The 288,358-nt window shown below is 43.1% G+C and overlaps 4 protein-coding genes and 2 pseudogenes across 8 annotated transcripts; 3 read left to right on the top strand and 3 right to left on the bottom strand.

Annotated features, from left to right (window-relative positions):
* Window positions 1–31,727: 31,727 nt before the first annotated feature.
* LOC147430773 (uncharacterized) lies at window positions 31,728–33,158 on the bottom strand. The gene is made up of 3 exons (XM_086493584.1): window positions 33,045–33,158; window positions 32,115–32,203; window positions 31,728–32,008 (listed from the first exon to the last, which is right to left on the bottom strand). The coding sequence occupies exons 1-3, from the start codon at window positions 33,156–33,158 to the stop codon at window positions 31,774–31,776; spliced, it is 438 nt and encodes a 145-aa protein (XP_086349710.1). The 3' UTR covers window positions 31,728–31,773.
* On the bottom strand, window positions 32,726–39,580 carry LOC147430772 (Nucleic acid-binding, OB-fold-like protein). 2 transcript variants are annotated; one of them, XM_086493333.1, is made up of 4 exons: window positions 39,336–39,577; window positions 34,469–34,544; window positions 33,498–33,624; window positions 32,726–33,387 (listed from the first exon to the last, which is right to left on the bottom strand). In XM_086493333.1, the coding sequence occupies exons 1-4, from the start codon at window positions 39,450–39,452 to the stop codon at window positions 33,183–33,185; spliced, it is 525 nt and encodes a 174-aa protein (XP_086349459.1). In that variant the 5' UTR covers window positions 39,453–39,577; the 3' UTR covers window positions 32,726–33,182. The 2 variants fall into 2 exon arrangements, with proteins under 2 accessions (XP_086349459.1, XP_086349460.1); XM_086493334.1 differs by having other exon boundaries at window positions 33,234–33,387; window positions 33,566–33,624; window positions 39,336–39,580.
* Window positions 39,581–95,569: 55,989 nt separating this feature from the next.
* On the top strand, window positions 95,570–218,884 carry LOC147430769 (NAD-dependent protein deacylase SRT2-like). 4 transcript variants are annotated; one of them, XM_086493331.1, is made up of 11 exons: window positions 95,573–95,717; window positions 114,581–114,644; window positions 115,759–115,930; window positions 138,062–138,127; window positions 138,764–138,809; window positions 140,202–140,362; window positions 140,449–140,534; window positions 143,432–143,577; window positions 189,012–189,139; window positions 214,664–214,763; window positions 218,399–218,884. In XM_086493331.1, exons 1-11 carry the CDS (start codon window positions 95,667–95,669, stop codon window positions 218,447–218,449), a joined length of 1,071 nt encoding a protein of 356 aa, XP_086349457.1. In that variant the 5' UTR covers window positions 95,573–95,666; the 3' UTR covers window positions 218,450–218,884. The 4 variants fall into 4 exon arrangements, with proteins under 4 accessions (XP_086349458.1, XP_086349457.1, XP_086349455.1 ...); XM_086493329.1 differs by having other exon boundaries at window positions 95,574–95,717; window positions 140,449–140,578; window positions 143,419–143,577; XM_086493330.1 differs by having other exon boundaries at window positions 95,645–95,717; window positions 114,590–114,644; window positions 140,449–140,578; window positions 143,419–143,577.
* LOC147430771 (diacylglycerol O-acyltransferase 2D pseudogene) lies at window positions 160,923–161,591 on the top strand (annotated as a pseudogene).
* On the top strand, window positions 183,228–183,776 carry LOC147430770 (uncharacterized; annotated as a pseudogene).
* A 23,875-nt stretch (window positions 218,885–242,759) lies between the features above and the next one.
* On the bottom strand, window positions 242,760–244,743 carry LOC147430768 (nuclear transport factor 2-like). Its single transcript, XM_086494462.1, has 4 exons — window positions 244,509–244,743; window positions 244,277–244,420; window positions 243,576–243,870; window positions 242,760–242,881 (listed from the first exon to the last, which is right to left on the bottom strand). The coding sequence occupies exons 1-4, from the start codon at window positions 244,560–244,562 to the stop codon at window positions 242,760–242,762; spliced, it is 615 nt and encodes a 204-aa protein (XP_086350588.1). The 5' UTR covers window positions 244,563–244,743.
* Between the last annotated feature and the right edge of the window lie 43,615 nt (window positions 244,744–288,358).

Here is a 288,358-nt window from a genome sequence, read left to right as displayed (position 1 = left end):
AAAAACTTTGACGCTCAACCACTCTCAAAAAATAGCCTCCTATGACAACAAAAACAATGAATTATGTCATACAATCTATCTCCATGACTCAATTGTTTAAAAAGTTGGCAATCAAATGCACTCACCAGTCAGAGGAATGTCCAAACTCTTAATATTTCCCTGATTAGTAGAGGCCATCGCACGTAGAATGAATGTTTTTTTGTCAAAGGGACGAGCTGCACATGCCAACCCATACAATCTTTCCTGTGTTATCCACTTTGGTTGACTAGTCCAATCAATTATGTGCAATGTCCTACACACAGGTTCAAAGGGATCAAATGAGATGCACTCTAAACATTTGTTCTAGTTCCAAAAGAGATCCAATATCAACCCACCTCCACCATTCATTTCCCAATGCAGGGTCAACAATCACCATGCATATCTTGTCATTTTTTCAGATTGTACGTCCACCTCAAAGAATTATTTTTTGTATTGGGCTTGAAACTCAGTTGGAAGTATTCTATTTTTCTATGCCACAAATTTCTTTAGGGCAAGCATATATTTTTCATGCACACATGGCACTAATGATCAAACAAATCTATGATCCTAACACTTTATGTCAATCAACAATTGAACAGTCCAAAAACTTGTACTAGATGAAGAAGCCGAGACATCAGTGCGACGAGCACATTGTACCACAACTTCTTTCCCACCCTTTTGTCTATGTCTGCTTGCATCCGGTTGTACACCACATATGGTAGTTTCTCCATAATTTCTTCCTTCAAAGCAAGACTTATTGCCCACACCATCCATAGCATGTCTGTGTATGATGTGTACATGTATCTTGTCTCGTTCAACCTGCGACAAATTGAAACAATGTAACCCAAAAGACAAACTTACACTAATGTAGCGTGCTAAGTTTCCAAAGGATGGGTCAGTTCGTGCTACATGCAGATTGCAACTTGTGCATAGTGATGTTTGTGAGCCTATCCAAACTCCATCCTTGGGAAATTACTTCTACTTCGTGACTTTCATTGATGACTACTCCAGGCATGCATGCGTATATCCATTGAAACCTAGGTCCGAAGTGTTCATGTGCTTCAAGAAATTTCTTGCTATGGCTGAAAATGTCTCGAAATGTACTATGGGCACCCTCTGTTCCGATCAAGGGGGGAGTATATGTCTCATGAATTTAATGCATTTTTGGATTCGTGGGATAAAACACCAATGTAAGTGTCGTATACACCTCAGCAAAATGGTGTTGCTGAGAGGAAAAACAAGTCTCTTACAAGAATGTCAAGATGTATGGTCAAGAGTCAAGCTTTACCACATTCATTTTGGTTTGAGGCTGTCATGTGTGCCACTTATGTACTCAACAGGTGTCCTATGAAAGCGTTGCAACCTATGATCTCATATGAAGCATGGCATGATAGAAATCCATCTATTGAGCACATGCGTGTTTTTGGTTGTTTGGCTTATGGTTTAGTGCCACAAGCGCAGTGCAGAAAATTAGATGATAAGGCTGTCAAATGTATTTTTTTTGTTATAGTGCTGAAAGCAAAGGTTACAGGTTGTACCATCCACAAACAAAGCGTATTTTGGTCTCACATGATATTGTGTTTGTGGAAGATTTTGTTCAGCCTTTGCTGTCATGTACTAGAGACAGTAATGTAAGCTCACATGACATTTATGACACTTTGTTGCCTCTTTTCAATGGTGTAAGTACGAGTGTAAATTCCAATGAGGCAAATGTATAGCCTATGGGGATTTTTGAAAATGTTATAGATCAGCCTATTACTGGTGCAGATGTACACGATGTACTTGATGAGGAAAGGGCTAAAAATGAGCAGGCTAGAGGTATGCCAAAATGGTTGGTGCACACTTTGCGTGAAAATAAATTGGATGCACCTCTGTCTAGTGGTACTTGTTCAGGTTCTTTCCATGCCTCTTATGTATCAGATTGTTATGCTTTGGCTATGTCTAGCTTACATGATGTTGAGGAACCTCTGTCTTTTGATGAAGCATAGAATTCCAAAAACTGGATGACTGCCATGCAATCAGAATATGATGCACTTATAGAAAATGACACATGGACTTTATGTGATTTGCCTCCTTGAAAAAAGGCCACTGGTACAAAGTGGGTTTACAAGTTGAAACGCAAGCCAGATGGTGAGATTGAATTGCCATAAGTCTCAACTTGTTGCAAAAGGCTATGCGTAGCAAAAAGGCATAGATTATGAAAAAACTTTTGCTCCCACTTGTGGTATGACTACTGTTTGTTTTCTATTGGCATTGGTAGCTCATTTTGGTTGGGATGTACATCAATCATACATTGTTATTGCTTTCTTGAATGGTGACATATTTGAGGAAGTTTATGTAGCGCAGCCTCGCGGTTTTGTCAAGAAAGGACAAGAGGACAAAGTGTGCAGATGTAAGAAGGCTTTGTATGGTTTGAAGCAATCTCCTCGTGCTTGATATGAGAAAGCTGACAATCATTTGGCCAAACAAGGCTTTTCTAACAGTCCAACAGAAATCACATTGTATGTCAAGCGGGTGATGTACTTATCATTGTTGTTCTTTATGTGGATGATTTGCTGATCACTGGTTCCAATGAGGCACATATTGTTGAATTTTAAGGCTGTTTTGAATGGAACTTTCAAGATGAAAGAAATTTGGGGTTGTTGCATCATTACTTGGACATAGAGTTTAAGCAGTGTGATGGTGGTATTGCCTTGTGTTAGAAAAGCTACATAGAGACATTGCTATGTAAGTTTGGACTTGAGGATTGCAAACCCTTTGCCACTCCCATAGAAACGGGTTTGAAGTTAAGTCTACATGATGTTGGTGATCTTGCTGATGTCACTCTTTACCAAACTGCTATTGGCTGCATCATTTATGTATGCAACACGAGGCCGGATATTTAGTTTGCAATCTCACAGGTCACCAGATTTATGCATAGCCCAGGGTCTAAGCATTGGCAGGCTGTCAAGAGGATTTTCCGCTACTTGAGTGGCACTTTACATCTTGGCTTGTTTTATCCTCGTTTTATCCTAAGGGGGATCATTGCCGCCAGACTTATATCCTTTTTTAGACTCGATGGGGCTGGTTGTTTTAACACGCGAGTATCCACAAGTGGTTTTTGTTTCATGCTTAGCAGTTCATGTATATCATGGTTGAGTAAGAAGCAACCTATTGTGGCCACTTCGAGTTGTGAGGCTGAGTACAGGGCAATCTTCACAGCTACGGTTGAGTGTGTATGGCTCAAACGATTATGGCTCATTTGGGTGTGGGATAGGACACTGCCAACACTATCTACACTAATAGTCAGAGCGCATTGGTAGTTGCGAGGAACCCAATTTTTATGCTCGCACAAATCACGACGGAGGTATGGAGGGAGAGTCGTGGAATCAGCAGAGAGAGGTCTAAAGATTACATAATCTCACCTTAAACCAAAAACCAAATCAGATGAGTGAATTTAAGTGGATCATTTTTCTACAAGTATAGACGTTGGTGTCAGCAAAAATATATCTTGATAATCGATAAGCTCTAGAAGAAGCACGGAGTAATGGATTCCTCCTCGACATGCAAGATTAGTTTGTTCTTGAATACTCTTAGCAATGACCTTGTGATGATGACTTGTCCGACAAGATTTGTTGTGGTGAATCCTGGGGATTATGGGGGTAGTAGAAACAGAAAAATGTTTTCCATCATCTCTACACCAAATGGAAACATTCAAACTGAGGTTAAAAATGGTGTGACATTAAGTCATCATTTTCAATATGTGTTGGGTTCTACCTTATCTACAAAGTTCTTTCTGGTCACAAACATGGATATGGATATATCAGCTAGATCAAGTCCAGCAATAGTGGAATTATCTAACAACTCCCTAGATGAAAATGAAGGATTTGTTGCTAGAAACCCAGACAAAAGAAATAAAGATCGTTTCCTACTAGCTCGCAATCAGCGGAAGGTGCTTGTTGGGATGAAAAAAGGGAAAACAAAGAAAAGCCTTCACGCTCTTACCAGGTGGAGAAAACCCAGAGTACACTGGAGTACATTGCACTCAATACCCACAAGTACCCCAAGTTAAACCAAATGATTTCTAGGTGCTTGGTTAAGAAAAAGGTGGACAAAGTTCCGTAAGTATACAATGGGGGCTGCGTTTATGAGCTTGACGTTCTACTAGATGGGGTCCCTAAGATGTTGTGGATGGATCAAAAGTACAATGGCCATTGTTGGGTTAAGCTTGCTCATTCTAGAATGAGGTATCCAGCTTTGATCAAGAGAAGTAAATTTGTCGAACGTTTCATCTACAAAAATAGATCTTGCTTGATCAATGCCCTGAGCTTAAGGCCAAATGAGAGTGCTTGGATAGGGAAGTTGCTTACTCCAATTACATCAATTGGTATGCTCAGCTTTGGCAATGGAACACTACAATGCATCCACTTTGGTCAAAGTTTGGTCTTGATTCAAGACTATTCCTATGTTGTTTATTACTTGCTGGCCAAATATAATTGGACCAGGTTGTTATCCACATTGGAAGCCATAATCATCACATCGCAAAGGGAGTTTTATGGTCTGAAATTCAACATATGAGAGAACTTGTGTCTCGTGTGGTGTCTGAATCAACAACAACTGGGCCATGGCATTTGCAGTTGAGTCTTTTCAAGCAGATGGTAATAGAAGCAGTGGTTTGAGATAGCAGAGAGCAACTTAATAGCAAAGAGCTCCTCTTCATACTAGAAGAGATGCCACCATTGATCCATACACAAAGATGTAGCCTTAATGCCTTCTCTTTGAGTTTGTTGTCTCTCCCACATGATCAATATGCATGTATGTAATATTCATCTCAAGTTTAAGCACTGGAAGAGAGAGGCAACTACTACATGGATTGGAGTCGGTGTGGACTCCAAATTGATTTGGTTGAAGAACAGCTTTGGCTTTAGGTTTTTCCACGGTATTCTATTTCCAGGGCAATCAACAAATTGCAAAAAATGCTGCCATGTGTTCAAGATGTCAATCGATGGCCCTGGATCTGGTGTCAATTTGGTAAATAGAATGCGCCAAGATGGAAATGGAGACTTGCAAAAAAGCTAGGTTTTCTTTGATCATGTGCGTAGGGTGGTAGGGTGGACAACAATGGCAACACATGTCTACGATCTTACGTAAGGCATGCTAAGGAAAACTTACTACTACTTTATTCTTTCATAGTGTTGAAAGATCATTTTTATGTTCAAGATTCAAGAAATGCAAACAATTCCGATTTGCAAAATGAAAGAAGAAGACGCTCAAGTGCATATCTTGTTCTGGGAAATGATGAATTTGGTGCTATTGGAGAATTGACACCGTCCAGTCGATTTCAAAGGATTCATTTCATGGCAGGTGAGGCTGGAGAAAACTGTTTGAGCTGTATTCAATGGAGGACCTGACAATGTTGTGGAAGGAAGGGAACACTCCCATTTGTTTCATTGGGAGCAAAGCTTGCACATTCACACCATGCAATACGTTCATAAAAGTTTAGGGGAAGAAAGAAAAGATTTTTCTCGATTTTGTTGGGTAAGCAATGTCGAGCCATACGATAGTTAGAGCAAGCCTAGGTGGATTATTCTGGGGTATTAAGTGTAATTCTTCTAAATTTCTTTAAAATTAATTAAACAAGCACAATTACTGCTAACTACCATAAGTTGTGATGTTTTCAACAGCAACTCTGTAATGACTGTGAGTGATAAAAGCTTGATCTTGGTTTATAGGTATCCCAGTAGAGAGTTGGCTTTTGTACTAGGTTAAATACTAGTTGTATAAGTACTTAGGAGGGTTTGTGTGTGTGTGTGTGTGTGTGTGTGTGTGTGTGTGTGTGTGTGTGTGTGTGTGTGTGTGTGTGTGTGTGTGTGTGTGTGTGTGTGTGTGTGTGTGTGTGTGTGTGTGTGGGTGTGTGTGTGTGTGTGTGTGTGTGTGCGCTCGCGCTCGCCTTGTCCCATGCACTATAGACAATGGATCGATAGCAGGCCCATTGTGAATTGGCCTACTACCTAATTAGAGAAATGAGGTTAGTGTCGTTGAAATGTAAGCCATGCCAGTCACTTTGAGAAAGAGATTTTGTGCTTTTGTTAATTATGTCACTTCTCTTGAATCCATTAAGGTAAAATTTGTGGATAAGTATCTTGATATCTTCCCATGCTAAGAAGCAGTTAGAAGAGGAGTATACTATCAAGTATAGGAGGCTGATGCAAGTACTAAGAGCAAGTTTATGCAGTCAATTACTGCTCTTTTTTTATGAATTCAATGGGTGGGATATCTAATAGTTCTCTCTTCCAAGTAAACCGTTGGTCATAGCCTCCTACACATGGGTTATGAAGTGTAATTGTAAAGTTAAAGAGTTGTACCGAAGTAGAAAAGAAGCCGGTTAATGTAGTAAATCCTTGCCCATAGGTTAATTCAATTTTTAGGTAGCTAGGGAAAATATGATTAATTTCTTTTGAGAATGTTTTATTGTTGAGGCTTTAATATGTCATCCATATATGTATAAGTATGTTTGAATAGTAAAAGTTTATGATAGTTTCTTTTGTCACCCATGTTTTTGAGAAACCATTTGTATTCAAAGAAGGCCAAGTATAAATTACACATAAGAGGTGAGAAGGAAAAACCCATTGGAATGCCCAAGCTTTGGTTAAAGCATTGTCCTCCAAAGAGAATAGTGTAATTATCAGGGACCCAAGATATAGTTTTAAATAGTTTTTCCTCATCGGAGTGTAAGGGATGAGAGGATTGTGTTTTTTTAATCCATCTAGGTTTTTTGGAGAGAGAAATGTAGAAGAAACCATTCTTACTAGCATGTTTAAAGGCAAGCTTAATCATCTGTAATAGAACATCTTTCAATCCTAATTCTCCTTCTAGGGGTATATTCTCATAGCATTGAGTAATATCGGTTCTGATGAGATGGAAAATCTAAAGAATAACTTCTATGGAGTTTTTTACTAGCCAAAAAGGGTTATGATGTATTTGGAGAAAGTTAGAGTAGATTTTTTGTTTGGCACAGACAAATTCATTTAAAAGTATTAGGTCAAGGCAAAGGGTGGTATCTTTGGTAATGTTAGTAAAAATACCATTTGAGACATCAAATATCCATCTGAATTTATGCTTATGTAGTTTATAGGTGGGAAAAAGTACTAGAAGTTTGGTATCTTGAAGAAAATAGCCCAATTTATCTAGATGTTTTGAATTATATTAGTGACCTCACACAGAGATGTGTTAAGTGGTGTGATTCCTTCCCAGAAACCCGAGAGTGAGTTGCTTTTCGAGCCAAGTTTTTGCATAAAAGAGTGGAATAGTTGGAGCTTTTATCGAGCCCTACTATAAACCAGTCCAATGAAATCTTTTGAAATTCAACAACCAATTGTGGTCTAATCCATGAGCTTTCAATAGACAACCATTATATGGTAGGAGTGAGATTTTTTGAAAAAAAACATTGTTCAACCAATTTTGCTAAGTCCAGTAGGACTGTTTTCTCTAGTCGGAGTACTGACAAGGTCAGTTAAACAGCTAAGTAAAGCTGATAAAGCGAGATATGGGTTTTTAGGAAAAATGGGTATGTGATTAAGTCCTTTAGCTAGGATTTTCCGGATTGTGGTATTTTTAATTAGATCAAGATTACAAGTGCATACATGCATGCCATAAAAATCAAAATCTTTACAAGGGGGATATATTTATCACAAGCACAATCAGGAACAGTGTTGTGTCGTAAAAAATCATTATTATAGACTAGATTCTTAATAGGTTGTTGATACTTCCAACCAATAAGTACATTATCAAGTATTTCATGGTTTCCAAAAAGTAAGTCAAAACGGTCACAAAAAAGTATCATTAGGTGAATCCAATCCAAAAGTTCATTTTGAAAAGACAATGTTCATAAACATACTCTTTGCAAGAAGTCTTTTTGGTAAGATGCATTCTTCCACATGTGCCAACATCAACTTTTAACAAACTCCATGTTCCCTTTTGTCCGAATGTATAGACCTGTATTGGAAGAGCATTTGGAATGGTCAATAAGGTTAAGGTTGAAGGGGCTTTAATGACTTCTCCTTTGTCTAAGAACTATCCTCCTTTCAGAATCTTGAGTCTACAATCCTCAACTGTGGAAGCAGGAAGATTAACCAAATAAACCCAGGTTTCATTGAGAATTGGTGCGAGAAAGGCTTTGTTAGGTAAAATCCAGAGCTGATGGTCCACACCAAAAGATTCAATTCCAATTTGTCTAACTTGTAGGAAAGGAAAAACCTTGGACACTTTGGGTACCATTTCCAAGAGATTAGATTCACTAAGGGAGCAAAGATTGTTTTGAAATTCCTTGCCAGCTTCAAGTGCCGCGTTATCTTTGCAAAAGATACCACCAGTTTGAGGGACATTTGGAGTAGCAGGGGTACTAATAAAAGATGGATTGAGGTCACATAATTTTTTCAAAAAGTTAGATAATTCAGTCCTAGAAGAAGAAAATAGGGCTAGCTCTTGCTGATATTGTACAAAAAGTAAACGTAATTGGGCTATGTAATAATAAATCATATTAACCCCATCTTTGGAGTCCTTGTCTAGGGTAGCCAAAATCTTGACCCAATCATTGAAAGATAGCATGCGTAAGATAGATAACTTTTTATTTGAGGTAAGAGCCGAATCGTATATTAATTGAGAAGCATCCATACTGTCAATACATATGAGGCCAAGAGAGGTTGCCACAGAGAGGGGCTCAGAAGATAGTTCTAGGCCTTGTGAGAGAGCAAGGGTCTGTAATACACAAAATTATTAGTAAGCCATGGATTAGTTATGGTAATATGTAACACAGCATTTGGCCCGTCAAGCCAGAAAAGGTCTAGTTTTAGTAGGCAAGGCTTTTTTTGGAGAATGGTCTTTTAGGTAAAACCTAATTTGTTCTAAAATCCTTGTATGCTTCTCCGGGTTGTAGTTTACTCTTATGCGAGCTGTCAATTTAAAATGTTTGTGATCCTGAAAGAAAATATATATAATTAGTCCTATAGGTTGGGTCTACAATGCTTAAACCGGCAAAGTCAGAGACTATAACAGCCGTGAGCAGGTATCTAGAACATTAGCCTATGAAGGACCACCTAACACCAGTCAACCAAAAAACGAATTATAGGCATTGGGTCCAACTTAGAACTAAGATTCAAACTACTTTCCAAAGCCAGCATCCTGGTTTTCCAAAAAGAATGGAAAAACCTTATGTATAGGACGTGTGTATAGCTGATTTTACTTAAATAATAAGACATAAATGAACTTTAACATTCAAAAGATTGTTGGATTTAGAGAAAAGGCAATGATTAGTACAGAAACAACTCAGTCTTAGAATTATTTTTGTACATGGCTTATGAGAATGAGGCCTCATTCTAGTATACAATGATAATGACTCATTAAAAAATTACTTCCCAAGTAGTAGGAGCAAGTGTAATCATGGATAGACATTTGCTTCAAGCCAAAAAAATTCCAAGAAAGGATAGAGTCCTCACTTGCATCCATTCAGACAAGACAACAGATACGTAATGTGTTTTACATGTGTCGATGGACTATATCAGTTGTTATCCATGTCCAACTTACAACTTTTTTAACTAAAAAAAAATGTCCAAAATAGCTCATGTAATCCAGATTCTTTAGAGTATTTTTAGATTTTAAGGAGATAATTATACATATGGTTTCTGAATAGCCCCAATTTTTTTAATATGCCTTAATAGATATTATTATACATATCATTTTGATCAGAAGGCCACCACCCCTTCTTATCCAAGTGTCTTAATAGCCAAATCGGTAGAAGAGATCCAACCCTTCAATAACCTTGCAGAGAGTATCCAATCCACCACCCCTTCTCATCCAAGTGTCTTAATACCCAAATCGGCACAAGAGATCCAACCCTCCAATAACCTTACAAAGAGTTTCCAATCCAACCTTATAATTTGCACGATTTAAGACCAGTAAGACATCACGGTGGAGTGTAGTTTTCCCAGGAGCAGAGATAGCCAAAGCTAGGTCAACAAGATATAGCATCCAAGGTACCGGTGTATCCGGCAAAAAAGACCTCCAAGTTTTTAGGGCTAAGAGGAAGGAAGTGATGCTAAACCCTCCAAATAACAACCAGTTTAAGCTTGATAATCAGATCAGTACTACATTTCTTTCTTAAGCTACAACATACTTTTGTAAAGTAGAAAGTTTTACACTGCTTACTCCTCATCGCATCATGGATACTCAGTCAAAAAAAAGTGAAAACCATTCATATAAACAAAAAAACCATAACCCATGTTAAAAAATCCATCTTAGATGATAGCCCTAATGAGCTCGTCATGGGAAAAAACCAATCACAATTGATAGTTTATAAAAACAAAAAACCCTTATCATTGACAATCAAATACGATGAAAATAGATTTTTTGTATCACCTTATTATCTTCACCTATTTCAAAGAGGTAAATAGGATGCGATATGTAAAAAATTATGAACAGTATGCGTTTGAGGCAGGACACCCCATCAGTTTATGATGTTCCTAAGTCATGCTTAACAAACTGGCGGTAACCTCTTTATTGTGAGGACTGTTGTGAAGCAAACCAATCAACTAATGTCCATACTCACAATAACTCTGTCTCTTTATGCAGTGATATGCTTATACAAAGCTCACAGACCAAAAACAAAAACAGACAAATTAAGTAGATCATTAAATCATGGGCTATGTACCAAAAAAACCCATAGTATATCAACCAGATTTTATCAAAAGGTAAGCACCGACCTGAGAGGGTTGTTCAGAAACCTCCATAACTGCACAGTATGTAGCTACCCACTCACTCCTCTCTTTTAAAAACACGTGCAAAAATAAATGCACCACAGGCTAAGTGAGGGTCCAAAGCACCCTCACCTCTTATATAGTGCTGCAAGGTTTGGTTGTTCAGACTTGCCCAAGGTGGTAAAAGAACCCACGATCCATGTACTCAGTAGATGCAGGTTTCCAAGAAGCAAATACGGCCACCCCTACTCATATAGTGTGGGTTGAGAGGGAGAGAGAAGGTAAGATTTAGCACGGGGTTTCTCTGAGCACGAGGTGTGCTGCAGTAGGGACAAGGTGGAGAGGGGCATGAAAGGTCGGGCCAATTTTAAGAGGCATGAATACCATGTTCCTTATGCTCTGTATTCGGGTGGATACCCATAAGGGGAAGAAAGAAAGAATTTTCCTAGTTTTATTTGGTAAGCAATGCCAAGCCATACGATAGTTAGAGCAAGCATAGGGGGATTTTTTGGGGTATTAAGTGTAATTCTTATGGGTTCTTTAAAAACTAATTAAACAAGCACAATTACTACTAACTATCATAAGTTGTGATGTTTTCAACAGCAACTCTGTAATGCCTGTAAACTCGTTAGTGATGAAAGCTTGATCTTGGTTTATAGGTATCCCCAAAAAGAGTTGGCTTTGGTACTAGGTTAAATACTAGTTGTATAAGTACTTAGGTGTGTCTGTGTGTGTGCGTGTGCGCGCGCGCACGCGCACGCACGTGTGTGTGTGCGTGTGCGTGTGCGTGTGTGTGTGTGTGTAGCTGTTTTATCATAATTAATGAGACATAATTGAAATTTTACATTCAAAAGACAGCTGGCTTCAGAGAAAGGAAACTGATAAATACAAAAACAACCAGTCTTAGAATTATCTTTGTACAATGTTTGTATGAATGAAGCCTCGTTCCAGTATACACATCTCAGAAGTACTTCCCTTGCAATAGGTGTATGTATAATCCTGTATTGGACAATTGCTAAAAGCCAAAAAAAACTTCCAAGATAAGATAGAGTCCTTACTTGGATCCATCCAAACAAGACAACGGACATGTTAGCCTTGGATGTGTTTTACAGGTATCAATGGACTATACCAGTTGTTATCCATGTCCATCTTTTAACACGTTTTTAAAAACATTCTAGCTTAGTCCAAAGTAATTATGTTCTTTTTATACAAGGTTTTATTAACCCAAAGTTTTTAGTATTTTAGTCTTAGCATAGAGGGCCATACCCCCTAAATTTCCCAACACAAAACTTCTTTGAGTAAATTAATGGAGCTATGTCTGTAAAGAAGTTTAAACATATTGTAAATGAGTATAGGCCCGTTGTAGAATAAATTTAGAACTGATACAGTTAAAGTGGAATCCGATCCTTCCTACTTTCTACAAGTCACAAACTCCCAGTAAGTCAAGTGGTGAATGCAAATAGAGTTTTGCATTATCCCGTCTTATCAAAAATAGGTGCCAATATAAAGTGTAACTGGGAAAAAACCCCATAGGGTTGCCCAAATATGCAACAACATTGTGTTTTAGCAGGCAGTGTATGACAAAAAGGATTCCCAAAGTACACTTAACCAATGGAGTTTTTACCAGTTTCCACAAGCGACAGTTTTATCATGTCAAAAAATATACAACGATAGTACCAAGCATAGAAGCCAATAGTCAACCAGGGAACACCCCCATCCCAAAGCATCTTACAGTAACGATAGTGACACATCCATATGCAAGAATAAAAACCCCTTTGGGGTCCAATGTGTGTAGACGGGATACTTACCTTCCCAGCTGAGGGGTTTAGCCAAAAAAAACCTTAGTTAGTGCCATTAATCGTCAAAGTAAAGCAACCATAAAGTGGTTTTTATCAGAAAAAGCAGCAGGTTATGCCCCCCATATTTTAAGCAGTGTTTCCAAGCATTGTCCTATAACCGAAACCAGTTTAATCACCGGGTTAGGCCCCTCCTTTTTTATAGATTTTTACCGTACAATCTATTGATGATGCATAAAAATATATACCACATGGTCCAGTCAGGTGGTAGTACCCCAGTATTACAAGCAAATGAACAGTTTTCTCAGTGTAGCCAAAAAAACAGTAAGTTAAGCCCTAAGAATCAATCGTTAACCATATGATGATATGCACAGCCAGCAAAAAATGGGGCTATAACAGTTATAGGTATTCGAGGAACAATACTCCTTAGTGGTGTTACCAAAGCAATGCCATCCCACACCGTGGTCCTTACCAATCAACCAACTCATAGCATGCTCTACCAAGCCGAGTCAAACCACCCACACACTGAGCAATACCATAACAATATCTCAAAAAAATATGACTGTAACGAAATCCGTGAGACCAAACATGGTAATCAACCTGTGTTGTAGCTATTGCAAGCTCCATTTTAGGTGCAGTAAAGAAAAATAAACAGTCCTCACACTTTACGCAAGAAAAACTCACACAAGGCTAAGTGAGGGGCAAAGTGCACCCTCACCTCTTAAATAGAAGAAGGAGGAAGGCCGCCATCCTTGAATATGTGTAGCATGTAGGGAGTATTGAGTGGAGCGAGCCCCTCCTGGGGATCTGAGCAAGCACGGCCGCCTGTGATGCGGTTTGTTATGGCAGATACCACCATAGCGCCTTCACAACAGGGTTTAGAAAGGGCAATAAACCACTTTATTTGCAAGCTAAAGGTTTTTAATGCCTTTTATACTTATAAGGGCAATATCCCACGTTGGATACCTATATAGGTAAACTAGGAAGCTTGTTTATATGAATCAAAATTGTTATTTATACTACAGAATCCCAAAGGTAAGTACCACAATGTGTGTGTGTGTGTGTGTGTGTGTGTGTGTGTGTGTACCCGCCATGTCCCAGGCACCATACACAATGGGTCGATAGTAGGCCCATTGTGAATGGGCCTACTACCTTATTAGAGAGATGAGAATAATATGGTAAAATTGTAACCCAGGCCAGTTATGTTGGGTAAGAGTTTGTAGAATTTTATTAACTATGTTGTTTCTATTAAAGCCATTAAGGCAATACTTTTTTATTAGTACTTTAATATCCTCCCAAGCAAGGAGGTAATTGGAGGAAGAGTAGATAATTAAGTATAGCAAGCTGATACAAGTGCTAAGAGCCGCTTTGTGGGGCCTATTACTATTCCTTTAATGAACTCAAAAGGAGGCAGCTTTAGAAGATCTCGTTTCCAAAAAAATCTCCGGTCATACTCTTCGACACAGGGTATATGAAGAGAAATACAAAAGTTAAGGAATTGGACTGAAGTGCAAAAAACTCCATCAGGTGTTACGAACTCTTGTAGAGAAGTTGGTTCAATTTTTAGGTAGTTAGGATATATATGGTAGATTTCATCTAAAAATGCCTTATTGTTGATGCTACGTAAGTCATCCATATATCTGTAAGTGTGTCCAAATAGTGAAAGTTTGCTACTTTTATATTCCGTGGCTTTGAGAAACCATTTGTATTCAAAGAAGGCAAGGTATATATTATACATAAGTGGAGAACAGGAGAACCCCATGATGGGGATGCCTAGACTTTGGTTGTAACAAAGTCCTTCAGATAGGATAGTACAATTATCAAGTAACCATGATATGTAAAGACATAGCTTCTCTTCATTAAAATGTAAGGGATGTACTGAGTATGTCTTTTTAATCCATCTAGGTTTTTTGTACATGGATATGTAAAAGAGACTCTTCTTTCTAGAATTAGTAAAAGTTATTTTGATAGCCTTTGATAGTACATTTTCAAGGCCAAGAACACCCTCTAAGGGAATATTCTCATAACACTAAGTAATATCTACTATAAAAAGATGGAAGATCCGTTTAGGGAGGTTAAGAGAAACCTCAGTAGAGTTTTTTGTTATCTAGAAGGGGTTGTATTGTATTTGTAGAAAGTTGTGGCAAATTTTTTGTTTTGAGGCACAGATAAGTTCAAACTCTGCTAATATAAGGTCAAGACAAAGAGTGATATCTTTCGTGAAATCTATAAAGATGCTATTGGAGGCATCTGATATCCATTAGAATTTATGTTTATGAATTTTATAGGTGGGAAAAAGTACTGGTAGTTTAGAGTCCTGTAGAACATAACCTAAACTTTCTAAGTATCTCAAGATGTTATTGGTAACAGTTTGTAGGGATGTGTTAATTCTATAGAATTCCTTTTCGAAAACCCAAAAATGAGCAGCTTTCCAAGCTAGGTTTTTGCAAATAAGAGTGGGACAATTAAAGCTTTTATCCAGTCCGACTATGAACCAATTCTTAGCTAATTTTTGAAATTCATGAGCAAGTTGTCGTGTTATCCAAGAATTATCACTAGATAACCATTTTCTAGGTATTGGTGAGATTTTAAAAAAAAAACTTTATTCCACCACTTTTGTTAAGTCCAGTAGGACTGTCTTCTTCAATTGGAGAGAATTGACAAGGTCAATTAAGCAGCTAAGTAAAGCTGATAGAGCGAGATATGGGTTTTTGGAAAAGTTAGGTATGTGATTAAGCCCATTGGCCAAGATTCTTCTTATTTTTCTATTTCCAATGATGCTAAGATCGCAAGTACAAACATGCATCCCATATGTATCAAAGTTTTTGCAAAATGTGATAAATTGGTTGCAGATACATGTGGGAACGGATTCCTACCGAAGAAAATCATTATTGTAGACCAAGTTTTTAATGGTTTGTTGATACTTCCAACCAATAAGTACATTGTCTAGTAGTTTATGACAGCCAAAAAGTAGGTCAAAGCACTCACAAAAAATTGTTTTAGGTTGTATCCAGTCGAGAAGTACAATATGGAATAGACAGTGCACGTAAATAGAGTCTTGTCCTGGAGCTTTTTTGTTGAGAAACATCCTTCCACATGGGCTCGCAGTAACTTGCATGTTTATCAAGTATTACATTTCAAGAAATTTCCTGATTGGGAGTTTCTACCTCTTCCCCTAGTGTAGCTACGAGACTTCCCTCGATAAGAGGAAGAACTAGGTGTCAAAAAATAAGTAAAAGAGTTGGGAGTAGCAAGAGAATTGGGTCTTTTCAGAGAAGGGGAATCATCTTCTCATCAATGCATGGTTTGAGTAAGCTAGTGATGATCTTTACTCCTTTGTAATTAGCATAAGTGGTTAGATAGATCCCGGGTTCATCAAATTTTAATTCCTTCAAGATATCCAGCATTAGTCCACAAAAAAATGTTAAAGGCAATCTAAGCAATTAGTATCTGTTTTGCTTGGCTGCCCAACCAAGAACAAATAAGGGAGAGGTGAAAGTTCACGGGTTTTTCAGGGAAAAGTAGGTCAAGATGGTTGAGAATAAACCAAATGGCATGATAAAACCACATGATGCTGGATTTGAAAGAGGCTTTAGGGTCAAGAAATTTGCAGGCACATTTAACATAGGGTCAAAAAACATTCCAAATGAATTATGTGTAGAAATCTAGGTTGCTTTTGGAAAACTCCATGTTACCCTTTGTAGTACGGATGTGGAGGCCAATATTGGAGGGGCATTTCGAATGGTCAATGAGATTGAGGTTGAAGGGGGGCTTTTATGAGTTCCCCTTTGTCGAGGAACTATCCTCCTTTCAAGATCTTAAGTCTGCAGCCTTCTACAGTAGAGGCGGGGAGATTAGCAAGGTAAACCTAGGCTTCACTTAGAATTGGTGCTAAAAACGCTTTGTTAGGTAAGACCAAAAGTTGATGGTCTACCCCAAAAGACTCAATTTCAATCTGCCTAACAGGTAGGAAAGCAGAAATTATAGAGATTTTTTGGTACCATTTCTAAGAGGTTAGAGTCACTGAGGGAGCAAAGGTTACTCTGAAATTCTTTGACGGCTTCAAGTGTTACACTATCCCTACAAAAGATGCCATGAGTCTGAGGGATAGAAGGGGTGGCAGGGGTACTAATAAAAGATAGATTGAGGCCACATCGTTTCTTCAAAAAGTTAGACAGGTCCGCCCCTGAAGAAGAGAATAGGGTAAGCTCCTGTTGGTATTGTATAGAGAGAATGGGAAGCTGAGCTATGTATTGGGAAATCAAATTCACACCCTCCTTGGAATCTTTGTCTAGGGTAGCCAAAACTTTGACCCAATCATTAAAAGATAACATGTGTAAGATAGTCATTTTTTTGTCTAGGTAAGAGCCGAGTCATAGATTAGTTGAGATGCATCCAAGCTGCTAATACATCTGAGGGCAAGAGAAGTTTCCACAAAGAGGGGTTCATAGGTTAATTCCAATCCTTGCAAGAGAGCAAGGGTCTGCAATATACCAAAAAAGTTAGTGAGATTAAGACTACTTTTTGTAGTAAGTAATACAATATTTGGCTTTCCTATGCAAGAAAGGTCGGGTTCTGACTGCCAAGGTATTTTTAGGGTTATGGTCATTAAGGTACAACTTAGTCTGTTCTACAATCTTTGTATGATTCATAGGGTTGTGTTTTACTCTCATGCGGGCTGTCATTCTAGAGTGTTTGTGGTCTTGTAAGGAAATATATAAACATAAATAGGATTAGTTACACTAGATTGGGCATGCAATCCTTAAACCGGCAAAGTCAAAGTATAATAGCCATGAGCAGGAGACCAAAAAAATAGTCTTTGAAGGACCACCTAAGACCAGTCAACCAAACAAGGGATTACAGACTGTGGGTCCATCTTAGAACCAAGTTTCACAATTAGTTTTTAAAGCGAGATTCCTGGTTTCTCCATAAGAATGGAAAAACCTTATGTTTAGGATGTGTGTGTAGCTATTTTATCATAAATAATAAGACATAATTGAACTTTTACATTCAAAAGACAGTTGGCTCAGAGAAAGGAAAATGATAAGTACAAAAACAACTCAGTCTTAGAATTATCTTTGTACAATGTTTGTATGAATGAAGCCTCATTCCAATATAGATATAACGAAGTACTTCCCTTGAAATAGATGTATGTATAATCCTGTATTGCACAATTGCTAAAATCCAAGAAAACCTTCCAGATAAGATAGGGTCCTTACCTGCATCCATCCAAACAATAAAACAGATATGTTAGCTTTGGATGTGTTTTACAAGTATCAATGGACTATACCAGTTGTTATCCATGTCCATCTTTTAACACTTTTTTAAAAACATTCTAGATTAATCCAAAGTAATTAAGTTTTTTTATATAAGGTTTTATTAACCCAAAGTTTTTGATATTTTAGTCTTAGCATAGATGACCATACCCCCTACTACTTCAAATGGTAAGTTTCCCAACACAAAACTTCTTTGAGTAAATTAATGGAGCTCCGTCTGTAAAGAAGTTTAAACATACTATAAATGAGTATAGGCCCATTGTAGAATAAATTCAAAACTGATATAGTTAAAGCAAAATTGATCCTTCCTACTTTCTACAAGTCACAAACTCCCAGTAAGTCAAGTGGTGAATGCAAATAGAGTTTTGCACTATCCCGTCTTATCAAAAACAGGTGCCGATATGCAGTGTAACTGTGAATGCACAACGGTGTGTTTTAGCAGGCATTGTATGGCAAAAAGGATTCCCAAAGTACACCCAACCAGAGGTGTTTGTACCAGTTTCCACAAGCGATAATTTTATCATGTCGATGAATTACAGTGACAGTACCAAGCATAGAAGCCAATAGTCATCCAGGGAACACCCCCATCCCAAAGCATCTTACAATAACGATAGCGACACATCCATATGCAAGAAAAAAACCCCTTTGGGGTGTACCCAAAGCTCCAATGTGTATAAACAAGATACTTACCTTCACAGTGGGCAAAGCTCTTACCAAACCAGTGAGCCAGTTATCACAGAGTACCAGAATAGCTTTAAGTGTAAAGTGGTACCAATTACCAGCCAAACCATCATTGTTAAGTACAACCTTGCCAGAAAATCATTGTTAAGTACATCCTTACTTAGGCTAATGTGTGTTTATCTGTAAAAACCAAAACCCAGCTGAGGGGTTTAGCCAAAAAAACCTTAGTTAGGGCCATTAATTGTCAAAGTAAAGCAACCATAAAATGGTTTTTATCAAAAAAAGTAGTAGGTTATGCCCCCCATATTTTAAGCAGTGTTTCCAAGCATTATCTTGTAACCGAAACCCATAATCACCTGGTTAGTCCCCTCCTTTTTTATAGATTTTTATTGTATAGTCTGTTGATGATGCATAAAAATACATACTGCATGGTCCAACCAGGTGGTAGTACCCCAGTATTACAAGCAAATGAACAGTTTTCTCAGTGTAGCCAAAAAAACAGTAAGTTAAGCCCTAAGAATCAATCATTAACCATATGATGATATGCACAGCCAGCAAAAAATGGGGCTATAACAGTTATAGGTATTCGAGGAACAATACTCCTTAGTGGTGTTACCAAAGCAATGCCATCCCACACCGTGGTCCTTACCAATCAACCAACTCATAGCATGCTCTACCAAGCCGAGTCAAACCACCCACACACTGAGCAATACCATAACAATATCTCAAAAAAATATGACTGTAACGAAATCCGTGAGACCAAACATGGTAATCAACCTGTGTTGTAGCTATTGCAAGCTCCATTTTAGGTGCAGTAAAGAAAAATAAACAGTCCTCACACTTTACGCAAGAAAAACTCACACAAGGCTAAGTGAGGGGCAAAGTGCACCCTCACCTCTTAAATAGAAGAAGGAGGAAGGCCGCCATCCTTGAATATGTGTAGCATGTAGGGAGTATTGAGTGGAGCGAGCCCCTCCTGGGGATCTGAGCAAGCACGGCCGCCTGTGATGCGGTTTGTTATGGCAGATACCACCATAGCGCCTTCACAACAGGGTTTAGAAAGGGCAATAAACCACTTTATTTGCAAGCTAAAGGTTTTTAATGCCTTTTATACTTATAAGGGAAATATCCCACGGTGGATACCTATATAGGTAAACTAGGAAGCTTGTTTATATGAATCAAAATTGTTATTTATACTACAGAATCCCAAAGGTAAGTACCACAGTGTGTGTGTGTGTTCCCAACTAAGAATATGTGTGTGTCCACTCTGTGTGGAGGAGTATTTTTTGGCTTTTTCTTTCAAGCACATGGAAGGGCCCAATTTTAAGGGTTTTGTTTTTAACTTTTTGAAGGGCAGGGCAGGCCTATCTGGATGCAAGAGGCTCCAAAATAGCGTGTGCCGTCGTGCCTCGGCTACCTAATGTCGCCAAACTGCTACCCTACTTTGTAGCTCTATATCATGATCTCATCAACAACACCGTCCAAGCCTATACGTGCTACCTTTCAGTTGGCCAGCAACTACACCCACATCTGCTATTGATTGCCCCACATTATCAACTTTTGCACCCTATCTTCATAGCATTGCAACTCATCTATGCTTGCAAACTTTTGCAAGTTGATTTGAACCTCCCTCCAGTGTTCTCTGCTCATCTTTATTAAGCTAGCCATATTCTACCAAGGTGCCCCATCATCAACGAAGCTCCCAAGTCATCATCGGGTGCTACTTGCTTGCCTTGCCTCATCTTTTCCACCTGTTGCACACCCAACTCATCATTGCTTTATGGAACCCTCATGCTGCTCATTGGATACCCCTCATTGCACTGAGTCTCACCTTCACCCCATTGCACTGCCCCACTTGCTTGCACCTCAAAAAACTCGTCATCATCAACATTTTCCAGAGGTCCCGTGTGACCCTGTTTTGTCTGCCTCGTCATCACATTGTTTCATGTGAGCACACATTAAGCTCTTATTTTTTGGAATTAATTGGCCATATCTTTAATTTAAAGTTTATCCCCCTCAAGCCAAAGTTCCCACAACAAATACTCTTTCGCCGAGCTTTCTTAAGTTTTTTCATTGTAATGAACTACAAGAGGCACTTCTCACGAAAACACAACAAAGCCAAAACATTTAAGGCTACAAACATTCAAAGCATTTTTTAAGGCATTCAAGGATGAGCGACAAGAAGCATTTCAAAGCACATAAAGCATTCAATTTGAGCTTCATATTCAAAGGCCTAATTCTTTCCAATGGCTTTAGATACTTTTGTTTACAGCTTGAGATATGTATGGAATGTATGCAAATATTTTAGCCATCAAAGCTCCCACACCACACCCTTGAGCACTCGCACACACTTTACACCACACCCTTGAGCACTTGCACACACTTTCATGTGGTTTCTAGACACTGCCTATGCAATGCATGTACGGTAAGACCTCCCATTGTTATGAACACACAGACAAGCACCACACTTAATATGTATGTGTACTTTGCACCATTAACCATGAGACTCTATCCTCAACAAGCCGGACCGATGAAGAAGAACGACATGACTACATGAAGATGCTGACATTGACACGCGACAAAGCTCATGACATGAAGACAAAGATCTATGGTGAAGGGGGAAACAACGACAACCCTTCTCCAATCAATGAAAAAATACCCATGAATGACGTATTACCCTAGGTTATTAAAGAATCTATCTTAAGTCTCACTTGTGAACCATAGTAATGTATCCCATAGAGAACTGCTATGATGAACCGTGGGGCATTGAACCATGATGATGAATCATGTTGAACCATCATGTTTAATCAGGGTAACCGAATCTTATAAACCTAGGAGTATCTTATGACATTACAAAATATTTGTATTTTGTCCCAAGCTTGGCTTAAGGGGGCGATTGTTAGGGTAAGCCCACACTTGTGGCACCACATGGGAAAATTCCCTTCTCTACTAGGATGGATGATGACAAGATGACATGGTCCAATAGGAAAATAATGCAGCCTCTCTAGCCAATGGATGTAAAGCACTAAGCCTATATAGAGGCGATTTTCTAATGAATCGTTGCACTTTGAGTTTACCATCATTGTATCTATATTCTTTTTATGCTCTTGCACTTGGAATAGCCTAACCCTAACCTCCACATCTCTAACCCTAACCCTAACACCATGGTTAAGCTAAGGTTTCACCCTCCATAACTTAACGTTAAACCATCGATGATTAGGGAGCACGCTTCCATCACTAACCCATCACTAACACCCGAGGATCTACTTCAAGTGTTCATTGTCCTTGTACCACTTAAACAAAGAGGTCAAGTGTACTTATTTGTATCCCAAGAATCTCCTAGCCCTTTGAACCTCATTTGTATTTTAATTACTATTTGAGAAAATCAAAATTATTTTTTTTATTATGTTGTTGGTTGCCTATATGTGTATAATTTTCATATAAATGGTATTGTCTATAGAAAATCTATTTCTTTCGATAAAGGGTGTAATGTAGAGAGCTTATGGACAAAACAGTCAAAAAAACTTTCGGATATAGAGTCACAATAATCAGGTTGACATTGTGTTATGTGATAATCAGGTTAACATATGGGTTTGAAGAGAGGTGATTTGTTGCTTTGTGATATAGGAAAAAGGAGGGGGGAGAGAGAGAGAGAGAGAGAGAGTGTGGAGGATATATATATATATATATATATATATATATATATATATATAGAGAGAGAGAGAGAGAGAGAGAGAGAGAAAGAGAGAGAGAGAGAGCATTTCGCTCTTTACGCTAAAATATTTAGTACATTGTTTGAGGCTCTCTCAAAATGAAATAATAACAAAAATATCCCCCCAAAAATCTCTCTTTGGTACTCTCTTAAGGAAGCATTTTCAAAAAAAAAACAGGTTTAAGGAAAGGCTTAAAAAGTTCTATGGGTACAAAAGAAAGTGTGTGGACTATCGAGAGCTTAATAGGACAACCATAAAGAGTAAATTTTCTATTTGTAGGATAGAGGATCTATTCAATAAGCTATAGGGGTCTACATACTTTAGTAGAATGGATAAAGATGTTCATCAAATAAGGATTGTGCCTAAAGATATATATAAGATGGAATTTCGTACAACATTTGGCCTATATAAATTCCTAGTACTCCCTTTTGGGCTTACCAATGCATCGGCCACCTTTAATCATATGCTGGAGAGGCTCTTTAGACCTTATCAAAGTTATACGGGAGTTTTCTTTCATGACATTATCATCTACATGGAGTCTATTTCGGAACACAAGCAACATCTTCAAATAATATTTCAAGTTTTGAGAGATAATAAGCTTTATAATAATCAAAAGAAAAGTTTTTTTTTCTTATAAGAGATTTAATATCTAGGTCATATTATCTTAAGCAGGGATCGAATGGACCTTAAAAAGTTGGGAGGTAATAAAAATGGCATATACCAATGAATCTACATGAATTGAGAAGCTTTATAGGAATGTGTGCATACTATAGATGCTTCATAGAAAAATTCTCATACATAGTAGGGCCATTACATGAATTAACTAAAACTAATGTTAAATATGTATGGCCAGCAAAAGAGAACGAATCTTTTGAAAATCTCAAAGAAAATTTAATCTCTCAATTAGTGATAATATTACCGAACCTCTCAAAACCTTTTGAAGTCCAATGTGATACTTGTGGACATTGCCTTGGGGCTATGTTGCTTCGACAAGGGCGTGCCATAGCATACAAAAGTAGAACATTAAATGACCAAGAACAAAATCTAGGCATATATGAAAAAGAGTTACTCGCTATTTTACATGCCTTAGAAGCATTATCTTTTGGGCAATCCATTTATCTTGTGCATAGATCACGAAAGTCTTTACTTTTTAATGCAAACTAAATTGAGTGATAAGCAAATGAGGTGGGCAAACATTCTTTCACATTTTTTGTTTCATATTGATCACATAGCTAGTAAGCACAACAAATTGGTCAATGCTCTTTCACAAACACCAACAATGAATGCTTTATCGATAGTTACTCACAATGATCTATCTTCTATGATAGATGAGTATGCTACAGATCCAAACTTCAAAGATATAATGTCAGCTATTGCATTAGGAAAGAAAGAGTAACCATACAATGTGCAAGATGGTTATCTTCTCTATGGCAATAGGTTATGTGTTACACATAGCTTACGTGAAAAAGCTATGTGAATCTCATGCTCCCCCTTATGCAAGACATAGAGGGATTCAAGCTACTCTTAAGGGACTAGAAATCTACTTTTGTTAGCCAACAATGAAGGCAGACATACCGGATTATGTTGCCAAATGCATTGGATGTCAAAAGACAAAGTATGATAGAGGGAAGCAACATGGCTTCCTTCAGCCATTGCCTACACCTGAATCCCTACATTTTTACTCCAATTAGTGGGGTTTTTATTTCTTCTCCCACTCCCCTTGAGTGCAACCCAATGCTAGTAACCAATGAGAATTCACAAGGGCGATTCACTTTTCCTAGTTTTTAGGTTGTAAATTTGACTCACTTTTGGTTTACTAAATGAAGGGTTTCCTTAAGGCCCACGACCAGCTTGTGTACAACTTACGGATAAACCAATAGAGCATCCCTCTCTCCTCTACTTTAGTGTGACAATGAGTTTACCATTTATATCTTTTTTTTTGCCACTCATAAATTTGAGTGGAAAAATTACATTAGCATAACAAAAGAGTTATTACAAGCTCCTCACAACCACTTTGCAAGAGCATCCAAATTCACCAAAAAAAAATACAAGGTAACACAGGGAAGTCACCAAGGACATCTAAAGATGTGCTCACCGAAATGCATGTACAATGCGCATCAAGCATGCACCATAGCCATATGTAAATCCATTTGCAAAAGACCATGAACCAAAGCATGAAATCGTTGCCAAAGTATCCTGTGAAAGAAGCTTGACTATGTGCTTTAAAAAAAATGCGTCTCTCAAGAGATCGCTTTGATTGTGTGTAAATACCTCCGTGATTCTTTACCCAAATCTACCAATAAACCTCAAACCTAAAGCTTTGCACAAGCTAAAATTGCATCTTCAACTTAGAATTTATGCACCTAACTTCGAGCACCTGTCGTGCTTTGAAAAGTGCATCAAACTCGTACAATGAGCAGAAACAAAAAATCTAAAAAAATTTGCAAAGAGTCACTTTGAGCTAAATATCAGCAAATCCGTGAGGAATTTGCAAAAAATTTCTTTTGCAAAGTTGTAGACCACATCAAATGGAGAGGCATGACTGCCAAAAATTTCAGATCTCCTTTCTACAAGAAGAAAAACAAAAACGAATTTGAAAAAAATGTTGTTGTGCACATAGTATTTAGGGCAACACCTTCACCTACACACTATCTTCCACACTCTCTTCTAAGCTTCTACAAGAGCATACATCACTCTTAGTTGGACTCACAAGATTCCATTGTATTCTCACAAAGCTTCCAAGCTTTCTTGATCTCTCCACCCCTAACAGCGAGCAAGCTATCATCTTCGAGCTCTTAACGCCACCGTGCTCTCCACCATCGCCAATCCCTAGCTCTGAAACCAATTGAAGAGTGCATAAATGTGGTGCGTGTTTTGGAGGGGAGGGGGGGGGGGAAGAGAGAGAGAGCATAGGATGTGGGTGGAGTAGCTCACCACAATGTGTGTGAGAGAGTAGCCTCTTATTTTTCTATCTAGTAAAGAATAAGGTGTGTACAAGTGATGGGTGGTCAGACGCCTCTGCCAAGTTTGATTGGGATAAGAGACACACTGCCTTACCCAAACACAAGAAATATACCAAATCCCTATGGGTATGCTCTCAAAAGAACTCGATGCTCTAAGTGCTAAAAAAAGCATCTATCAATGCATAACATCCTGTAGAGAAATTACCGCAAAAAAGCACTACCAAAAGTGCCTGTGAAAACTAAGTACCTGCACCCAGCAAACTATAATCCATGTGTCCAAAGTGGTTGAGAATCTAGCAAAAATCAAAATCTATGATCTCTCAATGAGAACCCTCAAGTGTATACATGAGTGCTAACAAACGCATATGGAAATATAAACCCCTCTCAACATGCATAAAGAGCACAATACACGTGTACATAGAAATAGTTGTCTTTGACAAGTAAAATCCACCTGTAAAGCCATCATTGAAATCTACGCCTTAATCGGGAGGGAGACCTCGGTCGAAACTACAAGGCTAACACCACTTGTGATTGGAATGGAGACCTCGGGCAGAACTCCAAGGCCAACACCACTTTGTGATGCCGATGCAAAAACTCCACCTTTGAGCAATGTGCTTGGAAAAATAGTCTTTTGGGAGACTCTATGAGAGAAAAAAGTGCAGTCCCACTCAAAACTACACCGTGGTAATGCTCAAATACACATTGGCACTCTCTCTTGATGTCAGAGAATGTGTATGTATGCCAAAACAAAAAAATAGAGGTGTCGATACAAAAAACATGTGCATGTGTGATGTCGATGTATAACGAACGTGTTTGTATGCCGAAACAAAAAATAGGGGTGTGGATACAAAAGACATGTGCAAGTGTGATGTCGATGTATGATGATTGTAGGAGGTAGATAGTCAATGGCAAGGACACTATGAATGTCGAAGGTCAACAAGATACAAACATGTCGATTGTCAAAATCCAAATCGATGTCGTAAGGCAAAAATTGTTTAAAGTCGAATCTGATGCCATAAACATCGGCTAAAAACAACCTTTTATTGTGCTACTCAAACAGAGATTTTGAGGGCAGAAACAACTTTGGAAGGAGGATAAAACACCAAGACACTTGCTGGGAATACTCTCGGCAGGCTGAGGAAGTTACAACAACAGTAGGAGCCAAAATTCAGCATGAAATTGCATGTGTGATACGGACAAGAATTTCATCTTTCTCTCTCTCTCTCTCTCTCTCTCTCTCTCTCTCTCTCTCTCTCTCTCTCTCTCTCTCTCTCTCTCTCTCTCTCTCTCTCTCTCTCAACTCTCCACGAGCTCTTTTCTTTGAGCTCTGATACCACGTGTAAGTGTTGTGCGGAGCATGTGCACGATGAGTGTGGGAAGGAGAAGACACACACATCATGTGGTGGAGTGCAGGATGAGAAGAAGGCTCATCCACTCCTTGGAAATTTGAAAGGGTGTCGAATCCAATCTAGAGGTGGATTAAGCAATTTGAGTTAATGAGATGAAATTCAAGTGGTGGTCACAATAAGATTTAGAAATTTTCTCATCTAGGAAAATAGAGTCTTTTTCAGTGTTTTTCATACAATGTACAACATCATGAGCTTTTGCTCGAGAGGCACCGTATACCTAGCTAGGTATACGGTGCCTCCCTCACATAAGCTCATGATGTTGAGTTAAGTCACAATGTGGGAATTATTGTGAGAATTTATCCAAAACTTCTTGTGGGTGAGTGAAAGGAAAAAAAGCACGCATTGGGCGAGGATCATGAAGACAAATACGAGCGAGGATCACAAGGACAAATGCGGGTGGCGAGAAGACATGGCATGCTAGTGCGGGCTGTGGTAGAGAGATTCTTTTTAAATACTTTGGAGAGCATTACAGGGGCAGCAAACACTACCACACGATTGGGCCACACCTGTGAAGATAGTGCACATCTCCTCTATGCCTGTGATCTAGCCCTATAGCTATGGTTTTACATCACCTAACAACTTGTTCTTTGGGTTGGCAAGCGAGAAATAGAGGGGTATATGTGAAGATTCCCCGAGAAAGAATTTGCTAACAAATTAGGTGACGTGCGATGGTTGCATTGAAAAACTAAGGAAACAAGGTATCAAATGGATGAATGTAAGGGAATCTCGGTGTTTAATAGTTGGGGAGTCAGTATAGCCACTCTCATCATGAATTTGTTTACCCCATTCAATGTCTTGCATGATACTAGATGCCTTCAAAATGTTATCTTAGCTGGTGTGAGGCCAAGGGCCGGGCACGGTCCAATGGTATCCAGTGTTGCGAGGGCTCTTCTATAAAAATAGAAGGGGACAATTGGGTGGGGGCACCAAACATCAATTTCTTTTGGGCCTTTGGAGACCAAGGGTGGTTTCCCCCATCAAGGTGTTGAAGGCAATCTCGGGAGTTGCTTCAACCCTCATGCAAAGTTTGGAGGGCGGATTTAGACACTCCAAATCTTCAAGCCCTCATAGTTTGGCAAGCAAATTGATGTTCGCCAATAGAAGTTGAATCTCAAAGCAATTTATTTTGGAAATCAATTGAGTTCGGCAACAAAAATTGTACTGCAAGGCTTTGGCATCAGAATTCGGCAAGGGCAATTGAGTTCCATAGCTTGCCCTCACCACATCAGCAATCACTCCAAAGGCTCGACATGGCTTCAAAACCCTCAAAATTCTATGTTGAAGCTTCAAAGTATCAAGGACCTCCAAGCTCACAAAATTGGAAGCATGCTATTTGTAACAACGATTCTCAAGCTTTTAAATGAAAATTATGATTTTGCAAGTTGTCTTTTTTATGATATAGTTTTTTCCATTAACATTCTCACTACTTCATGAATTCAGACATTAACATGCGTAATAGTTTTGTTTTTGAGCATCCATCGCCCGTGCCGTTAGGCCTACCATTGCCCCACGACAAGATACTCTTATGGAGAATACCCACATGGAAACTAGCATGGATGATCAGATAGAGCTACTTGACTTTCACGAATTTAGAGCACTGCAATCACACATGTCTATGTTAGAAGAAACTTTGCACATCTAAATGAGAATGTCACTAAATTGTTTGATCTAATAGTGCAATTCATGAATCAATAGGCCAAGGGCACTGCAAAGTGAGCCACCTATGAATTTTTCCAGCTCAAGGCTTGAAAATTCTACCCGTGGCTCACCAAAGCAAAGCTCCAATCCGGATCCGTTACAAAAATCTTACTGAGAAAGAGGTGGATGAGCTGTTGAAAAACATGAACCACCAGTCTTTCGAGGGGAGGAGAAAGAACGCAACAAAGATACGGTAAATATGTTTCTTAGTAAATGGGACGGTATTCACGAGCTTTTGTCGGACTTCTTGGTCAAGGCACCGCAAACTAGCTTGACACTAGAAGGCAAAGCCTATAAATAGTGAAAGTCACTAAAGGAGAAGGGCATTATACCCTGCACATGGGTTTCTTTCAAGAATTTGTTTAGAAAATAATTTCTTCCTCCTAATGAGAAGGATACAAACTAGATAGCACGGGATATGTGTTCTATGAATGAATATATAGAGATGATATTCTCAAACTGGAGGGTTTAGATGACTTCCAGGAGGTACAAGGGTTTATTCATGGATTAACTCATGAGCTTAGGAAGTATCTTAAATCCTAAGACAACAAAACTCTTGAGAGAGCTATAGGTGATCCCAATGATAAATCATTACATATGCCTGATAGTTTGCATGCACGTTCATCTCATATAGTAACAATCAAAAGCACATAAGAAAAGAAAAAATTTTGTAGCCTTATTTGATGCATCCAAGAAGTCCAAGGGACCTAGATGCCATCTTTCAACTAAGGAATTTGAAAAGGCAAAGAAAGAGATGTTATGTTTTACTTGCATGGGAAGTGGTCATGGCAAAAAATATTGTCTCAAGGAAAAATCCGTTGTTGAAGGTAAGGAAAAAGTAGTGCCCATGGTCCAATTTCTTTCCCTAGAATCCTCTTCTTGTTATTCCAATGTGGAGGTAACACATATAGAAGTGGTTCATGAGTGTTGTATCACTGCCTCAATGTGGCAATCGACGCTTGGACCACATGAGCTTGTGAGAATATATAGCTACACTCAAGGTCATAAAGGTGAGAATCTTGGTAGATGATGAAGCTTCTCATAATTTAACCTCTAAGATAGTGAAATTTTCCACCACTACAAGGTAACTATGATAAATGGCCATGATGCTGAACTGTGGGATACCCAAGTCAAAGGTGTACCTCTTGATGTCCAAGGGGATCATACAAGCTTAGATTTTCAGGTGATGAACATGGATAGACAAGAGGTGTTTATTTGGGAGTGGTTGCATGGATTAGGCTCATCATTACATCATAGAGCTAGGGACATAATAGTCTTATGTTTTAATCCAATGTTATGCATGTGCTATTGTTTGAAAAAAAGATGTACCTTCCTCACAAGTGGTCACCACTCAATTGTACAACAGAGCTTATGAAGCTCTCTTCCAATAATGAATTAGAGTAACTCCTTTTGTGTTACTCTTTGTGTCATTTGTTATTAAATATTGGTAATGAATTTATTATGTCTAAAACTTCCTCAATGCTGCATGCTATTCTTTCCTCTTCTAATTCTCTTACTACTTCTCAATCATCACAACAAGTAATGTTGTCAATAAATTGAAGGAACTCTTAACGAAATACATTGTTGTTTTTCCACAAGATTTACCACATGGGTTACCACCACCGATACATTTTGCGCAACAAGACATAGATGTGGTTATAGGTAGTAAGCGTGTTAGTAAACTGCCTTATAGATAAGACATTTTGAGGTTATTGAGGTGGAATATTAGCATGTTGACTACCTTAGTCTAGGGCTTAATTAACATAATTCTTCACCATGGGCTTCCCCCATTATGTTGGTGAAGAAAAAAGACGATAGTATGCATATGTACATAGGCTATCATGGTCTTAAGGCGGTTATTATTAAGAATAAGCATCCATTGCCCAGTGTCAATGAGTTGTTTTAATAAACTCGCACATGCATATATTTTTACAAAAATAGATTTGTGGTTAGGATACCATCAAGTAAAAATTGAACTTGTTGATATACCTAAAACTACTTCCCAAACAAGGTTTGAACATTATGAATTTTTTGTTATACCTTTTGGTTTAATCAATAATCCAGTTACTTTCATGACACTAATGGATAGTATTTTGAAACCATAATTGGGCAAGTTTGTCATTGTTTTCCTTGATGATAGTGCATTTGAGAAAGAGCACTTACAACATCTGAAGAGGTGTTTGATCTTCTTAAGCAACATGCTAAAGAGCCCAAGTGTGATTTTTTGAAGATCGAGATTCCCTATTGGGATATATAATTTTTGATGTTAGCCTTCATATGGATCAATCCAAAGTCAACACCAACCGTAAATATCCTCCTAAAATTTGAAAGAGCTACAAGTTTTATTGTTGATTTATTAAGAACTATGCAAAAAAATATGTTCCTATGATAAACCAAGTGAAAGCAAGGGGCAAAGCATTTCATTGGGAAGAGAATCAATAACATTTTGAAGCTCCTAAAGTTGCTCTAGCTACTACATCTATACCAACTATTGTGGATTGAATAAAACCTTTTGTGCTTGATACAGATGCCATCAATCAAGCTATTGGAGCAATTCTTCTTCAGAGAAAAAATCAATTCCTTTGAAAGAAAGAAAGTCGATTCTGCACAGTAGAAGTATTTTGCTTATAAAAGGGAGCTATATGCGATAGTGTACACTTCAAAAAGTGGAAACATATTTGTATGGTGAATACTGTTTGACCACAAAAGTATCAAATGGAATTCACACAACGTTTTGATTTGAAAGGTCAAAAGGCCAGGTGGGTTGAGATTCTTCAAGACTATGATACACAATTTTGATATCGTAAAGGACGATACAATGTGATAGCTGACACTTGTAGTCATATGCATGAGATCAACACTTTTCTATTCACAAAACTTAAAAGTGAGTTTTTGGAGTCTCTAAGGGAAAATGTGAGCATGATGTAGCATACTCCAAGGTGTCGAGTCATGTCAAAAAGAGGAATCCTTCTCACTCCAATGATGGTAGTGTGTCTATTTCCTCTATACCCCGTTCTCCTCGATCGAGTAATGGGAGAACTTCCAAGACCTAAGAAGAGTGTCCTTGTCTATCTAAGTACCCACAAACATTATCTATCCATTCTTTCTTGCTTACTAATGCATTATTGTATTTGTGCATGTCATCTGCTAAATATTCACATCCATAACATCTTCCCTTGTCTTAAAAGACATCAGGCAAGCCTAGAAGTTGCCACCGCAAAAATTGCGAACCGAGATGAGATTCAAGCTGAAACGCAATTATAAACATGACGAAGATGCAAAATAAAGAAGGTTACTACCAAATGACTGTCGAATACAATTATATGCAACATTTTTTTTTTTTAACAATTTTTCTCTTATTGTTGATGTTATAATCCTCCATCTTCATGTATAACTGCCATTTGGAATTCAAATTTCTTTTGATATACAACATGTACACGATAAACTTGAATAGAAGCTTCATTTCTTCATGTTAGCACAGTACATAATCTACTTTTGATATTGACGCATGTTCCCCAATATTTGTAAACAAATGTCGAAGTGGTTTTGAGGCATAGGCACAATAAAATGAGAGTGATGGGGTAGGGAATGGCCCTGGAGTGGCCTTTCCCCGTAATGTAACGTCGGGGGGAGGGGGGCCAGCAAGTGTCCTCTGACATGCAAGGACATTCGGTGGAGATTCCACATTCCGAGAGCTGAGGTGGCAGGTTGCGAGCATCTCGGGCTGCAGAAATTCCGCCAGCTGAGGTGTCAACAGTTGATCGTGCTTTCCTTGCGCTGACATGCCAGCTCCTCAATTGGATACATGGGAGTAGGTTCCGGGTGCTGACCTGGCAATCATCAGACGACTGCAGCTGATATTCCGGCCAGTAATGGCGAGTAGGTAGACGGCCATGATCTCCTGCTCGCGACCGCCGACCTTGACGGAGTAAGACACCAAATCACACCTTAAGCAAAGGCCAAGAATTCAAGTAGCACACATGATCTATGTAATGAATTCATTTTACATGCTTGGAGTTGGAAGCTTGGATGTAGCACAACCAAGGGAACTCAAAATTGAATCTCTAATTGCGCGTTTTAGGTGGTTCGAACCCAACATAACTAGCATCTTGATTACCATGCACTTCACTTGGCCAATCAAGAGGGACAATAGACGAGGGAGAGAGTTGAGAAGGACGATGAAAACAAGATAGTCATGGTTCAGAACATTTCTTGCTTTCATTATGTAAATCATGCTTTTGAAGTACTTTTCAGTCGTAGACACTCAAATAAGGGAAAAAAGAATTTTACCATCATTAGCCTGCCATGTGGCATAAATCAACAAGCTTTATCCAATGGTCCACGCTTGATCCCACGAGTTTCATGCTTTACTAAGGCCTTAGGTAGGGCAAAAATGAAGTTGTGGTAAGAACTTTCATAAGACCATTGAAAGTACAAGATGTGCACCCAAACATTTTGCATTAAGGCAAGGTACACAATGTTAGAAAAATACATGTATCAGAAGCTTGCGTAAGAGGAATATTTAGCATGGTTACAAAATTGTTGCCAAGGCCTGTATAACCGAACCATCCTCTACAACAGAATCTATGCAAGGCAAATCAAAAGCATCTTATGGAAATCAAGCTTGAAACTTTGTTGAAGGTGCTTTACCCATTCAATATACCAAGAGCAAAAATGGCGGCTAAGGGTACTCACTGCAATTTTGCACTGACCCCTTCAGGTGAATAATAATGGAGCCAAACAAATCTGCAGACGCTTACCTTTCCCGCCGTTGGAATTTCCCAACTGAGGCTCTGCCTACAAAATGAAGATAACCACTGGTTTTCTGTTGTGTTGGCAATCAAAGCAAAGCTTCTCTCTCCAATCTGCTCCATGACTTTGCAACTTGTTCATCACTGTCAATCCTCTTCATCACTTGAAGACTCCTCCAAGTCGAATTGCATTGCACGCCTGTTTTGGTTGGATTCCAAGGGCGGTAGATTATCGTTGTCAACATCACAACAACTCTCATCATTGTTTGAAGCTTTTTCCACGTTGTCCTTGCTGTTGTTACCTTCTCTTTGTGAGTGAGGCCTTGTTTTCGAATCTTCAAAGCAAGTCGGCCTGCAATTCATGTGCCATGATTAGCAAGAGTTTTCACGTGCGCACACAGTGGCAGTGCACAGAGAGAGAGAGAGAGAGAGAGAGAGAGAGAGAGAGAGAGAGAGAGAGACCAAGTAAGGCTCTTTTTCAATGATCGTATTTGCTCTTCAAAAAGGACTTGACATATTATTCCTGTCACCTTATTTCCAGACTCCAAAGCCCTCTCACGATCGCCCTCCTCCACCACTACGAAGCTACCTGCAAATATAGCAATCAAGTATCAATGACCAGCAATCGATGGAAGCATAAGACCAAGACCCCGTCAACATTACTTGGGATATGTACATATACATTAAAGCTAGATGTCCTGAGGGAAAATCCAGCTGCGAAAAGAATGGTTTCCTTATTCTTGGAAGGGTTCATAAGCAAATCTTGCATGCTACTTTGTATAGCATGGAACAGATAACTTTAGAACATTGCATATCAGATGCAATTGATCTAGGGGATAACTGCAAAACCTACAGTGAGGAAGAGGATAACAATGAGGCAAAAAGTACTAGGACAGTAGCTGCTTTACCAACACAAGTAGGGTAACCGTATCAGAAATTATTACTAAATTCCATAAATAGCTCACACAGGAATTTTTTTGCGTTCATTCAGATATACTTGTCGTACTCTACTTTGCTTGTCCATGAGTTTGCACCCAAGTTATACCCAAGACAATCAAGCAATTAACTCAAACATCTAGGATGCATGCAGCATTTATAACGAGAAAATTGGAACGCTTAAAGAACCACAAGGAAATGTTGAGGATAGGCTTAATTCTACAAAGAACACACACATATAGAAAATTACCACACAATGGATACAAAAGGCTGATAACATATAATAAAAGCATGTAACAAATTGGATCAATCATCCATGGACCCAAGCTCATTATGAAACATGGAATCACATGGCAAATAGACGTTCATAAAGGCTTCATTTCAATATATGAAAAGAAGGGCTTCCTGCAATAAAAACAAAAGGTGCAGCACTAGATTAAAGATATAAACCTTCTCTGCACCGGAAAATACAAAAACACGAAGCTACCATGGCATACCTTTTCTTATCCAAAGAATTTTGTTGAATTTTGCTGGAAGCAAACAAAGCGTTGTTGCATTCCCTTCATCTTCAACCTGTAAAGAGGAAAATAAACCAATTAGCAAAGAGATTAACCTATTTATTTGTAAGCACGAATTATTTCAACTTGCAAAGTTGTTTTTGCAACATGCTAAGGCCAAGATTCAGAAATTGGTACGAGGAAAGCAAGAACGAGATATCCCCTTAAGCAGCTGTCAGTGCCCTCGAAGATTAAAGGAAGCTCCTTAATAAGTGCCCTCAAAGATCTAAAGAACTATCTTACATAAATGACCAGACACAAGCCAGACAATCACATAGAACGAGACTAAGCAGCCAATGAGAAGCTTACTCCCTCGCCATCGAGCCCCCGAAGATTAGTGGCAACAACAAGCCTAGGCCCGCCGACCAGGAGTGGCATCCCACCCACATAAACAAAAGCATGGATGACCTCACCGTTTGTCTCTCAGAAACTGAGAACTTCATCAAGACAACGGTAGTATACACTCAATGCCAACCTCTCAGGTTTGCCTGTCTTACAGGTTGCACAAAATATAAGGCCCCCATAGCAGTTTGTTTGTGTAAGTTCAAAGTAAACCCTAGATGGTTTAATGGTGATGTGATAATACTTTTGGAACATTGCCAATTAGAATTTGGGTAACCTTGGAGTTCAGACACTCCTTCGACTTGCAGGTGCACTTGAGAGGACAAAAAATCTTGAGAGGTGATTATTCACGTGAACACGGTTTGAAAATAGGGGTGGTGCATAAAGTCAACTCTATTTGCACACACAAGCATTAGCCACATTCAACACGCTTTGAATGCAACAAGGATGCAATCCGAGCCGCCCATGCATGTGCACACTACTTGCAACACTACAAGCCATCATCCATTAATCAAATAATGTTTGTGCATTATCACTGTTTGTCTCCTCCATCTAGAGTTGTCTAGATCGACATCTGAGCTCTACATTGAGAGCACACGGGTGGACAACACCATCCTCTTGTACCTTTCTCCTTACCACCTAGATCCTACTCTCTCTATTCTTATCTCTTATATACACATTACATATACCATCCTTCCGATGCCTTGAATATTGCTTTCAAACTCGTAACTAGTCTTGTATTTACTTATTTTGCATCACATGCACACTCTTAACTCTCTGTGCCATGTGGACATAATATACCTACTTCGGAGCCAAAGTAAAGGGAAGCCTCCTCTTGTTGACATATTCTAGATTTTGAATACCATCCTGGACAATCTCCTTGTTTCTAAACGTGTAACCAATTCTTGCTTTACCTTTTTGATTTGATGACACATGCAAAGTAGGCTCTTTCTGCCATGTCAACATCTTGTACATGAGGAACAGTGTCACGATGGCAAGAGTTAGGGACCAAGAATGGTACCAAAAAGGCCAAAGCCTAGAGAGGGAGGCGAGATAAAGCACTCCTCTTGATAAACCTCCCAGCCAATATCATAAGCAATCTGTTTATGCCTTTGAAACACGAATGCAAAACCACCACCCAAGGATATGTAGAAAACCGGGAAAAGATGACAAGTTCCCAAAAAATTCAGCACATCAACGCCTCTTGCCAAGGGATACACCCCTGAAGCCTAAAACCAATAGGCCATATAAAGCTTGATAGGACACGTCTCATCATCGCCCAGAGAGAATAGGTACAAGGATTAATATTTGAGACCACACCTGACCATCTCTTGCCATACATCCTTCTGTACGAATCTTGCAATCACAATGCAAGATGAAATCACCAAGTCTTTGTTAGTGCAACAAGGCGCAAACTCTCTAATATCCTCTGACATATCAAGACTATGCAAAGTCAAGAGAAAACATCCACTGTAGATACTGTATGACCACGATCACTTCTGAAAATCACAACAAAGAAACTTCCAAAAAGCAGTCGCTACAAGTAAAAGAAGGTACCGGCTGAAAATAAACACCATACAACCTTCTTTGAGTAGTAGAAAATGAGTGTAAACATGACTGCCCAAGGCTGAAAAACACAGCCAAACAAGTCGCCTTTGGGTGGAGTTTGACAAACACAGACTCGGCTCCTCTTTGTGGGCTGAAAACACAGCCATAATGCCACCTCTCGTGATCCCAACAGTGCAAATGCAAGGGAGCTGCGTAAGGTAGAAAACACAACCACAAAGCTGTTCCTCTGCAGGGAAAACGCAGCAGCCACACTATTAAGGCTAAAATACATAGATACAAGGCCTCCATGTGGCTCATAGATGCAACCTCAGGTGTCACATGCACATGGCTCTCTATGCCACAAGGACATGCTACTACTGTGCCACCAAGCATAAGGCGTGGGAATCCCACCAAGGATCTCTGCACGAGTTTCGCAGCGAATTAGGGACCTCTGCACGAAGATATTGGTCCTCTCTTCTGGTGCAGCTCGGCATCTCCTCTTCACTTCGGATCAGGTCATGCCACATCATCCAATTGTTACACTTTCCTCGCAAAATCTTGGGTCCAATTAACTACCCATTGTATGAAGAGCATGGTCATTGCATTTTTTTCATTTCCCAACAATTAGAAACCCGAGAGTGAATTGGAGAACACTACGCATTCCAGACCTCTTAAAGGAGGACTTTAGCCCCTATTCAAAGGACACCAATCACCTACAATTATCCTTGCCAATATGTAACTAATTTTACTCAATTCCTTCCTTTTTCATTGTTGTGGATTCAAATTCTCGAGTCAATTGAACTCTTTGATAACTCCAATTTCTTATCAATCTATCACTTACCCCATCTATCCATAGATATGTATGTTCTTAACCTGTCTTATGGAGATGATCCCCTTGTGCTTGTCTTGTGAAAGAGCTAGACACTGCCTAATTCTCCCTTCCAGTGTTGCAAGATCTCTTCTCACTCCATTTTTACATGCACACATAGGAAAGGATACAATAGACAAGTTTTAACGCCTATGGCTCTCACACATGGCAAGTCAAAGATATAGGATACTTGCTATGGGGCATCATAGCATTATTAGGCTAACACCACTAGAGTGAAGGGGCTGGTTTGGGAGATCGAAATTCTTGAATGATGGCTTTTCCGCCTTGATAGACCACCCATTTCCTTCTTTACGAGCATCGTGCATCTTCTTGAATTCGCTTGCCTTAGCCTTGAGCTAATTTACAGTCAGTTCTTCAGCTATCCAAAGCTTTCTTCCTTTGAGAAGGCGGGATTGGCGTAATAGCTTCGTTTGCTCCTCTTTGTCCTTGAATGTGAGGATGCACTGCTTGGGTGGAGCACGTCTATGTGTGTCGTTTATCCAAGAAATGGTTTCGGGCTTGATGTGGATGGGTTGAAGAATGTCGTTGAGCTTGGTGATTGCGTCTTCAAGTGTGTCCTCATCCGTGCACCATGGTGTGTGGACTCTGGAGCCCCCCGATTCTAACTTTAAGACCTAGAGATTCTTGTTTTCTAAATTCTTGTAAGGCCGCGTGTATCGTGGTGTCGATCTTTGTATGTGTCACCTTGTGAACTTCCTTGAATTTCTCTGTGAGGGAGGCTTCTACAACGTTTGTTTTTGCAAGTAGAGCTTGGCTCTCTACTGTCTGTTTCAAGCCACTGAAGAACGGAGCCAACCGTTAGTCAAAAGGGGATATGCTCTCTCTCAACAACAGTATGTAGAAGAGTTCTTAAAGACCTTCACCTACTCCCACCTCAATTTTTCGTTGGGACTTCTCAACTGCTTCGTGCAAAAGCCCACAAAGTCACATTGGCAACAAGCGCTCTAGATCTTGCAGCTCTTCAGCAATCGAAGACATAGGAATCCGCTATACCATGGAGGTATCGACTACGAGGTTAATCTTCAAGGACACAAGGATCCGCATTGCAACGATGATCCAATATGGATACTCTGCATCCGACTACAGGTTACACCTTAACACTTGATATAAGAGCAATTTCAAGGATCATTAAGAAGCAACCCCCTATAACGTTATATTCCACAGTGGTGAAGTACCGTGCTGCTTACAGTTCCACAGGCAAGTCTTATTTGATTAAGCAATTATTTTTTAACATGGGGTTTTTATTGCAAACGGACATAAAATTACTTGAACAAGCATAATTGCAAGACATCCAGTGTTTCATGCCAATACGAGCCAATACGAAGCACATAGAGAAAAAGTATCATTTTGTTCAAGAAAAGATGTTGTATAGTACTATTCGGTTTGTGCACTCTGCATAAACTCAAAAAGCGTACAATAATGTGCCAGAACCTGACAAAATCCATATATTCCTCCCATCATCATGTTGTTCTTATACTTTGAAAATATTTCTTCTGTCAGAAACGGCACTTAAGCCAGCTAATGGCTCATCTCGTTCAAACTCATCTAGCTAACGAGAAAAACGACCACCGCATACTTGAACAGATTTGCAGATAAGCATGCATTGGAGCAGGGCAGTAGAAAAAACCATCCAAAACACTGCCATATAGACGGCAACGTGTGTGTGTGTGTATGGTCCTTGTGGCACCGCCGCAATCTCCGCATGTTTCACCAGCACGATGCAGATCCTTTCCCATCATTCAAGTTTTCGCTGAGGCAATCGTTACATTTTGCCTTTGACATTGGGGACATGTCCCTGGAAATCTTGCAGCTCTTCTATGTTTGCTTTTAGCGCTTTTGTATTGCAGAACACTTCAGTAGTGTTCTTCCCTTTGTATATGATCTTTTGGGTGGGTTTTCCTCGCATTGAGGTTTCCCACAGGTAAATTAATCAAAACAGATTTACAAAAAAAAGTGTGTGTGTGTGTGTGTGTGTGTGTGTGTGAGAGAGAGAGAGAGAGAGAGAGAGAGAGAGAGAGAGAGAGAGACCTCGATAATGTTCGACCCACGCAAGGAGATCACTCTTCTAATTGTTTGGCCAGGCTGAAGTTCGGAACCTCCATTGAGCGCTCCCTGTTTCAACTTCTTCCTGCCTCCTCCTCTCATGATTGCTGCAAAACTCAATTCGTATAGGCCTAGGCTACTTGTTCCCGACTGAATGAGTTCGCAAGGTGCAGGAAAACGAAAGTGTGAACTCAATCCAAGGCACACGCAAGAGGATGTCCCCTAAGCGGCAAACTAAAAAAGATCATAATTTAGCATGGAATGTGAGCAAATGGGCATTTTCCTAAATTTGTATGGGCCACTACTCCATAATAAATCTAGTAAAAATTGTATAAAAGTAATTATAATACATAGCCAAGTTGCAACCTGAGCGTGCATTACCAAAGCTACATTGCTCCGTCTACATGTGCAATCGTCTCACTCGCTCCATGTAATTATCTGTATGTTTTGATGCATACATAAAACTATGAATCTACATTAGATAGTTTTGTAGCATATACTCCGTATTATGGCTTACTTTTGTAAGTTCTAAATCTTGATTATTGGAAGTTGGAACGGCTAGAAAATGTGGACATTGTATTTGGAATGGCTATGTGAAATTTTGCCATTCCATGTGGATTGGCAATCCTCGAATATGAGTGTCCATTGAAATGTACCATGGTTTCTATTATATAGATGGTTGAGGAGGGTTTGCAAGTCAGGTTTAACTTTAATGGTCTCTATGTCATAGAGTATAAGAAGAATGGAAGGTTAGTTGCACAAGGAAAGAAAATGGGCACAATGTTTACTATGGATGTAAATATGCCTAAGGTGAATACCATCATGTTTCCAAAAGGTGCAGGGGTTGTAGCAGATATAAAAATCTAGCATAAGCATATTTGTTCATGTGAATCTACAACGCCCAAAGACAATACAATTTGCTAGCATTTGAAGTTATTGAAATGCAAAAAAATTGTGAATCTTGTTAGATTGGAAAGCAGGGAAAAGAATCATTTCTTCATGATAAGCATGCAAGCAGGCATGTATTAGAATTAGTACATATAGATGCATGGTTGTGGGTGAAGTGTGAGCTTTTATTGATGACCATACAAAGAAGGTATGGGTCTAGTTCATGAAGCACAAAAGTGAGGTGTTTATGGATATGGTTGAAACTCAGGCTAGGAAACATGTAACATGCCTAATTTTCAGATGGAGGGGGAGAATACTTCTCAATCCTTGTCTGCACAAGACTCAACACAAAACTAAAGTGTTGGGGTTGAGTTAAGTCAGGTTAGTAGTTGAGTTATACACACTTTTTGCATGTAATACACCTTATGCACTAATTTTTCTTGATCCAAAGAGCTACTTATGCTACATAGAGCTTGAGTCATTGCTTGGAATCAAAGTTTGTCAAAAATGTGTGCTCCTTACTCTCTGTAGAAAAAAAACATGTTTTTTTCCATGTCTACTAGCTTATGACCTAATTTTCACTTCAGCTCTTTCACAAGCATGCAACACACTTCCATGAATGCATTCATGCACCAATCCCAAAATTTTAGCTTTATGATGGTCTTTGGTGGTCATTATCCATTTTCCATCAACTTTTCGACTAGGATTTGTTTTAGCTTGATGTAAAAATTCCCAAATTCAATTTTTCCTTGATAAGTATGATCCTTGCATCAAGGTTCCCCTTTGGTCCAAATCTTGGCCAAAATTTCTCTCTCCATCAGAAATCCAAGAAAAAAACACATTTTTTTCCCTCACCCCTATTTTTGGCACTTTCTTGCAACTTTTCTCAACTCCAAAGTGTTTTGCCCTCTTCCAAGAGTGCACTCACCAAGTTTCACAATGTTTTGGGTATCTAGTTTGAGTTGAACTCCAATTTTAGCAATTTTCTTAGTCTAAGAGCTGGGATTTGACCCCACACTTGCATTGTGTGCCTAGACTCACTTTTGATTTGATGGCTTGTTTTCTTGGATTAAGAAGAACCTTTGTCCCAAATTTTGCCAAGTTTTGACTCCTGCAACCAACAGGTTTTTTCTCCACCCCTTTGCTCGAGTCCAATCAAGTTTTTGACAATTGTACTATTCTTAACACTCTCAAAAACATACTATACACCCAGTTTTGGTCAAGTTTGATTTTCACTTCTTCCGATTAAGCTTTTGTCTAGCTTTGCTACACCTCAAATCTCTATGTGTGTGAGTGTCCACAAACAAGCATGCAATTTCTCAACACAAACTAGCTTGCAAACATCCAATAAACACGTGTCCAAGAAAAATTCAAAAGTTAAACTTATGGAGTTGTCTTGGAAAAGAAACGTGTTTTTTCCTATAATAGACCAAGAAAGCTCTTTTTCCTTTTTTATTGATCTAGTGCTTCTTTCACATGCTATTAGGCTGCATTCCATTTTGTTCTTACCAATTAGAGTCAACAAGCATATGACGTGACACTATGCTTCCATTTGCACTCAACTCTCACACAGGTGCTCAAAAACACTAGCCAAACACTCTTGTCAAGTCGGAATGTGCAAATTTTCTTCATATCAACTTGATGGGGAAAAAACGTGTTTGTTTTTACAAAGATTGATCATCAATTTTTTGAACATTTTGCTTGATGATGTGCACTGACACACTCCTCTACATGCAATCTATGCTCTCAAATCATAACTTGCTTTAATGTGTTTCACTTTTTAGACATTCACCACACTTTAGCTTCAAAACCACAATGATGGTCTTTTGACTCAATCCAAATCCAAGATTATGAGAGTACTTGTCTCAATCTTCTACAAATAACCTAAAAACAACTCAAATCTACAAGCTCCTACACTTACTATGAAATTTTACGTTTTCATGCGTTTTTTTGGCCTAGTGCAAGTTTATTTGTTCTTACAACCAACAAAACTAGTAACCAAACTTTCACACTTACAACACTCTACCCTATCTCTTTATAGTTTTTGCGATAAGAAACCTCACCTTACAAAACACAAAGATCAAGGATACCTCGATCTCCATTCCTAATCTACTCTACTTGACTAGTCTTACCCAGGCACTGTACCAATTTTGAATGTGTTCACACTAGTCTAGGTACTCGTTCCCCGGCATCAATGCTAATGTCTCATGACCACACAATCATCACCTCTCTCATCTCTCAAAGAGACAGATCCAAGACTATAATGTCAATCTCGGGAAACAAGTGACTTGATTAGGACATGGAGGCATGCCAAGAGGTTGCCATCTCTTGTATGAACATAATACGCTCCGATGAAACTGTCTATGTACACTCTAACTATGGAAAATTTGGTTTTTACTTCTCTGATCAATCACACATCCACATGCAAAACCAAGAGCAAATCAACTCCAAACATCATCAAACTTAATAGGCATCATCCATGATGATCAGAAACACTCCTCGGTCATGAAACCTAAAATTTGCAGACCCAAAAAAATACTCCTTTTTTTTTTAGTAGTAGAATTGTAGGTCATCAAAGTTGATGTCGGACATGCCTAGCTCCAAAGTGCTAGGAATCTGATGCAATTGAATCTCAAAACAACACTTGGATAGTGAGATATGTCATCCGGAATGTTGTGGGACTCGATGCTTGGATCTTGAAAAACGCTTGCAATGTAGATATCCATGCATAGAGCTCAATGGGAGTAACACAACGGTGCTCTCAAAATTTCGATATGATATGCGGTGCAAAGAGATAACGATAGAGTATAAAGAGATGACACATGACGTATAGAGAAAACCTTATCTATTCACTTTTATTAATGATAATGCTTTTTGAAACTGTACAAAAGCTACCTTTTATACCCTTGCTCCAAGTTTCATGTACAAGGGCTGGATTTGCTTTGAAAATGGCATAAATTACAAATTGAGAGCTCATAATCCCAAATTCTTCATAATTATAGAGTGATCAAAGAACTAAAGGTTTTCTAGCAAGATAATTATAAGCAATTTTTGTTATAAAGGCTAAAGAGTCTCTTTGAGTACCTCTTATTCAGGAGCCGATATCTGTTGTTGTTGGATTCTTCCAACATGGGTCTTGTTCATTATGTAAACATATGTAGCAACAACCTCAGCCCAATAACAATGAGGCTTGAATCAGGCATGTTCTTGCCATTCATCATTGCTCTAGTAACTTGTGCTATGTGCTTGTTGTTTTGCTCAGCAATACCTTTTGCTGTGGAATTTACCTGCATGAAAACTGCCTCTAAATTCCATGTTTTTTTGAAAAATTATTAAATTTGTGACTATAAGAGAAGTAGCGAGAGTTATACCTAGAGCACCAGCACCTACAACGTATTGGGAAGTTTTCCTAGGAGCTCCAAGAGTGATGAGATATGTCGATGAGCCAAGGCCCATGCATCCTTCTCAAGTCACAAAATGCATGGCATCATTCCTTCCTTTCACTTTTCCCTCCTAAAAGCTCTGCAACAGAAGTTTGAACCTCCTTTCCATCCTCAAGCTTACTGCATTCTCCTTTCTCCATTTCTCCATGAGCCTCAATAAACACCTCTACCTAAAGCTGAGATCTGCATCATATCCTTCTACTAGATCATCCCTCTTTCTTTCCTCAACAGGTTTCTTGCTCCTTCTCCATTAATCTCTCTAAAGAGTATCTACTTCCCTCTCAAGCTTTGCAACATTATCTTCCCCATTAAGACAACAAGCAAGTGGAGCAGTATACTAGTAAGTGTCATCAATCGTCTTTGTGTACCATCAAGAATCTTGCTCTTTATATAGCTGAGAACATGGATGTGCACTGTCTAATCATAAGTGTTTCCCATGGCATCATCCGGTACGCAACGACCTAGGAGTGTCATTGACTCCATTTCATGCAGTAATGTATAAGACGACAGTGAATGTTGGGTGATGATGGAGTTCAAACAAATGAGCCTAGCTCAAGAGGTGCACACAAGTTCTCAAGGAAACACATGGCTTCTCAAGCACACCATTGGAAGGGAAGAATCATGGAGTTCAAGCAAACACAAGACGGAAAGAGGCTTTCAAAGGTGTAGCATGTGTATGTTGATTCACAAATGAAGCTAGAGAGAGCATTGGCTCTATCAAGGTTTTTTGCAATCTATAATTTTACTCCATTGTCAACTTTTTAGATTGTCTATTTAGTATTTCTTCCGTGTACGTTGCTTTTGATGATTGTAAGATTTCCATTCCTTGTTCATGTTTGCAGATGTTTTTCCATCCAATTTTGTAGAGTGGGAGCCAATAGAGTCTTTCACAGGAACTTTTGAGGCCATCCACACTGGCCTCGGCAAGTTTCTCTATGCTGGTTGTCCATCCTCTAAGCTTGCCTCACATAACATATTTTTTTTATAATCATACTTATGTCACGCCTAGAAAAAATGGATATGGTAATCTTTCTCCGGTTCACTCGCCAACCTTGGAGAGTTTGGAATGGCCTAAGCCAGACAATGCCTTGATCGCAGCAATCAAAAGGATAACTGAAGCGGATGTGCAAGCAGCAATGAAGTGCACCTATGGTTCCCACAAAGCCACGGTAACATGGTTTAAGTCTCTTCATGTGTTTGTGTTTATCTTTTGACTTCAGAGTGTTCACAGGAGGACCAACAATGTAGACTTGCAAAGGGGGAAGTGTTATCAATGGATTCCTTGTAGCTGGATGGGAGACTAAGGTGGTCAACCACCAGGGAGATAGAATCAAGTGCTTTGTAGTTGTTGAGAATGTGGTGTTCAGATACCATATTGCAAAGCAAAGCTTGTCAATGGTCTTTCCCTAAAAAAGATGGAAACTGACGATGGGAGAATGGGAGGCACTAGACTATGATGTTGCTACTAGAGAATCAGCTGACCTACAAATATGCCTCCACAATGATGTAGTGCACGAAATTGCAGCGAATAACGACTTGCACCTCAGTCACCTTCAAGAGTATCTTAATCTCTAATATACCTTACCCAAGAAATATCTCTTTGTAATCAATGAAAAGGTTGTTCGCTCTAGAAAAGAGAAGATCTTTCTATGTGAGAACGTTCCTTTTTCGCGATGTATTTTTGTGAAAGCTTGTAAGTGACACGAATTTCACTCGTGATGTTTTGAATCTCATTTCTACGCATACTTGTTTATTCCCAACTTGTTCAAGTTTTCCATTGAAATGTGCAATTTCTTTGATGTGGAGCACAAATGTTGGTGTCGTTCAATGTTTTGTCACGTGATTTTGTTTTAAATTATAGTTTTAAGTTATTTTGATGTTAAAAAAAACACAAGGGCATGAGTGGAGGCGAGGAGTTCAAATCACCTTGGTTGTTAACAACCTTGCACAACATTTGAGGATGCTTTTGTAAGTGTTACAACATTATTTTAATAGTGAAAGGTTTATCAATTTGTAATTGCTTGTTCTTATCTTTTTTTTGTTTATTACTTTCACACAATTAATCATCACACTAGAAGCAAGCTCAGCATGCTTGATGTTGGGGATAGGCCCAACTCATGCGGTCATCATATGAGAATGCATGTGAACATATTGTAAAGATCTATTCATTGGTCTAATAAGTCTAATGCAATCTCTCTTTTTGTGATGTTGCTTGTTCACCTTATCTCAAATCCTAAGTGACTTTCTAGGTTTTAAACTTCATTTTTCACATTCACAAAACTCTAGCTCTAAGCTCTCTTCACATCTTCTTTGCTAACAAACCCATGGAAACGTCTTCTGATGCACTTCTCACACAACTAGAAAAGGTAGGACTTGCGGATTGAGCACATGAAATACGTTGTGTGTTTGAGGGGACAATTGACATGCAGGCCATTGCCAACCTTCATGCAGAGGCATTCCAAAGCTTTCTTGACTACATGGCACAACACATGGAAGAATATGCCATAGTCTTTGAGGGATCCGACACAGTGTGGCTATGAGTGTATTTCCTCAAACATTTCTATGCGGCCGACAAAAACTTTTGATTTTGCTTCTTGAGGTTTATTAAAGGCCTCATGGAACGGGACTACATGACAGAGGATGAGGATGATCTCATAGTCTTAGGCATGGGGTGCATAGGCACTCAATTCATTTCTTAGGACATGGTTCTGGCCTTACTTGTGTTTGAGGGCATGGATAAGAGAAAATCAAAGGAAAAGGCCAACCAAAGATTGCTTGTGAGCATTGTGGAGGAATCAAATGAAGTTATCGAAGAGGTTGATGAGCAGACTGAAGCATCTGTGGCACTCATCCTCTTGCAAGAGCCTAACTCCACTGAGGAGGAAGATTAGATGATAGAGGGAGATGAGGTGCCGGAGGAAGTCCCATACCTCCAAATTCTCACTTTGCATCCAGTGGTGGTGGATGATGGTCACTTTTTGTTCCTTGACGACATTGCCAATACACTAGGACTCATAGAAGATGAGTCGCTCATAGTGCTTGCTTTTTATGCCGGCATGAAGGATCCCAATGGAAAAGAAGAGAAAGTCAAATTTCAAATTGACGTTGAAGACCAAGGTCTCCTAGCAAGCCTCTCTTTCCTCCCCAATGAAAACGAACAAAAGTTGGTGCAAGCGGTGGCAAGTACACTTGTGGAAATTAAATCATGTGCCTCATTTTATGAAAGCGTCCCGGAAAGTGCTTTCCATCCACACAAACCATTGAACGCTATGGGTGGAGATGATCGCACTAGCATCGATCTTACAAAGAAAAATCTTGAAGAGATGGATGAAGAAATTGAGGTAAACATTTATTAACATGGTCGATTTTCTATTGTTCCTTACAACAAGTGTTAAAGTCGTTTAAAATGCTTTGCAGACGGCATATCATGTCGATAAGTTCACAATGCGTTCTGGAGGTTCATGCAACATGCCCATCGGTAGAAATAGCTCGCTTTGGCACTACCTGAGCCACCTGGGGCCATCGATTCTTCGAGTTGCTCACACAGAGTTCTCCAAGAATGGTTTTGCGGAGCTGCTCAAGTGCAAAGCATTAAGTGCCATACTCGTTGAAGATTCCTTTAACCTAAATGCTCACAGATGTATATTCGTGGACTGAGAGGCGGCATTCTATGCCTTTACAGGCAAGCACCTTGGATTAGTCCTCTCCCATTGTGCCTTAAGCTTAGGTCAAGGGGTGACAAACACAAAGGAAATTGTAAAATCCTTTGGCGTCAAGTCAGCCATTTGCCCCATATCCACAAATATAACTCGTAGAAAAACTAATCGACCATGATGTAATAGCTAAATCAATATAGAATAATTGTTTTTTTAATCGATTTATATCAACATTTTGTACTTGTTTTTTTTCTGATTCATCTTGTCCAATAAATTTGATTTTCGTAACATGTGCACAAAACCTTGACCATGCAAGCGCCCGTTGTCCTAGGGGCACCTCTCGACGATTTTTTTACAAAACCGGGGGGGGGGGTGGGCGTACGGAGGCAACGGGACCACCATAACAATCTGTCCCATGCGCCCCGTGGTGCACTAGGATTTGTTTGCGATGTTCGATCCCGTGGGGCGCCGTCTACACCATGGTGGCCCCGTTGCCTCCATACCCCCCCCCCCCCCCCCGCCCCGCCCCTTCGCCCGGTTTCGTAAAAAATCCCCAAGAGGTGCCCCCTGGCCGACAGAGGTGCTTGCATGGTCGAGGTTGGTTTAAATAACAACTTGAACAATTCAAATGCTTAAAAAACACAATGTACAAAATCAAGTTATACAATTGTACGGAATGGTAGAAATTCGACTTTTTGATATTATATGAAAAGATTACAGACCTCATCAAGAGATCAAGAGAGAGTACATGGGATAAACTAATTCTTATGAAGGCATCCTTCATTTTGCAAATTGATTGCTAGAGCTAAATCCGTATTTTTCAAGGTTACACGCTTAGCATGCACCATACAGGAAACGTCATCCTAAAACAACTACACCAAATGTCTTCGACGCCATCCTGTAGAGCCAGTAAAGTTGTGCGTTGTATGCGTGTAACAAAATCAATGTATTTATCCATTATCTCTCTCACCACCAGAGAAAAGGCCGCTTTGGGTATGATTGGCTCACTGCTCTTCTGATACTTTTGCATCCCCCGCAAAGCAATTGTGCATGGCTTCCATCTCCGTTTTTTCTGTGTTGTTGGTGGTGGTGGACGAGTCACCTGCCTGACCATTGAGGAGGATCATTTTTGTACTTTTTTCTCCTCTCCTCTTGGGCATGTTGTTCTTCGGGTGTCACCTTGTCCTTCTTCTTCTTTGCACATTGCTTGGCTCTTTGAGGAATTTTTGAAGGCCGTGAGCTCCCAGCCTTTGCTTGTTAAGTGGCTTGAGCTCTATCCTCTGCCACATTCCTCTCTGCCTCTGCTTGTGCTTGTAAGTTTTCCAAGTGAGCTCTCTTGGCCTCGTCTCTCTGCCATTTTGTCTTCTCTATTCTTCTTGCATTTGTTTGTGCTTCCTTCTCAGTTGCATGTTTCTTTTCCATCTCTTTCATTTTCTTCTTTCTCTTGGCCTCTCGTGCTTTAGAAATTAGGTCGCATGATATTACTTTGATAACCTTTTGTTTGTATCACATACCAAATCTTTACAGCGTGGTTTTCACGGTTGCCTGAGCACCAGGTGTTGTGACAGCACCTGGTGGTGTGACAACAGGCGAGGGCTCCGGATTTTGCAACGCACCTCAATATTCCTCTTCAATTGCTCTTGTTTCTTGTGTGGCTCTGTGTAGAGATGAAATTGGTGGGGGATCTGGCAGAGGTGTGCGTTGACATGATTTAGTGGTCCGATATCACCAAAAACCTGTTGCATGGTGGTTTGATCATCTGGATTTGATCGTTGGGGAGGCTACTGGGCGTCTCGAGCAGGTTGCAGCGTTGGGTTATCCACTGGTGGTTGAGGATGTGGATTTGAATCCGTAGATTCTGCATGGGGTGCTAGCTGCGGATTTTCAGTGGTGTGAGTAGATGTGGTGGTATCGATGTGCGTAGTGGTATGCTTGTGTGAATCGTCCATGTGGTGCAAGATATGAGTGTGTGCTAGTTTGTGCTCAAGAGGATCTTCTAGAATGTGCAAACAAGAAATGAACTTCAAGTTGTAAGTTTTGACTTATATAGTACTTTTTTTAAAAAAAAACTAAAAAACTCCAAAATAGATGAAACTTGACTCACGGGACCACTGATTGGGGCGTCAACAAATCACTTGGCATTACAATGCATGTTCACAATTGAAGTGGTTAGTGTCAAAAATTGATTGGTTTTCCACGTAACGCCTGCCATTTCGCCGCCTTGTCTCCAACCATAGTCGGGATTGATCTTTTGCACTTGAAGCATGATATGATTGTGATCACCTCACGCTAACCACTTTCTCTATTCTGCATTTCAAAATTCTTTGCACTCTAGTCTTCTTCCTCTCTCTCCCCGCTAAAACTCTGTAGAACCAATTGAATATCTTGTGTAGGGTATTGCTCTTTTTCCTTCCATCTCCATGCCGTGTATTTTTGAAATACACTACTTTTGCTTGATTGCGTTGTGAGCGGGATGGAAACACACATAATGCCTCTATAACAACCCGACACACACTCTTGGGAAGATACACACACACACTATGGGGCACCACTCGGCTTACACAACCCACCTGGCCGAGACAGGGAACACACCTATGGAGTGAGAGGAGAGAGACTACCCATTTACCCACTCCACACAGAGAGACACACACACACACACATACCCAAAAAACTCAGCTCAAAAGAGGAGAATTTCTGATGTTTAGATACAAATGATCTTGGGACAACACCAATGGGGCAAATAGCTCACACAAAATGGGTAAAATATACCAGATACAATCACAAATTGGAGTAGAAGTTTCGATCATAGGAGAAACTTACACAGCCAAAACAACAGAAAAAGAGTGAGTAATTTGGAAAAAGGGACAGCGCCATCATGTCCGGAACGGCCCAAAACCCCAGTCTACAATGTCAAAGTGCTCAAATCCGACCTCGGATGAGCAGTTTACGGCCAAAACAGGCTCCAAAAACCCCAAAAACACACCTGTGGCTGTTCCTTCTCTCTTCTCCACGTTTTTCCTGGTCTTCTCTCTATTTTTTTAGTTCCCACACTTAGATTTTTTACTTGGGCACCCTTGGCCTTTTAGATGACCTCAAACGGACCCCGAACAGCAGGCCAAAAACTGACCTCGCAGTGCATAGCTGTCACCCTGTTGCATCCATGCGCACACCTGGCACTCAAATTTTTCCAATAATGCATCCCGCCACCACGTGAAGTGGCCCCAAAATATGGTCCTCATGATGACCTTTCTACATAATTATCACAAGAAAACACCCACGTTGTGTCCATACTTCTCCGCGTGCAAGTATTGACCCCATTCGACCTCCTGACGCCACTAGATGCCATCTAACGCACCTGCTTACCTCATGTCGTCGGCCCGCGGATAGCTTCCTCGAGAAGTTTTACGCGCTACCAACTCCTCATTATTATAGAAAAAACACACTGGTACTGGTGATAGTGAAAATCGATGCACTATGTACATGATGTCCTACCTGTACACATGTGGGCCCCACGTAACCACCTGGCTAAGGAAAATGGGCAATCCTTTATTTGATGCACCATGCATGTGTATGTACATATGCGCAATCCCTTTCTCCAAAAAACTCCTGACATAATTTTCCCATCCCCTAGCTTGCTAGATCATTCATGATCAGTAGCAACAAAAAGCGATATGAGACTCGCAGTGTCACAAGTCTCCTCATCTTTCACCAACACTGCTTGATCCACAGACAGCTCATCTTGCTCCACCATCATTAACCTAGCATGATACAATTTAAGACGCAATCCATTTACCCTTGACTTATGTAGAACCTCATCCAGGTTAGCCAACTGATATGTACCATTTGGAAAACACTCCACTACCTTGAAAGGGCCTTCCCACTTAATTTGAAACTTCTTTTGGAAGGTGTTGTCCAGCTTACTATTGTAGCGCAAAACCAAGTCATGCTTCTTGATACCCTTACTTTTGACCTTTTCATTTATCTTTGCCAAAGCCTTATCCTGCATCTGTCCATAATGCTCCAATGCGCTCATCCTATCCAACTGAACCTCTTGTAACTGCAAAAGCCTCTCTTTGAATGCATCACTAGGCGGCCCAAGCAACTTCTCTAACATCTTGACAGCAGGCAACTCTACTTCCACAGGCAATAGTGCTTCCTTTCCATACACCAAATGAAATGACGTAAACCCTGTACCTGTCTTCACCGAAGTACGGTAAGCCCATAATGCACTAGGCAGTTCCAAATCCCAATTCTTTCCTTGGTGCTCTGTCACTTTCGAAATAATTTGTACCAACTCACCATTGAATCTTTCATTTAAGCCATTACACTGCGGATAATAAGGAGTGGTATGCTAGTGCCTAATCTTCATCTTCGCGCATAAAAAGTCTAGCAGTTTAGCTCTAAATCCTGGCCCCTTATCCGAAAGTAGCTCCAATGGCACCCCAAACTTGCAACATATTTCATCGTACACAAATTTTGCCACATCCTTTGCAATGATCTGTTTTACTGCTATAGCCTCTGCCCATCTAGAGAGATAGTCCACTGCAGTCAAAATATAGCTTTTGCCCTTGCTTGTGATAGGTAATGGGCCTATTGCATCAATCCCCCACTTTTCAAACACATCAAACGCCATAATGGTTTTTCATAGCTCTGGCTTCAACACTCTCTTCCCAAATGCTTGACACCTATTGCAAGACCTACACCAATGGTGAACATCCTTGTGCAAACTAGGCCAGACATACCCCTCTTGCAAGATCTTATGCAAAGTGATCTTAGAGCAAAATGGCCGCCACATGCGCCTTCATGATTCTCTTCCAACACTCTGTAAAGCTCCTCCCTCCAAGGTACACGTCTCAACACGAGATCAGCCCCTTTCATGTATAAGACATCACCAATCAATTTGTACCTGTATTCTCTATGCACAAAACCATACTTCTTAGACTTCTGAATCTCCTTTGGAATGATTCCTGTTAGCAAAAACTCCTCTTCTTGAGCCAAACTTTCCCGGCCATGATAAAGAGGTAAAGTGGTCCTCAACACAAATAGCTCCCCAATCATGCTTTGAGTTTCTTCATGTGCCTCTCCATTTAGAGCACGTTCAATGTGTCTGATGCTCCATGCTTCGAACTTTTTTAACAGGCCTTTAATTCTAAAGCACATTTTCTTCAATGAGGTGTTCTTGCTCTTCCACACACCCAGCACTTGCTTCACAACTAACAAGGCATCACCTTTTATGCTCAACCTTCGAACCCCATGCTTCAAACAAATGTGTAATCTGGCTTCCAACGTTGCATATTCAGCCTCATTATTACTATGCACATCCAACTTGAACCCTCTCTTGCATACTAGCTTCCCCTCTGGATCATAAAGTGTTATACCCCCTGAAGCTGCATCATGGCTCTTTCTGTATGAGCCATCAAAGAACAACACATGTGCATTGCTGATCTGTGGCACTTCTTCAACTACCTTTCTCACCACCTCTTCCTTAACAATAAGGGGATTCTCCTTGTAGGTCAACAAATCAGTTAGGGTAGCTCTTGTACTGTCTTCCACTAAAAAAGAGAACTCGAACTCTTACAGCTCAATTACCCATTTCTTCACCACATTTGACATGTTAGTGCCATTAATTAACTGTGGCAAAAAGGCGTAACTCGTCAAGAAAACAAAAGTTCATGGTAGCAAGTAATGACGAAATCGTCGACAAGCAAATATTACACTGGCCATCACTAGCTCAACTTCCGAGAACTTTCTCTCTGCTACCAACTTCACTCGACTTGCACAATACACTGGCCTCATATAATGGCTGCCCTTCCCCTTTTGCAATAGCATGGCTCCAATGGCATCATCCCCTACTGATGGATTTACATAAAACACTTGCTCCCAATTAGGAGCCTCCATGGCTGACAACCCCCCTAACACCTCTTGAAACACTTCTTCACACTTGTCATCCCATTGCAATGGATCATGCTTTGCCACTTGCTGTAATGGATAGAGAAGCTGCGAAGACAATGGAATAAACCGTGCCATGTACTTCACTTTGTGTATAAAGGTTTCCAATTGCTTCATACTCGTAGGTGATGGAAGAAGAATAATAGACTTAACCTTATCTGGATCAGCCTCAATGAAATTTTCTGACACCATATGGCCCAATAACTTCACCCTTGGCTGTGCTAGATGACATTTCTTGGGATTTAGTTGTCCTCCACATTCATCATATCAAGCCAATACCATTTGCAGCTTCTCATGGTGCTCAGCCCTACTGCTGTATACACAGAAGTCATCCATAAAAGCTTTAACACAACTACCAATGAAAGGTTCCAATACCCAATTTGCTCTCTCTTGATAGAAAGATGGTCCATTTGACAACCCAAATGGCAATACCGTGTAGAAATAGCAGCCCCATGGCGTAATAAAAGTTGTCTTTGTTCGGTCTTTAAGAGCAATCTTCAATTGAAAATAGCCTGAAAAACCATCACATACACTGTACCTCTCATAACCTGCCATAGAATCCAAGATCTGATCGATGAATGGAAGAGGATATGGGTTCTTCTTAGTGGCTGCGTTTAAGGGTTACACAAATCCTCCACTTCCCATCCTTCTTTGGACTCACTACTACTAGACTCACCCATTTTGTGGTCTCCACTGGGACTATGAACCCTGCCTTCAATAGCTTGTCCACCTCTTCCCGCAAGGCTTCCATCTGCTCTTGGCCCATCCTTTTTAGCCTTTGCCACACTGGCTTAGCACCTTCTTTCAGCTCTATATGCATCTCTTCACCCTTGAACCCTCTGATCTCTTCATATGAAGTAATGAACAGATCAGGAAAACTAGCTAGCATGTGCAAATATATCTCCTTCTCCATAGCTGAGAGGTCTCCACTGATCATCTGTGTCATCAATTCTTGCTTCGACGATTCAACCTTGGTCTGCATTAGCCCTTCAATCACTTCATGAGGCCCTTCATTTTCATCTTCAACCTCATTCGCAAATGCGACTACACCAGACTCCTGGATTCCTTTGTCCATCAAAAGAAATGCAACATCAGCATCCTCATCACTGCTAGTAGTACTATCACTGTCCTCGTCAGACACTGTGGAATAGTCTTCATTACTCGACTCATCTTCATCCTCATAAAGCTCCTCCAATCGTTTCCTTGTGTCCATATTATAAAGCTTCTTGGCACCTGTCTTTCCATAGAGGCTAATTGTACCACGTCTCCAATCTTGAACAGCTCCCACTGCACGTAACCATGGTCTGCCCAGTATAATAGGATATGCTCCCAACCCTGCTGGCATCACATGAAAATCAACCACTGCCTTTGCATCATATGCCTCCACTTCTAAGCTTTTTACAACACCCAAACATTTTACTTTCTGATGGTTGGCCAATCTAATCTGAAAGCCTGACACCCCAGTCACTGTAAGACCCATCTTCTCAACGCATGACTGTGTTATGACGCATATTTGGGCTCCACCATCAACATAACCTTGTCCCAAATTTTTTATTTTGTGCCACACATCTACTATTGGGCAAATGTCTGGTAGCTCATCCATCGCCAACACCTTCACTGAACCTCTCTCTGGTTCTTTCTCCATTGGGTTAACCATCCTCTTCCACTGCCGCTTTAGCTTAGGCACCATCTCTATGAGCTGCCCAAAAGTAACATCTACCTTCCTGCTTGTCAGATCGTCCTTCAAGTCATAGCTTAATTGCCCATCCCCTAGTGGAAAATCTGAAACATGAAACTTGCGACGAGCTCTCCTTTTCCTCTTGGCCTTGACATCCTCGCCTTCATGGCTCTTTCCTTTCTTCTTACTAGGACCTGGAGCACTTCTTCCTTCCTTGTCCTCTGTGGTACTCTTCCCAATAGGCATCACTAATGTATCCTCTAGCTTTGATGCCTTCTCCAAAGTGACTACACTTAGCACTTTTGTCTTTCCCTTTTCCTCCTGGGTTAATCCACTGGTTCCTTCATCTCCTTTAATTTCGATGCCATAATCATTTGACCTAGTTAGCACCCATCTTTGGTGGCTTATCACATTGTGGGCTGATGTGGCCCAACTCTCCGCAATTATAACATGTGGGCGTCTGCCTCCAGAACCTACCATTGCTTTGTCCAGCACCATTCCTGGGTCTTTCTTCACCTCCTAGCTGATTTGCAAACCTCCCTCGACCTCGATTGTTTCCCACTTGACCTAACAAGTTTAGACTGAGATTCTTCATTAAATCTACCACTTGCCTCATGTCTTGCCTTAACCCATCATCTTGCACTGCTGTGGTGACCACTACTGGCATAACCTGAGGAGTAACAAAAACCATTGGTTCATGATGAACCCCTGGCATACAACCTTGTGAATAATCCATAGGCTAAAATTCAGACCTCATGGGCAAAGACTCCACCCCTAACTGGCTCATTTTTCTCAGCTTCCACTCTTTGTTCCTTGCCACCTCCAATGCATCTTCATATGTCCTACGCTTCTTTAGCTCCACTCTCCAACGTATATTCTCCCAAAGACCAGCCAAGAACCTGTCCTTCTTCATCATGTCACGTGGGGGTACCTGTGGTGCTAAGGCCTAGCACATCCACTCCCATGCCAATGAGAACTTACGTATGTACGTATCTACTGGCTCACCTTCCTTCTGCACCAAACCTTGTACTTCTTTCCACACTTTGTCAGGATCTTCTATCTTCACAAACTCCACTTCCAATCCATGCCTTAGATTGTCCCAACTCAATCTTACAGGTGGATCAGCCACACGCAACTCCTCTTCAAATGCTTTGGACCAAACTCGTGCATCACTCTTCAAACAAATTTGGAGAAGACGTAACATCTGCGCCGGGTCATGAATCTCGTTGCTAATACATGCAACCTCCATCTTTTCCAAAAAGTCTTCCACATCTTCATCACTTCTTCCATGAAACTCCGGATAAGAGAAAGCCATGGCTACCCAAATTACGATGCTTTGAGAACCCCTTCGAACACACGTGCAAGAACCCAAAACTTTTGACTAACTCAATTCCCAGAAACTTCAATAGAGCTCAACTTCAGATAAGGACAAACACATGCACATCAAATGAGTTTTCATAGTTGATCATTGGAATTACAACAGGTAAAGGACATTCCAGTATCTCCCTTAATCTTCTTAGCCTGAACATAAAGACTATGCGCTGCTGGAAAAAAATCTTTCTGGACACATGAACATTTATCTGGATTCTTTGAGTTAAATGAAAAGGAGTGAATTGAGGGTCATTTTGATCATCCATTAACGCCAACCATGCAGCTCCCAAGAAGGCACACCTGACTTATCCTCTGATTTTGCCAAAATTTCAGCAGCATAACAGCATAAATGGCTCAAAAGACCAAAAAACCAGCCATCATAACTTGGAAAAATTTTGACAGAGTTTTCCCTGAAGTAGAGCAGTAGGAACCCAAAATATAGACTGTATATGTATGCATAAACTGTCAACAATAGAACCCGAGCATCAAATAGGACTCACTAGTACATAGCCTATGGCGAGGTCATGAAAAGGGTGCTCCAGCTACCTGTATCACCGAAAGGATCTCCACATTTGAGAATCCCCCAGCTCAATAAAACCTCACGCTATCGACCCTCACACGAAGGCTAATGCAAATCGCGTATAGTCAAGTCTCAGAAATGACTATCTTCCAAACCAAGTCTCAGAAATGGCTGGGACTGCCAAATAAAACCAAATATGGCTCCACAAAGGCGTACAATGGCAGTTTCCACAAGTAACGTACAATCCAGCAGACAATGAGCTCAAACAGGCGCCAAATGATGCATACCCACAACAACTGCAAGTGACACCACTGCTAGTATATCATTGTACTCCAGCTGTGTGAATCACCTGTACCGTACCTGTAACCCGTAACTTGTAATCCCGAATCGCGAAGCTTGAAGCTCGCAGCAGAAGATACTCGAAGAAGATCCTCCGTGGGGGCACCAAAAGAATGTGAGCGGGATGGAAACACACAGAATGCCTCTATAACAACCCGACACACACTCTTGGGAAGATACACACACACACACACTATGGGGCACCACTCGGCTTACACAACCCACCTGGTCGAGACAGGGAACACACCTATGGAGTGAGAGGAGAGAGACTACCCATTTACCCACTCCACACAGAGAGACACACACACACACATACCCAAAAAACTCAGCTCAAAAGAGGATAATTTCTGATGTTTAGATACAAATGATCTTGGGACAACACCAATGGGGCAAATAGCTCACACAAAATGGGTAAAATATACCAGATACAATCACAAATTGGAGTAGAAGCTTCGCTCATAGGAGAAACTTACACAGCCAAAACAACAGAAAAAGAGTGAGGAATTTGGCAAAATGGACAGCGCCATCGTGTCCGGAACGGCCCAAAACCCCAGTCTACAATGTCAAAGTGCTCAAATCCGACCTTGGATGAGCAGTTTACGGCCAAAACAGGCTCCAAAAACCCCAAAAACACACATGTGGCTGTTCCTCCTCTCTTCTCCACGTTTTTTCTGGTCTTCTCTCTGTTGTTTTAGTTCCCACACTTATCTTTTTTACTTGGGCACCCTTGGCGTCTTAGATGACCTCAAACGGACCCCGAACATGCCAAAAACTGACCTCGCAGTGCATAGCTGTCACCCTGCTGCATCCATGCGCACACCTGGCAGTTAAATTTTTCCAATAATGCATCCCACCACCACGTGAAGTGGCCCCAAAATATGATCCTCATGATGACCTTTCTGCATAATTATCACAAGAAAACACCCACGTTGTGTCCGTACTTCTCCGCGTGCAAGTATTGACCCCATTCGACCTCCTGACGCCACTAGATGCCATCTAACGCACCTGCTTACCTCATGTCGTCGGCCCGCGGACAGCTTCCTCGAGAAGTTTTACGCACTACCAACTCCTCATTATTATAGAAAAAACACACTGGTACTGGTGATAGTGAAAATCGATGCACTATGTACATGTTGTCCAACCTGTACACATGTGGGCCCCACGTAACCACCTGGCTAAGGAAAATGGGCAGTCCTTTATTCGATGCACCATGCATGTGTATGTACATATGTGCAATCCCTTGCTCCAAAAAACTCCTGACAGCGTGAGCTCTCCATTCTTTGGCTACTCCAGATGCCCAATGAACAGTATGTGTCGAGAAAAAATGAGCTATGTGCAAAAAGAATGTGCTGAAAAACAATTAAACTTTAGTTAAAACACTGATGTTTTTTTACTGCAAAGACAAAGTGTTCAACCAACCATGTAATCTGTTATGTGTGTCTCCTCCCAAGCATCCACCACTTGCGCTGAGAAAATATTGATTACAAACTTTAAGGTAGATATTTCAGCACACGTTAGCTTTGCCTTTTCAAGCAGATAAAAAATATCATCTACAAATTGCCACACACGAGCACGCTTAATTTCTAGGGTTGCTTTGTTACCTCTGTAGGTGGTAATGTCACATACCTTTTTCCACAAGTGAAACTCATTGGAACTTTGGGAGTCAGAACAGTCTGAAAGCAAATGCCTAGCTTTACTACTATTAACCCTCATGCACATTCCTATCACCTAAGACGGATGTCGTATTATTTATTTGGTAGAGTCAGGTACCACGCTTATGGGTCCAATAGGAAAAGGGTAAGAGTGATCGCCGATGAGAGGTGCACTCTAACTGGAACATTCAAGGGATTAGTTGGCTAAGTATGGGCACCAAAGTGTGAATGGGGCGAGCTCATATAAAAGTCAACTAAACCTAAAATTCACTCACTCTCTCATTTGTGCAATTGAAGAGTGCTCTTGCTCCATCTCCATCTTCTTCTTCTTCATCTCCTTGTGTGTGTGTGTATGCGTGTGTGTGTGTGTGTGTGTGAGAGAGAGAGAGAGAGAGTGTGTGTGTGCGCTCTTCACCTCTTGTGTGTGTGTGTGTGTGTGTGTGTGTGTGTATGCGTGAGAGAGAGAGAGAGTGTGTGTGTGTGCTATCGAGCATTGCGACGATGGCACGGTGGCGGCGAAGCGGTTGAGCGCGACGCAACGACGGCTCCTTCTTCTTCACGGCAAGGAATCCTTCATGACAGCAAGCACAAAGCGGTGAGTGACACATCATTTCCATCTTTGAGCTTACTAGTTTAGGCTAGTTGCGTGCTTGGAGCCATTTGTGGCTCACACACAGTGTATCGGCAAGTTCCTTGCATTGACACGTGCAACATACGCGCATATTTTTTTGGTGCAATTTCAATTGTAGGAAAGGTAGGGAAGGAAGGTGTGTGTGTTGAGAAGAAGGATTTTGTTTTTGCTCCTGTTAATGAAGTTTTGAAAGGTACTGTGTTTTGTTTTCTCTGTGATAAGGTGTTAGTATTAAGGTTGTTAGTTCTGTGTAATATAAAGTACAGTAAGTAGGAAGTAGATCTGTGAGAGCTAATGAAGTTTGTTAGTGTGCAACAGTAGGTGTATTAGTTGTAAGTACGTAGGTAGAGTGTGTGTGTGTGCGCTCGCGCGCAGGCCGCAGCGACCTTATCCCAAAAAAAAATTTAAAGGTAGGACCGGGATTGGGAATATCTCCCAGACCCAAGCCCAAGCTCACGCTCAGGCTCAGGCTATCACACACTTTAATAAAAAAAACGATCATTAAAAAACATAAAAAACGAGTGAAAATGGACGCCTAAAAAAGTAAGCGATTCACCTTAGAGGTTATTCGCCGATGCTTGTAGGGTGCCAAAGGCACATGCATCTGCGCTCTGGTCGTGTGCTAGAGACGGAGCAACTAGAGAGAATTTTGACTTACGTGAGTTCTCAATATCCACCTACCTTAGGTTCCGGGCTCTCAGCGGGGACCCAAGGTAGTACAAACCAAGACCCGAACATAGCAGCTAGTGACTCTTCGTCTAACTACGACATCATGGAGGGTTTCCCAATGCCTAATCCCGATAGCTTAAGCCAAGACATGCATGCCATGGGCCCACGGTCCGGGCCGAGTGTGCTTAGCCGCTTGAAGGAAACCTTTAGTAGAGCCACTCGCTCTAAACATGGAGCTAATGATGTAAATGAGGGGGGTGGGGAAGTAAATTCTCCATTCATGACCAACGTAGACCCTATGCCCTTAGAGAATGTGCACGTGAATACTCCATTCACTGCACCCCCTGACTCTTTAGAACAATTCCCCTCAGAGGTTATATTACCTGATGGTAGAAGCCTTGCCAAAGTGCAAGAGGTTGAGCGGTATATCCTTGCAGCAAGGGACAAGGAAATTGAGAGCTTACGCAAGGCGGAGCAACGAAGAGAGTTAAAATCGAAAGCTCCTATGTCAATATCTGTGCTAGGAGAGCAATCGAGTGCTCCTGACTTAGCAACTGCTAAGGGCCAACCCCTAGAAAGCAACATTGCATCTAGCTCAAAGGACACCCCTAGCACCTCAATTCTAGATGGAGCGTTCTTAAATGAGGACTGGGAGTATGAACTACAAACGGAAACTCTAACTAACCTATACACAGGTCACACCTATCACGTGGGTTGGTTAGATGTCCTACAATCCACAACGGGTGCTACTAGTGTGGAGGATCAACAACAAAGAGTTTGTGAGGTCATCCATAGGGTCATTGAGTTAGAGAGACAGAACAAGGGGATCCACATGCCTTCAACGGGTCTCATGAGATTCTTGGATACAGTGAAGGCTAAACAACCAACCTTATCGAAAATGGAGACTCCATTGGTAAGTCCAATGGATCCTCCATATGTTGTTTCTCCAGGGGTGTCAGTGCAATCTAAGCCCACAAGTGATATTACCTTTCCAAGTCTAGCTCATCTTTCCCTTGATGACACACGGCTACCATGCCTACCCCAATGATGGGCATGCCAAGAAACACGCCATGGACCTCATTTGTTAGTAAAGCACCGCTACATGGTAGCTCAATGCCTGCAATAGTACCTACAAGTGTGTACCAATCGTATACACCCATAGGTCCTCGTACTCATGTAGTTCCTACCCCTCCCACTGTTTCAACTACCTATGCTCCAAAACCACAACACCCAAGCTCTTATTTCCATGGGACGATACCAGCTAGCATTAACATGTCATATCCGACGTTTGCTATGCCCACGGCCACACATATGAACTTTGGACCGCCACATGGCACAACATCGTACCAAACGTGGAACCCAAGGGCTTCCTATGCGCCAAGCCCAATGCCAATACCTACTCCACATGTAGTCTCTGGAGCGCCTTCACCCACGGTGCCTGCTCACTTAGGTGACTTGGAAACATTTGCTCAAGCTATTGGTCGATCTATTGCTGAGAATATGCACAACACGCCTGATAGAGAGCCTAGAAGTAAGGCAGTACAAATAGCCAAGCTCACACAAAAATTTAGTGGAGACGGGGATGTGAGAAAGCATATTGAAGTGTTTGAACAAATATGCGATTCTCTAGGAGAACACAATGACCTACATAAGAGTAATGCTTTAAGCCTAACCTTAAGTGGGAAGGCTGGGGATTGGTATAGAACCCTAAGGGTGGAAGAAAAAACAATTTACCCTACTCTTAGGAGACTGTTCTTGAAAGAATACATACGAGAGGGAGTACTTTGGGGTGTAGCCTCTCAGCTCCAGAAAGCCCAACGAGAGGAAGGAGAGTCAGTGTGAGAGACTTTATTAGTCACTTGAAGCATTTGAATTCTCGTTGTAATCCAAATGAGCCCTTCAATAATCATCAATTGCTTGATAGATTCATTAGGGGATTACGACATGAGGATATCTACAATGGCCTACTCATTAGAGGTATCACCACTTGGGAAGCAGTCATCACCACCAATGCGATCCAATTGGAGGATCATTTAATGCTTCAAGGAGAAAGAGTGTCTGTTGAACCTAAATCTATTAGCTCGCAAGCATCAGGGCATCAGCCAATGACCCTAAGCCTATTGCTAAGGAGCCAAAGATATCTGAGATGACTTTAGCAGATATCACCAAGGCCATTCAAGAGAGTCTTAGAGATAATCGTGCTCCGCAAAACAATCATATGTATCCAAGAAGGGAGCAACAATGGTGCTCAACATGCTATGGACCGCATAATACCAGTGAATGCCCTACTTTTAGAGTAAAATTCAATGGGAACTGCAATGCCTGTGGGAGGTATGGTCATCAAGCTAAGGATTGCATAGTATTTAAGTGTGTGATGGCCAATAGACTAACCTTAGCATGGACAGACACACCTTGAGTGCCTGCATTGACGCCGGCCCCACCTCTTGAACAAACGTCACAACACATGGTCCCTAGGGCCCAAAATGTTGTTCAAACAACACCCTTACCACCTCCAGTGCTAGGACTGCAACCACCACATCCCAAAATCACTTCTGTGAATCAAGTGGATTGTGAGTCATCTATTGCTTGTTTGGAAGGCTATGAGGAAGATATAAATCCTAATATTGCCTATGGGATGGATGTACTTGAAGAAAGTCCACAATACTACATGGAGGACTATTGGGGACAAGTCAAACCTGTCTATCAAGTAGCTGCTCTTGCGGCAAGAGGCCAAAATATCAATTACACTGCTAAGAGACCACCTCTTCAATGCTATGAGTGTGGAGGTCCCATCGTGTAGCCGAGTGTCCTATTAGGCTACAAAAGAACGCCACACTAATACAAACCAATCAAGCGAGCACGTCTACAATGCCGATACTCATGTGTAATCGATGTGGCATAGATCATTTGATTGCCCAATGTCCAAATAATCCAAATGCACTGAAGATCACGCCATTAAACTTGATTGAAGTTACCGAGGAGCCATCACAAAGTACACCAATGGTACCAATAAACATACTCACACGATCGATGCTCCAAAAACAAAACTATATTCTTGAGGAAAGAGACACGTCATCAATTTCCCAATCTCAGAAGAAGAAGAAAACTCAAAGGAAGAGATCGCAAAAGGCAGCGAAGTCAGACCCCAGTTCAAAGACCAACACAGGGACTGGTGAGACGACCACGTTTATATGAACGACGCTGAAAAGGATTCGGATTCAAGTGAAACCATGGAGACCAAAACGACCACTAAGATAGGAACCAACAAGGAAGATCTTCATGAGCCACAATGGCCAAGATCCAAGAAGAAGATAGGAACTTATCCAAACCCTACAAAGGAGATTGATCAAGTCAAGCAATTACGGAGTTTGGTAGAAGATACCCAAAGGGATCTAGAACCAGCACCTAGGCAGATCCAGATTACAGACACCGTGTTCCCTACGCAACAACAACCCCACCAAGTCCATAGACCCTTAGCCATACCTAGTGTCATCCAAGAAGAAAGTGACTTAAAGTCATGGGAAAGTGGGCGTACTCACTTCTTGATGGAAAGAATGTTTACAGAGGGACTACCTGATCCTATCGAAGAAATGGAGATCCCATCTTCCCCACGTCAAGGGACTGAAGTCCAAAAGGTGCCGTTAAACATTGCCAAATTGATGGATTTCATGTCTTCAGAAGTCAGAACCACAATCATGTCCAAACTATATAAAGACCCTGAGCTAGTCTTAGCTCTTCGAGCCTTCCTCAATGGAGAACTAAAGTTTGGGCTACCACAATTTGCACAGATGGATGGAGCTGGGGAGATACCAATAGAGGAGGAACACTTAGATCCACAACCCAACCTAGATGAGAACCTTGTTATAGAAATACGTGTTAACAAGTTGGGACAATACTTTGAGGGTGATGAATCCAATGCGACCATATCAATCACTACTAAGGGATTAACTGTGAAGGGAATCCTTGATGGTGGCGCTGGGGTTAGCATTGTGATGAAAAATTGCTGGGAAACTATGGGAAGACCTCACCTTGCAACCACAACCATAGTAGTGAAGATGGCCAATGGGTCTATTGTTAAACCTATTGGGATGCTGGGAAACTATGGGAAGACCTCACCTTGCAACCACAACCATAGTAGTGAAGATGGCCAATGGGTCTATTGTTAAACCTATTGGGATGCTAGAAGATCTCAAGATCAAGGTCTTTGGACATTAAATAAGAATTACCTTCATTGTTATGGATTTCTCCAAGCACACTATGGCATCGGAGATGATCTTAGGACGTCCTTTCATGAGGGAAGCAAAAATGGTGCATGACTGGTCTAAAAACCATGTCTACCTGCAGTTCCAAGATTCTGTCATTTGAGTGGATCTTGTAATTGGTCGAGCACATCCTCTAGGGAATAGGTTTATAATTGATCATAGATCTGACACCACAGTTCACTCGGCCCCATTGCAGTATTGTTACACGTGTAAAGCGGACATTGATGTTAAGAAAGATTCTCCTTATATGGATGTACTACCTAGGATGACTGAGTCGGACAATGTGGATTGGGTCCACCTAGCAGCAACCATAGACACTTGGGGAAACAGGGGGACGACCTGGGTAACACTTGAGGGGGATGATGTAAGGTCTTCGACCCCGAGCTAAAAGAGCACCATTGTACCATAAAATGAACATAATGGAAAAAGTTACTATTTTTAGCATTTTTCTAAATTCTGTCAGTGCCATGATGTTTAGAATGTTATAAAGCTTCAAAATGTGAATTAAAATAATTTTTGTGAAAAATTTCCAAAAATAGTAAGTTTTTGGTCACCCGACCCGTCCAGTTTTGATCGTCTCGAAAAACTACACCTGTACCCCGAATTTGAAAAAATGCATTTTCGAACCCCAAGGGCTGCTAAATATGGCAGGTACTCGGACCAGTACGCCTTAGTTAGAGCTCAGTATAGCAATTTACAGCATTAAATTCCTACTCGTATGAGCCGGTTTAGCCTAAAACCAATTTCTTCCTAAAGTTGTGCGGGGAGGCACCGGGGCTCGAGGCTGTGTGGGAACAGATCCCAGGCCACTCAAAGCCTGCTTTAGCAGTTAGGGGGCGTCCTCTTGTCTTGTGGGAGAGTTTCCAAGCTTGAGAGTGAGTGTGAGAGCCAGTTAGACTAGCTAACTGGACACTTGGTGGGTAGGTAACTAGACTTGCCATGCATGATGTGAGTGCTCACTCAGATGCAAATAGCAAGCCTGATCGATTTTCAGCTTGCACGAGCCTATTTAAGGGTGTGCTCACACACACACACACCCACTCAGTACACACACACCTTTGGGAGGTGCTGCCGGCACACACAGTTTTTGGAGGAGAAGCAAAGGAGGGAAGTGCTTCCGGATTCTCGTCTTGAGAACTCATTTGGATCAGAAAATCAAGAGGATTTTAGCCCCTAATCACGGTAATCATGATTTAATTTATGCTCGTTTGTAAACCTCTTCATCATTCTCTCAATTCTTCATCTACTATGCTTAATTCTAGCTATAATTCTCAATAGCTTCTCTCTAATTTCACCATATCAATATTCTATTACATAATCATCATACAATAGCTAATTATGCAGCCATTCATCACTCTTAATCAATGATTAATACATGATTAGAAGAGAATTCTCTCTCTAGGCAGCATAGTAATTAATTGTCAAGCCTGTAATAATGTAGATTTGATGAAATTCATTCTTTTACCACACAATATTGGTATAACTAAGTTAGATTCAATTTTCTCATACATTAAGATGTGATTAAGGCAAAAATTAATCCATCATTAAGCAACTAAGAAGAGGATTTTCTCTCCCCTATGCATGCGATGATTCTACATCTTTCTAATTGCATTAGGAAAGTGATTGAGTTGGCTTAATTCATCTCTCTTGTAACTTAATTAGTAAAATTCTGATATTCTTAATCATCTAAGCCAAGTGATTAACTTTAGAGCCGGTTCCCATAGGACAAGTAAAGTATTATCCATAAAATTACTATGTCTTGAAGGAAAAATCTAACCCTCTCGTATAAGGGGGACTGTTCAATGATTCTAATCTATCATTTGGATTGTTACGATGCTCTCGGACATTAGCTCTTTTCTTCAAGTTTATCATTTTAAAGTAGTGAGTATAAAATGGCCCCGATTAAGAGAACTCGCTTCGGTGGTGCCCACGACCGCGAGGTGGGAACGAGCAATGTGAATGGAAAAGGAAAAGCTCCCATGGACGAACAAGCACCGGCCATCTCACGGGCCATTGACGAAGAATTGGAAGAGGTAGGTCACATTTTATTCAATTTGTTTAAGTAACATTGCATACGATTAGCTAGGAATGAACACACCCCTAAACATGTTGGAGAAATCCGACGGAAACTTCGGCATTTGAATTCAATTGTATATTAATGTCTAAGTAGGAAAGAATGGTTGATGGATATACTGTTTGAAATAGGAAAGAATGTCTGCTAGGGAAAATTTAGCTCGGCACGTTCATTCTATTTCCAATGTTGAATTAGTCCTGAACCCCCTCTTGATCACAGGGGGCAAAGTTCCTGGTTAAGGGCTCTTGAATCCACGTCTGCTGGTTAAGCGGTGGATACCCACGTCTGCTGGTTAAGCGGTGGGAACCCACGTCTGCTGGTTAAGCGGTGGGAATGTCCATGTCGTGCTTTCTATGCGGTGGACATACCTAGTTGTATGGGCAGCTAGGCGACAACGGGAGGGGTAAACTCTCACTGGAGGGGGATGTTGTACCTCCAGAACATTGGAATTTTAATGAATAAGTTTGAGTAGAATTTTTACTAGAGTTATTGTCTTGGTGCCGCTTTGCAATACTGATTGAAGGGCTGTCTTAACGAACATTGTGAATCGGAATCTAATCAAGGAACTTTTATGTTGAACAACTTTTGTGATAGTAATTAGGACACACAAGGAAGTGTGAGTGTGGGGGTGGAAAGTGGGGGCTTGGCTCAGGTTGCCAATGCCTATGAGAAGGGTGGTCCCGATTAGTCGGGAACTCTCTGTCCCCATAGTGTTTAAATCGATACTAGTAATACTCATTGCCCCTAGAGCGGCGAAGTCTCAAGTGTACGTGCCTCTGAAACATGGAGAAAAAGGCACTCGAGGTTTCTCTCCTCTTGGAAGGTGGGTCTTAGGATCGCTAGATAGGTTAAGTACGCTTCCCCTACGAGGTGGAGCTAGATCTTATTACTAGTAGGCTCGAACTCGACTCACTTTGTGATGAGAGATCGTCCGCTAGTTGAACCCTGAACCACTTTGTTTGCTTCCACTATAGATCTAGTGGCCACCAGGTTCACCATCAGATCCGCCGTTTGATACGACGGGGTGGGGACGTCCCAGATGAAATGGCCGTACCCTTAAATATGCTACAAGCAATGCATATAGCTTCTGACAAGACTCAACCTCATATAACAAAAAGAACATACAATTGGATCCCTAAATCTTCTTTAGTGACCATAGCTAGTGCTAAAAAACAGAGGTCTTGTAAGAAACGTCCTACTTGCCCCAAGAAATGTAAAGAAACGTTGCGTTGGATTCCTAAAAAACTATTGGAAGCCCAAGGCTACTATCAAGGAAATGATCAAATCTGGGTGCCAAAATGTAGATTGTGTTCTTACCTGTCACCTGACCCACGTGAGCTCAATCCCGTAGCTCCAAAATGAATCGATAATCATGGAAATAAAAAAATCACAGAATGCTACACACCGGCTTCAGAGCTAGTTTGGGTACTGAAGAAAGAACAAGTTGTTCCACCTCGCTCAGGAATGGGGGAGTCCCATGAAGCTTCTAGCTCCTCATGTAATGCATCCATAGAGGTAAAAGCTTCTTCACAGCCTCCACCTACAATAGTGGACCTCCATAAAGCTAGAAAGGAATCCACACCTCCCAGTGTTCAAGAATCACCTGATGAACCACTTCAAGTTCGATCCTGGGAGAGTACCTTACCACCCTTGCAACTCAACGAGGCACCTAAGGTAATAGAAAACTACTGGCAAAAATCCTCACCTATTAACAACTGGAACAATTGGTTTCAATGGGTGACGAGCACATTTCAAATGGTATGATCTACCGAAGGAAGGGGGGAGTGTTTGCTGACAGTCATCATTCACTCACTCCCCTTTCAACCTTCCTTCCTGAGCTCTCAATCTCCCAATCTTAGGGAATGTATATATTAAGCCTTATACTCACAAAAACCAAAAATAATAAAGAGCAAGAGCAATTAGCAAACGAGTATGCATAATAAAAGTCAAAACATTGACCAGACCTACACATTCACATCCGATACACTGAAACAGAAACCTATGTCATCAAACACCTTTAATCCTCATCACTTGAGTGATGGAGGGTAGGTAGGATTAGTACGATAGGAGTGTTTCTGTTTTAGAGTTGAGTGATTAGCAAAGTTCTTTTTTCCCACTGATGTGCCTCCTAGAGGTATTCTTTGTGTTTCCTGTGTGTACAGGAACGTGTTGCTGTGGTTAGGATTTGGACCTTCATGGAATCTTTCTCTCATCCACTTTTCAAATCAAGCGCGATCATCAACACAAGCAGGTGTTTCTTGTCCATTAACATTGCTCCTTATCTTTTTGCATCCATGTTTGTCTGCTTTTATTGTGATTGGTAGCATAATATCCAGCTCATTTGCTTAGTATCAAACGTTAAATTCAATGTAATTTTTTGTCATAATCACTTGTCTAGGTTTAAAAATCAAGCAGTCCGACTAAGCTAGTTTGACCAAGCTAGGCGTTAAAGATCTTCTCTTAATACCATGGGGAATGTCTTCCTAATTATCAATGGTTACTTAGGTTCTTAATCCGATTTAGGCAGCATTGTGTGAAATGTACTAGGGCTATCTAGTGGGCTTAGTCCCTATTGACCTTTAGCTTAAGTATTATAAAGGGAGTTTACTAATGTGATGAGCCTGGGAAGGGCAACAGTGTTATATGGCCCCCCAAAGTTACAAAATTAAAATACTGAAAACGTACAAAAAATAATAATCAAAGTGCCATAATGTAAAATCTTTCGCTAGAAGAGAAATCTCAGCTTGATTTGGTACTTCACTCACATGTATCACCTATGGTACTAGAGCCCTAGAGGTTCCCAGTGTGGGCGCTTTTCTTTGAAAAGCAAAAAACCCAAGGCATACAAAATAAGCACATACATCAAAATTGAATCACTGTGAAAAGACTTTGGGGGGTTCAAAGATAAGGTAATCAGTCATGCGATGATTTCATGAGAAATTCTATTTATCGTAGCTTAACTACAAGGTCTTCTAGGTATAGCCTCTAGTCAACCCTCGAACATGAAATAGTTGGCTCTCGCGATTAAACAACTTAATTGACCAAAGAAAATTGAGAAGCTTGCCCGTGGTATTAATAGTCGATCTTTAGTGCCTTTTGACTGTTAAATTAGCGACCCCATACTTGTTTAATTTTTTACCTTTACAACTGTTTATGCGTTTGATTATATTGCAATTTAATGTTTATTGCTGACAAATGGTTTCGAATTCTGCTACCAACCAATTTGTCTGCCTAAAACTGCATATGCTTTTCAATTGTATATGAGAATGCAATTACTGTGCCAATGTTGTTTGATTTTGCAATGACTAAAGAAGGCTAAGGACATTCATCTCAAATGCTCTTCCACCTCGATGAATGAGCTTCAACTCAATAGCTTCCGATGAAGAAATCTACATCAAGAAGGGGGACATGTTAACCCTCACGCACATTCCTATCACCTAAGACAGATGCCATATTATTTATTTGGTAGAGTCAGTTACCGGGCTTGTCGGTCCAATAGGAAAAGGGTAAGAGTGATCGCCAATGAGAGACGCACTCTAACTAGAACATTTAAGGGATTAGTTGGCTAAGTATGGGCACCCAAGTGTGAATGGGCCGAGCTCATATAAAAGTCAACTAAACCTAAAATCCACTCATTCTCTCATTTGTGCAATTGAAGAGTGCTCTTGCTCCATCTCCATCTTCTTCTTCTTCACCTCTTGTGTATGTGTGTGTGTATGCGTGAGAGAGAGAGAGAGAGTGTGTGATCGAGCATTGTGACGACGGCACGGCGGCGAAGCGGTTGAGCGCGGCGCAGTGGCGGCTCCTTCTTCTTCACGGCGAGGAATCCTCCACGACAATAAGCGTATAGCGGTGAGTGACACACCATCGCCATCTTTGAGCTTACTACTTTAGGATAGTTGCGTGCTTGGAGCCATTTGTGGCTTGCACACAGTGTATCGGGAAGTTCCTTGCATTGACACGTGCGACATATGCGCACAACTACCACCCATACATATTTGATTAGGACGATCATGTGTACTTCCAGATGCCTTCTTGTACTTTGATAACTCAATTGCACCCCCATGTAGACCAACACTTGATAGAATAGAGTCGAGTTCTCTTATACACTCTTCTCTTCTTTCTACATGCTCCATATTCCAAGCATAATTGATATGGAACATAAGCAGCTTGTCAAGAATTCATAGACGGGCATGAAGGGTGCACACATGCATATTTATTAGTGGAATCAATAGAATAGGATCCCAATTTTGATCGTCCATGTCTTGATTAGGGGGGTACACTCTGGTCACAACTAAGGATACCTTGAAACCATTGTTGTAGTGCTTTACCCATTGTTTGTGTAGTGGACACACCTTTCGCAAAGTTGATTGCAGCTTTGCCACCCTTACCCTTTACCGCCCTTTGACTTACTGGCCTTTGCACCCTTGCCCTCAGTTCCCAAGGAGACTTTATTGTGGAAGCAATAAATGCATGGAAAGAGGGTCATGACACCTTGCTTGCACCCTACCATACACTAACTCCTGCCTTTAGGCGCTCTGCTTTATTTACTTGACATTTGTGGCAATGTAAGATATGAACATAGCCGTGTAAACCTAGCCAGTAAAACTCTCATCTTACAAGAGCATAAGTTTTGTTTATGCCTGGGTGCCGCGCACTTATACTATCATGACATTCATAAAGAATTTGTCGTCGAATGTCCACATCAATCGGTACATAAACTCTCCCCTTGTGGAGTAGGTATCCATCATCTATAGAAAAATTATTCTATCTCTGTCGCTCATCACTTGAAAGAGGAGAACTGGGTGTGGAGGTTAAAGACACACTATCAACATTAGAGTGAGAAGGATCCCTCATTTTCACATGGCTCCAGACTTTGGAGTATGCACCGTCATGCTCATATTTGCCCTTGCAAAACTCGATGAAAAGAAGAGAGTTGATCTCAATCATACGAATAAGATGAAGTGCACGTGCGAGAACGTGTGTGTATGGGCAGCAATGGAGAAGAGAGAAGAAGAGAGGAGACATGGGTTTGGGTGGACTCCAAACACAATAGTATTAGGGTTATGAGTCCTTATTTTTTTATGTAGAATGAATGGTCAATGTTAGTCCCCGGTTAGAATCCGGCCACCCAACACTTAGGCACGGCACATTGGGCTTTACCACCCCAACAACCCCCACTTAAAGGACAATGTGCCTTTAAGCTGGGGTGACAATGTATATATACATACAATACAGGTAGACAATGACCATGATCATCTACCCAATGCCCATGAGTGCCTGACATCTACCCAATGATCATCTACCCAATGTCCATGCGTGCCCAACAATGTGCAAACCTCTCTGAAGGTAAGCCCTTTGTTAGAAGATCAGTGGGATTCTCAGTGGTGTGAATCTTGGCAAGCTGCAATGGCTTGTCCTCAAGCACCTCACGAATGAAGTGATACTTCACATCCACATGCTTTGTCTTTGCATGAAACACTGGATTCTTTGCCAATTGTATAGCACTTTGGCTATCACAATGTAACACAGGCATCTCAACATTGATTCCCAAGGCTCCCACCAGCCGACCAAGCCATATAGCTTCCTTGCAAGCTTCTGAAGCTGCAACATATTCAGCCTCTGTACAAGACAAGGTAACACAATCTTGTATGGTACGGCTCATCCTCTCACCAACACCATTTTGTGGAGGGTTATATGGAGCACTCAATTCTATTTTAATGCCTTTGAAATCAAAAAATATATGAAAGGCTTTAGTGACATACTCACCACCATTGTCTGACCTTAAGCACTTGACTTTCTTGCCAGACTGATTCTCCACTAATGCCACAAAATTCTAAAATTTTGAAAGAACTTCATCCTTCTTCCTGAGAGGACATACCCATACTTTCCTTGAGAAGTCATCAATGAATGTAACAATGTACAATGAACCTCCCATGGATACGTTAGGCATAGGTCCACACACATCACTATGTACTAACTCTAATGGCTCACTTTTCCGAGTGCTTCCCCTTTTGTGCGGTGACGGTGTTTGTTTACCATAAAGACAATGCTCACAAACTGAAAAGTCTGAGAAAGTGAAGCCAGGAACATCACCAAAACGAGACAAGATTTTCATTCCCTTTTGAGACATATGTCCTAACCGGCGATGCCACATAGAAACACTTGGCTGCTCGGTTACACAAATTACATGGTTTTTAACATTAGATACATGTAGCATGTACAAAGTCCCAGACTTTGAACCATGTGCTACCACTAAAGAACCTTTGGTGATCTTCCACGAACTATCACCAAATGTGGAGTAATATCCTACGTCATCCAATTGTCCTATACTAATCAAGATTTTGGTAAGCTTTGACACATGTCTCACATTCTTGAGCATGAATGAAGAACTATTCTGAAATTTCAGCTACACATCACCAACATCAACTATGTCGCAAGCAAAATCATTGCTAAGACAAACACGACCTTTACGGGCTGCATCGTATGTACTGAACCACTCTCTATGAGGAGTCACATGAAACGATGCACCTGAGTCAAAAACCCAATCCTGTAAAGCATAGTCATCAATGGCAACCAAAAATGTTGAATCCATGGCAGATGTGAGATAAATGTATCCATCAAAATCTTCAACAAAAACATTGTTGATCTCTTCAATCTTTATATAGCTTTCCTTAGTCTTGTCTTCTTCATGCTTCTTGTCTTTACCTTTCTCTTGTTTCCACTTTTGACAGTCTTTCTTCATATGACTATTTTTGTGACAATGATAGCACTCAATGTCTTTTCGGCCACGAGATTTGCTACACAATTTTCCTCTCTGATTCTGTTTGCCCTTTTCTTGTGATCGACCACGAACAATGAGAGCATTGCTAGTACCACGAGAAGCATCAAGATTCTTCTTGTTAACCTCTTTAGTAAGCAAACTACCATCAATATCAGCACATGTTAAACCATCAGGAGGTGTTGAATTACTTATGGCTGTGCGAAAAGTGTCCCAACTTTCTGGCAATGTAACTAACAAGAACATTGCTTTGATCGAATCGTCAAAATTGACTCCCTGCGCAAAAAGCTGACTAAAAATTGTGTTGAACTCATTGAGATGGTTGCACATGGGTGTGCCCTCATCCATCTTCAAATCAACTAACTTTTTCAGCCAATGAACCTGTGATGCTACACTTTGCTTCTCATACAGATCACATAACTTCTTCCATAGCTCATAGCTAGTCTTTTCCATGTTCACGTTGAAGTACAGATTCTTTGACAAAGTCAGCATGATGGTGGACTGGGAAGCTCATCCAAATCCTCCCAATCATACTCATCCATATCCTCAGGCTTTATCTCGTTCATCTTTATCGGCCGGATCTGCTTCTTCTGAACTAAGACATTGTAAATTTGTTTCTTCCAAAATGGGAAGTTAGTGCCATCTAACTTCTCAATGTTGAACAAAGAGTTCTTCGATGATGAAGCCATCACTCGACAAGGAACAAAAGTGATAGATCTGCTACACTAAAGAAGATGATAGAAAACCTGAAAATTTTCGGCAGAGTCCCCCCTGCAAAACTGACTTATGAAACCAAAACAAATGTGTACAATGACTCAAACACTGATCAAAGTGGCTAAATTGGCAAGATAGAATCTCAAAGAACTGTCACTATCAGTGTCTCCAACTCTAGAAGAGTGTCTTTGACCAATTGAACACTGTCAAACGCATGCGCATAAAGATGACAGCAATGCCGACAACAACGGGTCAATAGATGCACACCAATACTGCACTAACCGCATAAACATACATCTTATGTTGATGCCGAAACTATGCGGATGTCGGGGGCTTGCTCAAAAACCTGTATCATCGAAAGGATCTCCACATTTGAGAATCCCCCAGCTCAATAAAACTTTACCACGACCCTCAACAATAGGCTTTGCATATTCCCATCACAATACATAAACCGCATAGGATCTTACATCAACCAGAGAAACCCTTTTCTGTAACCGCTACGGTGTTTTGTGTGATTTAACAGACCCTCAAGATCTTACATCAAATATGCATCTGACAAAGATTGCAGAAAGAGTCTGCAATGAAAACCTATACGCAAAAGAACTGACGAAGGTAGACCACCCTGCTGTCTGAACTGAATATCTCTCTGAACTGACGAAGGTAGACCACCCTGCTGGCTGAACTGAATATCTCTCAAACCATGGAAAATTTGCAAAAACTTCTTTCTGCAAAGTTGTAGACCACGCAAAAACGGTTGAGAATTGCAAGAATGGACAAGAAATAAGCTGTTTTTACAAGTCAAAACAGATCTATAAAAATTTGTAGCTTGTACTTCACAACCTACAAGCAGTCTGAGTGACATATCTCAAAATTGGTGAAGATTTTGAGAAAACTTTCTTCTGCAAAGTTGAAGAGGACCAAAAATCGATCAGCGTAGCTGGAAATTGGCATGAATGAAGATGTTTTGATAGGTCAAAACAGATCTGCAAAAACGTGCTGCAGTTTTTGTTGCTTCTCTGCCTGCTTCCCCGCTGAGCTCCAATGGTGTTCCCAATCCTTGAGCTCTGTGTGAGCTCCTTGCCGCACTGTCGAAGCAAGGGCCTTGTCTAACACTGTGTGTGAGCCACAGACGGCTCCAAGCACATAACTATCTTAACTAGTAAGCTCAAAAGAGGGCAATGGTGTGTCACTCACCACTCTATGCTCCTGCCGTGGAGGATTCCTCGCCGCGAAGAAGAAGGAGACGCCGCTACGTCGCGCTCAACCGCTTCACCGCCGTCGTGCCGCCACAATGCTCGATCGCACTCTCTCTCTCTCTCTCTCTCTCTCTCTCACACACACACACACACACACACACACACACACACACACACACACACAAGGAGGTGAAGAAGGAGAAGATGGAGATGGAGATGGAGCAAGAGCACTCTTCTATTGCACAAATGAGAGAATGAGTGAATTTTAGGTTTAGTTGGCTTTTATATGAGCTCACCCCATTCACACTTGGGCGCCCATGCTTAGCCAACTAATCCCTTGAATGTCCCAGTTAGAGTGCGCGTCTCATCGGCGATCACTCTTACCCTTTTCCTATTGGTCCGACAAGCCCGGTACCTGACTCTACCAAATACATAATACACGTCCGTCGTAGGTGATGGGGTGTCCGTGAGCCGTGAGGGTTAACATGCCCCCCTTCCTGATGTAGATTTCGTCCTCGGAAGCTATTGCGTTGAAGCTCGTTCGTCGAGGTGGAAGAGCATTTGAGATGAATGTCCTTAGCCTTCTTCAGTCACTGCAAAATCAAACAACATTGGCACAGTAATTGCATTCTCATAAGTGATTAAAAATCATATGCAGTTTTAGGTAGACAAATTGATTGGTAAAAGAATTTCAAACAATTTGTCAGCAATGAACATTAAATTCCAATGTAATCAAATGCATAAACATATGTAAAGGTTAAAAATTAAACAAGTCTGGGGTCGCTAATTTGACGATCGAAAGGCACTAGAGATCGAATATTAATACCATGGGTAAGCTTCTTAATTTTCTGTGGTCAATTAAGTTGTTTAATCGCGAGAGCCAAGGATTCATGTTCGAGGGCTGACTAGAGGCTATATCTAGAAGACCTTGTAGTTAAGCTACCATAAAAGGAATTTCTCATGAAATCATCGCCTGACTGATTACTTTTTCTTTGACCCCCCAAAGTGTTTTCACAGTGATTCAATTTGATGTGTGTGCTTATTTTGTATGCCTTGGGTTTTTTGCTTTTCAAGGAAAAGCACCCACACTGGGAACCTCTAGGGCTCTAGTACCATAGGCAATACATGTGAGTGAAGTACCAAATCAAGCTGAGATTTCTCTTCCAGCTTAAGATTTTACAGTGTGGCACTTTATTTTTTGTTTGTTCATTTTCAGTATTTTAATTTTGTAACTTTGGGGGGTCATATAACACTGATACACCTCCCCAGGCTCATCACACTAGTAAACTCCCTTTATAATACTTAAGCGAAAGGTCAATAGGGTCAAGCCCACTAGAAAGCCCTAGTACATTTCCCACAATGCTGCCTAAATCGGATTAAGAACCTAAGTAACCATTGATTATTAGGAAGGCATTCCCCATGGTATTAAGAGAAGATCTCTAACACCTAACTTGGTCAAACTAGCTTAGTCGGACTGCTTGATTTTTAAACCTAGATAAGTGATTATGACAAAAAATTACATTGAATTAAATGTTTGATACTAAGCAAATGCGGTGAATATTAGGCTACCAATCACAATTAAAGCAGACAATCATAGATGCAAAAAGATAAGGGGCAATGCTAATGGACAAGAAACACCTGTTTGTGTCGATGGTCGCGCTTGATTTGAAGAGTGAGTCGAGATAAAGATTCCATGAAGGTCCAAATCCTATCAATAGCAACACGCTCCTGTACACACTAGGAAACAAAAGGAATACCTCCAGGAGGCACATTAGTGGGAAAAGGTACCAACACTTATTGAACACAACAAAAAACATAAGGAACCCTAACCTAATTATTTGCACTCCCCCTAGAGAGTCAAGGGAATAGGATATTGTAGAGGTTGGGGGGAAACCCTAAGGCTAAACCCCTATCCTCGTCGTCGAGATAAACAAAGTCATCATCCATGAGACCATATGTGCCATCCGTGTAGTCCTGTAAATTTTCTTCTTCATCATAGGTGCCCATGTTTACTAAGAAGGTCACTAGACGCCTATAGTCATCCTGGTCAAAAGGGTAGGCTTGTGCAATGGGAGAAACGCTCTTTACTAAGTATGGATCAGACGTGGTCAAGAGACGTACCAGCCATTCTAAATCCTCAAAATTCCTCTCACATGCAAGCACTGGAAAGACCATGTGAAATATTTGTGAAAAGTAACGAGGGTACCTCTCACCCAAGGCAAGAGTGGATGACTCTAGCGTACTAGCCATATCTGTACACGCAAATAGATGATGGTTAGAGTGCAAATATGACAAGGGTCGTGTTCTTGTGCATAATTTGTTTTTATGATTTGTGTTATGGCTCTTGCTCTTTTACTTTTTTAACTTGTTTTTGTGAGTATAAGGCTTTATATATACATTCCCTAAGATTGGAGATTAAGAGGTCAGGGAGAAAGGTTCAGAGGGAAGCAAGTGAATAATGGATGTCCACAAACACTCCCCCCTTCCTTGGGTAGATCGTACCGTTTGAAATGATGTCGTCACCCTTTGAAACCAATTGTTCCAGTTGGTAATAGGTGAGGATTTTTGCCATTAGTTTTCTATTACCCTAGGTGCCTCGTCAAGTTGCAAGGGTGGTAAGATACTCTCCCAGGATCGAACTTGAAGTGGTTCATCAGGTGATTCTTGAACACTGGGAGGTGTGGATTCTTTTGTAGCTTCATGGAGGTCCTCTACTATAGATGGAGGTTGTGTAGAAGCTTTTACCTCTATGGATGTATTACATGAGGAGCTAGAACCTTCATGGAACTCCCCCCTTCCTGAGCTATGTGGAATAAATTGGTTTTGCCTTGGAGCCCAAACTAGCTCTGGACTAGGTGTGTAGCATTCTGTGATCTTTCCCTTCCCAAAGTCTGCCATTGGCTTTAGCGTTACACTGTTTGACTCATATGGGTTTGTTGTCGATAGGGAAGGACACATTTTACGTTTAGGTACCCAGATTTGCTCATTTCCATCATAGTAGCCTTGGGCTTCTAATAGTCGTTTTGGAATCCATCGTGATTTGGTCTTGGCTCTCCTATAACACGCTCTTGGTTTTCCAGGGGAATTTTTTCTTGGAATGGATGGGAGGGTTGAGGTAGTTGGAAGTAAGGCCTTGGGGACCCATTGATATGTACTCTTAGGTCATGCAGGTTGAGTACTTGCAATATTAATGCTTGCTGCAACTACAAGTGTTGACGTGCTAGGTGTTGGAATTAGGGTTGCAGAGAAACACACACAGCTTGGAGAAGACGAAGGAAGCTCAAGGCACACAATAGAGAGTATGTTACTTAGTGTGCAATGGAAAGATAGATAGCCCTAGAGTGATGGGCGTATATACAATGCACGAGGGAAAAAACCTCCTAAAGAGGGAAAAAATGCCCCGGCGGTCCTAGTGTGTTCACACACATCACTACCACACATATATGGTAACAAATCCCCCCTAGAGTGATGCGGTGAACGAGAGCTGGCACATGAGTAAAGGGAAGTGCCATGCCCTGAGGACAGGATCAGTCCACAAAGGGGAGTAAGCCCAAAGCTTTGCGGAAAGCTTCAAGCTTCTCACGAGACAATGCCTTTGTGAAAAGATCTGCAAGGTTGTCCTGTGTTGGCACATAAGCCAAGATGATCTCTTCTGCTGAGAGCCTCTCCCTGACATAGTGGTAATGCACCTCAATGTGCTTTGTGCGAGCATGAAAAACTGGGTTCCTCGCAACTGCCAATGCGCTCTGACTGTCAGTGTAGATAGTGTTGGCAGTGTCCTGTCCAACACCCAAGTCAGCCATAAGGCGTCTGAGCCATACACACTCAACCGTAGCTGTGAAGACTGCCCTGTACTCAGCCTCACAACTCGAAGTGGCAACAGTAGGTTGCTTCTTGCTCAACCATGATATACATGAACTGCCAAGCATGAAACAAAAACCACTTGTGGACACTCGCGTGTCAAAACAACCAGCCCAATCTGAGTCCGAAAAAGCATGTAAGTCTGGCGGCAATGATCCCCCCTTGGGATAAAACAAGCCAAGATGTAAAGTGCCACTAAGGTAGCGGAAAATCCTCTTGACAGCCTGCCAATGCTTAGACCCTGGGCTATGCATAAATCTGCTGACCTGCGAGACTACAAACTGAATATCTGGCCTCGTGTTGCATACATAAATGAGGCAGCCAACAGCAGTTTGGTAAAGAGTGACATCAGCAGGATCGCCAGCATCATGTAGACTCAACTTCAAACCTGTTTCCATGGGAGTGGCAATAGGTTTGCAATCCTCAAGTCCAAACTTACATAGCAATGTCTCTATGTAACTTTTCTGACACAAGGCAATACCACCATCACACTGCTTAAACTGTATACCCAAGTAATGATGCAACAGCCCCAAATCTTTCATCTTGAAAGTAGCATTCAAATCAGCCTTAAATTTAGCAATATGTCTCTCATTTGGTCGAGTGATCAGCAAATCATCAACATAAAGAACCACAATGAGAAATACATCATCCTCACGCTTTACATACAATGTGCTTTCTGTTGGACTGTTACGAAAGCCTCGTTTAACCAAATGAGTGTCAGCTTTCTGATACCAAGCACGAGGAGATTGCTTCAACCCATACAAAGCCTTCTTACATTTGCACACTTTGTCCTCTTGTCCTTTTATGACAAAACCGCGAGGCTGCGTTACATAAACTTCCTCAAATATGTCACCATTCAAGAAAGCAGTAACAATGTCTGATTGATGTACATCCCAACCAAAATGAGCTGCCAATGCACATAGAAAACGCACAGTAGTCATACGACAAGTGGGAGCAAAAGTCTCTTCATAATCTATGCCTTTTTGTTGTGCATAACCCTTTGCAACAAGTCGAGCCTTATGGCGATCGATCTCACCATCCGGCTTGCGTTTCAACTTGTAAACCCACTTCGTACCAATGGCCTTTTTGCCAGGAGGCAAATCACATAAAGTCCATGTGTCATTCTCTATAAGTGCATCATATTCTGATTTCATGGCAGCAATCCAATTTTCTGAATTCTGTGCTTCATCAAAAGACAGAGGCTCCTCAACATCATGTAAACTAGACACAGCCAAAGCATAACAATCTGATGCATAAGATGCATGGCGAGAGCCTGAACGAGTACGACTAGATAAAGGTGCATCCAATTTACTGTCACGCAAAGTGTGCACCAGCCATTTTGGCATACCTCTAGCCTGCTCATTTTCAGCCCTTTCCTCATCAAGTACATCATGTACATCTGCATCAGTAATAGGCTGTTCTAAAACATTTTCAGAAACCCCCATAGGCTGTACATTTGCCTCATTGGAACTTACATTCGTATTTCCACTACTGAAAAGAGGCAACAAAGTGTCATAAATGTCCTGTGAGCTTACATTACTGGCTCTAGTACATGACAGCAAGGATTGAACAGAATCTTCCACAAACACTACATCCCGTGAAACCAGAATACGTTTTGTTTGCGGATGATACAACCTGTAACCTTTGCTTTCAGCACTATAACCAACAAAAATACATTTGACAGCCTTATCATCCAATTTTCTGCGCTGCACTTGTGGCACCAAAGCATATGCCAAACAGCCAAAAACACGCATGTGCTCAATAGAAGGCTTTCTATCATGCCATGCTTCATATGGAGTAATAGACTGCAAAGCTTTCGTAGGACACCTGTTAAGTACATAAGTGGCACACATGATGGCCTCAAGCCAAAAAGAATGCGGCAAAGCTTGAATTTTGACCATACATCGTGCCATTTCCGTTAGTGACCTATTTTTCCTCTCAGCAACACCATTTTGCTGAGGTGTATAAGGCACTGTACATTGGTGTTTTATCCCACGACTAGCCAGAAATGCATTAAATTCATGAGACATATACTCCCCCCCTCGATCGGAACGGAGGGTGCCCATAGTACATTTTAAGACATTTTCAGCCATAGCCAAAAATTGTTTGAAGCACATAAAAACTTCGGACTTCGCTTTAAGCGGAAATACCCATGCATGCCTGGAGTAATCATCAATGAAAGTCACGAAGTACAGGTAATTGCCCAAGGACGGAGTTTGCATGGGCCCACAAACATCACTATGCACAAGCTACAACCTGCATGTGGCCCTAACTGAACCATCCTTTGGAAACTTAGAACGCTACATTTTACCCAGAATACAGCCTTCACAAACATGTTTGACAGGTGCTTCAAGAGGCGGCAAAGAAGCAACCATATCAGATTTCTGCAAACGCAGCAAACTGGCAAAATTCAGATGACCAAAACGTGCATGCCAAAGTTTTGCATCTGAAATAGCCCTTGAATCTGCAACAGCATTTGCAAAATTTTGTCCACACTTGTCATACAAAGTGAGCTTATACAGCCCACGGCACAAAAGCCCAGATGCAACAATTTCATCACCAAAACTGAGATCATGAACTGTACATCTGTCATCCACAAATTTGACTACAAGTCCAAGTCTAGCAAGTGCGGATACAGACAAGAGATTCTTCTTGATCCCAGGTACATAAAGTGCATCAACAAGTGTGAAGGAACTGCCATTAGCAGCAGTGAGCACAATCTTTCCAACTCCCTGAACTGGATAAGAGGCGTTGTTGGCACAAGTGACTGAATTCCCATGAGGGACAGACTCGAGAGAGGTAAACAATTCACGATGTGAGGTAATGTGCTTTGTAGCACCACTGTGGAAATACCACACATGTGAATCTGCAGCAACTGACAAGCATGCATCATGGACAGCAGGATTGTAAGTGCACTCTGCGCTAAAAGCCCATTCTGCATCAACATCAGCATCACAATCTCCTTTCACAGAAGACTCAACAATGGCTGCATTTGTAGTGGAACCAGCATTTGCAGTGGAACCACCCTCTTTCTTCTTAGCCTCTTTGGCCTTCAACTTAGGACACGACTTGATCAAGTGATCATTGGCTTTACAATAATGGCAACGCATCTTCTTTTTGCCCTTATCACCAGAATTGCCAGACGAAGTGCTGCCAGCAGAAGCATTAGGAACAGAAATTTTGCCACTCGCAGCAGAACCATAAGAAGTGGCTGCATTACTGTTACCACCCTTTCTTTGAGAAGCAATAAAAGCCTGTTCAACTGCACGCTGCCTAGTCCTGTTTTTTCTAGAAAGTGACTCTTGCAACAGCAATGCGCATAATGCATCAAACTTGACAACTTCAGGATTTCCTTGGGTCATTAGTCTCCAAGTACTAGCAAAAGTCTGGTAGGAATCTGGTAAGGCATCAAGAACAGTCTGCACAAGGGAACTGTCCGAAATGACTTCACCTGCAGAAATGAGTTGCTCATTGATATCCTTGACACTAGCAAGGAAAGTTTCCATATCATCTTCCTCATGCATAATCTTCGACTCTAGCTCTTTACGCAGCAAAGCAATTTTAGCCTCATTGCGGCTTGCATAAAGACCTGCTAGAATATCCCAAGCCTATTTTGCAGATTTTGCTGAACGGATGTGAGGAATAATGGTGCGCTTCACAGACAACGCAATCAATGCATGAGCCTGCGCATCCTTAACATCCCAACGAGCTTGTTCTGCCGTAGGCAAAACAACTCTAACAGCTGCAATCCTTGCAGCAAGACCTGCAACATCCTCAACATCGCCTACATCTTCAGAACCAGGACGTACATCAATGCCCTGCACAATGTTCCAGACACCTTTTGACACAAGAACATGTTGCATCATATAAGCCCACATAGGGTAGTTGTCCCCATCCAACCTGTCCTCAGCAGCAAACATCTTGAACACATCTGTGTTGTTGTTGTCAGCCATGGTAAATGCTGCACCTGATGTGAAAACTGCCCGAAAACAGGAGAAATGGAGCGGGAACAACTTGTGCTATATAGCACAAACCGTAGAAGACTATAAGGCACCTGTTATGCAGAAAACGGTACTGACAGAAAATCTGCACAAAATGACGAAATAGCCTATGCAGTACTGCCCGTAGTGGAAACGGAGGCCGAAATGAGCCCAAATCAAAGTTCTGAGCAAACCAAGCTCTTCGAGCAATCCCAAAATATTTTTCGACCTACGAACGCTCGCCAAGGCTCATTGAAATCGGAGAAAGTGAGCAGACGTGTGCTGGAGCAGCTGGCGACTAAGCCCGGGAGGACGTGACCTACTCTGATACCAATTGTTGGAATTAGGGTTGCAGAGAAACACACACAGCTTGGAGAAGATGAAGGAAGCTCAAGGCACACAATAGAGAGTATGTTACTTAGTGTGCAATGGAAAGATAGATAGCCCTAGAGTGATGGGCGTATATACAATGCACGGGGGAAAAAACCTCCTAAAGAGGGAAAAAATGCCCCGGCGGTCCTAGTGTGTTCACACACATCACTACCACACGTATATGGTAACACTAGGTTCATGGGTAGCCGGCAAAGACGAGTTAACCACCTTGGCTTGTGAATGTTGTCCATCCTTCAACTTTGCTAGAGTTTGCAATGTAGGTGACTTTGCTTGAATGATAGGGGTAAGAGTCGGTGGTCGCGTTGTGAAACTACCAGTATCCCAATCAATAGTGCATTTGGTTCCCAACATCCACGTGCGTCCCAGGTTTACGTTGCCTTCCATGGCTCCCGCGGGCATGACTAGAAACCTCTGCACTATGCTTCCATTGTCATAGACAATAGGGGTCTGAAGGACTCCAAGAATAGCAGTTTTCTTTTTATTAATGCCCTTGACTTGCATCGTACTCGGGGATAGGGTCGGTTTCCCTAATTGACACCAAACTCCATAGGATAACAAATTGTGTTTAGCTCCCGTATCTAATAAGGCATTGTATAGTACTTTCCCATAGGGGCTATTTAGCTCAATTGGGTATCGTAGGGGTGGCTCAAATTCTAATGAGTCGTCATCTGTGTCCTCGAAAAATGCTTGTGTGATTCCCAGATTAGCCTCTCGTTGGCGTCTAAGATGTTGTTGTCGTTCTCGAGCCTCAACTCTTGCTTGGAGTTTTTTAAGCTCTGCTTGTTCCTTGGCAGCCTTCTTTTGATGGATGGCTTGCAACTCTTCCTGGCTTAGAGGATCATAATATCTTTTGAATTTACTCCCATTAAGGAATCCAATGGTTTCAACTCCATCTAGAGTCTCCACACGAATGGTACCTTGCGGGGTAATTTCACACACTCGATATGGTCCCTTACCAGCGTATTTCAATTTCTTCTTTTCATTACGTACCCCGTACATAAGAACTTTATCACCAACCTTGATGTCTTTATCCTTTAAATGGCTATCAAACCACTTCTTTCTCCTATCCTTCTCCACTAGAGCATTTCGCACAGCTAATTGCCTCTCTTCATCTAGCCTTTCCAGGATATATAATCGCTCAACTAAGGGGTTACCATCCCAACCTTCTGGAGAAGCTACTCGAAGACTAGGAATGACAAACTCCCATGGCATAACTGCTTCTTGACCATACACCATCTTAAACGGTGTGCAATTAATAGCAACTTTATACGCAGTACGATAAGCCCATAAAGTTGATGTAAGCTTTAGGTCCCAATCAGTGCGATGAGCCTCGATTGTCTTTGTCAAAATGGAGATGAGAGTTTTGTTGGTACTCTCAGCTTGGCCATTTGCTTGGGGATAATAGGGTGTAGACTTGTGGTGAGATATCATGAAGTTTGATGTGAGTTCTTTTATTACTTCATTTATAAAATGAGTTCCATTGTCACTCACAAGTACAAAGGGGCATCCAAAACGTGTGATAATGTTCTCAAAGAGAAACTTAGCTGTTGTTTTTGCATCCGCCTTTCGTGTTGCTTTTGCTTCAGCCCATTTAGTTACATAGTCGGTAGCCACAATGATATATCGTGATTGTGTGTTACGTGCAGCCGGACTAATCGGTCCTACAAAGTCTAAGCCCCACTTTTCAAATGGTTGGGTTACCTTGATGGGATGTAGAGGCATCCTATCACTTCTTTGTGGCTTCTTGAAGCGTTGGCATTCATCACATCCCTTTGCAAAAAGTGATGCATCCTTAAACAGAGTGGGCCAGCAATAGCCTGACTGTAAGATCTTTCGGGCAGTCAACTTTCCTGAAAAGTGACCACCAGCTACGCCCATGTGTGCCTCTTGTAGAATATATAAATACTCATCTTCACGGGCACAACGTCTAAGAACATCATCTTTTCCTCTCTTATAGAGAGTTCCAGCCAGTAAGCAATAGGGTTCGCATTCCTTGATTAATTTTCGAGCTATATCTTTTCGCAGCTCTTTGGGTGGAAAACCATTAACTAAGAAGTTAACAATCTTTTCACTCCATTCAGGCATTGTCTCAACAATGAACAAAGGAGTATCAGGCAATTCATCATCAACCCCCGTAGGAGCTTCGCCATTAGGGATACGAGATAAATGATCTGCCATGACATGTTTCCTCCCAGGCCTCACAACAATGGTGAAGTCAAACTCAAGAAGAATTAACAACCATCGTGTAATTCGACCTGTGGAACACGGCTTGTTTACCAAATATAGCAATGCTTGATGATCAACATAAAACACAAAGTTGGTAGCAAGAAGGTAATAGCAAAATTTCTTTACTACGTAAATCATAGCTAGACCTTCGCGCTCTGTAGTAGTGTAGTTCATCTCGGCATCATTTAATTGGTGACTTGCAAAGCTAATAGGGTAGTCCAATTTATGTTCTCCTGGTTGAGTTATAACACACCCAATAGCAAAATTTGATGCATCGATATGCACATGAAAAGGTACATTCCAATCAGGTGTTCGTAGGATTGGAGCACTTGTTAGGGCCTTCTTTAGTAACTCATAAGATTGATGACATTCTTCCGTCCAGTGAAACTCGATAAGAAGCTTGTACAATGGACGCGCTATCTCGGCAAAGTTTAAAATAAACCTTCGATAATAACCAACATGGCCCATAAATCTTTGAACTCCTTTATAGTTAGTAGGTGGTGGCAAATCGGCAATGGCTTTAATCTTACTCTCATCTGTGGATATCCCGTTCTTGGACACTATATGCCCTAGAATGACTCCATGGTTAACCCAAAATTGGCATTTGAAAGGGTTCAATGAGATGCGATAAAATCTGCACCTTTCAAATATTTTTCGTAGATATAACAAATGCTTCTCCCATGAAGAATAAACACAAAAGTTGTCTAGGAAAGCTTCACAAAACTCCCTTAGAAATTCTTTAAACGCAGTGTTTATTAATCGTTGGAATGTAGCAGGGGCATTTGTTAAGCCAAAAGCCATAACACGAAATGCAAACACTCCAAACTCTGTGATAAAAGCAGTTTTAGCTTGGTCCTCTAATGCAATTGTGATTTGATTGTAACCAGAGTACCCATCTAAAAAGTTATAAGCTTCCTTGCCCGCAACTCTTTCAAGCACATGTTCTGAATATGGCAAGGGATAATGATCTCTCCTAGTAGCTGCATTAACTTTCTTGAGGTCCACGCACACTCTTAGTTTCCCATTCTTTTTTGGCACAATGACTATTGGAGAAACCCATTGTGAGTGCTCAATAGGGTATATGAATCCACATTGGATAAGTTTTTCAATCTCCTCTTGTACAATTTTGGTGTACTTAGGATTCATTGGATAGGATCGTTGCTGGACGGGTTTAGCAGTGTTGATCATGGGAATTGTATGTTGTACCACAGAAGGTGGAACGCCCTTCATGTCATGATATGTCCAAGCAAAGATATCCTTGTATTCCTTGAGGAGCTCCTTAAGTATAGCCTCTTCACTTTCGGTAAGGTCTTGAGCAATAAAGACTGGTTTAGACTCCTCACCTGGTTCTGCTAATTCTATCTCTTTAACTACTGCTGGACCATCATAGACTCCACTGCTTCCATTGGTAGGTATTCGTTGGGCTTTGGCATACACAACCTTTCTCTCCCCCGTGGTATAAGATTTAAAATGTTCAGGAGCCGTATGTAAGTCAGCAGGCTCTTGTCCTGACGGAGACCTTTCTTTTAGTTCTGCCTCCTTTTGTTGTTGTGCTAACTCTCGGTTTTGACGTCTTCTTATAGTTCGACTCAATTTCGGCTTTGTAACCTCCAATTGAGCGAGGTCAATGGGTCGCGGGCTACACCACATGACACTCTGGAGATGTTCACCCCAATTGTCTACTAGCTTTCGATGAGCATCACATGCCCCTAGATAGCTTAGCCATTCTGCAGTAGATCTTTCCTTGTTTATCCTAGCTCTCACATTTGCTCGATATCGTCGTCTCTTATATGACCTTTGTTTCTTGTTAAGGTTTTGATTTTGGTAAATGTTTGAACTCAACTCGCTTGATAGGTCTTCGCTTGTATCTTCTTCACTCTCATATAAATTACCATAGATGGTCGTACTAGGCCTTGAGTGTTCAGTTTCTATACTTGGCTCACTCGATGTTTCCTCAGGTTCTGAATCCATTTCTCCCTGAGATTCTGTTTCTAATGTGTATTGGCTTGAAGCCTTTGAGGAATCATCGGTTTCACTCTCAGGTAGGTGTGCCTCTTTCTTATCATCGGATGTTACATGCGCTACACCTAACATGTTTACTGGTGCAATGTGTGGTATCTCTTCCCCATCTGGTGTTACCCAGGTTGTTCCTCTAACTCCCCATGTATCTATAGTTGCCGCTAGGTGCACCCAATCGACATTGTCTGACTCAGCCATTCCGGATAGGATATCCATATAAGGAGAGTTCTCCCCAATATCCGTGTCTTCGTTACACGTGTAACAATACTGTAATGGAGCTGAGTGAATTGTTGTGTCTGATCGATTATCAATGATGAATTTATTTCCTAGAGGATGCGTTCGACCACTTAAAAGATCAACTCGAATGACAGAGTCTTGGAACTGTAAGTAGACGTGGTTTTTGGACCAGTCATGCACCATTTTTGTTTCCCTCATGAATGGACGCCCTAAGATCATCTCAAATGACATAGGATGCTTGGAAAAATCCATAACAATGAAAGTATGCCTTACCTTGTGTCCCAAGACCTTGATTCTGAGATCCTTTAGCATTCCAATAGGCGTAACAATAGATCCATTAGCCATTTTTACCACTACGCTTGTGGCTTCAAGGTGAGGTCGCGCCATAGACTCCCAACAACTCTTTGTCACCATGCTGACTCCCGCACCACCGTCAAGGACCCCCTTTATAGTTAATCCTTTAGTAGTGATTGGTAGAGTAGCATTAGATTCATCACCTTCAAAGTATTGCCCCAACTTGTTAACGGGTACTTCAATTACAGATTCATGTCCCGCTAGGTCAGATGGTGGTGCTAAATGTTCCTCATCATTCATTATCGAGTCAGGTTTGTTCATATGTGCAAACTGTGGTAATTAGGCCTGTAATTCTCCATTGAGGAAGGCTTGAAGAGCTGAGACTAGCTCGGGGTCTTTATATAGTTTGGACATGATGGTGGTTCTAACTTCTGAAGACATGAAATCCATCAATTTGGCAACATTTAATGGCATCTTGTGGGACGTAGGACCCTGACAAGAGAATGGTGAAGATGGAATCTCCACTTCCTCAAGGGGGTCGGGCATTCCCTCACCAAACATTCTCTCTAGTAGGAAAGGTGTGTGTCCACTTACAGATGTCCTACCCTCACTCTCTTCCCGAATGATACTGGGTATAGCTAACGGCCTGTAGTTCTTGTGAGGTTGAACTTGTGTGGGGAACACTGTGTCCGACATCTGGATATGTTTGGGCTCACGTTCTAATGTTCGTTGAGTTTCTTCCACCAAAACCCTCAGTTGTTGGATTCGTTCAATTTCCACTGTTGGGTTTGGATAGGTTCCAATCTTTCTCTTGCAATCCTCATTTTTTGTCTCTCGTGGTTATCTTGGGGGTTCTCAACTGGGTAGTTTAACTTTGAATACTCTTTTGGTGTTCGTCGTAATTCCCTCTCGTGATCCTCCTCACTGGCTTTTTCCTTTGTAGTAATAGTTTTGGTCTCTGTGGTCTTTATCGAATCTGAGTCATCCTCAGGGTCATTCATATACACGGGATCCTCTCCTGTCCCTATGTTAGTCTTTGAACTAGGTTTTGAGCTAGAAGCATTAAGGGATTTCTTTCTTCGTGTTTTCTTCTTTCTCGCTCGGCTAATGGATGCAGCATCTCTCTCTTCGAGGATGTAATTTTGCTTTTGGAGCATCGACCGTGTGAGTGCATTCACTGGTGCTATGTTTATAGTTGGTGGTGTCCCATCAACAATCTCTATTATGTTCAATGGTGTGATTTTCGGTGCGTTTGGATTGTTAGGACACTGTGCGATCAAATGATCTATGCCACAATGATTACAAGTGAGTATTGGCATTGCCAATGCACCCCCTTGACTTGTTTGCATTAGTGCAACATTCTTTTGCATTTTAATGGGGCACTCAGCTACTCGATGTGGTCCACCACATTCGTAGCACTGAAGAGGTGGTCTCCTGGCAAAACTATTAATGTTTTGGCCTCTTGCTGCTAGCGCAGTAGCTTGATATACTGGTTTGATTTGTCCCCAATGGTCTTCCATATAGTACATGGGACACTCCTCAAGCATGTCGACTCCATAGGTGATACTAGAGTCTATGTCCTCTTCGCAATCTACATAAGCACTAGATGACTCGCAACCTATTTGGTTCATAGGTGTAACTCTTGGATGAGGGGGTTGCGGTCCTAGCACTGGAGGTGGCAACGGTGTGGTTTGGACCACATTTTGGGTTCTAGGGGTGCTGTAATGGCAACTGTTGCTCCATGGGTGGGGTAGGCATCAATGCAGGAACTCGAGGTGAGTCTGCCCAAGCTATAGGCGGTCTATTTTCCATGATGCGTTTAAGCATTAGGCAATCCTTCGCTTGATGGCCATACCTACCACACGCGTTACAAGTCCCGTTAAACTTTACTCTGAAAGTAGGGCATTCACTCGTAGTATGTGGGCCCAAGCAAATTGAGCACCATTGTTGCTCCCTTCTTGGATACATATGAGTGTTTTGTGGAGCACGATTGGCCTTGGTGAGATCTGCCAAAGTCATCTCAGATATCGTTTGCTCTTTCACGATTGGCTTTATCTTCATTGGCTCATGCCCTAACGCTTGCGAGCTACTAGACTTCGGCTCGGCGGACACTCTTTCTCCTGCAATCATTAAATTATCCTCCAATTGGATTGCATTCATGGTGACTGCTTCCCAAGTAGTGATACCTCTAATGACTAGTCCATTATAGATACTTTCATGTCGTAGTCCCCTAATGAATCTATCGAGCAATTGGTTGTTGTTGAATCGCTCATTTGGATTGCATCAAGAATTCAAATTCTTTAGGCGACTAATGAAGTCTCTCACGGATTCACCTTCTTCTCGTTGGGCTTTCTGGAGCTGAGAGGCTACACCCCAAAGTACTCCCTCTCGTATGTATTCTTTTAAGAACAGTCTCCTAAGAGTAGAGTAGATCGTTTTCTCTTCTACTCTTCAGGTTCTATACCAATCTCCAGCCTTTCCGCTTAGGGTCAAACTCAAAGCCTTACACTTATGTAGCTCATTGTGCTCTTCCAAGGAATCGCACACATGTTCAAAGACTTCCATATGCTTTCTAGCATCTCCGTCTCCACTGAATTTATGTGTGAGCTTAGCTACTTGAACTGCCTTGCTCCAAGGCTCTCTATCAGGTGCACTACGCATGTTTTCAGCAATAGAGCGACCGATAGTTTGAGCAAATGTTGCCAAATCACCTATTTGAGCAGGTATAATGGGTGTATGTGCTCCTGGAACCACATGTGAGATGGGAGTTGGCCTTGGCCTTGGCATACGCGCGGCTCTTGGGTCCCATATTTCGTATGGTGGTGTACCAGACGGTGGTCCAAAGTTTACAGGCGTGGCCCTAGGCATAGGGGGTGCCTGATATGGCATCTTATTATTAAATGGCATGGCTCCACTTGTATAAGAGCTTGGATAATTCCATTGTGGATTGTAAGCTCTTGGAATAATCGGAGGTGTAGGAGCTACATGAGGCTGAGGTACGACAGGTGCACATGATTGATACATACATGTAGGTATAGTTGGGGGCACTGTGCTACTAGGCATCGGCGCAGTGTTAACAAATGAACTCCATGGTGTACTTCTTGTCATGCTCACCACTGGGATATGCATGGTAGCCGTAGTATCATTAAGAGAAAGATGAGCTAGATCTGGGAAGGTAAAGCTGCCACTTGTGGGCTCAGATTGTACTGAGGCTCCTGGCGAAACAACATATGGAGGATCAATGGGGCTCACTGAGGGAGTCTCCATTTGTGATAGGGTTGGTTGGTTGGCCTTTCCCGTATCCAAGAATCTCATTAGGCCTGTTGAAGGCATGTTGATCCCTGTGTTCTGTCTTTCTAACTCGACAATCCTATGAAGGACATCACAGACTTTCTGTTGTTGCTCATCTATGCTAGTAGCACCCGATGTGGATTGTAGAACATCTAACCAACCCACATGATAGGTGTGTCCTGTGCAACGATCAGTTAAAGCTTCTGCTTGTAGGTCATACTCCCAATTTTCGTTTAGGAATATCCCATCTAGGCCCCCAACCAAAGCCTCATTCATTCGTGTACTTGTACGTTCTGATCCTGTAACAACAGCACGATACTACGTTCATAGATTTCAAGCAATGAAAATGGAATTGAAGCGCAACAATGCCATCCTTGGTGAATTGATGGATTACTTTTTTGTGACCGAGTTTCAAAATAGAGGAAGTCACCATGATCATGGATTGCTTTGGGTAAAAGATGCACCTCTCTTTGGTGTAGTGCCAGATAATGATACAATACATTTTATCAACACACATATTGCTACCGACACGAATTTGTTAGATGAGTCTCTCAGAGGCGTGCAAACCCACTATCATCATAAAACATGTAAAAAATGCAAAAGTTTTTGCCGATTTGGTTTCCCGTGTCCACCCTCTCAAGAAACTGTGGTTCTATATCCAATCACAATGACACAGACAAAGAAAGAAGCACTGTTAGCCTATAAAAAGTGCATTGACGATCGATTGCTTGCTCTTGGACATGACTCAAAAGCGTCATATGATGAATGGTTGACCTCTTTGGGAACGACTGAAGAAGTGTACATTAAGTCCCTTTCGGTGACCATCACGGAGCCAACACTACTCTTGAAAAGACATCCAAAGGACATTTACACAAACAATTTCAACAAAGAGTTATGTAGTCTATGGGATGCGAACATTGACATTCAATTTTTATTCAATGGCCATGGTGCTGCTGCATCTTGCACATCATACATGACTAAAAACGATTCAACCGCAAGCAGAACAATCAAGCACATAATGCAAGATTGCAAGAAAACACGTGCCAACGTTGGATCGATTGAAAAAAATTGGCAATGCTTTGATCAATACACAAGAGATGACATCATTGCAAGCCACATACATTTCTCTTTCATTGCCCTTACATAGTGCGAGTAGACAATTTGTGTTCATAAATGCAGATTTCGAAAGCCACTGCACATTGTTGTTGAAAAGAAGTGCTACATTGAATACTTTGAATCCTGATGATACTAACATTTTCTTTGACGATGTTGTCACCAAGTACACCCATCGTCTAGATAACCTTGCACACATATGTTTGGCTGATTACGCAAGCAACTACCAATGTGTGCGTGGCTCTACTCACAAGTCTAAGAAACCTCGAGTCATTCGATATGCTAACTTCATTCTAGAGAAAGATACAGAGAAACATTTTCATGAGCTTTGCTTATTATTCCTTCCATTATACTGGCGATGGGAAAACCTTTGAGACAAGTGTTGATTGTTGGAGAGACAAATATACCACAAACTATGCAATTATAGATGAGAATCGTCAAAAATATTGTAAGCTAGAACTTGGTGCACCAAGCTCAAAAACACTCTCATTGCCCTCATCCTCAAGATTTGAGTATGACGAGTCATTCAAATATGAGTTGGCCCTTGATATTCAACTAAGCAAGCCCACCACAAGATCCTTACCAACATTTCGAAAATTGGCATTATGCAACGAGGAGTATTACTCACTTGTGTCCAAGTTGAACATCGAGCAACGTTCCCTTTTTTTACGACATTATGATTAGAAAGTGCTTGCAGCCAACTCAACCAATCCATCTCTTTTTGACTGGTGGTGCGGGAATGGGAAAAACTTTCACTTTGCAAGCAATCATGCAAGGCTTGGCTCGTCACTACAATGCCTCTCTTGAATTAGATGTTGATCTTCCCTCGACATTGTTAATGGCATATACAGGAAAAACAGCTTTCAACCTTGGAGGCACAACGATTCACTCAACATTGTGCTCGCCCCTTGTCTTCCAACCAAATGTTTCGCTTTCTTCTGAGAGCCTTGCTAAGCTCTCACAACTGTATAAAAACCTCAAGCTTGTTGTGTTTGATGAGGCATCTTTGATTGGAAATAGACTCTTGCGTATCATAGACACAAGATTGCGATCAATTAAGCACAATCACATAGAACCATTCGGTGGTCTAGATGTCATCTTTTGCGATGACTTATGTCAAGCAAGATCAGTTCGAGATCGTTGGAATTTTAACGAGCCACAAGATTCTCTGCAATTGCTCTCGCCTTCATTCTGGCTCACCCATATAAAATGCCACGAGCTCACAAAAACAATGCGTCAATCAGATAATGACTTCATTGCCATCCTCAATAGAATACGCAAAGCAAAACACACAACCGAGGATTTGTTGCTCTTGAATACCAACCATACCAACAAAGCCTTTAACAAATTGATAACACCCCATTTATACTTTACCAATAACTTGAAGGACTCATATAATCGACTTGTTTTTAAGGAACTGCCTGCTCACGCATACATAATCCATGCGAGAGACAACCACCATAAATTTTGCTCAAAAAACTTTGTTGTTCCAAACAACCCACAAAACACAGCAGGCTTGTCCTCAACCTTGGAGCTTACAGTAGGAATGATTGTTGAGATTTGCGGTGGGAATATCGATATTTTTGATGGTCTTGTGAATGGCGCAGATGGAATTCTGAAACTTGTGGAAAGTAGAGCTAACTGTCCTATTGCATGGATAGAGTTTTTTGATTCCTCAATAAGCTCCAAACAACGACATATGAACCAACACCTTAATACGATTCCCATTAGCCCTCAGTGGACGCCAATTTTTCAAATAACAAAAGAATTTCAAGTTGGTAAAAATGCATTGAACACTGTCTCCCGAACTCAATTTCCAATACAAGCAGCGAATGCACGCACTATCCATAGGTCACAGGGTTTGACAATGAGCATAGTAGCCTTTGATCCAACATCAATAAACTCACATGGATTAGTCTACACATCTCTTTCCCGCATCAAAGATCCATCGAACCTTCACATTCTCAATCCGATTCATCCAACTCAAATCAAAGTCGACAAAATTGTGCTTGATGAGCTTGACCGCCTCAACAATGAAGCCAAATGGGAGTATTTGACAAAATTTCCATTCACATACAAACGCACACATCATATCATTCAATCATTGAACATCATTTCTAGTCACAAATATCTCAAACATATCAAAGACGATTTGAATTTTACAGTTCTGGCATTCTGTGCCTTCAAGAAACAAAGCAAAAAAATCCTTCTAATGATCTTGCACCAAAGTTTCATCATGTCCATCACCACAACAAAATAGGTGTTTCAATCTACTACAAGCCTAGCATCAAGCTCCACTCTGCAAAACATTGCTAGATCCATGGATAGAAATCATTCAAGTTATATTAGCCATTCATGAACACCTTGATTGAAAAATCATATGCGTCTACAAATCACCAAACACATCTTTAACCGCGTTGGTGACACAACTCTATACCTTGCTGCAACAATCTCATCCTACACGAATGAGTGTCATCATGGGAGACTTTAATGTAGACAATGAGCCCACAAACAATCAATATCGTTACTTGGAGGAGAAGCTCCAGGCACATGGCTACACACAATAAATTCATGATGTAACCACTGCGTACAACTCAAAACTCGATCATGTTTGGATTAAAAATCCTCCTGCATCATTCATTGCAGGCACACGATTTTGCTTCTGGTCCGATCATTCATCCACACATCTAATGATTCCTAAATGATTCTAATACCTCCCTCATTCCCTTTATCTCTCCCTTCCCTCATCCTCTCCACAAAAACAAACCATATTTCCATATTTTATGACTACCTTTATCTTAAGAAGATGCAACTTTGCTACTCTTCAATCCTTCATCCAAGCCCACATTCTATAATGTGATCTGCAAATCACTTTCTCTATGGATCAACATGACTTCAGCTTTGTGTTTCTCTTTCATGTTCTTTAATTCGATCCATCTATTGGCAGGCCTTGTGATTTTATCACCCGTAGCCGAGCTGGCCGTTTTCTTTTTTTTTTGTTTGTTTGTTTTTTTTTTTTTTGCATGACTGGGACCACTCAAGGTATAATTGAGAAAATGGCAGGCTCCGAGATCGAAGAATGGCGTTGCGCAGTGTTGTCACACACATCGTCCCTGGCTTCACGAAACAGGTAAGAGTCCCCACCCTACCCCACCCCCCCCCCCCCCCACACACACAAAGGGTCCGGCAAAATTGGGACATTGCAGCTAATCATTAAGAGCTTGGTCTTCTCTCTGTCCTTTATCATGTGGGTGTAACCCTCCAAATTTACTTGCTTAGCATTACATGGGCTAACGCAGAGCTGGACATGCCATTGGATTCAAGGACGAGAAACACAGAGGCCCTTGCAAGACATATTTTGTTAAGCATTCAAAGCCTGCTTCTCTCTCCCTCGTCTGCATCTGGATCTGTCCATTACACTTGTCATTAGCAACTGACATTGTGTGGACCATATGAGACTATTTATCCAAAAAAGGAAAGTTAGAGAGAGAAACTGTAAAGAATTGCTTGGAAGTGTCAAAGTGCAATAGAAGGTGTGGTGACAAGGGAGCACGAGCCAAGAGAGAGAGGGACAGATCATACTCTACCAAAATGGGACGCCCCCCTCCACTATATAGGGGACAAGGCATAATGCTCGACCAAGACCTCAAACCCCACGACCCATAAATAAATACTTAGGCTATGAAAAATAGGGGGCCCAGCACGAAGGCCAAGAAGTGGCCAACCAAGACAAAATCTAGGGAATCCCTTCTTGTCTAGAATCCAGTAGAGCCTCACAAAGCCGGGCACCTCTTCTTGTTGTGTACATAGCAGTGTGACGTAAAATGTTTCGAGGTTTTGTGCGTTTCGAGGTTTCTGAAACGTTTCGTTTCGGGGTTCAAAGAAAGCAAAACACAAGTTTCGTTTTACATGTATGCACCTATAATTATACATTGAATATACATACAAATTTACTTGTCAAGACATGTGAAATACCAAAATCCAGATGTGAGACTTGAGTCACGAGTGAACAAGGTGTCGATTTTTTGAGGCGGCCTTTGTGCGTGGCTTAAAAAATCCCCAATGTCATGGATGCTTGAGAGTCAGTCTTCTCGAGTCTCCTACAAGAAAGTACTAGAAGCTTCTAGAAGTTTGAAAGAGCCTTCTAAAAGAATGGTGTGGAAGATTCTAAAAGATTGAGAAAAGTGCTAGAAGGTTCTAAAAGATGGCTTGCATCATCACTTATGTCATAAAGTACATCATCGCTTATGTCATCGCCCACATCATCACTTATGTCATTGCCTGCATCATCGCCTATGTTATCGTCTACATCGTCACTAGAAGGCTCTAGAAGAATCTAAAAGGATCCAAGAGATTCTAGAAGGTTCTAAAAGTATCAAGAAGATTCTAGAAGTAGCTAGAACGACCAAGAGGGTTCTAGAAGATTCTAACCTCCTCAAGAAGAACCTAGAAAGTTCCAACCTTCTTAAGTAACCTCCTCAAGCACTAGTATAAATAGGGGTCTTGGGTTACATGCCCCTCAGTCTTGCCAACACTACTTGTGAAATTGCTATGAGGTAAGCCCTCTTCTAGTTTCTTGTCTTATGTTCAAGTCTTGTTCTTGCAATCAAGCCTTGTCTTGTACTCGAGTCATGTAATCCAAGTCTTGTATCAATACCTCTTAATCAAGTATTCAGTCTTGTAAGTTTCTATATCAAGTATCAATTAGTCTTGTAATCTTTATAATCAAGTCCCAAGCTCTTGTACATTGTGAGCGCCTCTTCCCTCGCTCCCTTCTAGCTCGAGACATGCTCATAACAGTTTGGCAAGACTCCCATCTCTTAATCTTGTCAAGCCATCATGGAGCCGACGATGGAAGGTGTCATCAACGCATTGCAAAGCATCCAAGCTCAGTTACAAGAACTTTGCGAGAGTAACGCTCAACTCCAAGCAGGGCTACCCCTGAACACATCAAGCATAAGCTGCAAGATCCAACGATTCTTAACAACATAGGAAGGAGCCAAAGGTCAGCTTGCCTGAAAAATTTGATGGGACTAGATCAAAGTTTAGAGGTTTTCTCCAACAAGTGCGACTCTTCATTCGAATGCAACGAGAGCGTTATCAAGATGATGCCTCTCAAGTAGGCCTTATTAGGACCCTCTTCTCAGGTACGACTCTCTCTTGGTTTGCTCCCTTACTTGAAAAAGAATCTCTTCTCCTCCATGACTTTGAAGCTTTTGTGCGGGAGTTCTCTGCAACCTTTGGGGATACTGATAGAGCAAGGGTTGCTGAAACCAAACTTAGAAATCTCCGCCAAGGGCCAAGACCTGCATCCGTCTATGCATCCGAATTTGACAACTCACTTGTGATTTAAATATTTCATAAGCCAATTTCGGTGGGGATTAAAGGATGACTTAAGAGATCTTTTATTGACTGCCAAAGGTTCACACACTAAGCGAGTTCATCTCTCACGCAATAGAATGTGATAACCGACTATTTGAGAGACGACAGGAGAGGTGTCTTGGGGCACCATTGCGGTCTGAAACAAAAGTGACACATGAAGGCTACATACCTCAAGAGGGCCATGAATCAAGCATTGAGCCCATGCAAATTGATTTAGCACGGTTTCAATCTCTCTCAGCCTAGGAGAAGCAAAGGCGACGCATTAATGGCTTATGTATGTATTGTGGAGAGCAAGGGCACATTGTTCAACAGTGTCCAAGGAAGAGAAGGATGAAGGTCCATGGTGCAACGGCCTGAATGTGTTCGGAAAACATAGACGTCCAATCTCAATAGAGACCGACCGGTTGGACAAAAGACAGGCAAAGAAGGTCTCTTTCTTCTCGTTGATTCCACTTCAAGTTTTATGCTACCAGTCAAGATCCATATGCTGGGTAGGCACATGGATTGTGAAGCATTACTAGATTCAGGCGCAACGGCATGCTTCATGGACAGAGAATTTGCAAAAGAACAAGGCATACCACTTGTGGACAAGACTAATCCAGCAACTGTAGAAGTCATTGATGGTCGTCCTCTCGCTTCTGGGGATGTCAGGTATGAAACTCACCCCATAGAAGTAACATTAAAGGAGCATGTTTCAAGAATATCATTCAATATCATACAAAGCCCAAGCAGTCCAATTGTTATCGGGCTATCATTGCTTGAATTACATAATCCTAACATTGATTGGAGGGCTCAGAGAATTGAACCACGGAAAGTCCAAAAGAAGAAGGGAAGGCATAATAGGCCTATATATCTTGGAGCCAAGGTCTTCATGCGTGCGGCCAAAAAGCATCCAACTTTCCTGATATTCGCAACACTGACCGACACGTCAACAGGAAAAAACATGGAGGCATTGCCATGGCAATATCAAGATTACAATGATGTTTTTGAGAAGAAGAATGTAGACCTTTTACCGGAGCATCGATCCTATGATTGTGCTATAGAGCTTCAGGAGGGAACCCAACCCCCTTTTGGTCCAATATACATGCTATCTCAAGATGAATTGGCGGAATTACGAAAAAATATTGATGAGAATCTTGTTAAGAGGTTCATACGGCATTTAAAGTCACCAAAACAGGGGCTCCAATACTCTTCGTAAAAAAGGACGGATCTCTTCGGATGTGCGTGGATTATAGGGGCTTGAACAAGATCAATGTCAAGAATCGCTATCCCCTTCCCTTGATTCAAGAGCTCCTTGAGTGCCTTGGCAAGGCAAGAATAATCACAGAAATAGACCTTCGTGGTGCTTTCTGTGAGGATTAGTGGTGTTAATCCTATAATTAAGACTAAAACTTCATACTTAAGATCAAACTGAGACTCAAGAGACTGAATGCGTGTTTGATTGATTGAATGAATGCTTTAATACTGGGTACAATAGGCTCCTTATATAGGAGACGAAGAGACACAAATGAAAAGACACGTTTTATGGTGAAGAGACGCGACTTTAGACGTAAAGACATCCTTTCGGCGAAGAGCTGCAACCATTGGATCAACCATAGAGCGAAGGGGTGTGACCAGTTGTCGAAGGAGTGTAGCTTTTGGCGAAGAGGCACGTCTCTTGAGCGCAGGGTCGTGACCATGGCATGGCACTTTGCGTATCTGCAACTAGGAGTAGATACTGTAACATAGTTACAATCGTGACATTTCCTCCCATTTAAAATGAGATCCTCGGTTAAAGAAAGGACTTTTGATGTTGATAGAACTTTGGAAAAGCATTGAATCTCCGAAAATCTTTAGTCTTTGAGTTATTTGAAACCTTTGTCTTGAACTTTTGCTTCTTGCGAAACTTTTTTGCTTTGACTGCTAAATCCCATGTCATTGCATTGTTCAAAGACTTTTTAGAAGAATCTGTTACAAGAGATTGATCTTCAAAATCCTTCATGTGATGTAAAACTTCTGGTTTAAGATCTTCCGATAACTGCGAGACATCTGGCGAAAAGGAAATCTTCTCAAGGTACTCTTGAGATGGGGTAATTTCAACTTCGTGAATCATTGGAGAGGTTTTTGGATTGAGACTGTAATCATCTTCCAATAATGAAAATTCTTCAGAGTCATCTTCAGAAATTGCCGCTTCATGACTTGCACTTGGCATATCATCATCCAACAAAGACTTAAAGAAAGCATAATCATCTTCTGACTCAGAATCTGCAACTACGTCTTTATCTTTGTCTGGTAATGAAGTTTCACTTGAAAAAACTTCTTGCTTGAAATCATCTTTGTCTTTGTCAATTGATTTATGAGAAGTTAATGAATTCAAAAATTCATCAATTAGAATTTCTGCATCTGCATTGGAGATCATATTTGCTTCATAATCCTCTGTATCATGTCGTTTGACTAGTACACGTGGGGCTTAAATCACTCGTTCCGTATAATAAAGCCCGTGTGAAATCAGTTCACGTCTATCTTTGATCAAATCAATAGTATGTCCTCGAAAGCTAATAGCTGGATCATATCGGAATAACCAATGCTGACCAAGAATCATGTCGTAATAAGATAGAGGCATGACTTCAAAATCCAGTTGATTTGCATAATTTTGAATCTCGAACTGCAACTGTCCAATTGTCTGATCACAAGTTAAAATTGATTTATCTGTTAATTTCACATCATATAAGTGAGATGTCTTCTAAGTTGGAAAGCCAAGCTGTTGAACTATGTGAGTATTGACGAAATTATTGAGCATCCGCTGTCCACCAAAATGTTGATGGAGCGACCATTGAGAGTTCCAAGAAGGCTCAAAACTTGCTTTGAGAGAGGCTCCAAAACTGAAGAACCACACTGAGCATGCTTCATAAGGATAGTCGTATCTGCTAAGACATGAATTGTATTGACCACAGATTTTCCTTTATCTTGAGCAGAAGCTGGTTGTTCAGTATTCGACAATGTTTCCGCGTTGGAATTTTTTTCAAATTAGATGGATTCGGTCTCTTTGGACAATGATACCATCTACGGTCACCACCGCAAATTGTACATAAACCATCCTTCTTTGAAGTCGAAGATGCATTTGACGAAGAGCCTTGCTGAGTATTGAAACGCCTATCTTGAGAAAAATCACGTCCTTTACCATGATCAAGTGGAGCATTTGAAGAAGATCTGCTTTGAGATTGTCGATCTTGAGGGTAGAACCTTGAAGTTGAATAAGGTGCCGCGGCTTGCTGTCTGAACTAAGATTGATGGTGTTGACTTTGGCTAAAGCTTTTTGTGCGATCACGCTGTGAAAAGCGAGCGCTATTTGAAGATCTATCACCAGGGAGAAAATTCCGTGTAGGGCGCCGATTATCGCCAAGACGCTCCACATAGGCAATTGCAGCATCCAAGGTGGTAGGGTTGTATTTGTGCACATCGTCCTTCAGGTTGGGTTCGAGTCTGTCGATAAAGCTGTGAAGCTTATCAGAGGGACTAAGGGTCTCTATCTCCAGAGTTAGCCTTTGGAACTCTGTGATGTACGTGGCCAAGGAAGGTGTTTGGCTCAGGCAGTGAAGAGAGGACCGGGCATAAAAATCCACATTGGCAGGTTCGAACACCTTGCGAATAGCACGTCGGAATTTATCCCAAGAAGGTTTGTGTTTACCATCAACAACCCATCGTTGCCACCAAAGAAATGTTGTGTCCTTGAGCAGAGAATGTCACAAAGTGATGATGTGGCTGCCCGCTCTGTAGGAAACCCTAACCCTAAAATTAGAAACCCTAATTTTGCTGAAACCCTAATCCTAAAATCAGAAAACCTAATTCTGCAAAAATCCGAAACCCTAAATTCTTACGTGGCTGAAATTCCCGAAACGGCGCATATTTGCTGACGTGGCAGCTTCCGTGATTTACGGCGCATCTCACATTGACACGTGGCACTGTGTACGGACGCCAGCGCTGGGAATTAAAGCAGCGGCAGTTTTGGACAGCCTTTTGGCTTTTGCTTTTACTCAACGCAAGAGATGAGAGAGAGAAGCTTTTGCTTTTATTCTATAAAAGCATAGAAGAATGAGAGAGAAAAAGCTTCTGTTTTATTTTGAAAGCTTTTGATTGAACAGCTTTTTGGAACTTGCTTTATTTATGGGATTTTGATTTTCAGCTTTTGGGGCTCTGCTTTTGGCATCCCTTGTAACTTTAAATATGTGAGCAGGCCTCTCACAACTTAGAGCATCTGGACGCAGAGTCTAAGCGTGAGCGCCTGCCCGCACTCTTGTACTTTGAAGTCAGATTAATACTAAAAGAAATACTGAAAGGGGCCCCAATCTTTGGGGCCAATATCTCTAGGCATGGAACTCCGCCGGCGGGCCAGTGTTGAATCAATTGTGAATTGTGAACTGTTTTGAAGTGGTTATTTGGTGCTGTCGCGGTAGATTCTTGACTTGGAGTGTCCAAGTCCGTTACAGTGGTATCACAGCACGGCCGATTTCTCTTCTACGGGAAACTCAGATCCCAAATTTTTTTCCGCGGCACTTATGGCTTTAGGCAAGGATCAGTCGACTCCCTTTGTATCCAAAGATGCGTGAAGGGATCACAACGAAGATTCCGGCAAGGAGTATGGCCCGCCTCGGCCTACTCAGGCGGAGCGTCGTCAATTGATTGGTGATGCAACAAAGATGATGCTCAATTTTGCGAAGGACCCAAAATTTGCAAAATATACGAGCGAGACTTCTTTCTAGGAGGTGCACGCATAGTGGCAGAAAACCACAACACCACCCCCAAAACCCGCTCTCAAGAAACCTTATGCTCACAAGAAGTATTGAGAGGAAGAAGAGGTGGTTGATGCACGAATTGCTCAGCTTTTTGACACGCAGAACAAAGCTAAAAAGCATGGAAAAAAGCAGAGGAAAGGCACTGACTTCCGGGGCTATTTGGGTCGTCAGTTGACTTTTGAAAAGGCAAAGAAACAGAAGAAGCGTGTTCAATTTGAAGGAGTATCTAGTTCTTCTTCTTCTTCTTCTTCTTCTAACAGTTCTTCTAGCTCATCCGACTCGAGCGAAGAAGACAAAAAGGCAAAAAGCGAAGCAAGAAGCAACACTTCGGAAAGGGCAAGAAAAAGGCAAAGAAGTCTAAATCTTGCCCCGTGAGTGACACTTCTACAGAGGACTCGTCTACAGACAGTTCAGACTCTGATGAGAGCACCTTTTATGCAAAGAAGAAGAATTTTACAAAGCCAACCAGTATGACTTTCTGGAAGACAAAAGCAAGAAAGTCCGAGAGTTTAAGGAAGGTGGAAAGTCAATTAAATTTGACATGTTTTTGGGATATAGAGATGCTTCGAAGGCTTTATCTTTTGTACAGCAGTTTGACATCGCTTTCGCGGGAGGACGTTACTCAGAGCACACATTCGGAGAGTTGCCTCTTACTTCAAGGGGAATGCTCGAACTTGGTGGTCCCCGCTTCTATTAAGCAAGACTACGCTAATTAAATGGCTGAAATTCAAGAGGCTTTTTATTTCTTCTTGGTTGACTCGAGAAGACGAACGTGATATACGAACTGCTTGAAACCATCTTCGGATGACCAAGAAAAATACAGTGGACGCTTATTGCGAGAGATTTTGGAGCTCTTTTCTACCCGCCGCCATCCACTCTAGCAGTCTCACTTACCCCACCGACGAGATCATGACACAAAGAGCTGAACAGACTTCACAAATGAAAGTAGAAAGAGAAAGAGCAACTCAGAAAAGAAAGATGCATGACCCAAGCTTACTCCTCAGGAGCGGGCTCGCTTCATCAAGGAGGGGAAGTGCTTTGGATGCGGGGAAACTGGACATATCTCCGCGAAGTGCCCTAAAAAGGCACAGAAAGAACAGAATGACAAGGACGACAAAAGGCTTGAGAGTTCGAGAGTAGCTGAGGAACGTGGAAGAAAAGGCAAGATGAAAACAGGACTGGTTCCAGGTTGCGTGGGTACCGATCCCAGCACGTTGGACGAGAGTACTGAACTTTGCCGAGCTTGGGGCAAAGTGAAAGATCAAGGGGTCCTGATCTTCTTTGATGGAGGAGCCAAGGCCAACTGCATTTCACCGGAATTGGCGGCGTGGCTCGAGATTACTCCCAATCAGATCGGACCACTTGCGGAGGCAATTCTAGCGGCACCCGGCAGGGACGTAGCCATTACACCTGTAATTGGCAAACTTCGATTGCATTGTCAGGGGTATTTGGGGCATGAGGACTTTTACATAATGCCTTTGGAAGGTTGTGATGTTCTCTTGGGAATTCCTTGGTACCACAAGAACAACGCCGTGGTCGACTATCGGGCGAGGAAAGCGACATTGACTACAGAGAAGGGTAGAACAATTGTACTTGATATTAAACTTAAGGGCGAGTCTGTCCCTATTGTATCGGCTTCGGCCATTTCTAAGTTAATAAAATTCAGTCTGTTTGTTTACTCGATCTTTATGAAAGAGTTGAGTGATGAGGATAGGACAAATATGTCTAAACTTGATAAAGAACGCCAAGATTTTCTCCACTCTCATGCCGATTGCTTTTGAGAGGGCCTACCCGACGAGTTACCACCCGCTCGTCCTGAAGATCATACCATTGATCTGATTCTTGAAAGCACGCCACCGAACCAACCACCTTACCGTGTGAGCCGAGCACAGAATGAAGACATTATGAACCAAGTGAAAGACCTCTTGGAAAAGGGTCTTGTCCAGCCTAGTACTTCACCGTATTGGTCTCCAGTGTTGTTGGTTTTGAAGAAAGACGGATCTTGGAGAATGTGCATTGATTATAGAGCTCTCAACAAAATCACCATCAAGAACAGATTTCCGATTTTTAGGATCGATGATATACTCGACAGATTACAGGGATCCTCGTGTTTTAGCAGGATTGATCTGAAGAGTGGATATCATCAGATCCGAATTGCGCCGGGAGACGTCTACAAGACAGCCTTTCGGACGACTTTTGGGTTATTTGAGTTTTTGGTGATGCCTTTTGGCTTAATCAATGCTCCTGCGACATTTAACCGGATGATGGACAGGATTTTTCGAGAGTACAGGCTATTTGTTGACACTTTCTTTGACGATATCATTGTTTTCTCCAAGAATGAGCCAGAACATAGAGATCATCTGCTTCAGGTTCTTTCAGGGATTACGAGATCGCAAGTTAGTGATTAATGCAAAGAAAAGTGAATTTTTCCTACCAAAGATACACTTTTTGGGACACTGTCAGCAACAGGAGTGCAAATGGATCCGGCCAAGATAGAGACTATTCGTGATTGGCCCGATTTGAAGAATGTCCATGAAGTTAGAAGCTTCTTGGGACTGTGTTCGTACTACAGGAGTTTTCAGAGGTTGCTTCCCCTTTGCATATCTTGACACAGAAAGGAGTCCCTTTCTCGTGGGGACCCACAGAGGTGATTGCCTTTCAGACTTTGAAAGAGAAATTGACTACAGGACCAGTTTTGACTTTGTCGGACTTGCAGAAGTCATTTGAAGTATATAGTGATGCTTGTGTTTGTAGTCTTGGTGCGGTCTTAATGCAAGAAGGCCATGTCATTGCTTACGAGAGCCAATTGTTCTCAAGGCCGGAAATGAGAGCACAGATTTATGAGAAAGAGCTTTTGGCGGTTATCCATGCTCTTACTCAGTGGCTGCATTATCTACTCGGAGCGAATTTTACTGTCTTTACAGACCATCAGAGTTTGCGCTACTTCTTGTCACAAAAGCAGCTATCAGAAAAGCAGATGCGGTGGGCGAACATCTTGTCACAGTTTCACTTCCAGATTGTCCATGTTCAGGGACAGAAGGATTTGGTGGCAGATGCTTTGTCTCGGAAGACGTTGGTTCTCGCTATTTCCGTGATATGTCATAGGAGCTTCGAGGATATGGTCAACCAGTATGCCACGGATACAGATTTTGCAGACGTTTTCACACGGATACGGGATGGGGAGACAGTAGTGGGATATTCCATTCGGGATGGCTACTTGATGAGGCCATGTTGTGCGTTACACAACCGTTGAGGGAAAAGGTTATCATTGAATGCCACTGTCCACCTTTTACGGGTCACCGCGGCATTGCTATCACCATGAGAGGGACAGAGAGATACTTCTTTTGGCCGAGACTCAAGAAGGATGTGGAAGAGTTTGTGCACAGTTGCTTAATATGCCAGAAGGTCAAGTTTGACAGGCATAAAGCACAGAGATTGTTACAGCCTTTGCCCATACCCACCCGCCCATGGGAAAGTATTGCAATGGATTTCATTTTTGATCTCCCGAGAACACAGAGTGGTCACGATGGTATATGGACTGTTATTGACAGATTTAGCAAGCAGGCTCATTTCATTCCAGTGAAGAAAACAGTCAAGCCGGATCACTTAGCGAGACTGTTTGTGGCCCAGATTTTTATATTACATGGCATGCCTGAGACGATTGTCTCCGACAGGGACCCCAGATTTACGAGTTTGTTTTGGAAGGCAATTTGGGAGAACATTGGTACGTGGTTGCAGTTCTTGTCATCGTTCCACCCGCAGACTGACGGGCAATCTGAGATTGCCAATTTAGTGGTTTTGGATTTATTGAAGTCTTACATCTCAGATCAGAAGACTCAATGGGAAAAGTATCTACCTTTGGTGGAATTTGCCTACAATAACACGATACACTCTTCGACGGGGAAGGCGCCATTGGAGATTGTTGAAGGTGCTGCGAAGATTCCACCCTTCCTAAGCACAAAAGATAAGATTTTTGATGCTGATGAGTATATGCGCGACTTAGATACGGCTTTTGCCAAAGTCCGCGAGGCTTTGCAGAAATCTCAAGAACGACAAAAAAAGGCAGCGGATCGCCATCGTCGCGATTTGAAATTGAAGGAGGATGATTGGGTGCTCTTACGTTTTGAGAAGGCACGCCTGAGAAAGAAGAAGGGAAAGGAGAGACTTTTTCCAAAGCTTAGTATGAGATACTACGGACCTTTCCAGATCTCTGAAAAGATCAATGACGTCTCCTTTCGACTGAAACTGCCTGACACTTGGAGGATTCATAATGCATTTCATGTGAGTCTCTTGAAACCTTTCAAAGGTGATGTGCCTGATGATGGGGAGCCCGATGAGCAACCCGGAGTGGAGGAAAACGAGGAGATCCTTGTTCCTGAACAGATTTTGACACATAAGGACAAAGAATAAGGGTAAAATAAGAAGGCGGCTCTTGGTTAAATTCAAGAACTATCCTGCATTGGATGCGAAGTGGATGGAGGAGGAGGACCTAGCAGATACTCCTCAGATTGTGAAACTTTACCTTGAAGCTTTTGGTTTAGCATAGTCTACTCCAAATGGAACCCAGAATTCAGCTTGGCTGTAGATCTGATGCAGTGGGATGCACAAGAGGGGAGTTACTCCGCTCCTTTGTCAACAGATGCCTTGATTTTAGAATACTAGAGTCACTGATGTCTCTTTGAGCTTCAGGGATACTGAGAGTTGACAGTATTCTATTGTATGACTTTATGAAATGGAATTCCTGAATATGAAACTGATTTGTTCTTGACTTGTTTTTAAGTGCAAGAACTGATAGACGAACTGACTGCAGCTAAATGATCTCGAATAGACATGGTTGCAATAGGGGTTAGTCAATCGGGCATCTATGAGGTCCCGACTGGATCTAGATGCGATTGCTAGCTACATTGCCAATAAATCATGGTCTAAGATCCGAATGAATGTTGAATGTCATGTGATGTCTTGTGATGTGACTGTCGATTGGTACATGTGCTAGATGTGTGTTCCTAGTACGTAGGTACTAACAGTCAGTGTCTGCTAAGACAGTTTATGGCCTCTGTCTGTTTTGCAAGCGTAATCGAGGGCGATTACAATGCTTTCAAGAGGGGGTATGTCACAAAGTGATGATGTGGTTGCCCGCTTTGCAGGAAACCCTAACCCTAAAATCAGAAACCCTAACCCTAAAATCAAAAACCCTAATTTTGCACAAACCCGAAACCCTAAATGCTTACATGGCTGAAATTCCCGAAACGGCGTAGATTTGCTGAAGTGGTAGCTTCCGTGATTTACAGCGCATCTCACGTTGATACGTGGCATTGTGTACGGAAGCCAGTGCTGGGAATTAAAGCAGCGGCAGTTTTGGACAGCCTTTTGGCTTTTGCATTTACTCAATGCAAGAGATGAGAGAGAGAGAGAGAAGCTTTCGCTTTTATTCTATAAAAGCATAAAAGAATGAGAGAGAAAAAGCTTTTGCTTTATTTTAAAAGCTTTTGATTGAACAGCTTTTTGGAACTTGCTTTATTTTATAAGAAAGAGAGAGAAAGAGCCTTTGCTTTATTTATGGGCTTTTGATTTTCAGATTTTGGGGCTTTGCTTTTGGCATCCCTTGTAACTTTAAATATGTGAGCAGGCCTCTCACAACTCAGAGCATCTGGACGCAGAGTCTGAGTGTGAGTGCCTGCCCACACTCTTGTACTTTGAACTCAGATTAATACAAAAAGAAATACCGGAAGGGGCGCCAGTCTTTGGGGCCAATATCTCTAGGCACGGAACTCCGCCGGGCCAGTGTTGAATCAATTGTGAACTGTGAACTGTTTTGAAGTGGTTATTTGGTGCTGTCGCGGTAGATTCTTGACTTTGAGTGTCCAAGTTTGTTATAGAGAACTAGCAAGTGCAACTTTTCTACCCTCTACTAAGTCCGTGTTGGACAAGTAGACCTCCATTTTGAACAGCCATTGGTCCAGCATGTGCTTGTCGTGGCGACCATTGTATGGTTCCGGCAGTTTAACATCAAGTTTCTTCTTTTGTGCAGCATTAAAAATTTTATAAAGCAATTGAAGTTCGCGATTGTGTACCTCATCTTTTGGATCTGGTTCGTTTGGTTCGTCCACTAAGCTTCGAAAGAAGGTGTGGAAGAATGTGGAGTAGTCGTTCGAGAAGTTGTAGGACGACTGTGAGAATTGTTTGCGTCTGCATCTGATTCAAATGACTGTGAAGTGATGCGAGGCTTGTGGAAAGTGTGGCCATGTGCTTCTTGATAAGAGTAAGGGCATCGTCAGGTCGACCACCTCCGTCCTGAGAATTCGGCATGGTTACGCCTCAAAGGGAATAACGAACAGGTGCAGGTTTTGGGTCGGGAACACGTTCTGGGTTAGGTGCTCCGAGTGCGAAAAGTCCTTCTCGAATAAGTTTGCGCTCTGGAGTTTGGGGAACTGGGAATAGTTATAACGTCCGACTCTAAGCAGGAGAATCCGAAATCACAATCACTGCATGTGGAGGGAAATTGTCGGGCAAGATTTTGTTCGGGAATCTTTTATTTTATTTTTCTGACAGGTTATCCAATTGCTCTCGTCTGCGAAGGATAATGCGTGCAAAGTGTGCACACCAGGTCAGCACTGGGAGGAGAAGCCAGAGGAGAACCTTCGAATAAAAGGGTGCATCGTTGGCTTTTTGGCGCTTTTTTTATAAGTTTAATTGAAGGGGTACTGTCACATGGGGGTTTAAAAATTATAAGGGTGTTGTTCACATTGGCTTTTAATTTGGGGGAAGGCCAGCCAAGATTTGTAGGCACTTTGATAATTTAAATATAAGTGGGCTGCCATCAACGTTAAAAGAACACTCCAGCATACAAAATTTCCAGCGCGAAAACTTCAGCCAACGTAAGGACTTTGACGAGTTGCCGCTTGGGAGAGAGAGCGCGTGGGAGAGAGAACACTTGGGTGAGAGAACGCTTGGGTGCGACACGCTTGAAGGGGTGCGAGCCAGGCGAAGGGATGTGCCAAGGGGTACAAGCGCAAAGGTTCAATTTAGCCCAACAATTCAGCAATTATATTGTGAAAGGGTGCCGCCTGGATGGGTGCGAGCAAGGGAGTGGTACTTAGCAGCGGAAGGGGCACCAACGAAGCGGTACATCCCAATGAAAGGGCACGCTAAGGGGCACCAACACAATGATCCCAAAATTCATTGGGTACGCCACACACACATTCGTGTTTCTGTCCTTTATTTATGTAATTGGAACACAAAAATTCATGTTACCTCATATGCATATGCGTGTGTGCACCACCTTTCTTCTGCTTCCATGCAACTCCGGGAAGGGGGTAGAGTGTAGCGGTGAGGGTGAGAGGCTCACAACCTTTGGGTCCCGGGAATTTTTTTTCTCTGATACCACAGTGAGGATTAGTGGTGCTAATCCTATAATTAAGACTAAAACTTCATACTTAAGATCAAACTGAGACTCAGGAGACTGAATGTGTGTTTGATTGAGTGAATGAATGCTTTAAAACTGAGTACAATAGCCTCCTTATATAGGAGACGAAGAGACACAAATGAAAAGACACATCTCATGGGGAAGAGACGCGACTTTAGACGTAAAGACACATCCTTTTGGTGAAGAGTTGCAACCATTGGACAAAGAGTCGCAACCGTAGAGCGAAGGGGTGTGACTAGTCGTCGAAGGAGTGTAGCTTTTGGCGAAGAGGCACGTCTCTTGAGCGAAGGGTCGTGACCATCCAAGCGTAGGGGTTCTCCTTGGCATGGCCCTTTGCGTATCTGCAACTAGGAGTAGATGTAATACTGTAACATGGTCACAATCGTGACACTTACAACTTAGTCAAAATCAAAGAAGGTGATGAATGGAAGACAACCTTTCGCACAAGGTATGGCCACTTTGGATATACCCTCATGCCATTTGGTCTCACAAATGCCCCAACAGTTTTTCAACATTTAAAGGACATCTTTCGAGAGTATTTGGATTATTTTGTGGTAATATACTTCTTGATATCTTGATATTTTCCAAGGATCAAGAAGAGCATTGAGCATCACGTACGGTTAGTGCTTGAAAAGCATTGTGCATGAGGGTTATATGCAAAGTTGGAGAAGTGTTCTTTAGGTGGAATTTCTCGGTTATGTTATCTCTGAAAAGGGAATCTCCATGGATTCAAAGAAGGTTCAAACCATCCTTGATTGGGAGACATCCACCTCAGTAAGAGATGTACAATGTTTCCTAGGATTTGCAAATTTCTATCGTATCTTTATCCAGGGGTACTCCAAGGTGGTTACAACACTCACAAGGTTGACATGCCATAATAAGTTTGTTTGGGACTCAGAGGCCGCAGAAGCTTTTCGGACTCTCAAGCAAGCTTTCACGACTGCACGCATTCTAATTCATGTAGATCCTACAAAGCCTTTCATCCTAGAAATAGATGCTTCAGATTTTTCCCTTTGCGCTATTCTATCCCAAGTAGGTGAGGATGGTCTAGTACATCTAGTGGCTTTTCATTCCCGCAAGTTCTCAACTGCAGAAATCAATTATGAAATCCATGACAAAGAGCTCTTGGCAATCGTCGACTCTTTCAAAACCTGGTGTCACCTACGTGAAGAAGCTCCTCATAAGACCACTGTCTATACAGATCACACGTCGCGAAGCCAAGTGGAGTGGTATCCTATCAAGGTTTGATTTCATTCTCTTATAGGCCTGGTAGTCAACAAGGTAAGCCAGATGCCTTATCGAGAAGATCCTACCTTGCACCTAAAGAAGGCGACGTAACATTTGATCAACAAGAGTCAATGATTTTGAAACCTGAGCAGCTTAAGCTAAACGCCACCATAAGCCAAGCTCCTGAAGATTCTACTTTTCTTTCTAAGGTGAAGAAACAAATTGCCAAGGACCCTCTTGATTATAATATTAGACAATAACTACAAGGACAAGGTGTTAATGAGGACTTTCAAGAAATTGATGGACTAATTTACTATAAAGGTCTTCTCTATATTCCGCCAAGACCAACACTCTTGGAGGTACTTCAGCAGAGGCATGACCTTCCATCAGCAGGGCATTTTGGGGTTAATAAGACAATTGAGCTTCTATCACGTGACTTTTGGTGGCCTCAAATGTGGAAGCTTATCAAGGAGTATGTAGGCACTTGTGACACTTGCAATAGATCAAAGGCCCCTCGTCATCGTCCTCATGGGTTACTCCATCCCTTGTCCATTCCAAGCAAGCCATGATCATCCATCTGTATGGATTTCATTGTAGAGCTACCCTTGTCACAAGGCTTTGACTCCATTTTAGTGGTCGTGGATCGGGTTACAAAGATGGCACACTTCATTCCAACCAATTCACATCAACAAAAGATACAGACAATTGTGATCGTGAACTCTCGCCAACCTCGAACAGTGGAGGAGGAAGAGCGTGTCTGTCTTGTGAAGAGAAACCCTCTTCCTTGGTGTCATTCACCCTGTCAGCCATAGTGTAATTCAAAGTTCTTGTGCTCTGTGCCCTCGCCGAAAACAAACCAAGGCTCAATTCTTAAGGAAAAAGTGAGTCTGTCTTGACGATGAAACCATGAAACCGGCCTAAAGGGCCGTAGACTTTAGCTCTCACCTGGATCTTCACATAACTTTACGACACAAAGCAACTTTACAAATAAACCTATGATTGGAATTCAAAAACTCAAACAAAAACACGGCTTGGCAGCTAGAGTGCTTCCAAGCAGATAGCGACACCCTGTAGGCCCCAAAACTGGCGCCCCTTTTGGTATTTTTGTTTTCTTATTGCAAATGGCCGATCCGAACGCTTTCACCTAACTCTCACCAAGCTGTCCAAACCTGTCCATGGCTGGAATTGCAGGTTTTTGACCCAATTTCGCTAGCATAACGGCGCAAAACCCCTGTAGGTCCCGTGCATTTTGGAAGCTTTCCGGTGAGCTGCAGATCAATTTCAGCATGTTGTGATTCCTTGATTTGTCACTGTCAGATGCTCAAAACCCTGTATACGCATCCCAAGGCTTTCCTGAGGCTCCCATGGTAATTTCTTGCAGTTTAGCTGTGAAAGCCTAAACCTGCAAAAGAACACAGTAGGTTGTAATTTTCTGTTTTGGATGGTTTTGAGCATAGCGAACACGTCTACGCGCGTCTCAGGTGCTCCCGCCGGGATAGTTCCCCTTTGAATCGGACGAGTTTTCGCGCGAGAAAACTCTCCATTTTCGCAATCCTTCTCGATGGAACTGTGGGTACCTATGGGGGATTAGGAATTAGCCCTCTTGGACGAGGCTTGTGGAGTGTATGTGTGGCCTGTAGGTTGCTCTCCTACTGCCGTGTGTCCACTTTACTCCTTTTGGTTTAATTTCCTAGTACCCACCAACTTATAAGTGTCGCATGGGGCCTAAATGACTTTGAACTGAGCCTAGCCACCCTTTTACTCCTCGGATTTTAGTGTCGATTGGCCCGACCATTTCATGGCGGCTTGCCCTTCATGCTGCGGGTGAAACTCTCGGCTGTGGGTCATTTCACACTGGCCATACAATGTCTGGCCATTTGTGACTTCAAAAAGAGGGTCCCAAAAATCAAGGGAGAAGTGGGATAATGCCTCAAAGAGTGCCACAATTGGGCTTGATGATGCAAAAATTGAGAAGCATATAAATTGTTGAATTCTTTAACCTCTCTGTTATAGAAGCATCGCAGTACCATCTAATGCTTGTGAGGATCATCATAAGAAACACATGGCCGTGGCTCATCTTGTAGCATGACAAGTGTCCCATAAGAGGTTGTTTGGCGAGTTTAAAAGATCTGACACCTAGACACGTACTGTGCCAACCAACAAAAATATATTGTATGCTCTTGAAGACACACTACATGAGGTTGCTTTTTATTTACATTTGGCCAAATCAAATACCATTTCCTAGGGTCGTATAGACCCTAATTATTAGATTTGAAGCATTTAAGAGGTGTGTGCATGAAGAGAGGGAGAAGAAGAGAAACAATCTCAAAATGTAACCTGCATAGAAACTTCGTTTACTTTGTCAATGTATGACTGCACTGTGTGTCATAGAAGTTATTGCCGCATTAAGGAAAACATTCATAGAACTTTTTCAAGCTTCAACTATAGCAGCCATGATCCTTCCCACATCCAGCATGCTCTGCAATAGAACTAGGCTGCCCATTAGAAGGGATAGTAGCAGTTGAGCCTTCAAAAGAAGTCCAATCTTCCGGGTTTCGATTTTTTTGTGTTGATGGCATTTGAATTTTGGGCTGCTGCCAACCTTCATTACTACCTTTGACGGTTGACCACCTCTTTAGCGAGAGGAAGAGGTAGGGGAATTGCTGGCACTGTATCTTTGCCTTTATTATCTCGAGAAGCATCTTGTTTGCGTTTTCAAAGTAATTGTTCATGGAATGGTTCCAAGACCTGAGGGGGAGGCATTGCCTCGGATGGAGGTTGCAATAGCATTTGAGGGCATTCAGAGGCAACATATCCAGATTTCTTGCAAGTAAACATGCATTAGCAAATGTACGTCATCTCAAGTCAAAATATGCAGGCTTCTTAGAGAATCCATTGACATGTACCATTACGTGAGTAGGAGGGGTAATGTCAGCATCCCTATTGGCATGCACGTGTGCACACACATCTCACGCATGCATAGTCACTCTGGGTGTTTGGTTCACAATGTGTATAGGGGTTCACATTTGATCAAGCCGTGAACAATTTTCAAGCTGGCAAGTAATCACCCAGGGCCTATCAGATAAGGCTTTCTTGGATAATACGAATTTTCTAGGCACTTTGTGGTTAATATTAATGCATTAAAACAGATTTATCCCATTGGAATTGGCTAATTGTTCCCTTGAACAGTATGTGCAGGACAAGCTAAGGATTTATGCAAGAAGTTCATTAACGTGGAGAGAAGCATTCCCTAGTAAGTGTGTTTGTAAAGAAGAGGTTTAAGTGGTTGTTTTTTCTGTTCTTTTTGAAGTATAACTCTCCTGTTGTCAACAAAAATAGGGATGTTGATCACAATTCCTCTCTCAAATCTCACGGGCTTACTCTACTTTCAAAACCTCACAAGAATTGAGTGTTGGCTGTGATTTTGCATACAGAGCCTACTTTTTGGAATAGAAAGTAAAATAAAATTTGTTGCCTGTGAACTGGAGCACTATTCAATACCAAAAGTAAACTATTATAAACTGACCATCTCGGCAATGGATGCTTTTTCTACATACTATATTTTGTCATTTTGATGGCCCATCGAAGTGTTGTTCTCCTTTAAGACTCTTTGTGTTCCCTATACATGTGGCACATGTCAAACCCTTGATTAGTGTTTTTGATTGAATGGCCTGGATGGGCAATTGATGCCATCTGAAAATTTCTTTGCGCATTGCAGTTTTTGTAAGAATAACGTGACTCTTTTGTTCATTTTCAGTGCAGATCACATTTTCTGTGCCTTATCTCATGGCGTCCTTTGGGGTGTAGATTGTGTGCTATCTTTATGTGATTCCCTGGAGACCCTCTACTAGAGGCATATGTCATATAAAAGCGCACAATTTGTTTGTTTAAAAACTATGGGGCGTATGCCCCTTAAGTTCTATCCAATTTCTATAAACTTTGCTTCATGTTTCTCAGTGTTTTTGTTTTGTTGTGGTTTCTGGTCTTGCAGTGATTGTTCAGTTTGTTGCAATTATTTATTCAACATGCCTTCTTCGAGGCATTCAATTCTAAGAAGCTTTATGTAACTGTAATATGTCTTTACGGGATGGGTTTGTCTATAGTCAACAAAAACTCTTGTAACTTGTATTGTAAAGAAGAATTTAAAAATGTGGCTGCCTGTAACGCACTCAATGGTTCTTTGGAAAAATGTAATGTAGTTGTGGTAGTCTTTGTCTGGATAGAGTGCTGCAGGATATTTAAAATTTCTTGCCCATGAATCTATATTTTGCTTGTTTTAATCTTTCCCTTTAGGGCACCGTCTTTTATTATTCATGTTTTGGTTTCCTTTGGTATTGTCGTAACATTTACAACGTTTATCAGCACAGACAGAAATTTTGCGGTTTCTCAATTTCATAAGCTTCTTGAAGAGGAAAGGGACCTTATTTATAGCACAGACGCAGCATTGCGGTTAACTTTGCAAAAGAAACAAGTTGTTCCAACAGCTCCCCCACCAAATCCCGATGACATTGCTTCTCTTTATCAGTTTTTACAAACCAGGTAAGATGATCATGGCACTTCTAACGGGTCAGGAGCATTCAGTGCGAAAGTTGAGGGCCTTTCTCATATCTTTCTGTGCATCGGCGAGGTAAAAAGTGGCCACATGGTGATTAAGAAATGTGTCAATGCTAGTATTGATTGTTTTAAAATAGAATTCTGTTGAAATTGTTGTTAAATATGCTCAGTACTCCACCAGCAAGGATCCATGAAGCCCCCTTTTATGAGAAAAAAACATGCGTGAGCCCATATATTGTTGGGACTTTCCAAGTTAGATGAGATCCATCATGTGACCTGTTGGTGGTTGAAAAGTAACCTCTTTTGATTACCGTTTGGGTCAGGTAGGGAATATTCGTTGGTAGCAGGTCAAGGCACATAGTATTTGGTTGTGTGTGGCAAGCTATATTAGGGTCCATAATTGTGGGCGCATTAGTGGACAGAGCCAATACCTGTATAAGGTATTTGGAAATGAAGCATCTTGCATCTTTTGCCCATGTTGCTGTATACTCTGTCTACAAATGGATGCAAGGTACTTTGCATCCATTTGTGTCCCGGGTGGTATACATGTTCCTCGAAAGAAATGTATGCCTTTTTTTGAGAATGAAAGAGAGCAGAATTGTATGTGAATGTTTGTGTTTTTTGAGTTAGAAAGAGAGAAGCAATATATGTCAACGTTTGCAAATGTTTGGAATGACCTATGATACCCAAAAGATGGGACAATTGTGTTGTGTCTCATCTTGGAGTGCTGCCAAAGGGAAGAAATTCTCATCTAGTATAAAAAAGCTGAATGTTCAATAAGAGTACAGTCTTTGCACAACTACTACGTGTCCAATGTTAGCTGCTCAACTCTTTATCTCGCTCATTACAAGATGGAGGAAAGGGGAGTTGTGGGTTGTGACACTTCCTATGATTGGTGATGATGGCCCTGATTTGCTGATGGTTAAGTGATGGAAATTTCTTGGTGGCCTGTGGGAGTTTCACTCACCGGTACAAAAAGTACAAAGAACTGAAAAGAAAATAGTTGGTAGGGGTGGGGTGAAAGCTGATACAATGGAGCTCTCTGACACTAGAGGCGTCATATACATATACAAAAGGTTGTAGAGGTTCAAAGTCCTCCAAGGTAAGCTCTCTGTCGGGACGGCTCCTATGTGGCGCCAGTATGGTATGGATCCTCTGCTGCAATTTGCGTCGATGTCGAGAGGGCCCCCTCATCTGTGGGCAACTGGACCGCCCCAACTCTATTGCCCGATCAAGCAGTATGCCTCTGGCGCTGCCATGCTGTGGGAACTGTTCGAACTCCTCTGTCTGTGGCTGAAAGAAATCTGTAATCTGCTGCTATCGTTGGATCTTTCTCATTGTGCGCCTCTTCAAGAGGTCCTATCTGTGTCTGCGAATCTCCAGTAAGTATAATCCGAGGCATCTCTGATCCTGGTATCTCATGACTCTAGAAAGTGGTCCAAAACCCTCTTTGAATAGACAGTGAGAGTGGCCTCGTATCTCATAGTATACTGGGTAGTGACATATGTAATGTAGCTCTGTCTCGGGCTCTATCTGACACACCTGACTAATCTTGGACTCAGCGGGTACTCCTCTAAATCTGCCTGTCTCGATATCTAGCTGATGTGAGGATTTGCGTATCTGACCAATAGCACATTGTATCCCGTGAGATAGACGAGTATCCATGTATCCTGGCGTGATCACAAAACTATCCTCCGTAAGTTGGAGAAGATGCTCTCTATAGAAAGCCTTCTTCGTACCCAACTCATGTGTAGGCTGTATCCATGTCCTCTTCGTATCCAACTGAATCAAGTCCTGTCTGATGAGCTTGGTAATCTCTGTCCTAGTGAGGGAGATGGAGGGTGCATCCAGAGAGTATTGAAATGAGGGTAGCCGATCCATACTAAAGCCATGTAACTGAAACCAAGATGCCATCTCTGCATACCAACATGATCTATCTCCCTGCAATTCCAGCTGTCGTGAAGACTCTAGTGCTAATCGAGCATATCTGTCTCTAGGAGAGCCCAGGTGCTATGCATAAATGAAACTGATCGAGTGAGTGCCTCCACTACCAATGGAGGAGCAATGAGCTCCACCCTAACAATGTTGTGGTACTCAGGCCTTGGCCCTAATCATCCGAGAAATCATAGACACCAAGGGCCTCTCCATACATCTCCATCCATCAGTATTGCTAGTTCTGCTATGATGATCAACTGAGGAGCCCCATATCTCCACTATGTACAGCATGGCCGAAGTGACCAAAGTGTCAAAGAGCCAAAGCTTTGTCCAAGGTTCCTGGAACTGAACCTGCAAACATATTCTCTCAAATCTCCCCAATGCTGCATAGGCTCTAGTCAATCTCGTATCTGCTGCATGCCTCGGGGAAATACTGGACCATTGGAAACTGCCCAAGATAAGTATATGCATCTGCATACTCCAAAGTCTCTCGACCATATGTAAAAGTGGGGCGGACCTCCTTACCCACTGTGCCGTAGAGTTAAACACCATTACCTTGGTCTTACCAAGGCTCACAGACAATCCACTGTCTTGTGCAAATACATGCAATGCATTCAAATGACGTTGCATCCCCTCTGGAGAATCTGAGATCAACACAATATCATCAACATATAATAGCAACGGAATCCACGTCCCTGCAAGTTGAGCAACTCTATCACCCTTTGTCTGTACATAAGTTAAAAACTCATCTACATATATCCCAAAGAGAGTTGGAGATAGGGGACAGCCCTGCTTCACCCCAATAGTGGAGTGAACCATGTCGGACATGCCCTGAGTAGTGCGTACCCGCCCTACCACTGTCGTGTATAAAGCTAAGATCCCCCAAATCAGCTCTGTGAGCACCCCCCATGTCCTGCAATCGCGTATGAGTCTGGCTCGTGGCACTATATTAAAGGCTTTGCGGAAATCCACAAAGCTACAATAAATCCTCCTGCCATGGTGTCTACCCTCCTCAATAATGGCTATGAGTGTCAAAATCTGGTCAAGAGTGGAGAAACCTCTCCTGAATCCTACCTGTCTTGCTCCCGGTATGCCCTCTCTCTCTGCCCATCTACTCAACTCATGCTCAAGAATTGATGCCTATAGCCTAGCCAGAGTGTGACCAACCATGATGGTGCGGTAATTCCTGGGAAGCGTAGGATCTCCCGACTTGAATATAGTAACAATCGTGGACGTACTCCAAGTCTCAGGAAAACCCTCATACATGGCTCTATTAAACATCATAGCAAGAGGCTCTGCAAGCATATCTCTGGCATGGATGAAGTGCTCTGCTATTAGACCATCATGATCCTGTGCTCTTCCTGTCTTCATCCTGTCAATGGCTCCTTACCCTCTCAGCATTAAAGAAAGTATGTCTCTGGGCATGCCTCTGGAGGGTTAGGCAAAGGTGGCTGCCTCGATGCTCTATAGAGAGATGTAGCATATTCCCCCATGTCTCTATGGAAGTGATGGTTGGTGGTGGAGCGTGCTCATGGTAAAGCCGCCATGCCTCACTAGAGTCTTGACTCATAAACAACTGATACAGATCACGCTCTAACTAAGATAGGTATGTCATAATAACTAATATCTAATTCTCCTAAATGATTTTCTCATGTTAAACGGATCATTTAATATGGGGAAGTGCCAGGGGAGAAAAAGCTAGAATATTGGTTAAGCTGACAGGCCGGCCACAATAGGGATCCAAAGGGGGGGCCATTTGCAAAAGAGCAATGTGCAACAATGGGCTTTAAAGACCCTAAGGTTCAGCCCATTAAGACTTCCAAAATGCTAAGGTTCCAAAATTCAAAGGTTGTGTCCAATGGTCAAGCTTAGTTGAATTGGATGCTTAGTGAGTGTGCCAAAAAGTCTTCAAGGCTCCTACATAGGAGGGGGCGAGCCCTGTAGGTAGGGGATGAGAGAGAAACACACACACACTCACAGGCTCCCTTTACACAAAGGGAATATGGGACACATGTCAGCGCCCTAGGCCAATTGCCCACAAGGTGCACTCAAATCCTATTGGATGGCCATGGAGGTGGACCAATGAGAATTAGGCTAGAGTAAATCTAGTTTAATTCATTTAAAAACACTTAATAAAAGAACCAATAAGAATTAAGCTCTCTAGAAGACTATTGGACAGTCTCCCAAGGGGTCCAATGAGCATTCAGCAGCCCAATGGCTTGCCTTATTCCTATTGGCCAGAAGACAAAGGGGTCCAATGAGAGTTTAGTTGCATTAATTAATTACCTTAAAGCTCTCACAAAAGGGGAAAGGGGGACACATGTCAGAAGGCTATCACTTATGCTACTTAATTCTTATTGGCTAAGTTTGGCATGGGCCAATGGGGTGCCTGCATGAGTAAAATGCAAGAGGGGTCGACCAAGAGAGAGAGGGGGCTGAATTTGTCAAGGCATTATCACTTACACACTCACACAATCTCATGTGTGAAGCAAGAAGACTCTCTCTCTCTCTCTCTCTCTCTCTCTCTCTCCCTCCTTCTCAAGATTTAATGGAAAGCTCATCACCTACTCCAAGCTTGTGAGAAGGGAGGCCTACACCAACAACTCTTGGCTTTGTGATGCAAATCCAACCAAGAGCCAAGCTTCAATGCATGCTCATCTCCTCTACCATGCTAATTACTAAGCTATGCTAAGCTATTATGAGCGATTAAGTAAGGAGATATACTTCTTTCTCGTAAGACTACTCCTTCCTCCTCTCAATCTACTCTCATACCCCGCTAGCTCTCACCATCTTTGAAGGTGTGTGAGGTCTTGGGTCTGAGACCGTGAGGGAATTGATATTGTGTTTTATAAGTGTTTGAACTTTGCTTAGTGCTGGAAGCTTCCATCTTCATTGCACTAGCTAGTTATTGAAGGAACACAAAGAATTGTATTGTAAAATGTCTCCTTTGATGGGGGGAACCTATAATACAAAGCCTTTTGAATGGGGGACCAGCTCCATGTAAATCCGGTCCTCAACTGTTGTCAATAACTTAATTTCTCTCTCTTTTGAAGTATTGTTCATGCCTACCTAACTAGGTGTTATGCTGTTTGTTGCTCTCTCAACCCAAGCACTCTTGTTATGCTCATTAGGAATGTATTATAATGAAATACTCACTATGTTCATGCTATTTTCCGCTACACACAAGTTACTACGCCATTAAAGGTTACATTGGTATCAGAGCACAAGGTTTCTCTTTTCTTGCTCAAGAAGGGAGGTCCTAAAGCAGCTATAAATGGTTGGTATTATTAATTACAATTGAGTAAGTAGAATAGGGATTTTTCAGCCTTGCAGTGCGCCTGCCTTCGTGCAGATAACGGGGCATCATTGTCGAGAGCTACGGTCTTAATAGAGGAGTCCGACGGGGCTTGCCTACGGCTTAACCACTATTGAGCCATTAGAAGCTTGACAGGAGCCGATGCTGTTTTGGTGTTGAAAGACACTCTCTTCTATTCCTTTCAATTAATGATATTCGAGCCACGGGTACAGTAGCTTGAGTGCTTTTCTAAAGGGGTAAAGAGGAGTAGCAACTAGGGCTTGAAGTGCCAAAGTACACCTAGAAAAAGTTTACACCTAAAAGTTGTTAGAATGGCGAACAATAGTAAAGAGAGTGAAATTAATGTTGATAGCTTTGATTTTGCTAATGAGCAGGCTACTAATGATGCCCTTATGCTTGTTAACTACCTTGTTTCTAGGCTTCAACAAGCCATGGACAATCCATCCCTCCAAAGTGAAGTGCAACGGTAGCTTCGTGCTCATGGGATTCTCCAGACTCCCCATCATGATGAGAGAGTACCTAGGAAGCCTCCTTGTGAGACTTCCAAAAGAGGCCTCTCTCCGATTCGGGAAGAAGAAGATCCATACGAAGAGCTCAAAAATTTGCTTCTTGATGAGGCATCTCCTTCTCAAAGGAGAACTCAAGAGCCTCCACCAAAGGAACGAGAAATAAGTGAGTCTCCCGCCACCTCGGCGGAGATGGCTCCACGAAGACGGCGAGCAAAACGCTCTCCATCACCTCCTGAACAGAAAAGACCATCGCATACTTCTCCACACCATAATTCAAAGAGGGATGACAAAAAGCAAGAGAAGAAAAAGGCGAGAAAGAGGTCACCCTCTTCTCCATCTTCTTCATCCTCTTCCTCTGATGAAGAAAGTGATGGTGCAGACAAGGAGGACAAAGGCAAGAAAGAGGTCACCCTCTTCTCCATCTTCCTCAAATTCTTCATCTTCTGAAGAAAGTGATGGTGCAACTTTTGAACCATCAAAAAGAAGAGGCCATAGGAAATCCTATGCTGGTGGAAGAGATCGTCCAAGCTCAAGAAGTTCAAAGAGGAGGAAAGAGCATCTCTTTTCTTACCTATGATGGCACCTTTGGTGCTACGGACAAAGTCTTGGCTTTCATCCAACAATTTGATGCGGCATTTGGAGATGAGGGCTTCACAGAGTCCTCTAAGCTACGCCATGTAGCCATGCACTTTCTAAAGTCCGCCAGGCAATGGTGGTCTAGCCTACGGGCCAACGGTGAAGGTCCACGAACATGGAAAGCTTTAAGAGCTTCCATCATGAAGCAGATTTTGGCCACCGATGCCAAAGACAAAGTACTCACCGAATGTCGAAGCTTGAAGCTCTCTCCCTACGAATCCATTCACAAATATGTAGACAAGTTTTGGGACTTACATCTCAAAGCCACTGTCTTCAAAAAGATGGATTTTGGAGAGCAAAAACAACAATATTATGCGGGCTTAACTGAAAAAATGGCAGAGTATGTTAACTCCCAAAGGCCATGCACCATATCTGCGGTTATACACCATACTATGGTGGCTTCTCGAATCAATTTCCAAACAGGGGCTAAGAGAAATCTTAAGCCCACGGAAAACAAGGGTTCCAATGAGCTTAAGGGGAAGGACAATGTCCAAAAGTCTCCTAAAGGCAATTCCAATAACAACAAAGCTAAGGAGAAGGGAGTTCACAAAGGCAAAAATAAACTCTCTCCTAAAGAGCTTGAGCGTTATCGCAAGGATAACCGCTGTTTCAAGTGCGGTGAGCAAGGGCATGCGTACCGCGCTTGTCCCCAAAAGAACACCTGCCATGAGCCTCCTAGAGCTACCTTGGTCGAAATCCAAGATGAGGAAGCTCACCACAAAGGATCTCCTCTATGCCATGCTTGGGGAAGGTAAGAGAACATGATGCTTTTATTCTCTTTGACCCTAGTTCTACTCACAATTTCATATCCACAGAGCTGGCCACCAAGCTAGGCATCCAAGCCTATGAGATGGGAGATGTCTACCCGCAGATGGTGCTTTCAAGGGGCAAGAAGCTTCAGTTACTCCCTTAATCAGGAAATTGAGGCTCCATGTCCAAAGGTATGTGGACAAAGAGGACTTCTTTACCTCTCCTCTCAAGCACAAGGATGTAATCTTAGGGGCACCATGGTTTGATCGCATGGATGTCAATGTTAAATTCCCTGAAAGGAAAATCTACTTTTAGTACAGGGAAAAAGATATGTACATAGATGCCAAAGAGATGGGTAACACCATACCCATTGTACATACGCAAGCTTTCAATAAGTCAATAAAGAGCTCTATTTCCGTGTACATGATTTTTGTTAAAGATTCTCAAAATGAACCTAATGCTTTAGCAAAAGAAAATATAAACAATCACAAGGAATTAGAGTTATCCAATTTTCTAAAGGGGTTTCAAGATGTCTTTATTGACGACATCCCTTGTGAACTACCTCCTAAATGAGGCAATGATGACCATTCAAATGAACTCCTTCCAGGAAGTTCACCGTCTAATAAACCTCCTTATAGAGTTTCTCAAGCTCAACAAGAGGAGATAACTTGGCAAGTGTATGAGTTAGTAGAGAAGGGCATGGTTAGGCCTAGCTCATCTCCATTTTGCTCACCCGTGTTATTAGTGCAAAAGAAAGACGGCACATATTGTATGTGTGTCGACTACAGAGCGCTAAATAGGATCACTATCAAAAATAGGTTTCCCGTTCCACGGGTAGAAGACCTATTTGATAAGCTACAAGGGTCGATCTACTTCAGTAGAATTGACCTAAAAAGTGGCTACCATCAAATAAGGATAGTTGATCAAGACATTGTAAAGACCGCATTTCGCACTACGTTTGGTCTTTACAAATACATTGTCATGCCTTTTGGCTTGACCAATGCACCAGTCACATTCAATCGCTTGATGGAGAAGCTATTCAGGACTCACGAAACCTTTACTGGAGTGTTCTTTGATGATATTATCATCTACTCTAATTCAGTAGATGAACACAAGCAACACCTCTAGGTAATATTTCAAGTCTTAAGAGAGAATAAACTTTATGTTAATCGAAAGAAAAGTGAGTTTTTCTTGCAAGAGATTCAGTATTTAGGTCACATTCTCTCTCAAGATGGCATCCAAATGGATCCATCGAAGTTAGAGGTAATAAAAGGATGGCCTAATCCAAGGAATCTTCATGAACTAAGAAGCTTTATAGGTATATGTGCATACTATAGACGCTTCATAGAAAAGTTCTCACTAATAGCAGGACCATTACATGACCTAACAAAGAAAAACGTTATGTATACATGGTCTGCCAAGGAGAACAATGCTTTCAAAAAGCTTATCTCTCAACCTGTGCTTACACTGTCGGATCTCTCAAAGCCATTTGAGGTCCAATGTGACGCTTGTGGTGATTGCCTTGGAGCTGTTTTGCTCCAAGAAGGGCACGCCATAGCCTATGAAAGTCGAAGGCTCGACCTTGTTGAGCAAGCTTTAGGCATATATGAAAAGGAACTCCTCACAGTTCTACATGCCTTAGACTCATGGAAGCACTATTTATTGGGGACTCTTTCATTCTGCGGACGGATTACCAAAGCCTTAAGTACTTCATGACGCAGACCAAGCTTTCCGACAAACAAATGAGGTGGGAAAATTTCCTTTTGCAATTTTATTTTCATATTGCTCACATTGCTGGCAAGCATAATCAAGTAGCCGATGCACTCTCAAGACGGCCGAGAGTGAATGCGGTTTCCATAGCAACTCACAATGATCTATCTTCTATGATAGATGAGTATGCTATTGATCCCGATTTTACAGATGTGATTTCAGCCCTTGCATTTGGGAAGAAAGAGGACCATTTACTTTACAAGGTGGTTATCTTCTCTATGGCAATAGACTACGCGTTACTAACTCACTACGTGAGAAAGTAATGTATGAATCTCATGCTCCTCCCTATTGGGGACATAGAGGGATTCAGTCTACCCTAAAAGGGATTGAAACATATTTCTATTGGCTTACAATGAAAGCAAACATACAAGAGTATGTTTCTAAATGTGTGGTATGCCAAAAGACGAAGTTTGATAGAGGGAAGCAACCTGGATTGTCAGGTTGTTTCAACCCTTGCCAATCCCTAATTCACCATGGGAGAGCATATCCATGGATTTTATCTTTGGATTGCCTAAGTTTATCCATGGGAATACGGGAATATGGACGATAGTAGACAGGTTTAGCAAACAAGCTCATTTTATACCAGTCAAAAAGACTATCAAGGCCCATCAAATGGCAACCCTCTTTATATCACAAATCTTCAAGTACCATGGCTTGCCAATGTCCATAGTGTCGGATAGAGATCCTAGAATGACCAATAATTTCTGGAAGGGTCTCTTTGAGAATTTAGGGACAAGGCTAAACTTCTCTTCGGCCTATCATTCGCAAACGGATGGCCAAAGTGAAATAGCTAACCTAACAATTCTTGATCTACTAAAAGCCTATGTAACGGAAGCAGATCAAAGGTCCCAATGGGAGAAGTACTTACCCTTAGTGGAGTATACCTACAATAACACTGTACATACTTCCACGGGAAAAGCACCTTTTGAGGTAATAGAGAGAAGATCCAAAAGTCCCATGCTACTTAAAGTACACGGGAAGATCTTTGTTGCAGATGAGTATAGTCGAGACCTACAAGAATGTTTCCAAAAGATTAAGGATGCTATCTCTATCTCACAGCAAAGGCAAAAGGCTGCTCTGCTGATAAGCACAAAAGAGCCCAAGCCTTTAAAGAAAATGATCGGGTCTCACTTAAATTTCCCAAGGCTCGATTAAGGCACACGACGGGCAAGAATCCTACGGGACACCAAAAGTACTATGCTAAGTTAACAAAAAGGTACTATGGTCCCTTCCAGATTCTTAGACCAATCAATGAGATGGCCTATCAACTCAATTTGCCCAGCCTTTGGCTCATACACAATGCTTTCCATGTGAGCCTACTAAAGCCTTACAAAGGAGAGCCACCTCAAGAACCAACTATTGAAGACCCACCAGAGACTGAGGACCAAGAAGAGGTGCTGCAACCCGAGTCCATTCTCCGACATGAAGACAAGGTATTAAGAGGCGGTAAGATTATCCGAGGGTATCTTATTAAGTTTAAAAATTATCCTTTTGAAGATGCTAGATGGATGCAAGGCATACAATTAAAGGATAATGTAAACCTTGTCAATGCTTACAATGCTTCCCTAAAGTAAGCACATGTACAAATGTTTAAAATGAACAAAGTTTTTGTCTTATAAGACTCTCTTTTTCTTTATTGTGCACAAATGTGAAGTAGTATGCATGCTTAGAATTTTGCGGAGACGACGTCTCCGAAACACCAAGTAGAGCTTGTCACTCTACTATGGAAGATTGATAGGACTAATGTGCAGACATGCTTGCGCGGCAGCTTAGGCTCTCAAGCGCCAAATGGATTAGTCATCGATTCTGGAAGGATGTTGTAGGGTAAGATAGGGATCCTCTACCGGCTAGAAAAAAGACTAATGAATAGGCTTTATCTTCTCTACCCCATAGTCGAGGACGACTATGATTTCAAGAGAAAGGTAATGTCATAATCACTAATATCTAATTCTCCTAAATGATTTTCTCATGTTAAACTGATCATTTAATATGGGGAAGTGCCAGGGGAGAAAAAGTTAGAATATTGGTTAAGCTGGCAGACCGGCCACAATAGGGATCCAAAGGAGGGAAAATAGGGATCCAAAGGGGGGGCCATCTGCAAAAGAGCAATGTGCAACAATGGGCTTTAAAGACCTTAAGGTTCAGGCCATTAAGACTTCCAAAATGCTAAGGTTCCAAAATTCAAAGGTTGTGTCCAATGGTCAAGCTTAGTTAAATTGGATGCTTAGTGAGTGTGCCAAAAAGTCTTCAAGGCTCCTACATAGGAGGGGGCGAGCCCTGTAAGTAGGGGATGAGAGAGCAACACACACACACACACACACACACACACACACACACACTCACAGGCTCCCTTTACACAAAGGGAATAAGGGACACATGTCAGCTCTCTAGGCCAATTGCCCACAAGGTGCACTCAAATCCTATTGGATGGCCATGGAGGTGGACCAATGAGAATTAGGCTAGAGTAAATCTAATTTAATTCATTTAAAAACACTTAATAAAAGAACCAATAAGAATTAAGCTCTCTAGAAGACTATTGGACAGTCTCCCAAGGGGTCCAATGAGCATTCAACAGCCCAATGGCTTGCCTAATTCCTATTGGCCAGAAGACAAAGGGGTCCAATGAGAGTCTAGTTGCATTAATTAATTACCTTAAAGCTCTCACAAAAGGGGAAAGGGGGACACATGTTAGAAGGCTATCACTTATGCTACTTAATTCTTATTGGCTAAGTTTGGCATGGACCAATGGGGTGCCTGCATGAGTAAAATGCAAGAGGGGTCGACCAAGAGAGAGAGGGGGCTGAATTTGTCAAGGCATTATCACTTACACACTCACACAATCTCATGTGTGAAGCAAGAAGACTCTCTCTCTCTCTCTCTCTCTCTCAAGCTTCAATGGAAAGCTCATCACCTACTCCAAGCTTGTGAGAAGGGAGGTCTACACCAACAACTCTTGGCTTTGTGATGCAAATCCAACCAAGAGCCAAGCTTCAATGCATGCTCATCTCCTCTACCATGCTAATTACTAAGCTATGCTAAGTTATTATGAGTGATTAAGTGAGGAGATATACTTATTTCTCGTAAGACTACTCCTTCCTCTCTATCTACTCTCATATCCCACTACTTCTCACCATCTTCGAAGGTGTGTGAGGTCTTGGGTCTGAGACCGTGAGGGAATTGATGTTGTGTTTTATAAGTGTTTGCTTAGTGCTCGAAGCTTCCATCTTCATTGCACTAGCTAGTGATTGAAGGAACACAAAGAATTGTATTGTAAAATGTCTCCTTTGATGGGGGAAACCTATAATACAAAGCCTTTTGGAGGGGGGACCGGCTCCATGTAAATCCGGTCCTCAACTGTTGTCAATAGCTTAATTTCTCTCTCTTTTGAAGTATTGTTCATGCCTATCTAACTAGGTGTTATGCTTTTTGTTGTGCTCTCCACCCAAGCACTCTTGTTATGCTCATCAGGAATCTATTCTAATGAAATGCTAACTATGTTCATGCTATTTTCCGCTACACACAAGTTACTAGGCCATTAAAGGTTACAGGTAAGCCCTCTTCTTTGGTCACACTAGGTGGCGAAAGATAATCCGTGACTGTCTATGTAGTAGTATCCAGGAGCATCTCTCTCTATAATCTGATCCTCGTCTCTCTACACTCCTCATCATACCAACTATTCTGAGGCATGCTCCCAGATCGTCTGCGTGTGGGCTGGCTATGGGGATATGCCTCTGATGCTGCATCATGGAGCGTCTCTGTCAGAATGTGGGTGAGCTCATCTAGTGGTCGTCTTGGCTCTCGAGTGCATAGCTACCTGTATATCTCATCAGTGTAACGGGATCCGTCTCCCCTAGAGAGAGACCACAATTATAGTAAGTCATTCCAAAAAGAACATCAAAACACCGTGATATATTTTCAATGAAGTAAAAATTTGCCTTTTGCGAGCTTGGTGTTTTTGCCCATTCCCACAAGCAAAGTAGCCCAATGTTTTGCAAGCCATCAGCCTGAAGTAGTAGATCAGCCCAACGTTTTCAGTTTTCAGCCCTCTTCTTCCCTGGAGATCGCTTGGATATGCTAATGCTAATCCCTTTGCTGCAGTCTGGACCTTTGCGAGCTTGGTGTTTTCCCCCATTCCCACAAGCAAAGTAGCCCAATGTTTTGCAAGCCATCAGCCTGAAGTAGTAGATCAGCCCAACGTTTTCAGTTTTCAGCCCTCTTCTTCCCTGGAGATCGCTTGGATATGCTAATGCTAATCCCTTTGCTGCAGTCTGGACCTTTGACAGTCCATTGAGCCTCTTTTGGGCCATTCGCTCGCCGCATCCAGTTGCTCCCATTGCTGTCCATTATCGGCATCATCATCATCTTCGTTTTCAGCCCTGCTTTGCGCGGCATATCTGCTGGGGTTTGTGTGCCAGATCTGGGTTTTTGCAGCCAGCTTTCAGCCCTTGTTTCCTCTCACATGAGGAGCGCAAATCAGCCCTAGATCTACCCCTTGGTGGCCTTTAACAACCCTTCATCGAGATAGATCCAAAGGTGCATCAAATCAGCCCGGAGGTACTTCATTTTGAAGAGTTACCGCGACGACATTCCCCATTCGAGTCAGTAGAGTCTGCATTGAGGTATTTCATGTGTGTACATTCCATTTACGCAATCAAAAGCAAATACCACATCGGGAATGTTGTGGGGGCCTTTGAGAGGTTTGGTCGGGACCCTATCGGGTGTCATTCTCCTTCTCTCTGTCTCTACACATCTCTACCTCTCATTCTCTCTCTATAAGGAAATAAAATAAACCATCTCTCTTGCTAAGTAGCACACATTAACGCAAGGAAATAAGTAAATATTTGTGGAAGTGTAAAGTTTAGATCTTGTCACCATTTCAATTCCGCTGCACCTGACATTGGTATGAGAGTTTTGTGATTTTGCACTAATCCGCTAATGTTTGAAATTTTTTATCTCTTTAGTGTTTGAGTGTGTGTTGTAACTTTTCTCACTCAAAAAACTGTAGGGCCTGCCATTGCGTGTAGGACCGTGCGCCTTGAGCGTAGGAAATGCAAACACTGTATACTTGGGGTTACAGTTGTGGTGCGCCTGCGAGAGTGTAGTTGCCTTGGTGTGTGTGCTTGACCATCTCAACATAAAGAAATCCTAACATGGATATTTGCAGTCATCAATTCTTTGACATGATAGATTGCATCATTGAAGACATGCATTGGAAACATGGATTGTGAGTATCAAGATTTGTTAGCGGCCTATGACGACAAAGGAAGGCGCCATTTGGATCAGCCTATTAGCATTGGAGTCCTTGTATTGTTTGAACAACCATCTCTCCCATCCGCTTGGAGGATTCCATCATTCTAGAAGAGGCATTGCATTGTCATCGATCTGTACACATCGTTGGCAGCACATAGGGTCCACACCATCTGCATCTTCGTAACAATCAGTGGCCATCAATCCAAAGCCAAATGGCTCCAATCCGAGGCAACCACAACGGGAGTTCGCAGGCATTGTGAGCCTACATTCGCAGCCACATCCTTTGCAAAGATGAGGATTCATGTAGAGCTTCCATTATATGGCAATCTAGTTGAAGAAGCCCCAAGAGGAGCCTCTATCTTTGAGGAGTTATTTGGCGGTTTCATGAGACATCATACAGAGGACTTGCCATGGTTCGTGGGCATTCCTGAAAACATATCCATCTTCATCTCCCGTTCGGCGTTGCTCTCGCTAATCTTCCTGCATAGGGGTAGCATAGACTGGCTGGTAACCATTGTGGGCATCAACGTTTGCATATCCAGCCATTCGCTCTACTGGCATCCATCTGGTTTGCACTTCGGTTCACACCATCGAAGTTGGGGCTGCAAAGGCTAGCGGATAACCAACAAGGGAATCGTTGATCTGGGAGACAGTCCAATTTTTGCGAGTAGATGTATCATCACCATCCTTGCCTTTTGGACATTTCCACATCCCCCGAGAGAGCCTCTCTCTCGAAAGAAGCTGTGGAGAACATCATCTAGAAGGCCATTCATTTGAGACCATCTTATGGCGTGCAGGGAGTTCGGTACCAGTACCTCACCTTAAGCAAGATGGCATGTCACGTGCACATGGCTATGCGTGCCACGTGGACATGGTTCATGGACTTCCAGAGCCAATTTTGCACCTATATCTAGATAGGAGTGTCTAGAATCCTAGGAGGATTAGTATCGGCAATTTTGGGAGCCTGAATGTCCGGATGAGTCCATTAGATTAGGTTTTCTAGTTTTGGAACCCTCTTGCATAAATGGTTTGTACAAGCGTTTTGACATATGTTATTACACTTTGGTGGACATCTGACATGATAGCACATAGGTCTAGGTTAGAGGAATGTGTGGGTCGAGCTGGTTGGTCAAATGGGTCACCGAATAGTGAGTTATCGTCAGGAATTCACATGTGCGCACATTTTGCACATTTTTCCGACTTGCATAATTGTCCCAACGTGGCACCTCATATTCACTATAAAAGAAGCCATTGGCCTAGCATTTTCAAATTAGATCAGCTAGCTCCAGCATATGAGCCAACGTTTTTGCAGAACATCCACAGTGTTTTGCCTCTTGCGATCTTGGCGTTTTTGCTCATTCTCGCAAGCAAATGAGCCGAGCGTTTTGCAAGCCATCAGCCCGGAGTAGCAGATCAGCCCAGTGTTTTTCAGCTTTTAGCCCTCTTCCTCATCGAAGATCGCTTGGATCTGCTAACGCTAATCCCCTTGCTGCAGCCCGAATGTTTGGCAGCCCGATGAGTCTCTTTTTTACCATTCCCTGCTGGACCGAGTGCTCCCGTTGCTTATCTTTATCTCCCATTCGGCGTTGCTCTTGCCAATCTTCCCGTGTAGGGGCAGCATAGGCTGGCCGGTAACCTTCGTAGGCATTAGCGTTTGCGTATCCAACGATTCGTTCTATGGGCATCCATCCGGTTTGCAGTTTTGTTCACATCTCCAAAGTTGGGGCAGCAAAGACTGACTAGTAACCAACAAGGGAATCGTTGATCCAGGAGGTAGTCCAATGTTTGCGAGTAGATGTATCATCACCATCATTGTCTTTTGGACATTTCCACATCACCCTGGGGAGCCTCTCTCGAAATTAGCAGTGGAGGATATCATTTAGAAGGACATTCATTTGAGACCATCTTATGGCCTGCATGGATTTTGGCTCCAGTGCCTCATCTTAAGCAGTAGGGGATATCATGTGCATTGGCTGTGTGTGCCACGTGGACATGCTTCATCGACTTTCAAAGCCAATTTTGCACCTATATCTAGATAGGAGTGTCTATAATCCTAGGAGGATTAGTATTGGCAATTTTGTGAGCATGCATGTCCAGACGAGTCTATTAGATTAGGTTTTCTAGTTTTGGAACCCTCTTGCATAAATGGTTTGTACAAGCGTTTTGACATATGTTATTACACTTTGGTGGGCATTTGACATGATGAGCATATAGATCTAGGTTAGAGTCGGTCTAGTCGGTTCGTCAAATGGGTCACATAATAGTGAGTTATCGTCAAAAATTCACATGTACTCACATTTGCACATTTTGTGACTTCCATAATTTTCCCAACATGGCACCTCAATTTCACTATAAAAGAAGCCATTGGCCTAGCGTTTTCAAATTAGATCAGCTAGCGCTAGCACATGAGCCAGTGTTTTTCCATAGCATCCCCAACGTTTTGCCTCTTGCGATCTTCGCGTTTTTGCCCATTGCTACAAGCAAGTCAGCCCACTGCTTATCACTGTTTGAACTGTCGGATGTAAGGTGCAGCGGAATGAATGTTGAACTTTGCTCAAGATGAGTGCTCCGAATTGTGCTCAAGGGTTCCTTTTACTTACGGAAAGGAGAGCCTTCCGTTCCTTTAGTGAGAGAGTGCAATGGACACACACAAAGTGGTGAACACTGTGAATGAAGGTGCATGAGACTAAGAGATAGAGAAGAGAATACGACACCAGAGACGACGTAAAACCCTCCTCCGAAGGCCCCACTCTCGATGGCGAGAGTGGTCTACTATTGATTGCACAAATCTCTACAATGCTTGGACTTGCCGATGATGTCGACGACGAGACGACTGAAATCTAAAAATGCTAATGGCTGAAATCTGCAAATCTTTATTTGCTGAATTCTGACTCTATGTCGGGGACGATGCGACGACGACGATGCGACGACGACGATGCGACGACGACGCGTTGAAAACTCAGATGCTGAAATCTGCGTTTTCCGGGTTGAAATTGCAAACTTCGATGGATCCCACCGTGCGGCAAGGAATCTGCGAGGTTTGGAATTTGTGCTGCGGGTTCTAACTGCTGAAAACTGAAAACGCCGAGTCTAGGGCTGATTTTGTCGTGAAGATCTGCAAAAACGCTGAGGGGTCAGGCTGATGCAAAAACGCTAGGGCTGATTTGTCTTGATCTACAAAAATGCTGCTGAACTGTTGGTGCAAACTGCTAACGCTAGGGCTGATCTGTCTTCTGCTGTCGCTAGGCTGTTTTGCAGATGCAAAAATGCTGGCTGATCTGGGTGCAAAACGCTAGACCTTCTTGCAGATGCAAAAACGCTAGGCTTGCTGGGGTCCTGCTAAGAAGGTGCCTGTTGAACTGAGTTCCTGTTGCCGCTTCTGCCAGAAAGTGCCTCTCCTTGCTTCGCATTCTAACTTCCTGTGCATCATCATCATGTCGAAAGCCTCCATAGGAGGTAGTGCAATCCTTTGCGTAGATGGGGAAGGGAGAGGGTCCGAAAAACCTCTTGGTGGGGAAAATTCTTCTTCGCCTCTCTCATGCTCATCATTTCCAAGCGAAGTATCCATTCCGCTTTGAGTGATGACCATCCACTGAAGTCGTGGATTCTTGTGGGTTCTTGTGGTCTTGGGTTCTTAAGTTCACGAGGAACTTGGGTTCTTGGGGGTCTTGGTTCTTGGGGTTCTTGAATTCTTGAGGTTCTTGCGGGTCTTGAGGTTCTTGAGGTTCTTCTTTCGCTTGCAATCTGTGTTAGAGATCTGCTCTTCACCCGAGTTCTGCTCTTTTCTGCGGGCGCACCCCTTGGCGGCCTTGCGCTCACACCAAGGTTGTTTTTTCCCACCTCACGTCGATTGGCCGGCCGCTAAGTGCACGGTCCGCTCTCAATGAGTGAAAAGAGGCACAAGGGGAGGCTGGACAAGCCCTTCTTTCTTGGGCTTCCTGTCACTCTTCAAAAACACGATTAGGAATCGACACGCCCAAGAGGACTTGGGTTACGTGCGACCGCAACAAGCAAAAGAAAATTATGTGGTTCTTGTGGTTCTTTCCTTGAGTGATACAGAACACTGCCAAAGCTCTGATACCAATGTAAGGTGCAGCGGAATGAATGTTGAACTTTGCTCAAGATGAGTGCTCCGAACTGTGCTCAAGGGTTCCTTTTACTTACGGAAGGGAGAGCCTTCCGCTCCTTTAGTGAGAGAGTGCAATGGACACAAACAAAGTGGTGAACACTGTGAATGAAGGTGCATGAGATTGAGAGATAGAGAAGAGAATACGACACCAGAGACGTAAAACCCTCCTCCAAAGGCCCCACTCTCGATGGCGAGAGTGGTCTACTATTGATTGCACAAATCTCTACAATGCTTGGACTTGCCGATGATGTCGACGACAATGAGGACAACGACGAGACGACTGAAATCTGAAAATGCTAATGGCTGAAATCTGCAAATCTTTATCTGCTGAATTTTGACTCTATGTCGAGGACGATGCGACGACGACGCGCTGAAAACTCAGATGCTGAAATCTGCGTTTTCCGGGCTGAAACTGCAACTTCGATGGATCCCACCGTCCGGCGAGGAATTGCTGCGGGAAAGTGAGATCTGCGAGGTTCAGGACTTGTTCTGCGGGTTCTAACTACTGAAAACTGAAAACGCTGAGTCTAGGGCTGATTCCGTCGCGAAGTCTGATGGTCATGTTGTGTGCAACCAGAGGATATGTATCTACTCAAAGTGTCTGGACATGCACGGTCTGCGAACAGACTCACATAAGTGCCAGATCACTTCCTATTCTAGACTGACTTGACTGAACTAAACCCTGGTCGTGTTGTAGCTTGTCCATGGACACATAGGGTTGGATGTGTCACGTGACATCGGAAGAGGACTAAGTGCGAGATTACTTTCTGTGCTTTCTAGGCTTTTTCTTGGATTTGCTCTTCTTGGTCTTTCTCCGCTTCTTCCCCCTTTTCTTGTCCTCACTTAAACTAGAGGAAGAGGAACTGTTGGAACTCTCTGAAGACGAAGAAGAATTGGGGTCATCCTCGAAACACGCTTCTTGGATCTACTAGCGGCCTCAAAAGTCGATTTCTAGCCTAGATAGCTGGGGTAATCCCTTTCTTCCAAGAGTGCTTTGTGCTTTTCATCAAATGACCGATCTTTTGTTCAAGATCATCAAACTCTTGTTGCGAGTACAACTTCTGCTTTTTTGCACCCTGCTTTTCTTTTGTTTTCATGGCCGACTTGAGAGGTGAGTAGACGGCTTCTCGCCATCGAGAGTGAACCTCGTCAAGTGGATGATTCTTTAGGTACTTCACATATTTCGGGTCCTTAGAGTACTTAATCATTCTCTTCGTGCATGTGTCAACATGGAGTTGACGTTGGTACTTCGTCCATGAGAGGAACCTTTTTGGTGCAATTACAGCTCCGAGACAAGCTATGTGCATGAGAATGTGAGTATGTGTGTGAAGCCCTTGTTTGGGACTGGCCATACCCACAAGGTGGAGACCCTCTCTTGTTTATTTTGGGTAGAGGAGTGATTCGGCATATTCCATGTGACATAGGCATTCCCCTTTTATGGCTTGTTTTATTTCATTGGCTGCTTCAAGGATGTCGTGGGGCTTTTCTTTGTCTATGGTCGGCTGATTTTCCCCTACCTCGTGGGGCTGCCCCATGGAGGGAAACCTTGGGTGTGAGAGCACAAGCATGGCCCTAGCACACCCTAACCCTCTGGGCTGAGATGGAAACGAACATTGATGTAATGTGCAATGGAAGTGATTTATGGTGATAACTCAGGACGAGTGCTCAATATGTACTCCAAGTTCCTTTTATTTCATGAGAGAATTGTGCAATAGACTAGAGAGTGAAGGGAGAATGATACTATGAGTAAAGATTCTGTGAGTGATAGAGAGAAAGAGAAGAATAACACCCGATGGGTCCCAAACCTCCCTCCAAGGGCCCCCCTCTAGAGAGGTATTTGCTTTAGAATGCACAAATGGTGATACAATGGTCCTAGATGTTGAGATGCTAAGGGGATCTTGGTACTGATGCTTGGATCTACGAGGCTAAGGCTTGAAAACGCAAAATGCTAGTGTATTTGACTTGGGATTTGCAACCTGACGATGTCGAGGGTGGCGATCATGGGCTGAAATCTGAAAACGCTGGTAAGGATGACGGCTGAATTTTGAAAAACTGTTGATGGAGGGCTGAAAACTGCAAATGACGATCTGATGCAAAAACGCCTTCTTGATGATTGTTCTACTGGTAAACTTACTAACGCTAGGGCTGACATGGTACTGTGGGCTGACCTGGGGAAAAGGCTGGCTGGCTGATCACGCTAATGAAAAACACTAGGGTGCTGATGATGGAAACACTAGACATACTGTGGTATTGTAGATACGACCTCCTTGTACTGGGTACTGAACTTTTGACTTCCTTGAATGGTGACCCAAGGGGTCACCTATATATGATTTGTAGGACTATAAAACCCCATGACTTGGTATCTGTTGGCTAACAAGTCACTTATTAATAATATTGCAATTATTGAATAAGAGGTGCTTCATATGCAGTTAAGTATCTAGGCTATGTACTATAGACTGTAATGGGAACACTCCCTAGTCCCTATCCTTGCAGACACCGACGGTGCTCTTGTGCAATCAGAGGGTATGCAACTACTTTGAAGTGCCTGTGCATGCAAGTCTTGTGTACAGGCTCACAAGGGTGCCAGAGTACTTACGAGGCCGTCTTAAACCCTAGAAGTAGGAGTTAGCTTGTCCACATGCACATAGTGAAGCTCTAGCCAACCAGCTGCATCTATAGGCTAGCAGTCTCCTTGTATATAGGACCTCTCCCCATGTTTGAATCTCTAAGAGTAGGGAAATTCCTAGGCTTCGAGCGTCTAGGCTCTTAGCCATAGGACCTGTATCCGAAAACACTCCCCTGTGAAGAAGAGTTTTGTCCTCGAAAACAAAAGTGGGAAATCTCTTCTGAAGAGCACTAATGTTTTCCCAAGTGGAACCTTCTTCATGTCAGCTTCCCACTTTACTACAACCTATATTCAAACATAATTCTCCATTCGCAAGTCATGATTATCCAGAATACGTTTTGGCTCATGTGGTTGAGCTGGAGGCTCAATAGACTCTACCAACAGATGATGAGAATGTGGACGTATTTCTAACTCATAAGCCTGTTTACCAACCTTCTTATGTATCTTGAACGGTCCACAATGCTGTGGTGAGAGCCTAGGAGTAGGTCAAACTTGTTGGATGTTCTGGCACCTTCAGAAAGACATGTTCCCCTTCCTTGCAGGAAACGCGAGGTCTTTTCTGATCCGTGAACCTCTTATAGAGGTCTTGAGCCTACCGTACATAATGACAAGCAATGCTTAACATGTCCATGTGTTCGTGGAGAGTCCTTTGCCAATTGAAAATCGTAATTGGTGACTAGGTTGATATGCATAAATGAGCATATGTCATGAAGGGACCAGAACCAGTAGAAACATTTTTGAAACTCTTAGAAAAAACTCTAGGATTGGTAGACATACCTCTCAATCAGATTGCTTTTGATTGACATATGCTCTTAGCATATCGTCAAGTACCTGGTCAATATGCTCTATCTGACCGTCAATTTAAAGATGATTAGCTGTACTGAGATTGAGGTAGTACCCAACTTTTGAAATAGTGTGCTCCAAAAATGGCCATCAAACTTTCTATTGTGATCACTAACAATGTTGGTAGGAAGGTCATATACCTTATACACATTCTCCACGAATAGCCTTGCTGATTTTGGAGCCTTGATCGTAGTCTTAGTAATCTGGTGCTACATGTAGCCCCATATTTGATTTGTGAAGAAGATAAAGGTTGAGAAGAGGCTTGGTTTTTATTGTTTAGTTATTTAATTGTCTTTGTGGTAGATGCAAAAGTCCAATAATCAATATGCTTTTTCTACATTTGCAAGGATAGCCATAAGCTTGCAGTCCTGACTGGAGCAGGCATAAGCACAGAATCTGGAATTCCTGATTATAGAAGGTACCTTTTTGTCAATTTTACTGCCAATGATGTGTTAATAGCAAAGTACGCATTCATAAGGAACTGTCTATGGATGGTGACTAGCAAAGAAAACCAGTTTGAAATACTATTAAACTGGCTTCATGTAGATCTATCAATTTGCTGCATGTCAGCTGCTGCATCACTGAAAACTGTTTGGAAAGTGTTTGTTTCCATAAATGCAAGTTGATAAGTCGAAAATGAACAATTGATCTTGTTTGTTGTCTGTGTGCATATTTGTGTCTAAAATGAACATGATGTATCCTCAGCTAAATTAATGGCATCATTTAATTCTACAAAGGATTCAAAATGATTTTGACTGCATGGTTCTGTCTACAAAGCTTATCAGAACATACCAATGAACCACACTGCAAGGTATGGGACAATTCCCATACCCACAAAATCCATTATCGGAAAGATATTTGTAGTAACAAAAGACAAAAGCAACTTCTAGCAAATAATGTAAAGTTATTCTTAGATCTGATTTACTTGCAGCTTCTGACGATCTTCATTTGTTGCAAATTCAGTAGGGGTTTATCTTGAAACTGTAGCTAGTGCTCTGCTTTTTGCTTCTTGTAAGTGGCTCTTCTTATTATTCATTTTGTTCTTTTGTTTTAGCCCCAATGGAGCATATAGTACAGGTTTCAAGCCAATAACACATCAGGTTTTTGTCTTTACCTCTTATTCAATGAAGAAGCCAATTAGCTGATTTTCTAAATTTGTTTTGAAGCTTCAAAATTTGGTACCTTAATTGCTTTGTGCTTTAATGTGAATGATCTCTTTAAGAAGACCAAAATCAAGACCTTGTTTGTCTACAATAACCTTTGGGCTTGGCCCTATGGATCCCAATGTTCAAGGTCTTCAGGAGGTGCAATTGACACGATTGCAACTGACTTGATCTTTACCTTCTTTGTGCTTAAGTGCTCTGATCGCATTTTCCAGGGCCCAGATGCACATGATCTTTAAACAGAGGTCCTGAAGGCAGGTCCATTGTCTGAATCATTACTAGTTAAGCATGAATTGTCTTACTCGATTCAGCCATTACAACTCTTACAGGGGTTGATGCATAAGATGAAAAGGTATGGGATGCAGCGATTGCACCCGAAGGTGACAGGATATCAGCAAATGTGGTGCAACAACTGCTCTTCAATCTTTCTAGAGATTTGACTTTTTCAATTGAAATCTAGTGTTTGTTTAGGCTACCGGACCGGCCTGCGAGGAGGGGCTTCCAAAGTTCATGAGAGTAAAAGTCATGTTCAGTTTTGGGCCAGTGGTGTAGAGGGTGCCTTAGTCCTTAAGGGCGCAGCCGAAGGTGGTGGTACAAACAAGCAGAACTGGACCAGAAAACCTGGAGAGTAGACTGCAGTTTAGCGTTGATTTTAGATAATAGGATTTGACCCATTTGAGTCTTGAAAATTTTCTCAAAAGAAACCACCTGAATGATACGTGAATGGTGCAAGCATCTCATGCTCGATGGGAAGAAAAAATCTATGACAAGGTTGTGATGTGTTACTCAGCCACAACCTGGAATTTAGTGAAAGTCCTATTATAAGAGAGAAATTAGAAGTCTAACAGGTGGTTGATTGCAATTGCCTATGGAAGGATGGGTCTGCCAGCAACGTGCTGTCCTTTTTCAGCAGGCTCTGTGACGCTTGTCGTCTTTTTTTCTTGCTTCTGTTTTTATCTGCTCCTACACTTAGTATGCCAATGATCAATCACCTCCCACCGTTAATCTATCTGCCCCTGCATTTAGACTGTCAATTAGCTCCCATCGTGTATCTTTGCTTGGTAAAGGCAGAGAGATCCTTCTGAGCAAGCGGAATGGCCCTTCAAGCTGATGCTCCTAGAATGGTGGGTGATATGTCTAATTGAAGTAGAATAAGCATAAGATCCTTGGCTACTAGTGTTCAGCCCATTGCCAAAAATGCTATATTCTCAGACTGAACACTTATCTCTTCTCATCAGTTTCTTGGATTTAAGTCCCTTCTGATCTTGTCAAGATGAAATTTGTTTCCAAAAGTGTTATAAGATGACTTTGCTTCATGTCTTTCTGCAGGAGTTCATTCGTTCTGAAAAAAGCCAGAAGCAATATTGGGCAAGGAGTTATGCAGGCTGGAAAAAGTTCATCGCTGCTCAACCAGGGGAGACACATGTAGCTCTTGCTAAGCTTGAATTAAGGGGATATGTTAAGGATATCATCACACAAAATGTTGACAGGTTCAAGTTATCAAGAGATTTGTTTTTTTTTATTGGCTTAAAACTTCGTCAGCATTTAGAAACCCTGAACAAAATGATTTTTGTAGGTTGCATCATCGTGCAGGGAGCAATGCTTTTGAATTGCATGGCACTACTCATGAAGTGATCTGTCTGAACTGCAGCAACATAACAAGTAGGCATGAATTCCAAAATCGTGTGAAAGAGTTGAATCCAGAGGTTATTATTGTTATTTATCTCAAAACAATTCTCATTGTAGGAACCCTACCACTTTCTGGGCTTAATTCTGTCATGGTTGAATCTACTAGGAACTAGTTAATGTTTTGAAATCAATCTGTTTCTGTCCAAATTGGCTGTGATTCATTTGTTCATGGCCATGAGTGTGCATTTACTGACCAGTGATTTGCGTCTGAAGGAAGTGGCCATTCTGCATCGTAGTATGTTTAGCTCCTTGCCTTTATGGGAAAAAGAGGACTAAGCTTCACAATCTCACCACAAATATGGATTCCATTTATTGTGCCTCTGTGCATGCATGCATGCTTTTGTCTGTGTGTGTGCGTGCACGGACACACATCCTGGCATGCAAGCGAAATGGAATGGACTATTGATATTTGCAAAAGGCCCATGACCTATGAGACCAAAAGATACGACCATTGCCTGCATGATACAACTGTTTGGAACCATTCTTGATTAAACTGCTAACATTGTTGTTGTGGTACTGGAGGTAGATGAAATGAAATGTACTTGCAAATGGCCAAACTGACCTATGAGACCATGGGGAGGATTCCATTGATAACAGGAAACGAGCTAAATGAGTAGCGTAGCTGGGTGAAGCTCGTGTTACAACGCTAAGGCCCTTGTCTCCTGGATAGCATTCTTTAGACACCACACTGCGAGAGCAAATTGTAGGCATCTGGAGCACCGAGGGGCTTTTGGTGCATGACTTAGTCCTCTGGTTGGCATTGTGTTTGGTGATTTCTAGTCAACATACCACTGTCACCACTTGAGTTTAGCTTTGCAGAGAGAGGAGCGAGGTTACATGCAGCAATGGGCTCTTTTCAGCAACAGTTTTAGCACTTTCTGTTGGGTTTACGATCTCATGAATCGAGATTTACACGTCTGGCAGGACTTCTCCACTTACAGCAGCAGATACATGAGTTTGCGAATCATATTTCGGTATTGGAACACTAAAGCAGATAGAATGAACACAGATTTCTTCTATCTATGTTCGGAACTACTGCCAGGGTCCACATCTTGTGCTCTTAGAGACAGCTCTAGAGTGCTACACAATGACCTTGACTTGGTCCTCTCCATGACCACTCTTGCTGTTTGCAGGCGAGCCTCAGTCTCTGAATGTCACCCTTGCGAGAGTGGAGATCGGTATTGTAACCCTAGAGTTGCTAGGTTAGAGATGTGCCTCGTCCTGATGATCCTGTTCTCATAGAGAGAGGTGCATAATACACTTGCTGATATTGATGCCGCCTCTTGCCCTAGGATGATGGGCTCACTCCCCTTCTTTTCTTAGACTAGTGGGATGTTTTGAGCACTACATTTCTGCAGGGTTTTAAACATATATCTGACGCCGGCTGGATGCCTCCTTGTATTTCTTGCAGACTTATATATCTTATACCGAAGAGAGGCTATGCTACCTTGCTTAGATGGCTGCGTCCAAGCTTTTGTCTCCCTTCCGCATATTAAAGATCCTGGCGTGCATGATCAGTGGTCACTCACACCCCTTTCTACCAGATTGTTACAGGCTGTGAAAACTGGTTTTGTTCAAGGTGGATTTATTTAGACAATATTTTCATATAAGTCGAGTTGGCCGCACAATCTGGATAGTCTACCACCATTCTCCTTCTTGACATTGAGAAGGCTTTTGATAGAGTAGATCGGGGTTTCCTTGAGGGGACTCTTCAGAGGATCGGACTTGTTCTTTGATGATTATATAATTGGTTTTAGGGGTAGAGTTTTAGCATGTAGGTGAAAGCTGCAATTGGCCGTTGCGTCCATCAGGTTGCCAGCCACAGATATTTATCTATCCTTAGCCCATGTAACTCAAAGTAGGTAGACATCAGTGCATACAAGCAGGTTGAACCGCTCTGCCTACTTGGTCTAGGTAATTCTGAGCCATCCGTGCATATTGGGGAAGTAGGAGCTCCCAAAAACTGTGAATTAATGAGACTTATCTAGTGAGAGGCAAAACTCACAGGGGGATCTTGCCTAACTCACTGCTGACAATCTCACAGGCAGCTTGGGCATTCCTTCAGATCAACCTGGATACCATTGACATTGAAGGTCTCTCCATTGTGGCTCTCACTAAATATTGGACTCTCAAGGATGTGGCATCCTTGAGAGGCTTCCAAGTGGCAAGCATGTTGACCTGCTGGGCCGGTGCAGCAGGTCACATTTAGGTACTTAGACTTTTCGTAAACCCCACCCTTAGCATGATGGGCGCAATGCTCGAACACAAAAATGATTAAGCATTGCTGCACAATAAGCTCCAGGATTCGAACACAGGCGCGCATGGGGAGAGGCCACGGCTCAACCACTAGCATAACGCACTTATTCGATGCCAACACCGTGTTCAAACGGTTATAATGTTTAAACTTTGGGGGGGGGGGGGGGGGGGGCTTAAAACCCTTTTGGAAGTGACCCGGTGCGGGACTCCCTGCCACGTCGCCGAAATCTAGGACGGGCCCTCCATTGCTCTCCAACTATCACAAATACAAGACACGCTGCTATGAGGTGAGCCATGCTGAATGGTTATCCATGTTTAATTATTGGTCCAGCCTATGAAACCAACTTGACGTATTGTCCATTGGCTCTTCTTTACGAAACATACTCAATTTGAAGGTCTCACATCCAGTCAGGCATACTGCTTTTGGAGGCGAAGGTCAAAAGAATCGGTTTCTTGGGGCGAGGCCTTATCACAGTGTTTGTGTTTAGCAACCCTTCTTAACTTTTTCTACCATCTTTGCTTATGAAAAAATCGACTCTTGAAGATATTAAATTATCTTTTTGCCTGTACTTGTCTTTGCTTACTAATATTTTTCTTTCAGTGGGCATTAGCAGTGGAAGCTGTGGAAAAGGGAAATGCGGGATTAAGTGCTGGCATGCAACAACGTCCAGATGGGGATTTAGAGATTGGCGAAAGCTTTTGGGAGGGAAGGTTCCAAATTCCTTCGTGTGAAATCTGCAGTGGTGTGCTGAAACCCAATGTATGTGTTCAAGATCTTTTTAAACCTTGCAACAGACTTTGATTTTTTACTTAAAGATTGTGTGATAGTTAGGGTCTTTCAAATTTACACATGTTCTCCAATCTTTGCACGTTTTCTCTCCTTGAGGCAATTCCTCTGTTGAAAAGGTAATGTACAGATGATCAACATGGTGTGGGACTGCATCAGAGGCCACAGAGAGTAGGCATTAAACTAGGAGTTGAATATTTTCTCCATCCCAGTAAAGCTATGAATGTTTAGGCTTATTGCACATCAGAATACGGCATTTGAAATTCATGCATTTGCCCATTCTTGGAAGTCTTTAGAATTATATGGTGACATACACATGAAAGAAGAAGGCCTTTTTTTGGCATTGGAAGCTCACAGGTCCCTCTCTGTACTGTGAGGTTTGCTGAAGGAGGTCATATTTCATTGAGGTTGGAAATTAAGATAACCCAATTAAGGTGACAACACTTATGAATGTGGACAAGGTTCACTTTTTTTTAACATAGGTAGGATGATGAGGGTCATGAAGTCATGAATAAGGGTTTTGAGTTGTAAGTAGGAAGGGTACCAGTTGAATTCTGGAGTGTGTTTTCTTGAGGCCTCTCCCCATCTCTGTGAATAAAAATTACTGCTCGAAACAAGCCACCAACATAGGCAAGAATACAAACCATACCAAAACCATCTTGTTTGATTCGCAAATCTGCTCCGGATCATCCATGAGAGCTTGTATAGATGTGATTGCTCCTAGTGTTGCTACCCAAACTTGGGAGCCAAGTTAGAAATTTATACATCAAAGTATGGCATCAAAGAACCACCCCTTTGTGTGGGGCTTTTGAACTGGGTCTGATGGCATTGTCTCTGAAGCATAACTAATGCCGTTTATTCTCTTCATATCTTCTCTTCTGTTGCTTGCCTCATGCAAAACTGCCACATAGAACCACTGAAGCTCTCTCCCAATTATAAATGTAATCTGACCACTGCAATCATCTGTGATATGTGATGTGTGTATCCTCTTCAACCTTATAAGTTATTTGCATAAGGAAACGCCATCACTTGGTTTCACGAAGGTTGCGTGTCAAACCTTTGTGTGCAACACTCGTCCATGTGCTACTTTAATCCTTGAGGTGTATCTGTTTAAAATAGTACATCATTGCATACAACATGAGGGCCTGCTAGGGATCATGCCTTGCCGCCACCCCTTTCCACAAAATATGTTAGCTCAACTATGTGGAGTTCAAAGAATGTGGGGGATTTTATACGGCCTTGCTTGGCATCATAAGTGCAAGTATCCACCCTTAATACATCCTATGCAGAATACTCGCCTCACAACTAGCTTATTCAAGGTAATAATCTCCCATATTATTACTAAGCGCACCCCAACTCAAGTTTCCTTGTGAAAGCGGACAAAGCATTAAAACAATCTGTACCTTTGTGCCTTTCCTTCTCTACGAGACTCCTTTACATGGCTGCTTCACTACTTCTGTCGCTGTTTGTGATTATTGATACTTGCCCTGCTTGCCTGCTCCCTTTTCTTAGTGATGATATGGCAATCGTCTGCCATATCATCACTAAGGGCACCCCAACTACTTACCAATCAGCCTTGTGAAAGTCGACAAAGCATCAAAGAAATCTATATCTTTATGACTCACCTCCTCTACAATGCTCCTTTACATGGACGCTTTGCTACTTCTCTCGCTGCTTGCTATCATTGCTACTTGCCCTGTTCCCTTTTCTTTTTGCACACGGTAGCCAGCCCATGCATCCTCACCGTCACTCATCTGCCGCATGCATTCAGACTCTCTCACACTCACTTAACCTTCATGCACTTGGCAGGGTGGGAATGCTGATGATCATGCTGTGTGCAACCAGAGGATATGCATCTACTCTAAGTGCCTGGGCATGCACGGTCTGTGAACAGACTCACAAAAGTGCTAGAACACTTCCTAAGCTAGACTGACTAGATTGAACTGGACCGAACCCTTCTCATGAAGTAGCTTGTCCACGTCACATAGGGTTAGATGTGTCACGTGACATCCCCTCCTTTTTAAAGTGAGGTATTGGTACCGATCTGCATGGCTTCCTTGTAGGCGGCCAACATCTCGGGATAATCGTTGAAAAACTCTTCATCGACCCACACGGCTTCGTGGGTTCCTCGATCAAAAAGTATTGTCTCATTTGCTTCTTTGAACCATGGCGAAACCGATGCACCAACACTTACTCCGGCTCCATGACTTCTGCTTCATCGATGATCTCTAGTTCTTCTTCTTCCGAAATGTCCTTTGGAGGTGTTCCCTGAAACACTTTCAACCAAGAAACATGGAAAACATTGTGCATTGACCATGAGTTAGGCAATTGCAATTTCATTGAAACCTCATTTATCTTTTTAATGACAGGAAATGGACCATACATTCGAAAAGACAACTTGGGATACTTCTTTCCAACTTGCTTAAGACGTTGCTTCATGATTCTTAAATACACCCAATCCCCTTCCTTGATCGAAACATCCTAACGATGCTTATTAGCCTATTGTGAATAAGATTCCTGAGCCTTGCTTAGCCGAAGCTTCACATTCTCAGAAATCTCATCCAATGACTGACTTTCAGCATTGGCATTATGCATTTGACTGACGGAGCGAGTCAAAAGTGACTGGAATGGATGGCCAAAAGCTGTCTCGTATGGAGTTCGACCAATGGCGGAGGAAAAAGAGTCATTCAAAATAGGCTGAACCAATGGGAGATAGAGCTCCCAATGAGACTGCTAATCATGCACATATGACTTTAAAACATCAGAAGCCCATCTCTGTCTGACCATCTGACTGTGGATGAAAAGCTGATGAAAAATTCAACTTAGTGTCAAAATTTTCAAAGAGTGCGCCAAAAATTGGACGTGAACTTAACATCCTTATCTGAAACAATCGATTTTGGCAAACCACAGAGGGGGTACCAATGCTTTATGAACAACCGTGCCACATCTTGTGTAGTGACTGTGGCCTTACAAGGAATTCACATGCAAAACTTGCTGAAACGATCAAAATTGTTTAACATTGAGTGTTCCTTGAATGCAAACTAGGTGGAAGGTTAGTCACGAAATCCATGGAAATATCTTGAAAAGGTCTGTCGGGAATAGGCAGCGGAAGCAAGAGGCCTTGCTGCTTACCTCGAGGAGCTTTTACCTTTTGACATTTAGTGCACTGTGTGACATAACGAAACACATCTTTTCGCATTTTAGGCCAATAAAAGAATCTTTCTATTTTTTCAATGTGGTGTTCATTCCCCTGTGCCCACCTGTGAGAGAATCATGTGCATCATGCAATATAGTTGGCCTGAGAGAGGGCAACACACATAGACATTGACGAAAATACAACAAACCATCACGAATGAGATAGTTGCTTGGCCCTTGGGAAACAAGAGCCTGCAACCATTGCTTACCAAGCTCGGAATCCGCTACTGGTTCTTCATGCTGTCGAAAGACACACCCTGAATAGAAACTGTGGATCTTGACTCAAGAGCCAAAATGTGTCCTTTGCGACTTAATGCATCTGCAACAGGGTTAGCTTTTCCAGGCACATACTCAATCCACCTCCAAATTGCTCAAAAAATTGTGACCACCGTGCTTGGCGATCATTCCAATGTGCACTAGGCATAGACTGGAGCCACTTGAGGGCTTGGTGATCTGTGCGAACTGTAAACTCTCTACCATAAAGAAAATGCTTCCAATGCTTAAGAGAGTGAATGACAGACAAAAGTTCTTTATCATAAACTGAATAGTGCTTTTCTGCACTATTGAGCTTCCGACTAAGGAAAGCTACGGGACGACCATGCTGCTGAAGCACAGCGCCTATGGCGACATTGCTCGCATGCGTCCATACCTCAAAGGGGTCATCCCAAGAGGCAAGGATAAGACATAGTGCTTCTGTCCACCGCAACCTTGAGAGCTGCGAAAGCCTCAATGGCTGCTTTGGGCAAGTCTACGCGCTGACGGCGAGTCTTTACCCCTTTCAAAACATCAGTCAGAGGTGCGGCAATGCGTGCAAAATTCTCTATGTGCGAACTATATGTTTGACATAAACCAAGAAAAGAACGCACATCATATGCAGTTTTGGGCAAATCCCAATTACGTACCTGTTCCACCTTCGCGAGGTCTAGCTTGACGCCTTTTGCAAAAATGATATAACCCAGATAAGTAACTTCAGTGAGAAAAAACTTAGATTTCTTAGCTGCGATGTACAACTGACACTCATCCAAATGGGTTACTACACTTTCGACATCCTTTTGATATTGTTCCCACGATGTAGAAAAAATGAGAATATCATCAAGAAAGATGAACACACATACACCAACCATATCGTCGAAACGGCCTACCATGAGACGATTAAATGTACCCACGGCACGTGTCAACCCAAAAGGCATAACCACATACTCCCATTACCCTCGCTCTGTGCGAAAAGCAGTCTTGAAGATGTCTTCTTTGAATACCCGTACCTGATGGTATCCACTCTTGAGATCGACCTTAATGAAAACCTTTGTCCCATTGAGCCTATCAAGGATATACTCAATGCGAGGCATCGGAAACTTGTTCTTGACGGTCATCTTGTTCAATGTCCTATAATCAACACACAAACGAGACGAACCATCCTTCTTGCGGACAAACAAAATAGGAGCAGCAAAAGGACTTACATTAGGACGTATGAATCCTCTAGCCACCAACTTCGTGAGTTGCCCCTCGAACTCTTCCTCCTGTGTCTTGTTCAAACAGTAGGGAGCCTTACTGACAGGCTGTGCCCCTTTCGTAAGCTCGATGCGACGGTCCTCTGGCCGCTCGGGTGGGAGACAAGGTGGAAGATCATCCTGCAAAATGAGATGCTTAAACTTGGTAAACAAAGCTTTGTACTTGTCTGGAGCCTGAATGCTCTGGGAAACTCGAGCAGCATAGATGAATGCCGCTTGTGCTTCTCGTCGTAATTCACGCTTTACCTGCACATGAGAATTGAGAGGCAAAGAATGTAGACTCTCCTTAACACGAATGATCATGGGAGAGTCACTCTTGGCATTTAATGTGAAAGTGTTGGCCTCCCAATCAATGAGAGGGTTATGCTCCCGAAACCATCTAATGCCCAAAAGCATATCACATCCTGAAAGAGGAGACACGAGAAATTTTCTACGGAAAGCAGCCTGTTGAACTGTAAACAACACATCAAGGCACTCTTTCATGATGAGAGAGTCCATACCGGGAGCGAAGCCAGAGACCTCGAGAGGAGATTTTTGACTAACCTCCAGGCAGGCTCTCTCAACAAGAGAGGCACTAAGCACATCATGCATACTGCCTGGATCAAACAATATGATAAAACGCTGACCCTTTACATGACCATAACACTTCATGAGAGACTCATCAATGTGTGTGTCATAGACATGAGAAGATTCAGCTTGGTTCATTAAAGTGCTTGTGGTTGCTGTGGGTGCCTTAGGTTCTTTAGATGGGCCTGTCTTAGGACAAGCCTTCTTAATATGACCCTTGACGTGACATTGATAACGTCTACCTTCCTTAGCATAAATCACTTGTTCTTCAGCCGTTATGTATCCTCCTATAATTCCTTGTGTGGTTTTTTCATCTGGGGTTAGCTTAGGTCTTGCAGGTGCTTTAGCTTTACCCTTAGATTCATTTTGAGAGTTCTTTTCGAAGGATTAGAGGAAGATGGGCTAGAAGAGTTACCATTCTTACCGTTCTTACCATTCTGCGGGTTCTGAGAAGTCTGAGAGGTTCCTTGAGAAGTCTTGTTCTCCTTAGGCTTTCCCTTATTGTGCTTCATCTCTTGTGCAAGAGCAATGGCTACTGCCTTGTTGAGATCGATTGGATCAAGTACCTCCACATCAAACTTGATATACTCGTCCAATCCATAAAGGAATGCCTCTTTGCGTTCCGCATCCGATTTGCGTAATTGAGTGCCGAGCTGCAAAACACGATTAGAGAAAGACATGACTGACATACCATTTTGCTTGAAACTGCGCCAATCGTCCTTCAATCGTGCGAGGTACTGGGGTGGCATAAACCACGCCTTGAGCTTGTCTTGGAGGTCGGTCCAATTGAAAGAAAGAGGCACGCCGTCCTTGGCTTCCTCTAGGTGCGCGGTACTAATTAATGGCATCATTGGCAAGGTACATAGCTGCCATCAAAACCTTGCTATTTCCCGTCTTCTTAGTTGTCGCAAAATAAGCATTAAATTGGTGCAACCAAGAATGAATAATAGTAGCATCCATCTTACCATCATACTTACTGAAAGTCAACTTCTTAGTGACTAGGTTGTTGGAGTTCGAATCTCGGCTTGCGCCACTTGATGAACTACCAACATCTTTGGCTGGCTCGGACTTCGAGGTGAGAACTTGTCGAATCAACTCTTGCATGTGTAGTTCTCTCTGTGCCTCACGCTCTGCGTGTCTTTCTTCGGCCGCCAAGCCCGCTTGCTCACGCTCACGCTACATGGCTTCCTGTCGTGCTGCTTTTCTTTCTTTTCGTTCCTCGGCCGCCAAGCGCGCTTCGTGATCCAAGGTTTCCTGTCTGATTTGGCGTTCACGCTCCTCGGCTTTTTGTCGATTTGCTTTTCTTTCTTTTTGTTCCTCGGCCGGCAAGCGTGCTCCGCGGTGCAAGGTTTCTTGTCTGTGTTGGTGTTCACGCTCCACAGCAACGCGATTCGCTTCTTGTTGTTGTGCCATCATGTCCATCATCGACTTGACCAAAGGCTCCATAGGAGTTGGTGCAATCCGTGGCGTAGACGGGGGAGGGTCAGAAAAACCTCCTGGTGGAAAAAATTCTTCTTCGCCACTCCCATGCTCATCACCTCCATGCAAAGTATCCATTCCGCTTCGGGTAATGACCATACACTGAAGTCGTGGGTTCTTAAGTTCACGAGGAACTTGGGTTCTTGTGGGTCTTGGTTCTTGGGTTCTTGAGGTTCTTGAGGGTCTTGAGGTTGATCTTTAGCTTGTAATCTATGTTAGAGAAGGATCTTCTCTTCACCCGAACGATACTCTTCCCTGCGGGCGCACCCCTTGGCGGCCTTGCGCTCACACCAAGGTTGCTTTTTCCCACCTCACGTTGATTGGCTGGCCGCTAAGTGCACGGTCCGCTCGCAATGAGTGAGAAGAGAGCAAGGGGAGGTTGGACAAGCCCTTCTTTCTTGGGTTTACTGTCACTCGTCAAAAACATGTTTAGGAATCGACACGCCCAAGAGGAATTGGGTTACGTGCGACTGCAACAAGCAAAAAGAAATTCTGTGGTTCTTGTGGTTCTTTCCTTGAGTAATACTGAACACTGCCAAAGCTCTGATACCAATGTAAGGTGCAGCGGAAGTGAATGTTGAACTTTGCTCAAGATGAGTGCTCCGAACTGTGCTCAAGGTTCCTTTTACTTACGGAAGGGAGAGCCTTCCTTGCCTTTAATGAGAGAGTGCAAGTGATCACAAACAAAGTGGATAAACACTGTGAATGAAGGTGCCGAGACTGAGAGATAGAGAGAGAAGAATACGACACGAGACAAGTTGTCACACTCTCCTTCGAAGGCCCTTCTCTCGATGGCGAGAGAAGTCTATGCTATTGATTGCACAAATCTGGTACAAGATGCTGATGCAAACTTGTGAGGCTATGATGCAATGTGTGGAGACGACGAGTACGGCGGCGACGACGTATCTGCTGAAAACGTTGGATTTGCTGCTGTCTTTACTGCTGGAAAAAAAACTGAAGTGCTGTTGTCTTATGCTGCTGATGAAATGCTGAAGTTGATGCTGAAAAACGCTGGTATCCTGCTGTCCAAAACGCTGGTTTGCTGCGTGGAAAAACGCTGATCTGAGAGGCTGAAAACGCTGATCTGCAGGGCTTCAACAAACGCTGATCTAAGGGGCTGAAAAACGCAAGGCCTTCAAGGTTCTTGCTTGAGAGAGAGAGAGAAAAGAACGAAAGAAAGAAAGAAAGATTTTTAACGTCTATGTCAGGCCGAAATCGGCCTATGAGACAAATCAAATGTACATGGTGTGTATGTCATCCGTCTATCGGAAAGACAAATGAAACAAAACTGATACAAAACTGAACTGAATGTAGGTAGTGGAGTATCTGAGGAGGGATGGAGCTCTATCTCTAGGGGTATATGCATGTCTATATGCTCAAGGTAGTACAATCATGAGAATGCATCAAGCTATCTAGCTCCATCCTGTACTAATGGGGGGATGTAAGATGTGGTACATGGGCGGGGCTGGTGCCAAGGCTACCCGGATGAAAGTTGTCGGGTCGGCCCTCATCTGAGCTACTCGCTCCTCTGTGGCACGGCGCTCCCGGGCTCGGATCTCCTCGATCTGTCGGTGGTGGGAGCTCGCGCCCCTGTAGCCTGTGACTCGTGGTCGTCGTCTAGCTCGGCTCACCTCCGCCTGTGGGAGTGTCACTCCCCTCTGAGTGTCTGGTGAGGGGGGGGCGGCAATCCTCTGAAAGAAGTCTGTGAGCTGCGACTGTCTCCCCTCTGTCTGTGTAGCTGTGTGTGGCTGTAGTAGTGTGTCCCGATGGCTCTGTATCTCTAGTAAGAAACGTCCGAGCTGTCTCTGATCTCGAGAGTCCATGATCTCTCGGAGAGTGGGCTGTCCTCTGAATAAGGCCTCATACCTGCCTCTGATCTCAGTGTATGCTCTGCATCTACATACAAAGTGCTCCTCACTCTCCACCTCCTCTGTGCAGGCTCTGTAGATTCGCTCCTCCCTGGGAACACCAGTATGTCTCCCGATCTCAATCTCTAACCTGTGTGAAGCCACTCTCAGCTGACCAATCGCCACCCGTGAGCTATGTGGCATATATGTGTCCATGTAGCGTGGTCTCTGTATGAACCCCCCAGACAATATGGTGAGAAACTGGTCTCTGTAATCTGACATCCTCGTCCCCAAGCCAGGTGCCTCCCAGACTCTCCTAGTGTATAGCTGCCACAGATCCTGTCTCAATACCAAGTTCCTCTCACTGCGAGAGAGGTGAACATATGGTGAATGGGGGTCGTACTGGAATGGTGGTAGGCTCTCCATGTCAAGACCGTGTCCCTCAAACCATGCTCTGACCTGTGAGTACCATGCTCTCTCATGCCCATTCTCTGATAGCTGTATAGCTGCCTCAAATGCTCTACGGGTAAGTCTGTCAGGAGGTAGCTCTCTCATCCTCTGGATGAAGCAAACTGTCTGGAATAGTGCCTCTACAACCATAGGTGGTGTGGCGAGCTCGGCTCTAATAATGTCATGTGGCACTGTCTTCTTGCTGCGGAGCAAGCGTGAGATCATACATACCTGTGGTCTCTCAAGCTGTGTCCACTGGTCAGCTGTCAATCCTGGTGCCCATACCGCCGCCGAGTACATCAAGGCCGGGGTGACTAAGGTGTCGAAAAGCCACCCCTTCGTGCGGGGCTCCTGAAAGTGTACCTGGTGGCATCTCCGCTCTAGCATGGCCAGAGCTGCATATCCTCGGGTGAGCCTGTCAACAGCAGCCTGCCTCATAGTGAAGGGTCCTGGTAGGCTGGTGAATGTGATGCCAAGGTAGACATAGGAGGTGACTACATCAACCTGTCCTCCTGCTGCTGTGAAGGTGGCAGCGCTCCTCACTGCACTGGATGTGTGAAAGATCATAACCTTGGTTTTGCCAAGGTTCACAGTCAACCCCCTGTGTGTGCTGAATTCGTCCAAGGCCTCAAGATGGCGTTGCAAGCCCTCGGGTGACTCTGAAATCAACACAATATCATCAGCATATAACATGATGTGGACCGGAGTACCTGCCAAGTCGCTCCCCTCTCCCCCTGCTTGCAGTATGTAGTCGGAGATCTCGTCGATGTAGAGCCCAAAGAGTGTCGGGGAGAGTGGGCATCCTTGCTTAACACCAATGGTGCTAGCAATGGTCTCTGAAAACCCGCCTGGGCAACGAACCCGACCCGTCACCCTCTCATAGAGAGCATATATGGCCCAAATCATCTCTGTTGGTACCCCAATGTTGTGAAGGCGCTGGAAGAGTCTCTCGCGTGGGACTGTGTCAAAGGCCTTGCGGAAGTCCCCAAAGCAGCAGTAAAGCCTCTTCTTCCGCGCCTTTGCCCCATCAATGAGGCAGCGCAGAACGAAGATGTGGTCAGTGGTGGAGAAAGCTCGTCTGAAACCTGCCTGGCCTGGAGCTCGTAAGCCCTCGATCTCTGCGTAGCAGCTGAGCTGTGCCTCAAGTACTGCTCCATATAGCTTGGCCATCGTGTGGCCAATCATGATAGTCTTGTAGTTCCCTGGGTTCAGGGTGTCGCCAGATTTGTGGATAGGCACTATGGTGTGCTGTGTCCACTCCTCTGGGAAGCCCTCCCCTATAGCCCGGTTGAAGACATGTGCAATCAACGGGGCTATAGTGGAGGCCGCATAAATGATGTGCTCACTCTGTAATCCAGTATGGTCAGCTGATCGTCTGTGCTGCATGCGGCGTATGGCCCTCTCTACCATCTCTGCTGTAAAGAAGGAGGAGCACGTGGGGCGTGGCTCGTGTGGCTGTGGGATAGGAGGCTGCCCTGGCACCTCATATAGTCGCTCTGCATAGTCATGCCATATCTGTGGGTCCTCAATAGCTGTAGTTGGACGTGGCTCGCGCAGGGTGCGCCATGCCGTCGCGCTATCCATGCTCATGAATAGGCGGTATAGCTCAAGCTCCTGTGCCTCTTCGAATGCTCGCCGCTTTTGGCGTGTCAACGTCTTCATATGCCGTCTGGCCTCTCTCTCTGTGATCTCTCCTAAGGCTCGCCGTGCACGGAGGCGTCGGTATAGCTCTCTGCACTCATCATCATACCAGCGGTTCTGAGGCATAGTCCCGGGGGGGGGGAGTGCGTCCTGTGTGAGTGGTGTGTGGAAAAGAGCTAATAGCTGAAGTGTGGAGAACGGAAGAGATATGTGATGTGAGAACTGAGAGTGGTGTGGATGGGTGGAGGAGGCATAGGCCATGTTCGACCTTGGCCGAGTAAAGAGAGGCTAGCTCATGTGTGAAATGGATGGTGGTGTGTGGAGTGTGTGCTGTGGAGCTGTGTGGGATGGCATCTCCAGTGATGGAGAAAGAGAGGTATGTGTGGTCGGCTCTGATGGGTATGGGTGGAATGGTGAAGGATGTGATAAGGTGTGTAGCCTCCCTGGGTCCCAGAATATAGTCGACTGTACTCCCCCCTCCTTCTGCAACTCCATGTGGCATACAAGTCAGGCCCCCTGAGGTGGGCCACTGGACCATCCCGTTATAAATAACGAGACGGTGCTGGGAGCCAAGTCGAAGTAGATGTCGTCCGTAGGCTGTGACTGGAGCTTTGTCTGCTGTATCTCTCATAGTAGCCTCCTCATCTAGAGTGTGTAGTGCCTCTGGGTCCTCATGGTCATATGCCTCACACTGCTCACTGCGCGTACGAGCATTGAAGTCTCCCATAAGGAAGACTTCACCCAGTGTGGAGTACTGCATAATCTCCTCCGTGAGGCATGCGTACGGTGACTCTTGCTCAATAGGGGCGAATCTGGAGCCTGTGGGAGCAAAGTAGCAAAGGGCAATGTAGACGATCCTGTCTCGTGAGAGCTCGAGGCGAATCCACATGTAGCGGGCTTGTGGGTCCCGGGCAACAATCTGTAGTCTGCTGTGAAGCCCCTGTCTAAAGAGTATGGCCACTCCTCCTGAGCCGCGAGTGGTGTGCTGGCGCATACATCCTCGATGTAGAGACTCCCACTGGAATCCATGTATCCGTGGTAACCCTCTCTCCGGGCTCTCGTGTGTCTCTGTAAGTAGAATGATGTCTCGACCTCTCATCACCTCCTCAAGTCTCTCTGGGTGTGTCCATAGGTCTCCATTGCAATTCCAAACCGTGACATGAATCTCCTCGTGTGTCCCACAGGCCGCGAGTCCCTATGCGATGGTCTTGCCATCAATGATAACCCTACCATCTCGAAATACTGCCTTCTTCCCTTCTTTGCGGGCTTGGTGGACTCGAGGCATGCGCGCGCGACGGTGATCTTGTTGCATCTTTGTGAGGTCATCATCAAGATAAATCGGGGGGCCTTCTATCCCTCTCAAGATGACCCTCTTTCGGAGGAAGGAAGTTCGAGACTCCTCGGAGGCGAATTGGAGGATGAGAGCTCTCTTCTTTGGATCTTTGCCGGCTCTCCAAACTTTGGAGAAAGGGATCTCTTCTTCCTTGTATCCCACTTTCTTGCATAAAGCTTTCCCATCGCTCTCGGGTGTAGACCCTTCTTCTTCTTTGATGCCGGTCACTCGCACATTGAGACGGCGAGCTTGTCGCATCTTCTCCTCTTCGATGGTTGTGTGTACGATGAGTACTTCATCTTTTTGGGCTTCCTCTCTTGCTACCTTCTTGATGTTCTTTTTGACCACTTCGACCCATCCTTCTTTGGTGGCCTCTAATTTGTTCTCAATGCTTGCGGTGAGGGCTTTGGTGATCTCCTCCTTGAGGGCTTCCTTAGCCTCCTCCTTAATCTCTCCTTCCTCGGGGGTGAGGGATGTGATGGAAGCATGAAGGAAATCGATTTGTGCCTTCATCTCTTCTTGCTCTTTCCTCCATCTCTCCCTCTCCTTCTCGTTCTCCCGTTCCCTTCTCTCCTTCTCCTCTTTGAGATTTTGGATTTCCGCTCTCATGTCCTCCTCCTCTTCGTTCCATAGCTTGATGAAGGTGGCTTTCTCCTCCTTCCATATCTCTCTCTCCATCCGCCATTCTTTCATGTCCTTCTCCAGTTGTGCAATCCTCTTGTTCGTGAGCATGAAGGTTGTCTTCGTTGTCGGTGTCGGCGTCTTGATGATGGGGGAAGACATGGTTGTCTTCGTAGCTACCCTCTCTTCATATTGTGAAGAAGAGGGGAGAAGGGGAAGAGAGCTCTCAACGTGTGTGTGTGGGTATGTAACCGTGTGTGTGTGTGTGAGAGAGAGAGAGAGATGGCTGCGGGTACGGCAATAAGCTGGGCTGGAGGTAGCGTGCTGGCCTTCTTGGCGTGCAGGGAGCAGCGCACAGGGGGGGGCAGCGCGCAGGTGAGAGCAGCTCGCAGGAGGGAGCAGCTCGTAGGGGAGGGCACGCGCAGGAGGGAGCAGCGCACAGGGGTGGGGCAGCGCGCAGGTGAGAGCAGCTCGCAGGAGAGAGAGAGAGAGAGAGAGAGAGAGAGAGAGAGAGAGAGAGAGAGAGAGAGAGAGAGAGAGAGAGAGAGAGAGAGAGAGAGAGAGAGAGAGAGAGTTGCCTGCTACAAGGTCACTTGTCTGTGCACTTCCTGCTCTTCTGCTAGACTTCACTAGCGCTAGGTTTTCTTTTATATTGCCTTGGCTCATTTGCCCTACCTAGTTCCCAACAAAAGTCACTTAAATATAATAAGTGAAAAATGGCTAAAATAGGGAAAGCAGGTTTAATGCACTGGAAAATGCTCCTTATGGATTGTGATGGTAATGCTGATGATCATGCTGTGTGCAACCAGAGGATATGCATCTACTCTAAGTGCCTGGGTATGCACGGTCTGCGAACAGACTCACAAAAGTGCCAGAACACTTCCTAAGCTAGATTGACTGGACTGAACTGAACCCTTGTCATGAAGTAGCTTGTCCACGTACACATAGGGTTAGATGTGTCACGTGACACGTCGTGGTCTAGTCCTTCCTCGTCCCTGGTCCAGCTTGGTGGTCTAGTCACTCGGCCTGGTCTAGTAGAGTCTAGACCGGTGTTCAGCCAGTTAAAGGTCTTCTTTGCCCAGAGCTTGGTTGGGTTTGTGGTTAATGCATGACACATACAAGGCGGTCATTAGAGCGTCAAAGCGCACTGTTGAGTCCTCTGAAGTACTACCACAAAAGGCGTCAACCCTTGGTACCTAGTAGAAGTCCACCAACCCCATCACCCATACCTCCACATACGGCATCATCCATTCCTCCATCCGGTTTTACATCTTCTAGGTCACCTTCCCCAGTAAAGCTCTCTCCCATTTTGTTACAGCAAGCTATTGAGCAACAAGCTCCCAAGCAAGAAGCCATGGAGGAGTTGACCAGTGTTTTGGCCAATGTAAACATCAAGTTTCCTACTTTCAAGGGACTCCCCTCAGAAGATGCAGACGACCATGCAAGGAGGTTTGTATCTCTCTGTAGAGGTCGTGGTCTTAATAGAGAAGATGCGTATTTGGTGCTATTTCCATCAACCTTGGATGGTTTAGCAGACAAGTGGTACAGTCAGTTTGCAGAGAATCACTTTCCAACTTGGGCAGCATAAAGACAATAGTTCTGTGCAGCATTCAGGCCAGGTGACTTCCAGGAAAAGGTTTTGGATGAGTTGGCCAACATGGTGCTCCAGCCAGAGGAGACTTTTGCAAAACTCATGACTAAAACCAAGTCTCTGGTTGCCAAGATTCCTTAGCAACCAGGGGAATTTATGGTCAAGAAGTGGGTAGAGAAAGCTCTTCCAAAGACGTCTCAACAGAAAGTACGCGAAAGTCTTCGACGTGAAGCATCTCTGGAGGAGTTTATAGCGGCCGCTACTAGGATAGAAGGAGCAAAGAAGCTATTCAAGGACCCCCTTTAGGTGGAGACTGCCTCAACACTCACGGAAAATCCCTCTGACCCCTTGCTTTCTCTACTCAGGGAGTTAGAAGCACTAAAGTTACAAAGAGCACTTCAGAGCTCCAGGCACAACAAGACACTAAGCCGTCGATGGTGGGGTGTACATCTTGTCGCTCTCCAGGACATCCTCCTCAGGACTGCCCACTTCGAGCTTACTACCATTTCTGTGAGAAACCTGGCCATGATGACAAAGAGTTCTATTATCTGAAGGGAATGCGGCAACTACAACAAAGCCTCGCCCCCCCAACCTTCAACAAGGGTTGACACTTGCATCCAACATGGTTTCAACCTATGGCCATCAAAACCCTATGCCACCTTGGTTGACAACACCTCTTATGCAAGGTATGCACAACAACTTTGCATCTCCAAGCTTTTATCATGCTAATGCTCCTTCAGTTCCCCAAAGCTTCTACACATCAACATCCGTCCCCATGTAGCAAGGGCCGAGACCACCTCGCCCCAACAACAAGCCAATTTTATGCTACAGGTGCGGGGAGTATGGACATTATCAGAGCAAATGTCCGTTGCTAGAAGGGTCCCCTCCTTGCCGACACTGCCGTGAAGCTAAGGATCACTATAGTAAGGATTGCCCAAAACAACGTGCATCCACATCTGCAAGCACAAGCCAGAACCAGCAGGAGTTTACATTCCCAAAGATCAACCTAATCACAATAAGCACCATTCCACAGGCCCCGCCTTCCACTCTTGTAGTTGCCTCTCAAAATGGGTTGAAATAGGTGGAAGAGCCTGCTGGTGTGCTCACACGGGCACAGAGAGCTGCTGTTGGTCTCAGCCTCCTTGACGGTCTAACTTTTTCATCTCCAATCACACAAATGAGTCAAACTCCCCTAGTAGCTGAGAAACCAGCAGGTAGTGCCAAGAGCCAACCTACCTCTCTTCTCTCAGATATTGATGGTGCCTTCATGGAAGCAGTAGAGGACTTGCAGAAGCTCAAGATTCCAGAGCAAGCACTGATCGAAAGAGAGAAGCCTACAGCAGAGACTATCTTGAAAAACACCTTTCAGCAAGTGTCATAGTACGACATGCTTCGACTTGATGCAAAAGTGACACCCTTTCCATCATTCAATCTCTGTATGCTGGTGCAGGGTCTAGTGGCGGGCACCTACCAGTGCAGCCCTCAGAGTCCTATATCATATCCCATCCCGCTGCTCCCCTCACTGATTATAGAAGCCCTTGTCTCACCGTGTCCGTCTTGGGGCGGCAATTCTCAGGAGTGATAGTGGATGGTGGATCTGGCATCAACCTGATGCCCGAGTTCACTATGTTAGCTCTAGGTCTACAGCCGACTCGCCCTGCTCCCTTCACAGTTACATTGGCCGACCAGCGGACAGTCTACCCAGTGGGCATAGTGGACACAGTGCCTCTGCAGGTACAAGACTTCACATTTAACTTGGATTTTGTTGTGGTTCGTCTTCCCCAGGTTGAGGGAGGATTTCCCTTGCTCATCGGTAGACCATGGCTACGACATACTAAAGCACTGCATTGTTGGGGAAATGACGCAATGTGGATACATACTCGTGGCTCCCCGATGCAACCCATTCGCTTAGAAGGAGGCATGGATCCCGTTGTGCAGCATACTTCTTTGTCAATGAAAACCAACCTTGAACAAGAACAGCCTACTACACTTGAAGGATCAGATGAAGATCTGCTAGAGTGGTTGGAAGCTATCAAGTCTACACCTTGTTATGGACTATCTATTCAACCTTTGCTTGAGGTCACACCCTTTTGTTGTGTTCCTACCGTAACTGAGCCCAATGAGCCACTTAAGCCAACAACTAGCGTAGAAGTCACATAAATTGATTGCTCAGTTGACCCTTTACTAAAAGCATTCACACTGGGTAAGCTCGCAAAGGAGCGCAGTAGGAGGACTGCTGCCCTTATAACTCAAGTGGTATCTGCTATGTTTGCATTGTATCTGTATCTATTGCTTTTGTCTGCTGTTTCCTACCCATCCCCTATCCACCTCCCCACACCCCCACCCTATACACCCCTTTCCCCTCACCCCTACCCACCCACTCTCCCCCTTGCCTATATCTAGCCCCCCCCCCCCCCTCGCCCCTACCCACCCCTTTCCCTCCCTCGCCCCTATCTTTCCCCCCTGGCCCCTACCTAGTTCCCTCCCCCTCTCGCCTCTATCTAGCCCGCCACTCGCCCCCCTACCCACCCCTTGCCCCCTGCCCACCTGGCCTCGCCCCTTGCCCCCTGCCAAGGCCTTGCCCCCCCTTACCCACTCCTCGTCTCTCTCCCTCGCCTTTCTGTGTGTTCGCCTGTTTCTCCTACCTTCGGATGTCCCTTTCGTCCACACCGTAATGATTCCTACTCCAGTTTGTGTGTGTTGGGTGCAGTCCGTCTCTATCTCTCACGCACACACCTACGCACATACATACTTCCGGCTACTTCCTTCCCCGCCTTCTCTCTCTCTCTCTCTCTCTCTCTCTCTCTCTCTCTCTCTCTCTCTCTCTCTCTCTCTCTCTCTCGCACACGCACACGCCCATGCGCACGTCCACACGCACACGCACACGCACATGCCCACACACACACGCGCGCGCGCACACACACACACACACACACACACACACACACACACACACACACACACACACACACACACACACACACACACACACTTTTTCGTAAATCCTTTCTCTTCTTACTCTCTCTCGGACGAGGAGACGGAGACCTCCTGTAATTTAACCATCACGCGGCCCTCTGGCTTTGTTTCCTTGTTCAGAGGAGATGGCCAACGACACAAAGGGGGAGAGCAAGTTTTTTGTAATCCTATCACAGCAGACGAGCAAGCTGAAGAGCCTTTTGGCTGTTTCCTTGTGGCTTTCAAGCATTCACCTGGTTGCCATCTTGTTGCTGTTAATGCTTTTCATTTTGCCATCACGATGGTGCTTAACCTTATTTGCGGTGTTACTCGGGCTTATGGTCGTCTCTCTTTTCGAGAAGAGTGCTGTTGCAGAAAGTGTTGGAAGGTTCATCTGCAAGCATGGACCAGGTCATTTTCGTCTCACTATGGTTATGGAGGATAAAGATGCGCTGGATCCAAACCGAGCATATCTCTTTGCTGTGGAGCCTCATTCTGTTTTGCCAATTGGGATTCTTGGACTATGCAATCATACTGGGTTCTTGCCTATTTAAAGGCTTAAGGAGTTTGCAAGCAGTGCAGTGTTTTTAACTCCACTTTTGAGGCATGTGTAGTCATGGTTGGGCCTAGCACCTGCTTCAAGAAAGATCGTAGTAGACACATTAAGTAGGAACTACAGTTGTATCCTGACCCCTGAAGGGGTCAGAGAGATGTGTTTCATGGAACATGATCGCGAGGTTGTATATCTGAAACAAAGGCTCGGCTTCATACATATAGCCATTGAGTTGGGTGCTCCGTAGAATCAGGAGCTCACCATTGTACAGATGCGGTACCTAGTGATTTTCACAGTTTTTCAGTATTCCTCTCACCGAGACGGTGAGCGGTCTTGTGGCGAGCAACCTGTAGCAGGCTATAGTGTCACTTTCACAGGACACAGAGTTAGTACAGTTGGTCTGGTCTGGTTCACACCGGACGGACTCTGTGGGCTGGGCAGTGACACGTGGCAGGGATACGGACAGTGGTCTAGTGGACATCGTGGCCAGGTCAACACCACCACTCAGTTTGAAGATTGACGTAGATGGCTGACATTTATGAGTCGTTGGTGGCTCTTTATGGTGGGACATATGAGTAGTAGCTGTTGGGTCATCATTATCATCTTCTTCATATATGGTCCATCGTCGTCGTCTAGAGTAGAGAGTCTATACACAGCACATCTGCACCATCCCTGCAATTTGAGCCTCGACATCCCCATTGTACCCGTGAGTTCTGGGCTGAAGCTGAGTGTGCTGCCACGCCAGAGTCTGTACTAGTTCCTTTGAGATAGTCAAGTCCATATGTTCTGGTCTGCTGCTGTGTCTCTGTGTTGGTTTGCTGTTATCTATTGTTTCCTGGTTTTTCATTATGTTTGAGGGAGATGTCACGCACATTGCACTGAGGAGCACCCACTGTAGAGAGCACGACACACTATCCACGCTACACTCTTCCGACTCGAGCAAAGCAGACTAAAAAGGGAAAAAGTGAAGCAAAAAGCAACGCTTCAGAAAGGGCAAGAAAAAGGCAAAGAAGTCTACATCTCGCCTAGTTTCGGACAGTTCTACAGAGGACTCATCTTCAGATAGTTCGGACTTCGACGATAGCAGATTTTATGCAAGGAAGAAGAATTTTTATAAAGCCAACCAATATGACTTTCTGGAAGATAAAAGCAAGAAAGTCCGAGAATTTAAAGAAGGTGGACAATCAATTAAATTTGACACGTTTTCTGGATTCCGAGATGCTTCGAAGGCTTTCGCCTTCATACAACAGTTTGACATAGTTTTCTCTGGAGGACATTACTTAGAGCACTCCAAGATTCGGAGGGCTACCTCTTACTTCACGGGAAATGCTCGAACTTGGTTGTCCACTCTTCTATTGAACAAGAAAGCGCCACCTTAAATGGCTGAAATTTAAAAGGCTTTTTATTTCTTCACGGCTGACTCGGGAGTATGAGTGCGATATACGAACTGCTTGGAGCCATCTTCGGATGACCAAGAAGGATACATTGGACGCGTATTGCGGGAGATCCTGGAGCTCTTTTCTACCAGCTTCTTCATTTAAGAAGATCTCGTTCAAAGAACAGATCAAGCGGTTTACCTTGGGACTCCCTACAGAGATCCGAGATCACTGCTTAGAGCAAAAGTCAGATTCCATTGAGGAACTTATGAGTCATGCGAAACGGGGTTTTGCCATTCATTCAGGCAATTTGACTTACCTCATAGACGAGATCATGACGCAGAGAATCGAACAGACTTCTAATAATGAAAGTAGAAAGAAGAAGAGTAACCCAGAAAAGAAAGAAAAGGATGCACGACCCCAGCTCACTCTTCGAGAGAGGGTCAGCTATATCAAAGAGGGCAAGTGCTTTGGATGCGGGGAAACGAGGCACATCTCCGTTGAGTGTCCTAAAAAGGCATCGAACGAACAGGATGAAGAAAGGTCAGAGAGTTCGAAAGTAGCTGAGGAACGTGGCAGAAAAGGCAGATGAAAGCATAACTGGTACCACATTGCGTGGGGCCTGAACCGAATCAAATGAATGAAAGTACAAAACTTTGCCGCTTTTAGGACAAAGTGAAAGATCAGGAAGCCCTCTTTTTTCTTGAAGCCAAGGTCAACTTCTTTTCACTTGAATTGGCAGCTCGATTTGGAATTACGTCCGATAGGCTGAGGCCACAGGCAGAGGTAGTTCTAGCGGCACCCGGATGGGATGTTGCCATTACACCGATCATTGGCAAACTTCGTTTGCAATGTCAAGGGTGTTTAGGGTACGAGGATTTCTACGTAATTCCCTTGGGAGGTTGTGACGTCCTACTCGACATCCCTTGGTACCACAAGAACAATGCCGTGGTTGACTACCGGGCCGAAAAAGCGACGTTGATAAATGAAGGGCACAGACATTCTTTCCTTTCTGGAAAGGACTGAATGATGATTGAAGGTCGAATATGTTTTGACCTCGAAAAAGAATGCCAAGATTTTCTCCACACTCATGCCGATTGCTTTTCAGAGGGCCTGCCAGGTGAGTTGTCACCAGCTCGTCCTGAGGATCATACCATTGATCTAATACCTGGAACCACACCACCGAACGGGCCACCTTACAATGTGAGCCGAGCCGAGAGATACACTTTTTGGGACACATTGTCTGAGCAGCAGGAGTGCAGATGGACCCGGCCAAGATAGAGACTATCCGTGATTGGCCCGATTTGAAGAATGTCCATGAAGTTCGAAGCTTCTTGGGCTTATTTTCTTACTACCGGCGGTTCATGAGAAAGTTTGCAGAGGTTGCTTACCCATTTGCATTTGTTAACATAGAAAGGAGTCCTTTTGTTGTGGGGACCCACAGAGGTGACTGCCTTTTAGAAATTGAAACAGAATTTGACTACAGGACCAGTTTTGACTTTGCCGGATTTGCAGAAGTCGTTTGAAGTATATTGTGATACTTGTGGCCGTAGTCTACATGCGGTCTTAATGCATGAAGGCCATTCATTGCCTATGAGAGCCGATTGTTTTCAAGGCCGGAATTGACAGTAGAGATATGTGAGAAAGACATTTTGGTGGTTATCCATGGTCTTACTCAGTGGCGACATTACCTACTCGGAGCCGATTTTACAGTTTTCACAGATGCTTGGAGTTTACGCTACTTCTTGTCACAGAAGCAGCTATCGGAAAAGCAGATGCGGTGGGCAAACATTTGGTCACACTTTTAGTTCTGGATTGTCCATATGCAGGGACAAAAGAAATTGGTGGCAGATACGTTGTCTTGGAAGCTGTTGGTTCTGGCTATTTCCGCGATACATCATGAAAGCTTCGAGGATATGGTCGGTTAGTACGCCACAAATACATATTTTGCAGATGTATTCAGTTGAATACAGAATGGGGAGGTAGTAGCGGGATATTCCATTCGGGATGGCTACTTGATGAAGAAAATGATGTTGTGCATGACACAGCCGTTGAGGGAAAAGGTTCTAAGTGAACGCTACTGTCCACCTTTTACGGGTCACCGCGGCATTATTATCACCTTGAACACTGTGGAGAGATACTTTTGTTTGGCCGAGACTCAAGAAGGACGTGGACGGTTTTGTACGTAGTTGCTTGGTATGCCAAAAGGTCAAGTTTTGACAAGCATAAGCATTGGTATTGTTACAACCTTTACCCATTCCACCCGTCCCTGGAAAAGCATTGCAATGGATTTCATTTTGATCTCCCGAAAACAAAGCGTGGGCACGATTGTTTATTGCCCAGATATTCAGATTACATGGCATGCCTGAGACGATTGTCTCCGAGAGAGACCCTGGATTTACGAGTTTGTTTTGGAACGCTATGTGGGAGAACATTGGCACACGGTTGCAGTTCTCGTCATCGTTCCACCCGTAGATTGACGGGCAATCAGAGATTGCTAATTCAGTGGTACTGGATTTGTTGAAGTCTTCTTCTTTGAATCTGAAGACTTCATGGGAAAAGGGTTTTTACCTATGGTGGAATATGCCTACCGAAACACGATTAACTCTTTCATGGGGAAGGTTCCATTTGAGATTATTGAATTTGCTACGAAGGTTCCACCCTTTCTAAGCACGAAAGATAAGATTTTTGAAGCCGACCAGTTCACGAGGGACTTGGACTTGGTCCGAAAGGCTTTTGAGAAATCTCAGAAAAAGCAAGTAGATCAACATCGTCACGATTTGAGATTGAAGGAGAACGATTGGGTGCTCTTACATTTTGAAAAGGTTCGCCTGAGAAAGAAAAACGGAAAGGAGCGGCTTTCTCGAAAGCTTAGCATGAGATACTATGGACCTTTCCAGATTTCCGAAAAGATAAATAATGTCTCCTCTAGACTGAAACTGCCTGACACTTGGAGAATTCACAATGTTTTCATGTGAGTCTCTTGAAGCCTTTTAAAGACGATGTACCCGATGATGGGGAGCCAGATGAGCAACAACCCGAATTGGAGGAAAACTAGCAGATACTCGTTCCAGAACAGATCTTGGCACAGAAAGAAAGAAAGATAAAAGATAGAGCGATAAGACGGTTCTTGGTTCAATTCAAGACCTACTCCGCATTGGATGCGAAGTGAATGGAGAAGGAGGACCTGGCAGATACTCCTCGGATTGTGAATCTTTACCTTGAAGCATTTGGTTTAGCATAGTCTATTCTAAATGGAACCCCGAACTGAGCTTGGGCGGAATCTGGTGCAGCGGGTATGCACAAGAGGGGAGTTCTTCCGCTCCTTTGTCAACAGATTGCCTTGATTTTTGATAAAAAGTCACTGATGTCTCTTTTGAGTTTCAGGGATATTGTGGGCTGACAGTATTCTTCTGTATGACTTTATGAACTGGAATTCCCAAACATGATACTGACTTGTTCTTGACTTGTTTAAGTGTCACAAATCAGTGACGTGGCTGTAGCAGGCTACAGTGTCACTTTCACAGGACACACAGTTAGTACAATTGGTCTAGATTGGTTCACATTGGACGGATGCTCTTGGCTGGGTAGTGACACGTGGCAGCAAGGAAACGGATGGTGGTCTAGTGGACATCGTGGCCAGGTCACCACCACTCCGTTTGGGGATAGATGTAGATGGCTGACATTTATGAGCCGTTGGTGGTTCTTTATGGTTGTACATATGAGTAGTAGCTGTTGGGTTAGGATCATCTGCTTCACATCTGGTCCAGCGTGGTCGTCTGGAGCATAGAGTCTAGACACACAGCACGTCTTCACCATCCCTGCACATTTGAGCCTCGACACCCCATTGTACCTGAGAGTCCTGGGCTGGAGCTGAGTGTGCTGCCACCCCAGAGTCTGTATCAGTTCTTTGAGATAGTCGAGTCATTTGTTGTGGTCTGCTGCTATTGTGTCGCTGTGAGCTCAGTTGTTGGCTATTGTTTCTTGTTTCAGTCTGTTTTGAGTGAGATTGTCACGCACATTGCACAGAGGAGCACCCATTGTAGAGAGCACGACACACTATCTGCGCTACAGGTTCTCTCATTTTGGCAACCACGATGGGATCTCAACTGAAGTCTCACTCTCTGTGAGGTACAAATCTTGAAGCTAGTTGGGTTTATCTAGCTTTGCCTACTTTGCCTTGCACTATGTAGCCTGTTGATCCGGTCCTCTCTCGCCTTGGTCCATTTGGTCTGGTCCTCTCTCGCCCTGGTCCAATTGGTATGGTCTCTCTAGCCTGGTCCAATCAGTCCTCGTCCCTGGTCTAGTCCCTCCTCGTCCCTGGTCCACAGCCTCGGTCTAGTAGAGTCTAGACCTGTCTTCAACAGTTACAGGTTTTCTTGCCCAAAGCTTGGTTGGATTGGTGGTCACTGCATGACACATACAAGGCGGTCAGTCGAGCGTCAAAGCGCACTACTGAGCCCTCTGAAGTACTACAACAGAAGACGACCCTTGGTACCTAGTAGAAGTCCATCAACCTCATCACCCATACCTCCACATACGACATCACCCATTCCTCCATCCGGTTTTACATCTTCCAGATCACCTTCTCTAGTAAAGATCTCTCCTATTTTGCTACAGCAGGCTATTAAGCAACAGGCTCAGCAAGGGGCCCTGGAGGCGTTGGCTAGTGTTTTGGCCAAGGTAAACATCAAGTTCCCTACCTTCAAAGGACTCTCTTCAGAAGATGCTGACGACCATGCAAGGAGGTTTGTATCTCTTTGTAGGGGTCGTGGTCTTAATAGAGAAGATGCTTATTTGGTACTCTTTCCATCCACCTTGGATGGCTTAGCAGACAAATGGTACAGCCAGTTTGCAGAGAACCATTTTGCAACTTGGGTAGCCTTAAGACAACAGTTCTGTGCAGCATTCAGGCCAGGTGACTACCATGAGAAGGTGTTGGATGAGTTGGCCAACATGGTGCTCTAGCCAGAGGAGACTTTTGCAGAGCTTATGACTAAAACCAAGTCTCTGGTTGCCAAGCTTCCCCAGCAACCCGGTGAATTCATGGTTAAGAAGTGGGTGGAGAAGGCGCTTCCCAAAACTTCTCAGCAAAAACTCCGAGAGAGTCTCTGACCGGACGCCACTCTGGGGGAGTTCATCGCAGCTGCTACTAGGATCGAGGGGGCTAGGAAGCTGTTCAACAACTCCCCTCACATAGAGACCCCCTCTGTGTTTTCGGAAAGTCCTGCTGATCCATTAACTTCTTTACGGAGGGAACTGGAAGCTCTAGAGTTACAACGAGCTCTTCAAGAGGAGAGGTCCTTCTCTCTTAGACAGGAGAAGCCTCCACATCACGAGGCATTGGAACAGATCAAGCGCGAGCTAGAAGAGCTCAAGTGTCAGCAAGAGACTAAGGCTACGGTTTGGTGTAGCTCATGCCGCTCTCCAGGGCACCCTCCATAGGAATGCCCCATTCGGGTTTGCTGCCACTTCTGTGAAAAATCTGGACATGAGGACAAGGACTGTTACTACCTCAAGGGATTGCGACAAATACAGCAAAGTCTTGGTCCTACTCTTCAACAATGGCCAGCACCTGCATCCAACATGGTTTCTCCTTGTGGCCATCCACACCATATGCCACCTTTGCTGACAGCCCCTCCTATGCAAGGTATGCCAAGTACTTTTCCGTCTCAGAGCTTTTATCATACCCATGCTCCCTCATCACCTCAAAACTTCTATGCCTCCACCTCCAACTCCATGCACCAGGAGCAAGGACCACCTCGCCCTTCGGCTCGCCCATTGAATCGGCCCATTTTGTGTTACAAATGTGGGGAATATGGTCATTACCAAAGCAAATGCCCTCTGCCCGATGGCTCCCCTCCTTGCCGTCATTGCCCCGAAACGAAGGATCACTACAGTAAGGATTGCCCTAGAATTCGTGCATCCACGGCTTCGAACCCAAGTCAAAGCCAGAATGCGTTTGCCTTTCCCAAGCTCAATTTGATAGCAGTTAGCGCCGTTTCTCAGCCGCCCTCTTCTACCCACGTGGTTACCCAATAAGCCGCCGCAGTTGGTAGAGGAGCCATCGAGCGTCCTCACCCGGGCCCAGAGAGCCGCTCTCGGTCTTAGGATTTCAACAAGTTCAACTCCCCCACACATTCTCACACCAGTGGATACCCTGCCTTCAGCTGTTAACAAGCCATCCCCCAGTGCCATGAAAGAATCCAAAACTTTGCTCTCCGATATTGATGAAGCTTTCTTGGAAGCAGTTTCCGATCTACAAAAGATCAAGGTACCCGAGAAACCACTGGTAGAACGGGAAAAGCTCACAGCAGAGACAGTCTTGAAGAACACCTTCCAACAAGTGGCCCTCTATGACATGCTGCGACTAGATGCGAATTTTAGAAGTGACACCCTTGCTGTTATTGAGTCACTTTACCCCGGAGTAAGTCCTAGTGGCGGGCACCTCCCAGTGCGACCATCAGAGTCCTATATGATATCCAATCCCGCTGCTCCACTCACTGATTATAGAAGCCCTCGCCTGACAGTGTCCGTGTTGGGTCGGCAATTCTCAGGAGTGATAGTGGATGGTGGATCTGGCATCAACCTGATGCCCGAGTTCTCTATGTTAGCTCTAGGTCTACAGCCTACTGGCCCTGCTCCCTTCACAGTTACATTGGCTGACCAGCGGACAATCTACCCAGTGGGCATAGTGACCAATGTGCCTCTACAGGTACAAGACTTTACTTTTAACTTGGATTTTGTTGTGGTTCGTCTTCCCCAGGTTGAGGGCGGATTTCCCTTGCTCATTGGAAGACCATGGCTGCGACACACTAAAGCACTTCATGATTGGGGAAACGATGCGACGTGGATACATACTTTTGGCTCCCCGATGCAACCCATTCTCTTAGAAGGAGGTATGGATCCCGTGGTGCAGCAAGCTTCTTTGTCAATGGAAACCAACCCTGAACAAGAACAACCTACTACACCTGAAGGGTCAGACGAAGATCTGCTGGAGTGGTTAGAAGCTACCAAATCTATGCCCTGTTATGGAGTCTCTATTCACTCCTTGCCTAGAGGTACACTCTCTTCCAATGTTTCCACAGTAACTAAACCTAATGAGCCACCTGAGACAGCTCAAAGATTGAAGGTCATAGAAGCTGCTTCTGATACGCCCTTGGTGAAAGTCTTTGAATTTGATGAGCCTATACAAAATCATAGAAATGGGGAGGAATCTCCTCTACAGGAGTTCACCCCCCCTCAAACATCAGCCCCATTGGTGTCTGCTTCTCCAACCAGAACAAAGCTATCATCTGTGTCTAGCGAACGCCCTTCACAGAGCGTGTACTACTTGATAATTTACCTACTCATTTGGGTGGTCTGCCCCCTCCTCGCCCCTATCTATCCCTATCCCCTCAACCCTACCCTACCCTCCCCCTCCCCCTCCCCAACTAGTCCCTCCCCCTCCCAAATTCGCCCCTACCCAACTCGTCCCCTACCCCTCCCAAATTCGCCCCTACCCAACTCGTCCCCCTACCCCCTCCCAAATTCGCCTCCCCCTACCCAATTCGTCCCCCTACCCCTCCCAAATTCGTCCCCCCCCCCCCTCGCTACCCAACTCGTCCCCACCCCCTCACACCCTCTCGCCCCACCCCTCCCCTCGTCCCCCCTCTCTCCCAACTCGCCCCTCCCCCCCCCCCCCCCCCCCCCCCCCCCCCCCCCCCCCCCCCCCCAACACAACCCAACTCGTCCCCTACCCCTCTACGCCCTCCCATATTCGTCCCCCCCCCCCACCCAACTCGTCCCCACCCTCTCACACCCTCTCGCCCCACCCCTCCCAACTCGTCCCCCATCTCTCCCAACGTGCCCCTACCCACCTCCTCACACTCTCTCACCCTACCCACCCCCTACTTGCCCCTACCCACCTCTCTCTCCCAACTCGTCCCTACCCACCCCCTCACACTCTCGCGCCCCTACCCACCCCCTCCCTTCCCCTCGCCCCTACCCAGCCCCCCCTCGCCCCTACCCACCCCCTTCCACCACTCGCCCCTATCTAGACCCCCTCGCCCCTATCCTTTCCCCTCTCGCCCCTATCTAGTTCCCCCCCCCCTCGCCCCTATCAAGCCCTCCCCACCCCTACAAGAGTCACCCTCAGCCTCATCTTCCCCCACCCCGCTAATCCACATTGTTGCCTTCAGTAGCCTCAAGCTCCCTTTGCAACCCAAGAATTCTCGACAAGGAGTTTGCATTTCATTCTGCTTCTTGAACCCTTCATTCTCTTCCTCAACAACTACGACTCGCCTCTGCAACTCCTTCAGGAACCTCTCATATGTCTCCTTCAGAGCAAATACACTTCTTTGGTTTTCAGCTCGAGAAATACCAAGAGTTTGCTGCAGCTCTTCACACTCTACTTGGAACTTCCTAGAATTATCCTGAACTGTCATCATCTTTGCATAAGAATCCGCCATCCTGTGTTCGAGTAGAGAAACCTCCTCCTCCAAGTGTTGAATTCTCTTGCCAGTTGCAATTATTTCTTGCATGGTTGGGCCTAGCACCTGCTTCAAGAAAAATGTACTATGCGGTACCTAGTGGTTTTATTTCCTTGTTTTTCAGTATTTCCTCTCACCAAGACTATTTCCTCTCACCGAGACGGTGAGCGGTCTTGTGCCGGGCAACCTGTAGCAGGCTACAGTGTCACTTTCACAGGACACACAGTTAGTACAATTGGTCTAGGTTGGTTCACATTGGACGGACGCTCTTGGCTGGTCAGTGACATGTGGCAGCAAGGACACGGACGGTGGTCTAGTGGACATCGTGGCCAGGTCACCACCACTCCGTTTGGGGATAGATGTAGATGGCTGACATTTATGAGCCATTGGTGGTTCTTTATGGTTGTACATATGAGCAGTAGCTGTTGGGTCAGGGTCATCTGCTTCACATCTGGTCCAGCGTGGTCGTCTGGAGCATAGAGTCTAGACACACAGCACGTCTTCACCATCCGTGCACATTTGAGCGTCGACACCCCATTGTACCTGAGAGTCCTGGGCTGGAGCTGAGTGTGCTGCCACGCCAGAGTCTGTATCAGTTCTTTTAGATAGTCGAGTCATTTGTTGTGGTCTGCTGCTGTTGTGTCGCTGTGAGCTCAGCTGTTGTCTATTGTTTCTTGTTTCAATCTGTTTTGAGTGAGATTGTCATGCACATTGCACAGAGGAGCACCCACTGTAGAGAGCACGACACACTATCTGCGCTACAGTGACACAACCCTAGAACACACCCCATCAATGGATAGCAGACAATTATCCAGCAGGGTTGACGTGGCAATAATGGCAGGCTGTACGGACGCCTCTGTGATTTGCGGCGCAGATTCCGGATGGCTGATGACGTGGCAGCAGCATGCGGAAAAAAAAGCAGAAATTGTGTGGGCAGTTTTTTATGCTACACAAAGTCAGCAAGAAAGAGAGGGAGCTTTAAATTGAATTGCTTTATTTTATAAAAGCATAAGAGAGAGAAAGAAAGAGTCTCTGCTTTACTTTATCAGGGCTTTATTTATCAAAGCTTTTGAGTTTAACAGCTTTTGGGCTCTGCTTTTGGCATCCCTTGTAATTTATAAATAAGCAGGTAGGCCTCTCACAACTCAGAGCATCTGATGGAGAGTCTGAGTGTGAGCACCTGCCCGCACTCTTGTACTTTGAACACAGATTAATACAAAAAGAAGTACCGAAAGGGGCGCCAAACTTTGGGGCCAATATCTCTAGGCACGAAACTCCACCGGGCCAGTGTCGAATCAATTGTGAACTGTGCACTGTTTTGAAGTGTTTATTTGTGATGACGCGGTAGATTCTCGACTTGTAGTGTCCAAGTTTGTTACAGTGGTATCAGAGCACGGACGATTTCTCTTCTACGGGAAATCTGATCCCTAATTTTTTTCCGCGGCATCTATGGCTTCAGGCAAAGATCAGTCGACTCCCTTTGCATCTGGAGATGCAGGAAGGGATCACAATGAAGATTCAGGCAAGGAGTATGGCCCGCCTCAGCCTACTCAAGCGGAGCGTCAACGATTGATCGGCGACGCAACAAAGATGATGCTTAATTTTGCCAAGGACCTGAAAATGGCAAAATATATGAGCAAGACCTCTTTGGAAGAAGTGCATACGCAGTGGCAGAAAACCACAGAACCACCCCGAAAACATGCTCTCAAGAAACCTCCTACTCCCAAGAAGTATACAGAGAAAGAATTAAAAGAGGTGGTTGATGCATGAATTGCTAAGTTTTCTGATGCGCAGAACAAAGTTAAAAAGCACGACAAAAAGCAGAAGAAAGGCACAGACTTCCCGGGTTATTTGGGTCATCAATCTACTTTTGAAAAGGCAAAGAAACAGAAGAAGCGTGTTCGATTTGAAGGAGTACCGAGTTCTTCTTCTTCTTCTTCTTCTTCTTCTTCTTCTGATAGTTATTCTAGCTCATCCTACTCGAGCGAAGAAGACCGAAAAGGCAAAAAGCGAAGCAAGAAGCAACGCTTCGGAAAGGGCAAAGAAGTCTAAATCTCGCCCTGTGAGTGACAGTTCTACAGAGGACTCGTCTACAGACAGTTCAGACTCTGATGACAGTAACTTTTATGCAAAGAAGAAGAATTTTTATAAAGCCAACCGATATGACTTTCTGGAAGACAAAAGCAAGAAAGTCCGAGAGTTTAAGAAAGGTGGACAGTCAATTAAATTTGACACGTTTTCTGGTTATAGAGATGCTTCGAAGGCTTTGTCTTTTGTACAGCAGTTTGACATCGCTTTCGTAGGAGGGCGTTACTCAGAGGACTCCTAAGATTCGGAGAGCTGCCTCTTACTCTAAGGGGAATGCTCGAACTTGGTGGCCCACTCTTCTATTAAGCAAGACTGTGCCAGTTAAATGGCTAAAATTCAAGAGGCTTTTTATTTCTTCTTGGCTGACTCGATACAGTGAACGCTTATTGCTAGAGATTCTGGAGCTCTTTTCTACCCGCCTCTTCATTTAAGAAGATCTCGTTCAAGGAGCAAATTGAGCGGTTTACCTTGGGTCTACCTGCAGAGATCCGAGATCACTGCTTAGAACAAAAGTCAGCTTCCATTCAAGACTTGATGAGTCGTGCGAAACGGGGTTTTGCCATTCACTCTGGCAGTCTGACCTACCCTAGAGATGAGATCATGACACAAAGAGTCGAACAGACTTCGAAAAATGAAAACAGAAAGAGAAAGAGCAACCCAGAACAGAAAGATAAGGACCCAACCTTACTCCTCAAGAGCTCTCTACATAAAGGAGGGGAAGTGCTTTGAATGTGGGGAAATTGGGCATATCTCCACGAAGTGCCCTAACAAGGCACCGAATAAATAGCATGAAGAAAGGCCAGAAAGTTCCAAAGCAGCTGAGCGACGTGGCAGAAAAGGTAGATAAAAAGTAGAACTGGTACCACATTGCGTGGGGCTTGAACTGAATCAAATGAATGAAAGTACAAACTTTGCCGCTTTTGGGGCAAAGTGAAAGATCAGGAAGCTCTTTTGAAGGAGCCAAGGCCAACTTCTTGTGAACTGGCGGCTTGATTTGGAATTACGCCCGATAGGCTGAGGCCACAGGCGGAGGTAGTTCGAATGGCACCCGGATGAGATGTTGCCACTACACCGAGCATTGGCAAACTTTGTTTGCAATGACATGGGTATTTAGTGCACGCGAAGTTTTACGTAATTGCCTTGGAAGGTTGTGACGTTCTACTCGAAATCCCTTGGTACCAGAAGAACAACGCCGTGGTTGACTACCGGGCCGAGAATACGACATTGACAAATGCAGGGCTCAAGATTTTCTCCACACTCATGCCGATTGCTTTTCAGAGGGCCTGCCAGGCAAGTTACCACCCGCTCATCCTGAAGATCATATGACATCCTGTTGATCTGATACCAGGAAGCACACCTTCGAACTGGTCACCTTACCGTGTGAGCCGAGCCCAGAACGAAGAGATTATGAACCAAGTGAAAGACCTCTTGGAAAAGGGTCTTGTCCAGCCTAGTACTTCATCGTATTGCTCTCCAGTGTTGTTGGTTTTGAAGAAAGACGGATCTTGGAGAATGTGCATCGATTATAGAGCTCTCAACAAAATCACCATCAAGAACAGATTTCCGATTCCTAGGATCGATGATATACTCGACAGATTACAGGGATCCTCGTGGTTTAGCAGGATTGATTTGAAGAGTGGATATCATCAGATCCGAATCGCACCGGGAGACGTCTACAAGAAAGCCTTTCGGATGACTTTTGGATTATTTGAGTTTTTGGTGATGCCTTTTGGCCTAACTAATGCTCCTGCGACATTTAACCGGATGCTGGACAAGATTTTTCGAGAGTACAGGCTATTTGTTGGCACTTTCTTTGACGACATCATTGTTTTCTCCAAGAATGAGGCAGAACATAGAGATTATCTGCTTCAGGTCTTTTAGGCATTAAGAGATCACAAGTTGGTGATTAATGCAAAGAAAAGTGAATTTTTCCTTCCAGAGATACACTTTTTGGGTCACATTGTGTCAGCAGCAGCAGGAGTGCAAATGGATCCGGCCAAGATAGAGACTATCCGTGATTGGCCCGATTTGAAGAATGTCCATGAAGTTAGAAGCTTCTTGGGATTGTGTTCGTACTATAGGCGGTTCATTCGAAAGTTTGCAGAGGTTGCTTCCCCTTTGCATATCTTGACACAGAAAGGAGTCCCTTTCTCGTGGGGACCCACAGAGGTGACTGCCTTTCAGATTTTGAAAGAGAAATTGACTACGGGACCAGTTTTGACTTTGCCGGACTTGCAGAAGTCGTTTGAAGTATATTGTGATACTTATGGTCTTAGTCTAGATGCGGTCTTAATGCAGGAAGGCCAATGTCATTGCCTATGAGAGCCGATTGTTTTCAAGGCCGGAATTGACAGCACAGATTTGTGAGAAAGAGCTTTTGGCAGCTATCCATGGTCTTAATCAGTTGCGGCATTACCTACTCGGAGCCGATTTTACGTTTTTCACAGATGATGGGAGTTTACGCTACTTCTTGTCACGGAAGCAACGATCGGAAAAAGCAGATACGGTGGGCAAACATCTTGTCACAGTTTACTTCCAGATTGTTCATGTGCAGGGACATAAGAAATTGGTGGTAAATACTTTGTCCCGAAAGCCGTTGGTTCTGGCTATTTCCGCGATACATCATAGGAATTCAGTGAAACACGATTAACTCTTTGATGGGGAAGGTGCTATTTGAGATTCTTGAATTTGCTACGAAGGTTCCACCCTTCCTTAGCACGAAAGATAAGAATTTTTCTTTGAAGCCGACCAGTTCACGAGGGACTTGGTCCGGAAGGCTTTGCAGAAATTGTAGGAAAGACAGAAAAAGGCAGCAGATCGCCATTGTTGCGATTTGAAATTGAAGGAGAATGATTGGGTGCTCTTACATTATGGGAAGGCACTCCCGAGAAGAAAAAAAAAAAACAGGGAAAGGAGCGGCTTCTTTCAAAGCTTAGCATGAGATAGTGTGGACCTTTCCAGATTTCCCAAAAAGATAAATGATATCTCCTTTGGACTGAAGCTGCCAGAATACTTGGAGGATTCACAATGTTTTTCATGCGAGTCTCTTGAAGGCGATGTGCCCGATGATGGGAAGCTAGATGTGCAACCCGAATTGGACGAAAAAGAGTAGATACTCGTTCAAGAACAAAAATTGGCACAAAAAGAAAGAAAGAAGGTAAAGCGAACTGATGGTTCTTGGTTAAATTCAAGACCTACTTCGCAATGGATACAAAGCGAATGGAGGAGGAAGACCTAGCAGATATTCCTCGGAATGTGAATCTTTATCTTGAAGCTTTTGATTTAGCATAGGCTATTCCAAATGGAACCCAGAATTCAGTTTGGCCGGAGATCTGGTGCAGTGGGTTTGCACGAGAGGGGAGTTACTCCGCTCCTTTGTCAACAGATGCCTCGATTTTCGAATACTAGAGTCACTGATATCTCTTTGAGATTCAGGGATACTGAGAGTTGACAGTATTCTGCTGGATGACTTTATGAAATGGAATTCCGGAATATGAAACTGATTTGTACTTGACTTGTTTTTAAGTGTAGGAACTGATAGACGAAATGACTGCAACATTTTGATCTAAATGATCTCGAATAGACATGGTTGCAAATAGGGTTAGTCAATTGGGCATCGATGAGGTCCTGAGTGGATCTAGATGCGATTGCTAGCTACATTGCCGATAAATCATGGTCTAAGATCCGAATGAATGTTCAATGTCATGTGATGTCCTGTGATGTCGTGTGATGTGACTGTCGATTGGTACATGTGCTAGATGTGTGTTCCTAGTGCGTTGGTACTAACAGTCAGTGTCTGCTAAGACAATTTATGGCTTCTGTCTGTTTTGTAGGCGTAATCGAGGGCGATTACAATGCTTTCAAGAGGGGGGTATGTCACAAATCAGTGATGTGGCACAGCCCTAGAACACACCCCATCAGTGGGTAGCAGACAATTACCCAGCAGCGTTGACGTGGCAATCCAGCAGGGCTGACGTGGCAGCAGGAAACCCTAAGGGCTGACGTGGCAGGCTGTATGGACGCCTCCGTGATTTGCGGCGCAGATTCCGAATGGCTGATGACGTGGCAGCAGCATGCAAAAAAAAAAAGCAGAAATTGCGTGGGCAGTTTTTTTATGCTATGCAAAGTCAGCAAGAGAGAGAGGGAGCTTTAAATTGAATTGCTTTATTTTATAAAAGCATAAGAGAGAGAAAGAAAGTGTCTCTGCTTTACTTTATGAGGGCTTTATTTAACAAAGATTTTGAGTTTACAAGCTTTTGGGCTTTGCTTTTGGCATCCCTTGTAATTTATAAATAAGCAGGTAGGCCTCTCACAACTTAGAGCATCTGGACGCAGAGTCCGAGTGTGAGCACCTGCCCCGGCCAGTGTCGAATCAATTGTGAACTGTGAACTGTTTATTTGTGCTGACGTGGTAGATTCTCGACTTGGAGTGTTCAAGTCTGTTACATAAGTGCAGGAACTGATAGACGAAATGACTGCAGCATTTCGGTCTGAAAGATCTCGATAGACGTGATTGTATAATGGATTAGTTAATCGGGCATCTATGAGGTCCCGAGTGGATCTAGATGCTATTTCTAAATACGTTGCCGATTCATCATGGTCTGAGATCCGAATGAATTTGTGAATGTGATTTGTCATGTGATGTCTTGTGATGTGACTGTCGATTGGTACATGTGCTAGATGTGTGTTTCTAGTGCGTCAGTACTAACAGTCAGTGTCTGCTAAGACAGTTTATGGCCTTTGTCTGTTTTGCAGGCGTAATTGAGGGCGATTACGATGCTTTCAATAGGGGGGTATGTCACAATCTGGTGACGTGGCATGGCCTGGACATGGGGTAGCAGAGCACCCACAACCCCCGGGCTGGCAGGCCTGTGAAAGGCGGCATTGACACGTGGCAGAATTCCGGGATTTACGCGCAGCTGTTGACGCTCACTGTACGGAAACCCGTGATTTGCAAAAATCAGTGTTGACGTGCCTAGCTGTACGGAATTCCGCGTTTTGCGCTGGGAAAAAGTAGCAGGTGAACTCTACGCAATTGCTTAGTGAAGCTTTTGGGAAAATTTGCTTTATTTAAGTTGATTTTTATGAAGGTTTTGATTTTGAAGCTTTTGGGGCTTTGCTTTTAGCATCCCTTGTAACCTTTATAAAGATCCCAAGGGGGGCTCCCTCTACAGAGCATCTGGACGCAAAGTCTGAGAGAGAGCACATGCGGGAGTTGTATTTTGCTCGAAGATTAATATAAAAAGAAATATCGAAAGGGGCGCCAGTCTTTGGGGCCAATATCTCTTGGCACGGAACTCCGCCGCCGAATCAAATTGTGAACTGTTTTGAAGTGAATTCCTGTCGTGTCGCGGTAGATTCTTGACTTGGAGTGTCCAAGTTTGTTACATGGCGCGCAGGCCACTGCCCAGCAGAAGGTTGCAGGTGAACTGACAGTGCTGCTCTGGCATAGTAAGCAGAGAGGGCGGTAGGCCCAGGACGGCGCGCATTTTGGTGGATATGCATACCTTTGCCAGTGATGCTACTCGCTGGACTAGATCGACTTGGTCTACCCACCGGAGTAGAGAGGGCGGCAGACCCAAGGTGGCGAGAGGGCGGCAACCAAAGGACGATGCTGGGGCGGTTTGCTCCAGACGGTTATGGGGGAAGGCGACGCGAAGTCGGCTACGCATAGGGTGGTGCTTTGAGGCGTTTATTTCCCGCTAAGCCTTTTTTGTGACCACTTTCTTTTATTGAATCACCGACCAAAGTCGTGAAGTTACCACCTGTTTTTGAAATTAGTGTGAACATGGCCCTTTGAAGAGAACATCCACTTATGAAAGGGCTAGTCACCTTGATACGCTGATCAATTTTTGAGGCTGCTCCATCTCTCTCCTAAAGCCGTTCGCCTCCACCCTCGCCTTCTTCACTTGAACTCTCTACTCCATCTCGCCGACGAGCGAGGAAGTGATACCTGCTAGTCGCCGTTTACCCTCTCTCGTGCGCAAAGCACTCTATCTTTCCTCCCTGCTTCACTTTCTACTACATGTCACGCGCCATGGCGTCACACGACGCTTCTCCGCACGAGAATGGCGCCGCTAGCACCCATCAACCCATGGAGGAGGCACCTCTTTCTCCTCTCGATTCCACACTCACTCACGGGCTGAGGGTTCTTCTCCCCCCTCTTCTACCTCCACGCATCTCTCGTCGCTATACAACATCAGTAGTTACTCATGGCTGGCCAAATGGACGGCCCACTTTGATTTGTATCATTTTACTGATGCTGAGCGCATTAGTCAGATACAAATCATGCTCCAGGGCAAGGCATATGCGTGATGGGCTGGGTTACGATCTAAGCCAACCACTTGGGCCGACTTCCATACGGTCTTTTGCGCTTGCTTTGTGCAAGTCGATAAGAGGGAGTGCTTCAAGAAGCTCTTCAAGTTGGAAATGGGTAAGAAAACCGTGGACGCTTACTCGCAGGAATTCAGGGACTTCGTCCACAAGACGAAAGCCTTGGAAAATCCGCAGGTTATACTGTATATGCTTTATCTGTTTGGATTACCGCCGGCTTACCAGAACGAGGTATTGTAGAATCTCGTCACTTCGCTAGAGGACATCTACAAGTTCGCCAAGAACTATGACAACACCTTGGCAGCTTCTGGAGGTGGCCCTGACGAATGGGAAACTACTTGCTGTGGTCCCTCTACGTCAAATTACAAGCGTTCAAACGCTTCTGCAGCCGCAAGTCAATCATTGGACCTTCCGCAGAAGAAACCGAAGCATGCGGCAAATCCAAGGCAGCTTGCATGGAGGATCAAAAGAAGAAGTGTCGTTTTGACTGCCACCAGACCGACCACTTTCATGGCGACAAGGTGTGTCCCAAAGCAAAAGAGGAAGCCGTCTATCTCTGCACCGGCGACTACTTCGGTAAACGTCGTCGATAATCCAGGTACTTTATCTTTTATTGATTCAGAAAATTTTCACGTTAATGCACGTAGCTGCCTAGATTGTCGCGTTAATAAGGTGTATTTGGCCCGCATGATCTTCTCCGCGTTAAAGGAGAGATCAATGGCCATGTAGTGACAGTCCTATTCGACAACGACTCTACTTATAATTTTATTTCTTCTCGTGTGGTACAAGCACTTAAGGTCAACACGTCACCCGCAGACCATCTATATGTGGTCCGTTATGTGGAATGTCGGAGCGATCAATGGACTGAGGTTGTGCCGCGACTCGACCTCCGAATCCAGCATGTAGATGTTATTTAAGGCATGCCATAGTTTTACGATAAGACAGCTTCTCTATCTATCGATTATGCATTGTATACAGTCTTCTTTGAACTTGATGGTGTGTACCATGTGGTCGAGGGATCTCCTTCTTCCTTGACGGCCGATTATGATGTAAATTTGCTTTCAGGTAATGAATTCAATGCGTTGTCTCATGAATCATGATTCCAGTGTGCAACTTGCAGTTTGTTTGGGTAAAGATTCTGTTGTTAATTTCCCGTCTCAATGTAATTCTCTTTTTTCAAATGGTGATGTTACTGCATTGGAAGTTTCTGTCTCTTTGTCTGATCATGATGTAAAATTTAAGCGTTATTTTGATTCCGTTTTGACTAAATTTGCGGACGTTTTTCCGTCGGATTTATCAGATGGGCTTCCACCGTCTCATGGGCCTGATCTCGATCATAAGATAGAGCTTCCGCTCGCTGGTAGCCATCCCGTCTCTCGACAACCTTATAGGTTCAGCCCGAAAGAGGAGGACGAGATAGCTAGGCAGCTTCAAGCCTATCTTGCCAAAGGTTTTATTGAACCTAGTAAGTCTCTGTGGGGCGCTCCGGTTCTTCTCGCTAAAAAGGACGGAGGAATGCGCTTCTGCGTAGATTACAAAGGTCTCAATAAGGTCACCGTTAAGAATAAATATCTGTTACCTCGCATGGATGACCTTATGGATCGACTCTTGGGTGCTCGTTATTTCACCAAGATCGATCTACGTTTTGGGTACCATCAGATACAGATACATCTGCGTGATGTCCCGAAAACCGCGTTTCATACACGGTATGAACATTACGAGTTTTTGGTTTTACCCTTTGGGTTAACCAACGCTCCTGCCACTTTTCTACAAATGATGAATGATCTTTTTTTTCCGTATTTGGGAAAGTGGGTGGTTGTGTTCCTCGACGACATCTTAATATACAGCAAAACACTCGAGGAGCATCTACAACACCTTCATCTCGTCTTGCGTGTTTTGAGGCAAGAAAATTGTATGCGAAGCAAAGCAAGTGCGACTTTTTCCGCACCGAATTGCTATATCTGGGTCATGTCATCTCGGTTGAAGGCATTCGCATTGACCCCGAGAAGATATGTGCTGTGCTGGATTGGCCCATTCTTCGCATGATTAGGCAAGTAAAATCTTTTTTGGGTTTTAATGGCTTTTTTCAAAAAATTATTAAGGACTACGCTCGTATTGCCGAGCCCCTTACTCGTTTGTTAAAGGGCGTCAATAGCAACAAGCGTAGTGTTAGTCCGTTTGTTCGATGGACCGATGAGCTCGATCAATGCCTCTAAACATTGAAGCCTCGTTACCACTGCACCAATGTTGCAGATTGTGGATCCGAATAAACCCTATGTGGTGGAAACGGATGCCAATGATTATGCTATCGGCGCTGTCCTATACCAAGATGAGCGGCCTGTTGCATTTGAAAGTCGCAAGCTCACTGACGTGCAGACCCGTTATTTCACACAGAAGGAATTGTTGGCGGTCATTCATGCCTTGAAGGTTTGGCGCCATTACCTCTTTGGTGCCTGCTTCGTGGTATGGACGGACCACCATTCTTTGAAATCTTTGTGATGAGCCCGACCTTCGCGGTCCAAAGGCAAGGTGGGCCGAACTCATGCAAGAGTTTGACTTCGAGATTCGCTACCGTAAGGCTGCTACCAATATGGTAGCCGACGCCCTTAGTAGAATTCCGGAGGTCAATACTCTTTCTTTTGCTGAAATTTCGACTGACTTCTATCTTTCTCTCAAAGGGCGTTATCAAAATGATCGTCACTTCGGTGCAATCTAGCAACGAGTCCAAGAGGGAATGCATAGCCCGGAAAGCTATGGCGATCCAAACGCCTCTGAGCTGGCTACGGAGAGAAATGTAGCGGAAAAGTATTCCATTCGTAATGGATTACTTTTCAAGCAAGGCAAAGTGCGTGTGCTCGTTGATGAAGATATTCACAAGAAAATTTTGTTTGAGTGTCACGATGCACCTAGTGCAAGATACCCTGGCATACACTGTACTTTGGCCTTGGTTGGTCGGTACTTCTATTGGCCACACATAAAAGCTTTTGTTGAAAAGTATGTGCGGGAATGCGTGCAATGTCAGCTCAACAAAGCTGAACGTCATAAATGCGTAGGGTTATTACATCCTTTGCAAATTCCAGATAGTAAATGGTCAAGCATTTCTATGGTTTTTGTAAGTGGATTATCCCAAACTAATCGTGGGCATGATGCCATTTGGGTCGTCGTCGACCGACTCACGAAAATGGCGCGATTTATCCCACACGTTCCAGCGTAAAGAGCCATGGGTTAGCTCAGCTTTTTGTGGAACACTTGTTCAAACTTTATGCCCGATGAAATTGTCAATGATCGTGATCCAAAATTCACAGGCAATTTTTGGCAAACGGTCTTTCAAAAATTGGAGACCCGTCTGTGCATGTCCTTCTCAGATCATCCTGAAACTGATGAACAGACCGAACGCACGAATCAAATTATGGAGGACATGCTGCGAGCATATGTCTCCTGACGTCAATCTGATCGGGAACGCTATGTCCCACAGATTGAGTTTGCTTATAACAGTACAAAGCACTCGGCTACTGGCTATAGCTTGTTTATGCTATGTACGGTTACGAGCCGAAATCACTGATTGCCACTGGATTCAAGGGAATCAAGATGCGATCGGTGGCCAATTTCTTACGCGATATGCAAGAAATGCTTCAGATCGCAAAAGAGAGCATAAAGACGGCACATGATCGTGCTACTTTTTATGCGAATCAATATCGACAACCCCTCGAACTCCAGGAGGGCATGTGGGTGTACCTTAGGGTACCAAAGGATTCCGAAACGATCCGAATTGGCCAATGCTCGAAATTGTCTTCTTGTTATTGCGGTCTGTTCTAGATCACAAAGAAGATAAGTGGGGTTTCTTATAAGTTGGACCTGCCTCCAAGCATTGCTGTTCATCTCGTGTTCCATGTGAGTCGTTTGAAAGAACGGCTAGGGCAGGATGACTTGGTAATTCCTCCTGAGCAAGTCCCGAACTTAGAAGACACCACTCGTTATATTCCACTTGAACCCGAATCAGCTCTCGACCAAAGGGTCCGGAAGTCTCACAGGTCTTCGTACCCCGAATATTTGATCAAGTGGAAGCATCGTCCCGAGTCCCAAGCTACTTGGGAGTCAGTTAGATCGCTAAGGAATCGCTTCCCCGGTTTTATAACCAAGGATATTGCTGGGGACAACAATTAAAAATAAGGGGGGAAGTGCTATGTCCCTAGACATTAGGATGGGCGCCTGCAGTTATGTCCGGCCAGTGTGAATATGGCCCTTTAATTATGAAGTCCTATAAATAGGACTCGCGTCTCATTTGTGAGACATTTGGTGTGATCACCACACTTGGACTCTGGGCCCTTGGTAGCTCTTCCCACACACACGTATAGGTGTGGGCTCGGTGGTATGGGACGCCGGCCCTTGTGGTGGCAGAGGCTAGCCGGCTTTTGGCTGCAGGCTCCCAAGCTCGGAGGTGAGTCCGTATTGGCTCTATGGCTGGGAGGTGAGCTTGATGTCCGCTCACATGTGTGTTTGGCTTGTGTCATGTCATGTGTGCAAGATTGGATCCGGCAAGGGACTAACAAATCCTGTCTTTTTGCAATTATATTGGTTTGGAAAGAAAGAGGAGTACGAGATTTTTAGACAATTATAGGTCTATCTCTAAAGAGGGTTTATTGAGCCCAGCAAATCCGTGTGGGGCGCCCTAGTCTGGCTTGCTAAAAACAATGGAATGCATTTTGTTGTAGATTATAAATTTCTCAACAAGATTACTATAAAAAATCGGTATTTGTTACTGTTGATACTGAACTTAGACTTTATGGTGCAAAATATATTACCAAGCTTGATTGAAGATCAGGGTACTATTAGATACGGATATACCTTGGGGCTGTCCGACAAACCTCAATAATGTACACGATAAGGGCATTAGTCGTTCCTCGTCACGTGCGTGCGCGCACGTGCTACCTAGCTGTTACATGTACAACTCAGAATAGTGTAGTCCATCTCGATGGCATATATGCAGTTTTTCCTACCATTGTTGCATTGGCCACCTCGTCGTCTTCGTGCTTTCATGTCTTGGATTTTGGATCATTTTTGGTCTACTTGCTCTCATAAGAAAGGGGTGCGATTGCTTGCTATAAACAAATTATGTACTCCAAAAAAATGTGGCGGTCTGAATATCTTACATTTGTGTTCTCATGTTATTCCAAGGAAGGCCACGTTGTTATTGGTATTGGTGGAGCAAAAATAACCATGGATGCTGATGTGGATTTTTTGTGCTCTCATGTGGTTTCTACACCTGCCTTTGGTCATTGGCAGCCTTCCTATTGGGATGTAATTTTTGGAAAATTTGAAGCTACGATTCTAGGCTACCCCCTTTCTTCGAGTTTGGTAGCAGATTGGAAACAAGTCACGAAGCAGTTGTCATGGCATGTTCGGGATGATGCGAGTGGCAATTCGCTCAGGCTTGAGAGTTTAATTGGAGTTTGGCTTTTGATGGAACCCTTGTTCAACGGTCTCCAAGACATGCCTATTTTCTTTCCTAGAAAGGCATTGATGCAATATCAGTTGTAGATGCTGATGGAAATGTACTCTCGTTTTGACAAGCTGCTCTTACTTTTGGTCTTCGAATGCATTACGGACACAAATGGCAAATCATCAAGGAGATTGTGGACTCTAGATCTTCCATTCTGTCGCTCGTCGTCGAGGATCAACTTTGTGATTGGCATTATGCAGGATCCTTGATCCTTTCTTTATTTGCAAAAAAGGTATATTGCCATTTGTAGTCATCTTCCTGGCTAGAGGAACACTGCAATAAGGTATGGCATATGGATAAAGGTACTACATGGTGGGAACACTGCAATAAGGTATGGCATATGGATGAAGGTACTACATGGTGGTGCAACAAAGTTATGAAAACGTGGCATGCTAAGCTTCCCTTGAAAGAGCGATTATTCATGTGGAGATGTATTGCTAGGGTTCTCCCAACTGGTAAATTTCTTCTCTATAGAGGATTAGCCCCCTCTCGATGTGTTTGTTGTGATGCCGCTACTGAGAATATTCCACATTTATTGTGGTTTTGTCCTCACACGCAATGGTTTGTGGATTACATCTCTACATGCCTTTGTAACCGTTTACCAGGGATACAGCTTGGCCGATATTTCTGGATTTGTGGATTACATCTCTACATGCCTTTGTAACCGTTTACCAGGGATACAGTTTGGCCGATATTTCTGGATTTTTGGAGTGCTTCTATCGCTGCTTTAGCCCTATGCATACATTTTCGATTGGCTTAGATTTTGTGTGTTTTGAACAGTCTGGAAAGTAGGTAACTATTTCATGTTCTAGTAGGTTCATGTGGATTATGTGTTCCTCTTCAAAACCTCCCTTCGACAGTCTCTTAAATTTGCTCGAATTTGGATGAGCTCTCCCCTCTTCACTATGAGCTCTATTTTGACTATTTTACAGAAAATGAATTGCACTGAGCATTACTTGCTCTCGGCCAATGGCAATCCCTTGGTTGGGATGGGCTCACTGTGTATTTTTTTGTTTCTTTTTGGGAGCTTTTAAAAGAATGTTTGCTCTACATGATGAATACCGCGTGGTCTAAACAGAATCTGCTGTCATCATGGAAAGAGAGTTTGCTGAAATTGTTGCCCAAACAAGCACTTTGTGAGCAGTTCTCACCTTGGTGGCCAATTACTCTTATGTTGGTTATTTATAAAATCTTGGTTACAATGATTGTTAATTGTATCAAGGAACCTCTTATGGCGGGTATCCATTCAACGTAGTACGACTTCATCCCGCGTCGTCAAATTTTATACGGTTCAGTGGGAATTCATTGCTACTACAATGCAGGCCCTTGGATTCGGTCCAAAGTTAGCCAATGTTGTATATTTTCAATATGCTCACAGTACTTCTTTAGGCCTTCTTGATGGTGAGTTGACTGCACCTTGGCCTCTCTTGGATGCTCTGTCAGGTAGGGTTTCCCACTTAGTGCCTTATTGTATGCCATTGCCACTAACCCCTTGTTGCATTTGGATCACCTGACTTCGCTTGGTCGTCGTCATGGATTGAAATTACCCTATGAGAATAACTTTATTGGGCAGGGTTATCCCAATGACTCGTTGTTTATGCCCCGCAATAACCAGGATGATGTGCGACAGATTATGGAAGCATTGGATACATTCAGTCTGGCAGCAAGCCTTGAGGTTAATTTTCAGAAATCTAAACTCATGCCCCTTAAGCATGTGATTGGCATCATCTTTTGTGGCCCCGTGAAATTCTTGATCCACATGTGGTTGTCAGACACTTGGGGTATCCTATTGGTTGGCAGGTAACCAATACTCAGCAAGTGGATTGGGTCATGCAATGCCTCAATGTCAAATTGCATTAGTGGAAACTGTCTACATGGCCGTATATGTTTGATTCCGCATTGTTCAAAGCATCATGATGGCATATGCTCAATTTTACTTGCCGTTGTTGCATTGGCCTCCTTCTCGCCTCTCCTCGCTTATGTCTGATATTGTATCTCATTTGTAGTGCACTAGCTCTTGCAAGAAAGGCCTCCGTTTGTTATCAATGGAGAAACTTTGCACCCCGAAGCGTCTTGGGGGGCTTAATATTTTGGACCTTTGCTGCCATGCTTTAGCGAGAAAGGCCATGTTATTGCCTACTCTTGCACATCGGATTGCTGCACTATGTCAGCATGCTATCACTCTTGCCTTTGGTCACTGGCGGACTTCCCTATGGGAGATTGTGTTTGGCAAGATGGTTGGTCATATTCCTGGTTGCTCGGTCACCTCTAGTTTGCTCTTTGCTTGGAAAATCCGAAAACCGCTACGAATCATTTCTCTTGGCATGGCATACAGCAAACAGATGGGAATTTGCTACGCTTGGAAAGTATTCACTGGAGTAGGGCATTCTCTCTTGCTCTTGCTGACCGATCGCCTCGCTAGGCATACTTTCTTTCTTGTCGAGGCATACGCACGGTGGATGATGTAGTGGATTCATCTAGGTATATGCTTCCTTTTTATCACACAACTGCACGCTATGGGTTGGGTGCGCACGATCGTCAGATTTGGAGTGCGCTTGAGCATATGCTGGCTGTCTTCCTCCCCATTCCGCCACTAGCCAGTGGATAATGTACGCCAGATTGGACTTTATGGGACACTCCCCTTGATGCCATTTCTGCCCACAGCATTTATGTTTCTCTTCTGCAGGAGTCTTGGCTGGCTAGTCATTGTAATGCACTGTGGGCTTTGCATAAATCTAATCTATGGTGGAGAAAGGTTCTTACTGCAATTTGGAGTGCCACTTGCCTCTTAAGGAGCGTTTGTTTCTTTGGCGTTGTTTGTCGGGAGTTCTCCTTGTTGGAATCTCTTGGAGGCGCGTCGTATCAGATCTTCTAGTTGTGTCAGATGTTCCGCCAGTGATGAGACTGTCAGCAGACAATGCTTTGGGATTGTCGCTTCACCAGGTGGCAGGAATTTCCTTGACTGCGTATCTGCCTGTATGCGCCTCCGATTTCCCTTGGCGGTTTTCCATATACAAGTCTGGGTTTTTGACATTCTCCCAACCTCTCTTCAGCATTATGCGATCTTCTTCACATGGGTCAGATTTTGGTCACTATGGTCTTTGTGGCACCAACACAATTTCCGCATGTTCCAGCAGCAAGAGGTGGATCCTTTTCCTTCGTTCGAGATTTCGCTTTACAGCTCTTCTATGGTTGCTTTTAGAGCTTTACCTTCCCGGAACACACCTGTGTTCCTCCCTTTGTATCTGCTCTGTCCAAAGGGTTTTCCTCATTTTGAGGTTTTCCACTTTTAAATTAATCAAAACAGATTTACAAAAAAAAAGTGTGTGTGTGTGTGTGTGTGAAGAGTCCCAACCCAATGGCCACATATCAATGGCACCAGCTTTGAGAGAGGCCCTTAGGTGATGGCCAATGTGCTAAATACTACAGGTCTGTATAGTCTAGATATGTTTGGCTAACGTAAACTATACAGTGGTACGAAGTGGAGCCATCTTCAACTGTGACATTGGACTTTGACTGGTTGGGCGTTTATTTCCATGGTGCAATGACGCGTCTGTTTTTTGGAGTGTACATTGCCCTTTTGTAGTTTTTGGCCTATCCTTTATTTCTCCTCTTCATCTTCTATTCCTTGATTTCTTTCTCATGCCAATAGCCACCAATCCTCATTGCTCAGCTGCTTAGAAATGTACTCCCAACAACTCACACAGCCTATGTCACTTGTGTTAGTTGTTGGTATGAAATTATCTTTTTTGCCTATTGCTATCCAAAAACTTCTGCAAGTCACATGCCTCCGACCACAGCGCAAGCACACAAGTGGGATTGTAACTCGTTATGCAAGCAACATTATGCATACTTGTTTCCTCACTATTTTTTTTTTTTCCTGTTGCTGACTCATGCAGGTAGTCCTTTTCGGTGATAATCTTCCAAAACTGAGATCTGAAAATTCGTTAGCCATGATAAGCAAAGCAGATGCGGTCCTTGTTTTGGGATCTTCGTTGATGGTTTTATCTGCCTTTCGTCTTGCCAAGTAAGTTTTCCCCAGTGTATAATGAGCAAAGCTTACTTTGTTGTCGTGTATGACATAATGTGCTTAATTCCTTCTAAATATAGGTCATAATTTACTATGTACCTATTTCTGATGGCCCTTTGTATAACAAGGTTCTCCATGGCTTCAACAAACTAGCATCAAATTAACAGCAATTTAGTGCAAATCTACTACTTGTAGCAAGGGAAGGGTGAATCATTATATTCCGAAGGTTTGGTTCTAGAATCACAAACATTTGGAGATCTTGTTGGTGTAGCTATGGACACTCATATAGTAGGCACATGCTTTGGCGTGATGAACCGAAAACATATGGAGATTTTGTTTGTGTAGTTATGGACACTCATAAAATAGGTAGAGGCTTTCGCATGACTAAAAGAGTAAGTGCCTTAGCCTAGTCCCAAAATTCAAAGCCTGTGGAACTTTTTTCGAGCTTGTCATGAAGAAGATGATTATTCTATGATTGGCATCAAGGCTGTTGTGTGAATTGTAAGTTTTGAGCAAGGTGACAAAAAAGAGGAGAGATTTTATTACTTTGAAAACATGTTCCAAGATGTAGAAAAACTTATTTGCGGAATCAAGGTCAATAGATCTCATCTTCCTTGAGGGACTCCAAAATTGAGTGCTCATTTTTTCTAGTTTTGATGAGTGGTGTTACAAAACTTAAAAATACAAGAACAATAACGGTCAGTAAATATACCTATGTTTAGTGAATGTGTGGACTTGTCAACCCAATAGAGATATTGAATTTTATAGTGTCGAGACCTAGGTGGTGATGATCAAACCTAGGCATGACCAAAGATAGCACTTTCAAAGTAAGAGCAAATGTCCAAATACAACGAGAGGCTAACCACTAGCGAGCAAGACACGCACTAAGAACTTAGCCCAATGGAGTTCAAAAGTTGACATTATCTCTTTAGCTCCCTTCTCTAAAGCTTTTTTTGGGTACCAAAACACATCCTACATAAACTAGCTCGTGGAAGGAATTTCTAGTGCGTCGACTTGTGAAGTGTGTGTTGAGGTAAATTTGAAGATATATAAGCACTCGATGGGTTTCACTTTTGAGGTATCTTATGAAGTTTTGTTAATGTAGACTAGATATGCGTTAGTTTGTATTCAACTAAGATTTGTCGATTTCACGAGAGATTGTGGAGCAAGACACACTAGTGCATAAATGTCCAATACGGAGGAAGATGACAAATTTCTTTTTATCCAATAAAAACTATTTGCATGGAGTGCTATCTTGCATCTTAGCTGAGATAGCTATGTGGTCACGTACACTGAGACGCCCCAATGAGGATCATTATATAGGCATCCCATACAATGACGAGTATAAGACCACTATGAGGGATCATGTGTGGCCCACCACAAAAGAAGCATTGGAGAGCCATGGATAAGAAGAGATGTCTCGCCATAAGGAAGCCCTTTTCCCAGAGGCTGTGTACGCATAGATGCCAAGCATTGCACAATCATCCAGTTGCTGCTTGGGTCGTTCCTCACAAGAATTGGCTGAAGCTCATGACGAACCATCATTAATAATCCTGAATAACCATGCAAACCAGCGTACGCAATCCAATAACCCGCAAAATAGCTACATAGTGTGAGGGTGGTCGCCATTTATCAAGGTTACATAACCCACACACATTGTATGAAATGCATTTAATGCGATTATGCATAGAAGATCTATCAGGTGCAGTGGAATTGAAATGATGAAGATCTAGTTCTACATTTCCACAAACCCTTTAACTTCTTTCCTTGTGCTAGTGAATGCTTTATGCTTCAATGAATGTTCCTTTTACTTTCCCCTCAGGAGAGGGGCTGAGAGAATGCAATAGAGATGTGTAGAGGGAGAGAGAAAGGGAGATAAGAAGAGAGCGACACCCGATGGGGTTCCAACCAATCCTCTCAAGGGCCCCCCACACTGTTACCGATGTGGTGTTTGCTTTAGATTGCGTAAATGGAATGTATACACAATGCAATACCTCAATGCAGACTCTACTGACTCGATGACGACAAATCACCGCGGTAACTCCTCAAGAAGAGGCATCTCCGGGGCTGATTTGACGCACCTTGGATCCTTCTCGATGTGGGATTGCAGATGGCCACCAAGGGGCTGATTTGCACTCTCGATGAGAGAGGAATGAAGGGGGATGATGGACAGCAATGGAGCACTCGATGCCGGCGAGGGAATGGCCAAGGGGAGGCTTGATGGGCTGCCGAAGTACCGGACCGCAACGGGAAACACGCTAGCACAGAATCCGAGCTTATCCATCGTGAGGAAGCGGGCTGAAAACTGAAAACGTTAGCCTGATCTGGTAGATTTGCTGGCGCTTGGGCTGAAAACAGAAAACGCTGGTCAAATCTTCAACCTTTTGCTGGCGCTAGGGCTGCAAACAGAAAACGTTGGCTGTTCTGCTGCTCTCCAAAACGCCAAGGGCTGATGGCAGGAAACGCTGGCTGATCTGCTGCTCTAGCGCTCCCTGAATTTGCAACTTGCAACTTGTGTTGGAAACGCTAGCAGATTGTTCCCTTTATAGGTGAGGTATGAGGTTTATAAACTTTATTAGGCTTGGGTAGGACAGCTGTCCACTAGGTTTCCCAACAAAATAAATCATAAATGATTTATTTTAATAAACTTGAACGGGGGTCAAAACTGGGTGCAACTGCGCACATCTGCCAATTCCGGAAATTCGATTGCTTAGTAACATAATCATACACATCCTTACGCATCTGAGGCCAATAGAAAAATTGTTCAACCTTTTTTAATGTAGCATTAATACCCCTATGACCACCCGTCAAAGCATCATGTGCATCATGCAAAATGGGTGCTTTGAGAGAAGACAACACACACGAACGGTTCCTAGAGAAAAGCTAACCATCACGAATGAGATAATTGCACGGACCTTGTGCATTTAGTGCTTGTAACCAATGCTTTTCAAATTCAGAACCCATGTAACTGTCTTTGAGACTACATTTATGTGAGGCTTGAACTTGCGATGGCACAAATGGTAGTGGGGAATTCCTATCATCGCCCAGTGTCATCCATTAGCAAGAGAAACATGCGATGACACAAATAACCTTGGGAATCTTGTTATCGTCCGGTGTCATCCATTAGCATGTGTGGCTTGCAATCGAGGTAGCTTGCTTCTTTCAAGAGGGGGGTATGTCACCAGGTGGTGATATTCTTGCAGTTGCTTTATATATATATATATATATATATATATATATATATATATATATATTCCCCCCCCCTTCTTCTTCTTCTTTTGTTGTTGTTGCTTTCCCCCAATTTTCTTGGATTAAGCTTGGACCATTGCATGGCCAGAGAAGACGGTCATTGGACCTAAGCCTTAGAACTGGCACTGAAAAATAGAATGGCAGTGGACCAGGACAGTGTGCTTGGCTGCTGGAAAAGGTGCAAGATAGAGTGCCTGTGTAACAAACTACTGACGTGTCGACCTACTGAAGAACGGAGCTACCGGCCGAGGGGCCTAAACCCTAAGAAGAACAAGCAACAGAAGAAGTATCACAGAGTGATGACATGGTTGCCCGAGTGCTAAAAACCCTAACCCTAATTTCTGCCAGAAACCCTAATTCTGGAAACCCTAACTGCTGAAAACCTAATCTCTGAAACCCTAATTCTGGAAACCCTAACTGCTGAAACCCTAGTTCTAGAAACCCTAACTTCTGCAACCCTAATTCTGAAAACCCTAACCCTAAAACCTGCAAACCCTAACCCTAAAACTGCAACAGCATGGCTGATTTCCGAAAATTGCGTTGACATGATGGCGTGGCAGGCTGTACGGATTTCCGTGATTTACGCTGGCAGCTTTTGGCATTGCTTTTTGGACCATAAGCTTTTGAGTTTGAAAGTTTTCCATGTAAACTGCTTTTTGGAACAGAAGCTTTTGAGTTTGAAAGTTTTTCATGTAAACTGCTTTTTGGACCAGAAGCTTTTGAGTTTGAAAGCTTTTCATGTAAACTGCTTTTTAGGCCAAGGGCCTTTAAATATGAGGCTAGGGCTCATTCTCTGGCATGCTTCGTGGAGAAGGTGCAGAGTCTGGAGTACCGGCTTGTACTTTGATGATGCAATATAAAGAAATACCGAAAGGGGCGCCAAGGTTTGGGGCCAATACTCTCTAGGGTGGAATTCCGCCACTCCGTGTCGCGTGTCGTCTCTCTCTCTCTCTCTCTCTCTCTCTCTCTCTCTCTCAGAGTTCTGTTGTTATTGAAGTGCTAAAAGTCTGCTCAGTTTGTTCTTTTCTATTGGCACGTGGTGCCCGTCTTGTGACAGCCTGGCCGGAATTGAATGTGCACTCCTGTGAGTGGACACTGATTGAAAGTCACTGTATCTGTGCCACAATGTTGAAAAATGGTCATAAGACCCGAGGGAACGCAAAGGAAATAATCCCTAAAATTTAGAGTTACTATTTTTGGACCTTGAAATGTGTTCGTGTCATCAGCTCCTGAATGACAAGAGGAACATTTTATTATTCTACCGCTAAGTCAACTGAGCAGTCGGTTGAGATATTTTTAGACCGGCGGATACAAAGCGGGAAAATCATGCATGAGTGCCACTTGGCACATTTTTGGGCACTTTCCAGCTTGAGAGAGAGAGAGAGAGAGAGAGAGAGAGAGAGAGAGAGAGAGAGAGAGAGAGAGAGAGAGAGAAATGAAATGAAATGTTATATTAACATCTTCAAAAGGCCAAAATGACCTATGAGACCAGAGCGTTACAATGTGGTGAATCTGATACAAAGTCAGAGTAACAAAATGAAATGACAAAATGATAAAATGATAAAATAAAAGTACTATGGGACTGCTCATGAAAGAGCCTCCATGCCTCACGCGAGTCTTGACTCAAGAATAGCTGGTATAGATCCTGCTCTAGTCAAGCCAAAAATGCCCTCTTCTTCCGCCACACTAGGCGTCGGAAGTCAATCTATGACTGTCTGTGTGTGATGTCCCCCAAAAGCACTTCCCTCTGAAGTCTAGCTCTAGTCTGACGGCATTCCTCATCATACCAGCTGTTCTGAGGCATGCTCCCAGAACGACGTCTCTGCTCAGGCTGTGTGTGTGGGTATGTCTCTGCTGCTGCATCATGTAATGTCTGTGTCAGTAAGCTCCTCCAGAGGTCGTCCTGGCTCCTCAGTGGATAGGCGTCTATAAATCCCGTGTATGTATACAGAATTCGTCTCCCGTTTGAAGGTCTTCCGTTTGAAGGTGTAGCGAGTAGGGGCTGCTACTCGTGGAATGTGTGCTACACTGAACTGGAAAGAGATGGCCAGCGACACAATAGCATGATCCACTGCCACCCCCACAAGTCTGGGCCCAACTATGAGATTCTGGATACTAGAGATGAGGCTCAGCTGTGCCATGACATAATCTACCGTGCTGGCTCCATGTCTGTGTGGAAAGCATGTGAAGCCTCTCGTAGCGGGAAATCTCTGTAGGCCATGCCAATCCATGTGCAGTCCCCATGTCTATCAAGTGCCGTCCATACTCAGCATGTCCTCCATCCTGTGATATTTTGGATAGGCCCGTCTCTGCAACACCCAGCTCTCTCAGCATCTCCTCTGAAGTATCATAAAATACCGTCTGATGATGGGCAGTCCTAGCATTGAAGTCCCCTAGAATGATAATGTCACCATCTCTAGAGAATTCCCAAATGTCATCATCCAAAATAGAGAAGGGGGACTGTCCTTTGGGTGGTGCATATACTAACGTACTCGGGGGGAAGTAGCAAATGGCAATGTAAAGATATCTGCCAGTCTCTGCTCTCAATCTCACCCACATGTACCTAGCTTGTTCATCCCTACGAGCTATATGTATCAATGGCTGCAACTCCTCCCTGAATAACACTGCCACTCCTCTTGAGCCCCGCCCTCTGTGCTCTGATCGTGTCTCGTGTCTACAAACTGTCTCCCATCTATATCCACTAATGTGAGGCATAGACTGCCCAGGGGCCTGATGTGTCTCAGAGTAGAAGATGATGTCTCTCCTAGTAAAACTCTCCTCAAAAGCACCCACATCAAGACACATAGATCCATTACAATTCCAGGTAGCAACTTTGAGTGTGGTGCCATAGGCCTCACACTGTCATGTGGAGCGTGGCTCCAATATCACCACTCTTCCATCTCGGTAGAAAGCAATCTTACCTTTTTCCCTTGCCGCTCTAATCTCTGGCATTACTTCCTGCATATGGGCGACCTGTGAGAGGGTAAGGTCATCCCCGAGAAAGATGCCCATCTTCTTAAGAGTTGGTCTCTTCTTCAAAAAGTCCTTTGCTAGGAGGCCTATCCATTGTTAGGAGCGTCTAAACCCTCTGTTAGGAGCAGATCTCGTGTTGCTAAATTGGCTTTATTTGACAGAAAAATAATTGTAAATGAATTATTGGATTTATAAGTGAGAGGGTTTTCTCGCTTGGAGCACAAAGGAAAAATAATTCTAAATGAATTATTGGAATTTTAAGTGAGAGGGTTTTTCTCACTAGAGACATCCAAGTACAGAGTATTCCTAGTGCGTCATTTAGAGTAATGACGGGAGCACTGTAAACGAAAATATTTGTAAGGCCACCAGGAACGAGTACTTCTGATGCGTCACATCGGATGGGTGACAGGGAGCATCGGAAAGAAGTATCCGACCATCCGGGAACGGACATCTCTGATGCGTCATAGGATGGGTGACATAGAGCATCGTGAAGGAGATTGTACCGTAAGTTCGGTAGGAAAGGACTAGGTGATGGGTATTCTTGATGCGTCACAAGGTGGGTGACGGGTGCATCGGAAAGGGAATATCCATAGTCGAGAGGAAATTCCGAACTGTGTTAGAATTGTGCTCAAGGAAAAGCAAGCACTTGAATGAAGATGCATTGCAACTGTGCATGTGATTGCATCCAGGGACGCTTGGGAAGTGCTGTGAAAGCATTGTTTTTAACTTATAAGGTTTTATTGAGTTTTTGGGCAGATTCAGACTATCTTTAAAATCGCCGGCCGCCCACTTAATAAGTGGGCAGCCATCTAATAAATAAGGCAACAGATCAGCCATCGTTTTCTCTCTTTTTCTAGTAGAACAACGCAAAAAAAAAAGAAAAAAAAAGAAAAAGAAAAAACGGTTGCAATCTCTACGTGAGCAGCTATTCGTGCCCGTGGCTAGCAGCTATAAAAGCATCACATGCCGTCACTCAGAGGAGAGGATCAGTTTTTGCAAGAAGGAGATGTTGCTGCAGAGTTCACCCGCAAAGAAGACGTTTGCCGGTGATGCCCATGAGTGTCCCAAGTGTACCCGATGTCCCCAAGACCCAGTGCGCGAGTTCTCTCGCCAAGAAGTGCCTACGGAGCGTGTTTCCATCGCGACAAGCTGCTGTTTTTCTCTGTTTTCAGCCCATAAACGTCGTAGACGGGGCTGATTTACGAGAAGGAACCCGAGAACACGCCTCTTTTGTGTGTAGGATTGGGAGAGAGGATTTTCTATTTAGAGATCTCTTCGGGGGAATTGCTTTTCGAGAACCGAGTTGTGTTTCGAGTGTCGAGACTTTGAAGGTAACGATTTTCATGTTATGATCTTTAAGTATTTGTTTGCAAGTGTACTTCCTCTTAGTGAGGGAGTAGGAGCAGAGGAAGGCATGAGCCTCTGCAAGAGAAAAGCGCTCTGAGGAACTAGAGCCAGATCAGCCCAGGGGTTTCGTACCCGAGTTTGGGAAGTAGATCCACGGATTGGAGAGAGGTAGTCTCTCAAGTTGTGATTCTTGGGATTCCCAAGGAAAGGACTTCACGTCCGGGAAAGCAGAGTTGTTCTGCAAGAAGAGGACTCTGGAAACAGAGCTGGAAAAGAGAGTTGCACGGATGTCATGCCCTGAGTCTGGAAGGTGAGATTCAGAGGCGAGAACCTTGGTTCTCAAGGATTTGGAATAAGGAACGGAATTTTGTTGGAATAGGGTTTTGCCATAGGAATCGGAAGCCCAGGCTTCCGGGAACCATCAAGTCTTATTCTAGACCGAACGTGGTAATACGTTGGGTTCAAGTGCTTGTATAGACTTCTCCTCAGTAATAAAGATACTATTAGGGGGGGCACCAGCCCATCTTCTGGTCCCCAGTACTGTGTCGATCTTCTCACTCTCTCTCTCTCTCTCTCTCTCTCTCTATCTCTCTATATCCTCTGGCTTCAGTAATAAGTGATAAATCCTATTTATCTGAATGTATTTTATATTGTTATGCGCTCCCGTTTGTGACATCTCGACGATGCCGATGATGGACAACAATAGAGCACTCGATGCCGGCGAGGGAATGGCCGAGGGGAGGCTCGATAGGCTTCCAAAGTACCAAACCGCAACGGGAAACACGCTAGCACAAAATTCGAGCCGATCGGTCGCGAGGAAGCGGGCTGAAAACTGAAAACGCTGGCCTGATCTGGTAGATTTACTTGGGCTGAAAACAGAAAATGCTGGCCATATTTTGTAGCAGGCTACAGTGTCACTGCTACAGGACACAGTTGAAGTTAGTACAGTTGGTCTGGTCTGCTCACACTGGACGGACACTCTGGGCAGTGACAAGTGGCAGGGATACGGATGGTGGCCTAGTGGACATGTGGCCAGGTCACACTTAGCTGGCTGACATTTATGAGCCGTTGGTGGCTCTTTATGATTGTATCTATGAGTAGTAGCCGTTGGGTCATCATCATTATCTTTTATGGATGGTCTGGTCATCGTCTTGGTAGCGAGTCTTACACAGAGCACCTCGGCACTCACCCTGCACATCTGAGCCTCGACACCCCCATTTGTACCTGTGAGTCATGGGCTGGAGCTGAGTGTGCTGCCACGCCAGAGTCTGTACATGGTTCTTTGAGATAGTCGAGTCCACATGTTCTGGTCCACTGTTGTGTCTCTGTTGTTCTGTTGTTATCCATTGTTTCTGTGTTTCATTCTGTTTGAGTGAGTTTCCATTTGTTTGAGTGAGATTGCCACGCACATTGCACTGAGGGGCACCCACACTGTAGAGAGCACGACACATTATCCGCGCTACAGGTGCTCTCATTTTGGCGATCACAGTGGGCCCTCAACTGAAGTCTCACTCTGTTAAGTAGCTGGTTTTCTTCTCTTTGCTTGTGCAGCTTGTTGGTCTGGTCCAGTTTCACCCTTGACAACTTAATCTAGCTGGTCTAGTCTCTCGCCTTGCTGGTCTGGTCCTCTCTTGTCCTGGTCCACCCAATCCTCACCCTGGTCCACCTAGTCCTCGTCCCTGGTCTAGTCCTTCCTCCTCCTGGTCCAGGCCAGGTGGTCTAGTCACTCGCCTTGGTCTAGTAGAGTCTAGACCAATGTTCAGCCAAGTGAAGGTCGTCTTGCCCAAAGCTTGGTGGGGTTGGCGGTTACTGCATGACACATACAAGGAGGTCATTGGAGCGTCAAAGTGCACTACTGAGTCCTCTGAAGTACTACCACAGACGGCGTCAACCCTTGGTGCCCAGTAGAAGCATATTAACCCGTCACCCATACCTACTCATACGGCTACCTCCATTCCTTCGACCGGTTCTACATCCTCAAGGTCACCTTCTCCGGTAAGGCTCTCCCCCATTTTGTTATAGCAAGCTAGTGAGCAACAGACTCAGGAGCAAGAGGCCATGGAGGAGCTCACAAGTGTTCTGGCAAAGGTGAACATCAAGTTCCCTACCTTTAAGTGTCTCTCCACAGAGGATGCAGACAACCATGCTCGGAGGTTTGTCTCTCTTTGCAGAGGTTGTGGCCTCAACAGAGAAGACGCATACCTGGTGCTCTTCCCGTCCACCTTGGATGGTCTTGTAGATAAATGGTACAATCAGTTTGCTGAAAACCACTTTACTACTTGGACCATGTTAAGACAGCAGTTCTGTGAAGCTTTCTGACCAGGGGATTATCAAGAGAAGATTCTAGATGAGTTGGCCAACCTGTTGCTCCAGCGCAAGGAGACATTTGCAGAGCTCATGACCAGAACAAAGTCCCTGGTCGCCAAGCTGCCTCAGCAACCAGGGGAATTCATGGCGAAGAAGTGGGTAGAGAAGGCTCTGCCTAAGACTTCTCAACAAAAGCTCAGAGAAAGCCTCCGTCCTGAAGCAAGTCTGGAAGACTTTGTTGCTACTGCTACTAGAATAGAGGGAGCAAGAATGCAGTTCACTGACTCTCCTCAGTTAGAGACTGCCCTTGTACTCGTGGACAGTCCATCAGACCCCTTGACTTCTTTACGAAGGGAATTGGAAGCCCTAAAGTTACAGCGGGCCCTTCAAGAAGAGAGATCCTTCTCTCTCAGACAGGAGAAGCCTCCACATCAAGAGGCTTATGATCAACTTAAAAGAGAGTTAGAAGAGCTCAGGTCTCAGCAGGAGACTAAGGCTATGGTATGGTGTAGTTCATGCCGCTCTCCAGGACACCCTCCACAGGACTGTCCCCTTCGCTCTTATTGCCACTTCTGCGAAAAATCGGGTCATGAAGATAAGGATTGCTACTATATAAAGGGATTGCACAAAATACAACGAAGTCTTGGTCCTACTCTCCAACAGGGGTTAGCACTAGCATCCAACATGGTTTCCCACCACGGCCATCCCAACTACATGCCACCTTTGCTCAATACCCCTGCTGTCCAAGGTATGTCAAGTACTTTCCCGACTCAAAGTTTTTATAATGCTAATGCCACCTCAACCCCTCAGAGCTTCTACACTTCAACCTCCAACTCCATGCAACAACCACCTCGTCCCCCGTTTCGTCCTTCCAATCGGCCCATACTCTGCTACAGATGCGGAGAATATGGGCATTATTAGAGCAAGTGTCCTTTACCTGAGGGGTCCCCTCCTTGTCGTCATTGCTCTGATTCGAAGGATCACTACAGTAAGGATTGTCCCACGCAAAGGGCATCCACGTCTTCAGGCTCGACTCAGAACAAGCAAGAATTCACCTTCCCGAAGATAAACTTGATTACTGTGAACACCGTGCCTCAACCATCACCTGCTACTCATGTGGTTAAGCCACTACAAGTGGAGGAGCCTACTGGTGTCCTTACTCGGGCACAAAGAGCAGCTCTTGGTCTCAGTCTGCCCACAGGTCCACCTCGCCAGTCCCCACTTCCTCAATCTGGTCTACCTGTCCCAAAGGACGAGTCCTTTAAAATTGCTCAGAGCAAACCAACTTCCCTGTTATCTGACATTGATGGAGCCTTCTTGGAAGCAGTGGCTGACTTGGAACAGATTAAGGTCCCAAAGGGAGCCCAGTTCGAAGGCGCCGCCAAGCCCACAGCAGAAGCCATTTTGAAGAATACTTTTCAGCAGGTGTCACTATACGATATGCTAAGGCTCGACGCAACACTAAGAAGTGACACCCTGTCAGTCATTTAGTCTCTGTACCCGGGGGTTGGGCCTAGTGGCGGGCACCTCCCTGTACAGCCCTTAGAGTCTTATTTGATTTCCTATCCAACTGCTCCCCTCACCGATTATAAAAGTCCTCGTCTCACTGTATCTATTCTTGGGCACCAGCTATCCGGCGTCATCGTTGATGGTGGATCTGGAATCAATTTGATGCCCGAATTCACTATGATGGCCTTAGGTCTACAGCCTACCTGACTTGCTCCTTTCACTATTACATTGGCCGATAAGAGAATAGTGGGCATAGTCGACAAGGTGCCTCTGAAGGTACAAGATTTCACTTTTAACTTGGATTTTGTGGTAGTTAATCTTTCCCAGGTAGAGGGAGGTTATCCCTTGCTAATTGGTAGGCCATGGTTGCGACATACGAAAGAACTTCACGATTGGGGAAACGACGCCATGTGGATACATACTCCTGGCTCTCCAATGCAACAAATTCGTCTCGAAGGAGGTATGGATCCGGTCGTTGAGCATAGCTCTTTGTCAGTAGAGTCCAACCCTGACTTGGAGCAGTCGGTCCCTCCTGATGGGTCCGATGAAGACTTACTGCAGTGGTTAGAACCTACCTCTTCGATGCCATGCTATGTAGTCTCTCTTCAACCTTTGCCAACAGATTCACCCTCTCCCCCTGATCCTACACCTGAAGCTACACCTGAAGCGAGTAATCCTAGTCAGCCAAGGGCACCAGAACCAAGTGGACCAGTCTCTGGTGACCATCCTTCAGAGGGTCCCTTGATGGAAACCGTCGGCCTGGGTGAGCCTATAACCCACCATAGAAGAGGGAAAAAGTCTCCCTTGCAAGAGTTGGCCAACACCCCAGCTCCTTCCTTAGCCTCCATTCCATCTGACTCTCCACCCATGCCGGAGCACTTTGAGGTATCTGAGGATTTACCATTCGCAGAGCTTCCATCAGGATGGTTGCAGGAAGAGTATGCTGATTTCAACATTGATTAGACGCCAGCTCATAATGTCCAGAAGCTCACAGAGGCGGCACGGTCTTCTCTCCCTGACGCAGCCTCGCCCACTGCACCGCCTAACCCAGTCAGAGAGGTCAACCTAGGCGGCCCTGACAACCATCAGCCCATCTTGTTAGCCGCTTTGTTATGGGATCACCCCGCTCTACTCGACGAGGTAATCTCTTTCATGCGCTCTTTCAAGGATGTGTTTGCCTGGTCTTACCACGATTTGGAAGGAATCCCAGCAGAGCTAGGAGTCCACACAATTCCTCTGGTTGAGGGGGCTAAGCCGGTCAGAGGACAGGCTTACAAACTGAATCCCAAGTATGTAGAAGCAGTCAAAATGGAGTTGGAAAAAAATGCAAGAAGCAGGTATTATTGTACCAGTAGAGCACTCAGAATGGTTGTCCCCTATGGTTATTGCCCCAAAGAAGCAGTCCAACAAAATTCGAGTTTGCGTCGACTACCGGGCTCTGAATAAGGTCACAATCCCGGATGGATTTCCGACCCCTTTCATTGAGAGAGTTCTCGAAGATATCGCTGGCCATGTACTGTATAGTTTTATGGACGGGTTCAACGGCTACAATCAGTTAGGAATACATCTTGACGACCAAGTCAAAACAGCTTTTGTGACTCCCTGGGGTATTTTCATCTACATTAGAATGTCTTTTGGGCTTGAAAATGCACCGCCTTCTTTCAATCGCATAGTATATCTCATCTTTTGTCCTCTGCTTACTGATCACCTTCGCATATTCATGGACGACTTTTCCACCTTCTCGGGTGCTCAATGTTCGACCCCAGTAGAAAATCTAAAGGAGCATCTTGCTCAGCTCTCTGCAGTCTTCCTCAGGTGCAGAGAGGCACGTTTGAAGCTCAATCCGAACAAGTGTCATTTTTTGGTCACCGAGGGCACACTGTTGGGCCATGTGGTGTCTGCTCAAGGTTTAGCACCTGACCTAGAAAAGATAGTGGCCATCTTGAAGTTACCTCCTCCCATAAATCCCAAAGGTGTTCAGAGCTTTGTGGGCCACACCAGCTATCATCGCAGGTTTATACGTATGTATGCACAGGTGGCTCAACCATTGACCCGGCTCACCAGTGCTGCTGTTCCCTTCCAGTGGTCAACACCCGAGGCTGAAGCATTTGCATACCTCAAAAAACGCCTCACTGAAGCGCCTATTCTAGTTGCCTCGGATTGGGCCCTACCTTTTCATGTGCATACAGATGCCAGTCTGCTGGCTGTGGGTGCTGTGCTGACTCAGCCTAGCAAAGAGTTCAACTTAGATCGCCCTGTACATTATGCAAGTTGCCTGCTCACCAAAGCAGAGCGCAACTATAGCACCACAGAGAGGAAAGGTTTGGCTATAGTGTATGCTCTACAAAAATTTCGTCACTATTTGCTAGGAGTCCACTTCACAATTATTACTGATCACCATGCCTTGCGCTATCTGCTCAATAAGCCACAGGTCGCAGGTCGAGTATGGCAATGGCCCCTCCTATTCCAAGAGTTTGATTTTGAAGTGGTACTCCGTCCTGGTAAGCATCATGTAATGGTTGACCACCTCTCTCGCATTCACACAGGTGAAGAAGCTACCGGGATTGCGGATTACTTTCCAGGTAGCAGTCTTTTTAAAATAGATACAACACCGGAATGGTACGGCGAGGTCTTTCATTTTCTATCTATTGGGCTGTACCCAGAGAAGGCATCTCCACTGTCGAAGAGGAGATTGTTGTTGAAGTCCAGGCCTTTCACTCTGATTGGGGGCCAGCTCTACAAATCAGGACCAGATGGTGTTTTGAAGCGTTGTGTCTCGCCTCATGAGGTGGAGCATATTCTGGAGGATTCCCACAATGGTCCCACTGGTGGCCATTACCCTGGTCACATCACCGCCGAGAAGATTCTACAGAGTGGTCTATGGTGGCCCTACGTTTTTAAGGATGCAATAGCATATTCTAAGGTTTGTGATGTGTGCCAGCGTTGTGGGCCGAAGCCAAGTAAGCAATCCAACCGTCCTCTGCAGGTCTCGATGGTGTGGCTACCTTTTGAGAGATGGGGCTTGGACTTTGTGGGTCCAATATACCCCCCGACTCAACCAGGTAATCACAAATATGTGCTAGTGGCTACAGACTATGCAACAAAGTGGGCAGAGGTACTGGCGACAGTAGATTGCACTGGCAATACAGTAGCCAAATTTTTATATGAAAATATTTTATGCAGATTTGGATGTCCCTTAGAGATCACCAGTGATAGGGGCAGTCATTTTGTCAATGACATGATCTCAACTTTGCTGGCCAATTACAAGATTTTTCATCGCAAGTCGTGCTCTTATTACCCTAGAGCCAATGGGCAGGCCGAGAGCACCAACAAGGTTCTGATCGCCCTCCTGCGGAAAGCATGTCATCTCCATCCAGCATCGTGGGCTCAGGCTGTGCACGCCACTCTTTGGGCATACCGCACATCTTTCAAAGCAACAACGAATCACACGCCTTTTCAACTCGCTTTCGGTTTGGAAGCCATAGCTCCATTTGAGTTCAACTCCGGATCCCCTAGGGTGGGCAGTCTGCGTGCAAGTTGGGGCATGGAATCTGCTTCTATATCCCGTCTCACCTTATTGGATGAAAGCCGCCGTTTAGCTTCACATGATCTGCAAGCGGAGCAACTTCGTCACAAAGCGTGGCATGATCGCCACCTCAGAAAGCCGAAAATAACGCAAGGCACACTGGTGCTACTATCAGGCAAAATATTTGAAAAAAAGCAAAGAAGCTGGTTCCAGCTTGGCAAGGGCCCTTCGTGGAAGAGATTTTACCACAGGGGGCAGTCCAGTTAGTCACTCTAGCAGGTGCCTCCCTACCGCTAGTAAATGGATCCAGACTCAAGATTTACCATCACTAGAGCTGACTTGCCATCATCATTGGCCCTGGTGATAGTATACTTCATTGAATATGGTGGTATTATCCCTTCATCAGTAGCCTTATTATTGTTCCTCTTCATGATTCCCGTTTTTCTACTATTTTCCCTGTCATCGAGTCTTCTCCATCCCATCTAAGTTGTAAGCAAAAAATCAATCCTCTCTCTGATCTTCTTATTCCCTTTTTCTCATCTCGACTGTACTCCTAGTAAGGATCTCGGATCTGCTCTCATTTCATTCAACAAGTCACTTGATTTTGCCCCAGGATTCAGCGTGTCTTTTGATTTATTTTAACTAGGAAACATCTCTACTCTTTCCAATCCACAGTTATCCAACTGTCTCATCTCCACTCTCAGCATCTTTGCTTCTCTGTATCAGTCTCTCTCTTCCCTGTGGAGATCTTCAAAAGAGGCCCCTATACCCTAAACTCGCCCCTACCCCATTGATCCGCCCTTACCCAATGCACCTAGACCCTAAACAATCTGCCTAGCCTCAGTCGAATCCTCTCGCCCAGCCCCACCCTAATTCGCCCCAGCTCACCTTCTGTCCAGCCCCTCTGCCTAGCCCAATCCCAAATCGTCCCTACCACTGGCTTTTCTAGTATCCTCGCCCCCTACCTGAGCATCTCCCTACCATCACCACTACTAGCGTTTTTCGTCCCAGAGTTTCTATACTCCGCCTTGGTCTACATCTGACAGATCCGTGGTGCTTTTCCATCACTTGGTCTACTAATCTGCTCACTATTTTTTCATCCACCCGGACCTCACCATGGCAGGAGGTAGCAAGAAATAGGAGAAACAGCAAGAAGGAAGTAGCAAGAGAAAGGTAGAGTTGAAGAAGAGGAAAGCTCTGGTTGCAGAATCAGAGAGCGAAGCAGAGGAAGTATCTGCAAGCAGCAGCCATGGCATAGATGACTTTACCTCCAGTGACCCAAGTGATGAGAGCTACAAAGCAGACTCAGCAGTAGCATCTGATGATTTAGATGTAAATTCCGAGTCATGTGCTTCCAGTGATCAAAAGAACATTCAAAAGTGGCTCAGAAGAAAGGAAAGCAGCCGATCATCACTCATGAAATCAAGAGGCCTGCTTCTTCGAAAAATCGCACAGCATTCTCATTAAATTTTTATATGCAGCAACCTCGACCATCTCTCCGTGAGGTGCTTTCGACTGCTCAGCTACGGACTCTGGGTCTCACAGCATTGGCTGATGCAGATTTACCTGATACGGTTCCAGCAAAGATGATACATCAACTGTTGAAAGACTTTCCAAAGGTCCGGGGCCACAAGCTAACAGCTACAAGGCTAACAGCTACAAGGCTTGGCCATGCCATGGGTATGACCAACTTTCCAGCTGTGAAGCCTACTACTCGAACTTTCTCTTTGCTGTCCAAGGATGCGACAATTCAAGCATGTCAAGAGCTACTGAGTTCGGATCACCCGGATTATGAGCGAAACAGACGGCTTCTCGCAATCTTCAGGTATTACTTTCTGGCTCGAGATGCCAAAGAAGACAAGGAAAAAACTGATCTTCTCACTACCTTCTCCCACTGCGACGGGCTCTACTGTTTAATCCACACTATCCCTTGTGGATTCCACCAGATTCTCTTCAGCTCTTTGCAGACTTGGGCTAAAAGATTTCGGGCCCAAGTGCAGTCTGTGCAGTTAAGTTTTAAATGTTTTGCGGCACCTCTCTTGGCATGGGTCATAAACATACCTATTAACCCAGATGAAGTGGATGAGGAGCAGGGAACCTCGAAAGGGAAAAGGAAATCCGTGAGCATGCAGGTTGACCCCACAGTCACCAAGAAAAAGAAGATCAAGGCAAAAGTGGTGAAAGATACAGTGAAGTCTCTACTCTCCTTGCCAGTTTCTGAGAGCCAGCAGACTAGGGTACATCTTCAGCGTCACACGTCCACTTCTACCCCTGGTTCTGCTGTGCCGGCGCCAGTGTCTACTGCCGCTCCTCAGGACAGGATGGTCACTTCACCCATACAGGATCCTCTTCCTTCTTCTCCCATCTTCACTCATACACCGGTCAACATATCTCTCTCTCCACCTACAACAACAATCTCAGAGGCACCTACTACACCAGCTGTACCTACTTCTAGCTCGCCGGCTGTGCCACATGTGCGCCCTCAAGCATCACATGCATCTGAGGGATCTTCAGGTAGGACCGACTCCACTTCTCTGTTTCAGCTTTCAGAGAAGTTACTTCAGGACTCCAGAGCTGCTATTTCCACCATCGAGCTAGGCGCAGAGCAGCTAGCTGCAACGCACCAGCGTCACTCCGCCACATACGCAGCTATGGAGGGATCTCTGCGAGTTGCCGAGAGTGCCATCGCAGATCGAGATGCAACGACTTTTGCACTACAACAAGCATTGAAGATAATGTCAAGGATTATTGATGACCTAAAAGCACAGGTGCAGGGATTTCAAGAAATGCTTATGTATGGTAACAGGCCTACCCAGGCTCCTGTGGGATATGGATGGACTGGGCCAGGGATACAAGTCCAGAATCCAGCAGGCTTTGCAGCACCAGCAGGTCCCTCTCAGCCCTCTCAACAGTTCATGGGACACTACCCACAACCCCAGTTCCAGTACTTTACTCAGCAGGGGTCTCAGGTCCAGATGCCACACATGCAGAGCCAGAGTGTTCCTTGTTGTGACGGTGTTGCTGGTGCACACCGCCATGGTTGTGTTACTAGGCGTCCGGAGTTCACTTCAGGGCAGGTGCTTCCATCCGCTGTGCAGCAGATGGCTGCTCCAACCACAGGAAGCTAGGTTATGCAGAGCACAGTCTAGCAACCGCATTGTTACACAATCGATCTGATGGCTCCTCCCGATCCGGATACTTCTGGAGCAGCAGTGGCGACGACACTTTCCCTTGGGTGACAGGACTGTGCTCTTGCCCCACCTTTCATTGTGCATATAGTTATTTTTGCAGTTTCATTCAGTGTTTGGCTCACCGAGACGGTGACCAGTCTTGTGGCGGGCAACCTGTAGGAGGCTACAGTGTCACTGCTACAGGACACAATTACAGTTAGTACAGTTGGTCTGGTCTGCTCACACTGGACGGACACTCTGGGTAGTGACACGTGGCAGGGATACGGATGGTGGCCTAGTGGACATGTGGCCAAGTCACACTTAGCTGGTTGACATTTATGAGCCGTTGGTGGCTCTTTATGATTGTATCTATGAGTAGTAGCCGTTGGGTCATCATCATTATCTTTTATGGATGGTCTGGTCATCGTCTTGGTAGCGAGTCTTACACAGAGCACCTCGGCACTCACCCTGCACATCTGAGCCTCGACACCCCCATTTGTACCTGTGAGTCATGGGCTGGAGCTGAGTGTGCTGCCACGCCAGAGTCTGTACATGGTTCTTTGAGATAGTCGAGTCCACATGTTCTGGTCCACTGTTGTGTCTGTGTTGTTCTGTTGTTATCCATTGTTTCTGTGTATCATTCTGTTTGAGTGAGTTTCCATTTGTTTGAGTGAGATTGCCACGCACATTGCACTGAGGGGCACCCACACTGTAGAGAGCACGACACATTATCTGCGCTACATATTTGCAACCTTTTGTTGGCGCTAGGGCTGCAAACAGAAAACGCTGGCTGCTCTGCTGCTCTCCAAAACGCCAAAGGCTGATGGCAGGAAACATTGGCTGATCTGCTGCTCTAGCGCTCCTTGAATCTGCAACTTGCAAATGCTAGCAGATTGTTCCCTTTATAGGTGAGGTATGAGGCTTATAAACTTTATTAGGCTTGGGTAGGGTAGCTGTCCACCAGGTTTCCCAACAAAATAAATCATAAATGATTTATTTTAATAAACTGGAACGAGGGTCAAAACTGGGTGCAAACTACGCACATTTGCCGATCCGGGAATCCGATTGACGCGCGGATTGGCACGTCGTATTCCTCTTACCTAAAACTACATGCTCATCATGCCAGATGCCCACCGTAGTGTAATAGCATCTGTCAAAACGTGTATACAAACCATTTATGCAAGAGGGTTCCAAAAGTGGAAAACCTAATCCAATGGACTTGTCCGGACATGCAGGTTCCTGCGAACAGGCTCACAAAATTGTCGGTACTAATCCTCCTAGGATTCTAGACATCCCTATCTAGGAAAAAGGGAAAAACTGGCTCTAGAAGTTGATGAAGCATGTCCACGTGGCACACAGAGCCATGTGCACGTGACAAGATCATATGTACAAGTGGCAAGAGAGCGTACGTAGAAGTGTCCATGGGCATATCTTTGTTCGTGCTAGAATCCATCCATTGATTCAGTGCATGGAACGTTTCCACAAAATTAACATGAGAGGTGAAAACCTCACCAATAAGTACATCATTGTAGGAATGCATCCCTTTTTCCCATGCGCCAATCAACTTACAACTATCATTACATGGAAGTTGCTTGAACGATGCATTCTTCTTAGCATTGACAAGTGGAACATAATTACAAGAGGAGGGTGGAATGCGAATCTTCACTGTCTTTTTAGGCACCCCCCAAGCACTATTATCATTGGACCCAACATTTTTACCTTCCGTAACATTCCCATTTCCAAGGATAGCAGATTGAGGAGGCTTGGTTTTCCCTTTTTCCACATTGGGGACCACATTAGCAGTGGGGACTCCATTTTTCTTATCCTCACCGATCCCCTTGCCTGTAGAGACCGCATCAGATGATGGAACTCTTGAAGGACGGTCTGCAAGCTAGGTTTTGGGCATTCAGATTGCATGTGACCAAATTTGCCACATCGAAACAAGAATTTACAAACTTGTCCCATTTGAGTTTGAAGGGGCGCTTGTCTAACCATGGATCACCCGAATCAACCAGAATACCTTTAGGGGTTGGCTTGTCAGCATCTCAAAGAATACAGAACTTATTTGTGTTTGCATCCAATTTTGGTGGGCAGATCACCTTCTCAAGCAGTGCAGCCAACAATGGTAGAAAGTGTGTCCATGTGCGAGGGAAATCCACAATTTCCATCCACACCGGACATTTATGACGGATAAGACTTTGATAATCTTTTGTCAGTGCCCACGACAAAACATGTGTCATCTGCGTGCTAAAAAAGAACGGAGACATCTCTAGCAAAAGATTTCTGGCTTCAGTATTTGCCCACAAAACTTCATAAAATCCACGAGCACCAAAGTAGACGTCACCGATTGTCTAGCGTTTGAGAAGAAAATCGACTCACTGTCTGACCTCTTGCGCTATAGGCATTTTTCCCTGAAAAAACAAGATGACTATGTTCATAGCATACTGCACAACTGGGTCTATGAGGTCCTGCACGGGAATACGCACCTCAAGAATAGGTGCCTGACTATTCCATGTTTTCCGAGCCTCCTCAAAGTTCTCATACAAACAAGTTTTGATCTCAGAAGTCGTCTCCAAGGAATTTCCCATAGCTTTTTGATGCTTGTAACAGACAAAGATTTGGAGATATAGCAACAAAACTCAACCAAAGATCAATTCCCTAGAGAAAATTGCACTGCAAGGAGATTTTTTTGTTGTTTTCTTTTTTTCAATAGCCTCTATCTCTGTATAGGAACCACAAGAGTATATACATCAAACCGCATAGGGGCATACATGATGAACACTACACAAGGACCTGCTTAGAGACCTGTCAAATCCTTACTTCTGATGATCTGTTGCTGAATTTTAAAGATAAATGCTTAACCCAAATTGTCTTTGTACAGAAAAGGACCTGCTTAGAGACCTGTCAAATCCTTACTTCTGATGATCTGTTGCTGAATTTTAAAGATAAATGCTTAACCCAAATTGTCTTTGTACAGAATCGTCAGATGAAGCTTACGAGCAGAAGTTGCTGACTCGAGAAGATTGGAGATAGGGCTGTGACGCACACGACACACACACACTTTTTTTTTTGTAAATCTTGAATTATTTACAGATGGGAAACCTCAACGTGAGGAAAACCCATCAGAAAGATCAAATACAAAGCAGAACACAGAGGTGTTCTTAGAGGGGAAGATATCAAAAGCACACATAGTAGAGCTGTAGGATATCCAAGGATATGTCCCCAACATCAAGGGCAAAGTGTAAGGATTACCCAAGTGAAATCCGAAACAGAGGAAAGGGATCCACATCTTGCTGATGGAATAGGCGAAAGTTGCGCTGACGCCATACGGACCAGAGCGACCAGAACGTGACCCAGGTGAAGAAGACTGCAAATCGCTGAAGGGGATCCGAGAGAAGGCCGAAGAGCCAAAAGCGTGTGGGGAAAACTGCCGATGGAAAATGCAGATGAATACAGGCGGATATGCGGTCCAGGAAGGCTCTGGTAAAGCGACAATCCCAAAGCAGGTGTCTGATTGTCTCGTTAGAGGCCGAACATCTGACACAGTGAAAAGAGCTGATGTGACGCGCACCAAGAAGAAGCCAACAAGGAGCACTCCCAGCAAGCAGCGCCATAAAAATAGACGTTCCTTGAGAGGCAAACGACTCTTCCAAGTTGTAGTACGAGCATTCCTCCACCATCGATCTCATTTGTGCAAAGACCATAATGCATTACAGTGGTCAGCTAGCCAAGACCGAGGCAGGAGAGAGGCATAAACCTTGCGGGCAGAAAAGTCAGCAAAAGGTGTGTCCCATAATGTCCAATCCAACATACGACATCCAGCTACCAACGGTGGAACGGGCAGGAAATCAGCCAACATGCGCTCAAGCTCACCCCAGAACCGACGATAATGCACACCCAAACCAAAGTGTACAGCCGCCTGAGGATAATGAATGAAATTGCCATACATGTCGACCACATCATCCACCGTGCGCACGCCACGACACGAAAGGAAGTAAGCCTAGCGTGGTGACCGGTCTACAAGAGTAAGAGCAAAAGCTCGGCTCCAATGAAAACTTTCAAGGCACAACAAATTTCCATCTTGTGGTTGCCTGCCATTCCATGAAAGATGAGCCGTAACGGCTTTCCAAGCATCAAGCAAAGCGGAAGTAAGTGAACAACCAGGAATTCGACCGATCATCTTACCAAATACAGTCTCCCAGAGTGACGTCTGCCAGTGACCAAAGGCGAAAGTGGTAACATGCTGGCATAGCGAGGCTATCATGAGAGTCCAAGGTTGGGATTGCCGCGCAAGGGTAGGTAATAACATGGCCTTCCTCGCAAGATGATGGCGGTGAAGGTCCAAAATATTTAATCCTCCAAAATGCTTTGGAGTGCAAAGCTTCTCCATTGAAAGTAAATGGAGCCCTTTCTTACGAGAATCAGTGCACCACAGATGAGATAAAATATTGGACATCAGCAATGAGAGGCAATGACAAGGCCAATGCAGCAACGGCAAGTAAAATTGAACATAGGCCATCATGATGCTTTGAACTATTTGATGATGAACATGCAAAGGCCATGTGGACAATTTCCAATATTGCAATTTGACGTTTAGGTGTTGTATAACCAATCCACTTGCTGAGTTGCAGTGATCTACCATCCAATAGGGTACCCCAAGTGATGAACAATGACGTTCGGATCCAGAATATCCCCAAGCCATAGAAGATAGTGGCATTCTCGTGCATTGAGGGGCAAGAGTTTGGATTTCCGGAAATTAACTTTAAGGCCTGCCGCAAGCCCAAAAGTATCCAATGCCTGCATGACCATGTGCATGTCATCTTGATGACTACGGGGCATAAATAGCGAGTCATCAGCATAAGCCTCCCCAATAAAGTCATTCCCAGAGGGTAGCTGCAATCCGTGAAGATGACCAAGTGAAACTAAACGATCCAAGTACATCAACAACGGGTGGGTGGCAGTAGCATATAGTAATGCACTGGGGGGCAACCTTGGCGAACAGAACACCCAAGTGGCCAAGGGTCAATCAACTCCCCATCAAGAAGGCCTGAAGACATACTATGGGCATACAAGAAATAGACCACATTAGATAACCTATGACCAAATCCAAGGGCTTGCATTGTGTCATCTATAAAATCCCATTGCACTGTATCAAAGGCCTTTTCAATGTCGGCCTGCATCACTAGCACATCTTGCTGGGTGTATTTAGCATATTCCATGCCAATCAAAACATTAGCCAAATTGTCAATGATCTGACGACGGGGGATAAAGCCATATTGAGCCGGATGAATACCCGCAAGAAGAGGCTCCTTGATGCGATGCACAATCATCTTTGCCAAGATCTTATATACAACCGGCATGAGAGTGATCGGACGCCAATGAGAGAATTGCTCACAAAGTGCCTGCTTGGGTAATAATTTCAGCAATCCTTCCTTCCAGGATGATGGCAAATTTTGCTTACTCCACACAACATTCATCATATAGAGCAAGGGCTCCCCGCTCCCAGAAGGAAATAAAAAATTCCACTGTGAGGCCATCCCAATCAAGGGAGCGCCATCTACCGAGAGCAAGCAAAGCTGAATGCAATTCATGCTCAGTAAAGTCAACTTCCGTATCTTGGGCATCAGCGGGCGAGAGAATTGGAAGCACCGTAGATAACAAATGTTGTCGCGCATGATGAATTTCAGGAGAAACCGGAGGTGGAGCAGCAAATACTCTCCCAAAGTGCAAAACCATGGCATCAACAAGGTCACGTTTAGAGGTTGTCCAAGAGACTGAGCTACGCATAACTCTCTTGATGGTTTGAGAAGCCTTGGAATGGTGCTAGTGCTTAAAAAACTGTTTCGAGGCGCAACCCTTATCCACAAAGGCTCTATGTCGAGCTCGAGTCTGCCATTTATCAAGCTTGCGTTTATCATCATGTTGCAGGCGTACTCGGGCTTGACATAACGCTATAAGCTCATCTTCAGTCAATGAGTGCGTATCAGCCAAAAGTTGGAGCTTTTGATTCACTGATTTGGCATCCTCAACATCTCCCCGTAGCTGACGCATATGGTGCTTGCCATAAGCTTGAATAACACATTGCACTCGCACAACAAAACAATACCAAGCAAGATACATCTGGGCAACCAAAGGGGGAATAACGTGATGAATCATCTCTCGAAATGCCTCATGAGAGAGGTAGGCATTATTGATGTGTAGTGAACGTTTTTGAGAGAGAGGTTGATCATAGTGAGACCCCCAAAATGCAAGGTCATTAAAATAGGAGCATGATTGGACAACAACAATGTGTGATCAATGCTCATCTCACATACAAATTCATCATATTGTTGCACATGCACGACATACCACCGATCTAATCTTGCACGATATGAGGATTGAGCATTATGCCGTGTATCCAAAAACATTCGGATGTAATAGACTCCACAAATCCAACATCTGTGTGTGTGCAACAAAATCTGTCCAAGCCTACATTTCCACCCCCAACATGTGCGAATGACCTGCAGTGTTATCGAAAGGTGCGGGGGAATTATTAAAATCACCTCAAAGCACAGCATTGGATATGAAGACATATCATGCCATGAAGCAGCCCGTTGACCGGAGGGTGTATGTGCATGGATCCCCCCAAATTCATACACTTGGCCATTAATCATACATTGACCCGCCAGATCATTGTATGCAAGAACTGGTTGCAGCTCATGCCTAACCATCATCAAAACACCTGAAAAGCTCGTCAAACCAGCATACGCAATCCAGTAACCCGCAAAGTACAAGCATTCCCAACCAACTCTGATTGTGTTGGCAAAACTACAATACGTATGTACATAGTGCCAGGTTGATCTCCACTTTACAGGGTTGCATAACCTACGCATACACAAATCAACTCTTTTGGAACCCCATCTCCTGCAGTTTGTGCATCAATCTAGCTCTGGGCACTGCATCGAAGGCTTTGCGGAAGTCCACAAAGCAACAATAGAGCCGTCTTCCACGTGATCTCCCCTCCTCAATACTGGGTCTAAATGTCAGGATATGATCAAGAGTAGAGAAACCTCTCCTGAAACCCGCCTGTCCTGCTGCCTGTACACCCTCTCTCTCTGCCCATCTACATAATTTCTGCTCAAGGATGGATGCGTACAACCGTGCCAATGTGTGTCCGATCATGATAGTGCGGTAGTTCCCAGGCTCAATAGGGTCAGGGTGTCCGATCATGATAGTGCGGTAGTTCCCAGGCTCAATAGGGTCAGGGTGTCTGATCATGATAGTGCGGTAGTTCCCAGGCTCAATAGGGTCCCCTGACCTTAAGATAGGTACAAAATCGTGGACAAACTCCACGTATCAGTCGCTCGGTCGATCAGAGTGCCTCTGGTGTGAGAGAGAGAGAGAGAGAGAGAGAGAGAGAGAGAGAGAGAGAGAGACCTTTGTTTTTCCTATGGATTACAGAGCAGCATATGACATGAAGAAGCCTTTAGCCATCGTCAATATTGGATCAACAAGAGCTGATGGCTTGGCGTCATTGAAGATTGAATGCCGTACTGGCGAGGTACTTTATTCAATCCTCAAAAACGTGTTAATTTTAAGCTCATAATATTAGTGACAAATCACTTCCTTATCAGCTTTAACATTTGGCAGTGCGTGTATTGATGGCAATCTCAGACACTCTCTGCTTTTAAAAGAAGAATTATTATTTGGGTGATTATGTTTAGGCGAGACCATAAAGCATGCTAAAATAATGATGGAAATTCAAAGAGCTTGAAGGCTGCGAATGGACCCTCATGAAAACTGTCCATTTAATGTGCCCAAATAATGGCAGAGAAAGTGTGCTAGAGGTGAAGGCCCCTCAACTCAACGTCTCAAGACTTAAGGCCTGTGGACACATGATTATCCCGCCAACTGGTTCTTAGATAGTGTAAATCCTTGCTGGACTTTCAAGTGTTTTTGACATGATCAATAGTTTACTCTTAGGCACTCTCTTGTGCCTGTCTCTCTCCATTTATCTGAGCCTGTTCAATCGGACTTGGTGTTCCCATGTAAAATAGTCCCTGTGAGGTCTTTTGTGTTCCCTGGCCCTAGGCCTCTCCTTGGCCAAAGCACAATGGTCTGCCCAGAATGTTGACCCACAAAGTCCAGCCAGCTGCAAGCATGCCTGGTGCATAAGCGGCATGTTCGCTTTAATGTTGACCCACAAAGTCCAGCCAGCTGCAAGCATGCCCGGTGCAAAGGCAGCATGTTTGCTCCAGTTTTGGTTATGATACTGCACCTCTCATTGATGAAGTTTTTTGATATCCCTCTCTGCCAAGTGGCTTCAAGTGTATGATGGATGTCAATCCTAAGGAGTAGACCAGTTTACTGATCTTCAACCTGGTATTGCAATGTGGTATGAGTCTGTGATATGCTGACCAGTGACAGGTATGTGGATGCAGAACTTTTTATCTGCAGTGGTATCCAAAATTTCATTACTCTAATGGTTATCTTCAGAGGAAAACCCTTTTAACAGGCAAAATCTGCAGAGAAAAAATGTCTAATCTGAATGTGGACGTGGGAGTATTTTCTCCCTTTGTGCCATTGTCTGTCCCTCAAGAAAAAGCAGTAAAGAAGCATGACAAAACCCACATTGGACTAAGTGAGTGCTTTGGCAAAAGCACTCACCATAAATAAATAGGTAGTGAGAAGTTGTGTCTAGCCTTGAGTTCAAGTCACAGTATGCAGCCCATAGATTCCAGTTGTGTCTAGCCTTGATTTCAAGTCACAGTATGCAGCCCATAGATCTCCGTAGCTCCAGTGGTTGGTCAATGAGAGTGCCGGTAGTGGTCGAATGAGTGTGGGCCGAGCTATGCAGTGATGGCTGCTCCTCTGGCTGTCCCATATCTAGTGAAAAGAAATCTGTAATCCGTCTCTAAGACTGTCTCTCTCTAGCTCTCCCCAGTAAAGTGTCTCTATATCTGTGTAACTCAAGTAGATATAGCCCAAGACATCTCTGATCCTCATAACTCATGACCCTAGAGAAAGGAATGAAACCCTCTCTGAATAAGCAGTGGAAAATTGAAATGGCCCCGAATCTCATAGTATAGTGTGCAATGACATATGTAATGTAGCTCTGTCTTTGGCTCTAGCTGGCATAAACGGCATATCGTGTTGTCTGCTGGTATCCTCTGAATCTACTAGTCTCAATGTCGAGTTGATGTGAGGATGTGCGTATCCGACCAATGGCACACCACAAACCATGAGACATATGTGTATCCATGTAGCTGGGTCGAATCACAAACCCATCTCCTCTGAGGTGGAGAAGATGCTCTCTATAGAAAGCCATCTTCGTGCCCAACTCCTATGGCGGCTCTATCCATGTCCTCTTGGTATCCAGCTGGATCAGGTCGTGACGAATGAGTTTAGTAATCTCCACCCGTGTAAGAGACATCGAGGGTGTCTGAAGAGAGTACTGGAAAGGGGGCAGCCTGTCCATGGTGAAGCCATGCATCTGAAACCATGATGTCATCTGTGCATACCAGCATGAAGTGTCCCCCTGAAGAGCTAACTGTCTGGAAGACTCAAGGGCCAGTCTAGCATATCTGTCTCTAGTAGTATCCCACAAGCTGTGCACAAAGGAGACTGATCTGGTAAGCGCCTCAATCTCCATAGGAGGGGCAGCTAGCTGTGCTTGAATGATAGCGTGGGGTACGGAGGCCTTGGCTCTGATCAGTCGAGAGTAGAGTACTCTAAGCCTGCCAGCACGCCCAAAATCTCAAAGAGAAGTTGGTTGACTCTATTCTCCTGTGGATAATCTGTGAAAAAGGAATGGAGTGGCTCCCCTCTCATGCAACACGCACTGCACCAGAGTCAATCCGTTGATTCGACGTGCACTTTTGGAATATTCGGAGCTAAACTAAAAGCCTCAAGGTAAATCTAATATTTGAGGAGTATACGCCATGTCCTCCTCCATCCACTTTGCATCAAGAGCCGGATAGTTCTTGAACTTGACCAAATACTTGTAGACCAGCTTACCCTTCACTTTCCTTTCCTTGTGTGCTATGACTTGCTTAGCTATAAGAATTTCCTCTATTTCTTCTGCCTCTGTTGCTCCCTAGGTTCCTTGTCCTTTGACACTTCTCCTTGAAAGGTCTCAATAGACTGCGAAAAGCTTCTCCTTACCCTTCGTTTTCCTAAGGCATGCTTTCTCAAGCTGAAGAATCACCCAATCCTCTTCTTTTGCAAGTCACGGCGATGCTTGTTTGCTGCAATGGGAAGAGCCTTTTTGCCACCCTTGACAATCTTGAATGGTGCCTTCCTCGTTGAAGTGTGAGTAGTAGGGAAAAGTCTCGGACTTTTGTCTGTGTCTCGAGTGTTTATGATGCTTAATCAACTCATTGATGTTCTGTCCATAGAGCGTTCAATATCCTCTTTTGTCAAAAGAGAGCGCTTCTTATCTGACGATTTGGGTTGATTTTCATTGTGGATTTTAGAGGTTGTTTGGTAGCCTTTTGCCATATATCATAGAAGTCCGGGATCGTTGGTTCTTCGGATACTGTGCATAAGCCGAATCTCTTGCAAACTTCATCAACCTCTTCGTTCAGGTGCTCAGTGAAGATAAGTAGAGTTTTGATTCTGTTCAAGAGAGTCGTCAAATAATTCATCAAACTCCTCAGTTAATTTGTTGTTGTTGAAATCGTCATTCCCATTGGAATCATCCTCCTGAAAAATTGTCAGCAGGACATATTCCTGTTCCTTATTTGAGTCTCTGTCAGAGTCCATAGTGGGTAGTGCAAAAATCGGATCAGATTCTCCGTAGAAGAACAATCAACTGAAGCTCTTATGCCACTGTATCCGGCTTGGCACTGACAAGACGGTAATCTCTCAGCAACACACGAACAGAACAAAAACTTTTAACACTTGGCGATCTGCATCGTAATTTCTGGAATCCATGCCAGCATCTGTACAATCAGTTCCACATCTTCTCGCGATCTCTCTACTGGGCTGGAATTTCAGTGCCACGTTATGACAAGTTTCTTATAGTCTCAACCCTCTTGACCATATGGTCTGAGTGTAGGATTCCCACCAGTAATATTAGCATTACCAAAATAATGTGTGTGTGTGTGTGTGTGTGTGTGAGAGAGAGAGAGAGAGAGAGAGAGAGAGAGAGAGAGAGAGAGAGAGAGAGAGAGAGAGAGAGAGAGTTTCATACAGATTTTGGCGAGAGTCTTGCACCATGGGTCTCTTGATTTGCCAGCTCCCTGATTTAGGGAGGTCTATGGAAAGCTATATACATCCATAAGGAACGATTGAAGGAGATGATACAAATTGATTCTTGGCCCTATGGGTGTATTACCTTTGGACACATCCCAGATTTGGGCATAAAATGCTGCATACAACATAATCTGTTGTGATGGGCTTAACACATCAAATGGGTATGCGACCGCATTTTCACCTTTCATGGAAGCTGATATGTATATAGTGTCAGTTGACAGAACTTGTAACTTACATCCTTGCATCCTGTATATACTGTAGAACAACTTACACACAACGAGGAAATGCCTTAAAAGACTTCCATATGATGCTGACAGTTTTTTTTTTCTTTGGAGATATATTGAACATTGTAGCCACGACACTTTATGATTTGTTGATCCATGTTTATAACATGTTTGTTGGTCTTAAAAAGGCTGAACTCGAGAAGCAGTATTCCTCGGCACATGAAATTTTGTGCATTCATGTCAGCATTTCTCTTTTTGGCGTTCTCGTTGTGAGGACGAGTCAATAGAGGAGCTTTTGTAAAGGGGAAGCATGCCAGCGGTGAACTCGAGCTCATTTTTCGGTTTAGTTAGTGCATTTGCACCCACAAAAGCTTGTAGTGTTGGGATGCATTGTTCCAGAAGAACTAATTTGCTAATCAATCAAAAAATATTGAGCAATCAAAATTCAGTGTCCACAACATCTTACATGTTAACTTGGAAGCAATAATTATAGTAAGTAAAAATTCCTAAATACTTCAAAGTTCGAATTTTCATTTTACAAGTGAAATGAAAATTCAAATCAGGATTGTAATTGTATACTGGTTTTCTATGAGCATTGGTTGGGTGTCAATTAACTTTTTTATATTTGTGTATCCTTGTTCAGAAGGCAATAATGAAAATCGTAGACACTTGTAAGAACTTGGAATAACTTCACGAGACACATTGATTTTGTTTTTCATATTTGAAAGCCATTTAATCTGCTAGGCAATGAGCTTACGTGGTACCTACGATTTGAAGCTTCATGGCCTAATCAAGTTCTTATTGTTTAGATTCATATCTCAAACATCAATAAGCTAGGCATGGACAAATGCACAAAGGCCAAGTTTTGTTGAAGCTAGCTCTAGATCTATACATATAAAAATGCTTTGCCCATTCTCCTTTGGGCTAACACAAAGCCACACTACAGTGGTAATTTGAAGTTTAAATCAGGTGTTTTGAGATCTGCATGATACTTGATAGAGTAATATGTCAACGTAAGGCACAAACATAGGACAACTTATAATTCCTTTGAACACTAGAAAGTTGTTACAAGAGATAAATATTAGAGGATATTATAGCCCTCAGAGGTTAATTATGACCTATGGGACCTTTGCTATCTAAACAGACCTTGAAGATAAATGAAGTCATAGGCATGAGAACCTAGAATATAATTAACTAGTAACTTGCCTTATGTTCACGTGCGTATGTTTATGTATAATTTAAGAATGCCTTCATGTCAACTTTTCTTTGTCCACAATTCATCTTGATTACCAAACACATTGCAACATAGAACTTTATGCATGAGCTTGGGAGGAAAGGTGTCAAGCTTTTCTAACAGCTCCCAATCCAAACCTTCCTAATTCACTATGACTAGCATTTGGATTGGATCTGCTATATTTGAGATAAAGGATACAACCCAGAACCATCAATGGCCAAAATAAAGGTGGGCCTTGTAGTCAAGATAGAAAATCCCAAATTACTCACTAAAGTGTTGCTAAAGATTTGTTGGAATTAGGGTTGCAGAGAAACACACATAGCTTGGAGACACGAAGGAAACTCAAGGCACACAATAGAGAATGTTTTACTTAGTGTGCAATGGAAAGATAGATAGCCCTAAAGTAGTGGGCGTATATACAATGCACGGGGGAAAAAACCTCCTAAAAAGAGAAAAAATGCCCTGACGGTCCTAGTGTGTTCACACACATCACTACCACATGTATATGGTAACAAATCCGTCCTAGAGTGATGCGGTGAACGAGAGCTGGCACATGAGTAAAGGGAAGTGCCATGCCTTGAGGACATGATCAGTCCACAAAGGGGAGTAAGCCCAAAGCTTTGCGGGAAGCTTCAAGCTTCTCACGAGACAATGCCTTTGTGGAAACATCTGCAAGGTTGTCTTGTGTTGAGACATAAGCCAAGCTGATCTCTCCTGCTGAGAGCCTCTCCCTGACATAGTGGTAATGCACCTCAATGTGCTTTGTGCGAGCATGAAAAACTGGGTTCCTCGCAATTGCCAATGCGCTCTGACTGTCAGTGTAGATAGTGTTGGCAGTGTCCTGCCCAACACCCAAATCAGCCATAAGCCGTCTGAGCCATACACACTTAACCGTAGCTATGAAGACTGCCCTGTACTAGCCTCACAACTCAAAGTGGCCACAATAGGTGGCTTCTTGCTCAACCATGATATACATAAACTGCCAAGCATGAAACAAAAACCACTTGTGGACACTCTTGTGTCAAAACAACCAACCCAATCCGAGTCCAAAAAAGCATGTAAGTCTGGCGGCAATGATCCCCCTTGGGATAAAACAAGCCAAGATGTAAAGTGCCACTAAGGTAGCGGAAAATCCTCTTGACAGCCTGCCAATGCTTAGACCCTGGGCTATGCATAAATCTGCTGACCTGTGAGACTGCAAACTGAATATCCGGCCTCGTGTTGCATACATAAATGAGGCAGCCAAGAGCAATTTGATAAAGAGTGACATCAGTAGGATCGCCAGCATCATGTAGAGTCAACTTCAAACCTGCTTCCATGGGAGTGGCAATAGGTTTGCAATCCTCAAGTCCAAACTTACATAGCAATGTCTCTATGTAACTTTTCTGATACAAGGCAATACCACCATCACATTGCTTAAATTGTATATCCAAGTAATGATGTAACAGCCCCAAATCTTTCATATTGAAAGTAGCATTCAAATCAGCCTTAAATTCAGCAATATGTCTCTCATTTGGTCCAGTGATTAGCAAATCATTGACTTAAAGAACCACAATGAGAAGTACATCACCCTCACACTTTACACACAATGTGCTTTCAGTTGGACTATTACGAAAGCTTTGTTTGACCAAATGAGTGTCAGCTTTCTCATACCAAGTACGAGGAGATTGCTTCAACCCATACAAAGCCTTCTTACATCTGCACACTTTGTCCTCTTGTCCTTCTATGACAAAACTGCGAGGTTGCGTTACATAAACTTCCTCAAATATTTCACCATTCAAGAAAGCAATAACAATGTCTGATTGATGTACATCCCAACCAAAATGAGCTGTCAATGCACATAGAAAACGCACAGTAGTCATACGACAAGTGGGAGAAAAAGTTTCTTCATAATCTATGCCTTTTTGCTATGCATAACCCTTTGCAACAAGTTGAGCCTTATGGCGATCAATCTCACCATCCGGCTTGCGTTTCAACGTGTAAACCCACTTCGTACCAATGGCCTTTTTGCCAGGAGGCAAATCACATAAAGTCCATCTGTCATTTTCTATGAGTACATCATATTCTGATTGCATGGCAACCATCCAATTTTCTGAATTTTGTGCATCATCAAAAGATAGAGGCTCCTCAACATCATGTAAGCTAGACACAGCCAAAGCATAACAATGTGATGCATAAGATGCATGACGAGAGCCTGAGCGCGTACGACTAGACAAAGGTGCATCCAATTTACTCTCACGCAAAGTGTGCAACCAGCCATTTTGGCATACCTCTAGCCTGCTCATTTTCAGCCCTTTCCTCATCAAGTACATCATGTACATTTGCATCAGTAATAGGCTGATCCAGAACATTTTCAGAAACCCCCATAGGCTGTACATTTGCCTCATTGGAACTTACATTCGTATTTCCACCACTGAAAAGAGGGAACAAAGTGTCATAAATGTCCTGTGAGCTTACATTACTGTCTCTAGTACATGACAACAAGGGCTGAATAGAATCTTCCACAAACACTATATCTCGAGAAACCAGAATACGTTTTGTTTGCCGATGATACAACCTGTAACCTTTGCTTTCAGCACTATAACCAACAAAAATACATTTGACAGCCTTATCATCCAATTTTCTGCGCTGCACTTGTGGCACCAAAGCATATGCCAAACAACCAAAAACACGCATGTGCTCAATAGAAAGCTTTCTATCATGCCATGCTTCATATGGAGTAATAGACTGCAAATATTTTGTAGGACACCTGTTAAGTACATAAGTGACACACATGATGGCCTCAAGCCAAAAAGAATGCGGCAAAGCTTGACTTTTGACCATACATCGTGCCATTTCCGTCAGTGACCTGTTTTTTCTCTCAACAACACCATTTTGCTGAGGTGTATAAGGCACTGTACATTGGTGTTTTATCCCACGACTAGCCAGAAATGCATTAAATTCATGAGACATATACTCCCCCCCTCGATCGGAACGGAGGGTGCCCATAGTACATTTCGAGACATTTTCAGCCATAGCCAGAAATTGTTTGAAGCACATAAAAACTTCGGACTTCGCTTTAAGCGAAAATACCCATGCATACCTAGAGTAATCATCAATGAAAGTCACAAGGTACAGGTAATTGCCCAAGGACAGAGTTTCATGGGCCCACAAACATCACTATGCACAACCTGCAACCTGTATGTGGCCGGAACTGAACCATCCTTTGGAAACTTAGAACACTGCATCTTACCGAAAATACAGCCTTCACAAACATGTTTGACAGGTTCTTCAAGAGGCGGCAAAGAAGCAACCGTATCAGATTTCTGCAAACGAAGCAAACTGGCAAAATTCAGATGACCAAAACATGCATGCCAAAGTTTTGCATTTGAGATAGCCCTTGAATCTGCAACAGCATTTGCAAAATTTTGTCCACACTTGTCATACAAAGTGAGCTTATACAGCCCACGGCACAAAATGCCAGATGCAACATTTTCATCACCAAAACTGAGATCATGAACTGTACATCTGTCATCCACAAATTTGACTACAAGTCTAAGTCTAGCAAGTGCGGACACAGACAAGATATTCTTCTTGATTCCAGGTACATAAAGTGCATCAACAAGTGTGAAAGAACTACCATTAGCAGCAGTAAGCATAATCTTTCCAACTCCTTGAACTAGATAAGAGGCATTGTTAGCACAAGTGACTGAATTCCCATGAGGGACAGACTCGAGAGAGGTAAACAATTCACGATGTGAGGTAATGTGCTTTGTAGTACCACTGTCGAAATACCACACATGTGAATCTGCAGCAACTGACAAGCATGCATCATGGACATCATGATTGTAAGTGCACTCTGCACTAAAAGCCCATTCTGCATCAACATCAGCATTACAGTCTCCTTTTACAGAAGACTCAACAATGGCTGCATTTGTAGTGGAACCAGCATTTGCAGTGGAACCACCCTCTTTCTTCTTAGCCTCTTTGGCCTTCAACTTAGAACACGACTTGATCAAGTGATCATTAGCTTTACAATAATGGCAACACATCTTCTTTTTGCCCTTATCACCAGAATAGCCAGACGAAGTGCTGCCAGCAGAAGCATTAGGAACAGAAGTTTTACCACTCGTAGCAGAACCATAAGAAGTGGCTGCATTTCTGTTACCACCCTTTCTTTGAGAAGCAATAAAAGCTTGTTCAATTGCACGCTGTCTAGTCTTGTTTTTTCTAGAAAGTGACTCTTGCAACAGCAATGTGCATAATGCATCAAACTTGACAACTCAGGATTTCCTTGGGTCATCAGTCTCCAAGTGCTAGAAAAAGTCTGGTAGGAATCTGGTAAGGCATGAAGAACAGTCTGCACAAGGGAACTGTCTGAAATGACTTCACCTGCAGAAATAAGCTGCTCATTGATATCCTTGACACTAGCAAGGAAAGTGTCCATATCACCTTCCTCATGCATAATCTTCGACTCCAGCTCTTTACGCAGCAAAGCAATTTTAGCCTCATTGCGGCTTGCATAAAGACCTGCTAGAATATCCCAAGCCAGTTTTGCAGATTTTGCTGAACGGATGTGAGGAACAATGGTGCGCTTCATAGACAACGTAATCAATGCATGAGCTTGCGCATCCTTTACATCCCAACGAGCTTGTTCTGCCATAGGCAAAACAACTCTAACAGCAGCAATCCTTGCAACAAGACCTGCAACATCCTCAACATCGCCTACATCCTCAGAACCAGGACGTACATCAATACCCTGCACAATGTTCCAGACGCCCTTTGACACAAGAACATGTTGCATCATATAAGACCACATAGGGTAGTTGTCCCCATCCAACCTGTCCTCAGCAGCAAACATCTTGAACACATCTGTGTTGTTGTTGTCAGCCATGGTAAATGTTGCACCTGATGTGAAAACTGACCAAAAATAGGAGAAACGGAGCGGGAACAACATGTGCTATATAGCACAAAGTGTAGAAGACTATAAGGCACCTGTTATGCAAAAAACGATAATGACAGAAATTATGCATAAAATGACGAAATAGCTTGTGTAGTACTGCTTGTAGTGGAAATGGAGGCCGAAATGAGCCCAAATCAAAAATCTGAGCATACCTTACTGAAATCAGAGAAAGTGAGCAGGCGTGTACTGGAGCAGTTGGCGACTAAGCCCCGGAGGACGCAACCTGCTCTGATACCAATTGTTGGAATTAGGGTTGCAGAGAAATACACACAGCTTGGAGAAGACGAAGGAAACTCAAGGCACACAATAGAGAATGTTTTACTTAGTGTGCAATGGAAAGATAGATAGCCCTAGAGTGATGGGCGTATATACAATGTACGGGGGAAAAAACCTCCTAAAGAGGGAAAAAATGCCCCGGCGGTCCTAGTGTGTTCACACACATCACTACCACATGTATATGGTAACAAGATTAGCCTCGATACATCCCTCTTAAAAAATGCTTGATACATGCTCTATGTAACTTTTCTCTAGTATTAGGTATTGTCACTAAAAGTATGAGGTTTTGCAAACACAGGTTTTCCCAAACGTATTCTTATGGCTTGTCTATACAAACTTTGAAAATGTATAACGTTCTTTTGTTTCAGCATCTATGAGATCATTATTTTTACTTCATTACTTAAAATAATACTTAGGTAATGTACCACACACATTTGGAAAATTAGAAATGCCATAGCTCTCAAACTTGAAGGAACATAGTTTCCACATTAATATGCATCATTTTTTTCTTTGGAAGTAGGGTAGTAATCACATTGATATAAGTCCAAATATGTTTCGGAGGGTAGTGTTAGTGATCCTTTAGCTTCATATGCCCCCATAGTATTATACTTCTCTTTTAATGAACATATTTATCATATAGTAATAGGAAAATAGCAATAAGAAGTTTATACATGACATAGAATTTGCTAACTCATAGATATCGTCTAGTCTAGTGGGACTACAATTGTACTCTAACATAATTTTTTTGGTTTGTCTGCACTTAGATTTTCCTTTCCATTGTATGCCTCGGGGTATGCCCCAAAGAACCACCATTACTGAAAAATGTCTTCAATTTGTATTTTTTATGTTTGTGAAAAGCCCATAGTTGAGGATATTATAGAGCTAAAAGGAATAATTATCTAATTCACGTAAAGTAACAGGGCTCCTTATATAATTCACAAGGACTGTGGTTTCTAGGAACTAGAGTGTAGTTAGTATCCTCAAAATTTAGAAAGCTTTATGTAAAAATATAATGGAGATTAATTTAATGAAGTTGGAAAACTCAAAAGAGAAGGAAGAAGAATGGCTTGGAGCTTTTGGGCCTATTAACAAAGTCTTGTTGAAATCATAGTGTCATTTGAATTTATGAGGTTGGGTCACCAAGGGGCCATATTGATTAACACTCAAAAGATTACATCAATGGCCTCTTTACATAGTGGTGGAGGACCCTAAGACTTGAGCAATAAAGAGGGTTGGTAACACTTCGTATTGGCCAATATTCAAGACACAACGTTTACACTATCACTTTTTTTACTTCTTTTGGAAGGAAATTTGATAGAATCTTATCTTTTAACAATTTGTACAGAAAACATTGTTTTGGGTGGCCATTCCCTCCTTTTAAATCGATAATAGGGGGAGAAAAGATGGCATATTGATTCCCTAAAATTTTTATGTGACCAAATTAGTGCATGACTTCAAAACTAATGAGGAGACTTGTTGAAGGTAATATTTTTTAGTTGTACATGCCTAGGGGTCCTCATTCTTTATAATTGGTAGGGTCTAGTTGAAACTACTAGAAACACAAAGTACGTATGAATAGAAGTCGTGATCTATCACGTATAAATATCCCATGTGGAGCCCTAGTATGATACCAAGGAGTTTGTGTGGGTATCTTAGTAGGTGTCTACTTTGGGGTGGATTCAAACAAGTGACAATATCCACAGAAGTGCAAGACAATCACATGACATGGGGGGTGGGTGGCACTATATGGCAATAGGGTTGGCACCAACAATCAAGGGTGACAATATGGTGCCCTATCCAACAACGAGAGAGGATATGAAATCGTGATGGCACCAAAACATTGTAGCACCATTAGAATGACAAAGCCACAATGGCTTCCATGGCCGCATGAGCTAGATGTGGAATACTTTGAACAACATTGTAAACACTATGATGATGCAATGTGCAGGAGGGAGACCCCCAGACATGAATGCAAGGCAAACCAGACATCTAAATCCTATTGTGTGCATGGTGACCCATTTGGATGTGAAACATTGGTGCAAATTAACAGAAAAAGAAATATGTTTAAGAACCTTGCATGAACAAGAATACAACATTGATTCGTCACAAGTTTCTATTGTAGCCTTTTGCTTATACTAGAAATTTTTTTCATAAACACAATCTCAACATAACCATTTCCCTAGGAAATAAATACTACTTTAACAAGTATAGTATTTTTCATTAGCTTTGTTTTTTGATATTACAACAAAAGCTAGCATTATTTGGTCCTACAAGGATTCAATGATTGGGATTCAAGGACCTCTAGATCAAGTGCACACACAATCAAGAGAGCACACATTGGAGATAGAGGATGGAAGTTGGTTCTTCTACTTCATGACACAAAATGATTATCAACTTGATACAACTCTACATAAATCCAATTTCTATGAAAAGATCTTCTAGGGAGACATTCATACAGGCCTCCAAGAGATCATCTACTTTGTTTTTTGTGGTCACATTCATGGAATTCAGAAAATTATAGATTTTCAGTGCTCAAAGCCTATCCCTAGTTCAACGTTAGGCATTCCCTTGCATTGAAAGCTAACTACTTTTGACCTTATACATGACCTCTCTATCTTTATTACCTATCAACCTTGGCCACTATTTCTAATGCACCTATTTTTGGTATCTTTAAATTAGTGAGGAACACCTTTCTATGTCAAGATTAATGAGTAGCTAAGTAGTGATTATAGTGATGTACTTAATGGAGAGAGATAATTCACACACAAGAGAGATAAGAGAGAGAGAGAGAGAGAGAGAGAGAGAGAGAGAGAGAGAGAGAGAGAGAGAGAGAGAGAGAGAGCGCGAGCACAAGATATATGTGGTTCTCTCAAGTGTACGTCCACGAGAAAGTAGTCACTCTATGTCTTTACATTTCAAACTTGAAGTAAGTTACAAAGGGCTTAGAAACTCTTAATGGTCATCTCATTTGATTCTCTCACTTCTCATTTCTTCACTCTCTTTCACCAATCTTCTCGTGTGTAGAAGAGGCCTCCATTTGTAGATATAAATGAGCCTATATGGGCTGCCCCTTCTCATGAGAGGTAGTTGTCCATGTGTAGATGCACCCATGTGTAGACGAGTCCACCTACAACTCATGCACCATCCGTTGAATGCCAGCAGCCATCAACCATTGAATTTCAGTAGCTGATCACTGGCCATCAACTACCGACTTTCGACCCGCCCTTTTTTTTCACTTTTTGATCGTTTTCCGGCCATGATAGTCCGACAAAAAGGAATATTTTGGCGAGAATTTTTGGTATTTCGATGAATGATTTTTCTCGCGCACGGTGGCTTTTTCTCATAACGAGGGCCTTACAAATGTGCGTTTCTCAAAAGAAAAATTACAAGTGTAAATCAAGACATTCTACTGACGCGATATTTGTTATAGAGAGGGATTAGTACGAGACCAATTCCAATATGTATAATATGGAGGAAGAAAGGTTTAATTTGCTAAATCCTTGCTATGATTGTTTCTCCAAGGTGAATTTCCTCCTCAGCGACTTCATGATCGCGACTTCATGATCGCACCATTGACCTTGTTCTTGAGTTTTTTAATCTAATAGACCCATGGAAAGAGTTAATGCAACACAAAAAGGCAAGATTATGAGTAAATACAATGGCCTTTCATGTAAGGGACGTGGGACTCCTCCTCTTGCTGAATGGGTGAGACTCAATAAGGAGGTTTATTTGGAGGAGAGCTCTAGTTTTTAAAAGGTAGTTCCATTGGATAGCATTTGTGAAAAAATGAGAATTCTCATTAAGAAAAACAATTAAGATTGGACCTTTCAAATGAAAGAATTTTGATAATGAAAAAAGAGTCAACATGAGAATTCTTTGAAATAAACTGTGTAAGAAAAAATAGAATTCTTTATTGAAGGTAGTTCCATTAGGATAGCATTTGTGAACAAATGAGAATTCTAATAAAAAAAATAGTTAAGATTGGACACTTCAGATGAAACAATTCCAATAGTGAAAAGAGAGTCAACATGAGAAGTCTTTGACATAAAATCATGTGAGAATTCATGAGATGTAATAGAATAGTGTTTCATGTCTCAATGTTCAGTTTGAATAATTCTATCTGAAAACATTGAAGAGGCTGCTATATTATCAAACCTTGGTTCCCCTGACAAGACATCTTCATTTTTGAGTGGAGATGGAAAGAAATCTTGTCTGTCCACATACCCTTGCACATAAAGTCTTAGCTTACCAATCAATGGAGTTACGAAAACCTCTTGGACTGCCTTCAAGGGATTGGAAAATAGGTTGAGTCGATCCTCAAATCTTGTGGTGCATTCCTATATATAGTTTCATCTTGAGGCCACGTGTCAGACCATCTTTTTCTCCATATTGGCTGGCTCTCAAGGATGAGTAGTACCTGTTCTTTTGTAATCCCAACACCTTCATAATATCCATGTGCATTGAGACCTAAAGTTAGAAGCAACTTTTTCTTCCTATCTCATGGGCTTGAATCCCAAGCTTTGTGGCTAACTCCACATATATGAAGGTTCTACATGTTCCTCCACCCTTGAATAGCATAAGTATGCTCCTTGAGGGCAACCTTATTCTCATATAGCATGAACTAGGGATTCTTGAGGAATTTTCTTTTAGCATGCTTTTGAGGACAATTAGAGTGACTCCCTCCCCACATTTGAGGCATTGATTGTCTCCGTCTGATTGTTCTATCTCTTCAAGAGAGAGTTTATTCTTACCTTGGTAGCCGCTTTTGTCCTTTGGCTACTATTTTTGGAGGGAAAAATGTTGTTCTTCCCTCTTTCAAAGAATTAGACGTTTCCATCGATAGGCTTGCTTTTCTTTTTGTGTGTATCTTGCACATTGATCTTGGAAGCTGTTGTAGTATGGTAATTAACTTCCAAGATTTCCTTGTTTGTTGAGCATTAGCATATGCTCACATGTTTTCTAGAATTCTTTTACAAAATTTTAACTTCTTGGAGAATTAATTCTCGTATAGGCACTCGCCTTCGGATGTGGGTCAAACCAAAGTTTGCAAAGCATAATAATTCTTGGATTTTGGTAATAAATTCAATATTTCAAAATGCATACATTATTAATCAAGTCAAGGTATGTGTCTCTTTTTGCCTAGATTGTTATCAAGACTTGCAAAATCTATCAGTCTCTCTTCTTGATTTGTGTGTGTGCAGTTTACAATCAAAATAACGTGAGCTTAATCTTTCCTTGAATGTTCTCTACTAAAGAAGAAAGAAAAACTTGATTGATCTAATATTAACATCCAAAAAATTAGAATTATTGTTAATTAATGAGATTTATTTGTGAGTATCATAGTTGTGAAAACTGGCATAACATTTTTTGAATCAATGACACACATGCATACATGTACTAATAAGGAGCGAGCGAGAGCGAGAGAGAGAGAGAGAGAGAGAGAGAGAGAGAGAGAGAGAGAGAGAGAGAGAGAGAGAGAGAGAGAGAGAGAGAGAGAGAGAGAGAGAGAAGAGTGGCACCGAGTGAGGGTCGGATTTGTGGATTAGACCCCACGTTGAAAAGGGTTGTACTAATTTATATACCTCTACTTGAGAGACTTGGAAAGTATGCTTATTGCTTGTAGGCCATGCACATTTTCAATCAAGGAAATTAAATACTACAAAATATGATAGCATATTAGTTGCCGAGAACCTCATCTAAGAAGATAAATAAGGAAGCATAAGTATTTTGTATAGTAGCTAACGTTGGGAAGGAGCTATGGTGAGTGATAGCGCACAACGGACATAGGCAGGGAGGAGAAGGAGAAGACAAGATACGGTTTGCACACACATACAAAACATAGAGATTTATTCATTAGGTTTTTGAGCCTTATAAAGACTTTACATGGTGTTCACACACACAAGGTGGCCACCCAAGTTGGGCTCCCCAACAATCGCCCCCTTTAGTCAGACTTGGTACAAAGGGAATTATTTCACCCCCTAAAAGTCATGTTATATGCCTAGGCTAGGATGCTTGATTCATCAAGTGGTCCCCACCAAATTCATCACTTGGTTCAATTGAATACAACTAGCATTACTATCTAGGTTCATGTGATACATCAGGGAGGTTCTCTACTAGATTCATCACCCTTGTTCAATTGGATACATCTAGTAGACTTAGGCATCATATCATGATCATTGGGAAGGTCTTACATTGACTCATTCTCATGTTGAGGCAATGTCTGATCCCGTTACAAAGACATTATCAAAGTAGATAATTGTGGGGCTTGAACAAGTCTCATTTATCATACACATCTTGCAACACTCATCATCAAATGAAATTTGTTTAACATTACTGTGAACAACATCTTAAACATCAAAGGTCTTTTCATTTTATATGAAGTTTTGAGAAAAAAAGAAAACATCGTGGGGCTGGCTGTCATAAGTGCAAATAAAAAACTCACACGCCACTGCCTGCAATAGCTTATCTTTGACATGTGCATCATCGTTGAAGTCTACAAGATGGTGTTCTCAATTGCCTCTGTAGCTTTTGACGCTAGTAGTGAGCTAAGGCTGCTACACCTCCTTATGCTCTACTGATTGGCCCAGCTCTACGGTCTGAGTCTTGACGTCTTTCCACAATTTGCGCGTTCCTAACAAGATGCTCTCAATGAGTATTCAAAGCTTGTTCTCCATGATTATTGTGATAATCCTGATGAGTTTGATGGTGAGAAGCTTTCAAAGGCCAAATGTCTTTTATAGTGGCCAAAACAGGCTTTGATATTTTCTTTGAATAGGGGTAGGCTCCAAAGCACAATAGAGGTAAAAACCATTGACTCAAATTAGAATCCACTTTGCCAACAGTAATCCACCACTCAATGAGTGTTGCTTCATAGAAGGACACCTTTTGGGTCAAGCTTTGCAATGTATCTAGCCTAAGTTGAACTTATACACTCGTATATTATAAATTGTACGTATATGACGGAGTTGTAGCAGAGCACACCCGAGTCGAGACAGATAGAGTAGGTGATTTTTCTTGTACTGTTTTATGTTTTTTTTGTGCAATTTATTTGCTAGCGCTATTGTTGTGGAGCTTTGCTCCACCTCAGTGTTAGTTTGTATTTTGTTTTTTTACTAGCGCTTTTGTTGTGGAGCTTTGCTCACACCTCAGTGTTAGTCTGCAGGTTTAGACACCCGCCCTTGATTGTGTTGATCCTTGTGACACACTGCAAGGGGGGTTAGCCTTTAGACGCTTCGTCCTTGATTGTTGCTGACCTCCATGTCGCACTGCAGGGAGTAGCTTAGGTTGTACAATTAGACTTTCTGTCCCTGGTTGTTGCTAACCATTGAGTCGCACTACATGGAGGAGTTAGCTATCTTGCATCTTTTCTTCCTAGTTGTTGTTGACCATTGCGTCGCACTATTAGAAGATTGGATTTAAAAAATAGATTCCTCGTCTCTGGTTGTTTCTGATCACTGTGTCACACTGCAAGGAGGGGTTTAGGATTGTCAAATCCATCGTCCTTGGTTGTTGCTGACCATCACGTCGCACTGCAAGGAGATTGGATTTAATAGATTCCTTATCTCTGGTTGTTGTTGACCACCATGTCGCATTGCAGGGAGGGGTTTAGGGTTGTCAAATCCATCATCCTTGGTTGCTGCTGACCATCGCGTCACAGTGCAAGGAGATTGGATTCAATAGATTCCTCATCTGTGGTTGTTGCTAACCATCTGTGGTTATTGCTAACCATCGTGTCGCACTGCAAGGAGGGGTTTAGGATTTTAAAATCCATCGTTCTTGGTTGTTGCTAACCATCACGTCGCATTGCAGGGAGATTGGATTTAATAGCTTCCTCATCTCTAATTGTTGTTGACCACTGTGTCACACTACAAGGAGGGGTTTAGAGTTTTTAAATCCATCCTTCTTGGTTGTTGCTGACCATCGCGTCGCACTGCAAGGAGATTGGATTTAATGAATTCTTCGTCTCTGGTTGTTGCTGACCACCGTGTCGCACTGCAGGGAGGAGATATATATTTTACATCCTTCAATCCTGAATGCTTTGACCATCACATCTTTCATTACTATTGTTATTATGGTGCATGAAATGTTTAGATCTTTCATTACTGGAGGTTATTATTGTCTATGAAATGTTTTTGTTTACATTTATTTACAATCATATATGTCAAAATTTTATATATTCTAGATTTACCTTACTTATATTTCCTTCATGTATTTTCAGGCTTCAGTCATGGTAGAGACAAAGTTAACGCGTCAGCATTGCAAAATCATTATTGGTGCTCTGATTTTGTCTCTCTATGGAGCTTCAAACTATCATTTGCGACAAGCATTTGATCCACTGCAGACAAAGTTCGATGATTTTGTGATTGAACTTGTGGAACAGTGTTGGTTGAAGCTGTGCAGTGCATTCCCTGTTTCGTTTGACCTAGCTCTGCGCACTAATGGAGTGATGCATAACACAATAAAGCAATTATTGGGCCAGGTCACTAGAAGTTTTGAAAGTATGGTTCATCCAAAAATCAAAACCAACCTGGATTCAAAGAGCGAATGCAGCTTGTAGCACAACTACATTCATAATTGAAGAGCAAAGATAAGATCAAAAGCTCTTCAAAACGTCCTAGGATAGAAGAGGATGTACCTCCTGCATCAGGTGCTCAGTCCTCAACTGTACACCTAGATGATACGATGTGTCCTCCTGTCCTACACTTACTTGGGGAGCATTCCGTCTTTCACTTGCAAGCACCCCAATTAGGTGAGGGACGTTTTGAAAATGTGAAACAAGTATTAATGGCTCATCCTCTCTTCAAAGATCCTATCTATGCGGCGAAGATATACAAAGACCAAATAGGAAGCAAGCCGACATTACAAATCGTGCTAGAGGAGGCAACTGCTACAAGTGTTCAGCATTGTGGCATGATATTGCCATGTGATCTTGTTCGGTATAGCAAAAGACCTATGCTGATCTTCAAGATTTGGAATGGAGGTCATCTTGAGCAGTGGATTCAAGCATGTCCTCTCATGATGGAAGCAAGCCTGCAATCAGAGAGTTCCAACACATGTCTGGAATTGTATAGCCATTCACACACAACATTTTGCCAATCAACAATGCTCATATACACCAGCAAGATATCCACTAGTTTTTTCTTTTAGGGATGTATCGATCGCTTCAAGAAAGATGGAACCTCTTGGACGAATCAACATCACATTAATCAGTGGATTCTTCTGACAATTTGTCCACATATCTAGAGCAATTGTGCATCCATACGCCGACACATAATCAAGAGTTGTGCACTATAAAATATTCTTTTATGTAGTTTTTACTTTATCTAAATATTCTGTACGCATCTTATTATAATCAGGAACCACAAAACCCTTCTTTGTTGTGCTCATTAAAGCATCTTTGAAGATAGGATTTTGAATGACATTAAAAGGAATTCCACATGCAACAAATGCTTGAGTCCACTTAAGATGGAGTTCAAATAGCCATTGTTTCCCAAATGCCTGTTGCAAAGTAGGATCACTTGGTGCAAATTCTCCTCTAGTCCATGTTTCACTTCGGCTTATGTTAGCAGAGCTTCCGGTAGGATTATAGCTACAATTCCCAGCAAAGGATGAATGACACCCTCCTTGACCTGAAGTAGGGGTCGAGTGAGGGTTTTGATCATTCTCGAGGGTCATCTCGATGTCCCTCGCCATAGATGGAGCCATCATTGTTCAATCGAATTAATATTTTGAATCGAAATCATAACAAATTATACGATACGGTGTTTTTACTAATGTGGCACCGTATAATATGGCCGAATAAAAATATGTGTTGTATAATACGTCCATTTAAAGCATCTTATATATACACCGTATAATGTATAATGCAGCTTAGTATCTAGCAAGCACATGCGCCCGTGGGTTGCCATTTCTTTTGCCTTCTCTCTACACACAATTGGCTCCTTGTCTACAATCCCCAGTAAGATTTCCAAGCTTAATTGATCTATGTCGAAGCACTAATACCACTTGTTGGGAAGAATCTATGGTGAGTGGTAGTGTAGGAGAAGACAAGATAGATTTGCGCACGACACATGAAAGAGAGAGATTTCTTCATTAGGTTTTTGAGCCTTATAAAGGCTTTACATGGTGTTCACACACACTAGGTGGCCGCCCAAGTTGGACTGACCCAAACAACTGATAATACATACGCTTTCTTTCGATACATAGTTTGCATAACAATGCATAGTAGAGTTTCATGGCTATGGCTGAGAAGAGAAATGAGGAGAAGATCCCCAAGAGGAGCATATTTGCATGGAAAACTGACCACAAACAATAGAAATCAACCCACATGTTCCCTGCTTACTTGTGCATGCTAAAACTTTGTCTCTTTCACCCTTCTTTCTAGAAAGAGTTCTTCCCATAAAAAATACTCTTTGTAGCATATACCTGGACAAGTGTTTCTCCCACTGCTTCATCCAATTCTTTTTGTGTTGATTTTTTTCATTTAATGATAGTTTATCAATTATTTGCATCGACTTTAAAAAAACTAGAGTTTATTGTATTTCTTTAGAGAAGTACACTGCTTTTATGTGCTGCAAAATCTATCATATCCCTCCCTCCTGCTCCATTTGTACTCTCTCATCCCAATCAATTTTGTGTTGGGTTAATCAGAAAAGTCAGAGCCCGCGGTTCTTCAAGGTGACTGGCCTTTGGTTGTGAGAGAGGAGCAGAAACAACGAGGAAACAATGTATATTTATATAATATAATGCGATTTGTTGTAGATAATAAGAACTTTAGATCCATTTAAGAAAAATAACAAAGAATCGATCCGCATGTTAATGATAATCATATTAGATAGTGAAGAAACACAAAAGGGTATGAGCATGCAATCCATAAATGTTCCAATTAATGATTCTAATAATCCAAAGTATACAATTCAATAATACACGCTACTGTCGATGTAAGCCTTGATTGAATAACTCAAAACCAAAAGCCTCGAAGCTCTTCAGCTCTTCCAATTTGTTGAGAGAGAAAGAACCTGTGTGAAAAGCCTTCTCCTTCCTTTTCACATCTTCTCCTTCATTGAGAGAGTGAGAAACCTTGAAAAACTCTTCCCCCTTCTTCTCCTCTTCCCCTTTGTTGAGATAGAGCATGTCGAAGAAGCATAAACCCTCCTTTTCTTTCCCTTCTCCCTTCATCTTCTCCTATTGATTCCTACAATTCTTCTAAAAATAGAAGAGCACAAAAACTTAATTTTATCTCCCAATCGATGCGGAATCTCCATATATACGTGAGATACAAAACGAGATTCTCCTCTTTCCGTTGTTAGGAAAACAAGAGCAAGGGACATCTATATAACAATGTCTCCCAATAGCGCTCAAGACACAAATTTAGCACCACAAAACGTGCCAAAAGAGCCTTCACAACATCACAACTCAAAGGGAGGTTATCCTTTGGGAATTTACAGGCACACACCCACCCAAAATACCACCACCAAAACTAGGAAGCACCTGTCTTAGCATGGAATTGTAGCACACGGAGACCAATGCACTTGAGGAATAGAGATTTCCCCTTCACCAAATGATTCTTCAAAATCACAAATTTGAGGTGTATACACACCACAAGACAAGCGAGCTTCCACAACTCACTCTACACCAAACTGCTTGTGGGATCTTGTACCTTGCGGGAAATAGACTGTAACTCCAAAAGGGATGCTTTCAAGTCTCAAAAGAAAGTTTTTCAACAAAAGTTTTAAAGAACTTAAATTCCAAATCTATGTACCTTCATGTGCAAAATTGGCATGAATAGCAAGCTTCCTTGACAGGACCACACGTAGGCAAGGCTAGTTAAAAACTGCATAAACAAGCATGGAGGAGGCACAAAGACCCAAGACCTAAATTTTTTTAAGTTGGCACTACACTAGCGACTTGCACTGAATGTACATGTGCTTGTTAAAGTAAGCTTAAAAACCCACAAAATGAAATACTGCACACCCTTTTTACATCATGCATCATGTCCATATGTACAAATTTACAAAAACAGGATGTCCAAGATGTGTGCAATATAATTTGCCACACCCCAGCTTGCTAGATCATTCATGATCAGCAGTAGAATAGAGAACTTGCAAACCAGATGATGGAGCCTTCATTCCATCTTCATAACAAGCCACATGATTAGAAAATTCTTCAAATTAAGACTCATACTCAACCACAATCATCAACCTTGCAACATACTCCTTCAACCTGTAGCCATTCACACTTGCTTTGTGTGGGGTACCATCGAAGTGAGCAAGGATGAGAGTGCCATTTAGAAATTTTTTTGAAGCCACTTAAGGACGCCCCTTGATTTGAACTTCTTTTGAAAAGTATTATCAATCTTGCTATTATAGTGAAGAACCATGTCACCCTTCTTGATGTCTTTAACTTTCACCTGTCATAGAATCTAATATCTAACCAAACCAAATGATTTTTCCATATTAAAGTGTTCATTTAATGTGAAAGGATAAACGGGAACAAGGATTAGAATATAAACATGTGCTTATGGATCTATCGCAACACGGAGCCAAGGTTAAAGGGGTCCAAATGAGAGATGGTTTGTCAAAGAGCAAGGCTAGCTAATGGAGCTTAAATACCTTAGGGTTAGCTTCATTAAAGACCTCCAAAGGTTAGTGTTAAAAGTCCTTTAACCTTAGGCAAGCTAGGGCTGTGCTTGAGGTGGAAACCCGGCCCAAGCTTGAGGTGCTTGTCGTGCTTGCTGACTAAGGTGCTTTAGGTGCTTGAGGTGCTTAATGACTAAGGTGCTAAGGTACTCCATGACTAAGGTTCTTGAGGGGCTTGAGAAGTTTCAAAAGTCAAACTAGATCCCCACTCAAGGGGGGGCGATCCCTCATTGTAGGAGCATGAGAGAGAACACACACACCCTCACACAAGTCAAGCCTTCGCTAAAGAAGCAATAGGGACACATGTCAAGTTCCTCTCCATGTTGCCCTCATAAGGTGCCTAAAGCCTATTGGTTGGCCTCTCAAGGGTTCCAATGATAATTTAGCTAATTTAATTAATTGTTAATGCATTTATCAAGTCCTCTCTCTCAAAGGGGAAAGGGGGACACTTGTCCCAAGGCTAGCATGGTTGCTTGATATGCACTTTGCATGTGATTGGCTAGGCTTGAAGGGGTCCAATCAACTTCGAGCATGAGCTACATTGGGGGTCAACCAAGGAATCTAGGGGCTAGCTTGGGGGGTATACTCTCCCACACACACACACACACTCATTGTGTGAAGTGCAAAGTGCAAGAGATCCATCTCATTCTCCAAGCTTGCTGAGAAGTTGAGAGCCTACACCAACACTCTTGGCTATGGAATGAAAATCCAACCAAGATCCATGCTTCAATGCTTAAGCTTGCCATCTTCTTCATCTTCATTACTATGCTATTATGCTATGATAAGCAAGAAGAGTGATGATAAGTGAGGAACTATGTCTTTCTCACATGAATGTTTCTTCTTCCTCTTCCCTACCCTCATTCCCCGCTAGCTCTCTCCGCCTTCGAAGGTGCTTGAGGCCTTGGAACTGAGGTCGAGGATGGTTAATGCTTTTACAAAGTTTATGTTATGCTCGTGATGCATGAAGCTTTCCATCTTCATTGCATCACCTAGGTCATAAGGAACACAAAGATTGTATTGTACCAAGTCTCTCTTGATGGGAGAATCTATAATACAAAAAGCCTATTGGAGGGGGGACCGGCTCCACATAAATCCGGTCCTCAACTCTTGTCAAGTTCTCTCTCTCTCTCTCTCTCTCTCTCTCTCTCTCTCTCTCTCTCTCTCTGTCTCTCTCTCTCTCTCTCTCTCTCTCGCAAAAGTATTGTTCATGCCAAGTTAATTAAGTATAATATTTGTGTTGCTATCGCTAATTAAATTCACCCTCTATGTTCTCAAAGCAATCTCATAACAAGGCTCACTATAATTCTCTTAATTCCGCTATTCTCGATGTTCATAGGCCATTTTCACTACATTTGCCTTTGCTTTATTGTTCTTCAATACCCGTTCATAATGCTCAAAAGCCAGTAACCTCTCCAATTGTGCACATTTCAAATACAAAAGTCTCTCTTTGAGTGCATCACGAGGCTCATATTCAAGCTTGAACATCAGCCTCAAAGCTGGTATCTCCACTTCAATAGGTTGTAAAGCCTCTTTGCCAAAAACTAGGTGGAAGGGAGAGACACCAACACCTAATTTGATGGCAGTTCTGTAAGACCATAAAGAAGAAGGTAGCTTTGAATCCCAAGCCTTCAAATTATTTTTTTCATCTTTGTCAGCATCTTTATGAGTTCTCCATTAAACCTTTTATGCCTACCATTACATTGGGGATAGTAGGGAGTACTAAAGCTATACCGCACATGAAGCTTCTCACATAGATAATCCACTAGCTCTCCCTTAAAACCTGGACCCTTGTGAAAAAGTATCTCTAATGGCATGACAAATTTGCAAAAGAATTCTTCATATAAAAATTGTAAAACATCTTTACTTGTGATTTGTTTAGTAGCTTTGGTTTCGGCCCACCTGGATAGATAGTCAACAATGGTAAGTATGTAACATTTGCCCCCAGCTGTTATAGGTAAAGGGCCTATTGCATCAATACCCCGCTTCTCAAACACATCATATGCCATAATGGTGCCTCTAACTTTTCATTTGAGAACCCTAGTTTCCATGTTTTGGAATTCTTCACAAGAACTGCACCAATGATGAACATGCATATCCCTCCTCCTGCAAGATTTTATGCAAAGTGATATTTGAAGAAAAACGGATACCACAAGAACCTTCATGATTCTCCTATAAAATGTTTTAAATCTCCTCTTTCCATGGAAGCCTTCTCGTCACAAGATCAACCCCTTTCATATATAAGGCATGGCCAAGCAGCACAAACCTTTTGGCACAACGAAGGAAGGCATACTTCTTTAATTTCTCCATCTTTGATGGAAGCATACTTGTTTGTAGAAACTCTTCTTTACTCTCCAAAGCTTCCCTTCCTAAATAAAGAGAAGAATGAGCCCTTACCACATACAATTGGCCAATTGAAGCTTGTGCTACACCATGTGCTTTTTCATTTTCAGACCTATCTTAAACTCCAAGCTTCAAAACGCTCAAGAAGATTCTTCACTTGAAAACACATATGTTTCAGTCTTGAATTCCTTTTTTGTCACACCCCAAGTACTTGCTTAACCACCAAAAGGGAATCACCTCTTACCCTCACATGATGGATACTAAGCTCAAGGCAAAGGTGTTGTCCAAAGTAGCGTACTCAGTGTCATTGTTGCTTTGTGGTGTGAGCTCAAACTCCTTTTGGTTACCAAAGAAATTACAACACCTTTTGATGCTTCACCATGAACTTTTCTGTAAGATCCATAAAAAATTTAAAAAATAGGCATTGTCTATGTAAGGAGATTCTATGTGCTGCTTCTTGACGTCATCCTCCTTGATAAGAAGAGGGCTTTCTTTATAGGTAAGCAAATCAGCTAGTGTAGCCCTTCTATACTCCTCAACCAAAAAAGAGAATTGGAATTCATGTAGCTCCACACTCCACTTCACGAGTCTCTTTGATAAAGTAGGGATATTTACCAATTGAGGTAGAAGAGTGTAGCTAGTGAGAAATGTGAAAGGTTTGGGAAGAAGATAGTGTGTGAACCTTCTACATGCATAAATTGCACTCACCGTAATGAGCTCTACGTATATATAGCCTCTTTCCACCTCTAGCTTCACTTTGCTAGCACAATAGATAGGGTTCATGTAATGGGAGTTATTACATTGTTGAAGAACCATAGCCCCAATAGCATCCTCACCTGCTAATGGATCCACATAAATTCTTTATCCCAATTAGGAGCTTGCATAGCATGAAAAAAACCAAGAGCCTCTCTGGTCCCTTGAAAAACCTCGTCACATTCATTTATCCATTGTAGAGGATCCAACCTTGCTACTTGTTGTAGAGGATAAAGAAGTTGAGAGGACAAAGGAATGAACCTTAACATATACTTCACCTTTTGAATAAAAGTAGAAAGTTTCTTTGTATCTTTGGATGATAGGAGGAGCACCAAAGCCTTCACTTTGTTAGGATCTGCTTCAATCCCATTCTTAGAGATCTTATGCCCCAAAACTTTACTCTTGGTTGAGAAAGATGACAATTCTTTGGGTTTAGTTGACCTCCACTTTCATCATATTGTTTCAATCCCATTCCAAGATTTGCACAATGATCCTTTCTAGAGCTATAAATACAAAAGTCATCAATTAGATTCTTCACAAATTCCCTTTCAAAGAAAGGGAGAGAACACCTTATTGAAGCGCTTTTCGTACCAAGCACAACCATTCATAAGACCAGAATGAAGCACACAATAAAAAAAGCATCCGCATGGTGTGATAAAGGTGGTCTTGTTTTGATCCTCTAGAGCCAAGGTGAGCTGAAAATATTCAAACAATCGCATATACTATATCTCTCATGCCGTACAATAGAATCAAGTATGTCATCTATGGACGGAAGAGGGTATGGATCTCTCTTCATGGCCATTGATAGAGAGGAATGCGGGTGATAGAATAACTCTATATTATGAGGGAGGCCGAAAGTGATAGTTTGTAGATTTTTGTAAAAGGCAGTTTCTCTAAAAACGGACCCTCGAGGACCAGGAAAAGGCCGTTTTAAACATTTTTGCGTCTCACATACATAGATAGATTTTGTACCAATTGAAAGATTTTTATGTTTTTGTGCTCTACTATTTTTTTGAAGGGCTGCAAGAAGAAAGAGGAGAAGAGGAAGGGAGAAGGAAAAGTTTATGCTTGTTCAACATGCTCTAGCACAATGAAGAGAAAGAGAAGAAGAAGGGAGAAGCGCTTTCTTAGAAGTTTACGCTCTCTCAATGAAGGAGACGAGGGAAAAAAAAAGGAGAAGGCTTTTCACACAAGTTCTCGCTCTCTCAACGAAGAGGAGAAGGGAAAGAAGAAAAAGAGACTTTGAGTTTTTTTTTTTGGGTTATTCAATCGAAGCTTACATTTACAACAACATGTATGATCAAATGGTATGCTTTGGATGATCAAAAACGCCAATTGAAAGAATTTATGGATTGCAAGCTCGTACTCTTTTTGTGTTTTTCAATTATCTACTATGATTATCATTAACATCTAGATCATTTTTTTTGTTATTTCTCTTATATCAGTTTAAAGTTCTTATTATCTACAATGAATTGCACTAGATTATATAAATTAACAATTTCTCCTCACTATTTCTACTCCTCTCAACTCCCTCACAATCAAAGGCCAATGCTTTTCCGGTCAACCCCAAAGATACCGCACGCTTTGATAATGTAATATGTTGAATGTAAGATGATCGATTGACATGGGTTTATGCTTGGTTTTCAATTGGTCATGATACACTCATGTGTATTATAAATTCTTATTTACAAATGTTTCATTTCAATTTCAAATCTGAAATATAATGGAACTCCATTGTATTTTGGCCATGTTTGCATCTTCATTTATTCCTAGTTTATGTGATCCCAAAATTTTGGCAAATTCTTTCCATAACACTATTGTGATTCGACAAGTGTTGTCGCTTTGTAATTGCCTATAGCATAAATGCTGTCATGGCTTCTACTTGTGAGAATCTTTATAACTTTGAAAGAATTGCCTGCCTTCTCAAAGAGGAATGCTCAGAAGTGTGGACATCTGAACTGTCAGCAATATCGCTGCTTTTTGAAGGCTGAGTAAGTGTAGTAGCTTCTTTTATCCCTGTGATTATAAAAGAGTGAGCATCAATCAAATCAATATAATAGAGAGACAAGTCCGTATGCACACACATGGGTGCATGCGCGCGCGCACACACACACACACACACACACACACACACGAAGAGGTGAACTAGATTCCGATCAAAGTTTAAACGCAAAACACACCAACATATCTAAGGATAAGCAAAACTGTACAACCCAATCATGAACAAAAATTTGAACACATTCAAGAGTCAAGTAACTCATGGTAAAGGGACTTTTTGGCCTGTCAGCGGCAAAGGCATTAGTGTTTGGTTAAGTTATTTATCTTTCGAGTAGGGGGTACCCTGCTAAGTACACACATAGAGAGACAAGTCCGTATGCACACACATGGGTGCATGCGCGCGCACACACACACACACACACGAAGAGGTGAACTAGATTCCGATCAAAGTTTAAATGCAAAACACACCAACATATCTAAGGATAAGCAAAACTGTACAACCCAATCATGAACAAAAATTTGAACACATTCAAGAGTCAAGTAACTCATGGTAAAGGGACTTTTTGGCCTGTCAACGGTAAAGGCATTAGTGTTTGGTTAAGTTATTTAGCTTTCGAGCAGGGGGTACCCTGCTAAGTACACATTCATATTCACATACACATAGACACCCTTAAAAACACTTCTTTATTTTTCGGTAGGCCATAAAGTTCACCTTGGTCAAGTGATGCGGTTGAAGGCAAATTGTTGCCATCCAATCTTGAAGGAAGCTGCTGATTGGACTCGGCACTGCCATCAAGGAACCTAAACACATCGTTGTAAATGTAGTATCGCTTCTCTTGAGGGACTAGGACAAACGTTTGCACAAACATGCGTCTTAAACCACTAGCATTATGCAAAGCTCCAGTGACCATGACCAAAACTTGCCCTGCGAGTGATTCTTGCGAGTCAATCGATAGAATCTCGGTGCGCATGACATGGTCCCTTGACATAATCTTGCCATTTATTCCCTAGATGTGGCATTATATCCAAAAATGAAGCTTTAAAACAACACCCTGCATTTGTATGATTTTGTGCTTTATATGCAAAACACAACACCATCTTCAATCTAATAGATATAAAGATCATTCATTCTTCATGGTGATCAAAGAAACTCGCACAAGAAGATTTAGAGATTTTCTCATGTAGGAAAACAGAGTCTTTTTCAGTGTGTTTCATACAATGTATAACATCATGAGCTTTTGCTCGAGAGGCACCGCATACCTAGCTAGGTATACGGTGCCTCCCTCACATAAGCTCATGATGTTGAGGTAAGTCACAATGTGGGAATTATTTTGAGAAAATATCCAAAACTTCTTGACAGTACAAACCCGAACAAACAGTAAGGAAACAATACAGCGACATCTACCCATGTACCGATAGAGTTGTTGTCGGTTCGGCAGTCGTCGCTGGATGCGGCTCTGCCCGCGTAAGCTTACTTTCCTCAAGGTAGAAGCGGTAGCCCAGATGAGGTGCTTGGTGCATGACCTTGTAGTAGCGATTAACCAAGACATTCCCAATCTGCAAGCAAGCAGTGTACAATAAAACATGTGAACCCAACTCAAAAGAAGAGGAGCCCTGGGCTGCTTCAATCTCGCAGGAAACTCACAAGGCTTGCCGGAGCAGAGGTGATGGATGTTGCATGCTGTGCTTCGTTCGCCATAGCATCTGCACAACGAGATTGCAAAATTCTACTTCAGAGAGAGAGAGAGATCTGCAAAGTGAAGCTTGCGAAGTGGGCAGAGACGACGGAGCAATTCGACCGGTGACAACGCAGGAGGAATTCGACCTTTGCAAATTTTGAGCCTGGAAAGGCTATAAATGGCCCTATGCCATGGTGTCGTTCAAACTTCAACCTTCCCTCCTTCCCTCTATACTATCCTACTATGTGTGGAGAAGCTAATTCCTGAGGATAAAAATTCTATGTCCTAACGATTTGGGAAAATCTGAATTGAGGAGAATCTTCAGTAGATGCTGACGAAGCTGTTGAGAAAAAATCCAAGAAAAAACACATGAGGCGAGCGAAGGCAGAGGCTTCAGACAAGGCAGAGAGCAATTGAGGAAAGGGCGGGTTGGGGTTAAGTGTTGTGCACAGGGGCTGATGTAGAGATGTTTTTCTTATTACGCGTGCGGACGACTGTGGGCACCAAAAACCTTCGGTAAGGTGGTTACTCCAACTTGTTTGAAATTTTGCATGTGTTCATCTTAGTTCGATTCTCTTGAGGAGTTTTGGGGACTGTTTGGCTGGCGCCTACGCACGACATTTGAAAAATAGTGGAGAGGCTGAAAGGAGAGCGAGTAGGAGTGTGTATCTTGGCAGATGTGGGAGCAGGGGGAAGAAATTCCAAAACAAAAAACGCATGAGATCAATTTGCTTCTAGTGCAGGCAAAACGTCAGCAGACGGCAAGAGGATGTCGATGCACGCAAGGAGGGCAACGGGTAGGGGACGAGAGGCTGAAAGGAGAGCGAGTAGGAGTGCGAATCTTGGCATATGCGGGAGCAGGGGAAAGAAATTCCATAAAAAAACACATGAGATCAATTTGCTTCTAGTGCAGGCAAAACGTCAGCAGACGGCGAGAGGAATGTCGATGCACACAAGGAGGGCGACGGACAGGGGACGCTCAGAATTTGAGGGCAAAGGAAAACCTCATATATTGTATTTGCATGGTTTGCTAACGAAACAGCTGGATGCGTTTGCTGGAGTGGTTACAAGAGCAGGGTGATGGTTTGACCATTGACATGCGTGGGTTCGATTCCCCTTCTCTTTTGTAAGAGCAGGAGATCCTCGAGAGAAAATCTGTAGATTTTGGAAGAATCTCACGATAAATTGAATAAAATAAAAGGAGAGCCAGTAGTAGGGAGTATCAACCGAAGTTTTGGATAAATTCTCACATTAACTCCCACATTGTGACTTACCTCAACATCATGAGCTTATGTGAGGGAGGCACCGTATACCTAGCTAGGTACGATTGGGAGCAGGGGACCGTCAGCCCATGATGTATACATTGTATGAAAAACAATGAAAAAGACTCTTTTCCTACATGAGAAAATCTCTAAATCTTCTTGTGAGTGGTGTGGCTTCTACCAAGGAATGCCTCAAACACCAAACAACTGCACAACGAGATTACAAAGTTCTACTTGAGAGAGAGAGAGAGAGAGAGAGAGAGAGAGAGAGAGAGAGAGAGAGAGAGAGATCTACAAAGTGAAGCTTGCGAAGTGGCCAGAGACGACGGAGCTTACCTAGAGGTGACAATGCAGGAGCAATTGCAATTTTTGAGCCTAGAAAGGCCCTATGCCGTGGTGTTGTTCAAACTTCAATCTTCCCTCTATACTACCCTACTAAATGGAGAAGCTAATTCTTGAAGGCCACCCGAATAAAAATTCACGCAATAATCACAAAGAAGTTTTGGATAAATTCTCACAATAATTCCCACATTGTGACTTACCTCAACATCATGAGCTTATGTGAGGGAGGCACCGTATACCTAGCTAGGTACGATTGGGGGCAGGGGACCGCCGGCCCGATGGGGGGGCCGGTGGTCCCTTGCCCCCAATCGTACCTAGCTAGGGTATATGGTGCCTCTCGAGCGGAAGCTCATGATGTTATACATTGTAAGAAAAACAATGAAAAAGACTCTGTTTACCTACGTGAGAAAATTTCTAAATCTTGTTGTGAGTGGTATGGCTTCTACCAAGGAATGCCTCAAACACCAAACAACTCATAAAGGCGTAGGTTCCTCTCACTCTCTCTACAACATTAGAATTTTGTCTATCCATGTAAGATCTTACAATGGGATAGTGCAACCGAGGCATCATAGGGGCCCCAATCCATGTAGATGGACTCCAAGGAACACTTTTGAGAGCATAAAGAGTTGCTATTAAACTTTCTCACTAGACATCATCTCTTGGACTGCACAATATATGGTTGTAAGGGCACAACCAGGCATATGGGCTATTTTCTGAGAACTTGGAGCAAGGGTTCCCTGCCAAATGTAGTCTCCTTTAATGCACTTAGAGGAGGACATGCTAGCAAGACCTGTCCACGAACGGTTGGCTTTATTGCTCGATGGATGCAATTGGAAAGCATTGCGTCTTATGCAACCACTTTTGGTTTAATTAGTCTCATGCATGTAGACACTCACTCAGCCTCACTCAGTCTACTAATTAGTCTCATGCATGTAGACACTCACTCAGCCTCACTCAATCTATTGGATGAGGTCCAAGTGTGGTTTCATAGCATGAGGGAAAAGCACTCGTTGCACCAAACAAACAATCCTACTACAACATGGTTGATCTTTTTAGTGGTCCCCATGGTCCTCTCTTGGAATGAATTTATGTTAGGGTATGTTAAACTTATGCAATAATTTGACATGAGCAAAAAAATTCAACATGAGATGGTCAATCAGGTACTTTTGAAAAGCGGATTACTTGGTAATTCTTTGCTATGCATGTGTGCCCTATGTAATGTCCTTTCAAAAGCACATTAAGTCGTTGACTAATGTAATAAGTTGTTGATGTTTTTTCTATATAGAATGTCATCTTTTGGCTTGCATTTTGTTAAAGAATATGCTCAGGTGGGCTATTGTCAAAGAATGTGGAGTGAGGGATGCTCATCAAAATTAATCCGCTTGAATGCATCTATTGGAAGAGATGCCGACAAAATCTGGCCAACAAAGGCGACTTTTGATGGATGTAAGGAGAAGGCAACCCTTCAAACACAATCACTTTTGTTTATTGTACTAAAAGCATGTAGTCACTCATGTTTACTAGATGAGGGCATACAAATGAGGATCTTGACATCCTTCTTGCTGAGTGTTGGAGCCAAGAAGACTAGCTTCTTGGACCTACCATTAATGATGCCCTCACAATAGTTTATGGATATGGATGCTCTGCACTAAAAATGTGAGTGGGTGCTCTCGCTTGACATGAATTTTCTCTTCTTTATGCCAGTGCTTCCTTTCTCAGATGCTTAAAAGTCTATGCAAATATTATTGGGATTGAGAACCGTTAATTTGCCTATGTGATTGGACTAGCCGTTAGATTATATGTTTCCCTTTGACTAGGCTATTGGCTTAAACCCATCAAACGTCTATAGCCATTGCAAACTCTTGTTATTGCAATTGCGTGATCTGTTGCTCATGTCATTACGTTCTTGCTCTTGGTGCTCATTGAAGTTCAAGGGCTCAACCACCCACTCAATGCTTGGCCACTGATCTATCTATACTGACCAAGAAATGTGATTGTTGTAGACTCAGTACATACAAAGGTTTTGAATTGTATCCTTTCACGCATCCAATGGCCTACTATACAAGCTTTCAATATGTTGGTAAGTGATTGTAGGATATTTCCTATAAGGGCAACCCTAGGAATCAATGGGTTGTTTTCAGTGAATGCAAGTAAGGGTTTCGGATGGGCTTTTGATGCAAGATGTCGTCCCGTGGACTTGTTGGGGTAAAGGCGGTGCACCTTACCATGGTCAGACACTGGATCTGGTTGCCCACACTCTATCATAATTTATGCATATGCAAAGCAATAAGGAGCACTCCCACTTACTCTTCTATTGAGAGATCGCTCCACCCACTCCCTATGTTGTCTCTCCTCTTCCCCTTTTTGCATTGTGTACGGACATATCACGCACTCAAATGACTCGCCATTGGCTCTCCACCCACACTGATCCGAAGTGTTTTTGCTCCAGCTGACAATCTTTAACATCCCAACCTCGACATAGCCCACTTTCTAGCGTAGTTTTGATCGAGGTTTTATGCTCACAGATCGTGTTTTCTAGTACGGATTGTGATGCATCAGTTATGTGCTCATGTATGACTATGTGGGTTACTTCAAAGAGCATTTCTAACACGGTTTTGTGCGGTTTTTACTATGTATGCATACATGGATATTGACTAAGCTAGTCACATCTCCCAAGTGACAGATTTACATGCTTACAAAGATTTTGGACAAGTAGAATTGTCCATAGAGAAGACCGTTCAAGCGTGAGCTAGATTTCCAAGGTTTTGATAGTTTATGTATACCATATGTGGTTTTTCTACTGAGACGTTGAGTGTCTGTTTATGGTCTATGCATTTTGGTGAGAATTTTTTTGAAATTTTTCTTAAAGTACAAGGGAAACTCTATCCATTTTTTCCCAGATTCTTGCTATGCTTTCTACAGGTCTATAGCTTACTCTCTAATTCTTTAGTGGTCGTGATTTACTCCCACTTTGACTATGATCAAGTTTTGACTCTCACTTTGATAGGTCTTGTCAATTTCGGACATAGATTGGTGTTCTCGTACGCACTCTCACAAGAGTGAGATTTGTGTATGTTTGTAGTGGCTACAACTTACAGATAGTCACAAGTTCTACAAGTTACAGGTACAAGTTACTTGCAGTTGCCAATTTGTGTATTCATTTTTTGTGGGATGTGTATTGAGCATTGTGTTTGCTCTCTATTTATGTATATAGTAATGCATTTTATGCTCTTTTCAAATTTGTTTATCCCCAGATTTTCTATGCATAGATTCTTCTTGGTATAGCATAGGTTAGTCTATCATAGTATGTCAAGTCTTGGACACTACTACTGTACATTGCTTTGGTAGAGCTACATTGTGCATATGCGAGCATTTGATTGACATAGTGGTCGAGTGATCTCCACATTGTTTCCATTTTGGCATGGTTTATGGTTGATATTTTTCTCAGTTTACAAGGGAGACTCTGTCAAATATCCCCCAAAATTTCTTGCCATAGTTTTGGTTTCTTGACAACCATCTAGCACATATGTGTGACGTTTTAGAGTTTGTAGACATGACTCGTGAGAGACGGAGTTCTTGTTCATGTTGATACTTGTTTTGTTGGCATTGTGGTCACATAGGACACATTAGGCATCGTTGCTTCTATTGTATGGGCAGGAGCAACGATGTATGCAAGATGCAGATGTGGTTTAGAAACATACTAGAGTGGTGGCTCTATATGCAAGTGACAGTGATGTCACTGGCATACAAATGTGGTTTAGACACATATTAGAGTGGTGGATCTCTATGCCAGCGACAGTGATGTCACGTTCACCTCTATTGTTCCTCTTCCTTACATGTCTTTGAGAGCTGGTACTTCCTCCCATTAGTTGTTGGATGAGGGTGCAGTTTTCCATGCCACACCACATTGTCAATGGCTTAACACTTTCTCTAGTAGGAGCTTTGATTGTGTGCACTTGGCTGGTGGTTTGGCATTAGACATTGCAAGTGTAGGAGATGTTTGCTTGTGACATAGTAGGTGTCATCAAAGTTTGTGCGGAGTGAGGTATATCAAGTCTGCTCCCTAGATACATAGGTAGAGATGACGGACATGGAGTTCTTTGATATGATCATGCTAAGGTTGATAAGTTGTAGCGCGGATAATGTGTCGTGCTCTCTATAGTGGGTGGTCCTCAGTGCAATGTGCGTGACAATCTCACTCAAAAGACTGAAAAGAAAGGAAACAATAGACATCAACTGAGCTCACAAAGACACAACAATAGACCAGAACATATGAATCGACTATCTCAAAGAACTGATACAGACTTTGGCGTGGCAGCACACTCAGCTCCAGCCTAGGACTCACAGGTAGAATGGGGGTGTCGAGGCTCAGATGTGGCGGGATGGTGAGTGTTGTGTGTATCGACTCCCTCAAGCCGACTACGTTGGACCATATATCTAGAAGATGATCCCATGACCCAACAGCTGCTAGCCATATGTATAATCATAAAGAGCCACCAACGGCTCATAAATGTCAGCCATCTAAATATATCCCCAACTGATAACTGAGTGGTGGTGACCTGGCCACGATGTCCACTAGACCACCTAGACCACTGTCCGTATCCCCTACCATGTGTCACTGCCCAGCCAAGAGAGTCCGTCCAGTCCACTGTGAACCAGCCTCGACCCCCTGTAACTTGTCCTGTGAAAGTGACACTGTAGCCTGCTATAGGTTTTTCGGCCGCCACAAGACTGCTCACCGTCTCGGTGAGAGGAAATACTAAAAAAAACTTGAAAGAAAACCAGTAGGTGCTGCTTCTGTACGTCTTTAGTGAAGCAGGTGTGAGGCCCAACAATGACCTTACATGCCTCAAAAGTGGGGTTAAAACACTGCACTGCTTGCAAACGCCTTAAGCCTTTGAATAGACAAGAACCCAGTATGATTTCATAGTCCTAGAATCCCAATTGGCAAAACAGAATGAGGCTCCACGACAAAGAGGTATGCTCGGTTTGGATCCAACACATCTTGATCTTTGATAACCATAGTGAGAGGAAAATGACCTGGTCCATGCTTGCAAATGAACCTTGCAACACTTTCTGCACAACATTGTTCTCGAAAAGAAGGATCACCATAAGGTGGAGTAACACCACAAATAAGGTTAAGCTCTATCATGACGGAAAAATGAAAAGCATTAACAACAACGAGATGCTTGAAAGCCACAAGGAAACCAGGTGAATGCTTGAAAGCCGAGGGGTGGGTAGGTAGTAGGTAGGTGGCGAGGCCTAGGTAGGGGGAGGGTGAGGGTGAAGGGTAGGTAGGGGGGCGAGGGCGAGGCCTAGGTAGGGGGAGGGCGAGGGCGAGGGGTAGGGGTAGGTAGGATGGAGGGCGAGGACTAGGGAGGGGAAGGCAAGGGCGAGGGAGGTAGGGAGAGGGCGAGGGTTGGTAGGGGCGAGGGCAAGAGGGGTGGGTAGGGGCGAGTAGGGCAAGGGCAAGGGCAAGGGCAAGAGAGGGGGTGGGTAGGGGCGAGAGTTAGTATAGGGGTGGGTAGGAGGAAAGGTGGTGAGGGGTGGTAGATAAAAAATACACATCTCCAATGCGAAGTATAGTTGGATGAATTCTTGTTTCAGTGTAGATGAATTCCATGGTCCAGTGTCTGAAAGAGAAGATGCTATAGAGCCCAGCAACCATGAGCAAGAAAATTATCACGAGCAGGGCATTCATGACGTAGGATGGGCTCTGTGAAGTGAGATTTGTTCTGGTCGGAGAAGCAGACACCAGTGGGGCTGATGTTTAAGGGGGGGTGAACTCCAAGGGCGCATCCTGAGTAACTTCTATGACCTTCAACCATTGAGCTGGCTCAGGTGGCTCATTGGGTTTAGTTACTTTAGAAACATTGGGAGAGGGGTGTACCTTTAGGAAAATAGTGAATAGAGACTCCATAACAGGGCATAGCTTTGGTAGCATCCAACCACTCCAACAGATCCTCCTCTGACCCGTCAGGTGGAGTAGGCTGTTCCAATTCAAGGTTGGTTGCTAGGGACAAAGAACTATGTTGCACTACGGGATCCACACCTCCCTCTAGGCAAATGGGTTTCATCTGGGAGCCAGGAGTATGTATGCACTTGGCATCGTTTCCCCAATCATGAAGTGCTTTAGAGTGTCGCAGCCATGGTCTACCAATGAGCAAAGAAAATTCACCCTCAACCTGGGGAAGACGAACCACAAAATCCAGACTAAAAGTGAAATCTTGTACCTGCAGAGGCACATCGTCCACTATGCCCACTGGGCAGACTGTCCTCTGGTCGGCCAATGTAACTGTAAAGGGAGCAGGGCGAGTAGGCTGAAGAACTAGAGCTAACATAGTGAACTTGGGCATCAGGTTGATGCTAGATCCACCATCCACTATCACTCTTGAGAATTGCCGACCCAAAACAGACACTGTCAGGCAAGGGCTTCTATAATCAGTGAGGGGAGCATCGGGATTGGATATCATATAGGACTCTGATGGTCGTACTGGGAAGTGCCCGCCACTAGGACTAGCTCCGGGATAAAGCGACTGAATAACAGTGAGGGTGTCACTTCTAAAACTTGCATCTAGTCGCAGCATGTCATATAGGGACACTTGTTGGAAGGTTTTCTTCAAGACTGTCTCTGATGTAAACTTTTCCTGTTCTACCAGTGGCTTCTCTGGTACCTTGGTATTTTGTAGATCGGAAACTGCTTCCAAGAAAGCTTCATCAATATCGGAGAGCAAAGATTTGGATTCTTTCATGGCACTAGGAGATGGCTTGTTAACAAATGAAGGCAGGGTATTTACTAGTGTGAGAATGTGTGGGGGAGTGGGACTTACTGGAATAGTAAGACCGAGAGTGGCTCTTTGGGCCCGGGTGAGGACACCCATTGGCTCCTCTAACAAGTGCAACTTCTCTTGAGTGGTAACCACATGGACGTAATGGGGTGGTTGAGGAGTGGGGCTCACTGCTATCAAATTGAGATTGAGAAAGGTAAACTCATTTTGGCCTTGACTTGGGTTCGTAGCCGTGGATGCCCGAAGTTTAGGTCAATCTCTACTATTTTGATCCTTTGTTTCAGGGCAATGACGGCAGGGAGGAGACCCTTCTGGCAGGAGGCATTTTCTTTGGTAATGCCCATATTCTCCGCATCTGTAGCACAAAATGGGCCGATTCAATGGGCGAGTCGAAGAGCGAGGTGGTCCTTGCTCCTGGTGCATGGAGTTGGAGATGGAGGCATAGAAGTTTTGAGGTGATGAGGGAGCATGGGTATGATAAAAGCTTTGAGACGGAAAAGTAATGTGCATACCTTGCATAGGAGGGGTTGTTAGCAACGGTGGCATATGGTGAGGATGGCCACAGGGAGAAACCATGTTGGATGCAGGTGTTGGCCCTTGTTGAAGAGTAGGACCAAGATTCTACTGTATTTGTCGCAATCCTTTGAGGTAGTAATAGTCCTTGTCCTCATGTCCAGATTTTTCACAGAAGTGGCAGTAAACCCGAAGGGGGCATTCCTGTGGAGGGTGCCCTGGAGAGCAGCATGAGCTACACCAAACCGTAGCTTTAGTCTCCTGCTGACACTTGAGCTCTTCTAGCTTCCGCTTGATCTGTTGCAATGCCTCGTGATGTGGATGCTTCTCCTGTCTAAGAGAGAAGGACCTCTCCTCTTGAAGAGATCGCTGTAACTTTAGAGCTTCTAGTTCCCTACGTAAAGAAGTTAAAGGATCAGAAGGACTGTCTAAAGACACTGAGGGGGTCTCTACCCGAGGAGAGTTGGTGAACAGCTTCCTAGCCCCCTCTATCCTAGTAGCAGTTGCGTCGGGTCGGAGACTCTCTCGGAGTTTTTGCTGAGAAGGTTTGGGAAGCGCCTTCTCCACCTACTTCTTAACCATAAATTCACTGGGTTACTGGGGAAGCTTGGCAACCAGAGACCTGGTTTTAGTCATAAGCTCTGCAAAAGTCTCCTCTGGCTGGAGCACCATGTTGGCCAACTCATCCAAAACCTTTTCCTGATAGTCACCTGGCCTGAATGCTGCACATAACTGTTGTCTTAAGGCTGCCCAAGTTGCAAAATGATTCTCTGCAAACTGGTTGTACCATTTGTGCCATCCAAGGTAGATGGACAGAGTACCAAATAAGCATCCTGTCTATTAAGACCACGACCCCTATAGAGAGATACAAACCTCCTTGCCTGGTCGTCAGCATCTTTTGAAGAGAGTCCTTTGAAGGTAGGGAACTTGATGTTCACCTTTGCCAAAACACTTGCCAAAGCTTCCATGGCCCCTTGCTCCGGAGCCCGTTGATCAATAGCCTGCTGCTCAATAGCCCGCTGTAGCAGAATAGGAGAGAGCTTTACTGGAGAAGGTGATCTGCAAGATATGGAACTGGATGGAGGAATAGGGGATGTCATGTGTGGAGGTATGGGTGATGAGGTTGATGGACTTTTGCTAGGTACCAAGGGTCGTCTTCTGTTGTAGTACTTCAAAGGACTCAGTAGTGCGCTTTGACGCTTAACCGCCTTGTATGTGTCATGCAGCAACCACCAATCCAACCAAGCTTTGGGCAAGAAAACCTTGAACTGGAGGCAGCCAGCTGGACCAGGGACGAGGAGGACTAGACCAGGGTCGAGGAGGACTAGACCAGGGACGAGGACTGGTTGGACCAGGGCGAGAGAGGACTAGACCAATTGGACCAAGGAAAGAGGAGAACAGTGCAAGGAAAGGTAGGTGAAGCTAGATAGACCCAACTAGCTCCAAGATTTGTACCTCACAGAGTGAGATTTCAGTTGAGGTCCCATCGTGATGGCCAAAATGAGAGCACTTGTAGCGCGGATAATGTGTCGTGCTCTCTATAGTGGGTGGTCCTCAGTGCAATGTGCATGACAATCTCACTCAAACAGACTGAAAAGAAAGGAAACAATAGACATCAACTGAGCTCACAAAGACACAACAGACATCAACTGAGCTCACAAAGGAAACAATAGACATCAATTGAGCTCACAAAGACACAACAGCAAACCAGAACATATGACTCGACTATCTCGAAGAATTGATACAGACTCTAGCGTGGTAGCACACTCAGCTCTAGCCCAGGACTCACAGGTATAATGGGGGTGTCGAGGCTCAGATGTGCCGGGATGGTGAGTGCTATGTGTATCGACTCCCTCTAGCCGACTACGTTGGACCATATATCTAGAAGATGATCCCATGACCCAACAACTGCTAGCCATATGTATAATCATAAAGAGCCACCAACGGCTCATAAATGTCAGCCATCTAAATCTATCCCCAACTGATAACTGAGTGGTGGTGACCTGGCCACGATGTCCACTATACCACCTAGACCACCATCTGTATCCCCTGCCATGTGTCACTGCCCAGCCAAGAGAGTCCGTCCAGTCCGGTGTGAACCAGCCTCGGCCCACTCTAACTTGTCCTGTGAAAGTGACACTATAGCCTGCTACATAAGTTGATTTCAAGATGTATAGTTCCACCTATGGATGAGAGGGATGTAGCCATCCCAGTGTTGGCATTACACATCCATACATGATGAGTTCCTAATGATGCAGTGCATGTAGATAGCATTGAGGAGGCTAGTATAACCAAGTCTTCACAGATTTTGTCAGTGGTCAAGCGTCTCATGTATGACTTAATAGTGTCAAGACCCAACCTAGTAGCTGCAGTGGGAGCTTTTGCAGCAAGGCTTGCCTATTGTACGATGATTGACAATAGCATGATGGATTGTGGAGCTGTGCCGACCATAAAAAAATTTCACAAATATTTTCATATAGGCTCTATCATTGATACACATTCTCGCCTATCACTAGAGCCTGTACGACTCCATGTCACCTCCCATCCTTGTTGGCCTTGGACAATGAGTGTTGATATGACCAAGTTCACCACAATTATAACAGAAAGGGAATAACCTCCTTTGTGGCTCAAAGATACCTTGTCCACGATCCACATTAGGATTATGCTGAGCTTCATATGGCTGGGCCATTCCTCTACCATAACCACGACCATGACCACCTCCAAGAACACTGAGCCGCAATTCCTGCATCATGGTCATCATGTCTTTCATATTTCGATGTAACTGTTCAATTTTTGCAACCCTTTGAGCAAGTTGGGCTTTAGCCTTTGCTTGATTTCCCTCATTTTGGCCACCATTACCTTGCACATGGACCACTTTCCCATACTCATTGAATGTTTGAGCTTTGCATTCTTTCTCCCTGGCGATAGTGACTGCTTCCTCGAAGGTAGTGGGCCTTTTCAGCTCAACTTTGAACTTTAGACTTTCCTTTAAGTTTTCCACAAAACGGTCCTTCTTTAACATGGCTGGAGGGATGTCATTTCCTAAATCTCTGGCCCATTTATCCCATAAACGGGTAAACTGCATGACAAAATCATCAACACTTTGATTAGCCTTCTGAGTGTACCCCAATATTTCATGCCAGACTTCATCAGGTACTTCAATGGATCTGTACTGTGCCAGAAAATCTTGCTTCACACGATTGTAGTCCAAAACGACCCCTGGAGTTTGTGCCTGTAGTAACACCTCTTCATAGTCTTGTAACCAAACTTTTGCCTCATCCCCTGTAAATTGTATTGTAGCAACCACAATAATATAGCTTGATCTAGTATATTTTGCAATAAGCAATTAACTTCCAATTTCTCAATAAAAGTCCATGCATTCTCATTAGGCAATCCATGAAACTGTGGAAACTCGCCCGCCATGTTTGATTGCCACAAAAACACTTACATATGACGTCGTAAGTTCAAGGGATGTCGATGGATCGCTCCAGTATCTAATCCACCTCACACTGGGTAACCCGGCCCCGAGTGCGTGGCTTTACAAAACCTCACGACCCTCCAAAGGTTGCAATCCAATTACATGACCGCCTCAAGTGCTATCCACAATTTGCACACACATAGGCGGTTGCCCATCCCCTTTACATTCTCTACCTATAGAATAGACATATTTCACAAGAATTGGAGCACATGAGCACTTGCTCCTTAATGGGGGCACCAAAATGATGCTAGCATGAAAAAAAAAGGAAAACAAGTGCCTCTATAGCCTTGCATGAGTCACACCGCCATCGAAAAGTAGAACTATTGCACTGCCAAAACCACCTGTAAAGTTTAATGAAGAACCCTTCTAGCATGAAGCGCACTTGGAATTAGGAAAAACCAAGGACATAAAGATGTAGCTCATCTCAAGTAGAATGTCGTAGATCATTCATAGGCTAAAAAAAGATAAAAGATGAGAGAGATATGGCCATTAGAAGTTGGGGTGTCCTCTCTTATGCTAAAAAATGAGCTCTCTAAAAAGTTTGCAGGTGTTGCAGACAATTGTAGCTATAAAATGGGGCCTCTTTTTTATCTTTTATTCCAAGAGATTTATTTTCTCTCCTCAGTCGACAAGGCTCTCTTGCAAGACTCCATTCAATTGGTCCATTTTTTGCCTCATTTGGGTAGGAAATGGGGGAGCGGGTGACTTTTGGGCCAAGGGAAGGGGTGAGGCTAGTGTCCAAGGGACCAAAAAGGTGGACAAGCACCTGGGCAGGTAGTGGGAACTCGAAAAGGCACCATCTTCTCCCCCATGAAGCCCACAATCCCCCATAGCCAAGGCTTGAGAGAGCTCCTCTCTCCTTTGATACACCCCAAATGGGCACCCATTCCCCCTCTTATACCCTTTGCTTTGAGGCCATTCTCCCCTATGTGGGATAAAGTGATTGCCACATGGCACCCTCCTCCTACAATTGTCCAACTTCCTCCTCTCCCCATGGAAAATTCGCAGCCCAACCTCTTTTTAGGACCAACTTCCCAGGAGCATGGTGCACCGCTCCGGCCACCAAATGTGACGCTAAAGCACGGCTCAGATCCCATCACTTTGGCTATTTTAAAAAATTTAAAATCTCGGAATTTCTAATTTAAATCATCAAGTTGGCCCAGTTGCATGTGTCGCATGCATCTGCAACTGCTTTCTAAGTCGAGACCGCCCATTTCATATGCACATAACTCATGTACACGTCTGAATCACAAGCTATAAAGCACGGCTGCAAATACTTATTGAAAACCATGTCTTGGGGACTTGAACAACCCAAAACACCAATACGCAAGCCAAGAAAAAGCAAACCTTTGTACATGGATTTTTACATGGTCACTCCCAAGACTCAAAGCACTATGTACACATATATACATGAGACTAGTTAGCAAAAATTTTGGCATGATCTACTGGATTTATGCTCATCCAAAAAATTCTTGACAACATATGGAGGAGTTCCAAGTGCCAAGTAAATATATACGTAGATTTCTTGTATTTGAATGTGATGTGTCAAGTGCGTACAGGAGAGGAAATTTTAAATTTTTCACAAGTACTACTGATGTCAAGCAAGGTTTCCCACTTTAACTAACTCTCTTTGGGCTATTCATTGATGAATTGGAACAAATGGTGATTGAGTTTATGCAACAAGAAGGCATTGAAGAGATTATGATTGGGAATGCAGTGATTATTCTTTTCTTGTATGTGGATGGTCGGGTTATTTTGGCCCATGCTTTAGAAAATGCAAAATATCTTATGGTTGTCTCCCAATGTTTTTGCTTATATAGTGGGGGATGATTGTAAATGGCTCCAAAAATAATTTTATGCTTGTGGAAATTTGGAGAAGCCATGCATTGTATACAATAAAGATCCCCTTGAAGTGGTAGAGAGTGTCAAGTACCTTTTATCAGGTTTTGGCCAATCACAAATGGAATGATCATGCTACATTGTGCTTTGAAGCCAAGAAGGGGCCTACTATGCATTTGAGAACATGTGCAATATGGGAGAGATCGTTGGGTTCTCAAGAAATACCTCTTTAACACCTTGGGGTGGTAGCATCTTTATGTCTACTTGGAAAGAGTTTGAAAATGTTCAAAATCCTTTTCTTACAAACTTTCTCCAATTAAAGACACAAACACCATACATGCACCTACTTGACTCTGCATCACTTCCCATTGAGATTATTGGTATGGAGAGAATATTGGAGTACATGGTTAAATGTAGAAAATACCTTCAAATTGACTTCTAAGAGTTGCATGGGAAGCAATTTAAAAAGTCCACAAGATGCTCAAAAGCAAAATCTTATGTTTGGAATGGATGCAAGAAATCAAGAAGTGGATTTGAATATGGTATTCCTTACACTTGCTTCATGATGCTCCCTAAAATTCAGAGCGAAGAAGGATTTTCTACAATGTATCACATATGTTGCTTACAAATCCACCTAATGAATGTAGATGACAATCTCACGAGAGACTAGTGAAGATGAGGACCACATGGTTGCACTATCCATGGCTACAAAAACCAGAATACATGGTAATTCAATGAGGACTACATGGTGAAAACCTAAGGGGTGCCATGAGTTTGAGAGCATGTTATCCCTATAGGGATCCTTGTACTACTTGCACCTTGTTGGTGCTTATTTTTACACAAGTCCTACTTTTTTAGTAGTGACATACACTATGTGTATGTTAAGTTAGTTTTGTGGAGCCATTTTGGTATATAGGGTAGTCCCGATCATTTTTGAGACTTGAGTGCAAGATGGTCATTGTTGAGCTTGACCCAATAGTCCATTTTGTTGAGCCTTTGGATGGTCATGATGAGGCTTTATTGAGCTTGGTGATTTGTATGTTGAGATCCTTTTGATCATACAAGTTTTTTGGAGCACCCCTTTTTGGGGCCTCATCATAGGATATGCATAGAGAGGACTATGTGCATACAATGCAATTTTGGTGTCTACTTGGGTCAATTTGGTGATCAGTTTATGCACACAACTAGTCAGTCATAATCTTTATCTGTTAGTCTTTGATTTTGCAATCATTTTCTTTTATTTTAAGTTGAGTTTTTCTCCAACTATAAAGGGGAAAATCTACCCAATTTTTCCTAGGACTCTTGCCATACTCTTTTTGTTTTCTTGCCATAGTGTTTACCTCTTGCAATTATGGCCTCTTCTTTTGAGAAAGATATCTATAACATCAAGAAGTTTGATGGCCCAAACTTTTCCATATGGAAAGAGAAGATTCATGATGTTTTAATCCAGAGATGTCAATTGGAGCCAATTTTTGAGTGCCAAGAGGTCAATGGCTACATTGATGCACAATGGAAAGCACTTGATGCCAATCTAGATCCACTATTTTTCTACATCTTTGCAGGGTCAGTGTGTTTCACTATTGTTAATGAATATAGTTCTAAAGCATTATGGGATGAATTTTGCAATACATATGAGAGAAAGAATGCAAGCATAAGGTTTACTTGATAATTTATAAAGAACCTATTTGAGCTTTGTATGAAAGAAGGTATCACAATTTCTAGAGACTTGAGTGAGTTCAATGTAATCTTTGATTAGTCAACGTCACAAGGAATCAATTTTGATCAAGAGATGCATTCTATCTTCTTGGTATGCTCTCTACCTTCCTCATGGGATAATTTTTGCACATCCATAAGTAACTCTATACCTACGGGCAAGTTAGTCAACTCCTTCTAACTGATCATTATAAGCATCTTGTGAAGCTTCTAGCCATTTTGTGGCCACTACAATTTCCATTTCTTGCTCTTCTAATAGGTCTTGTAGGTTAATTTTATTAGCCTTTTGAAGAGTCAATTCTTCTTGTATGTAGAATAGCTTCAAACCTTTGCTTCTTATTGTCATCTAGAACGTTGTTGTAACATTTAATGCACTAGTAACTTTGTGTGTAGCGGAAATTGATAACATAGTGAGCATTTCATTAAGAACAAGTTCCTAATGAGCATAGAAAGATTTCTTAATTTGGAAAGCAACATAGCAGTTTACACCTAGCTAATTTGGCATTGAGAATACTTGAAAAGAGAGAGAAATTGACAACAATTGAAGATTGGATTTACATGGAGCCGGTCGGTCCCCCCTCCATAAAGGCTTTGTATTATAGCTTCTCCCATCAAAAAAGACTTTTGTGGTGCAATGAAAATGGAAGCTTCATGGACAAATTTATGCTTGAAAAACACACCTAGTGTCCCTAGCCTCACTCCCAAGACCTCACACAGCTTCAAAAGTGGTGTGAGCTAGCAAGGAATGAGGATAGATTGAGAGAAAGAAGAGGTATCTTATAAGAAATAAGTATTCTCCTAACATAATCACTCTAATAGCATAGCTTATCTTAGTAATTAGCATGGTAGAGGAGATGAGCATGCCATTGAAGCTTGGCTCTTGGTTGGATTTGCATTCCATAGCCAAGAGTTGTTGTAGGCCTCTACTTATCAACGCTTAGAGAAGGAGATGGAGTTCTTCTTGCACACATGAGTTGTGTGTGTGTGTGTGTGTGTGTGTGTGGCAATGTGTTGAGAAAAATGCAGCCCTATCTCTCATCTTGGTCAACCCCTCTTGCTAATTGCTCATGCTGGCCTCCCATTGGCTCCTACAAAGCTTAGACAAACACAAATTAGAAGCATAGTTGATAGCCTTTTGACAAGTGTCTCCCTTTCCCCTTTTGTGAGAGATTTAGGTAATAAAATAGTTCAACTAAACTCTCATTGGATCTCTTAGTCCTCTGGCCAATAGGAATTAGGCAAGCCATTGGGTTGTTGAATGCTCATTGGACCCCTTGGTAGACTGTCGAATAGTCTTGTAGGAAGCTTAAATTCTATTGGTTCTTTTATCAAGAATTTTTAAATTGATTAGACTAAGTTTACTCTAGCCTAATCCTCATTGGTCCACCTCTATGGCCATCCAATAGGATGTGAGGGGAGATTGGGGGGCAATTGGCCTAGGAGCCTGACATGTGTTCATTATTCTCTTTGTGTAAAGGGGGAGCCTTGGAGAGAGAGTGTGTGTTTCTCTCTCATCCCCTACAATAAGGCTCGCTCCCTTCTTCCTAGGGATGTGGGAATACTTTTGAGTCTTCCCATGACCATCCAATATTTCCCCTACTTTGGCCTTTGCACAATACAATTAAAATAAGAACTTTAGCCTATGGAAGTCGTAATGGGGTTGAACCTTAGGTCTTTTAAGCCCCATTGAAGCACATTGCTCTTTTGCAGATTGTCCCTCTTTGGATCCCTATTTTCCCTCCTTTAGATCCCTGACTGAGACCGGTCTGGTAGCCTTACCAATATTCTAGCTTTTACTCCCCTGGTACTTCCCCATATTAAATTATTAGTTTAACATGATAAAATCATTTAGGAGTATTAGATATTAGTTTTTATGACATTACCTCTTTCTGGAAATCATAGTCGTCCGCGACTATGAGGTAGAGAAGATAAAGCCTAGTTATTAGTCCATTTGCTAGCGGGTAGAGGATCCCTATTTTACCCTACGACACCGCTCCATAATGGATGACTAGTCCATTTGATGCTTGAGAGCCTTAGCTGCCACAAGCATGTCTGCACATTAGTCCGTATCAATCTTTCATAGTAGAGTGACAAGCTCTACTTGGTGTGTTCGGGAGACGTTGTCTCCAGAAACTTGATCCGAAGCATGCATACCTATTAACATTTGTGCACAATAAAGAAAGAGAGAGTCTTATAAGACAAAAACTTTGTTCATTTATACATATTTACATTTTCTTACGCTAGGGAATCATTGTAAGAATTGACAAGGTTTAGGTTATCCTTTAATTGTATGCCTTGCATCCATCTAGCATCCTCAAAAGGATAATTTTGACACTTGATAAGATATCGTCCGATAGTCTTACCACCTTGTAATGCCTTATCTTCTTGTTGGAGAATGGACTTTGACTGCATCACCTCTTCTTGGTCCTCGATCTCCGGTCGGTCTTCAATGATTGCTCCTTGAGGTGGCTCTCCTTTGTAAGGCTTTAGTAGGCTCACGTGGAAAGCATTGTGTATGAGCCAATGGTTGGGTAACTTGAGTTGATAGGCCATCTCATTGATTGGCCTAAGAATCGGAAAGGGGCCATAGTATTAGCATACTACTTTTGGTGTCTCGTAGGATTCTTGCCCGTTGTGTGCCTTAATCGAGCCTTGGGAAATTGAAGCAAGACCCAATAATTTTGTTTAAAGGCTAGGGCTCTTCTGTACTTTTTGCATTTGTTGAGAGATCGATATAGCATCCTTAATCTTCTGGAAGGATTCTTGCAGGTGTCGGCTATATTCATCTGCAATGAAGATCTTGCCATGTACCTTGAGTATCAGGGGACTTTTTGATCTTCCCTCTATCACCTCAAAAGGTGCTTTTCCCTAGAAGTATGTACAATGTTATTGTAAGCATACTCAAATAAGGGTAAGTACTTCTCCCATTGGGACTTACGATATACTTTTGTGATCAAGAATGGTTAGATTAGCTATTTCACTTTGGCCATCCGTTTGGGGATGATAGGCCAAAGAAAACTTTAGCCTTGTACCTAAATTCTCAAAGAGGCCCTTCCAAAAATTACCGGTCATTCTAGGATATCTATCCAACACTATAGACATTGGCAAGCCATGGTATTTGAAGATTTGTGATATAAAGAGGTTTGCCATTTGATGGGCCTTGATAGTCTTTTTGACATGTATGAATTGTGTTTGTTTGCTAAACTTGTCTACTATTGTCCATATTCTCGTATTTGACTTGGGCAATCCAAAGATAAAATCCATGGATATGCTCTCCCATGGTGAACTAGGGGTTGGGAATGGTTGAAGCAATCTAGGATGCTTCCCTCTATCAAACTTCATCTTTTGGGATACCACACATTTTGAAACATCCTCTTATGTGTTTGCTTTCATGACAGGCCAATAGAAATATGTTTTTATCCCTTTTAGGGTAGACTGAATCCCTCTATGCCCTACATAAGGAGGAGCATGAGATTCATACATTACTTTCTCTCATAGTTAGTTAGTAACGCATAGTCTATTTCCATAGAGAAGATAACCATCTTGTAGGGTAAATGGTTCTTCCTTTTTCCCTAGTGCAAGGGCTGAAGTCACATCTCTAAAAATGAGATCGATAGCGTACTCATCTATCATAGAAGTTAGATCATTGTGAGTTTCTATGGATACCGCATTCACTCTCGGTCATCTTGAGAGTGCATCGGCTACTTGATTATGCTTGCTAGCAATGTGAGCCATATGAAAATGAAATTGCCAAAGGAAATTTGCCCACCTCATTTGTTTGTCGGAGAGCTTGGTCTGTGTCATGAAGTACTTAAGGCTTTGATGATATATTCACAGAATGAAAGGAGTCCCCAATAAATAGTGCTTCCACGAGTCTAGAGCTTGTAGAACTGCTAGGAGTTCCTTTTCATGTATGCTTAGAGCTTTCTCAATAGGGTCAAGCCTTTGACTTTCATAGGCTATGGCGTGCCCTTCTTGGAGAAAAACATCTCCAAGGCAATCACGACAAGCGTTGCATTGGACCTCAAATGGATTTGACAGATCCAACAGTGTAAGCACAAGTTGAGAGATAAGCTTCTCTTTAAGCTTTTCAAAAGCATTGTTCTCCTTGGTGGACCATATATACATAACATTTTTCTTGGTTAGATCATGTAATGGTCCTGCGATTTGTGAGAACTTTTCTATGAAGCGTCTATAGTATGCACACATACATATAAAGCTTCTTAGATCATGCAGATTCCTTGGACTAGGCCATCCTTTTATTACCTCTAGCTTTGATAGATCCATTTGGATGCCATCTTGAGAGATAATGTGACCTAAATATTGAATCTCTTGTAAGAAGAATTCACTTTTCTTTCGATTATTATAAACTCTATTCTCTCTTAAAACTTGAAATATTGCCCTGAGGTGTTGTTTGTGTTCGTCTAATGAATTAGAGTAGATGATTATATCATCAAAGAACACTCCAGTAAAGGTTCGGTGAGGCCTGGATAGCTTCTCCATCAAGTGGTTAAATGTGGCTGGTGCATTGGTCAAGCCAAAAGGCATGACAATGTGCTCGTAAAGACCAAACATAGTGCAAAATGCGGTCTTTACAATGTCTTGATCAATTATCCTTATTTGATGGTAGCCACTTTTTTAGGTCAATCCTATTGAAGTAGGTCCACCCCTGGGAGCTTATTGAATGGGAAACCTATTCTTGATAGTGATCCTATTTATTGTTGTATAGTTGACACACATACGATAGGTGTCGTCTTTCTTATGCACTAATAACACTGGTGAACAAAATGGAGATGAGCTAGGCCTAACCATGACTTTCTCTACTAACTCATGCACTTGCCGCATAATCTCCTCTTCTTGAGCTTGAGAAACTTGATAAGGAGGTTTATTAGGCGGCGAGATTCCTGGAAGAAGTTCAATTGCATGGTCATCATTGCCTCGTTTTCAAGGTAGTTCACAAGGGATATCGCCAATAAAAACATCATGGAACCCCTTGAGAAAATTAAATAACTCTAATTCCTTTTAACTGTTTATATTTTCTTTTGCTAAAGCATTAGGTTCATCTTGAGAATCTTTAACAAAAATCATGTACACAGAAATAGAGCTCTTTATTGACTTATTGAAACCTTGCTTATGTACAAGGGGTATGGTACTACCCAACTCCTTAGCATCTATGTACATATCTTTTCCCCTGAACCTAAAGTAGATTTGCTTTTTAGGGAATTTAACATTGGCAACCATGCAATCAAACCATGGTGCTCCTAGGATTACATCTTCATGCTTGAGAGGAAAGATGAAGAAATCCTCCTTGTCCACATAGCTTTGGACATGGAACCTCAATTTCCCAATTAAAGGAGTGACTGAGGCTTCTTGCCCCTTGAAAGCACCATCGGCAGGTAGGACATCTCCCATCTCATAGGCCTGGATGCCTAGCTTGGTGGCCAACTCTGTGGTGGATATGAAATTGTGAGTAGAACTAGGGTCAAAGGGAATAAAAGCATCGTGTTCTCTTACCTTTCCCCAAGCATGGCATAGAGGAGATCCTTTGTGATGAGCATCCTATTCTTGAATTTTGACCAAGGTAGCTCTAGGAGGCTCATTACGTGTATTCTTGTGGGGGCAAGCACGATAGGCATGCCCTTGCTCCCCGCAATTGAAACAACGGTTATCTTTTTGATAACACTCTAGCTCTTCAGGAGAGACTTTATTTTTTCCTTTATAAACTCCCTTCTCCTTAGCTTTGTTGTTGTTGGCATTGCCTTTGGGAGACTTTTGGACGTTGTCCTTCCCCTTAGGCTCGTTACGGTCCTTGTTTTTCGTGGGCTTAAGATTTCTCTTAGCCCCTTGTTGGAAATTGATTCTTGAAGCCAACATGGTATGATGTATGACTGCAGATATGGTGCGTGGACTTTGGGAGTTAACATACTCCGCCATATCCTCACTTAAATCTGCACAAAATTGTTGTATTATCTCTCAAAAATCCATCTTTTTGAAGACAGTGGCTTTGAGATGTAAATCCCAAAACTTGTCTACATATTTGTGAATAGATTCATAGGGAGAGAGCTTCAAGCTTCACCATTTGGTGAGTACTTTGTCTTTGGCATCGCTAGCCAAAAACTACTTCATGATGGAATCTCTTAAAGCTTTCCATGTTCGTGGAGCTTCACGGTTTTCTCATAGGCTAGACCACCATTGCCTGGTGGACCTTTGAAAATGCATAGCTACATGATGTAGCTTAGAGGACTCTGTGAAGCCCTCATCTTCATACGCCGCATCTAATTGTTGGATAAAGGCAAAGACTTTGTCCGTAGCACCAAAGGTGCCATCGTAGGTAAGGAAAGAGATGTTCTTTCCTCCCTCTTTGAACTTTTTGAGCTTGGACGACCTCTTCTTTTAGGTGGTTCAAGAGCTGCACCATCACTTTCATTAGAAGAGGAAGAGGATGAGGATGAGGAGGATGGAGAAGATGGTGTCCTCTTTCTCACCATTTTATTCACTTGCTCCCCCTTTTTTGCACCATCACTTTCTTCAAAAGAGAAAGAGCATGAGGAAGATGGAGAAGAGGGTGACCTCTTTCTCACCTTTTTCTTCTCTTGATTTCTCTCTTCCCTCTTTGAATTATGGTGTAGAGAAGTATCCGATGGTCTTCTCCGTTTAGGGGGTGTTTGAGAGCATTTTGCCTGTCGTCTTTGTGGAGCCGTCTCCGCCGAGGTGGTAGAAGACTCACTTCTTTATCGTTCTTTTGGTGGGGGCTCTACCATTGAAACTTGGGTTCTCCTTTGAGAGAGAGACGCATCATTGAGTAGTAAGGTTTTGAGCCCTTCGTACGGATCCTCCTCTTCTTCCCTTATCGAAGAGAGTCCTCTTTTGTAAGTCCCACAAGGAGGCTTCCTAGGTACTCTCTCTCCTTGGTGGGGAGTTTGGAGAATACCATGGGTGCACAATTGCTATAGCACTTCACCTTGGAGGGATGGATTTCCTAGGACTTGTTGAAGCCTAGAAACAAGATAGTTCACAAGAATATGGGCATCATTATTTGCTCTTTCATTAAAAAAATCAAAGCTATCAACATTTCATCAATCTCTTTTTCCTTGTCAGCCATACTAGCAAATTTTAGGTGTAAACTTTTACTTGTACTTTGGCACTTCAAGCCCTAGTTGCAACTCCTCTTTACCTTCAAAGATAAGCACTCAAGCATCTATACCCATGGCTCGAAGATTATTAATTGCAAGGAATAGAAGAGAGGGTTCAACAGAGCCAAGATATCGCCGGTTCCTATCAAGCTTCTAATAGCTCAATAATGGTTAAGCCATAAGCAAGCCCCGTAGGACTCCATTATTAAGACCATAGCTCTCGACGGTATCCCTGTAAAGCAGGCGTGCTTCAAGGATGAAAAATCCCTATTCTACTTATTCTTTTGTAATTAATAACACCAACCATTTGAAGCAAGCTTCATGAACTCTCTTCTTGAGCAAGGAAAGAAAGAGAAACCAATAGCTCTAATACCAATGTAACATTTAATGCACTAGTAACTTGTGTGTAGCGGAATTTGATAACATAGTGAGCATTTCATTAAGAACAAGTTCCTAATGAGCATAGAAAGAGTACTTAATTTGAGAAAGCAACATAGCAATTTACACCTAGCTAATTTGGCATTGAAAATACTTGAAAAGAGAGAGAGAAATAGAACAATTGACAACATTTGAGGACCGGATTTACATGGATCCAGTCCCCCCTCCATAAAGACTTTGTATTATAGCTTCTCCCATCAAAGGAGACTTTTGTATAATACAATTCTTGTGTTCCTTGACAAAACGTGTTGGTGCAATGATGATGGAAGCTTCATGCACCAATTTATGCTTGAAAAACACACATAATGTCCCTAGCCTCAGTCCCAAGACCTCACACACCTTCAAAAATGGTGAGAGCTAGCAGGGAATGAGGATAGATTGAGAGGAAGAAGAGATATCTTACAAGAAAGAAGTATTCTCCTCACATAATCACTCTAATAGCATAGCTTAGCTTAGTAATTAGCATGGTAGAGGAGATGAGCATGCCATTGAAGCTTGGCTCTTGGTTGGATTTGCATTCCATAGCCAAGAGTTGTTGATGTAGGCCTCTAGTTCTCAATTCTTAGAGAAGGATATGGATTCTTCTTGCACACATGAGTTGTGTGTGTGTGTGTGAATGTGTTAGAGAAAAATGCAGCCCTCTCTCTCATCTTGGTCGACCCTTCTTGCTAATTGCTCATGATGGCCTCCCATTGGCTCCTGCAAAGCTTAGCCAATCACAAATTAGAAGCATAGTTGATAGCCTTTTGATAAGTGTCCCCCTTTCCCCTTTTGTGAGAGCTTTAGGTAATTAAATAATTCAACTAAACTCTCATTGCACCTCTTAGTCTTTTGGCCAATAGGAATCAGGCAAGCCATTCGGCTGCTGAATGCTCGTTGGACCCCTTGGTAGACTGTCCAATAGTCTTCCAAGGAGCTTAAATTCTAATGTTTCTTTTATTAAGAATTTTAAAATTGATCAGAGTAAATTTACTCTAGCCTAATTCACATTGGTCCACCTCTATGGCCATCCAATAGGATGTGAGGGGAGATTGGGGGTAACTGGCCTAGGAGCCTGGAATGTGTCCAATATTTCCTTTGTGTAAAGGGGGAGCCTTGGAGTGTTTGTGTGTGTTTCTGTCTCATCCCTACAATAAGGCCTCGCCCCCTCCTTCGTAGGGATGTGGGATGACTTTTGAGTTTCCCATGACCATCCAATATTTCACCTACTTTGGCGTTTGAACAATACAATTAAAATTAAGAACTTTAGCCTATGGAAGTCTTAATGGGGTTGAACCTTAGGTCTTTTAAGCCCCATTAGAGCACATTGCTCTTTTGCAGACTGTCCCCCTTTGGATCCCTATTTTCCCTCCTTTGGATCCCTGACAGAGACTGGTCTAGCAGCCTTACCAATATTCTAGCTTTTACTCCCCTGGTACTTCCCCATATTAAATGATCAATTTAACATGAGATAATCATTTAGGAGTATTAGATATTAGTTTTTATGACAGTTTTAGCATAACTCTCACATTCTTACACCTTCTCCTCTAGGTGCTACACTTGTACTATCAATTGCTTGATGGAGTCTTCCTTGTTGTATGCAGATCCCTTAAATATTTCTACAAGCATGAGCATTTGCTGAGAGTAATCTCAATACCTGGAAATGTGTGTTTTGTGCTTATGGTCTCCACAAGTGTAGGAGCAATGGTTGTAGTGTATGGTACCACTTCATTACCTTGCTTGTGCACCTCAAATATATTTGGTACTTCTAGCTCTACTATAGTGTGGTTTCTTCTAATTATTTGGTTGGATAAGTATCTGGTTATTTACCTCCTAGTTCTTCAAGAGGTGATGGGAAAAGTATCTTTGCAACTTCAGGTTTTGTTCTCTCCTCGGCCTCTTTCTTTTCTTTTGGCTTCAAGTTCCACCTCTAGGTTGAGCCTTTGAACTTCCTATTCTATGTATACACTCTCTACCTCCTCTTGGAGGTTTATTGCTTACACAAGAGAGATAGAGTTTTGTTGTGAGTGTTTTTGTCAACATCGTTCTTCTAAATCTCTGTACAATGCATGCTCACTTTCATAGGATGCCTACTTTCTTTCTAGCATTACCTCCCTTTTGTAGAGGGTCTTCAACCATGGCTTATAGCATATTTCTTGTCAATGATTTGTGACTCATCTTCATACCTTGCCCTTGATAGCATATCTGCCAATGTATTGTCTTTACCTACAATGTGCTTAAACTTGGGATTTAAGGACTTAATGTAGGCAATCCACCGCAACATAGCAATGTTTGGCATTGAGCAGCTTGTAATCATCCCAAGAAGTGGTAGACAATCTGTTTCTACAACCACACATGCACCAATTAGGTACTCTTTCCCACTTTTCAAGGTTGTAACCATACCCCATAACTCTCTCTTTATCTGTGGATAGTTTCTTTGGCGAGCACTTAGTACCTTTGCTCCAAATCTTACCACATACCTGTGTCCTTCTTTGTCATCTTGCCCTATTGTCCATCCAATCCCTGTAGGACTGGTGTCTACTGTCACAATTACTGGCCTTTGACACTCATAGACTACCTTTCTCAAAGTTGTTGTTGCTGACTAGAGCAACTCCTTTAGATTTTTCATGGATTTTACATGTGCTTCTGTCCATTTGAACTTTTGATTCTTTCTAAGCAGCTGATAAAGAGGATCAGCTACATGTGCATAATGTGGAATCCAAATAACATAGAAGATACATGCTCCCAGAAACCTTCTAACCTCAGTGATGCTAGTGCATGTTTTTTTCATTCTTTGGATGGCATCTACCTTTGCTGGACAAGGTTTCCTACCATATGGCTCGCACATGTGCCCCACAATGAGCACTTCATTGACACCAAACATAGACTTTTTCTTTGACAATGTAAGATTGACTTCTTCCAACCTAGAAAATTTTTTATCACAATCATTTATGTGATCTACCACAAACCTGCGACATCCCTTGAGATCCAAAGCTTCATCTTTGTCACTTTCTTTACATCCTTTGATAGGAAAATCATCAATGGAAGGCATTGTGATTTGAGGAATAAAGTCACGTAAGACCTTATTCATCCCATTCATCATATGTGCAACCAAGTTGGTTGCTCCCTGTGGCAAGGTACACATCCTTACCAAACCCAAAGGTGTCCTCATGGTTGTCAAGTCTTTGCTTTCAATTGCAAGTTGAAATTGATCATACCCTAAGTAGAGATTTCCCATTGAGTAGATTGCCCTCCCTGCAAATGCCTCTGCAAACTCATCCACAATTGGACCTGTACCTACATTTCTAATTGTCACTTTGTTTACTGGTTGCATATCTTGGATGAAGCGTAGAGAACCATTCTTCTTTGGAACTGTGAACCACCTGTTTGAGTACGGAGCACAAGAAGGCCCCAAGATTCCCATTTTGATTTTCTCATTCAGTAGCTCTACTAACTTTGGCAAATGAGCCTTTGTAACCGGAATAGGCCGCAGATTCCAAGGCACATGAGGTATTGTGAAAATTACCATAGGAGCTACAATAGAAGGATCGACACATCCTATCTCATGTGCCTCAAATGTAAAAGCCTTACCATGTTTGAAAGCATTTCTTTGAAGCACTTTGTCTCCTCCTGTGTTAGAAACTCCTCGCAACCAATTTTCAACTCTTGAAAAGACGCCTTTATGAAGGTATGCCCAATCTTTTTAGGATTCCTCAAACTTGGTTGTAAATAAGCCTGCTCAATCTTTCCCTGTTGTTGGGTCGTAAGGGTGAAGCTAATGGTTTCACCTTCTTTGCTACACTCTTGTACTTAGTTTCAACATGGACTTCTAGGCCAACTGTTTGGCTTTCTTTAAAGGCTTCTATTACTTGATACATTTCCATTGAGAAAACTTCCACAACTTCATTTTCAAGATGCAAACTAGACCCCATTATAGCATCAAGCTCACCCATAGTATCTACAAAAGAAAATTGTTCACACAAACCTAAAACATTTTCAGTAGGCTCTAGCAACCCACTCTTTTTCATGCCTATTTGTACATTATACACATATTTCCTCTCACATCTCTTCAAATCTTCAAGTTTTGTAAAACATACTGATCCATTCCTTGTTACCAAGGAGCTCGTTGAGAAAGTTTCACCTATTTTTGGATCATGCGAGACCCTTTCTCTTTCTATACCACTGCAATCCCGCTTTACAATGGTACTTGGCCAAAACCCATCATTTCTCTATGATCATGAAACTCTTTGCTCACCTTTGGCAGAGGATGTTCTCTGAGGTTGTCATGATTTCTTTCATGGTTTACACAAACTGTGAGAAATTGGACAGCTCGTTTACCATCTTTGCTACGTATCCTAGCATATGCTGAACCATCATCCATTACCTTTGTTTCCATTCAAACTCCCAGAATGTAGGGCTGTCCAAGGATGAGATGATATGAAGATGTATCCTGTACAAAGGAGTTTTGGTCAATCTTTACATCACCTATTGTCACCTTCACACCTGGACATGCTGCATACAATTCACCGGATGAATTGTTTGCCACTTTTACCATCCAGCCATGATCTGTGTCCATCGGCCATTTGCACTTGTTGTAGAGACTCTTTGACATTATGTTTATTTCTGAACCATGGTCAATCAAGGAAACAAATGGCTCTTCAAGATCACCTACCTTGACCAAAGTTTCTGTAGTAGCCCTTGCCCAGTGACTTTGTGAATAGTAGCTCCTAGGAATAGCTTCAACTTCTTGTTACGGCATTAGCAGCACATGCGGTCCTGCGGAGATCTGGACACTGCGGATTAGGAGTCATGCGGTATGCGGTGGTCGTAGCGGCAATTATTCACAGGATATCATGGGACAGGAGTGTGTGCACCGTTCCCAATCTGCGTTGGAGCAGCGGTTGTATATGGAGGGGCATACCTGTCTTTTGATGTAACTCAATCAATCCCTATGATATTCATGGCATCTACTGTTGTAACTCTGTGTCTGGATCACACATGAATGAAGCAAGAGGTGTTCTGTGCTTGCGTACCATGTACTTACTTCTATTGTCATTCTATATGTTGATGTTCATATAATGTAGTTACGGGTAATCATTCCCGTAATGTCTATTTCTCCTGTGTGGGCAATAGCCATTACATATGGCGACCATGATGCGTGATGGACGGCCTGCGATGAATATGCATGCGCACTAGGTCGCAGGGTCCGCCTGACCCTGCGGTTCCAATTGTAGGAAGATGACGGAGGAGAGGCGGTTCCAATTGTAGGAAGATGACGGAGGAGAGGCGGTTCGGATGAATTTATTTTTTCTTCACCGTATCTCCATCACCAAGCCCGGTGCGTGGTAGGCGGTTGTGGCGAGCGAGACGTACTCCGTGCAATCAGTCATGTACTCCTATCGTACGTTCACCCTCACCCACATAGGTGGCTCCACCACCGTCTCCGGTAAGCAGTCGGGGGTATCTCCGCCACTGTCTCCACCTCCTAGTGCTCATCAGCTTTTTCCGGGAGGAGGAGGAACAATTGGGCAAGGGGTGATGGCTCATCCTCAAATTAAGTATAGTCGGTTTCGAGGTCTTTCAAGCGAAGACCCTGATGCACATTTGCGCCAATTCAATAAAGCTTATGGATTGAATCATCCTGGGGTGGTGATTCCTCTCCATCAACGATCAGTGTTTGAATCTACACTCTCGAGGAAAGCTGCGAAATGGTTGTCCGAATACCCTGATGACCATTTTCAGACGTATGCTGACGGATCCATAGCGTTTCTACGAAGGTTTTGAACGGAAAAGACAGTCCCTCAATATTTGGAAAAGCTTCGAATGCTCCGGCAGAAGTCATTGCCAGTGGAGGATTACGTTGTAAAATTTCGGATGCTTTTGTAGAGGGTACCTCAGGCACAAAGGCCGGTAGCCGAAGTGCTAAATGATTATTTTTTGCGGGGGCTCAACAAGGATCTCAGAACAGCTATGGCAACATTGGATAAGGTAACTACTCCACTGGAAAATGTAATTGCTAGGGCTGTAGTAGCAGGAGAGGCTTTAGAGGATACGGAATCTCCAAAGAAGTCAAAGAAAAAAGATAGGAAGAAATCTCATCGCAAGTCGCAAGACAGTGGCAGTGATAGTTCGGAGTCGGAATCCGCAGTATCAGATTCCTCGGACTCAGGCAACATCGATTCGGGAAAAGAATCGGAAGAGACACCGCGGAAAAAATCCCAGCGTCACGGGAAAGGTGTTTCATCCGGATCGTCGGAATCGGCTGTGGTGGCTAAAAGTCTGAAGGAACTATGGTGTACCCAATGTTGGAATCCGGGCCATGCTGCTCAGGAGTGCGCAATGAATCAGAAGTGGTGTGCAATTTGCACGACCAATACCCATAATAGAGTGGAATGTTATTTCAATGGCCGGGGTCGTCGGAGTCGAGGGGACTCTTCTACCTGGCAACAACCACAGATAGGGCAGGGACAAGAGCCTGCTGTGGCGATGGCTCATGCTCATACATCAGAGACGCCTGTGTAAGTCAAGCAGGAGGATGGGGTGAAGGGGGAGGACGAGGTCGCGGAAGAGGTGGCCGAGATCCTAATCGCCCCAAGACATGCCTATTCTGTTTGGGGGATGGACACTGGCGATCCAAGTGTACTAAAGCTATGGAATACGATCGGAAGAAGTAGGAACGCGCTGCAGGGAAACAGCCTAGTGTGGCTATAGTTCAGATTGAAGGACTGGAGGAGTCTGATCCAGTGGTTTCATTAATCACGCGATCGGGTAAAAATGTGGTTCCAACTTCCGATGTGAAGATTCCGGATTGGACGGCTCAGAAAGAAGTGCGGAAAAAGACCGTGTCCTAGTTGCCACAATCCGCACCACCAGTGAAGACAGCAGGACCATCGACTGTGCCATTGACTGTGGGCCTGGAAATAAAGGAAGGAAAAGCTGGAAATAAGGATGATATTAAAGAACAAGAGGATTGGAATTCAGTTTGGAAAGAGGTCCTCACATCACCAATACAAGTACCTCTAGGGTCATTGCTGAAATTGGTCCCGAATTTCCATAATGCATTGCTGCGACAAACGACCACTGAGCTGAGGGAAGTCACCATTGGGAAAGTTGAAAGTAAGGAGGATGATTCAGCCCCGTTGCCGGCGAATAGGATCACGGATACCCGCATTCCGGAGCTTTCAACAGTTAGATACCATGGAACATACATTGACAAGGTACTATTGGATGGAGGAGCGGGAGTAAACATTATTACTCAAGCAGATTGTGAGCGTTTTGGCCTCAGTGATTGGGAGCCTGCACCCTTTGTAGTCCGCATGGCAGATCAAAGAAGAGTGCAACCAGTGGGTTTACTTCGGGGCATTGTTTTGGATGTGGCGGGCTTATCCTTTGCTGTTTCCTTAGTAGTCTTGAATATTGAAGATCATAATCAGGATTATCACATTATCTTGGGGAGACCCTGGTTACGACAAGCGCAGGTAAAGCATAATTGGGAAGCAAATATGCTTACCGTGAAAAAGGGTAAAAGGAAAGTGCGGGTGATGTTGGGAACATGCAGACAACCAGTTCAGGCAGCATGGCCGGTGATAGCAGAAACAGTCAATATGGTGGAAGGATTAGAAGAGGATGAAGAGGAACAATTTCTAAAAGCTAATCCGGATTTGGTTTCTTTATATCTTGCGGATATTTCTCTGATTCCGAAAGGAAATTCGGTGGGGATTTCAGGAATTTCAGCAGGAATAGGGGAGCAACAACAAGTGCTTCCAGGTCCTGAGTCATTGGAGGACGTTTTTCAGCAAGAACGTGTGTTTAAGGCACAGATGGAAAAAATTACAAGGGTTAAAGAGGATGAATTAGAGAGGGTCTTTCTTGGGGAGCAAGCGGAGTCGTAGCCCATATACATTAATAAACAGTTGGAGGCAAGTTTTAGAGATGATTTGATCAAGTTACTGACATAGCTTAAGGATGTTTTCGCATGGGAATATGCGGATATGCAGGGATTGTATCCTAAGTTTTATCAGCATACGATAAATCTGAAACCGGATGTAGTGTCAGTGAAGCAGCACTCTTACAGGATGAATCCGAATGTGGCAAAGCAAGTTAATATGGAAATTGATCGCCTATTGAAAGTGGGTTTTATTACCCCTATTGATAATCCGGAGTGGATTTCTCCAATTGTGGTCGTACCAAAGAAAAACAAGCAAATCCGAATTTGTGTGGATTACCGAAAATTGAATGTAGCTACTGTTCCAGATCCTTTTCCTCTTCCATTTTTGGATTCCATTTTGGATGATGTAGCTAGACATGAGATGTATACTTTTTTGGATGGATTTAGTGGATATAATCAAATCCGAATGGCATTGCGGGATCAGCCAAAAACAACTTTTATTACCGCATGGGGTGTGTTTGCCTGCACAGTGATGTGGTTCGGATTGCCGAATGCACCTTCCACTTTTCAAAGGGATATGTTTCAAATTTTTGGTCCTTATTTGACGGATTTTATGAGAATTTTTCTGGATGACCTTAGTGTTTTTGGAGCACAATTGGATCATTTGAAGCAATTACGGTTATGCTTTATGAAACGCAGAGAGGTAAAATTCAGTTTGAATCCTTTAAAGTGTGCATTTTCTGTTCGCAGTGGCAGGCTATTGGGGCATATAATTTTTGAAGATGGTATTTTCGTGGATCCGGATAAAATTTCCGCAATCATGGAAGCGCCTCCACTGCAAAACCAGAAATAGTGCCAGATTTTCCTAGGTCAAGCCCGTTGGCATGGCAGGCATTTGCGGTTTGTTGTGCATTTGGCAATCCCGATTACTCAAGCAGCGCATGCTATAGATTTTGAATGGACACAGGAATGTGACTTGGCTTTTCGGAGATTAAAACTTCAGCTATCCAAAGCTCCGATTATGCTTGCACTGAATTCGGGTCATGATTTTTATGTGTTTGTGGATGCTTCAGATCGAGCTATTGGCAGTGTGCTGATGTAGGAACAAAGTCAAGGATGGTTCCGACCTATCTATTATGCCAGTAGACAATTATCATCCGCAGAAAGAAATTATTCAGTAACCAAAAGGGAATGTTTAGGGATGATTTATTCAGTGAAGAAATTCCGGCACTATCTGTTGGGCTGACGTTTTTTCTTCCATGTGGACCATTCGACTCTTTTATACTTGGTAAGGCAACAGAAGTTGACGGGAAGATTGGCCAGATGGGTGCTTTTGCTGTAGGAATTTGACTTTGAGGTCATACATCGGCCAGGGGCTCAGCATGCGGTGGCTGACTACCTATCCAGGTTAGATTCCGGAGAGCCGCCGACGGGTGTAGCTGATGAATTTCCGGATGCGTCTCTATTTCTAACATGAGTTGATGCAGAGGATATCACAGTTTCACAACAGGCAATGGTCATTCCAAGCATTCCATGGACATGGTATGAGGAGATGTTTCATTTTCTTGATAGCGGCGAAATGCCTTTCTTCTTGTCCAGCCATCAGAGGAAAGGTATGGCTATTAGAAGCAGGAATTTTGAGATCATTATGGGAAAGCTCTATTATCGTACGGTGACAGATGTGTTACTCAGATGTGTGCTACCACAGGAGCAGGAAGCAGTATTAGAGGAAGTCCATACTGGTATTGCGGGAGGTCACTTTGCAGCATTAATCACAGCTCGAAAGGTTCTCGAATCGGGATTATGGTGGCCCACGTTGTTTCAGGATGCGAGAAATTATGTGCAACAGTGTGATGTGTGTCAGTGGTTGGGGCAACCTACCAAACGGTCCACAATGCCTTTTCAGCCAGTTCTGCCCTTGGAGCCTTTTCAAAAGTGGGGTTTGGATTTTGTTGGTCCTTTTAAACCAGTGGCAGCTCACACAGGCAATAAGTATATTTTGACAGCCACGGATTACGCTACCAAATGGGTGGAGGCATGGCCTTTGAGAGATAACACTGCAGTTTCTGTGGTGGGATGCTTATATAGGGATATCTTTTCTAGATATGGCTGCCCTATTGAGTTGGTTAGTGACAGGGGAAGTCATTTTTTGAATAAGGTGATGGAGAGAATGCTACGGTTTTATTTTGTATTGCACAGGAAATCTTCTCCATATTATCCTCAGGCGAATGGGCAAGCAAAATCAACTAATAAGCAATTGATTCGGATTCTAACAAAGTTAGTGAATATGCATTGAACAGATTGGGATGTGAAACTTCCTTCCGCCTTATCGGCCTATCTGACAGCTTATAAAGTGGCAACAGGATTGACTCCTTTTAAGTTGGAATTTGGCATGGAGGCAATCACCCCGGTGGATCATGTGATCCCGAGTTTGCGGATGGTGATTGCGGATCGGCTTCTTCCGGAGGATTCTGTGATTTATCGATTGGATGTTTTGCAGGAACTGGATGAAGAGCGGCTGAATAGATTTGCGGTGCTGCAGAATCTGCAGTCTAGGCGGAAAAAATGGCTGGATTGCCCGAAAGCACGGCAATTTGTTCGGGGACAGCTGGTCCTTGTCTTTAATTCCCGCCTCGAGAAGATGTCGGGGAAGCTTAAATTACGGTGGTCAGGACCATTCTAGATTTTTCAAGCGTGCGGGCCCATCTCTTTTTATTTGGCGGATTTACGGGGGGAGGTTATTTCTGTGCCGGTCAATGGTTTCAGACTGCGCCATTATGTTTCACCTACCCCGATTCAGTGCCCCTTTGTTGTGGTACAAGAGCTGGAAGCCGCCCTAATCATGATTGGGGATTCTTTTGCATGCAATATTGGAAAGCGGGAAAGGAACTATGATGGTTGCGACACCGTGGATCGCCCTATTTTGGGAACTCATGGTGAAAGGGTTACTACTACATGCAGACGATTCTTATTGTGTTTCTCCTGTGTAGTGTGTCGCGCGCTCTTAGTTCTATACTCTCTGCTCCTTCATCTCATCGCCGCCATGACAGCTTCCCTCCTGCAATGTATTCCTTTCACTCCTGTACAACAGCTAGCGCTTTGACGAGTGGACGCATGGCTGCAAGACTTGCGGGCTGCGTGTGTTCGCCAACTTGGATTGGCAAGGGATACCAGTTCACCCGCAGGCAGCAGGTTTGATAGAGCAACTGGCTACTAGCGATATTGTGGTGTTGAATAATCAACAGATTTAGTTAACAGCAGAAAGGATCTCCAGGCGTTGCTGTTTGCCCAACGATGGCATGGTGCGCGCCTCTCATGTGATCCCTGCTGCGGATGTCGAGCAGGAGTTTGGCTTGAAAGTAAAAGGGGAATATAAGCTTTCAGGGTTGTCAGATGTAGCAACCAGGGATGCGTATCGATGGTTTCTCGAGGCGATTTGGCTACAAGCCAAAACCTATACCATTTCGACCCGAGCAAGAAATGTTTTGCATTCGGCCAACTTTGGGCCAGTAGCTTGGGCAGCGATTGTCAGAGAACGACTACTGGCGGAGTGCCAAAGAGTGATGGCACAGTTGGGGAGAAATACCCCAACCAATACAAAAGTTGGCCAACTGCTCACATTGATTTTTCCTTTAAGAGAAGTTTTTCCTCTTGCCCTGCGTCCTCTCTGCCACTTTGAAGATGATCGATTGGTGGTCCAAGGGACTGTTGCTCCTCTGTCGCAAACGCAAAGTTTGGCAGTGCGTGTTGAGAGGGAAACACAGCAGCAACATGTTGGCACTGGGGATTTTCCAGGTCCATCGACAGCAGTGGTATCCTCTGGAGCCCATGATATGGCCACTGCAGGTGCAGGATCAGCAAACCGCAAGCGTGGCAGGGAGGAACAATAATTTTCTACAGCACCTCCGGCGACTGCATCTCTTGTTTCAGAGGATTCTGCGGTGGCTCGCTGATGCGGCCGAATGCAGGAGAGAGTGGGAAGTCCTACTCCGCTGAGGACGGGCTCTCCGGTTGCGGATGTTCCCGCTCAACTGGAAACTTCTGGCACTACCAATGCGGCTGTCTCGACGGGAGGTACTCTTCCCGCAGCGCTACCGTGGGAGGCTACGACAGCGACCCCTGCTGACCAATTAACATGCATGTGGCACTTTTTTGAGCAGACTTGCAGAGTCTATTCGTGCGGCCTGGCCAGCCCCCGCCACAGAGGGAAGAGTAAATGAGCTGGAAGCGCAGGTAGCGGCCTCGCAGACTCGCATTGCCGAGTTGTCCACTCAAAATGAGGAGTTGACTGCAACAACTCGCCAACAAGAGGCAGAAATACAGATGTTACGAGGGGCTCATGCCGAGTTTGTGGCTTCTATTCAACAAGAACTTCTTCAGTTGAGAACGCAGCATAGACTGGCCTCATACTTAGCTTCTCATCCTGGTGATGTAATGATCAATATGAATGACTTGGATGCGTTGGCAGTGGAGACTCAAGAAGATCTCCGTGCTTTTTTGGATAATCAACTGCAAAGCTGGAATACACGCTTAGCTGCTGAGGTGAGAGCATAGCCACCCACTCAGCAGGTTGTGGTGCAACAACCCGAGTCATCCAACACTGACAGAGGTAAGAGTGTTGTTCCCGAGGGTTTTGATGTTACTGATTGGGCACAAGCTACAGAGGGTTGTGCTGAAGCCCATGCTCATGTATCTCGTTTGCAGAAAATGATTTGTCGATTTCGTAAGGAGCGGCGCAGGGTCTGTTTTTGGGTGGAGACCTTGGCTCATTCTTTTTCTCTCAGTCTACCACCTTGCCCTCCATTTTGGTCTTCTCTTAATAGATACCTTTCTCGCTATTATCCTTTACATACGCCTCTTGCTCCTTTGCCACAGGCGCCTCAATCTATTTCTTTGCCAACGCAGTTTATTCCTCGGGCTCCCTGGCCGGAACATATTGAGATAGATCCACATCTCTTGGATGAGGTCTATTGGGCACATACTGCATATTTTAGAGGCTTTGGCTACAGTGATATTTTCTCTTCACCAGAGCAGGGTGCAAATCAACAACCGGAACCTTCCAACCGGAGGGGCTGAGTGTGGGTTCGCGCAATCCACCGTGTGTGCCAGGTGTTATGGCATTAGCCGCACATGCGGTCCTACGGTCCTACGGAGGTCTGGATACTGCGGATCAGGAGTCATGCGGTATGCGACGGCCGTAGCGGCAGTTCTTCACAGGATATCATGGGATAGGAGTGTGTGCACCGTTCCCGATTTGCGCTGGAGCAGCGGTTGTATATGGAGGGACATACCTGTCTTTTGATGTAACTCAACCAATCCCTATGATATTCATGGCATCTACTGTTGTAACTCTGTGTCTGGATCACACATGAATGAAGCAAGAGGTGTTTGGTGCTTGCGTACTGTGTACTTACTTCTATTGTCATTCTATATGTTGATGTCCATATAATGTAGTTATGGGTAATCATTCCCATAATGTCTATTGCTCCTGTGTGGGAAATAGCCATTAAACTTCTTCATCATCATTTGAGAGATGCACTTGCTTCACTCTCCCACTAGATTGGTAGCATCCTACCACAGCTCCATTATCCTCCTTATTTTGCAACTGCATCCCTTGTGTCTTCAAGGTTTCTCTGTCAACCTGTGGGGGACGAGCAACCTCAACAAGAGTTTGCCTCTTTCTCTTGATGATGTCAATTATCTCCTCGTGGAATTCACACTTTGTAATGCCAAGAACTTATCCCAAAGTAAACTCAATCTTGCTATTCAAGATCCTTTCCTCCAAGACTTTCTTTAAATCTGTAGCAACCTCAATATCAGATTGTAGTTTATAAGTTGGGCCTTTTGTCTTACCTTTTGTTGGCTCTTTCTTCTTTCCTGTTGTAGACTCCTCCATGAGTACTTCAGGTGGAGATGCTCCTTGTGTTGAGGGTGTTTGAGAAGGCATTGAGTCACTTCTTCCCCCACTTCTAGAAGCTCTTTTTGATGGTCCTTCATCAGCATTCTCACGTCTGCGCTTATCTTCTACAATCGCCTCATTTTGTTGGCATTTTGTAATGTAGGCATGCACTGACAATGAGTCCACTGGATCATTCCATCCTATTTCTAGACGTATGCAATCATCTGCTTCATGTAGAATCTCTTTTGTAAGATTTCCCTTTTTAGCTAATTGCATGACATTTGCCAAATTTGACCATGATGGTCACTCACCTCTTCATCACTAAGATGCTCAATTTTTACTCCATAAGTAGCTGCCTCAAGTGAAGAGGTGGCATGCTTAGTTGCCATATCTTCAACTAAGGTTTGCATTCCCCCCTTCCCAAAGTTAGTTCTCAAGGGTAGACTTGTCTCTCTTAAGTGGTTTTACCATCATTAAGAAAGACAACATCTTTTGACAAAGCATCACTAAAATCATCACAATCCTTTCTTACATGGTATGTACTATCACACCAAATACATCTATTAACAAACCCTTCTTTGGGCTGTTGTCTTTGCCTAGAAAGTGGCCCTGACGGTTGGCCTTTTTCTTCAAGCTTTTCAAGCTTCACCTTCAAGTCACGTGTTCCCTTCACAAGCTCATCTAGCATGGACTCATCAAACTTTGGAGTGATAAAAGTAGGCTTTACCATTTTGTCAGGAGTTGAGGTGGAAGGACTTGTAGTGTTTACTACCATCTTGTCCCTTCTTCTTTGTCGTTTGGCAAGCAGTGAGACAACACCTTCAACCTCATTCCAGTCGGTCTTTAGTCCTTGATCAGCATCTTTATGTTCAAGAATAAGCTCCAAATTTTCTTGAAACTCTTTACCTGCAGCTTGTAAGAAAAGATTTATCTTCTCTGCATCTAGTGTGGCCCTTTCTGTCCTGGTGAGTTGTGCATAGCGTCGCTCAAATTCCCTAAGTAGCTTTGTTATTGATAGTCCTTGCTTTGGTTTGACTACCCATTCTAAGAATGTCCTTTTGATCACTCTCTCAGAGTCCTCCAAGAAATATTCCTCCTTTAAAGCTACTTTGATTTCTTTCTAATTTCTCCCATGCCCATCTTTAATTCCCCTAACATGTTCTCTAATTTTTGGAGCAACAACTAGCTCAAAGTTTTGAATCATCTCACCTTCTGACACGCAATGCAGCTCCATCTCCTTCACATACTGGCATAAGTACTTGGTTACATCTTTACCATTGAATTGATCCATCCTGTTGACGACTGCTTGTATGGCCTTCGTTGCTGAAATCTCCCTTCTTTCAGTGGTATGTTGTTGTTGCATGAACATTGCAAATGCTTGAAACATTTGCATTGTTGCTGGGTCAAAATGCATACCCTGTTGCTCAACATGATCACCCATGGTAACCCAAAAACTCTCACCCTGGCAGTTTTGCGTCGGGTTCACCAAAAATATGTCGAAAAATTTGCGGTCTTGCCAGGAAAGCACCGGGCTTATGGCTGTGAGAGTTTGTGAGAGAACTCAAAAAAAAAAAACTATATAAAGGAGTTAAACCATAGATGCCATGAAGACTAGGGTTTGGAAGGAAGTGCAATCAAAGAAGCCCCACTCTTTCTCTCTTGCACGCACATACATAAAGAAAGAACACAAAAGAGAATGTCAAAACAACACAAAGATGAAAACATCAAGGCTATGGTCATATCGTATCATGGGTAATATGAAAGGGTTAATAGATGAGTTAATGGAATTCAATCTTGGCTAACCAAATAGGCTTCGAATTGTTCTTTGGAATTGTATTTTTGGGCTTACCATAATATATATATTTTGTCTAGTGATTGGGATTAATTGTGTGTACAAATCCTCTTGGTTCATAGCAAGATAACTACGCTTACGTCAAAAGAAAAGTTATAGTCTATGAGAGGTAGTATGATGGGATCCGGTGATAGAAGTATTTCATTGAGTCTTTCTGGGCCAAAGAGAAACACTATACGTTGTTGAAAGTGTATTTTACAGCTAATCCATATGTTAATTCTAATAGATCGTATAGAGTGAAAGCGATAGAAATTATCATCATGTGGATTATTCATCTAGGATAACTCTAGTATGTGCAAAATGTAGATATGAGAGAAGATAAGGGAAGAGAAGAGAAGAGAGTTTCCCTCCCAAGCCCTATTCTTGCCCGTAGGCAATAAGGATACTGCGGGGAGAGATGTACCTGTAGCAAGGAGAACCTAAAATTTGTAGAGAGGATGAATTACTAAGAGTGAGAGAGATAGGTTTTGTTAAGGAGATGAGATTAGATATATATATATATGTTGGATTAGAGATGAAAAAGAAAACAACAAGAAATCAAGAAAACATCAATGTAGAACACATCTTACTTGACAAACCCTTCGGCACCATTATTGATGGAGAGAGAAGAAGAGGGGAGAATTCAACTTTGATTGATGGAGAGAGAAGAAGAGGGGAGAATTCAACTTTGATTGATACGCCAAGTCCAAGACCTTCTTTGATTAGGGTTGATCTTCCAAGGATACCATGCAAGAATGGCTAGTCTTCCTCTAGGAGAAATTGTAGGCTTAGGCTTATGTTAATGGCTAAGTACAATTTGGGATTACTACTCACTCGCTCTTGAATTCCTCTCATCAATGGCTTGAATGCTTAAGTGGTTTTCAAGGAAGAAGAGGTCCCCTTTTATAGGTGAAGGGAACCCCCAAGGGTTTACACAAGAAGAGAAGAGCCAGTGTGAACAGAACCTGGAAAAGTTGGAAATCAACTGTCCCTGCATGATGTGGGCAGACTGGGGTCCAGTATTTTGATAATATCTCCTCAACTGTGGCTCCAAATAAAAAAGTAAAAATATGGGTAGAAAATTTAGCTCATTAGCTATGACTTCCATTTTAAAATCTTTTTTCAATTCAGATTGGAACCTTGTGTAAAAAAACAATCAAAATAGGGTCCATTTCTGGTAGCAAAAAAAGTCTTCCTGTGGTCCCCTTAGGCTACGCTTTCATTTGATTCCAAAGGACACCTCATGCCATATGAAAGCATGACATTGCTCTTTGACAAAGTTTTGTAATCATGCTTGCAATAATGCATTAAAATAAGTGTATCTTTGAAATCATGCCACCTAGTGTCCCACTAGGATTTGATTCCCTCCTAGTAGCTATTTAAAAATAAATATAAGAAAAATATGAAAAATACATAGAATATATATATATATTGGAGTTTACCCTAGATATAGGATCTAGCTAGGGTGTGAGATGATAATGAGATAGTAGAAATAAAGAACCAATGCTTTTTTTTTTTTTGCCCCAATTTAAAGAGGCGGAGCTATTGACGCTTTTCCCATAGTATTTTTTGACGGTAAAGTAAGAATAGGTTACCCTTGAGATAAATAATAGGATGAGATAGAAAGCATATTATTATACTTAAATATACATATGTACATCATTATAGGAAATATAATTATGTATCTAAAAAGTTCCAAGATGACTCTTGTAGCATGTGTTGCCACTATGTACATGTCACAACACGACAGCGTGTTCAGATTAGAGAGCTAATAAAGATCACTAATGAATTACTTTAGCTAATAGTCAAAGCCTCCAAAATTCCAAAGAAAGACCTAGCAAATAGGAAATCTTCTAACCCTTGTTTAGGGAGGTGGCTAAATTCCTCTTCAAAGCCAAAACCAAAGTCAACTAGCCACTTCCTAAAGGATGGATTCACACAACCTTATTTTGTCACAAGCTTGCTAGAGCCAGATTGACCAGAGGCCAATGAATGGTGTATGATGCTGATACACAGACACAAAATGATTTAATGCCATATGAAATGGAAATGGGTAATGTGTGCAAGGAGAAAATAGAGCAAGAAGTCCTCTACCACCTAATTTAGAAGCGGAATGTTGGTTCCCATATCCCAAAAAATTCCAATGCTCCACTTCTCTAGAAACCTCCAAAGCAGAATGTTGGTTTCGATGTCCCAAAAAATTCCAGTGCTCCACCAACAATTCTCTAGAAACCTCCAAAGAAGAAGGCTCTAGAATAAAAAAAGATAGTCAGGTGGACTGAGAGTTCTTAGTTCATATTGGATTAATCAGAGGAATAGCTGAAATTTTGAAAATATTCCAAAATTCAAAGAAAAGGGGGAAGGAAGGGAACCATCTCTAGACAAGAATCTAGACTGGTAGTAGCTAAACTCGTAATTATTGAGCTCAATTATAATGTAGTAACTACACAAGAGACAACCATACAAAGGCCCAATTTGATAGCTATAAATAGAGCCCACTGTTCATTTTGTGGGTTTCTTGCAATTCCTCTATCATGGAGTCTAGTATTGGAGCTCATTATGCTCTTGTACTCTTGTACTTCTTTTGTCATAAGCACAGAGCAGACTTTGGCTCATATTGTTGTATTCGCAGTTATATTGATCTAAATACATGTTTTAGTTCCAGTTTTCATTCAGTACCAATTTCATATTTCATTTTAGTCTTTGTCTATTCTGATATCTAAAGTCTCTATCTGATTCTGCTTCCTTGGTCTAAACTAACTCTAACTGACCAACTTGATATAGCTATCACAAATGACCAACTACCCATAGCTTTAGCAATGATCTTCCATTAAGATGAAATATATAATTTCTAATGTTTTGGTGAGGCACCAAGCATGACTCCTCAATAGATTGCAATAGTGCTTTGAATTTTGCTATCTTGTCATCTATGCCAGCGTGCAAGGCCTATGATATTAATTGTCCCTTCTTCAACATGGTTGAGCTCTACAATAAGCTTTATGTTGAGAAGGAAAATTTTCTTGAAGTTGGCAAACCATGAGTAGGTGGGTGTTTCAAGATGTGTAGCAAGAGCTAAGGAAGGTGAAGGTGAAGGTAAAGGTGAAGGTGATCCAAACATGGTTGCAAATTGTGTAGATGATTCCTAATAAATCTCTCAAAGGAAAGGTGTAAGAAGCACAAGAGGTGAAGAATGAAACATAAGGTCACATATGTGCCTCATAATATTCCTAATTCTGGTCATCAATGCACCATTCCTTTGGCACCTTGAGGATATTCCCACTATATATGACGTGTTGCACATGCATTTTTCTATTGTGCTAATGATTACAAGTGGGATACCCCAAAAGATTTGGCTCTTATTGCTCCACCAGTTATTGTTATAGGAATCAAAAACCTTTCGATTGTTCCTACCTGGTTCTAAAACTGAATGATATGTGTCATAATAATAAATATCTAATTCTCCTAAATGATTTTCTCATGTTAAACTGATCATTTAATATGGGGAACTGCTAGGGAAGAAAAAGCTAGCATATTGGTTAAGCTAGCAGACCGGCCATTGTAGGGATCCAAAGGAGGGAAAATAGGGATCCAAAGGGGGGGCCATCTGTAAACGAGCCATGTGCAACAATGGGCTTAAAAGACCCTAAGGTTCAGCCCATTAAGACTTCCAAAATGCTAAGGTTCCAAAATTCAAAGGTTGTGTGCAAAGGTCAAACATTGGGGGAATTGGATGCTTTGTGTGTGTCCCAAAAGTCTTTGGCAATCCCTACATAGGAGGGGGTGAGCCTTGCAAGTAGGGGATGAGAGAGAAACTAACAAACACACTCAAGATCCCTTTACACAAAGGGAATGAGGGACACATGTCAGCTCCCTAGCCCAGATGCCCACAAGGTGTACCCAATTCCTATTGGATGGCCATGGAGGTGGACCAATGAGAATTAGGCTAGAGTAAATCTAGTTTAATTAATTTAAAAACACTTAATAAAAGAACCAATAAGAATTAAGCTCTCTAGAAGACTATTGGACAGTCTCCCAAGGGGATCAATGAGCATTCAATAGCCCAATGGCTTGCCTGATTCCTATTGGCCAAGAGACAAAGGGGTCCAATGAGAGTTTAGTTGAATTAAATAATTACCTGAAGCTCTCACAAAAGGGGAAAGGGGGACACATGTCAGAAGGCTATCACTTATCCTGCTTAATTACCATTGGCTAATAAGCCTGGGGAGGTCCAATAGGATGCTAGCAAGAGAAAATAGCAAGAGGGGTTGACCAAGAGAGAGAGGGGGGCTGATTTTTCAACGGCATTATCACCTGCACACTCACACTAGCTCATGTGTGAAGTAAAGAAGACTCTCTCTCCTTCTCGAGCTTTAATGAAAAGCTTATCACCTACTCCAAGCTTGTGAGAAGGGAGGCCTACACCAACAACTCTTGGCTTTGTGATGCAAATCCAACCAAGAGCCAAGCTTCAATGCATGCTCATCTCCTCTACCAGGCTAATTACTAAGCTAAGCTATGATAATATGAGTGATTATGTGAGGAGATGTACATCTTTCTCGTAAGAATACTCCTTCTTCCTCTCAATCTACTCTCATACCCCGCTAGCTCTCACCTTCTTCGAAGGTGTGTGAGATCTTGGGTCTGAGACCGTGAGGGAATTGATGTTGTGTTTGATAAGTGGGTGGATTCATGAATAGGTGGTACACTAGCTAC

This window comes from Adiantum capillus-veneris, chromosome 21 (genome assembly GCF_014529385.1).
Source record: "Adiantum capillus-veneris isolate H3 chromosome 21, ASM1452938v2, whole genome shotgun sequence".
NCBI lineage: Eukaryota > Viridiplantae > Streptophyta > Polypodiopsida > Polypodiales > Pteridaceae > Adiantum > Adiantum capillus-veneris.
Note: the sequence above shows the minus strand (reverse complement) of the source record. Positions and strands in the feature narration are given on the sequence as shown.

What these genes read in the sequence shown, in the direction of transcription:
- LOC147430773 (XM_086493584.1), bottom strand. Translation starts at nt 33,158, where the DNA reads ATGGAGCAGATTGGAGAGAGAAGCTTTGCTTTGATTGCCAACACAACA. An exon ending in AAATTCCAACGGCGGGAAAG is followed by an intron (nt 32,204 to 33,044) that starts GTAAGCGTCTGC and finishes TACTCCGTCAAG; the next exon opens with GTCGGCGGTCGCGAGCAGGA. An exon ending in AGTCGTCTGATGATTGCCAG is followed by an intron (nt 32,009 to 32,114) that starts GTCAGCACCCGG and finishes GAATTTCTGCAG; the next exon opens with CCCGAGATGCTCGCAACCTG.
- LOC147430772 (XM_086493333.1), bottom strand. Translation starts at nt 39,452, where the DNA reads ATGAGAGGAGGAGGCAGGAAGAAGTTGAAACAGGGAGCGCTCAATGGA. An exon ending in GTGGGTCGAACATTATCGAG is followed by an intron (nt 34,545 to 39,335) that starts GTCTCTCTCTCT and finishes TCCTCTTTACAG; the next exon opens with GTTGAAGATGAAGGGAATGC. An exon ending in AATTCTTTGGATAAGAAAAG is followed by an intron (nt 33,625 to 34,468) that starts GTATGCCATGGT and finishes CTATATTTGCAG; the next exon opens with GTAGCTTCGTAGTGGTGGAG.
- LOC147430769 (XM_086493329.1), top strand. Translation starts at nt 95,667, where the DNA reads ATGGCGTTGCGCAGTGTTGTCACACACATCGTCCCTGGCTTCACGAAA. An exon ending in TATCAGTTTTTACAAACCAG is followed by an intron (nt 115,931 to 138,061) that starts GTAAGATGATCA and finishes TTGCAAGGATAG; the next exon opens with CCATAAGCTTGCAGTCCTGA. An exon ending in TGAAAGAGTTGAATCCAGAG is followed by an intron (nt 140,579 to 143,418) that starts GTTATTATTGTT and finishes TTTTTCTTTCAG; the next exon opens with TGGGCATTAGCAGTGGAAGC.
- LOC147430768 (XM_086494462.1), bottom strand. Translation starts at nt 244,562, where the DNA reads ATGGCGAACGAAGCACAGCATGCAACATCCATCACCTCTGCTCCGGCA. An exon ending in CCTCTGCTCCGGCAAGCCTT is followed by an intron (nt 244,421 to 244,508) that starts GTGAGTTTCCTG and finishes GCTTGCTTGCAG; the next exon opens with ATTGGGAATGTCTTGGTTAA. An exon ending in AACCGCATCACTTGACCAAG is followed by an intron (nt 242,882 to 243,575) that starts GTGAACTTTATG and finishes TTATAATCACAG; the next exon opens with GGATAAAAGAAGCTACTACA.